At 39.5% G+C, this 284,674-nt stretch overlaps 7 protein-coding genes across 8 annotated transcripts; 4 read left to right on the top strand and 3 right to left on the bottom strand.

The window, feature by feature from the left end:
- The first annotated feature begins 35,420 nt into the window (after positions 1-35,420).
- prdm8b (PR domain containing 8b) lies at positions 35,421-38,509 on the top strand. The gene is made up of 3 exons (XM_014994657.2): positions 35,421-35,809; positions 36,069-36,300; positions 36,596-38,509. The coding sequence occupies exons 1-3, from the start codon at positions 35,591-35,593 to the stop codon at positions 37,849-37,851; spliced, it is 1,707 nt and encodes a 568-aa protein (XP_014850143.2). The 5' UTR covers positions 35,421-35,590; the 3' UTR covers positions 37,852-38,509.
- A 15,746-nt stretch (positions 38,510-54,255) lies between these two features.
- fgf5 (fibroblast growth factor 5) lies at positions 54,256-65,258 on the top strand. The gene is made up of 3 exons (XM_014994656.2): positions 54,256-55,481; positions 58,563-58,666; positions 64,282-65,258. Exons 1-3 carry the CDS (start codon positions 55,280-55,282, stop codon positions 64,651-64,653), a joined length of 678 nt encoding a protein of 225 aa, XP_014850142.2. The 5' UTR covers positions 54,256-55,279; the 3' UTR covers positions 64,654-65,258.
- A 4,637-nt stretch (positions 65,259-69,895) lies between these two features.
- Positions 69,896-144,264, top strand: cfap299 (cilia and flagella associated protein 299). Its single transcript, XM_014994655.2, has 6 exons — positions 69,896-70,003; positions 71,642-71,784; positions 85,304-85,394; positions 126,512-126,654; positions 141,748-141,871; positions 143,988-144,264. Exons 1-6 carry the CDS (start codon positions 69,896-69,898, stop codon positions 144,066-144,068), a joined length of 690 nt encoding a protein of 229 aa, XP_014850141.2. The 3' UTR covers positions 144,069-144,264.
- A 5,577-nt stretch (positions 144,265-149,841) lies between these two features.
- On the top strand, positions 149,842-161,052 carry bmp3 (bone morphogenetic protein 3). The gene is made up of 3 exons (XM_014994653.2): positions 149,842-150,471; positions 152,367-153,289; positions 157,922-161,052. Exons 1-3 carry the CDS (start codon positions 150,195-150,197, stop codon positions 158,111-158,113), a joined length of 1,392 nt encoding a protein of 463 aa, XP_014850139.2. The 5' UTR covers positions 149,842-150,194; the 3' UTR covers positions 158,114-161,052.
- Positions 161,053-162,970: 1,918 nt separating this feature from the next.
- On the bottom strand, positions 162,971-186,800 carry prkg2 (protein kinase cGMP-dependent 2). Its single transcript, XM_014994651.2, has 19 exons — positions 186,635-186,800; positions 184,545-185,073; positions 179,528-179,694; positions 179,132-179,245; positions 175,724-175,829; positions 175,266-175,329; positions 172,419-172,496; positions 170,463-170,557; positions 169,896-169,964; positions 169,617-169,715; positions 169,335-169,485; positions 168,598-168,734; positions 167,945-168,034; positions 167,695-167,836; positions 166,605-166,768; positions 166,408-166,530; positions 166,272-166,334; positions 165,487-165,553; positions 162,971-164,935 (listed from the first exon to the last, which is right to left on the bottom strand). The coding sequence occupies exons 2-19, from the start codon at positions 185,045-185,047 to the stop codon at positions 164,840-164,842; spliced, it is 2,328 nt and encodes a 775-aa protein (XP_014850137.2). The 5' UTR covers positions 185,048-185,073; positions 186,635-186,800; the 3' UTR covers positions 162,971-164,839.
- A 3,216-nt stretch (positions 186,801-190,016) lies between these two features.
- Positions 190,017-268,765, bottom strand: rasgef1ba (RasGEF domain family, member 1Ba). Of its 2 annotated transcripts, XM_088008634.1 has the most exons (15): positions 268,722-268,765; positions 264,214-264,267; positions 219,033-219,218; positions 218,713-218,835; positions 218,484-218,621; positions 213,181-213,396; positions 212,753-212,827; positions 211,813-211,908; positions 210,680-210,782; positions 208,885-208,964; positions 207,440-207,535; positions 203,870-203,965; positions 202,988-203,111; positions 194,195-194,267; positions 190,017-191,549 (listed from the first exon to the last, which is right to left on the bottom strand). In XM_088008634.1, the coding sequence occupies exons 3-15, from the start codon at positions 219,210-219,212 to the stop codon at positions 191,525-191,527; spliced, it is 1,425 nt and encodes a 474-aa protein (XP_087864760.1). In that variant the 5' UTR covers positions 219,213-219,218; positions 264,214-264,267; positions 268,722-268,765; the 3' UTR covers positions 190,017-191,524. The 2 variants fall into 2 exon arrangements, with proteins under 2 accessions (XP_087864760.1, XP_014850136.1); XM_014994650.2 differs by lacking the exons at positions 264,214-264,267; positions 268,722-268,765 and adding an exon at positions 226,434-227,148.
- Positions 251,809-252,763, bottom strand: LOC148157590 (E3 ubiquitin-protein ligase TRIM35-like). Its single transcript, XM_088008633.1, has one exon. The coding sequence runs from the start codon at positions 252,724-252,726 to the stop codon at positions 251,902-251,904; it is 825 nt and encodes a 274-aa protein (XP_087864759.1). The 5' UTR covers positions 252,727-252,763; the 3' UTR covers positions 251,809-251,901.
- Positions 268,766-284,674: the final 15,909 nt, after the last annotated feature.

Genomic DNA, 284,674 nt, shown 5'->3' with positions numbered 1-284,674 from the left:
AGCAACATCTGGATCAACTTCACAGTCAGGCAAAATTATAAGAAAGCATTATAAAAATACTAAGAATTTCAGTAATTTTAAACTAAAAAATGCAAAAATATTTCACTGCCTTCTTTTGTTTAACTTACTTTATATATTTATAAGAGGAAAAAGAAACCGTTGAAAAGTTTTACCAGTACTCTGAGAAAAAGAGAGAGAAAATAAGAAACAACTTAATCTGTGCTGAACCTAAAACTGCCTGTTTTTGATTAGTGTTTGGCTCAAAAAACAACAAAACCTCCAGCTCACTTTGTAAAGGGTTTTCTGTTTTTTTCCATTTCCTATTTTTCAAGCCTTTTTACTGGATTTCAACTTACACAATCCACAAAACATGAGAATTTGCATCTTCTGTTTTTCTCACAATATGTCACGATTCCTGCCCTCATCCCCCTGATGACATCAGAGCACAAGGCTTGGTGTAGAAATAAGCAATATGTAGAACTATTGATCTCAGCTTGGCTTGTGCAGTGACACAGTTTATTGCAAACGGTGTTAACACGTGGCAGATATTCCAGCTGCTGAGGAAGAGTCACTGTACTGAAAGCACAAAGGTCGGCTGAAGGGATGAAAGCAGGAAGGGGATGTGGATGTGAACTGCCATTAGACAATGTGTTTCTGTTTTTTTTATACAATTGTTATCTTCATCATTTGTGCATCTCAACTCAAAAAAAGTTAAGTTCATCTGATGCACAGTTCTTTGAATCGAACAGTGACTCAACAAAAACAAAGTCGTGGCTGAAAGCTTCCATCTTTTATAATATTTACAGTCTACTTTACCAAAACTTGCATATTCAAGACCAGAAGTAACGACTTCTGTCTTTTCTGCATCAGACTGAAGGAAATTCTTATGAAAACACTCATTCATCGACTGTAAGGAAATGTGATCATGTTGATACATAATATAAATACATAATATAGAGCATGACGTCATCAGCATTGAGGAAGCCCATATGTGATCTGTTTTTACTCAGATTTACCACTAAAGTAGCAACAATACTCCCTGGTTGCTAAATAATAAGTTGTGCTTCATTATGAAAAAATTAATCTATAACAAAAAGCTTGAAACCATCGTCCCTTTGAATTAAAATGTAGGAAACGCCAATATTACAGCTGAAGGAAGAGCTGCCTGGGTCATCAGAAAGAGACAAGAGAAAACTAAACTTCAGGATGTAAAAGAGTGTGAGGCACTGATTGAAACAGTGATGAATAAAACTGAATAACTCAGTATAAGAAATAGAAAATATCAAATTAGTCATTTATTTTATTATTTTTCTTCGTCTTTTCCTCCTATATCTGTAAACATTTTACATCAGGGCCAAAATAATAATCCCTTGAAATATTAGTTTAGAAATTAAAACATTGCAGCATTTCTTCTCCTCCTCTTCCACGCTGTTCCACACCTCCACCACCACATACAGCTTTCTTGTAGACAGGCGTTTCATTTTGTGTTTAATATTTCCAGTTAAATTATAAATAATCATTTTGTTTTCTAGTTAAAGGGTGTCTTGGGTCTTTTGTTGTCTGCAGTACAATGAGACCTTTACGTTTCAATGGTTCCGACTGAACAGATTTGACTGAATTACTAAAACAAGCTCAGTTTTGATTATGTTTGAATTTGTTGACTTGAACCTGTACATTTCCCTTTATGGTCCACACACATTAAAGAGCTGCAGGTGCCTCCGTTATCGTTCTGGATGCGTTAAATCCCCAAACCTGGACGATAATCCTCAGTGGGAACTAAGCCCTTGAATGTGGCTCTGCACCCTGGAGTGGCATGCACGAAAACAAAAGCCCCGCTCCTCCCACAGAGCTCTGCACACGCCACCGTCTAATCAAATGCAACGGGAAGAACATGTGGCAATGTAGCATTCCAAAGCCATAAAACCACCACAGATAATGCAAATGTTTTCACAGTTGTATCTGTTGACTTGAGATGAGCGATTGCATTTCATCACTCCTGTTTCTTCAGCAAACGTTCCCTCAGGTTCAATTAAACACCAAAGATATATTTCATCAGGTGGTGCTTTCCAGGACATAGAGGAAATTCCAGATTTGCTTGTCTCGTCAGTTGTGCTACTTGTTTGAACACAGCATGTTTAGCTGGCAGTGGATATGTGACTTCAGGCTGTAAAGTTTGGGAATAAAAAGCATTAAACTCACCTGAGTACGATCCTGTTCACACTGAAATGAAGGTTAAAAAGTGACATTTCCTGAGTTTTATGTTTTACATATAAGACTACACGTGTCACAGAAGTTGGCGTCAATGTTAAAGCCTGCAGAGTGACTGAGGTGTGCCAATGTTTTTCTTTACTGAAGCAATCATAATTGTTTAGGAGAAAAAGCTCGTTTGTGCAGCTGTGACTGATTTTATTTTGCTCAAACAGTTTCGCGTGCCACAGCCTCACTGAAAATAAACCTCATAAAATCCACTGTTCATCTCAAAAAATATAATCTGTACAAATGTTTACAACACGCATAAAAACTTTACATTTAATCAACTGGAATTAGAAATTAGTTTTACAGAAATAAGTTTAATTTGATTCCACAGGTGTAAAGTCAATCTGAAACAGTTTAATATTCTCAGGCATTTGTTTGTAAAATCCTGCTAAGCTAGTAGTTTTTTTTACTTGTCACACGTTATCTGATCAGAATACTTTCCATATCTACCATTTTAAATTCAAACTGAAATGATTAATACGTTTTCTCATAAACATCAGTAAATATTGGCTTGTGTGTACATCTGGACTGTTTTTGCTCCTCAGTAGGTTCATAATTGTCCCGAAAAGCTAAATGAAAATATGTGTTGTTGAAATTGTCTTACACTCAGTTCGACTTGTTCTCACCTCATTAGGTTATAAGAAGCAATCATTCCCAGGAAAGCGTCTTCCCGAACCACGGATCACATCAACAAACCGAATCCCTTTTCTTTTGTTTTGCCTCAGCACAAAAAGAAAACTGAACTGTCACACAACTCCACATCACCCAGGTAATTACCATAACACACCTCATCAAGTCTGAACAGTGCAGAGAACAGCAACACACGACTATAATTATCTGGCAAATCAAAGTCTAATTAGGTTTTAATTTGAATGTTAATTCTTTTGCACGCCGTTTGGTTTCAGTATATGCTCACTTCCTTTGTGCATCCTGAGCAGGGCTCCCTGGAACAAAGAAAAGCCTGAAAAAATAAAACTCAACAACAAGCATGTATTTCCCATTATTTGGGAAAATGTGCGAATCCAGTGGCTTGAGAAAATATTTGGTGTGCATCGATTTGTTATGGGGCTCCTAAAGCCTGAGGAGAAATCGAAAGTGACAGTTAAAACAACAAGTCTAATTTCTGCAAGCAGCGAAGTGTGGAAGTTAATCAGGAGATGCAACTGTGACAAACAGCTAAAAGTACAAGAATAAACAACTATCTGTTAATCTGAAGACTGAACTCTGATAACAGACAGTTTGGGAGAGGAAGAGATTCATCCTGAGAGTCTGAACGTCGTCTGGCTGATTAACAATCCTCCTAAATATCATATGGAGAAGCAGGACAAAACCTGATGATCCTGGTATCTAGGAAAGGAATCCACATCATTCAGGGGGATTCAGTCTATCAGGCTCCTCCAGCCGACTTTTTTGGGGGGCAAAATGAATGTACGTAGCTGAAAATAGACACCAACATCGGTAGCCTACAAGGTACTTGTTAAGCTTAAGGTTCTGTATTGATATTAGCTAGTCATCTTTTAGCTAACATTACCTGCATCCAACAGCTTTACTCAACTCAGTCGGTTAGTTTGGAGGGAAAAACTGTGAAAAGTTCTTTGCGTTTTGCTGGTTTGCTGCCGTGATTCTAACACAAACCTACGTAGCTCCGCCCAGCAGCAGCAGGTCTCCTTCACAGGTGGAAACCCAGCGCGAGCGTCGTAGCGCTCATGTTGCGTTTAAAGGCGGCTCGGAAAAACAGGTTACAACATGTTAACAACGGATTAAACAGTTTTAACTGCTGATAAAAGTGACAGAGGACACAAATATGGGAAATGTGGAAGCCTCTACTGTGTCAAATTGACATAGGAATAACAGCGAGTTGGCCATTCTAAGGTAAAAACCCAGCGCAGACAGTGTTCATGTTTTGTTTTTTGTTTTTTTTTCTCATCCAGACGGCTTCCCGCGCCCCCCCTGCAATGACACGGCGCCCCCCCTAGGGGGCGCGCCCCACAGTTTGGGAACCTCTGCTTTAAAGCATTCACACCAACCCTGTTTAGTTCACTTTAATTGAACTTTAATTTGTTTGCTGGTCCGATCCGTTTGGGTTGTGGGAATGTGTAATCGGACTCCGATGCGGACAAAAAAGCAAACTCTGGTCCAACTAAAAACCTCGGTCTCGGTTGAAGTGAATTCTGGTGCTGTTTGAATTAACATGTGAACACCAAGTGGATCAGAGACCACTCCAAAAGCACGAAGTGGACTATTGCACAGGGCAGGATGATGTCACAGGGTTTTTGTTCAAGTGTGTGGTTGAGGTTTTGGAACGTGCTCATGGACATTTACGGTTTGTTTGGTTAGGGTTAGTAAAAAACGCAGATTTTATAAGAAATGAGCAAAGGTTTGGAATCTGATTCCAGATTTTATTTTCCCACAACCTGCAGGACTGGAAAGCACTTGAACAAGTGGGATATTAAGTTTTGATATTTCGCTATAATATTCCTCATCTGAAGTCAGAAATCCAGTTGATTTTTCTTTGTTGTATGGAGATTATAAGGTTATATTCTACTAAATTTAGAGGTTTTGTTGTTTTTCTTATTCAGTGGGCATCATGGTGTCTCACAGCAGGTCCTTCTGGTTCACACAACTGATATTTATGATTCTTCATCAGGTAAAAAAAAAAAAAATCTCATTATCAAAAGCTGGAGAGGAGTCAAATGATCAAATCGCCTCAAGAAAACCAACCAAACAAGGATTAGTCACAATAACAAAGATCCATTGAGTCCTAATAGCATCTATAACTCATAATTATCTTAATAACTGTTGTTTTAGCTTGTTTTTCCTCCTCTGAGAAGCACTGTTTGTCACTAATGGCATCTTAAGTTGAAATTGAGTGCCTTGCCCAGAAGTAAACAGCATCTATCAATCACGACTTGAGGCCAAGTGTCAAAACACACCAAAGCCAACCGTGTGTGTGTGTGTGTGTGTGTGTGTGTGTGTGTGTGTGATAATGATGCACACAGTGACCATCTTGAGTTGGTTTTAAACAAGCCATTTTTCATCCCACTGCAACGAGCAAACTCAGCTGCTCCACATCACCTTCATCCGTTACTGGGTGGAAGTTTGCAGGTTGGGGAGATGCTTGTATGACACAAGGTGACTGAACATGCAGACGTCCTTTAACTGAAAACCAGAAAGATGAGCTCTGTCTTCACAACATGTCTGCCCCTTTAAATCTGGTTCATCATTCGGCTTCAAATTAAAGTCATTTGTATCTTTCATCCAATAACATGTTATTTAAAGAAACATATAGCAAAGTCACTGCTAAATTTTACTCGCTAAAGGCAAGACTTTAACTTTACTTATAGAATCAGATACTCCTGAATGACTTTTCACCATAAAAATTACATTTCAGTTCTGATTTCGTTTGTGACTTGTGTCTAAAAACAACTATTTTCACGTAGTTGATCCAGGTTTTACAGTTTAACTTTGGTTGAATCAGAACACTATCCCCATTTTAGTAATTAAATAGTAATTAAAGATGCACAAACATAATCTCATAGGAAAAAGTTAAAGGGTTAATGGAGGACTCATGTCGTGAAGACTTTCTGGAGGCGGAGTTTCAGAAAGAGTGGGAGTTTCTTAAAGAGACAGATACGCTATTTCAATGTGTTAAATGACAGTCAAATTTCTTTTAGGTCACATTTGATACAGGCATTTTTATAACAGCTGAAGTTAACATAGACTCTTTATAGTTCTTTAAATGATACTCTGTGGCTGGAAAACACATAATACTGCCCGTTTAAAAAAGTCTAGAGAATTTGGGGGAAATAAAGAAAATTTGATATCTTTTCACTGTCAAAGCAAACGACAGTTCACCCCACAAACTGATACACAAACATCTTTACACATTAAACTATAAATCCACATACAAATACAGTTTCAAACATGATTTTTTTTCTTGGTATCCCTTGACACAGGCCTCAAAAGCCAACACACATCTTCAGTGACTGGGATCTCCTCAGAGGCAGACGTTTGCATTTGTAAAAGAAGCGTCGGCGGGGCGTCGTCCAGATAATGAAATGAATCCACGTTTGATCCTCTCGTCATCTCCCGGTAATTGCTCTTGATTCCCCCTTTGTGTTTCACGCTTGACTCCTCGCTCATTCCAGGCTCCATGTATAAAGACGTGCTCATTCGGCCCGTCGGTGCCAGCAGAGTTCAGTGATTAACAAATTAAGGATCTTCCTCCGCCTTAATCTGTCTCAAGGCTTTTTTTTTTCTCTTGCAGAAACATGTTTGGCGATGACAGCACCTCTGCTCCTCGTATGTAATTGGATTAGAGGGAAGTCGGGATTAATCCAGTCTCCGGCGGAGCATCAGGGAGAGCTGGATGAGGAGAGGAACAGGTGATGAGGCTGTTTCAGAATCACTTTATCAACTTCTTTTAGCTGCACTGCTGAGACGGTAAGGATTTCTTTGGCATGGAGTATCATGGGAGGAAGTGGAAGCCTGTGTGAGGACAAATGTTTTAATCTAGGGAAACATTAGGCTCAACTGATTAATGTCAAAGTCGGAGCGTTTCCTGATGTTCTGCAGTGGAGATGGAGAGATACACGGTTACATTACCTGAGGTAGTTAGCCCACTGATGACTGACTATTTTTAACTTTTGATTCAAGTATGTTCAGTAAATGTGTTTTTATGGTTTTACATTTCAGATAAATTTACGTTTTTTTCTCTTGTTCAAATAAAAGGGAAAATCTGCAGATCATCTGACTGCAGCTCATGTGGAGTTTGATTTCTTTATGCACAAACATCCTCTCTGGGTTGACTCAATTCTGAGAAGTTTCCCCATTTGCTGGATATGAATTTGCAAACACTGAATTCAAAATATTTATCAGTGTGGAGCCTCATGAAAAGCGCTTATTCTCGGGAGAAACTTTAAGCTGTGCAGGAGAGTTTTAGTGATTCTTCCATAGTTCATAAAAAACAACAAAAAAAATACTGATGACTTGCAGGTCAGTTGTTCGTGTTTCTCCTCAAATTATGTAGCAATTCTAATTTAAATCTGCACTAAGCTTGATTTTCTGGACATTATAATACAGCTACAACACTGTAAGCACCTCATTAACCAGACTACAACTGGTAATGTAGATTAAGTATTGATCCAATACGGATACCAACCTGGTATCAATATTATCAATCAGGATGAGCCCTACATGAGCAAACCCATGTGGGGCCATCGTAGAACCCGCGGACAAACCCATATGGCCTGCCCTCCTTTTCCCCACATGGGGCCCACCTAGGCATGCTGGCAGGGAGTAGATCTCCAAACTGTGCTACATGGTTATTAAAAGACAAAAACTTTGAGCTGTACATAACATTTTTCATTGTAAAAAAGTTTAATTTGTTTACTTTAAAAAAGAAAGTCAAGTCATTGTAAAGCATAAGGATGCATAAGGTAAAAATGTGCTTAAGATTTTTGGGTCAAATAGATAAAATGAGAGATATGGGTCAAGTAGATCACTAAACTGTGCTGCATGATCATTAAAATACTTTTTTTTCCCTTTGCATTGTCCTTAACATTTTTCAGTTTTAATTTTATCTGTAATAATTTTTCCCTCATTGAAAAAAGTCTTGGTCTGTTTGAACTTTCTGTGCTGGAATGTCATATCGGACCACAAATTTACCACATTTTATGCTCCTCTGCTTAAAACTAATCAAATAATACTGCAGAAGCTGTCAGATGGCGACATGGCCGCTGGTCTGTAACAACAGCCATCAGTTTGCATCCATCTCCATCACTTTCCTCCCTCCTCTTTCCGCCTCTCTGTGTGTTTTATTTACTTGGCTGACATGCAGCTTTTGTGCTGGCAGCTTTGTCCATCAAAAGGCACCTGCTCCCGGTGATTGTTTGCTCACCTTTCTGTCCAGATCCTCACAGATGAATGTCAGCAGTCAGTTTCTCTCACCAGCTTTCTGTTGTTTTTTTTCCCTAAGTTTCTCTGACCAAACGTTCTGCAGGCAGACAGCTGCCTTTGCCACAGTGGGCTCAGCGGAGCGTCCAGGAGCATGCTGCTCTCTGGAAAAGGTATTAACATTTCCACTCACCACGTTTCTGCGGAGGATGCTTCAGCTGTGACTCTGTATCTGTGCAAAATGGGGATTCAAGCGATTGCTCAAGCTTGTTACTGTATAGATGAGTCTTGAGTGACACACAGCAGGAAATGATGCTGTAAACTTCCACAGATCAAACATGAAGCTGCTTTATGTGACTCACTTCAAAGTGGAAATATCAATGTTGCCTTCACAGGTGAAGAAAAATCTTTAACCTGCTTTTTTAATATGAAAACTCTCATATCTCATTAAATAGAGAGACATAATCTAAACAGTTCAAGAAACAGATCTGTACCATCTAAATTTTTGTAAAATATCTTTCTTTTTATTTCTTTAATGTATTAATCTGTCTTATCATTTATTTACCTGTGATGTTGTGATTGTTATAAAGGTCTGTGGTCAGAAGAGATTGTTGTAAATGTGATACATAAATAAATTTTGACTTGACTTGAATTTATTTGATAAATCTTTCATGTTTCTGTTATGTTCTGTAATCAAAAATAACTTGGAGAAGTTTTAAACTATTTCGTATTTAACAAATAAAAACACAATGTTCAACCTGAAGGAAACATATTCTTAAATCTGAGCACAATATTATTTAAATATGTCTAAACATCAACACTCACTGTTTTCAAGTGGTTTTGCAGTATACATTAACATATCAACATGTAATATTGGCTTTGCATTCTTATATTTCTGATTGACTGGGAAAAAATCCAATCAAATCTTAAGTCCCTTCCAAGTTTTACTACACAATAAAATAAAATAAACGTCAGAGGTTAAAGAAAAGAGAAAAATCTGGTTGCTGGAAATTGAAATGAGAAAGACAGATCATGATTTTTTATTTGTTTTTCTCAGAAAATGCACCAAACTTTATTTAAGTGCTCATTCCACTCTGACTCTTGCCTGGATTGTTACATTGTTTTTAATCTCAGATTTAACTAGAATGTATTTGGTTCAGTTTAAATATGTTAGTGTGACTGATTTAAACTGCTTTTATATTTCTGAATATGAATTATAATTTTCCTCTGAGACTACAGTTTTTGTGAACTGGAAGTATACAAATAAGCCAAATTGAATTGAATCATTGCCATAACAGTTCATATTGTGTAATGTTTCTGTTGCATCATACTGCATTGTGTCATGTTTTCTCATGTTTAACATCACACACCCTGTTTTCAGCTCTGCTTTTGGATTCAGTAGCTTTTTTCTCCAATGAAATTGGCAGGTTGACTATTATTTTAAACTTTTTATTTTCAAAAACATGCAGAGGAAGCAAACATTAACATTTTATTCTTGACAATCATTAAATTCATTCAAATCAGCGTAATGCTCGGTAAAGTGTGTTCCCTCCTGTGTTGACAGTTAGATAATCTGTAAATCCAGATTAAGAAGTTCAAACCCAAATGGCTGAGTGGCACGTAAAGATAACAAAGGGGAGCTATTTAAACAAATATGCTGTAAACACGTTGATTCTGGGTGAAACATGTGGCTAAAAATATGCAAAACAAATGTTTAACAGTTGGACTCCCTCATTTCTGTTTTTTTATTTCTTGGCAGTTTTTCAGTGAATGTTGAAACTGAAACTGTTTTATGGGGGAATAACTGCATGTTTTTTTCTGTGTTCTGCTTTCTTTGGCAGAACATAGCAAACCATAGTTTGGTTGTAATAAGTTAAGTTGCAGAATTAAGTGACTTAGTCATCCAAGAAAATTAGAGCTTCAAAGTTCCATTGGTTTGAACGTTCTGATTATGTATTGCATTCCTGTAAGAGACGTCACATAAATAGTCCAGTGGGTTTAAGAAAAACAAGACCTTTAAGGCAGAGAGGCGCTGAGTGAAATAAAGGAAGACAACAGTGCAGGAACAGGCAGAGCGCGGCCGCTGAAGTGAAACCAGAACGGACGAGGCTTTCAAATACCGGCTACCTCACATGTCAGGCTGCGTCGCCTCTGAGCGCCTCTGAGCGCCTCTGAGCGCCTCTGAGCGCTGACGTGGACTGATTGGTGAGGCTCATCCCTTAGCAGCTTAATGACTGTCCCACAGCAGCCTGCCACCCTGGGGGGATAAAACACTTTTTAAAAGAAGCAGGAAGTCCACAAGCCTTGCTGTCGTTTAAGTTCCCAACAACTAATCCGTCCGACCTCGTCACCTCCATCTCAGCCAGCCCTCCATTTCTTCCACCAGCCCCAGCTGAAAACACCCCGGGCGTTCGGAGCAGAGGCAGTGAGAAATAACCGCCGAACTCACAGTTCATCTTGCCAATGTTTTTTCCAGCCTGTCATTCGACTCTTTGCACTTTTCCAGCGTTAGAAGAAAAGTTGGTGGCACATTGTTTCTCCAGTGACCCTGCAACTCTTCAGAGAGAGAATGAAGCTGAAGGAACATGAGTATGAACAAAAACAATATCAATCAAAATGTTTTTTTTTTTAATCACACTTACCTGTTTTCGATCATAAACAAAATTTAGCTATCAAAGATAGCCTGAGGAAATGCAAAATATTGTCATCAGATCATAATTTATTTTGAATAAAATGTAATTAATAATATTTCTTCAGGTAATGGTCACATAATTTTGTGAGAGTTGACAAAAATCACATACGACGTTCCCCAAAATTCCATCCTTGGATCCTTAAAGCAGTGTTTCCCAACCCTGGTCCTCAAGGCACATTGCCCTGCATGTTTTGATGTTTCCCTGCTTTAACACACCCCATTTAAATGATTGCAGTTCAGAAAAAGCTTGTTAATCAGCCATCAATTGAAATCATGTGTGTTGAAGCAGGACAATACCTAAAACATGCAGGGCATGGAGCCTTGAGGACCAGGGTTGGGAAACACTGCACTAAAGTTTCAGATCCCCTCAGATTATAACAAATAACCTGAAAAGTTATCATATTATGCAGATGATATGCTGCTATGAATCACAATGATTAAGCAGATGCATAGAACAAATTCATGCATTTATGTGCCATAACTTTATTCAGTTGAATAAAAAGAAAACTGCAGTAAGGCTTTCCAATTGGAACTGAACAAATAAACTTGGTCACCAATACAAATATGTGCTACACAACTAAACTTGCTTTGCTTTCTCTTTAAACCATTCAGAGACTCGGATGCTGTGGGTCATTTGGCTCATTGTCCTGATGAATAAGCTAAGTGAGTTTGAGCCGAAGGTCTTAATACAAATATTCACACAGAAACATGTTTTTCTGTGTGAATGCCGCCTGGATGTCCCCATGCTGTTCATGATTGCATATAATTGTTTTAACAGATGGAAGTGGGACTTTCTGGCATCTGGAAATCATAAGTTGGGATTTCCCAAGTAAAAAATACTTTGGTAAGTTTTAGTCTGCTTTAATGTCAAGACAGTGAGAAATATAGTAAGGTACTGGTTTGTTGCTTAAACCAGTAAGTTATGATCCTCAGAGGTGGGTAGAGTACCAGTTATGATCCTCAGAGGTGGGTAGAGTACCAGTTATGATCCTCAGAGGTGGGTAGAGTACCCCAAAACTGTACTCGAGTAACAGTAGCAGTACTTAGGTACATTTTTACTTAGGCAAAACTAGCTGTCAAAAAGTATTTGGTAAAAAGTCAACTCAAGTACTGAGTAACTGATAAAACTATCAAAATATCAACCATTACTGTTTAAAAGTTACATAATCAAGCAGACCAAAATATAAAGTAAAGTGGAAATTTTGGTATTTTAAGGACCAAAATGACAATAATTCACATAAGTAACAAAAAATAACAAAATCAGGCAAAATAAATTTTTTCCAAATCAGTTTCTTATGAAACTTTAACAAAAACTGCAATTTTTTGGGTTAAAACATGTTTGTTCTTCATTCACTGGGTATAAAATACAGAAATTTTACTCCAGTAAGAGTAGCAATGCTTCATAATTAAATTACTCAAGTAAAAGTAAAAGTACAGTGTAGTAAAAATTCTCCTAAAAGTTTTTATTTTTCATAAAGTTACTCAAGTAACTAGTTACTACCCAAGTACTGTACAAGCACAGGCGTTAATCAGGACTGAACCCAATGAACAAAGTAAACCGGTTTTCAAGAATAAAATGACAAGTGAAACATTAAAACATTCATCTTCATATCACCTCCCATCCCAGTTTTGGGTAAACCGATGAAGAACCCCAGCTACCCCTCCTCTTCCTCAGTGCTTTAATGGGTTTACCTAAACAGTCACACTCCACTTCATACCTCCTCACTCAACTTGACAAGCTTGCCCATCTGCATTTACTGTGACGACCAGGAGTCCCTAGTGCCTGTGACATGGCCCTCAGACAGTTTCTCTGCGTGCATGTGTGCGGTGCTGGGTGTGCCGGGTCCTCGCCTGCTCCCTCACAGCGTCACATCTTTTGACAGCTGCCATTTTCAGTACCTTGCTCTGGCCCTTCATCGCCACCCAGCTGCCAAGCCCCCTTCAAATTTGCTTTCTCGCCACCTTTTCCTGCTCAGGTTTCCAAGGAGCCCAATGCGGCAGCAGAGGGAGGCAGCGCGGTGTCACCTCAGATTAATGGCAGGGGACCGAGGGCCAGCAGGCCTGCAGCGGAGCAGTAATGATAGCAAGATAAGACACAAAATATAATATCAGGAACTAGGAGTAAAGTTTGAGTTGAGGCTGAAGTAGGAAGGATGCTCCGCCTGATGCTGAGATGCAGAAATGACGACTCAAACGTCGAGGAATTATCAGAAATACAGAACACTTACTATTCTAGGTGGAAGTTCACATCGGCTTGGAATGCTTTATTTTCTACTGCATCGCTATACAGCATACACATGGAATATTTTCAAAGGAGGAATTTGATGCACATCTATGTTCTATGTTTCACCAAAACAAATTCAAACTAAACTTTGAATTTATTGTGAATTTGGTGTAAATGATAGGGACTATTTTTGCAGTCATGTTTTGGACTGTTTTGCTACCGGCGTAAGTGCTACATTTCACAATGTGGTTAGAATAATGTAGCAGCAGTACTATCTTTATCCACCTTTCTTAAAATAAACATGTTTGGAATGGTTTGTGCTGCATTTCCTTCATGCTCTCAATATATTTCCTGTTAGCAGCCAGAACTGGTATGACAGGTTTGTTTGTGTTTATCCATATGTGGATCCCTGGGGGTTTCAAGGAAAATAATGCTTGATTGCAAAATGGAAAAAAACTTTAACAAAGATTGAAATAGGCCGTCTCAGTCCTGAACTTTATTGGGAAAACAGTACATCAGCTCCGAACAATTCAAGCTTCACACGGTTGTTTTAACAGTTTCCTAAACAAACACACAAACTATACAGTCCTCAGTACACATTAATGTAAAACATTCTGGAAACTCCCGGTGATTAAAAATCGATTCTGTCTGGACTCACAATACAAACTAAACAATTCCTTTAGCAACTTCCTCTTTGAGCAGACATTGCGCCCTTGACTAAAGCTGCAGGATGTATCTTTTTTAAAAGTAATAGGTTTAAATATTGTCACAATGTCATGACACTAATAACTTCTAAATGTGTTAATGGTGGAAAAACAACTCACCCATCCAAGAAAACCATTTATTTGGTTGCCATGATAACTAGCCTGAACATTCATGAAAGGCTATGCTAGCTGCAGCATATCAGAGAGTAAAGAGAGGAGAGGTTGAGCAGGGCCACAGGAGGGTTGATTGACAGCACTAAGACCCGCCCCTGGCTCTGATTGGTTCTTTTTAAATAGGATTGTGAGAAGGCAGAAAAGCTCCATTTTTGAACAGATTGTCTGTAGGAAAAACTGTCACAACACACAACATAACATATAATATAATTCATAAAAGTTAAATAGTGCAGCTTTAAGTCACAGTTTGACTCAGTGTTGTTTAAAACGAGCTTCTTCAGCTCATGCTAATAGGTCAGTGACTTACTACTGACTGTTGCCACTTATTTTGCACAAAGAAACATAAAATTTCCACCACAGTTGTTTGTGTCTCGAGAAAATGGGTTTCTGACTTTATTAGTTCTAGAGCTCTACTGTTCTGCAGGTTTTAGATTCATCACTGCTGCAACACAGCTGGATCGAATATTTAAATTGCATCTGTGGCAGCCATGGTAACGAGCCTTCAGGTATGTTGGAGGAGGGCGCAGCAGGACTCGAGGACTGAGGTTGGAGACCTTTGGTCCAGAAGATGATGTTTTGTAAAAAGTTGCAGATCCATTTTCCAGTTCAGCAGGCAGGTTTGTTGTCCGCTAAAGTCTCTTGTTTGTCTTCTTTTCTCTCCGTTCACTTCCACAGAACAGTTACTGAGATCCATCTCCGCCTGGAGACATTTTCCCTGAAATGTGCACCACAGAGCTGCATCACCCAACGGGATGCATTTGAGGACATCAAGATCACTCCACAGTTTTTACATCTCAGACCGCTGTGTGGACTTTTAATACGATTACCGACCAAATGGGATGACACGGCTCCACGGCGCTGTGTCCGTTTTCCTATAGCTAACATAAGAGGTTTGGATGGAGGGTGAGCAAGAACCGCTTCACATCCCTCCTGGCGATCAACCCAAAAGCCTCCTTCTCTGGTCATCCTCTTATTTTCACAGGGCGCTCCTATCTAATATTAAAGGGCAGTGACAGTAATGGGAGAAGCGGATGTGTGGACCAGGGCCGGAACATTAAATGGCTGCACTTAGGATACCAGTAAACTCAGGCCAATCTCAGCAATATTTAGCTGGACATTGAGCTGCAGTGCCCGAGCCCCAAGTCATGTTAGCTTAACACCAAACGCCACTCAAGTCAAGGAGGGGGAGTGGGGAGGTGTGCTCGCGTTAGCCGCTCCATTAGACAAACTGGGTCTGAACACTTCAATGGGTCGCACACTTGGCTTAACAGTAAAACATTTGCTGCTTCCCAAAGTCACTCCAACTTCCCCTGGCAGTCTGAGCGCTTCTCCAGCTCTCTCAACTCTCTCCTTCCTCATCTCTCAAGATGCAAGATGAATGCTTAAAACTTTTGTGTGTGTGTACAGTCAAATTATCGTGTTTCATATTAAAGGAGTAATTCACTTGCAGACTTTTATCTCCCTTATTTCTTTCGTTAAGTTCAAATATTTGTGCAGAACATGTTTCTTTTACAGTCAGGACGTGATCCGGGTTGTGGCACATCCTGTTCCCCAGTCTCATCGCTTTTTCACACACTAGCTTTCAATCTTTGCATGCTCAGATGCCAGGAATATGAGACCAATTAAAACTCAGACAAGGATCTTGCGACCATCCTCTCCGCTGGCAGCCGTCCCTGTAACACGTTGCACATTCTTTGCTCCATTCTGTGCTCTCAGCCCTGCTTCTCAGAACCACATCAAACAAAAGAGGACTGGCGGCTCGGGGTGGCTGCCAGGCTCAGGCCCGCACCAACAAAGACAAAGGAGATCACAGTGGGAATTAGGAGGATTCCCCAGAGAGACGATAGGAAGGGAGGATCTTATCTGAGATAAATCTGCTGAGGAGACCCCCCCTAAATGTAGGAAGAAAGAAACTATGTCTGCTCAGACCCGATGTGACCGATTTACCCAGAGAGAGCAACCTCAGAGCATGGTGAGGGAAAACAGAGCTGGGGGCGATGGCGGAGGGTCACTCATTAAGGCGAGGAGCTTTCACTTGAAAGCAGCTACAGATAGAGACGGTTCCATGTCAGCCAGGGTCAGAGGTTAAAGGATCCCTGGTGACTGCAGGCGTGTACCGGCATCGTGTCCCCGTTTAGCTCCCTCCAGGAGAATGTCTTGTTTTTATTCGTAGTCTCACTTCAATCCTGAAAAAAGCCACAGTACACAGCATGTTGGTACTGAAAGGATCTGTGACTTTGGACAGTTTGGGAAGCTCTCAAGCCATTAAACAGTTGAAAGGGCAGCTATAAAATATCATTTTATAATGTGGTAAAATATGTTTTGCATCAACAGATGGAACTGATTTGTTTATTGTTAATTTTTACTGTTAAACACGACAGAAAAGATATTTTTCTTGCTTGTTAGAAATCTGGATTTTATTTGGAAATTCCTCAAAACAGATTGATTTCTTCAGTGTGTTCGTTTCCGCTCTGCACCCACAGCCGGGTTCAGAGCGGAAAACAATCTAATTATTTCAGCCGGTTGAGCTGCACACGTCAGAGGGGCTGCTGTTTCTGCAGGAGTAATTATGCACTTGTTCACGAACATCCAGAGTGAACGTCCTGCACGGTGACGCGCCTTTCATGTTTCTGTCAAAGCCAGTCGTTCCCGCTCAGAAACATTCACTTTTTGAACTCATCTTTTGAACATTCCTCACTGGACTTCTTCCAAAAACAACCTTCCCAGCCTTAGAGAACATCCCGGGAGTTTGTAGTTTTTTTTTTCTTTTTTTGTTTTGTTTTGATTCAGTTTTTACAACCTGACAGTCAACTTTAAACCCCCTTGAATTCCCATACTGTTCTGCCTCTGTGTGCTTTTGTCTCTGAAAAGCCACTTTGATGCACTTATGGAACGCCGTCCCGTCCCGCGCGGGGAGCCTGAGAGGGGCCACACATGCCTCAGATGCCCTCCACTCAGCAGCTGTGCCCGATGCTTTAAAGGAAGCGCTACCCTTCACAGGCACACCGTGGACTGTTTGCTGCCGGCGTCCGTCTGCCGGCGTCCACCGGGATCCATCTGTCTGTCTTTGATTTGCCTTTCTGCGCGGTGGTCCTGCAGCCATTCTGGGCCACCAAAGTTTCTGAGAGACTCATAGATGAATGTGCGGCGCTGCAGAAAACTCCTAAAGCAATTTCACTTAATTTGTCATTTTCATCCCACGTTTTGTTTTTTTTCCCTTTCACACTTTGAAACACTAGAATATGTGTTTTGCAAGTTCTGCATTTTAATTATGTTGCTTCTGCTTTACTCCTGCAGAGTCAATACACATGACTAATAAAAGAAATAAGAAATATTCTGTTGGCCATCATTGCTCTGCTATCCTTCTCTTGTTCCTTCTTCTCTTTGTGGTTTCTTGTGTTAGTTTGTCTTTTTTCTGCACAAAGTGGGACAAGCTGCACTGACATCGTGTGATTGCAAGTTAGGGACATTTGGACCTCATCGACCTTTGCACCATTTAACTGTTGTATTCTTCTCGTTCATCCTTGGTTTTCAGAATCTTCAGTCTTTGACTTGATCAAATTCATGATGTACTTTTACACTTACAAATGTTTTCCTGTACCCAGGCTTTGCAGTGTATGTCAAAGTGAATTTTAAACAAACCTGAAAAGATTATCTTCCTCTCCTTACCTGCAGACTCTTTTTTTGTTTTTCCATGCCGTAGTCTTTCAGCCAAACTTAGCTGACCTTAGCTTCTACCTTGACAAACGAACATGTAAGGTTTCTTCTTGTAGCAAAATCTGAAGCATGGCTCTGATTATTCTACATCAGGGTCTACTTAGCCAACTAGAGATAATAATGTGGTCTGGTTCACACATTAAAGGCTCTTAAGAACTTCACCCGAAGCAGAACAGTTGACATGAGGTCATGTTGTTACGAGACGTTCGTATTTTGCACCTTTCAGCGGCGTTTCCATTACAAATGTGTGCAAATCGTTGTTGAATGTTGGAAAAAACACAATCTCGCAATTGTGGCGTTTCCATTAAATAAGAAATGAAATTAAAATCACACATAAATGAGCTTGTTCATTTAAAATCAAGGATGTTTACATCATGGGTGTGTTCATATTTCAGCCAAGGTGCTAAGGCTTATTCAGGCGTTGGAGTGAAAAGCCGCTTATACTTGGGAGTGGCTACTTAAGCAGCGATTTGGGAAACTAAAGTCTCCCTAAAAACTCTCTTTTTGGGGTAATTGTCAGAAAGACCAAGCTGGTCTTGATGAGGAAGAATGAGGCACCTTGTGGTTCTAGAAGACTGAATCCAGGCCAGGGAAGCAGATGGTGGTGATTCAGGTCACCCGGCTGACCGGACAGGATTCCTTCCATGGCCTTAAAACTGACTTTTCTAGTTATGAACAGAAGATAAAAATGCAGTAAAATGTTTTTTCTCCTACCAAGTATTTGGTTTAGTTTGTATTGCTAATATCTTAGTACACTTGAAATAAGTCAAGATTGTCTTAGAAATCTTCTGGACTCAAAATAAGAGGATCTTGCTTTAAGTCAGTCTCTTCTTTATATTGATAAAGAAAAACACAAAACAACAGGATAATTTTCCCATTTAATGAGTGAAATAATCTGCCAGTGTAGTACTTTTTCCTTATCAATATTCAGGAATTATTGACTTTAAACAAACCCCAGTAACTTACTTGTAAGTTAGTTTTGTCTTATTTCAAGTGCACTAAGATATTTGTACAAAGTAGATAAAATAAAACAAGATGATTTTCAGAGAGATGGACTGACAGAAAGTCTGATGACTGAGGATGCTTGATGAGTGATGTTATCCTCTTGCCATGGAAATGTACAAACATAACTAAAAACAAAGTAATTTAAATAAGTGTCTAAATTATCTTGCCCTTCCTGTGGGTTATTTGTGTAGCTTTATATTCCATTCAACTCTAAAAAGGAGTTCGTCTGATCAGGTTGTCCCTGTTTTCCGACCGGAGCCAGTCGAACCGTTTGAAGAGTTCGGGTTACGTTGCCCTGCATTGACAGAGGCAGACGTGCGTCTCTCTCCCCAAAGTGTGTTTTTGTGTGCTGGCTTGTGTTCGGGAGGATGCCCTGAGGCCAGAGGAACCTGGAACATTAAGTCTTGCCATGGCGGCTCAGGACAGCTCTGAGCCTTGAGCGGCTTTGGCAGCTTGCCGAGGGTGGAGGTGGCAACGGGGGCGGCACAGGTTTGGAAAGAGGACCCTGAGCTCACTCCTCTCCAGTCTTCTGGGACACACAACCCACTCAGTGTCTGAGTCTGTAGAAATGTTTTTGTCACTTTATTTTTGGAGTCACGTACACCACAGAGGGGAAAGTTGGTCCATATGCGGTCTTTGTTCAGCCAGAGAAAAGAGCAACGACAAAGTTTGAGCTGAGGACTTTATTGAAATCTGCCTTTTATTTTGGCTCTAATTCCTGTTAATGCAAAATGCAGAAACTTAGACCAGTGTCAATTATATCAGTGCTTAGTGAAAATATTTACAAACCTTCTTAAGCTTTTTCACATTTTGTCATGTTGCAACCGCAAACTTCTATGTATATTTTAGGCCCGTCACAATAAGCACTAAATCAATAAATCACATGACAAATGAAAATGAGCTCAATAATTTCCATTTGCAGGATTTGTGGTTTTTCTTTTTTCTCTCAACTGGATGAAAAAGTCTTCAGTCTGGTGCTTTGGTCTCAAAATGTGGTTTACAGAGACTTCATAATTAATGTTATTTGTTGTTTCTGTTGTTCTGTTTATTTATTTTGGATATTTAAAATGTCTTTCAGGTAGAGTGTGAAATGTTCATTAGAATTTAAACTGTATTGATCTTTAGGAATGAAAATGTTCTTGCATTATTTTGCCGTTATCACAGCATGCAACCATCTGAAAATGGTCTCAAAGCAACAATCTTATTGGTTATCACAATAAATTCATCCAGAAAAATTTATTTGATTTTTGAATAGGATGAAAATGATAAATGACTTTGACCAATTTTTACAAATAAAAAGTTTATCTGACACCACTAAATAAAACCCAGTGTTCAAAGTGTTTCATTTAATTCCAGTAAAATCCAGTTTTTCTGAGGCTTCCAAAAGAACAGCAGTGAATCTGAAGTAGACTGACATGTGGAAAAGTTTACAGCAAAAAGATTAAAGAAAGAGGCTCTGCAAAAACCTGGCCTTTAACAAAGAGAGGCAAGAACATACCCGCAAATACAGTATGAAGCATGGTGGTGGTAGCATCATGCTTTGGAAACAGCTTCGGTATTTCAGATCTGGTTTAAATCAAAGCATAGTTACATGATAGAATGAACTAGTTAGAGTTGAAGCCTAAATCCAATTGTGAATTTTTATCAAAGCTTGAAAATTGGCCTAAAAATTTTGCCCAAAAGCCAGCAGCATAAATATTTTTAATATTTTGTCATTTAATATCTAAGTGCATTTCTGCAGCTTACATGAAAAAGGAGGAATGCAAAGTGTAAAGGAGTGACAACATTAAGAAAGACATAAATAGTGACAAAAAGTGTCAGGAATCGTATTTCTTGAGAAGAATTTGGCAAGAAAATCTACTTTGTATATTTTCAGAACCCAGATAATGTGTCCTGTTTACATGTTCCTGTACAACAGAAAACAAAATCCTGGGTTTGGATCGAAGGCCGGTCCTCTTCTGGACGGCGCTCAGGTGTGACAGCAGCGTTCACACTTAAATATATTCAGTTTTTGGGGTGAATAGCTACATGTTTAGTCAGTCTAAGTGTGAAATGCCTGTAGAGAGCCATTACACCTACACTTTATTTTCTTGGAAGAACTCTTGTTATTACATTTACCAAATTAACTCAAGCTTTTGCACCATTTAGGAAGAACTGAGACAAAATCAGCTTCCTGCAGGGTTCAGGTGAGCAGGAACCGTTCAGTCATTGGCTGGCGGCGACACAGAGTAACAAGCAGGAATCAGTAAAAACCTGAGTTACAGGCAGCTAAAAATAAAAATGCAACATGTCATGCATCTCAACCAACTTTAATCAAATATAAGATTAATAAGAACAACACTGGATCTCTGATAGCTAAAAATAAAACAGCACTGCAGAACCAAACATTCAAATCTAAAAATAGACACCCATGTAAAAACGTCAGAACTCTGCTGAAATAAATTAAGCCATGTGCCATTATAAGCAAATACAACTGGAAAGCACATATTTTTAAAGATTTAATCTTTAATTGTGATGTGATTTTAGCAGGACGATGGATTAGTGAATTTTGTGGGATTATTTGAGGGAAACTTTAGAGATTCAAACCCAGAGCGGGGGCTCAGTGTGAGGGGACAGGTTACCCACACTAGTGAATTTTGAGCAAGCTGTTAAAAAATCACATAGAAGAAAAGAAGAAGTTAAATGGAAAGTAGTTTCCATCTCTGTGAATCAACCAGGCTACACAAAGCGTACGTTCGTCAAACGTTGACATTGAGTTTGGCTGTAATAAGCAGGAAGTAGATTGTAAACTAGCGTGGACCACACATGCTAGTGAAAGTGAACCACCTGAAAATGTAACAAATATTGCAATTTTGGTTCTCAGTCCACCCGAATCTACTGGACCAGGTGTGAAAAAAGCTGCAGCGCTTTTCCAGCAGCCGGGTGGGTCAGACTCAGAGAGTCATTGGCCATATTGAAGGCAACGACAACAAACGGCATCATCAGATTAAGGATCACATCGAAAGAAGTGGGCCTCTTTCGATATAACTTACTCTATTTCAACACATCCAACATCAAGCATAAACGTTAAACATGGAAAGTATTGTGGATGTTTATGTTGAACATTCATGCCTGATGTTATGTGCATCTAACTCATGCTGAAAAAAGATAATATATCACAACCATTTATTTTTCCTGATAAAATTTTCTTTCAAAAATGTAAGTATAAACTGCAGGTGGCTAGTCTAGGTATGCTAGTCATTAGCCTCTCCAATGCTAATGACCACCTATCCATGCTAATGAACAGCAGAGGGAGTAGGAAACCCCGCAGGTGACCAAGTCAGTGTGTTCATCGATGCCAACACACGTGTCTCTTCATTTGCCAGCGCTGACCGCTCAGTTAGCGGTTAGCTAAATCAGATCAGTTTTACAAGGACATAGCCAATGCTGGGTGTGCAGTAGTCTTAATTTTGGCCCTAATTCGGTGCCACATTAGAATGCTTGAGGTTTTACTCCAGGGATTGTGCTTCACTTATTAAAAAACAAGCAGCTGGAAGCCTTGTTTCACTACCGTTGGGGCGCCAGGTTCATCATTAACTAGCTTTACATCAGCACAATTTTACTGAAAGGAAAGTTCTTGTGACTTTCGTTTCTATCAACAACGTGGATAAAGTGATTGGAGTTGATGAGGCGGGCTGATCAAACATGACTCGAAACATTGCTTTGGTTAGTTTAGGGTAAGTGAAAAAAAAGCTTTAATATGTTTTCTGGGCTAAATGAAGCGATAAACTTTAACTCCATCATGACCATGTTTGTCATGTTTTACTGTCAACTCTGCTGCTGGTTCCCCAAATACGTTGCTCAACACCAGGGAGATTTTAGGTTGTGTTGATGTGAGTCAAATATGAACAGAAATAAAATCCTGACTCAGGTCAAAATCTGGACCTGTTTCCTCCAGATTCAGCCCAATGTGCCAAACCCGCCAAATCTGGTACAGTGCATCTGTTTCCACCGCTCTCTTCTGCATATCTGCCAAAAGCGCTCAATAAAATATGAAGCTGTTTTTTTTTTTACCTTTGTTGATTGGTTGACTGTCACTCAAATGATTGTAGTGTTGTTTCAATTTAAAGAATATTTCTCACATTTCTTCTTCTAATTAGAAAATGCAAACTAAGTTAAATGTTTTCAGTGACAGGACATAAAAGGAACCCCCTGCAGTTCTCCAGAGACACTGCAGGCATGCAGGAGAGAGACTCAAAAACTAACAAAGACGTAAAAAATGTTGCCTCAGTTTCTTCTTTGTCCTTCCTGTCTTGTCTTCCCCCCTGTCTTCCTCTTTGTAGTTAGAGTACCAGAAGCTGTGGAGAGAAGAGTCCACACCAGCCAACAAAGCAATTGAAGCATTACTCCCCCATCCCTCTCTCCCTCTGTTCAGGCCTCGCTGTGTTTTTGGCAGTTACTACTGACCATCATGGACGTCAGTGCCAATTTTTGTGAAAACTGGCACATATGGCAGCTGAAGTGCCATATGCCGTACAGAATATTTTTTGGCCGTTTCCCCCATTTGTATAATCGCTGGATCCGGTATAAAAGTGGCTCATTATTAATTCATTCATTCCCTTCTCTCTTTTTTTTTCCTCGTTTCATTTCCCTGGTGATTTCTTGAATCCCTCCTCGTTTTTTTTTTGTTGATTTTATTACATTTTTCTCCAGGTTCATTTCATGCCATTGACAACATGAATGACAAGTTAATTTAATGCACAGTGTGAGGATTAAAGCTTTTGGGTAATTCAAAGCTAAATAGGAGGATTATGTGTTGTTCAGAAAATAATTCATTGCATTAGTTTTGATTTTATTCTGCAACACTTCAGCTTAAATTAATCTGTATTTACTATTTTCTAAAAGTAATAAACTGACTATTTGCTGAGTTTGGCTGCAGCACTTAGACTACTCCACTATTTACTTTGTGGTGATAAAATGATCAACCAATCAGCACGGAAAACAAAACACATAACAGAACGCAAACCAAAAAACGGAGAATAAAAAAGATAAAAAAATTATGACCAAAAAATGAAAACAAGCAACGTCAAAAACAACAAATTAAATGTAAAATATACGTTTTAATTTGGTGCTAAGGCCTTAAGCTGAGTCCATCTATGATATGAGTAAAACTGATGATGTTTTACAGATACTTATGTTTTTGAAACTTTATTTTTATTTTGATCATGAAAACCCATAATTAACAAAAAATATCTGAAACTTTTTAGCAATATTTTTATGCCTGTAATCTAATGTAAACATGGTAATGGTATAATATCTATGGAATACCTTTTGACCAGTAAAAATTCCAATATAGTGGGATTTTGATCCTACATAAGAATTATAAATACTAACTTTTTCAAAAATGTTTACATCAAAACTTCAGAAATCTCAGATTGTGTTTTAAAGAATCCATGTTCCATGTAGAAAAGTCCAGTCCAGACTCCTTAACAGAACCTAATAAATCGGATGTTAAATTTACTCCCATCTCAGTGTCTCAAATTAAAAGCTTCAAAGTTATTATCCAGCTACAATCAACAGCTGCACAATTTTTTACAATCGCTGATCTTCATTGTCTGGATATCAGGATAAGCAACAGAAAACCAGCTCAGAAGGCATAACTGGGAGAAGTGTTATGTCACAACACTTCCCTGGGTGTTGAGCTGTATTTGGTCATATCAGAAAATGCCACTGAGAAGAAATACAACTAATGATTCAGGGAATCCAAACCCAAGGAGGACTTGGTCCTGGAAACTCCCTCTGAGTCAATATGGGTCTCTGTTCAAGATCTTCAGGTAAACTGGCATCTACTCTATGAATGAAAGTTTGTTTTAAGTCAATCATTCCTTACTAATGATGAAAAATACTAGTTTCACTGGCAGATTATTTTACTTGTGGGAAAAATGTCTTGTTTCCAAGTTCAGGCTTCTATATCTTGCTGAAATGTTACTGGTAAGTTAGTTTTGTCTTACTTCAAGTGTAATAAGATAACTTAAGCAGAAAGCAGCCATATTTGGTAGGATTTAGTGTTTTTTCATTGTGCTGCACTTTGACTTTCATCACTGGAGGACAACGGATGAACTGACAGATAGAAATGGAAGTCAGGTCTGTTCATAACCATTTGATCCATCAATCCATCCATTAGACTTTCATAATAAAATCTTTCTTTGTATCACATTTACCTAACTGCGTTCTTCTTGTTTCCATTTGGATCAAATAAGAGCTTCCCTTCCTGTGTAATGTAGGAGGACAGAAATAACAGATTTAGGAGCTTTAACAAACTGGTAGCTAGTTGAGTCACTGTTATATCACTCGGACTCAGTGTCCAGATTGACATTTATTTATATAAACTTGTGACTGGACGAGCCAGAACCTTTTGGACGCACAGATGTCTGAAATTCCACCGCGGCAGGAATGTCTTCCCCGTTCTGCATGTGTCTCCCTGTCCTCCTCTGACACAAACATCCCACACTTCCTCTTTGATTCCTCCTTGGAGTCGCTGCCTCTTCCTTTCTTCTCCTCTTCTGCCCTCCTTCGGAAAAGGACTGGAAGGTCTGCAGCAACTCCCACGCTCACAGTCTTCACAGCGTGTCAGTTTGCTCGTCGCCGTGTCAGTTAGGTGTTTGGATCCTCCATCGGTGCATCTGGGCTGTGTTATCAAAAACTCCAAGCAGAGCCAGGCCTTTCTTGTTGACTCACTTCAGCAGTGATGATATCATTAACAGATAATTGAGAGATGGAGGAGCTGGGGCCAAAAAATCCCTCACATACTGTAATAACCATGCAACTGTTTATCTCGGGGAATCATTTATTATTTGAACAATAAAAAATGTGCACCGTGCCTCTGCATCTTAAAAAATGGATTTGGTTGAATACATTTGTGGATGCAACAAACAAACACGCTGCTGACATATTTGTTTCCACTTATTTCCAACGTGGCCCCGAGGCACAAAACATTCAGCTCAAAATTAAAAGCGGAAATATTAAATCCCAAATCACAAGAGTGCACATTTATTTAAAACGCAAGCAAATGTATCAATACTGCATAAGCTCACTGGAAGTCAGACATTATTTTCTGAATAAGATGTCACCTTTTGTCTCTTGTTTGTTCAGATATGTTCAGGGTTTTTATGTGAATTTGCTGCAGAAAACAGAAATGTGTGACAGAAACAGCGATTTAAGTTTTGGATGTGTGGATCAGCCAAACAATCTGGTTTGACTCCTGTTGATGAGGAGAAGCGAACTCACCATAGTGAGATTTATCAACACCACGTCCACATCAGGATCAGAACTGGAGTGGTAAGATTTTATTTTATTTTTGTTGTAGTTTCTCAAATATACCTCAAAGATTTGTTCTTGATTAGCTCTCAAATCCTAATTTTATGAACTTTGCTTTAGGAAAAATGCATTCAGTTTTTTTTTTTTTATTGTTTATTAATTGTTAAAAATATTATGTGGACACCTTTAAACTTTATTTTAGGTTTTAATAAAATATTTCAAAGAGAAATCAGAAAAACACCTAAAGGTCCAAAGTTTGAAGACATCCATCCATTTTCCTTCACCCTTGTCCCTCAGTGGGGTTGGGAGGGGTGCTGGTGCCTATCTCCAGCTCACGTTCCAGGCGAGAGGCGGGGTACACCCTGGGCAGGTCGCCAGTCTGTTGCAGGGCAACACAGAGACACACAGGACAAACAACCATGCACACACACACTCACACCTAGGGGCAATTTGGAAAGGCCAATTAACCTGACAGTCATGTTTTTGGACTGTGGGAGGAAACCGGAGAACCTGGAGAAAACCCACACATGCACAGGGAGAACATGCAAACTCCATGCAGAAAGACCGGGGCTGGGAATTGAACCCAGAACCTTCTTGCTGCAAGGTGACAGCTCTACCAACTGCGCCACTGTGCAGCCCAGTTTGAAGACATATCAAACCTAAATAATAAAATGTATCGATATGTTTATAGGTGATACTGGCCAGGTGTGGAATCTGTATCAAAATATGCAATATAACATAGAAAATGTAGCTTGGCTGAGATTTTCTGAAGTCTGCCAACATGTTCAGTGTAAGAATCAAAGTTCAAGAAGACAAAACAGCAATTTTGCCACAGTATCCTCAACCTTGTTGTTATCTGCTGAAAGTCTTGCTCTCTCTCGCTTTCTTGCAGCCAGAATAAACCGCATACATTTATCAAGATGTGAAAGAAAATGTTGTTTCTTTTGAAGCTTTTATAGCATCTTATTGTTGTTCCAAGTTACTGACTTCACTTTAAAAACTTTACTGATGATAGAACTACAGAGCCTTTACTGGGAGAAGTGGATGTAGTTATGATTTGGGAAAAGATCAGACTTTTTCATTTCTGGTCATTGATCACTGAGTTTCGCTAAGAGCATCTCTGACCTTAAATTCATAGCGTGATGTTTGAGTCGACAAGTTTAAGGTTTTATAGTTCTGATATGGTTCATAATTTCCCTTTACATTTTACGATAAATACATTCTCTAATGTGTGTTTACAAGTAGGTGTGTTAATGTCTGTACACTCAAATTGTTGTTTTGTGGAGGTTAAGACTCAAACTCCCCGTTCTTCTTCATTTGAATCATGCCAGTATGTGGTAATGCCAGTGGCTGAGCGACAGCAAAGAGTTTAAAATCAAAGCATTTTTAATCAATAAAAATAAAACTGATGTTGGTTTTGATATAATAAAATGTTTTCTAATTCAACTTTCAATTAATCAGCTGCACAGATGCATATTTTTAGTCTTAGCAATAAAAGTAACAAATCCATTCTTATCCTTGTTGGAGACGATTTGCTCAACATAAATTTGAGAACTGTGGCAAAAAAAACTGAAAATCTTTCAAAAGCAGAAATGTTTGGCAAAAAAGGTCTAACTTGATGTCATATTAAACTTTTAGGCTTCTCTAAAGCTTTTTTTTATCATTATCATTCGAAATAAATGTGTTTCTCTGTTTAAAATATACATAATCAGCTCCTTTTACTGAAGCGGATGATCATTTATTAACCACCTGTGTTGCACAGACTGTTAACAGCTGATGATTCCAACGTCCGACTAAATAACTGCACTTTTCCTGTGTTGTGTTTACCCATCAAAGATCAATCCACAGGCCTCTCGAGCTCCTCCATAACACACACACACACACACACACACACACACACACACACACACACACACACACACACACACTCTCCTAAGCACAAAAAACATGCCTAATATTTGATGAGAGGCAGTGGCCCAATGAGAGGGAAGGGAATTAACTCATCACGGAGTTTCGTACCAACAATGAGCAGACGAAAGCTAAAGTTTGGTCCTGCAGTTCCCCTGGTTATGTTTTTTCAGATGAAATATTAAAAAGCGCCTGTTGATGCATGATAAAAATATGATGCTGTCAGAAACTCCTCACAGAGACGAACACAAAAGGTAAAAATCACATCAGTATGTCGGACAGAGATGGTGAATTAAACATGGTGTGGGAACGGAGCTGCTAATCTCATACAGCATTTAACCTCCCAGATCTGATGGAGGTTTCATTTGGACAGGTAATGCGACCAAACATCAACACCCATTTGTGATTTTAATGTTTGTTTTGCTGCAGCTGGATCTGCATCCACATTATGCAGACAGTTGTAACCTCCTTTTCGTCACGCTGATGGATGAGATGTGACAGTCTGAGTTGTTGGTTCTGTAATTTGACTTACAACACCCTGTGCTGCTCTGCAAACCTCCCACACACATTTTTACACAAACAGTTATTGTTACAATTATTTGTCTCATCCCGGCAGGTGACACTGATGTTCAAAATTACAGAAAACTCCAGCAGATTGTATTTCCAACGGCTGAGACTTGGAAAAAAAAATGCGACCAAAACCTGAGTAAACCTGAGAGATGGATCGTCCTTCAGGTGATTCTCGTGTCTGCCAAGTTTTCAGCTAGCAGCTCTTTGGGAATCACCTTGTTGGAGATACAATCCTGTTTCCTGTCTGTCAGACATCTTGTTTTCTACACATTCAATCAAAGAAATGGGAAGAAATTGTGTGTAGAAAGTAATAAATAGCCAGAAAATTTAATAGTTCCACAAAAAATACAACACAATCCCAGAACTGATATTAAAGTATAATTTTTTTTCACATAGAATAAATTGAATAAATTAGAGCATAAAACCAATCTGCTGCTTTTTGTTACCTGCGTGTAACTCAGAGAACAAATATAATCTCAAACCTCCATTTTCACTTTCCATTTAATAACTACTCTTTTTTCCTTAAAATATAAAATATTACAACATCTGATGCGATATTTACATGTATGCAGATGACATTTGCTTGCAGTCATTTGTGAAGTGAGTACATGATCAATAAATTGGAATGGTCACAATTATCTTTAGCTTAATGTGGAAACTTCATAGACAAGGTTAAAGGTCACCATTCACTCTTACTTAATCAGATTAAAAACCGCTGAATCTGCAAGAAATTGAAGTCTTGGTTTGATTCTTTGGAACTACTAAGCTGGTCTGGGTCAGACGTGGCAGAACAGGATTCATTTGGCAATCAAAAATCTGAGTGAAGGAGAAAAAAACAACATATTTTGTGTTCCTCGAGGAATGTTTTTATTCTATATTCATCAGAAATGTGATTCTTTTTATAATATATCAGAGATGAAGTGGCAGCGGTGGATGTACGGAAAACCCGTCTGTCACACAAAATGTGACAACCTTAAGCAGTTATTCTATATTATTGATCCAAGGAGTCATTTCCACCTTCCTTCAAATGACTAATTTAGCAAAACATGATGAAACATTAAACATCCCTAACTTTGTTTTTCATTTTTATATTAGAAGAATTATGGAATCCTCTACTGACAGTTTCAGACTTGATCAAATATTTCTTTATTAAACTAATTGTTAGACAAATCAGCCTTTTCTGTAGAGCCTCCTAAGCAGCAGTGAGTATTTTTATTTGATATTTGGGTGTTTTTGTCCTGTTGTTGAAGCATTCCCATATTAAGTTGAGACTAAATGTGGTGATTTATTTGTGCCATAACCTCAGTTTGTAATGCATAAATGACTTTTGACATAAATGACTTTTTCCTCCTTGGTTTAAACTGAAATTTCTGTCTTGCCTTATTCTTAAAACCAAACTGTCGTCTTTTAGGTTCAGACGGGAATTCCTCTTCATTCTTACGCATCGATCTTTACTGTGAGACTCGAGGCTGAAAAATCTAAATTCATTGTGATGATGGCCTGAAAGGAGACGTGATAAAGAAAAGATCCATGCTGTCAAACAATGCAGATGCTTCACAGACACACTGAGCCCTCAGCTGTGAATGTCTGACTTTAAACAGAGAAAAAATCCCGACATCGTGACACACTTCATCTCAGTGTCCGCTTCCTCATATTCCTCACACCAGGTTAAATTTAACACATTTGGTTCCTTTCTTCTCTTCCTCAGAACTTATTGAAAAATGTATTCAAAATACGCCTGAAAATCACATTTTATAGTAAATTACCATGCGTTTTACAAAATTCACTTATTCTTCCAGAATGCCAACAATTAGTATTTCTTCTACATGACTACCTCAAAGTTTAACACTCTGTAAGACAGTTAATTTTAAACTACAACGTGCACATATATACAGTCTTCAGTTGTTTTTTCCAGAAACATGATGAACATCCTGAATATTAGAGAAAAACGCCCAAATTTCTTCCCAAACACGGAGTGCGAGGCCAGAAAGCCGGAGCTCTCAGCAAACTGTGACAACTGTGTTTGATCCGCTGTGGGTTTGTATTGTGTGCATATTTTATTCCCCCCGCCCAAAATGTTGGAGTGCTCTCCTGATCGCTCGGTCCGTGGCAGGATGCTCCAAATGATCTGAGCTCAAATTTGCCTTCAGTACGCTGCCATCTCAGGCCATCTGCAAAGAGATGACACAAAACAAGAAACACAAAAATAAAAGAATAATGAATGCAAATCATTAAATATATCTAAGATACATTATTTCTTTTTGTATTTTAGTTATTTTTTTAAATCAGCAATGTGTTATTTTCTTAGGCTACAGAGTGCTGCAAAGCAAAGGCAGCACATTTATAAAATAAAGTCTGCAAAATAATATTTGAAAAAACATAAAATTTAAATATACAACTATCAGAGTCTAATTTAAATTCTAAACATGAATGGAGACCACAGAATGTGCAGATTTCAGATTTGTCCTTACAGTGAATTAAAAGCAGCTGGTTTGACACCTGTAGGCTCGTCTAGCTGATGCTAACGGGTTAATTCAGAAAACAGGATGTTTCAGAGATCGTTTTCATGCAACTTTAAAAGGTGTTTACTCATCAGCTGTTTCTAGATTTGAGCTGTGCTCTGAATTTATGTGATTTTGTGCTTCAACATGATGCAGGTTTTTATCTGTAACACTAAAACCAGTTTGGTCTTGCAGGAAAACTCCAACACACAGGTCATCAAGAAGAGGATTGCAGCCCTAATAGTGACAGAGAGGGCAGGTAAACTCAGCGGGGGGGGGGGGCGCTCCACCCAGGGTGGGTGGTGGGAGACAGGAGGGAAAAAAGCAGCTTCGCTCCTGGACGATGTTCCTCCACTCCTCCTGCGTCAGACTGGAACTGCTTCAGCAACAAACTGCTTCCTACAGCAAACTAGTTTCCATGTGAAACATAATATAATGAAACATATTGGCTTTTTTTTTATAGACATCCATGTATTGGATACATTGTTGATTTGTTTTGACATACTGTTTGTTTGTCTTTCTGCATTTTTGCTCATGAGAAAATGTATTTCTTCACATTTGTAATTTTTTTATGTCAAAATATCTTTACACTCTATTTTACTCTGAATGTGTCGTGTTGAATTCAGCTCTCCTACTGTTGCTCTGCTGTGTGTGCTGATTTTTTATGTTTATCATTTTTGGTTAGTATTTATTTATTGTGTATTGATTTACAACTTTACTTTATTCTATTATTCTGTTCTATTCTGTGTTTTAGAAGGTCATATTGTAAAAAGATACAAAAATTAATTGAAGAGTAAAAAAGCAATCCATGCAAACGCTGCAGTTCATAAAACCTGGAGCTGTTATGACTCATACAAACACTTGTTTCAGTGTTTCGCTGTGTTTTCAGATTAAAATCCAGTTTTATTTCAGGCAGAGAAAACAGCATATCAGTTTATACATATTTTATTATATTCTAAAAGTCCACACCTGCAATTTTTGTCTTTTAATCGGAGCATAGAGGAGGAACTTTCAGCTTCACAGTCAGTATTTTTTTTTTTTTTTTTACCTCTGCAGCTCAGTTTCTTTATAATCCATCAATTCTATGAAACTGACATCAGTCATTATTATTTAGAGGAATCATTTCAGAGCTGGAAGATTTGCTGCCAACCAAACTTAAACGGGGAAAAGTGCAAAATGCAAATCAAAGTCCTCACACTTCTGTTAGATCTTTTGAAATAAAAAAGTAGCAAAAGGTTTTTAAACTTGAAGTTATTTCTTCTGCTAAACAAATGGAGTATTTGTCATAATTTGTTGTGTTTGTTCTGTGCAGAGTAGGTGAGCATTAATAAAATAAGTTTTTGTGTTCAGAAGGTGACTGGCGAATTTATGCTGTTGTTGCACCTTTAAAGTATCAGGGTGATGGAGGAACTGAGAATGTTTCACCCGTCAATGCAACATAACCAACGTATAGATAGTATTTTACATAGAAAGCCTGATTTCGGGACTCCCATAAATACATTTTTAAAAATCAGGTTAAACTTAAAACATAAACTGATGGCAATAAAGTTTAACCATCAGCATTTCATTCTCACCTGTTCCTGCTGCTCTCCTCTCTGTCCAAATTTCAGTCGCTCAATCTGCGCACATTATACACTGGCGCCCCCTAAATGAACCCGAGCAAAGTGCAGCCAGTCGGTCAGTCAGCGGCGGCGGCGGCGGCGGCGGCATGGGACCCGCTGTGGGTCAAACACCCGGGATGTCCAGCACGTCTGACCGCATGCAGAGACGGCTGAGGCGGCGGCCGAGACACGGCGGCCCGGTGCTGCCGGAGTCCGAGTCCGGAAATCAGACAGGAAGTTGGAAACATCAACAAATTTAAATAGACATCATGTGTTCAAATACAGAAGACAAGGAAGTCCATTTTATTTATAGGGTGAGAGCTAAAGCTTGATCCCTAAAAAAATAAAATAAACAAATAATAGCAATAATAATAATAATAATAATAATAATAATAATAAAAATAATGCATTTCTTAAGCCCAATTGCTCTTTAATTTCTTCCCAACAACCCGCTGCTTAAATGTCACTTTATCCCAATACGACCACCAACTATTGTGATTTGAATTACAATAATAATGAAAGGGGGGCGGCTGAGTGTGTGTGAGAGAGAAAGAGGGGTCTTTATCCCTCCTCACGTCCATAAATCGCATCAAATGACAGTCGGCCAGTGAAGAGTTAAAGGGAGGAGACGGAGAGTGACACGCCTCATTGGGTAGATTATGTGCTGCAAACAAAAAGTGTGTGTCTGTGCGCCAGTCAGCCAGAGAGCACCGGGCCCCATCTGCGCGCCTCACTCCGTCTCACTCTCTGTCTGCCTTCATCCGTCCAGCTCGGTGCGCCCTGCCAGAGAGCCGGAGAGGATCTGCAGCCCTGCAGCCCTGCAGCAGCAGCATCACTGTCAGTGTCAGCACCGGGGGGGAAATGTTCTGATCGGAGCAGCCCGGGAGCGCAGCACCACCACCTCCATCACTGGCATCAGCGTCCGCCTGCTAGTTTTCGGATTTTTAAAACATCTTTTTACCCTCATTCTGGTTTCTCAGACGGGTTTGGAGTCAGCGCTCCCCACTCGCTTGTGGAATATTGCTCCTCTTCACCGAGGGAAAGGTAGGTTAGTGCTTTGGTTGGGCCTCATATTTATGTTCTCTTGACTTGGCGGAGCTGGAACCCGCAGATGTTTCGGCTGCAGCGCTGATTTAGGGCAGCTTTGTGCCTGGCGCGGCGTTAGCAGATGGGTTAGAGGGAAATAAAGTCCCTCGCTCCACCCGCAGCGGGTCTGAATGGGAGGGCGGCTGCTGTCCATTTTATGGAAGTGCAAAAATTCAGCTCTTCGTCTCTTTTATCCAAAGCGGTGCGCGTAAAAACGGGCAGCTTTTTGTGCTCTTCTTCTTATATATATATATATATATATATATATATATATATATATATATATATATATATATATATATATATATATATATAGTTTGAGTGAGTCTGTATGGAAGCATTAATTACTGCTCAGATTTAAGAGCCACTTAAACTTGCTGAAAAACCAGTGTTGTGAAAATCAACAATAATTGCGACTGTATAAGCATAGTTTTAAATAACTGTAACAACAACAACAGCCTATAAAAACAAACAAAACTGACAAATGAATCGCTCTCTCTGTGTTTCAACGAGTTTTAGATGCGTAAAAAATGTCCTCCCACTGTGTGGAGCGAAAAAGACCGAACTGTGGATTTCTTCTTGCTTCCACTTTTTGCATGAGAGCACCGCTTTGTTTTTTGGATGTTTCTCTATTATGGTTTTACGATTTATTGCCGAAGAACAATTGGGTAAAAATCATTGTTTTTTTAAATATATATTATCCAATTTAACGGGTTTTTTTTTTTATGTCCCTCTATTTTAATAGGTCTGCAGATTAGTGAGACATTATCTCTCCTTCCTGTTATCTTTCACGGCCTTTTGAAGTTATTGGCTCTGCATTAGTGCCAAATAGCAGTGCATCAGGTGCGGCTTTCCGTGCGCATTTTTAGCCTTATTTAAGTCCAGAAAATGAGGGAGGGGATGAGGGGCCACATGCAGCCGCCTAAACGCACACATTGTGAGGTTAGAAAGGGAGAAAAGAAATAATTAACTGGTCGTGCTGCTTTAATTACAGTCTCAGAGGGGAAAGTGCTGGATTATGGTAATGAGGCGACATACGCTGCCGCTTGTAGGAAGGAGAGAAAGGCTGGCTGACATGAAACCGCTGACTTTGACGGTCCACTTGAAACCCATTGGACATGCCCACGCCAGTGGACCTCAGCAGCTCCCACTCAGGGACTCATTTCAGTTTTTTCCTGCTCTGAATCTACAATAAAAACGCTTTTTGTTCAATTATTTTCCACAATTTTAATTTAAACCTGTGATATTTATTTTTATTTTTTTACAGAAATCAATAATGCAAATGTCGAGTAAAAAAGAAAAGGTGTTTTTGTTCAGGGGAGAACTTTACAAACCAAGTCGGGAATATTAAAGGAATATAATATTTTGTTTTAAAATTACGGAGTAATTTTAAAACAGAGATGGAGAATATTAATGTGAATATTCATACTGGCTTAAAACAATTTATTATTTTAATAAAAAGAGAGTTTGGAGTAAATAGTTAAAAATAGTTATATTCATATTAGCATTTGTAAGAATAATGAAGAGACTTATTTAATTATGATTTTTAAAACACTTAGTATAAAAATAAGCTCTTCAATAATAATAATAATAATAATAATAATAATAATAATAATATTTACAAATAATTTATCTTATAAATAAAATTATTGTGGAATTTTAAAACTTCGACTTTAATAAGCTGATGCAGTTCTGAGCTAAATATGGGTTTGGAAAACAGGCCGGAACGGCGCCCACGTCGCCTCATTTAGTATCGGAAGAGATTTATTTATTTATTATTTATTTCCTGTATTCGGGAACAGGAGATCACCACCTAACAACCCCTTCGTCTCACCCGGATTGCTATTTTCTCCGTATATAGAAAATAAAAGCTGAAGATCCCGGAACGTTCCCGCTCCTCCCTGTCGGGTTTAACGGAGGTTAAGTCCTGCGTGTTTTTCTCTGTGTCCCCGCAGTGAGACATGGAGGAGTCCAGCTCTCAGAAGTTGGCGTGGGACGGGGACGCCAAGGCGGTCCAGCAGTGTCTGACGGACATTTTTACGAGCGTCTACACGACGTGCGACATCCCGGAGAACGCCATCTTCGGGCCGTGCGTGCTGAGCCACACGTCGCTGTATGACAGCATCGCCTTCATCGCGCTGAAATCCACCGACAAACGCACAGCACCTTACATCTTCAGGGTGGGTTAAACCTCCAGTGCACACCGACAGGTTTATTATAAAAGGAGCTTTCATTTGATTTCCAGTTTATATCTGAAAAGGCCTGAAACGTTCAATATTTGAGTTTATCCCTAAGATGATTTCTTCTTCTTCTTCTTCTTCTTTAATAATCTGTTTTTTTTTGTACTAATATGAAATTACTGCAAATACACATTGTGATCAGGTGACATATTTTAGGTCAATATATTAATAAAAATCCGTGTATCCTCATGATGTGCAGGTGGACACCTCGGCCGCCAACAGCACCTCAGAGGGCCTGATGTGGCTGCGACTGGTCCAGTCAGCTCGGGACAAAGAGGAGCAGAACCTGGAGGCCTACGTGAAGAACGGCCAGCTGTTTTACCGCTCGCTTCGCCGCATCGAGAAGGACGAAGAGCTGCTGGTCTGGTACGGCAAGGACCTCATCGACCTGCTGCTGCTCAGCTCCAGCCGAGCGCCGGCCAAGAGCAAAGGTGAGCTGACTGAACTCCCAACTGCAACGGCAGTGCAGACGAAGAGGTGGTCCATTCCTGGAGGGCTAGTGTGCTGTTTGTTTTAGATATTTGGATAATTTCCTAACCTGTGACCAGTTTCTGCAGATTACTAATGACCCGCTCATTCAATTTAGAAATGTTTAAGCAGGAAAGCATCTAAAACAAACAGGACAACAGCCCTTTGAGGACCAGAAGGTCCCACCTCTGGCAACATACTTTAGAGTTTCAGATTTTCTATCTTCAAATTGTAATTTTCCATTTCTCTGCTTCCCAGGTTCATCCCACCATTCCTGTCCAGACTGCAGCCAGCGATTCCAGTTTGAGTTCCCTTTCTTGGCCCACCTCCGGTTCCGCTGCACCAAAAGGCTGCAGAGTATTACAGAGGCAGACAAAGAGCCTGGCAAAGAGAGCAGCATAGAGCGACCAAACACAATCCCGAGCCGGAACAGCCCAAAGCTGGGCCGCTCGGAAGGCTTCAGCAGTTCGCACGACAACAAACCATCTACTGACTTTCACAACCTGGCGCGGGATCTGGAGAAGAACCGGAGCAGCTCACCCACTGACAAGGAGGCCGAGATCTGCAGCGAGAGCTCGGGGAAGAGAAAGTTCTCAGAAGTCGAGGACAGAGAGTCCAGAGGACCGGGCCTTTCAGTTTCCAAGTCTAAGGAAGAGCTTGCAAGTTCTGCACAGAATTACAGAGGAGTGTATGGCCTGGAGGAGAACCACAGGTCCTTCTCCCCGCCGGGATCTATAGAGCATGGAGAGGTCAAGCGCAGCGCCTTCACAGAGGTCAAGAAGTCACCTCAGAACCTCAAACACCACAGTGGCAACAAAAACCTCCAGAACTCCAACTCTGAGAACAAAGACGGAGGTCGCCCGAGCACCAACTCTGTGGAGAAGCACCTCAACATCAGGCAGGTTCTTTCTGAAACGCAGCCACCCCAGACCTCGCCCATGGGCAGTGCTTTCACCTCGGTCGGCCAGCAGGGCAGCGGCAGCGGCACAGAGAGGAAGAGTGCCTTCAGCCAACCAGCTCGCTCCTTCTCCCAGATCTCACCGCTGGTGATGCCCCCCAAGCTGCTGGACTGCCACCCAGCGGTGGGTGACACCATCTCCTCCAGCAGACTCTACCAGGCTGACCACCTTGCCGCCAAGCTGCAGGGTGCAGAGCTTGGCGCCAACTGCCCCGTGCCCGCTGGCATTGGCAAGCAGAACCCTTTCGTGTACACCACCGCCTTCTGGCCCAAGAACTCCGGACCTATCCAGCTTCAGATGCCCTCGGCGCTGACGCTGCTGCCTCCCTCCTTCACCTCCCTCTGCCTGCCGGCTCAGAACTGGTGCGCCAAGTGCAATGCCTCCTTCCGCATGACCTCAGACTTGGTTTACCACATGCGATCACACCACAAAAAAGAGTACTCCATGGAGCCTCTCGTCAAGCGGCGGCGCGAGGAGAAACTCAAGTGCCCCATATGCAACGAGTCCTTCCGGGAGCGGCATCACCTGTCACGTCACATGACCTCTCACAACTGACTGTTTAAGATGATCAGAGGGACTTTTGCTTAACGAGGGGCCGAGAATCTGCCTGGATTTAAGTCCTCCAAATGGAAATAGGCCACTTAAACCACAAAAACACCCCTTGCACTTATTTACATCTTGGACACGCTCTTGAAATCCTTTTTTGGGTCTGTTGACTTTTCCTCCTCCTCTGTACAAAATGACATGTTTTCGACTGTGAGCGAATGCATTTTGACTAAAAAAAAAAACCTAATCTATTTATGAAGCACTTGAATCTTTGAGAATAAGGAAGATTTAAATATGTGTAAATGTACAGTAAGTTGTATTTTATATCATGCAAATTCAAATATAGAGATGAATTACAATTGTCGTCACTCGTCCTGGTTTACACCACAACAATTGTTTTCTTTTTCATGTCTGCAATGTTTAAGGACACAAACTGGGGGGTTTTATGTGAGACTATATTTCAGAGTGCATGTAATATTAAATAATATTGATTTAAGATGCAGTCTATTCATCACAGTGTAAATAATTTGTTTTATTTGAAAAACAAAGTGTAATATTTTGTGTCAGTGGGGAATAGTTTCAGTGTTTCTTCCTTTTTGCGGAAATTTACTACTTGACAGTTTATCTAATCATGTTGAATGCATTGACAATAAAATAGCTTTATTTTCACCTGTGGGATTTCTGGATTTTTTTAAATTTTATTTTAATTTTACACATATGTCAAACTTAGCTATCATATTGCTCCTTAAACTAAGTTTAAAATATTTTTTTTAAAATAAAATGTTCCCAAAGAATCCTCAAAACTGAAGTTTGAATCCATTTATATTTTTTTTCTTAGATCAAAATGCTATTATACGAGCCTGTAATAAATATAGGCATATAAATTCCCTTAATATATTATTACTATTTTTATTATAAAATAAATCAGTTTTTATTTTAAATTAAATTGTTTTGTATCACATAAATTATTATTATTTATTATTATTATTATTATTATTACTACACAATTAGAAGTGATCTGATTAAATGAAAAACACCACGCCAGGAGTATTTGTCCGAGATATATTGGGAGAAAATACTAATAAAAAACTCGGTGGAAAGAACTGATCCCAAACCCCGTCCTCAGTGAGTCAAACATTTCTGTACGATTAAAAAAATACTCATCAGAATTAAACACACGCGTTCAGGCGTGCAGCGGAAATTAATTTATGAGAAAATGGCTAATTTGTTCAAGTAAGTTATTCAGAATTTTCACATGATTAAAATAAAATACAAAAAATGAGTAGTACATACGGCGTGGACAAAGAAATGACACCCAATCGCATTAAAATACCAGTAAGAATACAGTTTCCCTTGTTACAGTGGATCGTATTGATTATTTTCATAGCATGAGAAAAAACAAAATTTCTTCAAATGAATAATCACCAAACTATTCATGGCGTGAGGGAATAATTATAATTAACGAAAAAAAAAGGAGAACGAAGTCGGACCCGATAGGAAACGTTTCGGAACAAAACTGCAAAACTACCGCATGTGAATAATGATTCAATGTCGCCATCAAGTGGTCAACATGTAAACTACATGTAAAAAAAAGGTCAAGCGTGTTCTTTTGAAAACAGCTGAAAATATTATCCAGTGGAAATTAATAATTTTGTTCTTAAAATACACAATGTTTTTACAGAGAGTGAGTAATTCCTAACTGGATGATACGTTGGCCTGTGAAATGAATTTCTGTTTATTTTTAAAATTATCATCCAATGGTGGACTAAGAATTAAGTGTGATCAACAATATGCCTTTACATATAATGTAATTTTTTTTTTACAAGAGCACAGAAGAGAAAAACATAAAAAAACAAAAACCAAAATGCTGCTTGAGCTTTGTTTGTGTTTGGGCAGATGACATCACATTTATGTGTGCATATTTGACAATTGAAAGATCACTAAAGATCTTCGATCATCAAATCAGCATGCGCTGATCCTTCTCATCAGATTTTAAGAGTTTTGTAGTTGCATTTTTTCCTCAAATCCATAATCGGTCTCATATAGATTTGTTGCAGCCATGCAGAAAATAAGTAAACAGCTTTTGAGGAGGAATGTAATTAAAAACATGCAAATGTGGAGGACAGAAACAAGAGAAGTTACATCACCAGCTGCATTATACTTTTTGTGATGTTAAGTAATCACGACAAAACAGAAAGACAAACAGAAATATGACTTTAGGTGACAAACCCATTTTTGAATTTTACTAAAAATTTTAAAGTGCGGCTAAAAGTTTTAAACTATATAGGCAACAAAATGAGAAAATAATTTTTATAGAAGGGTTTAAAAGGAAGCAATTTAAACAGAAAATGAATAAGTTAAGTAACAAGCTAAGGAAATGTTAGCAGTTTGCCGAAATAAAGCCATGAGCCATTTTTGTACAATACAGCTTTTATTATTTTAGTCGTTCTTTGCAGTTTTTATGTAACGCACTGAAAAATAAAATTAATCAAAATAAAAAATATTTGTAAAGCTTTATCAATGGTTTATACAAAATTAACCACAAAGCTTTTTGTCTCACCGTCACATTTTGTTGACTTTTTGCTGACTCGTGTGTTTGCTGTGTTTCTGTTTGTAATGTGTTTAGTTTATGACGATATTCTTACAAATTTTGAATTCATCAAGTCCCACATTAGGACTTGTTTAATTTACCTTCTAGTAAGGAGTAAAATGCATATAAACTAATGTGATTCAGTGACTAATGTTCAAATAGCAAATCTCTGTGCAAGGAGTCAGGTGAGAATTCAACCATAAATCTTTATTTTAGAAGTTGTGTTAAAGCCGACAAGCTTAAATAAAATGTATGAAATTGACAATTTGCTGAAGCTCTCTGTTTACCCAATTTTTTTACTCCTTTTTCTGCAACATGATTGTGCTTTGATTTCCTTTAGTGGAATTTAAAGAGGAGGACATTATGTGGAAGCAGTAAATCCGTAGTGAGGTTCTTGGATAGCTCACTGGGTGAAGGTTTGGAAAATGTGCTGCTGAGTCTAAATCTGGAAAAAGAAAGAAATCCATCTGGAGCAGCTGAGCGACTTTGCAGAGACGTGCAGAAACCACATGAAGAAGGAGAAGAGGATTTGACAGAGTGACGGAGACGTTCACATCATGATAAATTGCAGCGCCGGTGCCCAAGTCAAACAGGTCAGATCACCGCAGAGGCATGTGACGGATGGGCAGGGGAAGGACAGGCCCAGCCCCCACAAACCCACAAACACCCCTGTGATATTCGGGGCCCTCATGCTTCTCTGCTTGTGTCATCGGGTCGCTTGTCCCCCAAGTTCCCCTGCAGACATATTTGTCTCTGTACCAATCAACAGCTGAGCAGCGTGGGACAGTTAAAGTTTCTGCTGAACTGGTATTTCCAGTAGAACCCTGTTAAAGGGACAGTGTCATTTAAAATTTTTTGATCTCTACAATGTGTTATAATGTTATTCCCTCATCAAAAACATAACATTCAGTTGTGCAAAACACCTGGGTGGACGTAGCTCCGCCTTCAAGGCACAGCTCCGCCTCAGAGCTGCAGTTTCCATCTCACAGAGCAGTCCTCCTTCACGACTCCACCACTCAGCTCCTTCCGACTAGCCAGCAGTAATTAGTAAAGATCTGGTGGAACTGACCATCTGCTCAACTCATTATATGAGCTACGACTCAGTGCAACACTGGTAAAAACGTTGTTAAAAGGTCAAAGAACAGGAGTTTTAAAAGAGACAGAGGCCCAATTTCAAAGAGTTAGATTACAATGTTTGATATACATAGCATTTTTGTGACAACTAAAGGTAACATAGTTACTTGATCGCGCTATAAAATGACACTATGTGGCTGGAAAATACATAATACTGCCATACCTAAGAAATATATTTTTAGGCTTTTCAGACAATTGATTATCAGCAAAGAGTTGGCAAATGTGATAGTCCAACACAATGTGTGTGATCCCAAATCAAGTCAGATATAATCTGGGTCTGCCAAGGCAGAAGAACATTTGTGTTTTTTATTCAATGTATGTAAATATGTGAAACAAATTAATCTTTATAACTTTATATTGTTTCTTTTATGGTCACCCAATAAATGGTTATTCTGAAGCTTGCAACATGCAGTCTAATTTATGCAGTAATGACATTTATTTTTAATATATTATGCATGTGATACACAATGTCTGCCAGCAGGGGGCACATTTGAGTGTGAGGCGAGTCACATTCTGCTCCGTTTGGGGGCGGAGCCAAATGTTTGACTCCCCCCACTGCAGTTATGGGCTGCTGAGAGGAGAGGGTAGATGTTTTCAGTGAGACTAAGTATTTGAATTTAATTCCTCCTTTTCCTCCTTTTCGTTGACAGTCAAGTGAGAGAAACTTCTCAGTGAATCAAGGGACTAAGAATAACAGGAGTTTCCAAAGCATTTACTAACTGAACCAAACAAACTTTTGACTTCACAGAGAGCTGAGCTGTACAGGCAGCAAGAGAAACATTCAGATGAGGACTCCTAGGTAGCCTCTTCACAAGACACACACACACACACACACACACACACACACACACACACACACCCCCCCACACACACACACACATCAACTGCTGTCTCATTATTACTTATTGATGGTCTAAATATACACAAACACCGTCGCCTCTTGTGGACTATTTCCAACCCACAATGCACTCAATCTACAGGTCTGCTGACAGGGACAAATTTATACATAATGTCCGCTCCGCGATTATCCATGTGAATCCACATAACAGAATGTCTCTGGTGGACACTGCCTGGTTGGGTCTGACTTCTGTTAATGGTAAACAATGTTTTTTATCTGAAACTCTCACTAAAACAGCACCTGCAATTGAATTATTGCTTAGCTATTAGCTGAAAAGTCAGCATTAAGCAGCAGGATGACACATCTCTTAGGTATTGTGTCACGACACATTTTAGTTGAATTTCTACTTGTGCTTTAAGAAACAACTATTAGTCTTATATTTTACTTCAATTCTTATTTTCTAATTTTAAACACATATTGAAAAGTATATAGCCTGGTAAAAACCAGGTCCTTTTCTGTAAGCAACCCTGTGTGGAGTAGGGCCACAACATATTTGCCAGAAATACAGTGTCTTATACATTTCTCTTTCTCTGACTTTATTTGCTCAATATTTGGAAGAGTTCCCAACTTGGACTGGATGCCTTCATTCACTTCAACCCTATATACTAACTACAACTCTAAAACAAAACAAAAAACCAATAACATCATTCACAACTCCTTCTGTTCGCTGACTGACCCAGTTGAGACTCTATTGGAGGAATAGAGCTCAATGGGAGAAATCCCAGACTGAGCACCGAAGGGAGATGAGAATTGGATGGAATTTACATGACGCCAACTCCGCCCCCATGCGGAAGTAGAACAAACCTCCACAAACAAACTGTTATAATGGTAAGTAGTGGAACTCAAAGCATTACCTGAGACATTTTTGAGTCAGTTTTGCCTCATCAGTCAACAGGGAGAAAGACAACAGGCAAGAAAATTCAACGAGTCCTACATCAAGTCTGTAAGGTTATTTCAGAGATAACAGATTAATCAATATTAAAGTCTCATTGGATGCGAGTGTGAAAGCTGCCTCGGACGCATTGTCTACATATAAAACCGATGAGTAAAGCCTTAAATGACACCAATTTGTGCAAATCTGCCTTTAGAAAAATGCTTCAAAAATAAACAGTAGCATAAAAAGGTGCTTAAATGTAAATACCGCAGTTATTGCAGCACGTTTTTATGCTGCTATGGAGCTACCATAGGAATTTACACACATAAAATTAAGCATAATTCCCTTCACTTATTTATCTTTGGCTATCAATAAGTGTCAATATTACAAAAAATGGGATTTTTACAGTCAGTTACCTTCGTACAGACGAACATGTGGTAGTTGCCGTCAATCACAGTTTCAATCAACTGAACATGAAGTCGACTGCAGGCCCTGATCCATTTCTTGGATCATTCCTGACTCCGTTTGGGTTTTGGAAATGTAATAATCTGTTCAAAATTTCCTATTACTTTCCTCGAAATCTTCTTCTTTTCTATAATCTTAATTTTCAAGGTGCATACCGCCCCCTACTGTACGTTAGTGTGTAGCCACACCACATCATACAGTCATTAAATCACATTTAAAAAAAAACAAACAAAAAAACCCCATATATTTATGACCGCAGCGCATTAGCAATCCCGAACTCCGCATTGTTTGCGGACATTCAGCGTGTACTTCCGGACAAATTCCGACCGCCGATTGGTCAGTTGCTGACAAACCGACTAGAATGATTGACAGGAGGCGCCCCGTTAGTTGTAGAGGAAAACAATAAAATTAGCTAACGATAAAAAAGCTTTAAAAAAAAGGGGGGGGGGAAATAGTAGGATGTTTTATGTTCAAAAAATTTGATCTGAGAAAATGTTTTTTCCATCTGAATTTGTTGATTTGTAATCATGTAATCTTCTATATGTTTTTGTTATTTTGGTCATTAAAATATTTTGCACATAGCTTCATATTTATTGTCTGTGTGACTTCATTTGCAAAATATTATATCATATTTTATGAGCAGTCTCTCAGTACTTGACTAAGTTTTTACTAAGTATTTCTTGCTCTTCCTGGAGTCATTTAGAGATTCTACTGTAAAAAACACCAGCATGTCTTTCTCAGTAATCCATGCATCTCGCCCTGCATTCACAATAAAGACACAAGCACGCCATTTTATTCATATAAAAATGTTTAAGGCACTTCTTGATTATAGTCACTGTAATGAAAGAGGAAATGGGCAGAGAGACATTCAGTGAAGGATCTTTGAATGACAATTGAACCCCAGACTAAAAGCCTCCACATCCTCATAATATTATTTTTATGCTTATTAAAAACACGCCAGTTAATATATTTAAATGAAAAATGGGAAAAAGCATGGAAAAAGTCGCCATTTAATATATTCACATTTTATGTGCATATAAACAATATACATATAGGAAATGGGATGTCCTACGTATTTTTAAAAAATATCACTCACAGTTTGCATTGCAGCTTAAAAACTATCCAGACGGCCTTACCACCACGGTAAGGCATGGTAGTAACCCTCTGAACTTTATTGTACCCTCATTCAGTATACTGTAGGTATATGATTTGTCATATTAATCCAAGTTTCTCAAACTATAAAACACTTGTCTTCCTCCCCCTTTTGTCATGTAACCATAATTTATTAATCTTTTTCCAGATTACTAAAATGACCGACATCAAAAACACGCAAGATGTGCTACAAATACAAAAAATAATCTTAAAAGCTGCAACTCGGTTTTCTAAACTGCATCCATCTTTACAAATCTCTGCACTGGAGAAGCTGCTTTGCTTGCTGTTCCTCATTTGTCATTCAGAGACTCGGCCTGATGACACTGAAGGTGGTCGGATTACTTTAGTGCACATTCTGCTGGTGAGCTCTGGTCCTTTACTCCTTTTGAAGTACATCTCCATGACATCCACTGCATACAGTTTTCTTAGAGGCCGGGGCAAACATATTGCCCCCCCACCCACCAAATCCCCGCCTCCTTTTCCCCCAGCAGCTCCTCCACCCCCACCCCTCCCTGTCATGAAAGTCAAGCCAACTTTATCAGTCACAGTAATGACCGTAGCGCCAAGCCACTCTTTAACTCTTGGCTCAAGCGTGGAAGACTTCCTGGCTAAAACTGAGAATGATATCTCACTCATGTACAGCTGGCAGACGTCCACTTCAAACTCCCAACAGCACCGGAGACACACAGCGAGGTGCTTACGCACAAAAACAGTCACAATTTAACATGCAACAGACATAAAAAAAAATAAAACTGAACCTCAAATGTATCACAAATATGAAAAAAAACCCGAAATGAAGCATCAGAAAATAAAACAGCATAATGCATAATCGCATAGATGTTAAGAATTATCAAAAAGACTAATTTAAGTAAATAAAAAGCCAAGACATGATAGAAATAGAGTAATATTTGCCCCACATGTGAGAGCTACAGCATGCGGTAAAGTTTTCACTCCTGATTTAAAGGAGCAAATAGTTTTTGTACATTTCTGGCTTCCAGAGCCAAGGAGCACAGAAACCAAATGCTGTCTTCCTTTATTTAGTTCTAGTGCTGGGAACAGAGTGAGCACATCGCTGATGACTGGAGGGCTCTCCTACATTCATACTTGACCAACAACTGAAATGCATTGATGTCAGGGATCATTCAGTGCTTTAAAGATCATCAACAGGTTTTAAAATCTATCCTTTTACAAACATGGAGCCAGACAGGATGAAGTGATCCATATTCCTGGTGTTCCTGTGGCAGAAACATTTTGTCATTTCCTGTCTTTCCTCTATGAAGCTGGAGAAAATTCTGACCAACCCACTCGTGAACATAGTGGACACAGTGACTCAGTGACTGTTCTTTGGTCAGGAAATGACACAAAAACAGAGTTGTGTTTTAGCACACTGTAGCTATTGAAGATGGCGATCTGAGCTGGTGGGATCTAATAGATATCTAAAAGGGGTGAGAATGGAGCCTTGAGGTACCACACATTTAATTCTCACTTGCTGAGATGTATGATGTTTAAAAAAAAGATTGGAACTACTTTAGCATAGCACCAGACAATCCTGTTCAATTTTCTAAGGAGTTCCAAGGAAAATGTAAGTTATGTTTGAAAGCCTACAGGCTGGCTTCATTTCTTAAAAACGTTTCAGATTCAATTTGAGCCTGATGGTCATATTCAAATTGAACATCTGACTGAAATTTCTAGTTTCAGTTGAAACTCGAAATTCGACTCAATTCATAATTTGAAACACAATCATCCCTGATACTGACCAAATGTATGCAAACTTTTAAATAACTAGAGGTTGAAAATATAAAAAAAATAACAAAAGTTTTGTTGTAAAACAAAATTTAAAAAAAGTTTTCCGGCATTTAGCAAATATGAATATTCTAACTAATCTCAAGAAAGGTTTGGTCTGATTTAACTTCAGACAATGAGAGGAACAAAGTGTGGGTGTCTTTTTATTTGTTGCATCTGGTTTCAACTGTAGCTGCACAGGTCATCAAACTGTGACATGGTGTGTTTAGTTGCATTGTGTGGAAACGCAGCCACCACAGGAATGCTCAGTTTGCTACCTGTGTACGTGTTGAAGTGCAACAAGCTCTGGCTCGGGTTGGAGTTCATTCATCAGCTGTAAAATCAACACAGCATGCTGTCTTGGTTAGGCATGTCTGGCATCCAGCAACAAACGGATCGTATTTTTCCTTCTTATATTTAAGAGCAAAAACCGAGAAGCACTGAAATAACACTTGGACGATTTAACCGAGCAGCTAAGTTCCTTTAATTGTTTTTAATTTGAGCTTCGTATTCAGGGTCCGTTGAGCAGACATGCTGCATCAGGGCTGGTCAGATCTTTTTAGATGTTTGTTGTTTTAAAATCTTTTTTTACTCATCCAGTCATTGCTAAAACTGTTGGCAGATGCATAAAATGCTGTGAAAAGGTATTTTACCCTCCTCACAGACTTCGTAATTATTTTTTCCTTTTGTCATGTTTAAATATTTTACATCATTGAACAAATTTCTCTCTCAAAGTTAACCTGAGTAAATACAAAGAGTGACAGTTTAATCACCACTCTTAAGGATTACATTTGACTGAACACATTTCTTTTGGGGGAACATGTTTCATGTGAGGCCCAGTAGTTGTGCAAACAACAACTTCAGGGTGTTCACATTGTTTTTAGATTATTCTACAATGTGAATTAGTGCATCATGATGTATATTTAAAAAAAATCATATTTATGTACTGCAGGTTGTGTGCAGTCAGATTATCCTGCTATAATCCATGTGGGGTTTCTTCTCTTGGACAGAATTTGGTTTTCTTTACATTTTTCTCAAGAACACCTTCATGAGTAAAGAGTGGAATCAAAATGACCAAAAAGAGCAACTTCCTCCAAAAACCAGGCCCAGTTTGATGATGATGATCTGTGAATTTTCAGAAATCCTGGAGTGCTGTCACACGGTAAATTAAAGGTGGATAAACAATCAGAATTTAAAAACTGTAGCCTGGTGGTCAAGAAACTAATTGACTGTCCAGGGAAGGTCATTAACTCCAAACTCATAGAAGGCAAAAAGGATTCAATAAAAATATGTAAAAAGTTAGTAGCCTTTAATCTTTAAACTAAAGATTAAAGGCTGAGATTCCTGTAAGGGAAAACAGACTAGATTTATCTTCAACCCTAAAAGACGTGGCCATCCAGGGAACACTGGAAGAAAAGGAAAAGTGCTTCTGACTTCAGAAGTGGCTGATTAAATGTTTCAGCCACTTCAGCTTCAACCTGACTTTGATTCTTACAAAATTTCTGTTTGGGGAAAAACAGGAACCGTTGGATTCAGAGTGTTGTCCAGAAACCGCTGAAGTCTCACCCAGGTTGCCAGTTTGGATCCACTGGCAACCTGGAAAACCCCAGCTGTGGTCGTCAGGGGAAACCCAAATGGATGCCTGATAAACTAGTTAATATTTAGCTTCATTTTGTTCTGTGATCGGTGAGAAGAACATTTAGGCCATTAACGATAAATCTGACCACGAGGCTCTCCGTTAGAAATGTTTCAGGAAATCACAGCAAACCTCTAAAGAAGTCGTCAAAGTGGAACAAGTCAAAGTTTCCCAGCAGGAAAACTTTGACAAAACAGATGTTAGTCTGCAAGAATTGTTGGTTATTTTCCTGATGCTGTGTTATTATAAATTTCAAAATGGAGTCAGATGACAACAACTGTTTCATTATCTGCATCAGCATCTAATAAAAAAACAAACTTTGAATATGATTCCACTGAAATCCATTCAAACTGCTGGTTTTCTGTTGCAGCTGCATTTCCCTCTGCAGAGTGAATCTCCATCCAGTTTCTCCTGGTTGCTGATGAGGAGCTGCAGACTTCCTAAAAAGACTCAGCAGGGAGCTTTTCATCACCAAAAGCCCCATCCGGTGCATTTCTCCACCTGACTCCTAGCAGCAGGAATCAAGTTCTGCAGAAATACAAATCTGTTCCTGGAAAGAAAATGTCTCAGTTTGTGCAGACTTCTGTTTCAAGTTGTACAGTTTTTAGCTTTTATTCTTGTTTTAGGTTTCAGCAATGTGTGCAGGCATGTTGTTGAACCCATTTAAAGAATGCAGATTCCTCCATGTCAGGAACTAAGACTGTGACTGTCAAGCACCAGAAAGACGAACGGACCGGTTCTGACAGTTTGTAATTGGAGGGAAGAAATTTCAAACTTTTTGTCCTTTAATATAAATTTCTTTTGAATTGGGATTCTGTAGAGTAATTATGAGGAGTTGTCGTCTTCCCTTCAGTAAACAGTGATCACAGTCAAATCAGCTTCCAGTACCAGGAAGGAAATTCTCATGAAGGATTCAAGCTGAAGGGAAAAGCAGATTTCCACCAAACAACTAAAACACACTGAGCTTCACAAGTGATGCTGGTTAGATGTCATTCCTGCAGGAGATTCTTGTTTTTCTGTTTTATAATCACAAATTATTTAAACCCAAACATCCCTGAGTCTATTTTACTGACACCAGCTGTGTTTCCATTTACCATGGTTGCGTGATTTCACATTTAGAAAATAAATGTGTTTAACGGAAACAGGAATTTTGAAAAAACTTATTTGTTGATAAAAAGTTTTTTTTTTAGTTGTATCAAAATTGGTTAATTTCATAAAACTGCAATGAAAACACTTTCTTTGCATCACCTGAGTAACAGGATCAACAACCCGATGTTGCTGCTGGCGCCAACCGAAAAGGAGGAGACAACAGGAAGTAGCTGGAGGATGATGGGACAGAAAGTTTTTTGATAACTTATCGAGTGAACAATCTTATTCACATGATTTTAATTGCACTTTTATTTAAAGGAAACATTTGCAAAAATTGTGTTTTTTTTCAATGTGAGTGGAATATTGACAAAGTTTTGTGCACATTTATAATGGAAAAGCAGCTGGTGTTGTACAATAAAAACATTTAATGGTGCAACATCCATGTCCTTTAAAATCATTGTGTTCCTTTTGGGATCCCCTTATTTCTAAGACTTAAAGAATGAAACCGGATTCTTTGTCGGAGGTTGAGCTGTCCTCTCTCAGCCCAGAGGGATGGATGTGGATCAGACGTTTTACCACTCGGCTCCCCTTGCAGACAGGTGGCATGTCTGTAACAAGCGAACAGGTGTTGCTTTGTGGCTCCACTGAGACTCAGCAAACTGAAAAGGATGAAGTTCAGTTAAAACTCCTCTTCTGAGCTCAGGCTTTGCACTTCAGATGCGTCTTCTGACTCTTTCCCCGGCGATTTGCTTTCCTCCTAAGCTTCTCATGTCACAGACGTCTTTCAAGGCCAGACTGGAACTCGTGATGATGGAGGGTTTAGGGGGGAAACGGCGTCCCACCGCAGGTCAAAGAGCTCTGCAGAGGGAGTGGCATGGCCGGCGGCGATGGCTGGCCGCTGCAGGCGACACGCCGGCAGGTCTCCAGAGGGTCCGGCTGACGATGGTGGGAAGCGCCGAAGGAGCCGGACCATACCGTGTTTGGAGAGCCAGCACAACTTCTGACATAACATCAGAGTCAACATTAGGTCAGCTGGTAGCGATTTTGTTTGCGTGTGGCCTCTTCACGTCTCCATTCTAGTGCCAAGCGGTTTTATAAACACTGTAAATCATATCTCCAACATGAAGGGAAGTTGGCTGAAGCCCCAGCAAGACACCCCTGTTAAAACATGTCCAAATATTAATCGGCTTTTTAGTACAAATGTTCCCTGAACATTTTCAGGGAAAGGCTGGACCTTTTTCATTTAAACCAGGATTTCTCATCAACAAAATTTATCTAAATGTTATTATTACCAATTAAAGGAGTCAAAGATCTAAGATTAAGCAACTAAACTCTTCTTTTTGGAGCAGATTGAAGTCGTTATTTACTTGTAGACTCAGATTGGTGCCTTTATGATTCTAGAAATGAACACAAGCAACAAATATCTATCTGCAGACTGTCTGACCAACGCTGACCACCAGATGAGTCTGGTTTTGTTTGTGACTTTGGTCAGAGCTTCCAGGGAGTCATGCCTCCTCTTATTGATTATTATCTGCAGAACCTGCTGTCTGTTGATTACCGACTCTATAAATCTGCTGAAAGCTGGGATCAATCGGGCGGAGGAATCAGTCAGGATCATCCGTGTTTATGCGACTCGGGGGGATTACCTCACTGCTGCTGGAATGGCCTCAGAGGAATGGCTGACCGTTATAGAACAGTGGGACTAAACACTGCCCCGCTGTTTACATAAAAGGTAAAGCAGGCCCGGCCCGGCCCGTGTGCCAGAGACAATTAGGCCCCTGTACCGGCTGTAATCCACAGGCGCGTGAGCTAATCAAACTCAGACATTGCTGGGCCCCTTAAAACAATGAGGGAGAGATTAGAGAGAATTCATGCCAAGATAGAAAATGAATGAGCATAACTTGGACTGATCCTCAGACGGACGCTGGAAGATGTTCCACATTCAAGGCTGTGCTGGACTTTTTCATTGTCTGTCGTCAGAAAACAAACCCACCATAACCTGTTTTAACTCTTCAATTTTTAAATTGATAATAACGACATACTCAGTTGCATTTGAATTTCCCTTCTTTTTAATGAACAGCTTAAGAAGCTGAACAGAGGATCCACATTGTCCCGTCACAGGTTGTCACATCAACATAACGCAGAACAGAGTTGAACATTTCTGCATATCTGCACCAAGAGGTATGTGATTACTGAGCCTTCACATTGTTTTCATCACATTTAAAATAAAAAACTCAGAGATGGAAATGATTTGATCAATGCAACCCCTGTACCACATTTTAAAAAAAATATTAAATTAAATCCAAGGTCATGAGATGTTTCATAAAAACTGGTGAAAGTCTAAGAAAAATATTTGCATAATATAATTCAATGTATTTGGACAATATCTTCCATTTTAAAGATGAAAATGTTTCTTTCACATCTGATTAATAAATATATTAATATACAGTTGAACTCATTTTTATAATTTTCTGTTTTAGGTCAGTCACAGTTAATAAAATTGTTTCACAAACCAAATTAACACAATAAAGTTTTTAAAAATATATATATTTTCCTTTTCTTCTTTCTTCAAAATAAAGCAGAGCAACTCATTTGAGAAGACAAGGTGAGATCTACTGTAGTGGTTTTTCCTCCCAATACTTTATTAGAAGAGCTTCAAATCAGGGAAACATGATCTTCAAACCAATCCAACTTTTCCCACATGGCAAGACAGGAAAGTTCTGATGAGTTAATAACCTTAAGATATTATTTTTATCATGAAACACAGAGGCAATGCTCAGGTTAGACATTTAAAAAGTGTTAAATGATGAACACATAAGGCTCATGAATGGAGCAGGAACAGCGACAGACACAAAGAGCGCTGCAGAATCCAAAGAGGAACAGAACAAACTGAGCCGCTCAGCAGACAGGTGAGAGAGGAAGACAGTCAGACCAGACACAGGCGGAATGAAAACATGAGCAGGACAAAACACGACAACAAACCAAGAAACTGAACATGAGGAAATAATGTGGCAACAATAAACATTTACTAAATATGGCAATACCATTAGAATATAAATAAACCAGAAGAAAAAGATCAAAATGCAAACACAAAACAACAAGACAGCCAGAGATATAGATACATTTTATACAAAATCCATTCATGGTTCCCTGATACGGGAAACATGGCAACCAAATCATAAAAATGTTGGAATCATTTCTCAGAGTGAAAAATAGAGATAGGAAGTTGGGAGTCAAATATCTAAGAGCTTTCAGTCAATTCACGAGACCAAAGGCAGAAACCTCTGCAAGGATCATCTTAACTGCATCAATCTGTGCAAATATCCTACAAATTTGGACATAATTTTAAAAATATCCTGCCAGTTGATGTTTAGATTTGTGTGAAATCAAGAGAAATGCGTGAATGAACCCTCCTCTAGTCCAAACCTAAAGTCCAAATGTTTTAGGTTCAGATGAAAAGGTTTTTTTTGTTTGTTTTACAGTGGATAGATGCTTTGGTTGGTTGTGCATGGTGGCAGAGTGTGTCTGAGGCCTAATTAAAGTAAGACAACTTTTTCTTTCCATTATTATCAATATTCAAATGTTTGATCTGCATTTAAAATCTGTAAAATTTTAGATCCAACCAATAAAATACTGAGTTGAGCATCACTGACAGGTGCAGGTGTCCCTGGGTAATCTGCTGAGCAGAGAATCTCACTACTGTTGAAAATAATAGTTCATTAACTTGTCTCAGTATATCTGTTGTTACAGTAGATGAATTAGATTAATTTCCTCTACAACATAGAAACAACCCAGGAGAAAATCAAGCATATTTTTGCATCTGAAGATATAAAATTATTAAATTTTGCAATCTATCAAATAACAGGACTGATAATAATAATAATAATAATAATAATAATAATGAGAAAAATGTAAAAAGTAGAAAATAAAGATGTTCAGATGTGCACACCTGGCCTGTGGCTCTGCAGGCTGATTAGACTAAAGTACCCAGATGAAGGCGTCTCATTTCTGACACTACGTGTGTGTGTGTGTGTGTGCGTGCGCGTGTGTGCGTGTGTGTGTGTGTGAAAGAGAGGACAGACAATCCAATTAGTCTGAGCCACGAAGGAGGCCATCATTATCTCTCAGCTGCAGTTTATCAAACCATTTATTTGCTGCTTTTGAGACTTTGGTTTTATTTTTGTCAGTTTGGTTCAGAAGAAATGATGACATTGTTTATAAGTGTAAACGTGATTTGTATAAATATTTTTATACACATACAAACACATTTTGCTGGAGCTAAAATCCTGTTTCCTGTCTGTCAAACTGTGATATCCATCTTTGGGTTTTTTCAAGTCCTTAACTAAAGAAATTTAGTCCATTTGTGTGTTTGAAACAGAAGAACTGGTTTAAAATGAGTTCTTCTCTAAGCTGTCTGATGTGTTGACACTACATTGTGTCTTCCTTTAGGTTTCAGAGCCATTTTACACCAGAATGATTCAATTCTCAGAGGTGAACAGCTCTAGAAACTGTAAAGGAAAAATCCAGATAACTTTATAAGAAAGTTGCACATTTCTCAAGTTTTAAATAATTTGTGTTGTTGAAAAGCAAACACAAGTCCATAAAAGAGAAGCGTTCAGGTCTTTGTCCTCAGTTTTATCTCATGTTTTCTGACCTATAATCAGTCTTCATCTCCTGGTGTTGAACAGATCTGCAACAGTATTTAAGAACAATATTTTAGATATTTACCTCTGCAACTTTTTAATCAAGTAACAACAAACTTTAGTGCATCAGTTTAATTTTATATGACTGAAGTAGTGTATAGAAGAGATAACTGTTTTCTAAATGTTTGTGCATGTACAAACCCAGTTTCATTTTCACCTAACTGGTAAACAACGTCCACCTGTAAGTAATTTGATCTGAGTGTAAATCCAGCTGCTCTGTTTCTGCCAGAACCCAGGAACGCAGCGGACAGGTCAGGGAGGAATTTAAAGGATGTTGGGTTTTAAGCAGAGGCGGTCTGAGCCCGTTTGGTGCCCTGGGCGAACAGGACTCAGAGCGCCACCAGCAAAGAGACCCGACTGCACCAAGCTCCAGTTGTTTTGTGTAGAAAATGTTAGAAGCATATCAATTTCACAGTTATGCAAATCAAACTTGAAACCAACACAATTATACTTTATGTTGCTGTATCACTTAAAACCTGAATAAAACAAAACATTTGTTGTAATGTGATGAGGCTCTGTAAAATCTGTAAAAATCACCATATTCATTAGGAATGTCTGTTTTACTGAAGCATTAAGTTTTTATTCTGTCCGTACCCTGGACATGCATTCTGCTCAGAATACATGATTCAGCTCTTCATGAAGGTAAAACATCACAAAGCCTCAGAGCCAGAGTCTGAGTCGGAGATTTAAACTTTTCTTTATAGATAGAAGGAGGTGAGACGTTCGTCCTGCAGCTCCGGGGACAAACCGACCCACTCCCGTTCAAAATATTTTGTCTCTGTGCGTAAAATGCTGCGTCCTGGCGCGGAGGATCTCTGGGAAAGAGCTCCGTGTCGGTGGAGCTTCCTTCACGCCCCGCTGCTGTGGGTCGGTGCTGAGCAGGAGTGGCATCTCGGCGACAAAATCCCGCTGAAAGAGCGTCCTTTAGAGCTCAGGCATGCATGAAGCTGTGAGCTCACTGGCGTTATAAATATCCCCAGCAGAAGCACCGCGGCCGGGGTAATGCCCACCCGCGCCGCACGCCTGTGCGCGCAAACCTCCTGGGTTCTTGACCTCGCCACTGGATCGGTTAAAATGCGAAACGCGGCGTGGTGAGAGGCTCCAGCTGGGAAGAATGAATGTTCCTCTCTGCCTTCTGACCTTCGCTCACTGGATTTGCGCGGCGGCCGCAGCGCAGCGCACCTCTTTGCTCCTTCAGGAGGGGATCAGCTCGGGACGCAGGACCTGCAGGCTCTACTGCAGGGTTGGCATCGGCTTCCACCTCCAGATTCATCCCGACGGCAGAGTGAACGGCAGCCATGAGCCCAACCAGCTGAGTAAGTCTCCCCCTGCATGCACAAAGCAGTTCAACTACTGAATCCTAAACGTCTGGACGCGACTCCTCTTTATCCCCCCTAAGTTTCCTGGTTGTTTTCATGAATGTTATTCCTGTAAGTTGGAACAGTAATGGTTTCCACAGGAGCAGAGGTGTGAAATATCTCAGCACAAGTCATCAGGTTGACGAGCCTCGTTTGTGTCCGTCCGGGATGTTGGCAGGTAGACTATTTGTGGAAGTAACAGGTGCAGCTCCGGGATGTGCGCTGCTGCAAATCAGCGTGACTGACATCACAACAGCGCGACTCCACTGCGCAGCACAAAATAAATGCTGCTTAAATAAAAGGGTCTGTCTGATAAAACTTTGACGCAGAGGAAGTTAAACCTCCTGATTTAAACCCCGTTAGAGTGAAATGATGGATGAAACGAGCAACAAAGTCAATATTCGATGGATAGCATGATGTTGGGTCTTTTTGTGGATTGTGTTCAGGTTGCAGCAATAAATCACTCAGCATTTATGCCCAAAGAGACAGAGAGGATGTTTTTTGTCTAATCAGAAATGTAAAACCAAGAAGTTTAGATTTTATTCTTAAAGTTAAATAAGTAAAGATATTATGAGAGCTGATTTCTTATTGCTGAACTGGTCATTTCTCCTTGAGTTCAAATTAATGCACAGATGTAAAACCCTTCATTTCACCGATATCCTCTTGAATTTTTAACATTAGATTTCATGTTACTGCCCCCTTTACTGTGATACCCCTGAATAAAATTAAATGCATGCAATTCACTTTAAAATTAACCTCATTAATAACTAATTATGAGCAGTTCACCTGTGTGTATTTTAATCTGAGCATAAATCCAGCTTTCCTTTTGACAGGATGTCTTTATTCATGCGCTTTATAAATGTGGTCTTAATGGAAGAGGTGTAAGACGAACCCTGTGTCAATCAGAGCAGGAACGAGCTGCTCTGGTTAACCAACACCTAAATCAACCTTTTTACTCTACTAGTAAAATGTGTGTAGCTGAAAGCTAACACTGCATCAGCTTGAACACACCTGGAAAAATGTCAGTGGCTGCAGCTGCAGCGCTGTGCTGCTCCTCAGCATGTGACAGGACTGGGTGGAGGTTCAGCGCCCAGCAGGAGAACCACCCTGAACATCCAGCCAGAGATACAACTGAATGGTTCAGAGTGGCCCAGTCAAAGTCCAGTCCTAAATCTAATTGGGAATCTGTGGTGAGATTTGTATATCGATGCTCCCCATTAGGGGGGGAAACTAACGATGATTTTAGTAATCAATCATTCTGACCACTAATCAGTTAATTGGATTAATAAAAATGTTCATTTAACCACCTCAGCATTTTTATACAACATTAGAAATAGATTAAAAGATGCAAATAAATGTATAATTAAATTCTTATTTTGAACAAGAAAATAAACATTTTATTGCCTAAAATGCAATAACACCGGATTCCTTTAGGTTTTGGTTAAAGCATACTTGCATTTTGCATTTAATCTTAAATGCAAAATGTATTCTGTGCTGTTTTAGCTGAAGTTTTGCTCTGAATATATCGTTTTTTCAGCAAATGGCCTTTTTTGAGTCTGTGTTCTCCAGTTAGCAATTAATCGATTGCGAAATTATTTGATGTTTATTCCAACAATCAACTCATCACGATTCGTTTGACTAATCCGATTAATTGTTTCAGCCGTTCTCTCCATCCAGTCGGACCAAGGTTGAGTTATTCTGCAAAGAAGAACTGGCAGAAATGTCAGTCTAAAGACCTGCAGCTGCAGTTTCAGCAAAAGAAAATTCTGCAAAGTTTTCACTCATGGAGCCAAATCCAACGGCAATGTTTAGATGTCATGTAAAATCCCATAAAATCCCATAAACACTGATGTTTGTGACTTTAAAGGGACGAAACATGAAAAATATTTAATGAGCATAAATTCTTATGTAAACCAGTGTGTGTGTCCTGGTTAGAAACCTGTAAATATGTGTTTCAGTTTTTATTGAAGTCTGATGAAACAGGTGACGCTCCCTGTGGAAGCTCACATGTGCCTTCATTTCATGGTCTCGTCACAGTGTTGTCAGGTTACATCGGTTTAAATGCAGCAGCCATCTGTGTGTGTGTGTGTGTGTGTGTGTGTGCGCAGCCTGACAAACAGCAGATGAACACGAGTCAGGATGTTTTAAATTTGTAAGTCTGAATGAATCTCAGAGATTTAAAAAAAATACAGAGAAGAAGAAAATTAGTTTTTACTGCATTCTGGTTTTGTTCAGTTTTTAAGAAAACAGACAAATGCTGAAGAGATTGCAAGTTTGCTACAGCAAACTTATTGTTTTTAAGATATGACAGTTTTTTATTTTACCGTGATCTGATTTGTTCCTATAGTATTTTCCCCATTAACACACTAGAATACTCCTTAACTTTATGTTTTCATCATATGCATTGCCTTAAAAATATATGTTGCAAATAAAACACGATCAAAGCTCTTATTGAGAGGCATGAAAAGTCGGGACATTACTCATGACAAACATTTGACTTACAGACGTCCATCCTGCCCTGAGGAAGATTAAATCTGAGGTGCCCAGACTTTTTGTTGCAGGGACCAACATCCTAAAGCTGAAACTAACGGGACAGTATCAGCTATAAGGATTGATGGGGAAAAGACAATAACTGTCATGATTTGACTGCTTTAGTGCGTGGGATTTACCTGGGAGAGGTTTAATCGAGGTCTTTCTCTCAAAATGAAATTATTCCATAATTTTCCTAATTTATTTTTCTGAGTAACAGTCAACTTGTTTGTTCCAGTTGCTGTCTTCTGTAGGTAAAACATTGAGAACGATTAACCTGTGAAATAAAGAAAAATCCAAATTACCCATTTGAAGCGATGACCAATAAGTTTCCATATCTGTCATTACTGATGTTTAAGCTCTTCTGCCGCTTCAAATTGATTTCAAAGTGAAGACTAAGAGACTTTTTAACGTGCAGCTGAATCGAATAAAAGAGCTGATGTGAGAGCTTTGGAAATAAACTGATTTTATTGTCCTTCAGTTGTCAAGATGTGGTCTTTGTCTTTCCAGGTGTTCTGGAGCTGATTGCGATTTCTCAGGGCGTCATCGGCATCAGAGGGGTTTACAGCAACAGATTCCTGGCCATGAATAAAAGAGGACGGCTTCACGCTACCGTAAGGACTCCACAAACCCCTCGCATGTTTCCCAAAACGGCTTCTGATGGGAATGTTGCAGCATCAGAACCTGATTAGATTTTCCAGAGACTTCCGCTGACCTTCCCCGTCCTCTGGTTCAGATTCTCTGATGTCCTCACCTTCATCGTCCTCTCCAGGCCGCAGAAACCACCTCAAGTGGAAGAGTGTCTGTTTTGCTGCTCAATCATTCATTATGTTTATCTCACAGGCCTCTGCATAATGCAACTCAAGATTCTGTTTTGTTTTTTTAAGGCCAAAACGTATCAGCAACCAACTCCTGACCAGGACCAGCCTCACTGCAAAAACACTTAAAAATCTTACCAAGTATTTTTGGTCGAGTTTCCAGTGCAAATATCTCAGTATACTTGAATCAAGACGAAACTAGCTTAACTGGTAACTAGTACTTTTCAGCAAGAAAAGTACTAGTTATACTGGCAGATTATTTCACTTACAACTCAAAATGCAGATCTTTTAGTATCTTAGCGTTCAGTTCACATTTACACACAAACTGTAAAATTCTGTAACTTAAAATTTCCTGCGTAGCGTTAGCTTAGCCTTTGCTCATGAAACGGTGTGTAAGACGGCCTTCTACGGTGGCTCAGTGGATGTGATACACAACAAATAATGCAAATAGGAGCAGCAAAAACGTACAACTTCAGAGTATTTAAAATCAATTCCTGATCATTTTGAATCGATTCAGAATTCTCAGATCTAGGAATTGCGATTCTTTCTGCATCTCTTCATGTAACCAGTTCTTTTTCATCAATATTAAGGAACTATTGACTCTAAATGATGACTCCACAATATCTCTTTGAAAAATTACTTGGAAGTTTGTTTTGTCTTATGTACCAAGTATCTTTGGTCTACGACTAGACCAAAGATACTTGGTAAGACTTTCTGTTTTTGCAGGGCAGCAGGAATACTTGTTCTTTTATCTAACATTAAATCATTGCCTCTCCTTCCTTCATGGCTACAGCGGAGCATCCTTTGCTCATGAAACGGTTCTCCATGGAATCCCTTCCTGCCGCAGCCATGTTTGTTTTATGAGTTTGTTCTGCTTGGCATCTGCAGCAGAAAGCCACAGAATCTGACGTAAGCATGTCATGGCGCTCGCGCTCTGCTGTAATCTTTAGCCGCTGTTTTGGAGGTTCTTAAATCCCCCCGAATGCACAGCAAGCTGAAATCTTGCCACAGCAGCTTGGCCGGCCGACCAGTCAGCGGTCAGAATCACCAGCAAGTCATCTGTGGGAGCCTTGGCAGGCGAACAGATAGAAGCGACTCCCGGTTAGCGAGTGTTAATGGGAAGAACAGATTAAGTCCAGTCTGGGACGTCTGATAATATGCAGCGGAGCGAGCCACGAAGTGAAAATCAATATGGCGGGTAAACAAGCAGCTGGAGGGCAGCGGGCTCAGAGCCGGACGGTCTGCTGAGAGAGTCGATGCCCAGCACAGGCGACTTCTGCCGCTTCAGCTCCTCGTACTGTTTCAGGAAATCATGTCAGTGGGAAGGGATGAGCCGTTATTCCTCAAAGTAAATATTCAGTTCCACTTTTGGGATAATTTGAATATCACAAGCTGTGTTTCCATCAGAAATGTGTTCAAAACTCTGTTGATAATGTTGAAAAAAAAATCCCACAATTTCATATGCTGTTTCCATTAAATACAAAATGTAATTAAATCACTCATGAATGAATTTGTTCACATAAGTCATTGAAAACACGCTGAGCAATCATCTTCCTTCTATTTCCTGCCGTCTTCTTCATGGTTTCCACCAGTAGTAACATCCAGTTGCTGATCATGTGATGTTAAAAATGTGCTGCTTCAATTGCAGTTTTACACATACATCTATTTCAATACAGCTGAAAAAACACTTTTTACAGAAAAACATGATTTTTTTTTTTTTAATTATGTTTTTCCATTCAGCCAATTTCGGAATTCCACTTTGTACAACTTTATGGTCAATGGAAACGCAGCTGGAGTTAAACAGATGCTTAATTTGAGGTCTGAACCAGACAATGACATGATGTAAATAGCTACAGTAACCACGAAAAACTATTAGTCTTCCCACAGATTTCTTCCATTTGTGATTTTTTTTTTTCACGACTAAATTATTTAGATCACTAAATACACTTTAATATCACACAACAATAGCAGGAGGAAACAAAAAAATGCAGTTTATAAATGCTTATTGAATTTGCCTGTGTCAGTGTTGTCCAAACTCTTCCTACTTGGCCTTTGCACAGTGATATTTAGCTATCAATGACTTTTTTGAACATATTTAAATCAGGGCATGATGTGCTGCTTTTTGAGATCTTTTAGCCTACTTCCTGATGTCATGCAGGTTCTTTTGAAGTGATTTTTGATGCTGCAGGTCAGGCAGCTTTGTGGCCTCATTGTAGCTGGTGAAAATTATTCAAAAAATGTGAGTAACCATAATTAAATCACGACTTAACAGCAGGGTAGTTGTATTTTCAAACAGAGTGGTTTGGATTCCTGTTCCTCAATGTATAAAATTATTGGACAACTGTTCTCATAAGGCTGCTCTGTAAGGAACAACTGGTGAAAATGTGTTTCCTATTTCACATTATGAAGAGCCACTGCAGAGCAGCAACAGAGCCAACCTCTCTTAACCTTAAAGACCTCAGTTGGTAGTTTTTATTTAACCTCGATGGTTTGAAGAATGATTCAACAAAATAAATTTCTTATCTGCAGGAGCTTTAATATTAGCATTTTAGATGAGTAGCAGAGGTTTGTTTCTTTCTTCCTGTTCTAGCCAGAGGAGCAGAGATCCCTCTGATAAATATTTGCAGAAGTAAAACTCCAATCTGGTGTTTATGGAAAACCTCAAGCCTCTCAGTCATGTTACATTCTTCATCCTCTGCATTCGTATCTTCAACAGCAACGATAAATCTAAGCTGAAACACGAGACAAAGAGCCTCGACACCAGAGAGCTGAGATAAGATCAGATGTGAAGAAAGACATAATTAGGCAAGATTTGTTGAGTCATACAGGTTATATGAAAAACAACAAGACTGCAGCTGTGCTTCAATTGACCTTCAAATTTCCGAATTTTCAATTATGAAAATAAATGGAAAAACAGTCATTTGGAAAAACTCAAAATTGGAGTGAGGATGAAGTGACTATTGTGCTTTGTACAACTCCAATGAAAATATAACAAATAACTCATGTGATCAACAACTGGATGTTACTACTGGCAGAAATGACAAGGTGGACGACAGGAAATGGTGGGAGGATGATGACGGAGCATGTCTTTTAATCACTCACAGCGTGAATAAACTTATTCATGTGTGATTTTATTGCTTTTCTTTTTTAATGGACACACAACACTTGCAAAATTGTGTTTGTTCAACATTAGCGGAATATCAATAAAGTTTTTCACACACCCAACTAACTAGTGTTAGATGAAACATTATAAGATAAACTGAAAACAGCTTAGATTAAATGGATGAGATAAGGAATGACAACACGAGATATTTAGAGTTGAGATTAGATTAGACTGAAATAGGGAGATTAGATGATTTAAAAACAATAAGATGAGAATAGGTAAGAAAATACCTAACCAGGCATTCGATGAGATGACATAAACAATATTAGGAGAAAATTACAAGACCACACAACAAGAAATAATAAGGAAAAGATAAATTAATATTTTTACTAAATTAACCTTTATAAGAGCAACATTTCTCACCAGGCGCAGGAAGAAAAGGATCAGTTCACATTTTCTCTGAAAGATGTCCCGTCAACTCCCAGTCTTCTGCCAGATGGCAGAGACTGAAAAGATAAGTGAACGGGGCGGAGGGGCGTCATCACAGATCATCATAAACCCAAGCTGATTTCCTTTGCAATGTTTGATGAAATAAATTCATTAGCGAGAGCTTGTTTGAGCAAAAGAGACGTGATTGTTTTCATTTTATTCAGATTCAGACGTTCCCTAGAAAGAGTTTTTTCCTCCAAGCTGTGCCTGAAAATCAGAAACTTTCAACCCCAAAGATGTGGCATTACAGGCCGTCAGAGTAACTTTAGTACGTTAAAAACATCTCTGTTCTGCAGATGTAAATATAAAAACAAGGTAAAACTTGTGGCTTGTGGGAAAATGTCTTGATGAGTGTGACCAAGCTTTAGGATTCAACCAATCAGATCTGTGGAATCTGCCTGCAGCTAATGAACCCGTGAAGGCCAGCAGACGTGGGGTTTCTCCTCTGCCTACGTGCCTGGGTGTGAGAGCTCATTGGTGCACGCTCCGGCGGCTTTGTTTCCAAATGTCGAAATCCCTGACTGGTACCAGAGCTGGTATGCAGCTCGGTTCTGTTAAACCGCTTCATTCCAGCTGTAGCGACGACTCTGCAGCGCCGAGCAATTTTCTAATCATCTTTTAAAAACAACAGCCCAAAGGAAGCGTTGGTCACTTAGAAAAACTCAAAGGGTTGTAGTGTTCCGCGACGAGCCGCACCGCGCTCTCCTGTGACTGGCATGTTTACTGAGCGCTGGAATGGCATCATTTTCTGCTATGCTGCGCTCTTCAGCAAAGCAGAACTGCTTGTTTTTCTTCAAAATGCCATGAGGTTCAACAAGAAAAGTCAAAGCCCTGCAAGAAGGAAAGCATCTGTTCATTCTGAAAGTTTCCCATCATGGATATTCTTAGGTACAACAGGGAACACCTAATGGGTTTGTTTCTTTTCGGTGGTGTTCTCTGAGAACAGAACAAGTTCCCCTCAAGGTTTGGTCCAAATTGTGAAACATTTCCACTTTCTAAAGTCAGAGTCATTTGTGGAGCAAGTACAGAAATGCTTTGAGAATGTTTTATCTGAAAAGCTGGGATTTTTAATATGAATGCAATAAATACACTAAAAATGTACAGCTACATCTGTGTAATCTAACCTCAGGTGTAAACCAGATTACACACTAATTAGAGAAATGAACTCAAGGACTTTAATATAGAAGAAGGATTTTAGCAACCATTTTCTGCTAATTGAACACCTTGGTGTGTATAAAAAGCAGGAGTTTTGGATGTTTGTTGCTCAAATTATGGGCCAATATCTTAAAGTCAGAAAAGCTCTGGGCCCCAAAAATGCGATTAAATGGGAAAAAAAAGGAAAAGAATAACTGATTTTTGACCTAGTAAACTTTAAATTACTAGCAACATGATGTATAAATTATTGTAGATCCAAAACATAAACAGGGTTTTGCAGAATTGTATCAAAAGAAACAAACACACAGTTTACAAATTTGGGGGGAATGTTGACTGATTATTTTCTTTTCTGCTCTCAGCAACAAGAATAAAATGTTTTTTAATGTTTGCTATATTTAGCTAAAGTTAAATAAAAGCAGATTTGACTGCGCCTAGTAAACATTGCTGGATATAAGTGGTTCTATTTACAATAAAAAGAAGAAAAAAAATAAAAACTGTGTGGTATTTAACATTTTCCATTTTAAGAAGAGTTTTAACTGAGTAAAAATGAAAATAATTAAATTAAGTCTCTGAGAAGGAGTCAGTGTTCTGCAAACATTTATTTTAAAAGGCGACTTGTTAGAACTTAAACCTGCTAATACCTTTTATTTTCTCTCTTTCACAGGAATGGTTCTCAGACGACTGCAAGTTCAGGGAACGTTTCCAGGAGAACAGCTACAACACCTACGCCTCTGTAATCCACAGGAACCAACGGACCGGTCGGGAGTGGTATGTTGCCCTCAATAAGCGGGGGAAAGCTAAAATGGGCTCCAGTCCGCGGGTCAAATCCCAGCACGTCTCCACCCACTTCCTACCCAGGGCCAGCCTGCATGACTTTACCCAGAAAGGCTTCACCATCACAGAGCGGAGCAAAGAGAGGAGGAAAGCGCCGCCACCGTCGCCCCCCAGGCCGCCGGCCGTGATCCCGAAAGCCCCACCTGGACCAGTCCAGAGACACAGACAGGTCAAATACTGGCCCAAGTTCAGGTTCGGATAAGTTTGCAAAGGAGGGACTGGATTAATAAATTTTAAACAAACTGGACAAAAGTCATTTCTGATGCTCAAATCATTCCAGGATTCTGTAGCATGGAAAACAAACCCAAAGTTGCTGCCAGGAACACTCACTCAACCTGACGCTCGGATCTGTGGTGACGGGGGAAGTTTTCTTCGCACTTAACTCTGTGTTGCTCTGTCCTGTTGTACATCATCATTAATGTTCTGGTTATGATGCTTAGAAAGCAGAAATCCTACCTGAACACATCAGGTAACAAGTTTTTGTTTTTATATCGAATGTTACACAAAACTGTTTTTTATGTCTCAGATAAACATCTTGTTTTATAATTTTTACATATTAAAATAAATCATAAAAAGCATGGCTGCATTAAATCAAATAAAGTTGGTTCACAGGATGAGGATTTGATTAATCCTGGAGAAGTTGGTGTGGATCCAATCAGACGCAGAACTTTCCAACCAGGAAGTAATCATTTCCCCCGAACGGCCCTGGACTGACTGTCGGTCCAACGCATGTTCAGAGAAATCCTCCATGTCCTCTGGATAAGAGAAATAATAAAAAAATTATATATTTTAATAAATATGAAATGACAAATCCATTAGGTTTCACTCTTTACTTCACACACTAACATGACCTTAAACACAGGAAACAGCTTTGGGTTGGAGACGTAGATTAATCTGGTGATTTGGAAACTAAAGTATTTGATGTTCTTATGTAATTTTGTATCACTAGAGTAATAAATGAACTGTGCGTAGGCTAATGCAGATTTGTGATTTTCCAAAATCAATTGTTTGGTAGCAAGACAAAATCTCTAATAATAAAAAGTGAGGACAAACAAACAATTATTATCACCTTGGAAAGGGGATTAAAGGTCCTTAAAAACAGCTTTTGTTGCTGGTTAACTTGAAACATATTTTTTTCTTTTTTGTAAAATTCAACCTGTAATTTAAGCAAATTTTAAGAAATGATTGTCTTCTGAAAAAGTAACTAATGGCACACTTAATGGAACCCAAAGCTTTCTCTATAAAATCAATGCAACATTATTATTATTATTATTTTTATTTTTTTTTTTAAATTGATAAGATTAACTAGTAACTTTTAATTATTAACCCTTCACTTCCCATTTCCCTGGAATATAAATGGCACAGCTTTGGCCAGTTTCTTTTAAACACTTTGATTTTTCTCCATGCTATGAAGAGTTACCACATCTCCACAAAATACCTTCAGGGACACCGTAGGATGTTTTCTACAGACCCACAGCTTGTGTGTATTTGCCTATTGTTGTTTTCACAGCAAGTTGTATTTGTATAAACAACATTAAGCTGCAGACACCCAAACACAGGAAATACAATCAAACAATCAAACAAATACAAGTATGTAAGTTATTACATACTTGTCTGTGGTTGTAGGTTTCAGCTTTAATAGAAAACTCAGATCTTACAAACCATAAAGTATTTTTCTTTAGCTCTATCATGGCTCCCAAAGACGAGTCCCACCTGAGACACTGACCAAAGGTCCCTCCAACACTGAATCTGTTACAATCAGGCTGAAAACACTGAGACTCCCCTCTCAATGTGAAAGGTCACAAAAACTCAATTCATCTTGGAGACCGGCTGTCCCTAAAAAAAAAAAGAAACCCAGAGTCCTGACCTCAGGACATTCCCTCTCTGTCATCAGCAGAGGGGTAAAGATGCTGAGGAGGGTTGGAGCCGAAGTATCAGATGGCAAACAGCCGCGAACTGACTGTGAAGGAAGGAAACAAACAGGAACTGACTGTGAAAAAATGTAAAGTAAAAGGGGTTCCCTAATAAAAAGCATAATGTTTACATTAATAACCTGTCCTGCCAGATTAATTTGGATATTTTTTATTTTCAAAACATTCATTAGATATCAAAAAGCACCACAAACGCATCATCACCTTATGTCAAACTGTCAGAAACTGGGATTTTCAAAATCTGGTTGTCTGAAGGATTTCCTTTAGTCCCTTCATTTTAAAGTGTTTTATTCTAAGAGTGTTATACATAAAGATGCATTTTTATATATATAACAGGAAAACATAAAAAAAACAACCCAATTTCACCCTGTGATATATAAACTCTGAAACCTGGAGTGAATTTAAAGAACAGTGTTAGTCCTACTGCAGAGGACTAACACATTCTGTGAAGGTAAACAAAAATACCTGGGATTTATGTATAAGATACTTGCAAAAAATATCTATGTCCTGCAAAATATTCCTTTTGTTTCCACACTTGAATGGGAAAATCATTGAAAAGTTGTTGGTTTTTTTGTTTCTTTTCCTGATGAAAGTGACGTAAAATATTCAGCAGCTGTAGGTGTTTGTTTTCCTCAAGCATATTAAAGATTACACCCGTTTTTCAGAACTTTTTAAAGAAAACATCTGCATAATGGAAAAATTTTAATGCAATATAAATATTAAAAGTTTTTGTGGATGATCCTGTCAGATGCTGGACAGGGCATCTGGGAAAACGATTCTGTGTGTGTGTGTGTGTGTGTGTGTGTGTGTGTGTGTGTGTGTGTGTGTGTGTGTGTGTGTGTGTGTGTGTGTGTGTGTGTGTGTGTCTGTGTGTGTGTGCGTGCGTGCGTGTGTGTATACTGCTAACTCGTTTCTATGAATGCCTAATTGCTTTCCAGGCTTTTACTGAAACATTAGAAGATATTATATCTCACTGTAATCCCAAGGTGGTATTTAGAGAGGGTCTCTGGTGCTTTAATGACAGAAAGATATGTGTGCTGACAGGTTTGAGAGAGTGGATCTTATCCGAAACCTTTGGGACCATGACGTTTTATTTTTTTTTTTGCTTTACATTAGTGTAAAACATTCCTGACTCTGTCTCACTCACCAGCATCCTCCCTTTGCTGGCAGATGTGCAGATCGGTGGGATTTCTCCTCTCTTGGAACATTTGACCTCATTAACATTTGAAGTTGTTCAATCAGAGAAAGAAAACATTCAGATTCTCTTCTTTTGAAGGTGATGCATGAACAGCCAAAGGTTACCCTGAACATCCAACATTTTCATGGATGTTTAGAGGTTTGGAAAATGTTTTGTTGGGGTTTTTTTGTTTTTTTTTGACTGGAGTTGTACATAATATTACAGTAATCAGTCAAAGAAGGAAATAAAAAGAGAACTATTGTAGCAAAATCACATAATCACAAGCAAAATTCTTCATTTACCATATTTTCCTCTAAGGCAGCAAGACAATCGTTTAATATTTTAAAGTTATGATAGAGTTTCTGAAGTTTTTATTTGGGCTTCAGCTGCTTTTTTTACTTCCCTTCCTCCCATCGACACTCCATCTATAATCTCATTTAGTAGCCAAATATGTAAAAATCACATAATTGAACCTGCTGCTTCTTTAGGTTCAACTTTAAAGATTGTCACGCAAGCATCGTCTCATTTCTGAGGTCAGCCAGTGTCTTCTTACCCAGAAATAAAACCCCACTTAATTATTGAACAACCCAATGAAAAATAAATGTGTAACCTGTGCCGTTCTCATTCTGAGCTGGACTGTCTTCTGTGCTCTTTTGCATTGCATGTTGTAATGACAGAAGATTTCAGGGATTTGGTTCTGGAGCTGATGTGCAGATAAACCAGATGCTGCCTCCTTATTTTTCTGCTCTTGGAACAGAGAATGATCAGGAGATGAATTTACCCCAGCAACCATTTATTAACTTATAGACTTAAAAACAAGATTTTAACATCCTTCATCAGTCAGTCTGTTCATTTTTCAGTGTTGGTCAAGAAAAACACTCCATGACCTTTTCTTTCTCCTGACTGGACAAAATTATGCCATTGAAAATGTAAGTCGTAGTCCATAACTCCCCTAAGGTTCCTGACCTGCTCAGTAGTTTTCATCTTATTTGGGTGTAGCTGAATGTTGATCTTTAACTTCTGAAGCAAAAAAATAAAATAAAATTCTGTCCTATATTCATTAAGTTGAAGAAAGGTTTTTTCACCTTCTTTTGGACAGACTGACTCAGAAAATGTAAGGTATTCTGTTTATGTGGTGGCAAAAATGTAGAGCTGTGTTGTCAGCATATATGGAGGGAAGGTAAGACATGTTGTATTTGGAAGAACCTTTAGAAGTTGAATAAAAGTGGCCCAAAAATGCAGCCCTGAGGAACCTCATGTGATCTTTGTCCACCCAGATTTACCAAATGTTACCAAATGGCAAAAAATAGTTTGTAAGCCATAATCTGAACCAGGGTACTCCGGTATCAGCAGCTTACACCCATTGATCCAGTCCATCAATCAATAATGTATTAATTGATCAGCAGGCGTAAACAGTGAGCAGCAAGTCTCTGAAACAGCTGAAGCCGCCACCTTGAATCATGCTGCTGATCTGTAAATCCCAAGATGAACCAGATCCAGGCCCTACGTCAGACTTTTTCTTACTTGACCAAACTAGAAGAAACCTGAAAACTGAGTCTTAAATATACATTGTGGCAGTAAATGACAGTCACAGGACAGGTGTGCTGATTTACAAATTAGGATCAGGTGAGCCGGGGGCATCAGTTCAGGTTTAACAGTCTACCGTTCAACCCACAGTGTCAGAATGCTGACTATCTCTGCAGATGATTAACCTCTCACTGATACATTTTCATGTCTAGCAGATTATGTTCCATATTTTTCACTGAATAGGCAGATTTTTTTTCCACCGTCCACCAGGGGGTGCTGCAGCAGCTGCAGTCTGAAACAAGCTGCATTCCGTCAGCCTTTGTTTAATCCTGTCTCACAAAGAAATCTAACTTTGGATAAACGAACATGATTAAAGCTATGGACACTTAACTCCTTTAGCAATTTGAGGTTTTGGTCATCTCTGGCCCTTTTCCTGGTTCTCCATTGTTCTGTTCTTAAACAATTGATAGACTGTGGACACTGCCAAGCAGACACACCTCACAAGAGCTGTAGTTTTGGAGATGAGCTGACATAGTTATACAGCCAACACAATTTAGCCCTTGTCAAACTGGCTCAAATTCTTACTTCTGGTACGTTTTACTGTTTCTAACTCATTAACTCTTCACTTATTCAGTGCATTCTACCTGGTAACAGGTTCTATGATAAATAGTCAGTGGTCATACTCTGTAGGTACATGTCGAATGGAAACTGTGAACCTTTATCCTTTAATAGTGGTAGAGCACCTTAAGACCATAATTGAGATCACTTCCGCTTCTCTAAGTTGCTATGGCAGCACTTTCAAACAAAAGATGGAGCTTAACACAGCCGAGCGCTTTTACGATTTCCTCACTAACTTTAAAGACTATGAAGATTATCTGGACTCTAAAATCACTCCTACGGATTTATTTTATTTAAAAGTAAGTAACCCGGGCTCCGAATATGGAATTAAAACTCATATCCATGCCATGTGTAACTGCGCGGTTGGAAGCATTTCTTTCTTTCTCTCAGATTTACCTTCTTTTCATTTCGCCATGTTTTTAACGTTACGCATCACTGTAAGAGCAAAGTTCACACCAAATGTTGGAGGAGCGAGAAGCCGACAATTGTCGGGAAAAAATGTCTTTATAAGGCTAGTGATTTTTTCCCTCATTATTCGTTCGCCTTACTGTTCAAAAAGCTCGCATCATTTGCTTGGTGAGGTATGAAATAAAAATTTGACTTATAAATGAAGCAAAAACGCTGCTTCATTTATTATTTTTTATGTGAAAAATAGTTTGTAGTTATAACTTTCACGTTTAAAAGTTTTGTTGCAGTAACTGCTAACGCACTCTAGATGGCAGCCACACACAGGTTCAGCCAGTCATTTTGAGTCGAGTAAATCCTTCATGTGAACAAGCAGGTGGTAATTTTTAACTTTAGTTGGATCTAACCAATTATATGAACTCACCAACTGGTCATATTTGTGTTAATTTCTGCTCTTCTGTTTCAACTGTCCATTGTATGAAAGTTTATTAAACGGAACAACATGATTCTATCTATCAGTGTGTTGAAAACCTTATAAGGATTAAAATGAACAGTTTTGCTTGTGGCCAGCAGATGGCACACCTGCTAATGATATATGGAGTTTCTTCAGCAGTCAGTTTGTTTGAACACCTGTGTCCACAAAGAGAAGAGACCAACTCATATCTGACCTGCTAATCTGCTGCACTCAATCCAACTCAGTCCACCGTGTGTTGTGACTCCAGGTCACAGGTCACCTAACCTCTGCAGAAAGGCAGACCTCTGATAAATCAGCTTATTATAAACCTATTTGTTCACATATTGCGCTCTTTAGATCTTGTCAGAGTGAATGCTTTATGCTCAGAGAACTGAAGAAGTTAAAAAGGCATGTTCTAGAGTCAGAGTATTAGTCCAGGTACGGTTCTGCTGCTTTTAAATAGACTGATTCAATGAGCCCCAGAATAACGACACAGATTTTTAAGCCAATTTTAGGAGCGGCACATGTCTGAAACTCATTTCTGGTGCGCCACATCAAAGTTAGAGGAAAATAGAACTTTTCCTCTCGGATCCCAGCTGGGGTTTTGGGTAAATGGACATGTGGCAGATGCTTTGATCTAACAAGCCACTGGATTTGACGGCAAGATTAGCTTTTTAGATGATGACTTTATGGCTTGGCTTCAATGACGGTGGGTCTGCAAACGGTGATTAGAAAAATCCACGCAGAAACACATTCGCTTGCACACACACACACGGAAACACGTGCACACTTAGAGCATGAATGAGTCTGAGAAAAGGCATCAAATCACACACACACACACACACACAAAAAGACAAATTAAACCTTGTGGTGATGCATAGCAGGTTTTGTGCTTTATAACTTGGGTGTGGTGGTGAAATAGCTTAAATCCACACACCAGCATGACAAACAAATTCCAAACATTGGCTAAAACTGTGCCAAAAATCCAAGACTGGCAATTCGTGACGATGTCCAGCCCAAACTGCAGGCCTTCCTGTCTCTCGCTGCCTGACTCCTCACCTTTCCTTGTCTCTTGCAGAGCAGGGAGTTGGCCCGCGAGCTGGTGGAGCACAGCCACAAGGGCATGATCCTGAGCAGGGAGGAATTCGAGGAGAGGAAAGCAGCTGCAGAGGCTGCAAAGACTGAACAGAGCAGCGTTTTCTACAGCAGGAGCCGCCCAGTGTGAGTTGGCTTCTCGGCAAGGCGTGCTATCTGATTGACTAACAGGATGCACATGAACCACCTGTCAATTTCACCAATATCTCAAATTCTTCTTCTATGTCAGAGAAGTTTTTAGCATAAGTCCTTCTTAGACAGTTGCTCAGTAAAATATTGAGGTTGTATTAGTAAAACTTGAATTTGTAGAATTTGTTGGGAAATACAAAATCACCCAGAGAGATTTTGGTATGTTGGTAAATGATACAATTTTACTCAAATGACAGAAAAACCTGCCAACGTCAGACAAACAGTACTGTTCGAAGCTGGACCAAGTCTCGACTCTTGGTCACATACTGACCGTTCCAGTTTGTGCTGTGGTTTTTTTCCAGACCTAGAGAAGGCTTCCAAATTTGCCTCTAGAGACTGTGGGTGAAGATGCAGGGATGCCTTGAAAGTTTATGATATAACTGGTTTCTTGGTTATATCAAAGCGAGAGCTCTGCCTGAGTTTTGTTCAGGGCATGTTAGGTTCTGTTCCTGTTTGTGGTGTTCAAGGACAAAATCACAAGATGTTGAGGTGGAGTAGAGGAAGTCTGGTATGGAAACGTCAGGGTCTCATCTTTGCATTTTGCCATTCTGTTCACAGTGAAGATGGATTGACAGATGGAGGAGAGGGTCTTCAAATGACTGAATTTCCTCTCCAGTCAGGCTCTCCAGAGTTCTGCTAATGACATGATTATCAGCAGACATGTTACAGAGACATTTGACAGGTCCATTCATCCATCCACCATGGGTGAATGGATTGATTGATTGATTTGCTAGTCTTTTCACTTTAAACTGTGGTTATAACCGGTATCTCATGCTTCCAGGTCATTTTTCTGTTCTCCCTTTGTTCAGGCAGATTTCCAGTTTAGATCTATAATAAAGTTCTATATTATTTCACATGAGCTGAAGCAGCAGATAGTACATATCCTGTCTAGTTTCTGGAGCGGATGTGTTTGAAAATGACATAAAAGCTGGGGTGCTGTGGTGGCGCAGGGGCAAAGCACGACCCACACATTGAGGCATTGGTCCTCATGGTGGTGGTCACAGGTTCAATTCCCAGCCTGGTGACATTTGCCACATGTCTTCCCCCTCTCTCATTACCCTCCTTCCTGTCAAACTACCTTCAAATAAAGGCCACTAGAGCCAACAAAACCTTTAACAAAAGAAAATTACATAAAAGCTGTGAAATTTAATGGCAAAATGTCTTGACAGATTTTTATTCTAAGATTCCTGTCTATGAGACCAGTTTTGACTAATCAAAGTTCATTGAATTCTGTTCATTTCCTTTTTTCTTAATCCTTACTTTTTATATATAGAAGAGAGGACAAAGGGGAGCATTTTATCATCTCCCCTACACATGTAGACAAGGTTTTTATTGGAGCACGGTGTCTAAATTCATCTAAAAGTTATTAGCGCGAACAGGCCAAAACACATTCCTGCCAAGCGGAGTTTCCAACAAACTGCCCTTCAGAGGAAAGTGATCACACAGATATTGTTCTCAGTTTCCACACAAACTTGTGGTTGTGATGTCTCCTTTGATGACAAGCCAGAACAGACAATTAAGAGCACTCACCACACTCCCCCCCCTACACACACACACACACACACACACACACACACAGGGCTTCAGAGTATCCAAACATTTACCTGCGAGGTTCTGAATCTGATTGAACCCTCAGATGCTTATCCAAACGTGCAGATGTCTCAGCGCTGTCCCCCGCCCTTCTCCCAGAAACGTCTGCGAACATCAGTGACACTGGTGAAATGGGAGCCTCCACACCTGCAGTTACAGTGATATTAGGGCTCAGAGCCTTTCATCTTGTCCCAACAGGATCCGGGGAAGTGTTGTGCGGGAACATTGGGATGTTGTATACACACAGCAGTTTGCTCGCGCTCCAAGATCTACATCCATGCGGCTCCTTTGAAAGGCCCAGATCGTGTTTGTGAGGTCCTAACGCAGCTTGGAATGCAGTAAAACAGATTTCCTGTCAACAGCTGTGAGTTTTAACAGAATATTACACTAAAAATCTTTGCAGACATTTTAGACGTTTACAGGAAGTTACATGGGAGGAAAGGAAAAGAGGAAGTTGGCTTTACTTTCTGTGATGCTTCAAACTGGTGAATCATTTAATGATAAGAAGACTCATTTTTCCAGAAAGTATTAAAGTTTTTGAATTCATTTATATATTTGTTGTGCATACAGAACTTTGCCAGTAATCAGTGATCCATTTGGGGCTCACAAGTAGAAGTGTTGCTTTTTGAAAACCTGGTTTCTTCAAAAAATTGAGAAATTTTCCTTCTGAACATCAAACTGAAAGTGTCAGATTTAAAACAGCATTTTAACTAAAAAAAAAAATAATAATCTGAAACCAGTCATGCAACATTTTCTGCTTCCCTGCTATTTAACTCTCTGGACAGAAGTTGTAAACTTGTAAAAATATCCAACTTGGAAACAATAAGGATAGATTTTTTCTAAATCACAAATTTTCCAAGATTATTGTTCACACAATGTACAATCAAATGTGAAATATACAAGAGACCACACTAAGATATGTTGAAGAACTTTGCACTGACAAAGGCTCACAAGCAGAACCGCTACTTTTTTCAAAATTTCAGATTAAAGCTGTTTGAAATGACATTCCTAATATTCCAGTGTAATTTGAAGGCCCACTGAAGCTTTACACACTTTACATTGTGAATTTTAATGAGTCATTTCAGCTCAGAAGTTTTTATTTTAGAATAGACGGTTCAAGTCTGAACAAAACCTGACAGCCTTGTTGGAAAAAACGGCATCATTGGATGTTTTACAGGACTGAACAAACTGCATGAAGTGAGATCTTTTTGTTGGTATTTTACAGCTGTGTGTTGACAATCAGAAAACTAAACTGAACAAAGTTTTTTAGAAAGATGAAGATGAAGAGGGATTTTTCTCAGTGAGTCCAAACATGCATCCAAAAAAAGAAATTAAGTTTGAGAATGGCCTAGCCAAAGTTCAGAGATAAATCTGTTGAGTCTGGGAAATATTGCAAAGTTAAGATGTGTGTAAGAATATTAGATATTCTTACACAAATGATTAGTATTTTCTCTTCCGACAGATTTGTTTTAGTTTTCGGTTGATTTTATCACCATCTTAATATATTCATTCTTGAAAATCTGCCATTTTTTCAAGCAATGGCAGACTTTTTGCATCTACATGACAAATAGTGTCTTAAAGTCTCTTCACATTGTTGCAACTTTTTTAAAAGGTTTCTCACCCTTGCGTGTGAACAGGAGGTGCAAACAAAATGAAAAATCTCAGTTTTGCTACAGATCCACATGGAAAAGGCCTATAAACTGATCGTCTTTCATTACTTTCCCATCTTTGGATATTGGATCTTGCAAAAGACTTTGACAGAGAATTTGTTAACCGTAACGGTGCCATGTTTCTGGGTGTCTCAGTGCAGATTTCTCCTCCCTTTGTGGTTTTCTGATTGGACCCCTTCACTTCTTGTTATAGTCGCAGTTTGAAAACCCTGAAGCATTGCCTCTGCAGTGTGACTGAAGGTAACCGGGACAATGCCAGATCAGAGCCTTCAAACTCTACAGCGATGCTGTTTCATATTCAGTAAAAGAAAACATTCAGTTCTGTGTTTCTGCCTGTTGCAGTCTTTGTTATGAAGCAATATTCCTCTCTGCAGACTTTTGCACCTGCATGCATATCGTCTTCTTTGCGCTAGGCAGCATACTGTTTTGAGAATGCCATTCCCTTCCCTGTGGGCCTTAAACTATTCCTCCCAAGGCACAGCTTTTTTTCACAGCTCTGTCACTGTTCTGTGTTTCCCCCCTTCCTTTCTCTTCTTTTCAGCCTCCCTGTGCTTTCTCGGAGACCTTTAGTGCCTGCAGGTGTATAAATAGAGCTGTTTTCAATTAAGGGCTAACCTCGCCTATAGCGTGCATCTGATCAGTGAATGCCCCTGCACCTGTGGTAATAAAATACCTCGGGGAGTGGAGATGGTGCGCTGAATGCTAATCAGATGTTGCCCCGTTGTTGCCCTGTCTCATTTTTAACGACAACATGCTCCTCCTGACAGCTCGGCTGTGAAAGGGAGGCGAGGAAGGGAGGAAAGAGGAAAAGGGGGTGGAGGGGCGCGAGCAGCACACCACAAAAAGAACAAACAAAAGAGCCGGTGCTCTCATCAAACATAAGTGAAATCTAATACACGATTGAAAACGGAAACTTGGATGAATGGGACGCTTAGTCAGTTGTGTGGTTGTTTGGGTAGGGAGTTGTCAGAATGAGGGGATTGTTTAAGAAGTGCTGGCTTCAGGTTTGGCTCCAATCTCAGGTGGATGAAGTATCTGGTTCCAGAACTTCAGAACACAGAACTTATTTTATCTGACATTCATGGAAACACTAGAGGCTAGCAGCTTTAGCAGCTTTAGCAGCTTTAGCAGCAGTGACTCTCAGTGAAGCACAGTGCACCTGTCAGTCACATTACCTGCATTTCCATTGATCTTAATACTGTGCAAATTGGAATTAAGAAAATAAATACACCTGATGGAAACAAACTGAGTTAGTTAACCACCATCTAGGGCTGATTCTGTTTTCTCAGAGGACCTCAGCGTAGTTAGCTTCATGTAAGGACTTTGAATTTGAAGTCTTCAGTTTTGTCTCAACCAGGAACAAGAGGACCAGAGAGTCGTTGCAGAGCAGAAGAGAGGCCTCTGTTTCCTCCGTTTCCTCTGCGCTCTGGCTCGGGCCCAGAAGTCTGTGTCAGCACAAGCAGCGACCTGGCGCGCTCACGTCGCTCCTGCGCGGCTTTCATGAGGCTCCCTGCGAACTCCCCACCGTTCCCGGCCACAGTCACGCTCATTGTCCATTGTGCAGTTACGTTTTTACAGTCCGCCTCAAGAATTCTCCGCCTCGCGGCTCTCTATATTAAAAGCGAAGCTATCACTTGTGGTGCCAAGGAAAACCGGTGCCACAAGCGCACACAGTGAATGCATTTCTCTGCCGAACCAACCTCCAGATGCGAAGCAAAAATAAGATTGTGGATGTGACTGACATGAGAAACCTCACGAAGCCGATCCCGAGCTGGCCTTTTTTTTTTTTTTTTTGCAAGCCAGATCCCCCGCCACCCTCAATGGCTGCTACGCCGGCGAGGGCCCTTGGGCAACCAGGTTGTGCAGTCTCTGTTACACGTGCTGTCAGGCCAGTTGCCTCCCTTGCACTCTGTGATTTTGGACGGCTGTGTAAATTTGGATCCCTCTCCCCTGCAAGCGCTGCTCAGAAATACACATCCTGCCAGGCTTCAGCTCACGACCACATCCTTCCATGCAGCACACGCATATAAATACAGCCCAGCAATAAGTGGGTGCAAACAGATAATAAATAACAAATTGGATGTTTCCACATTTTAGACGCATTTCATCTTAATGACTTGTTTAAGGAACCATCTGTCATTGCTTGTAGGCCGCATGTAGACCGCCAGAAAAATAACAACTGTTTTTGACTAAGTAATACTGAATCACTGCTTGCTTGTTGTTTCTGGAGCTTTCAAACAAATCTGACTGAAAGGTTTTACTTAATGTGGTCTGTTGTGCATTTCATATTCGACTGTGCATCGTGTGAACATTTCCAGCTGCCATTAATGTGGATTTGACCTGCAGCTACTGCATTTTTGGTGTCTGCATTCCAGACACCAAAAAAACAAAAAAACATGAACTTGCCAAATAAAAAAAACTTTGATCTTTAGTCATAATCACCGTGTATTTTGCCAATACAGAATGAAATAAAGCTCAGCTTTGAACTCCTCTTCATGTTTTAGATCAACAAAGAAACATCTGAGCGATTTATTTAGCAAAATCCCAAAGTGCCACTCAGAAAACAGCAGGCTAAATAATTATAGAGGGGTGATAAAACGAAAAATTATGTCCGCAGAGCAGAACTATGTCCTGGATTTTTCCTCCATCCAGGACTTGTACAAGTCTAGTGTCTAAAAAAGGGCAGCTGACATCGCTGCAGACCCCACACATCCTGGACACAAACTCTTTACACTTTTACCAGACTGGTGCTAAAGATAATTTCTTCCCCAGACTTTCTCTCTGATGAGTGATCAGCTACTCTGCTGTGAAACTATATAAGCATATCTGTATATTTATTTCTTCTTAAAAAATTGGTACAAATAAATGTATATTATGTTCCTTTATATATTTTTATTTCTCCTAAAGATTAACATCTGTGTGCTGTGAAACCAACTCAAATTCCTTGTTTCTGTACACAATCTTGACCAATAAAATTGATTTGAATGCATTATGAAATATAAGGAAACATTAAATATCCAGGCTCTAGTTTAGTCTGAACCATATTTAGATTGGAGCTGATATTTTGTTAGAAATCTCTTTTGTTTCAACATCTCTTAATTAATGCTTTGCAAAAGTATGTAGCCCCTCAAACTTTTCCCCAATCTTTCAAACTTCAGTGTATTTCATCAGGAATTTTATGCCAACACCAATTATAGTCCTACGTCAACCATGTGTGTGATTATGAAGGGGAAGGAAAATAATAACTTTTTAAACTTTCTCTCATATAAAAATCAGAAAAGCATTGGGTTCATTGGGATTCAGTTCCCTGAGCGAACACTTTGTAGAATCACTTTTTGCTCGCTCTCCTTTTGAAAACAGCTCAAGCTCAGTCAGATGGAAAGGACTATCTGTAAATATTGAGGGGACTAAGCATGAGTGCAAACTATAATCGATTAGATTTTGTGGTTATGTGCAAGTGCTCAAGATGCATCAACATTTTGTAAGCACAAAGGAGTTTCTGCAAGGCACATTAATGTTCTTTACCAACTCAGCACTTTTATTTAAAGCAAACCTCTGAGGCTTTGACATTCCGACATTGTTTTAACTTCAGCCTCTAACATTTTTAGCCTTTCTATGAAGCTAGCAGGCAGAACTGTCAGCTTCATATTTGCTCTTGTCCGCGTTGTAGAGTCAGGATGCTTGTGACAGCCTCCAGGAGCAGGTTCTGCTGCCCAAGGTCTTTTAATGACTAATTGTTTTAATTTCTTTGGAATCTATGCTTGTGGTTTTGGGCAACGAGGCTGAATTGAGCCTGCTGAACAGCTGCGCCCGTGTATAACAGGAGCTAAGAAACGGACCTGTAACAATGTTGTTCCTCGGGTGAAATTCTTCTCTAATCAGCAGCTGAAATGGCTTGAAAAATACGCTTAAATGATTTCATATGAGCTGCTTTGGATTACAATGTAAGCTAATAAACTGATGAGGAAGAAACCACAATGCTGACATGTGCTCAACAGACAGGCGTTCTCACACAAGAACCCGTTCTCTAATTTTAGGACTCGCATTTAGCCTAATTTTCTTTTAAAGTTACTCCTAGTTGAGTGGACATTTTTCTGTTTCTGTCCTCAACAGCATCGTAAAAATTAGGTGGAAAAACACGACATCAAGTAGTTTTGGTCTAGTTTCTAGTGTGAATATCTTAGTACACTGGAAATAAGACAAAACTTGTCTTCAGTTACATTTACTCTACGTTTACTTGAATAACTTTTTTGGAAAAATTTACTTTTACTATGCTTTAACTTTTACTTGAGTAATTTTATTATGAAGTATTTCTACTCCTGAGTAAAGTTTCTGGATTCTCGACCCACTGATTGAAAAAAAAAACATGTTTTAACCAAAACATGTGGTGCCAAGATGAAAACAAACAAAGTTTCATCCGTTTTTTATTGAAAGAAACTGTTTTAGAACATTTTTCATTTGGCTGATTTTGTTATTTTTTGTTCCTTGTCCATTTTGATCCTTAATAAACCAAAATTTCCACTTAACTTTATATATTGGTTCATCTGATGATGTAATTTTTAAATTTTAAGTGATTGATAATTTGATCTGTTCTCAGTACTTGCGTAAACTTTTTACTAAATATTTTTTTTGCACTTAATTTATTGAATGGTTCCTTTTACTTTTACTTGGGTAAAAATGAAGTACTGCTGCTCTTAGTTGAGTACAATATTTGTGAACGCTGTCAACCTCTGACTGTCTTACAGGTGAGGCTCCAGGAGGATATATTAATTTGTTTTAAGTCAATAATTTCTTAATTCTGAATAAAAAACAAACTAGTTCCACTGACGTTATTTTCACTTGTAACATTTTTGTAAATATCATGGAATGTTGACTTGAAACAAGCCTCTATATCTTGCTGAAAAGTTAGTTGTATGTCAGTTGTGTCTTATTTTAAGTGTTCTAAGATATTTGCAGTAGAAACTAGATTGATATACATTCTAGAACTTTGCATTTTTGCAGTGTTCTGCTCTTTGTCACAAGAAAGACAATCATTTCTTTGGTCCCTACTGAAAACCAGCGTCTAAAGCCGGCAGTGCAGGACGTGCCACCTCCGCTACCCCAAAAGCCAAGGTGGCCGCAGAGCTCGAGGAAAGCTCAGGTAGAATATCCTGTGTTAGCGTGTGTGTAACTGATACGTTCAGTTCATTGTAATCAGAGGTGACAGAGGACTTCATAAAGAGCTCGAAATAAAGTAAATTGTCATGCTGTGTGGAATTTCCCTTGACATCCACCAGCCCAAAATAATATTTTTCAGAAGGTTCTCTTTCCCAAGCACTCCAAGGAAAATGAAAAAATTCTTAAGAAATCGCCGTTTTCCTAAGAGCTGCATTGTCGAAGCTGCAGGAGAAAGAAGGCTTCAGTCTTTTAATCTGCAGGGCAGAATAAGAGATTTTTGCAAAGTGTAACATCTGTTCCCCCTCATGACATGAAACCCTCACAGAAAACATTTGCAGAAAGAGAGCTATGAATTAAAGAGGAATGTCAGCACGTCTTCCCTCAAAGAACCTTTTAATGGCATTCGATTAATTAAACTGGGAGCTATTTGCTGTTGCGAATAATCACATGTGTGATACAGGGGGGAAAATGAGCGCAGATCAAATCTGGCTGTCAGGTTAGATGGAATTGCAGTGTTGCAACATGCTGTGCAATATCAGATTTCCTCAGCGTTCCCTGTTGTAGGTGTTCCTCCTCAGAGGATTTGTCGTTGACGTTGGTAGAAAGATGAAAAACCAGCCCTGCCGTTGGTCACTGACACTTAGGTGAATAAATGTTACAGGGTGACAGATTGGAGTGTAAACAGTACTAAAAAATTACTGCAGGCACTTATGAGGGTCTGAGGAAGATGGAACAGGCAAAGCTTTGTTTGAATACTTTATCCCCAGAAGGAAACTCTTACTTTTGAAGTATAAATAATAGAAGAAAAAGATGCAAACTCATCAAACTAGTTAAAACTTCATTCAAACACCCAACAGTTTACAAACTGATCAGAAACTGGAAGTGTGGTTCCAGTCCTCAGAGATCATTAATGGGATGTGCTTGTGGCTCTGAAACAGGAAATAAACAGTTATAAGTGTTGCTATAATTATGCATTGTGCCATAAATACACAGGAAACCCAAAACAATCAGTTTTACTGTCAGTGACTGGCTGCAGCACAGCCAATCCAGGAGCGCCGTTCATTTCCTTTGGTGCTGATTAGCTGAAGCCCTAAGAGCAGAGAAAACGGAGACTGCAAATGTCAGCTTCTGCTAAGGCGGTTCCTGCTCTGCTTATTAATGCATTGTAAGATATATTTGGTGTTTAAACTGTAAAATCGGACAATTATGAGTATTTTTAGAGGAGGGGTGTGTGGTTTGAAATACGGGGATTTGACTACAAATCTGAGTAATTTAGCTTCTGTTCATTGCATGTACAGTGTTAGCTTAAAGCTTCCTTCAGGGGCCAAAAGCCGACATGCCGGTTTGTTATGTCTTCACTTAGAAGCATTTCTCCTGACTCCCTCCTCATTCCCTGTAGCAGTAGACGTTCACTACTTTTGCTTTGTGACGACGTTGTGCCAAAGCCAGAGTTCAGGTGACTTAAATGTAGCATCTTTTCTCTTCAGTAACTTTCAGTTGTCTTCTGCTCGATTACCAGCTATATGTTATTATGCTACTGATTTCTCCTGTGCAGGGAATACTGCAGTTTTTCCACACACGTATACTCACAGAATGAACCAAGCAAAAGTGTTTTAAAGTATGTAAACACAAAACTGTTGGTGTAATTATTGGAGAGAGTAAATAGTTTAAAAACTTCATTTCAGGCTCAGGAAAAAGGCCTCAGGGATTTGGAACGAAGTGGACTGGAGTGTTTATACGCATGTAAACAGCTGCAAAGCACCCACAGCTGGTCACCCCCAACAGAGGCGCACAAAGCATTACATAAACTTCATCTGTAACACACACAGTATGGAGCGCCAAGAAAACATCAGACTTATTGGCTACTTTTTTTGTTTTAGCTTTTTACGGTTTAGACGTTTACATTTATATACATAAAGTGGAGAGATGCATTGCTGTCCAATGCCATTCTGGCCTATACATTTTTAAATAATGTAATAATTAATGTATCAAATACGTATTTATACGTGGGATTGAGTAAATAAAACTGTAAATTAATCTAAAAAATGTAGCCATGTTTCTATAAATGTTTGATTAAATACACAAAATGATTAAATGTGTGAATTATTATTCAAAACCTAAATTAAAATAAAATGCATTGTGTTTCTCTTTGATAAATTATTAGAAACATTTATTTTTATTTTTCCAGCCGTACCTGACATGTTTCTACTTCCATCTTTCTTTAAATTAAATGTGTTAAAATCATATCTAATTGTTTCAGTATTTGTTTGAACACCCAGTCTATGATGAATACATGAATAAAAATAATACATATATATTCATACACAAAAAGTTCTCATTATTCTGACAATCTAAAATAAATAAATAATTGGGGATCCCAGTATATGATGAGAACTGAGGAAGGCTTTCACAATGGGAATTTAAACAGCTTCTACCTGCATTCACGTCTTTCGTGTTCAAGCATTTTGAATTTTCTGTATTTCCTGGATTCTTGTGAAACCAGACGGATGTTCTGAACCAACAACATGACAACAGGTAGTTTCACCTTCTGGTACGTAGAAACGTTTCTCTTACAGGACAGACGTACGAGTTGTTTCCACCAGGCCAGATGACGGCTGTTCAACTCCCTCCTCATTTTCCTTAATGATGTTGCCCACCTGTCTCACCACAATCCTAAAACAAGACGCTTAGAAGGCCGGGCTCCTTAATGCCGAGTCATTAGGAACTAATAACCATCATTTCATCGTAACTTCCTTGTTATCCCTCCTAAATGAGGCTTGATAAGAAATTAGTTAACTGACGGAAATCTCCACATGTTTACGGCGGCGAATCGTTCGCTCTCTGTGACTGTGTGTTGCTCGTGCTACTGGACGGGGTAACCCCGGTTCCTTGGCTCCTCAACACCTGTGTTTACTTTGGGGCCTCGGCCCCCGTGACCCAGCAGCAATCCTTCACTCACTCAGAAGATGGAGTGAGGTTTTAGCCTCCAAATATGTGCCGTCTCTGCACTTTTACCACCGTGTGATTCCTCTAACACTTTCACAACGAGGCACAGGCCAAACCTAAAGCGCGAGTTACAATCCTCTTACAAATTCTGGGAAACGTAGCGACTCCGTTTCTTTACTGTGATGCTAATCCAGGCTAAAATAAACATTTGGCTGTTTGTCTGTGCTTGATGTGGCACTTGTGGAATTCACTATGAAATTGGAAATAAAATGTCAACTTGTCTGATTTTTGGACAAACATAATTTAGGAAAATGCACTCAGACTCCACACACTGAGTTTCCATTGCACTGCAGATACAGAACTGTAAAGACTTGATGCACAATAAGGTGGTGATTATTAATGGAGCTAATATGTTTCACAGGCAGTACGAGGACTCAAATATTTAAAATATTTATACATAGTTGAGTCAAATATTATTTATACTACAGGGTAAATTGGGTTTAAAGTCATCTCTCCATCCTTCCAACTTATTTATTGTGACTGGAACTAATGTTATTAATTAATCAGATGTAATGTTGACATTTTGGGAGTGATGGTTACCTGAAAGAATTGGAGTTCATGATGAAAATGCATTGCTAAAAGGTCTTTAAAGTTTTTCTTTGGACTTATTTTATTTAAAAATAAATAGCAATTTATCTCCATCTTTTCATTTTTTAAAAACCATGTCGCGGTCAGAAGATGGACTGAAATTAGTAAAAAATGTGAGTTGAAGTCGTTAAATCAGCCTGTGGCTTTTGGATATTCCAAAATGGCTCCAAATGACACACACACACACACGCACACACACACGCACACACACACACACACACACACACACACACACACACACACACAAAAGCCAACAACTATTTTAAAATGTAATTGAATTTCCACAACAGAATGAAATTACAAGTACCACTAAATTTTATTTAGATCTATTTTCTTGTCACAAAGTTGCAAAGACAGCTTCCATCCTCTTTTTGCTAAATCTTTTTCTTTTTTAAAAGCCCAAAATCATAATAATAAGAACAAAATTGTGATTCTTTTAAAATATCACTTTTGCTATAGTGATATTTATTAAAAATTATAAGTTACTGTGAAACATTTGTGGCTCCAAATGAATTTTATGTGTCTGAACTGAGGGAAAAATGGCTCTTTTGTTACAAACGTTACAGACTATTAAAGAATGATGAACTTTTTAAAGCATGATAAAAGTACTTTAGCTCTGAAGCAAAGTATTAAAAAGTAGGTGGGGGTTTTATGTGTACATGCATCTTAATGGATAATGTTATAAAAAGGTCTTAATTTGGGTTTTTTCTAAAACCACAGTCAATATCTGCTTAAATTCCCAAAGTTGTAAAATAGTGAAACAGACAAATGACACATGTACGCATCACTGTCCTGATTTAGTTTACTGTACTGATTAAAAACCACCAACTGATAGGTAATCATCTTTTCCCTTGTAGATCTTCTCCCTCATCGTGAGCCGCCTCCAGCGGCCCGTTTGCAGCCGTCCGCTCGCTGTGGATCTGATGAATGTTGTGTGCTGTCCGCCGTGGCGGCGCGCCAGACTTCTGTTGCTCGTACTGCACTGTGAACTGTTCAAATATAAGTGCCAGTGTTTTTTCAGGTGCGGATCCATTCGTGTGCGCCAAAATCCTTGTTTCTATGGAGACAGCTTGAAGCTGGGAGGAGAAAGCAGTCACGGAGTCGTGTGGTTTATATTTGCGGATTTATGTTTCCTATGAAGAAAATTATGATAACGAGGAAAACCTGATAGTTTAACAGCTCCTTGTTAAAATGCATGTAATATTGTGTTAACAAAGCCAGTCTGGAAAAATTACGGTCACTTCCAACATTTAAAGGGACAGATTTATTTCTATTCATTGATTTTTGTTTAGTTAATTAATAAAGTTGGAGCAGAATCGGAGCATAGCACTCTGAGGGGATTAGCATGTAAAATCATCACATAAATAAAGAACCTCTAAGCCTTCATGTGACTTTTTTCAGGTTTAGAGAAACATTTCAAGCCGTTTGAGTGTTGTCTTTTCCAGGACACTGGCAAGTGCAGGAAAGGAGCTCAAGGATAACTTCCTGAAGGCCCTGGCAGAGCGAGAAGAGGCCAACCGCAGTGGGAAAATGACTGTGAGTACATTATTACAGCACTCCAATTGCTACGTAATGGGATTCCCCTCAAATATTTCTGCAATTCCATTAGGATGGAAACAAAATCCATATTGTGTCAAGCTGAGTGGAAATGACCCTCCTCCCAGTTCCAGTCCCTCCCCAAATACCACCAAAGCCAGCTGGCGGCCCCCTTTCCCAACCATCAGACCCCCTCACTAAAACCACCTTGTTCTTAGATTAAACCACAGTGATAAATATTAAAGGGGCCTCATCCTAATCCTCACATAATATTTCAGATTTAAGGAATTTCATCATTCCTCTGTATGGTCTATATGATTTTAGTCCAGATCACTTGATTAGAGTTACCGTTCAAACACCTTTAAAGGTGTTAAATAAGGTTTTAAAACTTCTTTTTATCTCCTTTTCAACTTTATCATCCTTATACATATTGGAAAACTGTGTCTAAAAAGCAAATTCTGTGTGTTTTTTACAAAATATTATGAAATGTTGAACAGATTGCACAGAATAAAACCCTCAAATTTCACCCTGAACATGTAATAAGCGCCTCGATTCCACAGCAGACTCTTGGTATTCGTGGCGGTTTAGGACCCACAGCCATAGATGAATCCATAAATGCTGAGGCACCCTTTAAAAATGCTGGAAACTTTCTGTGTCAAACACCAAATATACATTAGCATGAATTAATACGTACAGTGGAAACAGTCTTGGTTCTACCACAGAAGCTAACATTCACAGTCTTCTTAATCTCTGTTCTCACAACCAATCAGCAATAAGGAAAAAAATGGCACTTCTGGATTGGCTGCTTTGCAAACACCAACCAATAGCGTGTCAAGTAGCATTACTGAGTTGTTTTCAGCTTTCCAACCTGCATTTTCGTTTAAATTTTTTAGATATGCTTTCTGGAAAAAAAAAAGCAAATATGTGAATCCACATAAACTGAATGATGACGAGGCGGGGGTCCACCATGGCATCCCCTCCATCATAGCTATTTGTGGTTCAACTTTCTCAGCCTGGATTTGAACTCAAAATTTTGACAAAATGAATTTGAAAAAACTTTTAAGACCTTTCTGCGTGGAGTTTGCATGCTGTCATGGGTTCTTTCTGAAGAACACAAATATTTCTAAGCATGTGTCCAAAATCATATCAGAAGGTTGCACCTGGCTGTCCTTCTGTTGTCCTGTGAGGAAAAACTGCTTTCTGCTCCAGTGTTGGTTGGATTAGTCAGATCATTTTTGGTTGGGTTATTATGTGATTCTGCTTTCAATAAGTAGCTGTTTAGTTCAGCAAGTTGTAAGAAAATAATGTGAAGATCTTAAATTTTGACTTCAGGTCTTAGTGAAATCTGGACTCAAAGCAGATGTTTAATCCAAACAGATTCCTCTGAGCTTTCGCCATTAATCAAAATCATATAATAAAAAGTCTATGCACCATTAAGGCCTGCTGAGGGATGCTACTGAGATAACGTCCAGGTGCTGCTGATAGGTTGATGGTTTGGCCTGCAGTAGACAGTGGGGCAGATTGCAGTTCTGATAAATGCCCACACTCCAACGCACTCAGCCAGAAAATCCCTCTTCAAAGATCCTCTCCGAACAACAAAGTTTGTGTGCAAAGTCTGTCCAGGGATGTGGAGTTTTTTATATTTATATTTGGAGGAAATGTTCAGGGAATTTAAGAATATCTGGGGGAGGAGGCTTTGGTGGTAATCAGGTTGATCTTAGTTATGACTTGGGGCGATGAAGGGATTGTGCATGTTGTGAAGAGCATTGTTCTTTACACTGCATCAGTGCTGATGGACTTCAAATGATTCACTCCCGAGATGCGGGAGTAAAAAAAAGTGGAGTTTTGTTTCACCTCCATTTACCCTGCAGGCGTAGCAGCCAGTAGATCACATGAAGAGAACAGTAGAAGAAGAAGACCAAAGGATTTCCCCGGCATCTTCACTGTGGAAACATTAACACTTAAAAACTGAAAGAACTTCTGTTTTTATTCTTTAGAGATACATTTAAGTTAAATGATTAGTAGATAAACATTGCAGAAAATAAAAAACAAGCCAGCTATTGCGACGTGTATCACCAACCTTGCTCTGCTGACACAATATTTTTCCAGCTTGTTGGAACTTTCTTGGTTGAAAAATTGGATCTGGAAGATGATTGTTTTCCTTTGAGCCCCATTCGTTTAAAGTTAAAGCCACATTTGTTCGCTTAATGCTTCTTCTCTTTGAAACTGTTTGTGTAACAGGTAATCTTAATGCAGTTTGACGAGGCTTGACCTCGTTGGTATATTTACATTAGACAGATGTATTCCAGGCAGCGCTTGCACATGTGTGCAGGCGTGCCGTATCTTGTTTCAAGCATTTATTTTGTGCTGCAGGAATAGTTTGTGAAATTTTAATTGCAATTTGCCAGTAGGCATATATCAAAGTGATGTTTATACATATGTAAAACATGTTCTGTTTGCATTGTAACAGCTGCAACAAGTTGCAAACAATTATGATTTATGAAGAAGTTGAGTAACAGTAATTTTTTTCCTCTCTCCACTCAGAATCCACTTTATAAAATGGTCGGGGTAGCCGTGTTTATATTTAATTTGATAGTAAGACCACCCAGCGTTTTAAAGATCCCTCTCTTTTCTGCCAGTTTTTTAAAAGCATATTAAAAACATGACATAAGCTCCTATCTGCTGTCCTCCTTGAACCACAGGATCCGTCATGATAACACATTCCAGCTCCTCATATCTGCACATTTTTGCACTCTAATGGGAAGCAGTCGTTTTTACGACACATGCTTCCACTTTCCATATTATCTTTTTAATGTCTGCACATTTTTGTTTCATTAGGTATCTCATTCATAGCACTGTGCTGTACGTAGCATGCACATCGGTGGATGCACTATCTGGTCTTAAAGCAAAAGAAAGGGGAAAAGGTTTCTAGCACACTCAACACCTTGTAAAAAAATATTCACTGCTTCTTGAACGATTTTCCATTTTGTCATGTTGGAATCAAACTTTCAGTGAGATTGTAAATGTTGGACCAGTTGACGTGACTTCCCCCCTCATTTTGCCGACTTGATGAGGTAAAATAAGATGGTGTCAAATAATTTTACAAATGAAAATCTAAGAAGGGGAGGGATTTAGTTTCCTGTACTCTGTGTAAAGTTATAACTGTCTGCACCATGTAGGAATCCTGATTAGTAAAAATGACAGATTAGATTTTTTCCACTACCCTTTGAAAAAAAACACAGGTCAAAGATGGAAAATATTCAGTTAATGTGACGGTTTTATTCCCTTTACATGTCTTGAGAGCTCTTATTCTTTCCACTATTCTATGAAGGCCTGACAATTCTGTCTACAGATTCCTCCACCTGAGCTGTGGATCTCTGCAGCTCCTCCAGAGTTACCACAGGCCTCTTGGCTGTTTTTCTGCACACTGCTCTTCTCTTCCAGCCTAAATGTTCTCTGATCTGGGAGATGCTCAAAGCTAGGCATATAACTTTAGAAGCGAGCGGTGCTTTAAACTTCTACACCTGTCTGAAGGTTCCTAGGTTTTTAAGATGCTGATTGTTTTGTAAAGTATGTTAAATTACTAACTTTACAAGATTAAGGTGTTAAAATTCACAATTATTACTTTCTATGCAGAACTACAGTATTATCTCAAAGAAATTAAGATTGTGTCTTGAACCATCTTTGGTAGTGAAAGGTTGTTACTGGTTAAAATTATATTTGGCAAAAATGGTTCTTATTGTGTTTATATTTTCATCAGTAAGTCATTTTCCTCTTCCTGCATCCAAGAGCTTCTGTTTTGTTGCTCCTTTATGTCAGTCTTGGCATTCAGAGTCAGGTTGAAGCTGCACGTGTTAATATAATTGTTAGGCGTCTTTGTGACTTACAAAAGATTGAAAGAAGTCTTTGTATGGAGTCCCATCTGGTCGCTTCTCTGCAGAATAGTAATTAAACTCCATGAAATCATTCAAACTTACAACCTGAATGCATTTGGTGTTTTTGTTTTGCAGTGAGGAGTCAGGTTTGGTGTGGACGAGCTTTCAGAGTCTGCCCTTTATTATGCATTGACTTCTCAGGGCCTGTTGCAAAAGCTGCTTCCCTGGCAGAAATCACTAAACAAACAAAAGCTGCACCTGGGCAGCTTTTGGCTTTATTTGCGCTGGGTAAGGCGTTCCTTTAATCAAATCCAGGTCACACCTGGACAGGATGCCTCAGGGTGTCCATTGTTGGGAAGTTCACATTTAAAGCTGGAGGTGTGGTGCCAACACCTGCCCTCTTCCCTGGTTGACAGCAGCTGATCAGGATGGAGACCGGAAACTTAAAGGTAGTCAGTGGTGAAGCAGTGAAGCTTTCCGTCGTCTCCAAAATGTACTTGATCAAAGAACAAGTGTTTACACAAACTACCACGGTATACACAGCTGTTCATAGCAAACCCAAAATGTATACTTTATTATCTGTACCTTGTTTTAGCCAGAAATCCCCATTTAGGTCAGAAATCCTTTTTACACAGGTAAAATGGCAGCCCTTTTAAGTTCGTCCTTTCAGTTTGTGATCTACCCTTGTTTTCCTTCGGGATGCACCGATCCACTTTTTTAATATTTTATTTATCACTACAGAAGGGTTCAGTGAATGGTTCGGTGCCTCAAAAAGGTTACGAACCACTGCTCTAAAGGTTTAATATACTTTCATATATTCTGCAAAGATGTAAATGTTTTTCAGATAAATTAACAATGTAAGCATTTAATATAAACTAAATTCCTTTTTTTTAACTATTTACTTAAGCCAGTGTAACTGTCCACAAATGATTTCCAGTCTCCTACTCTGAGTTGTGGAATTTAACCGGTTGGTCTGCGCAGCGAGTCTCATGCCCAGAGGGGACATCCTGCATAAAGGACGTGTTTGTCTTTGGTCTGTGGACCCAGCGAATTCTGTATTGATAAGCTCCTGTCGCTATAGATAATAAGGTGGTCAGTCATGCAGCTCAGAGATCAAGTATAGCATTGAAATTAAAGAGGAATTCCCAGCCCTATTGCGTTTCAAGCTGTGTGTGTGTCCCCGCTGCCCAGTCCCTTTGTCCTTGTCATGGGCAGTAAAAACAATGGCAAGTTTGATTTCAAAGCAGCAGGACCAAGGTGGACAACCTTTAGAAAGGAAAGAGTCCTGCAGGGCTATCGTATGACCTTGACTTGAATGGTGTCACTGAGTGGAGGAGAGGTGGGGATAAGGCCCCAACAGTTTGGAACCATCTATCAGGTGGACAAAAAGTCCTTTTTGTCCCAAGAAGGAACCATTGTGATATCTGAGATCTGATCTAATCACCATGTATTTTTCTCTTTAGCTCCACAACTTGACTCCACCTGCCACACATAAAGAAATGCCTGAGAAATATCCAGGAATAAAAAAGATAAATCAATGTTTTACACTTTTCTTGTTCGGTTCTTCAGTTGTAACTAAGGACCCCTAAGGTCCAAATGCCTTCAGTAACAGTAAATAGAGTCCAATTGCATGTAATAGTCTCAGTATAAATCCAGATTAATCTTGTGTTAGCTCAATGGGCATAAATATACAGTCAGAGCTGCAATGGATTGGTTTAGATCAAAACATGTTCTTGTGTAAGAATGGCCCAGTCAAAGTCCAGATTTATATCAAAATAAGAATTTGTGGGAAGAATAGGAATTTGTGTTCACAGATCCTTTCCATCCTAAATGATTTTTGAGGTATTTTGAAAGCGTAACTGACAAAACTTTTCTTCAGATTTGCCAAACTGGTAGAGACAAAAGACTTGCAGCTATAATTGAAGCCAAAAGGCAATTCAGTGAAAGTTTGACTGATTGAGGCTGAGGACATGAAAATGTGACCTTCACATCCTTTCTTCTTATCTGCTGCATCTCCTCGGTCTATAAACACAGCATACAGCCAAGTTGAATCTCTTGAATATCTTAGAAATACATTATTAACTCTTAGGAACTACGTCACACAATCACACAAGGCGCCATGACAGCCTAAATGAACCAACCAGTTGTAAATGAACTGGTTGATTCATTTAGAAACCAACCAGTTCTAAATGAACTGGTTGCTTTCTGAAGAGCATGACGCCACGTATAAAGGGGTAATACCCAACAGAAACTGGTACTGGTGAGGAAAAGCCTCATCGGTTCATCTGTATTTCAATGATCTGGATAAGCAGGAAAAAAACCTTTTGTGCAAATACAGCTTTGTCTAATCTAGCTGCAGATATCCTGACGCTGCTCCATCATGCCTCAGCCAGGACAAGACAAACCAAACACACATCCAGACATAATGTATTCTTATTTCAGCTTTTTCGCTCATTCTCTTGCTGACCCCTGACCTCGGTATGTTTTCACTCCATTAGTCTATGGAAAGGCATGTGGGGAAAACATTAGGGCAGGTGGAAGATTTCAGCTGGATGCTACCTGATTGTGTGTCGCTGCAGGAATGTGCACCTGCCTTACAGAGCTTTTATTATATCATCTCAAAGTTTAGAAACCAACACACTGCGTTGAAAGTTCAGTGATAAATTTGTTTTCAAATCCGCAGAGGCCGACACAGAGCCGAAAGCAACGTACGTTAAACTCAGGCTTTCAGATCGCTCACTTTTGTTTATTTATGTCTTCTCATTGAGAAGCAGCTGTTTGGCCAGTAAAGTCATATTATTGATTGCTTCTGTTTACATGTTTTCTATCTCCCATATTTCTGACACCAGCGATTAAATTGTTCCAGTTTCTGTCTGGATACATCTTCTTCTTGGCTGCCTGCTGGGAAGGGAAGCCAATGGTTACGTCGACTGAATTAAACTTGAGAGGTTCATCTGTGCTGCTGCATCCTCAGATGCGTCCACACAATGTCTTAATACTGCAATGCATTAAAGAGAAGAAAGCACATCATCTAAATTGCTGTGGATTCCAGACGTGTAATTTAGAAAGTTGCGTTGCTCATAATAAGAAAAACTCATGGATGGTTTTATTTTCCTTTGAAACACTTGAATTGCTTCAGTAAAATCCCATTTTTCACTCCTCTTGATTTTGTTTCCACAACAAATGTAAAACGGATGACCGTCACAAAGAATCTGACTGAGCTGCTTATGTTAAATTTAAAAGGAACGGAGACAGAGGACGTTTTGAATGTGATGATTCCTCAAGGTGACGTGCAGCTTAGCCAAGTGTCTGAACTTGTCAACAGCTGCTCAGAATCTGCTACTTTAAAGTAATGTGAGCCACCAGCCTATGGGGAACATGTGAAACTGGGCTCTAAGGTATGTCTTGAAGCATTTTCTGCTGCTCCACTCACTGCGTCGACCTTCACCCTCAGTCTCTCTTTTTCCTCAGTGTGTTTTTTCATGTACCAGAACTCTCCTGCTAATTATTTGGACTAATAAGTTCTCCCTGCAAATGTTGAAGGAATTCATTTATGGTGAAAACATCGATACCCAAACTTGGAATTAAGCTAAAGTGGATCGGCTCTTAGCCGCATATGGAGCACATTCTTCAGAATCCTCTTTGTTTTATCACTACACACTGGACGGCTTTGCTGTATTATTCCACCTGAGTAAACACTGGACAGCATCTCTCCTACTTAGCGCTGTGCACATGTCTTCCAGGAGCGTCCCATGCATGCAGCCTTCAGCTGCTGGATCGTCCATCCCCGGTCTTTGGCCCAGTTACTGCCTCCCCTCCCCTCGCTTCCTGTCAATCCAAGAGCAAGTGCAGGAGTTTGTGTTTTAGGTCCGTATCCTATGAGACCAGCTGTTGTTGATGGACAGTTTCTCATCAGGTCAATGTTGGTCTGTCTTTTTTCTTCCCGGCTCTCAGTCGCACCGAAATGCCAAAGATTTGAGCTCATGGTTTAAACTTTCAAGCTTCTGAAATGTAGACAGGTCGGATTCTTTGCATATTTCCATGTAATTGTAATACATATTAACATATGTGTGACTTTCTTGGAGGAGAGAAACACAGATGGTTAAAGTTTATTAGGAAACACTGGAAGCTTCAGCTGGTTACATACAAGCTACCTGCTCTGAAGAAGACTTCACATTGTGATTATTTTAACACTCATTTAGTATTTATTCACAACACCCTCCACATTTGTCGGAACCTACAATTAATATGTGTAATACCCATTTTTAATTACGTAGCATTTATTCAGCGAAGAAAATATCAGCACTTTATAATTCATACTTTTAAATTCATCATAATTTCTTGGGATTTAAGCGGTAGTTAAATAAATTTCACTGGAGTTTAATTGTAAGTGACAGAGCCCTCTGTGTTATCACTCCTCAAAATGGGAAATATACATTTCAAGGAGTAGAAATGGTGTTGGTCAGGAGAATGTTGCTGGAAGTAGCAAAATCTCCAAGGTTCACTGTTAGGGAAACCGCAGGAGTGAGGCATTTGTGGTCACCAAATCTCCATAGCAACCATTAAATTAGGGGTCTCCAACTCCAGTCCTCAAGGGCTACTGCCCGGCAATTTTTAGAAGCAGGGGGGCCAAAAATGTATCTCCAATTTTCTGCTGAAGTAACTTAAAATCTTGAAGAAATGTTCCATGAATACGCTTCCATATTTTCCCAGATAGGTGACCAAGTTGATAAAAATTGACTTTTGACTATTGCGTTATTTTTCTTTGAATGCTTCGTGGCCTGATAATCAGCTTCTTGTTTTACTCTTTTCTCTTGTTTAATGTCCGTTTACTTCTGGACCTTAAGTAAAGGAACAGTGGAGACATGTAGAAAATATGCCGAGTGGAAGTCGGACGATGTTTGTGGTTTCATGCCTCAGCAGAAATGCCTGACATGGTTATTTTAAAATGTAATTCACTGGGAAACTCTGCCCAGCATCCTTGTGAGAAATGTTGAAAGCCAGCACAAACAAGCTGCTGAAAATGCATAATTCTTACCATAGGAATATTATTTATCAGTAAGAAATAGAGGATTGAAAAATAAAGCATTTGGTGGCTTCAAATTTGAGTGTGTGCTGACTGTATGGCAGCACACTTCCCAATTGCAACTTACACGTTTTCTTCTCTTAAAAGTAGACTTTAGGTTGTGTATAATGAAAACGCATCCCCTCCTCTTTTTAAATTATGATGAAACACTTATGGTCTGATTTTACTGGCCTGAATCCTTTCAACTTGTGGAACCAATAAATCATTTAAACAGAATTTGTCCAGCGATGTGAAAATATCTCCAAGAGCAATAGATGATGCCCAGATCTAAGTGTTACTGACATCTATCAGTGTGGAAACGGCTACAGAGCAAATGTAAAGAACTTTGCTTGCCTAAGCAAAAGTCAGTGTTCATGATTCAGGCACCGTTCAGGAAGGAGCTGACTTCTCTGCTTCAGAGATTAACGTGTGTTGGTGCAAAATTTGCATTTCAATCACAGAATAAAAGCAAATAACCTTGTGAAAAAGCTGACTGGAGCCAGTCAGTTTCATTATCCACAGCGTGTCATGTCCTGGGCTGAAAAGCCACTCAATGTGGAGGAAGCCATTTTTCAAAAGGACTGCAGAGATGTTATTTGAGAACGCTATCCCAACTGAAGTATGGCGGAGGCTGCATCATGATGCTTCAGGACGTCATGAGGAAAGAGTCTAATGTGGAGCCATGAAGTTAAAGCTTGGACATCAATGGGTCTTCCAACCGGACAATGACCGTGAGCATAAACTAGTTAGGAAATAGTCAGAGGACTACAAGGACAGTGTTTTGGAGTGAAAACTTCGACCTCTGATCCATAAAAAAACTGGACAGAACTGAAAAAGTGTGAGTTCATGAAGCAGCACAACCATGACTCTGTTCTGTCAGGAGGAATGGACCAAAATCCCAGCAAACGCCTGTGAGGAGCTTATAGAAGGAAAACCCTGAAAGTTCCTCACTCTCATCTCTCTTATTATTCTGCTGTTTACTAAATAGAAATCATTTTGGGAATCTTGTCTGACCCCAGATGCACAGAATGGATCTTTATGCTTTAACTGTCTCTGAAGTTACTGGGTACAACGGGAAAACCATTAAAACAAGGAGTTTGTGCCAACATGTAGTTATCTTACTTCCTATCCTGTTTCCAGCTCCCATCTGGCTGAGCTGATATCCCAGTGGCGGCTCGTTGTAATACTGCGATCCGCCTCATTTATCTCATCCCATTCGACGGAGAAAATAAATCTGCTCAACTTGTCTTACAGAAATAATTCAGATATCGGTCAACAGAGCGCAGGAAGTGAGGGTAAAAAAGACAAACCCGTTTGCACAACCTGGCATGATTGGTGTCGCTCCGCACAACGCTGATGTTTTCTCACACCGCATGGCCACATTTTCTGTTCCCCTGCCTCAAAAAAATCAGAGATCAAACAAAGTCAGTTTTTATTATTCCTTCCCCTCTCAGGGCTGAGCTGAAGAGTAATTCATGCTTTGGAAAAACTCAGTGAAAACACTGTGGATCCCTTGTGCTGCGGTGTGACAGCCGGCAATTGCGGGAGTCTCATGGTAAGGCCCGAAGGGGGAGCTTCTTGGCGGAGCGGCAGGCCAACTAAAACAGAATCATGTTTGAACACCTATGTCCACTGGGACTGGGGGAAGGGAAAGGTCCCCCAGCTTTAATCAGGATCAGGCCTTTGATAAAGACCCTGCTCGGTGCATTTATCTCCTTCCTCTGAAGGCAGCGCTGGCTTATGTCATCCACTTTGATCCCGCTCCTTCAGAGAGTTGCGTCGGACATTTCCACAGCTGATAACACGCTGGCGAAGCCGCGATGGAGAAGAGGAAGAGCTCAGACACACCACCCTCTGAGCTTGTAATCACAGTCCACGACTGTGTGTGGTATGTTGAACCCTCTATCCGTTCCTCGTCTTCATGGAATTCGTTTTCCAAGCGCTGTCATAAACATCACCTCCCGGTTAAAGAGGAGTTGTGACAGGGCGCTGCCCCACGGTGTGCGAGGGCAACAATATTTGACTTGGACGTGTTCCCGGTGATGAGGCCAGACCCTGCAGCAGGCCTCTTGGCAGATGTCACGCCTGAGTGCTTTGGGATAATGCTGATAGGAGCTGAGCTGGTCTGGACTGTACCCATGACAAACCTGGCTGTAATCTGTGCATCAGCATTCACGGCACACCAGGCTGCGGCCCAACACTTTGTCTGCACAGCCGCAGGTTATCAGACAGCTTTGTTACTTCCAGTCTGAGAGCTTGCAGTTTCTCCTCTGAACATCTGGTTTTCAGGTAAATAAAACAAAGCATTTACAGGAAACTGAAGTCGCTTTTTTTTCCTCCTGCGCAAGGATTTGCACTTACAGCCCACTGAATTATGAACACATTGCTTTCACAAACTGTTCCATGGGTTAAGCAAGGTGTTCATTAAACTCCTCAGAGACTTTGGTTCATATTTACATATTGGCAAGGTCAGCTTTGTCAGCTACACATCCTTGAAGCAAATATAAAGTTTCACCACATCCCAAATGTGCTCAGCGGCATCAGATGCTGACTTTATAGACCGTTAGAGTAGAACTCATTAGCTGTGTTTTCATTATAAACGTGTTCAAAACTTTGTTGATGTTCTAACCCTGACCCTTAAAGTGGAATGGCAAAAGTAAATGAGGTGGATTAGCAGTGCTAGCCAAAACCTGACAGTGTCATCCAGGGCATGTATTAGCTGTCAGCATGGCATGGCAGGCATGAGACTATGATACAGCAACAGTCTTCAGTCAGAGGCCTCTTCAAATTTGTTGTGAGACTGACTGCTACAGAGATCCTTCCTGTCCACAGTATCACCATTTAATTTTTCTTTGGAATAAATTAAGTTGTTTTTTTTAATTGCAACACAGAGTCCACACCATTTATTTGCAAAGTGTCTGATGATGTATAAAAATCTTTTTCATTCATAAGCTTAGATCTGTGATTTCATTTGCCTCTTAATCCCTGGTCTTGGAAAGATTCAGAGCTAAAGGTTTAAAGGAAGCATATACAGGAAGACAATAGGAATATTGAGAATTCCTCTGCGTCATTAGGGAAGACCAGGATTAGCAGAGACTTCCTGTTTGGGACTGGCTCGGGGGCCAGACCAGCCTGTGATGTCGGCATTAAAGGGAGAAGTCAGCCTTTAAAAACGGGATACCTTAAACAGGCCGGCCACAGGGGACATGTTTTCTTTCCCATGACACATCGAGGCTGCCACTTAGCTCACAGAGCACGCTCGGCTCACCTCCCGCTCCCCTTGCCCTGGGGGCCAACTGGCGGATCATAAACTGATACTAAAGAAAGGGCCCTCAAAGGGAAATTTACGATAATGGTTTGTAAAATAACTTTCAAATTACAACGAGCCGAGTGTTCTGCTTCATGTCACCGTGTGATGGTGAGTGCAGCACAGCCACAGGTGTGAGCCGTTTGGTAGGAGGCCTTGTGGTACTGGATCCTCTTTATTCATTCAAAACAGTCATCTTTCCTCTGCCCTCGTGCTGAACCTTGATCCAATATCTACACGTTTTTTTACTCTCGTGTTAAATAAGGGTATATTTTAATGGCAGTTAAGACAGCTGAAGATGCGTCATTGCATTACTTTATGCCATTAACTTTGTTTCCCTTATCCATATAATTGCACAAGTTGATGTTTTGAAAATAAATTAGCTTAACGGAAACAAAAAAAAACCCTCTAAAGTTTTGGTTTTTAGTCCGATCCAAATGTAATTATTCTGCAGAACTGCTACAGAAACACTTTTTATGCATCACATGATCAACGACCGATTTTGCCACTGGCTCAAACCACAAAGACGATGAAAGGAAGTACTAGAAGGACTATTGCGCGGCATGTTTTTCACATGAACAAACTTATTTACCTGTGATTTTAATTGCATTTCTTATTTAATGAAAATACCACAATTGCAAAACTGCATATTTTTGACATTAACTGAACACTGACAAAGTTTTGCACTCATTTATAACAGAAACAAAGCTAGTGACTTAAATACACATCAGCAAGAATTACTATGTTTTTTCTACAGTGAGTCTTTTTAAAATCATATTACTAAATGGTTCAATATTTATTACCAAGCTGTGGTCAATGTACTTTTGTGAAAAAACATCTCACCACTGGACAGCCTTAACAACTCTTGTTAGCCTGAGTTTTTACTGGAACTGAAAAATGTCTTTAAAATCGGTTTTGCTGAAGCGTGCAACAAGCTAAGCTTCATCCAAACCTAACTATTAAGAGCTTCATAACTTCAGGGGATTATTTCCACAACATAAATGAGTGCAAATACAGCTGCTTAGGTTGACCTCACTGCAGAAATGAGCTTTTCAGGAAGTTCTTAGTGGTCAGCTGCAGATCACAGGATGAGTATAACGGAGCAGGCATGGAGTCAAGTTTATTTTTTAAAATCTTCATCTCCCTAATTGATCTAATGTACCAACTGGGTGAGTCTTGAAGATATGTCATTATCTAAGTTATTAGTTGGTTAATTATGTACAATGTTTTTAATAGGAAACATTGAATAAAAAGTGTTGCAGTACAATGCTCCCTCACTAGTTAAGTGAATGCAACCTTGCCTTCATTTGTATCTGTAACTTCATTGAAGACTTTCAGGGTCCAGTAAACGATTGACTCGTGTCGACCACCTACAGGAAGCTGCTGCCTCATTGGGATAGTTGGCATTCTTGGTGCGTTCTCTGACATGTTTGCTCTGTAACGAACAGGCTTTGAAAGCTTCTGTCAACGGGAGAAATGCCTAATAACGCGGAAAGAGTTTGTCCCGGGTCAAAAGAATTAACCTCTAGTTGTGTGTGGAGCTAAATTTGGATAAGAGCCGGACAAAGAGGGTGATAGTCAGGTCTTTCAAGATTTATTTTGGGTCCCTCCCTCTCTTGAAAACACTTTTCGGTTATTTTGCATGGCCTTCTTGGTATGCGATAGGTTTCCTCCTCCTCGGACCACATGTGACATATTTGTGTCATGATGGATGCAGCATAGTGATATTTGTCGAGTATCAGTGATGTAGAGGTCGGATGAATGTGAATTGACTGTCAGATTTGAAAAGATCAGTATTGGATTCAAGACTTCATATAAAAGTGAGCTGGGTCACGTTTGTAAAAATCTGATCTCTGTTGTTCAGACTGTCATGAAAAGATCAGATACAGGCAGCATAAGGGCAAAAAAATTTATTTAGGTCACCTTAGGCTGCAGTGTGAACATAGTGTTGGAGCACAAGAGTAAGGTGGCTATAAACTCATAAACTCACAGAAAGTCACAATAGAAAGTCACAAAAATATCACTACAGCCACTTACAAGAGGATTCTGGAGAACTAAAGTCTGCCATCACAGGTAACCATCCAGCTTGCAGCTCCTTATATTTGCCAATCTCCTAAAGAGGTGATTGATCCCAGGTGTGCAGGCAGCGCAGCGCTCTCCTGCAAAGATCCTCTCTCAAAGTGAAGTCACACTAATAGAAAAACACTCACACCAAAATCTTGATTTATTTATTTATTTAGGTTCATTTTTAAGATTTTGGGTTAGAGCTTATGGAAAATACAACATCAAATTTCTCAGAAAATTACAATACATGAGAATAATAGAGATTTTATACAGAAATATATTATATTACAGTTCACTCAATCATGGGGGAAACTGATGACTTTCCAGTTGTCCAGCACAGTCATTGACATAAAAGGTCTGTGTTAAAGAAGCTAGATCAGGGGTGGGCAGCTCCAGGCCTGGAGGGCCGGTCTCCTGCAACTTTTAGATGTGTCTCAACTTCAACACACCTGAGTCAAATAATGAGGTTGTTAGCAGGACTCTGGAGAACCTGACTGCACTGAGGAGGTGATTCAGCTGTTGGATTCAAGTGTGTTGGACCAGGGAGACGTCTAAGAGTTGCAGGCCCTTGAGGACCAGGATTGCCAACCCCTGAGCTAGATGTTCACAATGTTCTGTATGAAAGCTGGAAAATTGAGTTGGAAAACATGCAAGAGAGAAATTAAAGCCTTGAGTGAATTGTGAAGCAAAGCCCAACCAAGATTGGGCTTCTGACGTATCCAGAACATGGGCTACAGTTAGCAAACCACTTCTGAACCAAAGGCATTGTCAGATGTGTCTCACCAAGTTAAGTAGACAAGAACTGGAGTGTTGCTTAATTGTCCAAAGGCCCATTTTCCCATTCAAAAGTAAAGTTTGCATTTCTTTTGGAAAACTTCCTAAAGGCTTTCACATACTTTGTCCAAAGCCGTATTAGTGGATGTGCGGACACGTGGTTATGGGACATTCGTATTCACACCAGGAGAAGACGGTTTCAGTATACCGTGAACATTCAGACACAGAGGAGAGCAACTTGAAATTTCCAGCCATGGGTTTTTAGCCACTTGACAATTTTTGTTGGTATGTTGTGAAAAATCAGACAAATGTACGCAATTCCTCATCATGTCTAAAATCGCTCCTTAAAACTATACGTGTCACCTGCGGATACAGAAACCAGATAGTCAAAGCGGACTAGTTGAAGGGAATTACCAGCATTGTTGTCAGAGCACATTCCTGCATACAAATGCAGCAACAAACTTCTGACTATATCGACCCGGGTCCATTTAGAGAACAGTAAACGAGATGACGCTATTTTCATCATGCAACTTCATCACAAAGAGCCGTTTTCAGCGCTGTGGATGAAGATTGGGAGAGCTGTACCTTGCTACTCAGAGGTACGTGTATATCGGACAGCGTACATTTTTATACCTGCGTACACACAGTTGGTGTCGCACAATAAACTGCTTGGCAGGAAACACGTCTTTTGAGCTGATAAAGTTGAGAATCGCCGCCGTCATGTGGATGAAATTGTCCAGATAAGGACTTTCAGAGACCAGAAACATAGATCGGAGGAAATGTCTCAGAACCTGGATGAGGATCAGGGTCTGTGTTGTGCTAAGTGGAAATTAGGAAAATGTGAGAAATGTAGGAAATGTAGGAAATCTCAACCAACCGCAGTCAGTGGGCCCACATTACGCCTGAGTACGTACAGTTAGTGATGATTTGCGGTACCATCTGATGTTGGTCCACTGGGTCTACTGAAGTCCACAGTCAATGCAGTCATCTCCCAGGACATTTTATTCTTCATGCCTCCTTCTGCTGACGAGCTTTTTGGAAAGTATGGTTTCATTTTCCAGTAGGATGTGGCTCATGCTGCCAAAGCTACCAAACACCGGTTCAATGAACGCGGTGGTACTGATTGTCCATACTGTAACTTAACACAGTGTGGAGGTCTGAACTTGGATTTGCTTCATTCCCAAACTTTATATGTGCACTTTTTCATCACAACATTCAGATTTTTAAATATAGCCGCCTTTGATCCTAAAAGAAAAGAAACCTATCAACATCTTTACAGGCCTGATCATAACCTTCCTGGTCCGTGTTTATTTCTGTCTATCAGACCTTTTAATTACCGAACTGAAAATCAATCAGTTGGAGGTCTTTCATTTGTTTCTGTTGGGCCACTTAAATTATTACCTGCATTAAGCCACCAGTAAATCTTTACCACATTTTATTTAAAGAGAAGACGATGGTTGGGAAATTAATTAAGAGATGAAGCTGTCTGCACCGTGCCTTCTAATGCCCCGGCTTCCCGTGACCTCATTTGCTGCTTGAAATGATTAGTCATGATATAATTAAATATAATCACTGAAACCATAATTGAATCTTTCATGTTTCCACTTGCTCAGTATCAACCCTGAGGAAACCGAAGCAGAGAACCAAACTGAGCATTGCCCCTGTGGTGAACTGGATGTTGTTTTTTGTGAATCTGCCTTTAACAAACACCATGAAGACTGAGTCAAAGAACAAGGCTAATTAGATTTAGTGCAAACAGTTTTTCCCCCCGGCTGTCTCTATCCGTCTTCAGGACTGATTGTGCTGTGTGCGCTTTTCCTTTTCAAAGCCTTACACCTGCAGCTTTGTCTGCTCCGGAATGCGTCCACAAATATAAGTCTCTGATAGCGCTGCACCTGTTTTAAAAGTTATTTTAGGCAGGCTAAACAATAATCACAGAGTAACTCATCATTAAACTAGAGCAAGGCTATTATAGCTGTTATGTGAGGGTTAGCTTCAGTTCATGTGCACGCCATTCTTTACACAGCTGCAGCAACTCACATTCTGCGTTTCATTGTTTAAACTTAAACAAAAGAAATGTTTTATATTAATGAGCCTAGTGGTGAAAAGTCATGCTATGGCTTTAAAGCAGAAAAATGTATGTAAAGTTTAGAGACGAACACAGTAACGTCTGACATGTTTCCAATCAACTTCAGTGCATTTTTAAAGGACGAGGTACAACTTTTCCATTGCAGTCGTGTTTCAGTCCGTTCATTTTCATGCCTGAAGCTGATAAATATGTAAGAAAGTGTGATAGTTAGAAGACTGAGAGTCGTTGTTTGGAGACCTAACAAACTGGCAACCAAGACAGCGATTTACCAGAGCTCTGTGGCAAGCCCAGTTTCTAATTTACTGCAGTAAATGAGCAATTTGTGATAAAAATGTTGAATTAAACACTAATTTAGCTGTCAAAATATTATTCTAAGGAAATCGTCTGTCATGTCAGGTCCATGTACGGTTAGATTCGAACAACTTGCCCCTACAGCGTCTATTTAAGCTGTTTTTCCTCAGATGTTGAAAAAATATGTCTTTGCTGTTTCTAATTATCTTGGATAAAGATAGAGGGAGGAAGTTTGATGAGGCAGATTATTGGTTTCATTTAAGAATCTGGAAATGTCCACAGAGATTCTCTACTGGCAGATGACGAATAAAAACGAAAAAACAAACAGTAAAATCTACGTGCTTTCACAAGTCTCAGTTGAATTTTCTGCTTAGATGATCTTTAAAAATGTTCACTCTGTACTTCCTTTATTGTTGCCAGTCACGGAAAAGGGATTGAGTGAGCACACATATTTAACATTTTCGCATTAGAACGGTCTGTAAGATGTCAAACAGCCACTATGTTTTCTGTTCCATATCTGCTTAAAAAAGTAACGGAAATAGTGGCTGTATTTTATTTACATTTGAGAATTTTAAGAATTTTATGTGATCTGGTTACATGCTGATATTTGCTCTTTAATTAGAAATCTACTGTGTAATTCACCAACAGGTCTATTTCCATTAACTCTCTCTTTGCAAATTCAGCCTTTGTATTAAGTGCAGTTCTGCTGCAGATTAAAAACACTTCTGTTTTATGCAAAAGCAATACATTAAAATGTATGAGCTAAACAAGCATGCGGGAGGACCCCAGTGGGAGAAAGCAGGAGGTAACAATACGAGGTCCTGTGGTTATTTTGGCCGCTGTAGAATCCATCAATATGTTTATTACACAGTTTGCTGGTTGCCAGATTTGAGCGCAGCTGTGTGTGAAGGCTGACAGGAATACATATGGGTCACTCCGTGTCAACAACCCGAAGCTAGCCCCTTTAAATTTTGACATTGACTTCTATGTTCTAGCCATAAATGTGTCTGCGTCTTAGAGAAATTGCAAACATTGGAACAGAGGAAGAGATATTTATCAAGTTAGAAAAACCTTTAGAGTTCGGATTTGATTTCTATTCTTTTTTCTTATTGGAAAGAACATTTATGGTGAGAAACCACAGACACAAACAGTTTTGTTCTACCTGGGATTGTGCCTCTCATCCATATGCAAACAAGGATTATTATTTATTTTTTACACGTGTCCTGTCATGGCATTCAGGCCGTCCTATAGCGAAGCTGGTTGTCTATGTGCCAGAGCAGATTTGCTGTACAAAACGTATATCAAGACAGAATCCTAATTGCATAATTGACTTTGTAATAAAAAATGGACACATCTGGACCTAATCTCTTGAAAAAATAAAATGTTTTTCCTCCCAATACTTCTTTCTGAGCACATGGGCGTTTTGAATTTTTAAATCACGGATTTACTGAAGCATATAAATGATTTATTATGCCCGACTTGCATGGTTTTTACTGTTCTCTGTCATTACAAGACTATTGATTGATTTGGGTATTGCAGCACTCAAGGGATTCTCCCCAAACTTGTTTTTTTGCTTAGGTATTTCCTTCCATCTCTGTTTTTGCAAGATAAGTGGATACTTTCATACCAGCTTAGATTAGAATCTCATCTATCTGGATCAAAAAAGTTAAATCCATAACCTGCTGCCTGCAGGTTGGTTTTATTATGGAGACTCTGCTTGAAAGCTTTTAATTTAGCACCAAAGTGCAGCAGATAGGGCTCCGCCCACCATGTTTTATCAGCATATTACTACAGAAGGTTCACACCAATGACCCACTTTGGAGTGGGCAGTGTGTGGGTAATTTATTCATTTATTTTTTTGAAGTCACCTGAGTGTTTTTTCATGTTTGGAAAAATAGTGTGGGTTTTTAGTTTCTAAAAACACTCTGGACCTTTAAGTTCCACAGTTTGTTGTCTTTTCTTCCCATCATTTTACCAGCAACTGAAACTCAGTTTGAAAAATAAAATTAATACATTTTAAGCCAAACTGTCTGTTGATACCTTTGAAACAACAAGCTAACAGTTTACGCTAAGATGCTTTGAACGATTTGAGAACTTCGATTATTAAAATTCTTCAAGACACATTATGTGACTCGAGGCTTTGTTAGGTGATGTTTTACTATTTAACGGATCGCGCTTCGGCCGGGTGATTTATGTTGCGCAACACTCTTACGGCGATGATTTGTTTACAAATGCTAAATGCTAGCAGCCTCTTATGTCTGGTCCAGTGGGATTTTATTGATTTTCAGGTTTTCATTGTTTTCGGGGATCAATAGGCATCCTTAAAATGACTAGCATGATGCCTGGAACAGGACGGCCCTTCTCCTGGAGCTGCTGCCTGGATGCCAGTCCACAGCTCACTTCGGTTCAGGGCAAAGTGTGTGGCAGAGACTCATGTAGATAAGAGAGAACAGCTGGCTGCTGGAGCTGATGTTCAGTGTAGCTTTACAGACGAAGCAACAAATAAATTTCCTACCATCCCAGTAGCAACAGGTGGCTGGCAGAGTGAACCCTGGTGTGTATAGCTGGCATAACTGTTTCTGTGTGAGACAAAGGTACCAAATCCTGTCACGACAGATAAATCGATTATTAAAATAATCATTTAAAACAACCCCAGTTTACAGGAACTTGTCTATCCGGGAAGCCTGCAGCTCAGGTAGTCAGAAAGTAAAGACCTACTTTGCTCTCAATCTATTTCATAACTATAGGAGGCAAAGAGTTGACCAATAAAAGCCTGATTTTTGTTCAAGCTGGAGCCAAATCCCGAAGCGTATCATTTGCACATTTGGTGTTCAGCTGACATTTCGAGCCTCTTACTGTGCATAAAGGCTTTTGGCCTCAATTAAATTTGATGGACATCTGGGGCCATTGAAGGCATCCTGACCTTTCAGTTACAAGGTGGTTGCTGTAACCACAAGGCCACCCTGCCACCCGCCTGCAGCTTACCGACGGTTCCTGACTTGACTCACTTATATTCCTAAATGTTAACAGACTTAATACAGTGGGACTCCATGATGTCACATAATGTGAGTGGTTAGAAAAGCTGCTTCTCATTAGCGGGCGCACTGGAACCGATATTATATGTGTGTATTGTGTCCTCACATATGCATGAACTGAATGCGTACAGAATACATGCTTAGGCATATTCAAGCGTGTGTGTGTTGTGTGTGTTTCACGTGAGACCAGCAGGCAGGGACTTCCCCTCTGTTTGGAGCTAATCCCTGGCTGCACTGCCCAGATTAATGTGCTGTGGGAGCAAGAGCTGACAATTAGAAAAGTGCTTGTTCCCTTTAAGACCTCAAAGCGAAGTCCGCTGTGACACACTCACACCACAAATGTTAACATTTCAGAAGGGGACGGTGGAGATGTGAAAACGTAGAAACTTCTCAGAGGATGGTTTGCAGCAGTGCATGGCATGCTTCGCTTTGAACAGGAAGGTGATTGTTTTCATGTTTGCAAATCTCGTCTTGGTCGACTTGCTCAGATCAGACTAATCTCCAAACATTTTAGGAGGAAACCGTGCCCCTCCCGGTCACTTTGAACTCTGTTTTCTGTTAAAGATTGACAGTTTAGACTGAAGAATGGAAACAAAATGAGCGTGTAGATTATGCATTCTGCAGCCCTGCTGCATACTTCTTCAATTTAAATTCTTCTTTTTTTTCAAATAAGCTTGTTTTATTTTCTATAATTATTTTAGACTCAAAAGATGACACCAAGTACAACTTACACATATATCCCAACATGTTAGACATCTGACTTAAATTGCAATTACAATATTTTACATATAAAGAGTCTTTTGTTTCTTACCTATCAAAGATTGTGCACATTTGGCCATTTCCATCAGACATTTATTTCACAAAAAATCACCAGATAGCCTTAAGAATAAACAAATGTGGTAACTTGATTACTTTAGAAATTAAAACATATTTTTATCTCTATCAGCAAGGTCTAAACTTTAGGAAGTTTTTCAGGTCCAGATGCCAAATATTTGATATTCGGATATTAGTAATAGTGATGCACTGATGCACTTTTTTCACTTTCAGTACCGATACAAATGTCTGAGGTTTGGTATCGGCCGATACCGATTCAATACATAAAAACATTCACTTAAAATGTTTCTTTTTTAAAACACGGACAAAATGTATTAAATTACAAATATATTTGCTAACTCTGCACCAGAACATCATCACACTTAAAAACACCAATAGCTTCACAAGCTTGGGAAAATAACACAACCATATGTTGACTATCTTGGTCAAATGTAAAAAGAGCAATTAGGAATCTAAATATATTGTAAAATAAATAATGAAGCAGAACTTTACACAGAGCTCAAAGCATAAAATTAAACTGAATAGATCTGCCCTAATAGACTGGAAACATTGCAACCGATACCCGAGTGCATCTCTATTTAGGATGGTACAGATTCAGTGTTAAGGTGATGGCAGCAGTAGCTCAGCCGATGCTCCTCTCCAGACATTCAGGTCTTTCATGCTGGGTTTACGTTTTGCAAACAGATGTGCCTAAGTTGCTATTAATTTAATACCCACTTTAAAGTGTGTCAGGTTCTTTCAGTTTTCTCACTATTATTGGTATAACCATAATAAGGTGGCAAAGCCAACATTTGCTTCATTATTGTAGCAAACAGAAGATCCCAGTTAGGTCTTAGCAATGCTTTTGCTTCTCGGTTCCCTGTAATGTTTGTCAGCAAATTTAGCAATATTAAACTTTTCCTTTTGTCATGTAACTCTGTAGATAAATTGGTAGATAACAACCATTATAATATGTCAGACACCATTTATTCCATTGCTCCCAGTGAAGTCTGTCTCTGGTAAGTAATCTCTGTAGAGAAGCGCCCGCCAGTAAGAAGTGAAAGAAGTAATTATTTAAAATCTGGACAAAGTCTGCTTCTCTGTGAAATCTACATAGAGAGACTGCAACACTCAACACTGAAGGGAAAGAGTCGCTGAAATCATTAAAAACATCAACCATGGTTGTGTCTCATTGTCACAGTTGGTCGATTATCAAGCCTCCCTGTGACTCCAGCATCTGGAAACCTCACCAGCAGGACCTGCACTGAATTTACCAACTTCTTTACAGAGAAAATTCAAAATATTAGAGGATTAATCTGAACATCAACATCAGTTTAGGTACAGATGATATGTCCTATCAAAAACAAAGGTAGAGAAAATGACAAATATACCCAAACATAAAAACAGCAGTTATCAAACCTGACTGCAGAATTACAGACCAACTTCCATCCTTACATTCTACAGCACAATTATTCAAAAAAGTTGTTTCAACAGTTAAATAGTTTTTTTTTAACAATGACCTACTGCTTTGACGTCTTTCAGTCGGCTCACCGCAGTACCGAGACGGCCCTTGTCAAAGTGTTCGATGACATCCACATAAATACAGACCGTGGAAGAACCACAGTGCTGGTTCTGTTGGACCTCAGCGTAGCATTTGACGCTGTTGACCATGAAATATTACCAAAACGACTGGAGAGCTGGGTTGGACTCTGGTACAGTATGTGAGACGTACCAGAGCAGAGCAGAGACTTCTGTCAATATGAAACATTTCATCAAATCTGTCAACAATCCCATGCGGGGTACCTCAGGGTTCTCCTTTGGGGCCCTTCTTATTGAATATCTACAAGCCCAATAATAAGATTAGTCACCATAACTACACAGATGATGCACAGCTCTACATTAAGATGTCACCAGCTGACTTGAACCCAATCAAACATTGAGTACATGCATAGAACAAATCAGTGCATAAACGAACCATAACTAGTTTTTGGTCTAAGAAGGAACGATCTGGAGTCAACACAAATAAAACATCAAATTAAAGAGAAAACAGAATATGTCAAGGTAAAATTATAATTCCATATTGGGGGGTCAGATGCCTGAAGAGGAGGATGAGTGGTTTTCTAAGTGCCAGTTTAACAGAACAGGAATATTTGGAAATTGAGCTGTGACTCAGTGGCTGAGCTAAACACAAGCAGCTGGGTCGGACCAGACCAGACAGCAGCTGACCGGCCAGATAATCTTACAACGGCAGAGAAAAGACAACGTCTCCGGCACGGTTCTGAACAGAGGCTAGACAACATTGATGATAAGATGCATCAGTGGAGTATCAGTTAGGACAGCCAGCCCTTATGTAACACCATGGATTAAGCCATGTATCAGTGATTTATCTATTCATGGCAGGAACTAATGTCTGATCTAGTCTGACGTCATTTGAAGGTGTATAACTGAGATCTGAATGTTGGATCCGGGCCTTTTCCAGCCTGGGATTGGCCCTTCCTTCACCCTGTACTCCCTGCTCTGATGTTCCTCATAAATGTCCAGATAGGAATCAGCCGCATCTCCCTAATCAGAAACAAACACAAAGGTTTTAATACCTCAACAAACGGCGATCCCCGACATGATGATTAAGGTAGAATGTTAAATATTTTGGACTTTGAGATTTTTATAACCTAGACATGACTTTTTTTTTCCGTCGCTGCATCTCCCACATTCCTCTCCAGAACACCAGAAACGTTCTTTCTGGTGTTCTGGAGCACGGACGTTTTTTTGTTTCCTTTAACCCCTGATGGACAAGAAAAAAATGTTAAATTAACTATTTTTGTTAGAAATAGTTGCTTGTTTGTAAATATTGCAATTGCTGTGCTTATTAGGAAAAACAATATTGCTATTTGTAAAAGGTCCATAACATATAAGTTTGTTTATATTTTTGCGAAGTGAATTTTAGTCCATTAGATGTCTTTTAATTCATTTTAAAAAATGTTTTAGGTGTTTCATTTTCCAGTTTTACTGTTCTGTAAAGGAAACTGTGCTCATGTTAACCTAAGGTAACCCCTGGCATTTATGTTTGGAGGTGAGATACAATAAAAAATGAGTTTCTCTAAGTGTTGACATGGAGGAAATGTCTGCCATTCGGTTATATTTCCAGCTCTGTGTGGCTGCTCCTGGTTTTGAGGTATTTAGCTCCATTGAACATCCTGCACCAGCCCCACTCTTCACTGTGCCAGGCAGCAGAGGCGTCCAATCTACAAACAAAAACTACTATAACACTTTTGCTTTTGATGAAATCCCCACATTGTCAAACATTGTAAAAAAAAACCTGAAATCTGCTTTGTTTTAGTGACTTTTAGGACCTGGTGAATATCCATCTTTTCTGGTTTATTCTCCCACACCTCTGTGTCTAACTACATTAACATCATCTGGATATAATGCCTAAGTAAAGATATTTAATATTTCTCAAACACAAGCTCCTTTGCCAAACTCTTTTCCCTCTTTCTGCTTGCATCAGTAACTGTAAGTGGTCATTGGCTCCTGTGCTACCAGCCTGGCGAACCGGACTGGTCACCTGCTCTCTTTCAGAGCAACACATCAAAGCAGAGACACATATTTTCAGGACTGGAGTTACAAGAACAGGAAAATGGATGTTGGACAGGTGGACAACCGGCAGATTTCACTGGGTGTGATTTACAGAGGCAATTAAAATCTGAAAACATGAAACATTAATCTCCATTAGGCTCAGTTTGCAAACTTCCTCAGTTCTCCTAGACGTTATATCATACACAGCTCTTCGCTAAAATGTTCCTGCTACTTTCTTTTTTATTTAAAGTGGAAGAAAAATGGTGCAATACTTTTTCACATCTTCAGATTTTAACAATCAGGCACATTTTCACTCAGCCTCGTTAATAACTGAAGTTTAAAGCAGCGTTGGGTTCAGGACATCATCTCATCATGGATCAGCTGCAGACCTACAACTTCTCACAATTTCCAAAAATCTGGCCTTGTTGTAGAAAGAAACCTGGAAGGTTTGTTTAAAACTTTGCAGCAGGAGATCACACAAAATGTGGAGGGAAACCAACATTGTACATCCCACTGAGTGAACTGTGGTGATGGCAGCATCATTCTGTGGGAAGGTTTTTATTCTGCAGAGATGGGGAAGCTGGTTAGAGTAGACGGAAAGACAGATGGATGCCTCCAAAAGCTTCTTCCTCTTCCAATGACCATACAACCACAGCTACAATACAGTCATTTAGATCAGAGCTTATCCATGTGCTAAAATGGCATAGTCAAAGTTCAGACCTAAATACAATTGAGAATCTGTGGCAAAACTTGAAAAATGACATTCACAGACATTTTACAGAGAAAGGGCGAAACATGTAGTCTCCACACCATGATGTTAATATGGACCAGAAGATTTTCTTATGGTCATGAAGAGGAAACATTTTGTTTTTAAAGGGGGCAGTATGTGTTTTCCAGGGACATTATATCATTTTATAGCACAATCAAAAAACTGTGTTATAAAAATGCTGTACATATTAAATATGACTTTCACTTTGATATTTAACACCTTGAAATTGGGCTTCTGTCTCTTTAAAAACAGTGGCTCTTTCTGAAACTCCGCACTCAGGAAGTCATCACAGTATCGCTCCTCTGTTAACCCTTTAACATTTTTACCAGCATTCCACCAGGTGTTTGCTAGTTGCTGTTGCTGGTCTGAAGGAGCTGAATGGAGGAGCTGCAGGAGAGGGCTGCTCTGTGAGGAGCAAGTGTGGAAACTTGGAAATTTCAGTTCTAAGGCGGAGCTAAGTCCAACCAGGCGTTTTGTTTAGCTGAATGGTCGCCATGGAGATTAAAAGTTTTCTCAAACATGCATGAAGAAAATCAAGGCAGCTCGGTGTGTTTTTCATGAGGGAACAACATCATAACATGATGTAAAGATCAAAAACGTTGATTTAACAGCCCCTTTAAAACTGCTTCACAGATAAAGTAGCAGCAAACAAACATTTTTGTCCTCGGTGTAAAATGTTTTCATACTCTGCAGACTCAATTCAGTCAGAAGTAAAACTACCACATCCCCATTGTACAACTGGAAGCTGCTGGTTGCTCTTTAAATAGTTGCAAGCGTTGGTGTGAAAGATCGGTATGTGTTTACTGCAGCCGGACCACCGTCATGTGGTTCCTTCCTCCGGCGCAGAAACTTTGTGAGAAGGTCCGCTGCTGCATCTGTGGAGCTTCAGATGCAGCTGACCAATGCATCATGCACTTCCCTGCTCTTAAAAGAATCTATTAAAGCATCCACCTCAAATAACAGGAAGGGAGTGAACCTAAAAGAGCTGTTTGTGGCGGCCATGTTTATGTCCACTTTAGAACCAAAGCGAATGTGGAATGTTTGCAAAGCCCTGCGATAATTAGGATCAGTTTTTAACGATGCGCTACAAGGATGTGAGGCACTCATGCCCTCCAAGAAGAATGCTTATCTGATTGCTGTCGCATAACTCTAAGCGTGTTTGTAATCTACAGCTAAATGTAATTCCTGTCAAAGTTTATGCTGCGATTTGGTGTATAAAATGTCTTTATAACGCTGATTTCTTTTTTCCTTCTGAATAGCTGGATTGTGTAAAACACTGACCAATACTTTTCTTGAGTATTTGTAGGTTTTGTTTGGACTTTGGCTGTTTTTTTGTTTTTTTTTCTTAGTTTCAATCCAGTCCTAGCATCTGATTATAGCAGCATGTCAGTGTAGCATTTGGAAAGCATTTAATGAATTGGTGTAGCTCATAATCTTTATATCACCAATAAAGTGGAGCCCCCTGTGGGGTTTAGGGACCGCAGGGGCCCGCAAATAGCTGAAACCTGTGAATACGTGAGACACTTTCTAAAACACTTATAGCTGCCTATTTTATTGGTTCAAACACTAAATACACCTTAATATGCATTAACAGCCACAGTGGAAACTGTTTTGGCTCTTCAGCTTCCTAAGGTGCGTTTGTTTTCCAATATTTTTGAAGAAATCTGAGAATAGAAAGAGTTTCCATGAACAATTTGGAGTTCTGATTCACAGAAAATTCACCGAAGCATCCAGACTTTTCGAAACGAATGCAAATTAATTTTAGAATAAAGTGATTAATCTCAGAAATTCTATAGACAAAACTTGGAAATTTCTCAGTTTCAAAACTCTAAACTTTTCTGGAATAAAAAGTTGATAATTTTCAACTTTTGAAGTTCCAGAAATCTTTTTAATTTTTAGCCAGATGCAAATTGGAAAGTCTCAGTGAACTTTAGTGTCTATTTGCTATAATACTGTTTTCTGACAAATTTTTATGGTTTTTGTCACCAACGTAATTTTTATTGCTCTGTACGTTCATTATGTAGAATGCAACCTGTTCACTTTGTGCAGGACTGCACATGTACACTATATTTGTTTGTCTTTATCTCTAGAAAGAACAGGATGGTAAACAGATCATTTAAAAAGGGAAACTCCACCATGCCAGTGTATTTAGTGTTTCTTGGGATCTGACCAACCTTTGATAGAACCACATCACAGAGCAGCAGGTCCTTTTGAACACTTCACTTGTGCGTTTTTTTATTCGCTTTCAAACTATGAGTTTGAAAGATCAAAAATTAGCTAAAACCCACCAGAAATTTTCTAGAAAAATATTTCTGAGTGTCAAAAGTAGAAAATGTTTCAGAAAAAAACTCCAAAATGTTCAATTTTTGAAACTCCAGAATTTTATGTGTTTTTTTCTTGAAATTTTCTGAGATTAATCCAAAACTTTATGAGCTCTTAGGCAAAGATTAACTTTTTTTTTCTATATAAAATGACCCTAATACGTCGCCGTACATATTCAATGTCAACTTTAAAAACAAAAAACACACACAATTGGTTCAGAGTCCTTCTACTTACAAGTGTGAAAACAACCATAAGCTGGGCAGACATCACATTTTTGCACCAATAAGGTGAAATCCATATATTTAACTCGTGTGGTTTCCCAGTGACATTAATGACATATACATTGGCCTCACATGTCGGCTGATGGAAAACTGAAAACCTTCCCGTTGGAGTTCTGGGGATTTCCGGAAGTAAATTGGCTCAAGATGACAGTTTGTTGTGACATGAGGGAGATTAAACTGTAAAGCTATGGAAACAACATCTGTTAAAAAATCTTTATTGCATTGTTTTGCTTAAAGTAAAACTTATGTTTATACTTTTTACAGGAGCATACTCAAACAGAAATCATCCAGTAATTCATTGTGAGAACATTAAATGAACTACATGTCATAAAATGTCAACATTTAGGCTTTAATGCTCCCATTAAACCATCTATAAAAGTCTTCTGATTCGTTTAGCCAAAGGTCTTTTTGTGTGCCAACTGATGGACATTGACCGACAGTCTTGCAACAACACCTAAAAGATTTTTGCTATATTTAAATGAGTAGATGGAACAAAAGGCGTTAAAGTTTTCTCACACTAAAAACTTCCATTTTTTTATGGAGAACCTTTTGCAACCTTACCAGAGAAAAAGTGACCTTGCTGCTCTGCTTTCACACTCGTATATTTTAGGCCAAACTGGTAATTTAAAAGCCAGAGGAATGTGGAAAATGATTCTGGGAGAGGAGGGCAGGAAAAAGATATGCCTTCCTCGGTCACTTTGGTGTCTGAAATCCGTCGCTGAGATGGCATTTGACTGATTTGTGTTGTGACCGCATGTGCCAGACCCGCCTGCTATCCTCAACCCGTAATTCCTCCATGAATTCAGGCATGCAGATAATTTACTGTAGAGGCCGGACTTTCTTCTTCGCTCTCGCACAAAGCAGAAACGTTACTCCCCCTCCTCTGCTATACAGGGTCCTGAGACGAGCGTCGTAAGTGATGCCACCTGTCAAGATGACAGCCTTTTCTCAACATGGAGGAAAATCTTTATCTGCTGCAGCTGTGAGGACCAGAGGCGGATCTGCCACTTTTTGTGTTGGTGGAACAGAAAGTTTTATGTTTCCTAACAAGTAAACATGGCAAAGTGCAGGAGCAGAACTAAAAGAAGAGCCTGTTGGTTGTGCTGTTCAGATTTTCTGCTGTAACTGTTTGAGTTTGATTTCTTTTACCTTTGTCGACAAAAACACTTTTCCTTAAAGGGGCAGTATTGTGTAAAACGGACTCTTTTTTTTGTAGCTCTAATATCATGTTATTTTGTTATTCTCTCATCAAAAACATAACGGGAGTGTCGTTATGATTCTTTCATGGATGCTTGAGAAATCGTTTAATCTCCTGTTAAGATTCTCCTTGGAGCTGCAGTTTCCAAGCTTCCACTTCACAGAACAGCCCTCCCTCACTCAGCTCCTTTAGACTAGCCAGCAGCAATTAGCAGACACCTGGTGGAGCTGTGCTTCAGCTGAGCTCATTATAGGAGCTACTTCTCAGTGCAATGCTGGTAAAAATGTTAAAGGGTTAATAGAGGAGATGTTTCGATGACCTCCTGAAGGCGGCCCTTCAGAAAGAGCAGGAGTTTTTAAAGAGACAAAGGCCCAAATGTATATCAAACATTTGATAAATACGGTGTTTTTATAACAACTGAAGGTAACATAATTACTTGATAGTGATATAAAATGATTTTATGTTGCTGGAAAACACATAATTCTGCATATTTAAGCTGCGTGGAGCATAAAAAGAACAACATCAAAACTGGTCATCTGATGATGTTTGTTCATATTTCCATCCCTGCTTCCTGCTGCAGCAGGAAGTTGCATTCCCCCGTCTAGAATAGAGGCATGTTGTGGCTATTCTTGGCCTTCAGATTTTGTAATTTGCTAAATGCTGCATTTATACCTCCTCAGCACAACCACAGCTTCCACTGCGGTGTTGTCATGCATCCATACGTACCCCATTGTGTGCATACCAGTTTGCTGCTTCTGCAGAGCGTTAGAAATCTCCAGATGAAGCAGGATTTCTCTAGCCGGCATGGAGGAAAAGCAGCAAAGCTGCGTTTTGGGCCCAACTGGGGAGGTTTTAATAGAATTTCTTAAACATCAATTGCGAAAAGCAGAATAGCATTTTCTGATTCGGAGTGCCCTGTAATTTCAAGCGCGTGGGTTCAAGCCACTTATTTTGTGGTGATGGCTTTACTGCCGGCCTCTCCGAAGAGGCAGGAGCCAACGCAACCCAGGGTTGAGCTAGCTGCTTTTTGCCTTCCTGACTGATTGGCGGAGCTGATTCCCGTTTTGGTGTTTGGCCGCAGTCGCTCTGCCCTCATGGCTAACCTCACTGGGCGTAGCTGACTACCATTGGGTGTTTAGAGAGCTCAACGCGAGGACACCTGCTTTTGGATTTATTTATTTGTGCAAAAACACACATGCAGCAAGTCCATGGATGCATTTGGAAAAAACACAAAATTCCATCATTTTAACACAGATATAGGCTCTACATTTTTTGGAAGTGAAAGGATTGCAAATTGGGAATTTTCATTTTATTTGTTTTAATGTTGTTTCCTGATATATTGTTATGGATTTTAGAACCCAAACAATTTTTATTGTTGTATAAATTCATTAAATAGAACATATCCTGTTCACTTTGTCTAGAACTACACTTCTAGAAACCAGAGAACGGCATTAAAAAGGGAAAAGCCACCATGCCAGTGTATTTATTTAGTCAAGTGTTTTGTGGGCCTGACCAACCTTTGTGTTGGGTTTAAGGGAATACAGATACAACCACATCACAGAGCAACGAGTCCTTTTGAACACTTCACTTGTGCATTTTTTTATTCGCTGGCAAAACATCTGTGTAGTGACACACCCTGTAATTATAAAAGAGCAAAAAAAAAAAAAATTGAAATGCCTTCTGATTATTTTCATCCCTGTTTCTTGCACTCAAAATCACATCAGACAATTACTACTAGATGTAAAATTTAATTAATTTATTTTGTTGTTATTTTAATGACAGAAAAAGATCTGAGTGCAGCTGAACTGAAAAAACTGCAGACATGGCAGCATTTCTTATTTTGGTTGGTTCATGTTCATGCATGTGAAATGATTGAGCTCGAAAAATATGTTGTTTCTATGTGTGTAGATTAACTGTGGCGTGGAAACATATTTTCCCACTTTACAAATATTTTAAGTATTAGAGCCATTTTTGATAGAAAACAAAGTAATACATTTCTTCTAAAACACTCAAAATTTTATTTTTTTTCCCTAACTCTGAAAGTTACAAGTTTTTTCCCAGAAAACCTATTTTTTTCTAGCAAAGTTGTGACTTTTGAAACTCAGAAATTTCCAAGGTTTTTTTTCTAGAAGGTTTCTGAGATTAATCTAAAAATCTGAGTCTTTTGCCTCTTTTTGTATCTGCAATAGCCTTAAACCCCCAACGTAGGTATGATTAACCACAGTGTTGGGACAGAAAAAATAGCGCAATTGAAAAATGAAGGTTTCAGTGAGTGTAAGTCAATGTTTAGACTTAAAATTGATTGAGATGCTTTTGTATGACCATAAACAGGATTTTCATGCTTTAAACCATCAAATGTTTCTGAATTAAAACAATTCTGCAAAGAAGAGTGAGTCAGCTCCTCCACAGATTATTTCCCATTATTATTTAGTATAAATATTCTTCACTGGGATGGATGGAAACCTTGTTGCTATGTACATTTCATAGATTGTCACCGAATTAGATCTAAAGAAAATTAAGATAGATTTTCCACTCTAATATGTGTTAAAGCTTTTATATAAGATTAAATAAATATAAGACATGCTAACAGCTAAGGTGTGTTACTGACTGCAATGCTCCACTGGTAACAAACCTGTGAGTTAGTGAGCTCTGGCTCTGGATAGCATATCCTGCAGGAAGTGTAATTTGGGTAGATCCCCACTGATGCAAGTCACCTCAGCACATATGGTTTCCACCATTGCATCTATTTCACAAGCTGGCCGTGTGAAGTCACTTCCAAGTCAAATAAGCAAAGCCCCCCACCTCCCAACCCTCATCCCCCTCCCAAAACCCACCCCAATCTCTCCACAGCACATGCACTCAGTCATCAGCAAATATCAAGAAAGGGGAAAGCTATCCAGAAAAAGAGTTCCCAACTAAAAACGTTTCTGTAGCACAGGCCGTGTTTTCCTTACCCTAACAAATTTACACAGTTGTTAGTGATGGCCTGCGATTCCTCCTAAGGCGCAGACCACCAATAATAAACAGTGTGGCAGCTGACACCGCAAGACACCTGCACGGCTCCCTGACACTGCAGGATTGTTCCCAGGGCCTGAGGGAGCTGGTGTGGGCAGAGGTGGGCTGTGGGATGAGGAGCAAGAGGAAGGAGTCCACAGGAGCTGGCAGACGGGTCCGAGTCAGAGCGCAGACATGGGGGATGGGCAAAGCACAAACGGTCAGGGTTGAAACCATCTTCATTGTTTACTGCCAGCTTTCAGTACTTTAGTACACGATCATCAACCAGCTTACTGGAAGAAAATCATGCCTTTTTTTAATTTTGTTTCTTTAGTCTGTGGGGCTCTGGCTGGGATTCGGTGATTAAAATACACATTTCCTCGGCTTGCTGAATAATCTTTTGTGCCTCTAATCAAGTTGTTTTGGTGCCCAAATGTAAACAAGAGAGCGAAATGGAAAGTAAAAATAGAAGGCCCAACAGTGAGCCAGTTGTGAATGAAGCCGTGGAGTTTGGGGCTGATATGTTTCTATATGTAACCTTTGGCTGAAAGGTTTCCATCAGATCAAACATGTCGCATTATTTCTGCTTCATTTGACAAACAGAAGTTAATGCAGCTAATAAAGAAAGTCAGGATGTAACATTGTTTAACTTCTTGTCATAAATGAAACAAATAACTGCATTAGCGACAATAATTCTGAACAATAGAGTCCCTCAGGGACTTTACTCTTTAACTCTGATGTTTTTCAGATTCAGCAAAATTCAAGTCATTAGGATAACTGACAACTAAACCGTGGTGTGATATATCAACAATCTAGACAAATCACTACTGCAGAATTACAGGCCGATCTCCAACCTCCCATTCATCAGCAAAGTTATTGAAAAAGCAGTTTTTTGTTGTTGTTTTTTTATTAGGCATTTTGAGATTTATACAAACATATAAACATTAAAAATAAAATATATATAAACATAAAAAAAATAAAATAAAATAAAAAAAAAAAACTTACACAGCACAGAATCAGAAGAGAAAATTTGGAGGCATGTAAATAAGTCACAGCATTCTCTTGACAGGCACCAGTTGAGCTACAGACTCAATGACATGTCATTTAGGTTCACTTTACTGGTTTGTTAATTTTGAAATAATTAAGAACATGTTCCCATCTTCTTTTAAAGGTATAAAATTTTCCATCCAGAGAGTATCTCAATCTTTCTAATACAATCACTTCAGAAAATAGGTTTTTCCATAGCTGGATCGATGGGGCATCACAACCTATCCATTTAACCATTATTACCTTTCTGGCCAACATTAATAAGAATTGCACAGTCTCTTTGTGAGTACCCAGGTGAGTGGGTATGAGTCCAAGTAGACAAAGCACTGGACCAGGATGCACTGTTTGTCCTATAGCAGAGCTGATTTCATGACACACTGCCTGCCAGAATGCCTCTATAATTTTACATTCCCATAGGCAGTGAATTCTAGTTCCTGTAGCTACTTTACATTTAGGACAGTTTGGAGAGCTTCCTGGTGTGTACTTGCTATATATATATGGTGATATGTATACATTGTGTAAAATATTATATTGCATTTCTTTATATCGGTTGCATACTGAGATTCTGGAAGGCAGAGTCAAGATGTCTTCCCATGCTTCTGAATCAATTGTGCTTTTCAGAGTTCTGTTCCAGGTTGATCGTAAATTCTCCAAGTTATCTTTCCTTAGCGTTTGTAACTCAGCATAGAATCTTGACACAAATCTCCCACGTTTATGACAATCAAGAATAGCTTTATCAAGTAAATAACAATCCACCTCTAATGAGTCAGTTTTTGCCTTAACATAATGCCTTAGTTGAAGGTATTTATAGAAGTCCCTGGAAGCAATACCATATTGTGTTCTTAATTCTTCAAATGTCTTGAATTTTCCGCTATGCCATAGATCATGCATCCTAGCAATGCCAGCATCCCGCCATGACCTAAGATCAGGACCAGCGCCCTCTACTGTCAAATCCGGGTTGTCTACCAGTGTTGTCAGACATGAAAAGTTTTTATTCTGTCCAAACATTTTCTTCAGAGTATTCCATGCTTTAATGGTATTAGTAATTAGAAAATTATCTTTAGCCATGGCTGGGAGTTCTCGTTGTTGTTTATTTAACAGATTTATTGGGTGGTAGGGTTTACAAACACTTTCTTCAATCCTTAGCCATGCATTAGCATGCTTTTGGGTAGCCCACATTGAAATAATTCTTGCATGTAAAGACAATATATAGTTCTCAATCTTGGGCAGAGCCCATCCACCCAAGGCTCTGGGAAGTTGTAGAACTTCAGTTTTAATTTTAGGTTTCCTGCCCGCCCAAATAAATTCTGATATTGCTTTATTTATTCCAGCTAAGTCTTTAGAGTCAATAAAGAGAAACAGCATAGACACTGGATAAATTAACTGAGGGAGGATTATCATCTTAACCAGGTTAACTCTTCCCAGAAAGGATATGGGAAGCCTCTTCCATCTCACCAATCTGTCCTTTATATGGGAGATTGTAGGACTGATGTTTTCGGGATACAGTTGATTAGTTTTAGATGTCATGCGTATTCCCAGATACTTTAACCCCGTAGGAGCCCATCGAAATGGTTTGATGAATGCTGGCTCTCCCCGGTCACAGAAACCCAAAGGCATAATTTCAGATTTTTCGTAATTGACCTTATACCCAGATATTTTACTAAATTTACTGACGCAGCCAATTAGGGCTGGGATAGATTTTAGAAAAAGCAGTTTTTAAACAATTAACTAACTTCCTAACAATAATGAATCGCTTTGACTCCTTCCAGTCTGGTTTTCGTGCTCACCACAGCACGGAGACGGCCTAGTCAAAGTGTTCAGTGATATCCACATAAACACAGACTGTGGGAGAACCACAGTGCTGGTTCTGTTGGACCTCAGTGCAGCTTTCGACACTGTTGACCACGACATCTTACTGAATCGACTGCAGAGTTGGGTCGGACTCTCCGGTCCAGTGCTCAACTGGTTTGAATCTTACATAAAAAACAGGGATTTCTTTGTTTCAATCGGAAACTTCTCATCAGAGAGGTCAAAGGTCACATGTGGGGTACCCCAAGGTTCAATCCTAGGACCCCTTTTCAATATCTACATGCTCCCACTGGCTCAGGTTATACCAGGAAATAAGATCAGCTACCATAACTATGCGGATGATACACAGCTCTACATCACGATGTCACCAGGTGACTCTGAACCCATCCAATCACTGAATAGATGCTTAGAACAGATAAATGTGTGGATGTGCCAAAACTTTCTCCAGCTGAACAGAAACAAAACTGAAGTTATTATCTTTGGACCTAAAGATAATAACTTTAGCTGCGCAGCTTCAGTTATTACAACTGAAAACCAGCGATCAGCCCGAAACCTGGGAGTAATGATGGACTCTGACCTGGACCTTCAGAGCCACATTAAGACAGTCACAAAGTCGGCCTTCTATCACCTGAAGAACATCTCCAGGATTAGAGGACTAATGTCTCAGCGAGATCTAGAGAAACTCATACATGCGTTTATCTTTAGCCGCATTGATTACTGCAACAGCGTCTTCACAGGTCTGACTAATAAATCAATCGAACAGCTGCAGCTGATCCAGAAGCTGCTGCTCGCGTTCTCACTAAAACCAGGAAGATAGAGCACATAACACCTGTTTTAAAGTCCCTACACTGGCTCCCTGCTCAAAGAATAGACTATAAAATACTGTTGTTAGTTTATAAATCACTGAACGGTTTAGCACCACAATACATTAAAGATCTGTTACTGCTGTACCAACCGTCTAGACCCCTCAGATCTTCTGGTTCTGGTCTGCTCTGTATCCCCACAACCAGAACCAAATGAGGAGAAGCAGCATTCAGTTTCTATGCACCACAAATTTGGAACAAACTTCCAGAAAACTGTAAAACAGCTGAAACAGTGGGTGCCTTTAAATCTCAACTTAAAACCCACCTATTTAGAGCTGCTTATGGCTAAATTAGGGCTAGAGAGTGGGTTTTGATGTCTTCGATGTTTTTAATGTTTTTATCTTTTCTTTTTATCTATTAATTTATTTTTATTTTTCTTTCTCACTGTCTATGTTTTAATGATGTACACGATAACAGAAACGTAAGTGAATTTTAAAAGAGCTATATCTAGAGGTTAGAGTCCTTGTCAAACGGCGTTTTGACTAAAGTCCGAAGGGTTGGAGTCCCAGTTGAAGGCGTCTCAACTAAAGTTCTACAGCTTTTTATTTCTCTTACTCACTGTTTATGTTTTAATGATTTAAAGCCCCCCGGAAAATGAGGAGAAGCAGCATTCAGCTTCTATGCACCACAGTCCCAGTTAAACGACGTTTAACTGGGACTCTAAGGACTTCAGTTAAACGACGTTTAACTGGGACTCTAAGGACTTCAGTTAAACGACGTTTAACTGGGACTCTAAGGACTTCAGTTAAACGACGTTTAACTGGGACTCTAAGGACTTCAGTTAAACGACGTTTGACTGAAGTCCTAAAAGGGGTGCAGTTTTTTTTTTTTGTTTTTTGTTTTTTCAAAATCTCTTTCTCTTTCTCATTGTTTATTACATGCTGTTTTTATTTTAATTATGTAAAGCACTTTGAAATGCCTTGCTATTGAAATGTGCTATACAAATAAAATTTGATTGATTGATTGATCAACACCTTTAATAAAACATCTTATAGAGCTGGAGTCAAATAATTAGTGTTTTGTTAAAGATTGAAAAATGTCAAGAAAACAGAAGAGAACTGTCTGTTTCTAAAGGACAGAGACACTTTATCCACCCTTTCAAAGGAGTTGATAAAGAAAACTAACATTAGGACCTTGAAATGGCCTTTTGAAATGTTATAAACTATCCTGGAAATCAAGTCTGTGCCAGTTAACCAGCTGGTTCAAATGAACAAAGAAAAAGTCATCAGTGTTGCTGCTATGAAGACAGTTTAAAAATTACACATGTAACCATTCAGCAGCATATATATTAGCTTCTTTCCAGTCTTTTTGAAATGCCATCAATCAGATCTAATATTAAAAGCAGGGCATATTCTCTATCTGTGACACAGGTGGCCTGTATTCAACAGAAGATGTATAGGAAGAAGAGCAGAGAGAGAAATCCGAGACAAGTAGCAAAGCTTTTTATAATTTACTGTAGGTGCTTTCAAACGTAAAGACAAATTGAGATAATTGTCCAATTCTGGGATTAATAAATCACGTCTTTTCTAATCTTAATAAAGGTAAAACTGCCGTCCTTGAAGTATTTTAGATTTAGCTCTGATCCTGAGAATTGATCCAAATGCCAGAATTAGGCTTTATCAATACATTCCTTATTGATTTTCAGATAAGATTAATGCACTTTACAGTTCACAACAAAAATGAAAAATCAAGTGAATGAATCATCTGATTAAAAAAAGACACAATTCTGTTGGGTTTGTGCATTAAGAGCAGTTTAGCTGCAGAATGATCTCGCTCTCTGAGCCCCAATGTCCTTCCAACATGTTGAATCGGCTGCACTCAGCATGCTGAAAGGACGAGAGCATCGGCTGAAAAAACGTCAACAGGACTCTGAGAAAACAAAGGCGACAGACATCCACAGACGTTACCGACAGCTGAGTGTTTCTGCGGCAGAGTTCATTACCCCATCCTGTGGCTTGCTAGCTTTGTTTAGGTTTCTGTGTGTGTGTACAGTCACACACACACACATGCCACAGGATGTCAGGTGGTCCAGCCATCATTGTCTTCCCACCTGTAGGACATTGTCAAAAGCACAAAGACGGACGCAGTACGTGTCAGGCCCCCGTCAGCTTCTGTTTGAATCAGAATTACTCCAATCCTCTGAAGGATTGGAGTAATTCACATCTGAGCAGAAAGAGGCGGAGGGTTATTCATCGAAGCTCGGTTAGTGTCAGCTGGGTTCAGTTTAACAGTTTGTCTCTGAACGAACAAACATATTTTTTGAGTCTTCATAAGAGAGCAGTGGCCGCAGGGCGTTGAAATGCTTTTGTTGCATTGAATTGTAGATTAAAGGATTCTCCCAGTCTGCTTATTAGTTTATGTAACCTTCTACCTAAGGTCAGCGGTGAAGTTTCTAAAGGACACACATGAGGAGGATTTCAAAGAGTAAAACAATGAGCCAGTATCTGTACCTGGGGCTGAGCAGCACTCAGCGTCTCGACTATTAACCAGACTGATGTTTGCCATAAAGCGGGGCCTCTCCCTCACTGCCCTGTGAGGTCACAGCACCTGTTCTTGATAATTGTTGACAGGTGATGTAAAGCCTCTGCTTGTTTTCCATGGCGTAAAGTGGAGGTCCCCCGGCTTCCTTCAGCAAGCAGCCTGGAAATTCAAGGTGCTTGTTTAGCAGCAAGTAGGAGTGTGATATGTTTATTCTAAGCTCTCTATATTTGAAAGAAATTAACTGAGCTCTATATGTAGCCTGAAAAAAAAACCCTATTAATATGTTTACGTATAGGTGCATTTATTTCCATTGACTATATATCTGCGCAAACTGTTATTGCAAAAGTAAATTTGCTTAATGGAAACATGAAAGATGCGTTTTTTCCTGTGAGCTCTGCAGCCCCCGCCCTGCAGAGGGCCCACCTCCTGACAGGCACACAAATGGGATACCGTACTCTGAGGTATCCTGCAAGGAGGTGTTACTGTAAGCAGAACAGTTTGACTTACTCATGCTCAGAGCAAACAAGACATGTCAAACACAAAAGGAGTCAGAAAAGAAAGAAAAACATCTTTTCTTTGTGGGAACAGGCAGACAAAACAACCTCTTCACACCTGAGTCCGTCCTTTGTTGGGAGTTCTTCCCGTTCGTTGTCATCAGGTGTTATCTGTACTATCAAGTCAACATAAAAAGATCGATTCATGTTCTGCTTTTACCCAGGTTGGTTTTGAACTACTTGGCTCCAGATCTCTTTGTCTGAATCCAGTGATAAAGTCATTTCTCATCTTTTTCTTCCAATGGTTGTTTAAACGCAACTTTGAAGAGGCTCTCACCGATAAGCAGCTGGAAAACTTGTCTTTATAGTGAGGATATGCTTACATTGAAGAATCCAGACCCATTTCCCCTGCTGCACTCATTGTCTCTACATCTGATTTGTGTGTTTGGTCTGTTACCAGCACTATCTGCAAAGCTCAAGCACAATCTTGGGTCATATTTATCTTTTATATTCCATAAAATAAAAGATCGACTACAAAATGCATGAAAAGACAGGATGTGTGTTCAGCCTTAAGCTCATTTAATTTCAATTCACTATATTTATACATTTTCAAATTACAACAAATGTCATTTTTATAAAAAACAGGTGAAATACATTAATTATAGAGTTAGAATTTCTCCAGATTCAGTTCAACACCAACCCATGTTATGGCAATAAGTTAATATTTTTTTGATACGTGGAAAATGAGCTGCTTCAAAAATGTGCTGATTGCTAAGTCACAATCAAAGGGCACTGCGCCGTTGCCTAGCAACCTGAGTGGAACTCCAGAAATCTTGGTCAGCTGGTTTTACCGGCGTATGCGCTGTACAATGGCTGCTGGAAAAGACAAATGCTCTACTGTTGATTTACCATCCAGAAACCATTTGCTGTATTCTTGTTGGTTGTGCAGGAGGATCTACTGATGCTTTTCAAAGGTGTATAGTTGCATAATTGTGCATCTGTTTGCACCGTTTTCACATGTGAGTGTTAACGTTAAGTTGGGAAATTTGAACAGATCTGAAGTCAGGCAGAACTAACCAGACCAAAACCTCATCACCCAATAATGATTATCTGCAGAATGAACATGTTTTGTTCAGACATCCTAACTAGTTCAAGGAAGCATCAGTCACCTTTAAGTTCAGTTCAGATCTGTTCAATTTAGCTGTGCCTTACAGCAGGTTTGTAAGAGAACAATATGGGAGTGTCATTATCTCTTTCAAACATGCTTTTATTTTTCATTAAAATGCAGCTTTTTTGTTTGCTATTATTTAAAAAACACAAAATTAGAATAGCAATTTGCCTTCCACCTAAAAACAATGCATGCTCTTAAAAGTTCAGGCAACTAAATCTACCTAAAGAGGCCTGTAGTGTATGAAACCTGTTAGGGATTAATGAGCTAACCGGTATGTTCAAGCTAAATTTGAATATAATAAGCTAAACAATGTCCCATCTTCAACACAATTCAAATATGACCAGACAACTTGAGACGCCCGTGAATAAAAAGGTCTGTTGATGTCCGGTGTTTGCACGAGAACTTTTATATCCAAACTTCACATTTCATGGCATTTAAAGAGCCTTTCCTGCTCCGACTGTGGGAGTGTTGGAACGGAAATCACACTCCAGTTACTGTAAGTTAAAAGATTCGGGCCCCGAGGAGTCCCACGCTCTTATCTGAGCAGGATACTCTGCAGACGGCCCACCTCTCTAAGGCTTCTCCAGGACGACATCAGTTTGACTCATTTTTATCCTCAACATGTGTCAAAATTTAACAAGACCCTTTGTATTTTAAGATTGGTCTATTCCTGCCAGATGCCTTTCATCTGTCCAAAAAAACCCGACATTTGTCCTTACTGGTCTTTCCCCAGAAAAAAGGTTTAATGGTCATGATGATTTACACAGAGGCTCTCCTTTCTTTTTTCTCTCCTCTTTTACAGTCGGTCATTTTCATAAGGGATTATAATACTCTTGGACAGGAGGTATCTGGATATATAGACTACACCCACAGGCTCAAGACACAAGATTTTGAACCATATTTCTGTGGAAAGAAAAGGCTCATGCCAGGACCCTCAGATTTATGGTAAGTCTTATTTTATTGTAATATCTCCTTTTTAAGTTTGGTCGGATGTCGAGTCGGGTCAGGGTGCGCAGGATGTTCAGCAGGAGTTTTTTTTTTTGTTTGTTTGTTTCCTGTTAATTAGAAGTAACAAAAAATATCACTAATCAGAATTCCTTTATTATCATTGTGGCAGGAATTTAACCAAATATAAAAGAAATGTAGGTGATCTGAACATACTGATAAAAACAATAAAAGCATAAAAGGATGTCCGATCCGCTGTGTCTGTGCGCCACCATGGGAGACGTTGTTAATTAATGGAAGAAATTACATTTTTTCTAATCACATATCCAGATATTTTTAAACATTATTTTCACCCTGAACTCTTTTCCACATTTTGTCGTGTTATAACCACAAATTTTAATGCATTTTATTTCAATCTTATGCTGCAGACCAACACAAATTAAATCTTTGACTAGGCCATTTTAACTCAAAATGCTTCGATTAAAACCTTGCCATCGTAGCTTTGGTTTTATTTTTATTTTCTTGTCCTACTGGAAGGGAAACGTCTGCTCCAGGCTCGAGTGCTATGCAGTTTTTTAGTTTGCATCCCCACAGCATGATGCTGCTGCCACCATGTCCCACCATAGGGAAGGTGCATTACTTTCTGCAGAACATCTTTTTGGCCAAAGAGTTAAATTTTGATCGCTTATTGCAGCACCTTCTTCCTTGTGTGTGGATTTTATTTAGGGACATCAGAGGGGCTGAATACAAATGCATGCCACACCTTTCAGATTTTTACTTGAATGTATTTTTTATTGCATCATTTTGATTTGTCTTTGTAATTATCTGCTACCTTGTGTTGATATATCACATGCAGTTTCAGTGGAATACATTGAGGTTCAGGAAAAGGGTCAAAGGTCATTCCAAATTCATCTTTCCGGTCAACGATTTGACAAAATGACAGTTGATTTACATTAAAAAAAAATTCTGCAGCTGATGTTTTACAAAAGCATTTTATTATTCTGCTTCTTCAGTGAGAAAAGATAACTGCACTTTCTAAAACCGGTTGAGGAGAAGACTGTTTGTGTTAGCTAGCGCTGGATGAGGTTTCAGCAGCACGAGGCTCCATCAGCTGCTGCTAATTAACTCCACTTCTGTATCTGTATATCTGTGAAACTCTGAGCACAGGGTTGCACGGCATTCAGAGCCAGTTGCACAGTTTCAGCACAATCCGCAGATGAACTTCTGAACTCACAGGTGTAAGCTAAAATCCTCTCCGTATCCCTCGCTCAGACATTTTTATATCTTTATAATTCTCGTTCTATCATCGGCCCTGTGTACACAGACGGCTGTCAGCAAATCACCGCAGCCAAAACCATTCCCACATTCCTCATACTCGTGCACAGTAACATGTTACCAACATGTCAGATATGTGTGAGAAATCCCAAAAGGACAAACACAACTGGCCAAAGGTGGGAATGACTGTTAATAGATAATTTAGTTAGGAGTTCAGCCAAATGGCAGACAACCCGTCTAACCCCGCTGACAGACGGGTAGAACAGCCTAAAAGGTTCAAATGAAGGCATATGTAGAATTTAACCTTCAGAGAAGCTCTATTACAAAAAGTATCTCAATTACACATAAGCTGTTTGCTCAATACTAAACAGAAGAATCAGAAAATTGAGAAACTACTTGTACACCCACAGCTAAGGGCTGTTTAGAGAACTTCTCTTAATGGAAGCATGCCAGTCTTGAAAAAAACCTTTGGTGCAGGATGAGCAATGGAAACACTTCTTCACATCACACAAGTCACATGATCAACAAGCAGATGTTGCTACTGGCGCAAACCATGAAGAACAAGACGACAATCGGCGTTATAATTTTTACTGAGTTATCACAAGAACAATCTTATTCTCGTGTGATTTTAGTCGCGTTTCTTATTTCATGAAAACATCGAAACTGCAAAATTGTGTTTGTTGGACATCAGCAAAATATTGACAAAGTTTTGCACACATTTGTAATGGAAACACGTCGACTGCCAACAACTGCAGCCCTTCTCAGATTGTTTGGTGCTGATCTCATTTAGGCCAGTTGATGCTTATTGAGATCATGTTCATGTTTATGCAGCTAGCAGATGCTTTTAGCAACTTACAAATGAATTAAGACAAAACAATGCAGCTCATGTCCCGTGATCAAACCAGAACAGCTCTATCTGACCTCATCTCTTGGAACAAGAAGGTTCAGGTTCGAATCCCAGCTTGGGGTCTTTCTGGATGTGTGGTTTCTCTCTGGGTACTCCAGCTTCTTCCCACAGTCCACAAAAATGACTGTGGGTGTGTGTGCACCCATGGTGGTTTGTCCTGTGATGGATGGTTGATAGTTCCTTTTAAAAATTTAGAACAACATAACTGAAAGTACGCAAACACAACATGGTGAAAGGGTAAAATGAGTGGCACCGATCTGAATCCTGACTTGATTAACAGTTTTCAGAAACATGATGTTGCAGCAGACGTCACGCCGTCCCAACTTTACTGTCTGTGCTAGAAATCCCACCAGTGCAGCTGTTTCTAAGGTTTCTTACACATATACAACATTCAAATGCCAACAGTGTCACCACCTACTGGTAGATACTAGATATTTCAGTATTTGTCAAAATTTTAAGTTACAGATGAAAATATATAATATTACATCCATATATGTTCAAAATAAAATAGTGAAAGTCAGTATTATAATGGATACATTTGTGGATCAACACATTGTGTACGAGGGCATCAGAAATCAGCAGTTCAGTATTTTGGCTGCAGAAACGTTTCTGTTCTGTAAATATTAACAGAAAGTTTCTGTTTACTGTTGATTAAAAACAGCAATTTATTCTCTTATTTCATCGCCCCTTTCAGATTCTCAGCTCATTTAGTTTGAAAGCTGCCAGAGGTGATGTCATTTTGCAACAGCTTCTAGACAGAACCGGTCCAAAATCCTCCAGCTGAAAGCTAATCACTCAGAACTAATTTTATTGCAACATCAATTACTTTCAGCAGCTTAATGACCAACTAAACAAAAAACATTAATGAAAGAAACAAAGTATTTCAGATGAAAGAAGATGTGCTAGTAAAAAAAAATGTCCTGTTTTGCTTGGGTTGATTGTTTTGTTTGGTTATCTGTGGAGATGGACACCAACTCCCCATCCAAGTTTGCAAGGATGGAAAAAGTTTTTCATTCTATGAGTCAACCTTTCTTCAAAAACACTTACTGTGTTGAGACAAGTTGACTGAATGGATTAATGTGTCTGTCTCCCTTTGGGTAAAAGTTCTTGGGTGTTTTTGGCTCTATTTATATTAAAGTTAAAACAAAAATATGGGATATCTTGTCCCTCAAGCGAACTGGATCTTCTCCAGGGTTTCCTGAAGAAGTCAATGCCTGAAGAAACAAAATTCACTAACATCTTAATAAAATCTTAGACAATGTTACCATTCCATGCGTGCAGATTGCTCCATCCTGGGGGCACAAAGGAGCATTATCGCAGGTCCTTCCTCACAGCAGCAGTAAGATTTTATATGTTTGCATTCTTGCTGTCTTCCATAGTTTGTCCATTTCTTTCGTTGATTTCTATACAGACATGCATTCACAGTCTGCACATTTTTTAACTGATCCTACTCTGTTGCCCAGTTCTTTGAATCTGAGCGTATTATTCGTAATAACTATGGCATTTTCTTCTGTTGTAAATTTAGCCTCACAGTCTCTTTTATATTTACGTGAACATACATGCTCCTGGTACACCTGAATTTCCCTACTGAGGGAGAATAAAGGACATTTCTGCTGTATTCAGGGCTGCAGCTCAGTACTTTCTGAGGTTTACTCTCTCACCTCCAGGGTTTTCAATTTATTAATAGCTGTCAAATATGAAAATGCCAACTCATTCTGAGTTGGACACCCTGGATTTAGTCAGTCGTTTATTTTGTAATATTTGGAGTCTTTATTAAAACACTGCATTGTGGATAAAGTTTTACACCCGACTGAAAGATAAAAAAATAGTGTGATGGACTGTTTTATTTATCAGTTTCTCACCTTGTGTTCATCCCAAACACCCATCTTGTGGCCCTGAACTCTTCCTCCTCCCCAACAACCCGTAGATGTGAGTCACTGGACGACTATGCCTGGAGGTACAACCGACTCCCTAATGATGCTTTTATGAGGCTTCCCCCCTCATCAGGTCTCCCTTCCCTCCCATTGGGGTGACACATGCCTTCACACGCCGCCTCGATCTCCAGCTTTCAAAACCCGACTTGATCAGACTTACACATCTCTCGCTCCGTCTTTATTTTTTAAATTCTTGTAGCTCATGTGTCATTCTCCGCTATCTGTTCTTCCTCCTTTCCTCCTCCTCCCGTCTCAGCCTCCCCCCGTGACTTTTTTGGTCTCTGTCGGGAACAATAACACACAGTGTGGTTGCCGCTAAGAGGGAGCAGATGCTGGAGCTGCTGCCCACTCGGTGCACTAAACCTCCCACCGCAGGACTCTGAATCCCGTCCCTCCAACTCCTCCTCCTCCTCCTCCTCCTCCACAGCCACAAAGAGCACAGAGCAGTGACACCAGCGCCAGCTCCGGCCTACACATCCCACCTCCATCAAGAAAGGGTGGATAGGTTCATGTCTCAATTCTACTTCCTCTTTTGACATTAAAATTTATATCTAATATCTTAAAAATGTTTTCTTTTTTTTTTGCTCCATAATATATGATGGATTCTCACTAGTAGTTCCAGTTCTGGATCTATGATACGCAGCTGAAACCAGATATTAACATCGATGGAAAAAACATATGATTTTCCTCAATGTTTGATATTAAATCAGACTAAAACCTTTTCTGCTTTGAGTCATTTAGGATTAACAGTTTTTTATATTTTCTGAATGACATAATAATATGAGTTTATCTTTCAATTTAAAGTGTAAAGAGATGTTGGGAAAGCCCAGATGATGATGTCGTCACTTTGTAAGCATCTGTCAGGTTAATTGACTAAATTTAAGCTCAACTGTAGGCCCATGGGACAGAGGTGCGGTTTGGTTAGGGTGGAGCTACTGGCATCACACAGTTCAGTGATTGGGGGACAGAAAAATGTCATTGCTTATCACTGACATGCAGGAGACAAATTGTTGCTACTTGTTTGTCGTCCCACTAGCACAGTGCTTCTCAATTCCAGTCCTCAGGCCTCCTGCTCTGCATGTTTTAGATGTGCCTGTATTTCACAACAGCTGATCTAAATGATTGTATTACCTCTTCTGCTGGCATCAAGTGCTGCAGAAGCTTGTTAATCGCCCATAGATTCAATCCAGGTGTGTGGCAGTAGGGAAACACCTAAAACATGCAGGGCAGGGGGGCCTGAGGACCGGAATTGAGAAGCACTGCACTAGCATGACACAACGTTAAGCATTTGGATTGCTGGTGGTGGAAATGCTCTCCTGAACAAGACTCTAAAATACTGAGTGTCTGCACATCCTTAAAAAACTTTAAATTCATGCATCTAAAATTAAGGCCTTAAAATGTCTTACATTCATTAGGAGAATTAAAATATGACCTTAGATGTATTAATCACAGGTCTTCAATTTTGTTGTGGCAAAACTAATTAATCATTTCCTTGTTTTTCTCATGGACTTTTCTGACATTGAAACTTTTAAGTCACACAGACATTTTTGTTGATTTCTGTGACCCATGATAATTAGCTAGCTAGCTTTTTGCATCTCTCATGGGTAAGTGCAAATTTGCAGTTTGCGGGATGACGTTCATCTTTGCCACTGGTTCACTTCTGTTGCCAAACCATGCAATGCAGCATTGAGTCTGTGCAAAAAAAATGACGCTACTACAATATGAAATATGCAATTTTCTTTGTACATTTCTGTTGAGATACCGGTCTTAAATTTATTTCATAATGGTCTTAAAAAGTCTCAAATTTGAGTTGATGAAACCTGCAGAAACCATAAAATAGCCTGCTGAGCTGCAGCGGCCCATGCCGTACCGCTCAGTGGAAACAAAGCATAACCAAACTCTCCAAGCTCGTAGCGTTCCTTAAACAAGTCAAACCTTTTCGACCATGTCCTGCTCCAAGTGTTCACTATCATTAGGGCAAACCATTTCCATGTTTGTTACAGCAACAAACTTTGATTTTTTGTAGGTTCAAACTTTTTCTTGGCTGGTCCCAACTTGATCAGTTAAATACTAACTGATCAGAAGTGCGTTGCCAAGGTAACAGGTCAACAACAGAAACCCAGACGTCCCTCTCCCCATCGACACACTCCAGATCATTCTAGGGAAACCAAAGTGTTTTTAAGTTAAAATGTCTTGTTCTACTGACAGATTATTTCACTTTTTGATCTACTTTCTCATGTGAATATGTTAGTATGCTGGAAATAAGAAAACCGTCTTAAAAGTAACTTTTCAGCAAGATCTAGGAACATATTTTAAGTTCCACTGGGACATTATTTCCACTAGTTCTAGTACTTTTTCATCAGTATTAAGAAATTATTGCCTTAAATAAAGTTCTTATGTCTTTTTGAAAAGTCACTTGTTAGCTAGTTTTGGCTTACTTCATATTTGCGTTGAAAGTGGACCAGAATTGCGTGGTGAGATGTATTGTTTTTGCAGTGTGAGGTCCTGAACCATGTCTAATTAACTGCCAGATCTCCAGCTCTGTGCATGCTGCTTCCTGCCACTCCAGATGTGCCTATAGCATCTCTGATGTCTAATGTTCACCAGCAAAGTGACCATCTGTTTGTGCACTGCCTGCTCCCCTCCTCCGGCTCTTTATCTTTCCGTCTCTTTGGTCCCAGTGTTTAGTCAACCCTTGCCTTATCGTTATTATTTCGACAAATGTTTCCGATTTAGCCAACTTATTGAAAAGCTGTTATGTATAATTAAGTTCTGATCGCGCTGCCAACATTGTGCACATTTGACAACAGACAGAGCCGCTGCATGTGAAGGCTCAGCTCGCTCATGCTTGTTCTGGAGCCAAACCCACGTTGCCTCCACGCTCTGCCTCTGCAGTGCACCTGTGCGTCTGGCTTCGTTTTCCGCTATGAAAATATTTGCTCTGCTGTCCCGTTTTATTAAGTTTTAATACAAAAGAGAAGCTGTTCCAGCTCCAGTTGTGATCTGGCGAGCCCGGTTTCAGGTTATCGTGTCCGAGCTTTAACGTGGGGGGTGTTTTTTCGTTTTATCACGGTGCAGATCGCCAACTCCATAAATATTTGTGCTGGTGAGCCGGAACGCATGTCATCTCTGTTAGCCTTCACACATGGCACGCACGTTCTTCACAGGCTGGGTCCTCGGGGTTAAATCATGTTGTACTGTTTGTTCTCAGAGCTGATATGTTTGGATGGATTTATGCAGCGTTCCTCAGCATCAAGGCTTTTCTGTTTGTCATGTTTGTATAATTTGGTCCTGATATCAGAAATTGTTATTTAATAGAAAAGCTTGTAAATGTCAAGGACTGTTATTAATGCATCTTTCCATCAAAGTGTAAACACACATATCCAGACATGATATGTCTTGAAGCCTTGTCATCTGTGTATTTCAAGGCAAACAGCGTTTGACCTTTAACCTCTCTCAGTCAGAGCACCATTAGCCTGCAGAGGGACAGTCGCTACCACCCAGCTGTCTCTCTGCTGTCTGTCCTCAGTGTGTGAACGTACCGCTAATGGATGTCATGAAGGCAGCAGTGGAGTTTCATCTATTCAGAGCCAAACGACAGGAAAAATCAACTGCAGAGACAAATCTCAGTAATGACGAAACATGAATCCGACTATGTTATCCTGTGGTTGGAAGCAGCTGTGTATATTTTAGATATTCTAAATATATATGCAGTTGAAACCATATATTTACATAAACTTCATAAATAAGACATGTAACCCTTTTCCCCTCGGTGTCTGACATTAAATCAAACTAAATGTTTCCGGTTTTATGTCAGGATTGTCAAAATGATTCCTGTTTGCTAAATGTAAAAACTCAGAAGTTTACATACTGTGAATGTGTCTCAAGGTAATGCCTCAAACACAGCACTTCCTTTTAAAGGTTTTTTTTTTACTCTAATGGCCTTTATTAGAAAGTGCTAAGATAGGAAAGTAGGTAATGAGAGTAAGGAAAGACAGACACCAAAGGTCACCAGGCCGGGAATCGAACCTGTGACGGCAGACTAAAGCCTCTTTATGTGGGCTGTGCTTAACTCCTGCACCACAACACTTTCTTGTGTTACATCAGGAGAAGTCCAAAAGAAATCAGGCAACATCTCAGAAACATTCACGTGTCTGGTTCATCGTTCTGCTCCATTCAAGATGGCTGAAGGTCCCATGTGCAGAGACAGGACTGAAATATCCAGCCATCAAGAAGGAGACGGGTTATAGTATGGCTGGACAATATGGCTGAAAAACCATATAAGGATTTTATATCAGTTTCTTCATAATTATTGATTAGGGATTTTTTTTGTTTTGGATATTTGAGATACTGGTGAAGTGACATTTCCTGTTTTATCCAGTTTCCTCTAGAGCTGTTGTAGAGCTCATTCCTTCCTTTCACTCAACCCCACTTTCACATCTAAGCAGTTCAAATTCATTTCACAAATACTTTATTGATCTCAGGGGTAAATTAAATGTTAAAAACTTAGCTCACTGTGAGAGGTGGAGCAGCTGAAGCCGTTCTGGATTGGAGTTCAGTGAAATTACTGAACATTGTATTTGGACATATCATCTATTAATATTGATTGCGTGTCTGTCGCGATATAAATTGTTGTTGATTTGTTGCCCAGCCCCGGGTTTCAGACCCAAGAGAAGAACCTCAGAACCGCCAGAGAAGCTAAACAAGTACAGTACCATCATGGTGGGACAGAGCACTCAGAGAGGAAGAAAGCATTACGCTGACAATATTGGAAGTTAGATTACAATTTGCAAACGCACTAATTCTTGGAGACATATCCAAGAGCTGCATACGACTCCTGAGAATGTCATTCAGTGTTTTAGGCCAAAATCCACAAAACATACAGGTCCAATAATAATAAATATGTCAGTCTTCAGTTCTAACTGAACCTTTTTGTGCAGGTGCTGTTGCTGTAGGGAGGGTTTATATTTTATGAGCCTCAGCGAATGAGTTCTGCTTTTTGTTTGATGCGGTTCTGTTGCCCTCTTCCAGCCGTGGCCTTCAGCTCACAGCAGAGCAGCATCAGGCCTGAGCAGGCGAGAGCGAAGCCGTCAGGATGAGAATCTGAACCTGAAAAAGGCCCTGAATATGAAATGTTGACATCAGAGCTTCAGCTGAAATGGTCTGATGGCATCTTTAACAGTAAGTGTTTTTGTTTTACAGGGTGTCTGTGCATCCTTAAAAAGTATTTAAAATTAAGGCCTTAGAATGTCTTAAATACATTCCTTAAAAAGTAAGTTGGCTTTAAATACATTCACCACAGGTCTTAAATTTGGCATCACTCATATGTAATATGTATATGTAATTTGTCTGCCAGGCAAAAACTGAGACATTTTTGTGTTCCATGACTCAAGGCGGTTGAAGCGACCGGTTACTAGCTGCTAACGTACTGTTGTTAGCTTTTCTGCATCTTTCTATAGATGCAAATTTATTGCCAGTTGACTGGATGATGTTGGACTTTGTTATTGACTCACTTCAACCCATTCGATGCTATACGTTCATTGTGTGGAAGACATCTTGGCATTGCGGGGGTTAAAGCTGTGCAGGAGCTCAAACTGCTGCCAGCAGCCATTATACAGACCCTTAAATCTCACGTTTTGCTATTCTTGATTGTAAAATGAAGAGATAATGTTATTCTAGTTATCATGTATAGTAATTTACTAGATGATGCTACTGATGTAAGGGGGGTGGGTGTAAGAATAAGTTTTATACTTCTGCCCATTCTTTTGAATGTGCAAATATATTTTACTACTGTTCTTCTTTTGCTTGCTTTTGTTTTAAGTTTATTTTCCGGGTTTACAACTTTGTTTATTCTTTTATTAAACTAATTTAATTCAAGCATTATCCCCCAACCATTCTCTAGATTTATTGTTTTTTTTCTGCCTTAAATTTAATTCAAGGTGACATAAAAAAAAGGTCTTAAAAAGTCTTAAATTTGACTTGCAGAGACCCTGTTTTATTCTTAACTTCAGAAATAAACATTGTACAGCGGAGACTAAGATGGTGTTTACTCTGATGAAATATACAATCTACTCTCATAATCCAGCTCCTATTGACGTTCCTCTGGAAAACGAACACCTGGAGATAACAATAGAGCTGAGCACAGTAACTATGGAAAGTGAAAGAGTAGAGCGCACATGTCACACAGTCATGGTAAATGCATCGGGAAGCAGGAACCCATGCTGTGAAAACCGTCACAGTTTCCACCAAATCCAGGTTCTCAGACTTTTACTGGTCCATGTGTCTGGGTGTGGTGCCATCCAGCTGCTCGAGCTTTCTTCGTCACCGACTGGGAAGCTAGCTGCCTTTGCGACCATTCACATAGTACAGTAGGGGAAGTGGGTCCAATAAAACATGTCCAAATAGGAGAGCAACAAAGTCTTTCTTTTTTTTATGTTCAGCCGTAAGAGATCTCACATCTTAAAAATATCTCACATCTCACTCTTGCAAATGTAGGCGGGTCACCGTGGAATAAAAGTGGCTTACCAAAAAAATGTTAATTGTTGCATGGTATTCCTGTAGAAATGGCCCCCGCAGCTCTGTCAGAGCTAATCTAGGAGAACAAGAAGGATGTATACGTCTGAAAGTAAAGGTTCAGACGACATAATTTTCATCTGAGTTTTAAGGGAAAAAAATGGATCGACTTGTGTTTCAGAAGTGGGACAGCAGCAGTCTATTCTGACCAGATCTGTTGGCATCTGGACCAGAATACCAGGCCTCCGGTCTTGTCAAACCTTATAATTTTATGCATCAGTGTATTTCCTTGCATGGTTGCGACTGTTTGGGAGCAGACAGGGAATGTGTTTCCTGGAGAGGAAACTGACGGCTGGCAGGAAGTGCTGACCGATAACTGAAGCACCAGAACCTATTTGTTGTCACATGTTCTGGAATCTGAAGCGTAAGGTAAAGGAAGCTGAACCTTTGGTGCTTCTTCGACCCACTTTGATTGGATTTAGTGAATTATGTGTTGGCCTATAAATAGAAAGGAGGATATCCTCTTTGTTGTGAAACATTATTTTTGCTTTCGGTGCTTAAAGTTCGAACTGAACTTGGAAAGAAATCTTTTCAGTTTTCTGCTCCATCTTCTTGGAATCAGTTGCAGAAATACATAAACTTAAAGGATCTGTTGTCACTAAATGTTTCTAAGGCTGTTCTTACTGATTTTGAGAATGAATCATCTGTCTGTAAATGTTTCCACAGAGGAATCCTTTAATCGATTTATGACAGTGTTAACGTTTTCTGTTTTTGCTGTGAATGTTCTGTAATCTCTGCGCCGCTGCCGGTCTTGGTCAGGGTTCTTTCGCAAGAGATTTTGAATCTCAACGGGGTTTTCTTGGTGAAATAAATGTTAAATAAAAATAAAGTGGATATATGACAAAAAACAAAACACTAATTTTGTGAAGATAGTTTCCATTCAACACCAAAAATGTGTGTATTTTCTCCAGTCGCAGTCCTAAACCTTTCAGAGCAGAAAACCTTCCATCATCGTTAGCATCACCTCAACAAGTTAAAGGAGCAAAACAAAATGGACTTAGGTGGCTACACAATATACATTTAAGTTCCAGTTTCCTAGTAATATCCAATATAACACAAAGTGCAGTGTAAAGTTTGACTGTTTTTATTTATTCATGATAATCTGCTCATTAGAAGTCCTTTTCAAATATTTTCTGGTTGTAATTAAGTATTTTAAATTTAAACCAAATAAGAACCTTGAAGATCAACAGATGTTTTTTCTTTAAGAAGAACAGTGTTTAGGTTTCTAAGTACAGTGTGGTAGGCTTTGGTTCTGAACACAAAGAACTTCATATCAAACCCAACCGAATCCTGAGCAACATGAGAAACACACGACTTTTATAGTGAGGAAGAAAAGACTAAATGATGCAGGAGAGATAATTACAAATCAAGACCAGGTGGGGCAGAACAAGACTGAGTCTACAAATCAAATAAAGTGGCAGCAACGACTGAAAACGAAAGACGTTTAAACTCAACCGGAGCACAACTGAAGCCGACATCAAACCAAAAAATAAAAACAGCAAATTAAACCAAATCTGAGTAACCCAGACTCTCATAAATGAAAACGTCCTGCCTGGAGACCAGAACTGAGCTCAGACCTGACCCATTTTCAGAGCTAATTCAGCAGACCGCTTTGCAAAATATTTATTTACATTTCCTAAAATTGCTTAGTGTGAGGCAGGGAGGTTTTGGAGAGCCGCATGAGTATGTAATGTGTTCCTTGGACCAAATCTTTTCTTGTAATTTGTAGCTATGAAGTTGAATATTTTTCTTGGAGAAAACCTTTTTTATGTCTCAGATGCAGATAAGTATTTATGGACAGGTTTTATTGAGTCACAGCAGATTTTACTTTTTAAATAAACACCACTGCAGCAGACCAAAGAGAGTTTCTGAAATTTAAACCAAGTCGCTTGGAGTTTTTTTTTTTTTTTGTTTGAATACTTGCTAATACTGAAGTGCTAAGCGTAACATCAGAATAATGCTTGGTACCAGAACCCCAACATCGTCATGAGTCCCAGAAAACTGGAAAAAATCCCAGTTTATAATCTTCATTTCTGACATCTGACCTGCAGAGTTTTCCAGTAACAACATAAAGTCAGATTGTTTTTTTAGGGGTTTTCTTCCATAGTTACTTCAATTCAAATTCAAAAATACAAATACAACTGAGCTTAGAAACGCTTTAATTTAAAATCATCTACTGTCGTTTTCAGTGCAACATTTCCCTAAATCAGCCACATAAGCATGTGAAAATAAATAACATGAAATGTTATGTTTGTTCATAACATCTGGATTCTAAGAAATCAGGATTCAAGATCTTCTTTATGCTTAAGTTAAAGGGAATGTTCAGGTTTTTGCAATTTATCCTGTTGGAATGTTTTAACATGTTCCTGCACAAAATATGAACCGTTTCAGAGCAGAGAACAGTAATGCAAATATAAATGTTTTAATGCATTTGTTTATTCCAAATCAGTGTAATAAATTATAACCAGAAGGAGCTTTTTACCTCAGCCTGACCTTCTTTAACATTAATTTACTTTTTTTTAACAAAGTTAAAATAATTTTCAAGACTCGTGTCCTTAGGTTTCTCATTACCTGCCAAGAGGAATGGAGTCCAGGCCCACAGAGGGAACAACGCAGAGTTCAAAACCTGCAGTAATGAGATGTTTTCACCTCCAAACCTGAATCATATTTCATGTCAACAAAGACGGAAGAGCTGCCAATTCCACGGCTGAAGAATGCGAAGCTGAGGTTGTTTCTCAACAAAAGAACAAAAACAAACCTTTCGATCTGAAATCATCACAAAATAGAGAAAAACAGATTTATTAATATTCCTGTCCCTTTAGAAACATCATCTCTGCTCCTGAGGAGCTGGGAGCTGAGCGAGTTGAATCGGATGCTGTGAATTAATCAGTCATTTATTCTGGAATTGAAGCCATTCTTTGGTTTCACTTGCTGATTAGTCACAGCTTCAGCCTGGATTTGGTGCCCTGCACATGGAATTGGAAACAGCTTTTTAACCTCTCGACCTCTGATGAAGAATATCTGACTGACGGCTCATGAATGTTCCCTCAGTGGAGACTACTGCTCCGTGTTTTATTCTCTTCTTCGGGGTTCATCCACCGTTTCTTTCTGATAAATCCTAAAGAGTTGTGCAAAATATATTATTTGCACTGGGACCTTTTTTAAATTTTTTATTCAAATTGGCAGATTTCTCTTCACAAAATCCTATGTCTACCGATACCGATGCATCTTAAAACTCTAAAGCAGAGCTATGTTACAACAGAACGATATGTTCTGTCTCAGTTTGATTCTCTTAAAATTATGTTTTTTGGAATGCACTGCTGTTCAAAAGTCATGTCTTTAGATCGAACTGCACTGGAGCCAGACTTTTTCTTAAATAAATCAGAAAAAATACACCAAACAGAAATGTTTAGACATTTTTGATCTTCAGTTTTATAAAGCTCTGACCTACACATACACAACAACATACTTTCTTTATCCCAGATAACAAATTTAACTGTAAATTTAACAATACAAATGATTAATTAAAGCACTAAATTTTCTCTAATTTTTCTTGGTAATGCCAGTGATGTCCCACTACGTAACTGAAAAATGACAAATTTGCCCACACAGCACAATGCAAAAAATTCACCACATCTAAAGATGTTGTTTTGTACTCCATAAGATCAATAAAATCGTTTTATTAAGCTTCCTTGAGCAAGTTAGGTTAGTTCATAACATTTTTTGCACAAAATCAGATAATGAGATTTTATTCTGCTCAGTTCAGAATGAGCCGTTTTAAGGCGTCTTATCTCTTTAAATTTAAATAAGCTGCTGCTGGCCACGCCCCTTAACGCAACGTTTACACTCATGTGGAAATGGCTGCAAACAGATGCACAATTATACAACCGTACATCTTTGAAAAGCAGAAGTGGAGCCTCCTGCACAACCAACAAGAATTCAGCAAGTGGCTTCTGGATGTTAAGTTAACAACAAAGCACTTGTCTTTTCCAGCAGCCATTGTACAGCGCATGCAGCGGAAAAACCAGCTGACCAATTATGCTGGGAGTCAGCTTGAGTGGCTAGGTAACGGTGCAGTGGGACTGAGTAATCAGGAAGTTTTTGAAACAGCTCATTTTCCAGACACCAAAAACTTTAACCTCTTGCCAAATACTGTCTGGGTGGATTTAAGAGCTTGGGTTGTTTTTAGAAGCATTTGATTACTAAAAGGAAGCACAAAAACATGCAAAATATACTTTTTGTATAATAGGTCCTTCATAAGTATCCACTATGCAATTCACTACTGTGATGGTCAGTTAAGAGAAGAAAATTATTGAAGAGATCTTCATAACCAGCTGGCAGCCATGTTTTCTTCATTTAAAACCTTCCTGAAAGACTCAGTTGTCTTCCCCGTTTCCTTCACAGCTACTACAACTGGAAGACACAGACGTCCACCTCCAACTCCAGCCCCAACTTTGAGGTGATTTATGACGACCCAAACGGACTTCTCTTCAAGAGCAAGAGGGACAAAACGATGCTGAATCCTCGGGTAAGAATTGTGTCTCTGCTGCTTTGCTTCTGGGCCTCAGGCCCCCGTAATCAGACCAGCCACCTGCTGCATGGCTGTTAAAATGTTTCTGGGAAGTAAAAGTTCTTATCAGATCCAGTGTGCTTCCAGGCACACTTTGTCTTTAAAGCCAGTGTTCTATCAAACAGAGCATGTTACAGTGACGGCCCTATGTTATCTCACTGGCCCCTAAGTTTTAGGCACTGAAGCTTTTTAACAAGCTGCAGATATCAGTTGGAGAAGCTGAGAGCGATGAAGGAATCATATTTGCTTTCCACCTGCACACAGAGCGAAGGGTCAAGAGGTCGAGGCAGGTGCTTCCTCCACGCTCTCCTTCAGGCGGAGGCCTCTGCAGAATAATGGCCCACTGGGACGGCTCTTATTTTCCCTCCTGCCTCCCTCTTTGCTGGGGGGTAGGGAAGCAGTTGGTGGGGCCGAACTATTTTGAAATTGCAGACAGAGCTGTGGGGACTGCGTTTTTGAGGCCAAAATGGCAGCACAGTGTTCTAGCTGCGGTCGAGCCCCGCCCCGACCAGCCGTCTATTAAAAACACAAGCGATGGAAGGCGCAGGAAGCCAGGGACATCAAACCACCCGCGTGTCCAGAAACGCAGCGCGGCTCAGCCCTGAAGCGTCCAGATTTTAACCCTCCGTCTGCAGCTTCGTCTTCACAGTTCACACTGCAAAAACACTAAACCTAGACGAGCTCTTTTGGTCTAGTTTCTGGTGCAAATATCTTGGTGCAGTTAAAATAAGACAAAATTAACTTACAAGCAACTTTTCAGTAAGATATAGGAGCTTGTTTTAAGTAATTAATTCCTTCATATTGATAGAGGCGCATTAGCTCCACAGGCAGATTATTTCACTTAAAACAACACTTTTCCCAAGCGTGAAATAATTTCCCATGGGATTAGTAATTTTCATCAAAATCTTTTGTGCTTTTACATCTTACAGAAAGTATACTCATAAGTTAGCATTGTCTAACATACTAGGACACTTTAACTAGAAACAAGACAAAAATAATTGGTGATATTTTGTGTTTTTGAAGTGCAGGCTAAATCCGACCCGCTTTGCTTTTCTGCTTTTGCTAAACCGTGACCGCTTGTTCTGCTGCGGCCAGAAATGTGGGTTTGATGGTGAAGGGCTTCTCTTATCTCTGTGGTTCATTTGGTTTGACTGGAAAAAGGAGCTGAAAGAAAAGTTTTCCTTCGATGATGTGAGCATTAGTGAAACATTTTGGTTTCCCGATCATGTGGAGGTCTGCCGTTTACCAGAGTTCCCGACTCCGGTGATGAAGTCATTTTTAGCCGTCTGTTTCGCCTTTGAACTCGCCTCAGTCATTACGACACCCACAGGAGTGTTTGAGGTAAACGTGTAAATTGGGTGTGATGGTTGACCAATGAATGAGTCCCATGACACAGATGGTCTGAGAGGAAACGCTTCCAGCTGCTTGTGGTTCCACATGGATGGACAGACAGACGGACACATGGATCCCTGCTTATAAAAACCTGAGCTGGTTTTAGGTCAAGACTTTGACTAGGCCATTTTAACACACGGATATGCTTTGATGCAAACCCTTCATAATGGACCTCCTCCTTCCGTTCTTGCAGCTGTGTTTGCCCTAAAAGGCAGTTCTCAGAGCTCTGAGATCCATGAATTAAATACACAAAGCAGCCTTAGCTTTGATACAGTAACCAATAAAGTTATACTAAAAACCTCATCATTAAACCCAACCAAACGCTTTCTCTTTCAGAGATGGTTTTTGGATCAAATCAAAGAAGGGTTTACGCCTCCCGAGTGACTCCGCTGTACTTTCAGCATCTTTTATGTTACGTTCGTCTCTGCTTTCTCCATTGGTTGACTGTATGATGTTTTTATTACCTTTTATTTTTGTTTTTATGATGTAAAGCACTTTGAACTGCGTTGTTGCTGAAATGTGCCATACAAATAAACTTGATTATTTGTGATTACATGTGTTTTACATGTGTTTCTGTAAATCTTGGTTGATTTACAGAAATTGTCTAAATAAGAACATCCTCCAAGCTCATAAAACTCACTGATCTGCTTTGTCCAAATGAAGCCGTGTTGTCTGGTTTCAGTCCAGGTCCAGCGGGACGCTCCTCCAGTCGGACCTCTACGTCCACGTCATGCTGTACGACCGCAGTGTGAGAATGTTCTGACCTGCTGACGCCGACACAGCCGTACAATCTGGCGCTCAGCGCAGAGCTCTGAAAGCCTCTAATTTAGCTGCAGCTGCATCATCATTTACAAACTCTTTCCCTCATATCGTGCATGCCATCAGGGTGGAGGTGCCGCTGCGACAACTTCAAACAGACGATTCCCAGAGGAAGAAATGGACAGACTGGGGTGACAGCCGGAGAGTTTCCTCAAGCTTAAACTGGAACTTAGATATTCTGATGGGTGCAAAGTCTTATTTAGGAGCCAGACTCAGCTCCTCAACCCGACTCGTCCACTGTTGGGGCCAACATGTTTTGGGCTGTTTGTCTAAACAAATTAAAGGCGTAAGAGCTTTGAAAGATGACGGGGGCAGCTCTTATGTCCTCCCCCAGGCTGCGGTAGCTCCAATTGGACTGGAAGAGTGGGTAATGGGCTTAAAGTATTCCTCGTATTCCCAGATGGAGGGACGCTACGCCGGACATCAAAGCTCTCCATCACTCCCATATTAGTCATTGACTGACAGATTTTAATGCACCATAACTCTACAAATAACCCCGTTTGGAAATGTGTTTGAAACTTGAAGAAGTTTAATTTTTGCCATTCATACTGAAACAGATGGAGGGAATCACACCAGTAATATTATCTCTGGCCACAAGATGATAACTTATAACAGGGTTTTTATGATTTCTTCTTCCATGTATTGTTTTCCAAACTGGTCCCCTGCTTTCTTTTTGTGTTTACTTCTGAATACTTTAAGGGAATAAAAGCTTCACAATCAAACCCATAATGATTTTTTTTTATTTGATAAAAACCAAAAAATTATATAAGGGTGTGCATTTTAATCCCCCAAGACAAAATCTAATGCATTTCCTTCAGAATTCACATGATCATCAAACATAGTTCACCTGTTCATAGTTCAGTCTCTGCGTATCTGCAGCCGTCCTGTGAAGTTGCTCACTCCACAAAGCTGCTGAAGACATAACCTAAAAGTCTTGCACCCGTAACTTAAACACAAAATATTGGCTCAGAGGCTTTGAATACCTCAGTTTTTAATGGTGAATTTATGTTCATGCCATCTGCAATTCAAAGTAGCTCGCAAATATGAGCTACTCTGTGTTGGTCAGTTACAATCTTAATGAAATACATAGACGTTTGGGGTTATAAGCTTTTAAAATGTGAAGGCTTGGGAGACTCTGAAAGTTGAAAGATACCATTTTCTGTAATGACGTGAGGAAAATATTTCTTTTGAAAGCGTTTAATTTTCCTTTGGGCTCAGTAAAGTCTTTTTGAAATTGTTTTATTATGTTTCCAGTCCCTGTTTCTGTACATGTTTAACTTTCAGGATGGACAATGATTAAAACATCAACAATTAACAGATGAATTACGAAAATTACTTCTAAAGTTTTTTGTTTGCAAAGCCATTTTTCTCAGCAGTATAACATGTTTAAGGTAAGTTTCCCCCTTCTTAAAATCACACCCCTGGGAAACAGCGTCTGCTGCTGCTCACATGAACTCACCTCTGCAGGTTCCCCTGGAGGCGTTCTCGAGAAATCTAGTCCATCAAAGCAATCCCAGTCTCACACTTTTACCTGAGCGCATACATTTGTGCTTTTATTACCAGAACTCAACCACTGCCTTGAAAAGTATCAAAATTGCTCTAACCAATTCTGAAAGATGCTGCCTCAAAAACAAATGTTTATCAGTTTTTGTTTTTTAAATAAAATATACACTTCACCAGGATGTCATCTTTTTGTTGACACAGTCTTTACAAGCATTTAAACTTAAGTAATTGGGAGAGAGAAAAAAACTCTGTTAGGTATCTGAATAGGGAGACTTTATAGAGTTCATTTCTGCAGACTTTAGAGTGAGTTGTCTATTAGCAAAATTAAAAAGCCAGATATGAATCAAAGCAATAGCTTCTGCAAAACTTGATTACCTGCTGAGGAGGAAATTCAACCATTTGATTCAGGTGTGTTGGAGCAGAGACACATTTAAAGGGCTAGAGTTAGACACTGCACCACTTAGCAGTTAAGTGCCAGCAAACGGGTGAATTCATTCTGCTCAATAAAACACAGAACCAAGCATCTTACCTTGTAATTTGTTTGGTTCATGAGTCCAGCTCTGGCTCCACTTATCATCCAGCTTTTTTTATTCTACCAAGATCACAGACTGCTCTCTCTCAACTTGGGCTCAGAATCCCGGACGAGCCCCCAAAAGCAGAATACTAAACGAAAAAGGAAGACACAATAGGGTTAATTTAGAATGTTCACCTCAAAAACTAAGTTCATGCAGTGGGGCAGTAGTCCTTCTGTAACAGTCTGACTCACCTGCAGGCTTCAGTGCAGGTGTGGACTCAAAAGACTTAGAACCTTACAGTTTTCTATAAGGCTCTAGGATCCACTAGTGGGCTTTCTTCCCCCATTGACAAATACACCTGCATCCGTTAATGAACTTACTCTAAGTTCAGAACAGAAACAAATGAAGAATCCTAGACAACTCCCTAAAAAATGTTTTGGGCCTAAACAGTGAAAGCTACCTTGGTTGATTATTGAATGTTTAGTGTTTATTAGAACTTAAAGCTGCACAGCAATCCTGTTGCCATGACCTGAAGCATCTGCCTTTGTGTCAAAGGAAAAAAAGTCCCATTACCTTCTGCTCAACAAAACACAGAAAACATGTCAAATGAAAATAAAAATTGTTTTTCTAAAAGTTTCCGAAATGTTTTGATGCTACGATCAATAAAAACATTTATATTTCCTTCATAGAAAACCTCCTATGAGAGGAAGCTGCTCTCCCTTTTCAGCCAGTTTATTTGGGAAATAATTATTCGGAAATCTCCAAAATAGCTTCTAGTTGTGTAGTAAAGACAGATATTCAACAAGTTGTCTTGTTTTCATAAAACAAACAAGAAAAATCTGGGCTGTGGGTTTCTTTCAGCCCTTTTGCATGTTTAAATCTTTTCATCAAAATAAGATCCCAAACTGCTGATATAACAGCTGCTCATACCCCTTATGTATATTGTTAACCAGACCAGTGATTCCTATTGGCCTGAAAGTCACAAGATGATTTAAATCTGACAAACATGAATCTGCCTCAGTTGACTCAGCGCCAGAGGAGCCCTTCATCCATCGGTCTGTCTGTTTTAACCAAACCGGTCCCTGTTGGTCTCCCTGAAACAATGTGTTTGGTGACCTGAGGCTTTTGGGTTTTGGGGAATGACAGTCTGGTTTTGGGTCATCTCAGTCAGTGTGATTCTTTATGTCTGTGTGTGTGCATGTGTGTGTGTGTGTGTGTGTGTGTTTCAACACCATGGTAGATCTGGGCCTGTGATAAATTAACACTGGTGAGAAGAATTATAAAAGGCAACATGAGGGTGGCTTTTTATTTACTTTTCTTTTAGCTTCTCCAAATATGGTTTTGTCGTTTACATCATTGAATATAAAGTGGATTCTTCTATTGTAGCAGAAAAAACATGGATTAAAATGAAGCTTTAATGCCACTGGATGTTCCTATAAACAAACATACTACTACAGAAATGATATTTTATATATGTTACCATTAAAGGGAATGCCATGAATTCATCAATTATGTGTGCACAACAAATTCACAGTAAAATTGGGTTAAATGGCTTTCATCCCCCTCAAATTCTTTTATTGGGCTTTTAAACTGCTGGGGTTTTAACTAAGCCTTGCTTTTATTAGTTTGGGGCTTGACTTCCCTCTAATACACCCAACATGAAGTAACGACGTGGTTTCACAGTAAATTGACCATTAAATAGCATGAAAATAAATTTTGACCGGATTTGACAGTTTTTTTCTTCATGCGCTTTGAAATTACTGCAAAAAAAACCCCAATGACGACAAACCCAGTAATGACTTTAAATGTTACTCTAATTACAATCTCAGGGTTGAGCCTTTCAACATCACACAGTTTGCATAAATAGGCACCACATCGTTAAACTTCAACCATTATCTGCTCACATTTCCTTTTGATTGGGTTTGTTTGATTTGACCATGTCACGGTTTATGTTCTGGGTAACTTTACCTCCTCGTTACTCCGTTCCTTTCTTTAGCATTTATTCTTCCTCCTCAAATGCTGGTCCTGATGGACATCTTTAATCAGAGGAACTCCAGTGGATTGGCAACCTGTCCAGGGCCAGTAGAAAGTTTTTAATTAGTGTTTCACCTACGTTTTTCTAATTTGAAAAGAACCCCTTCATAAAGATACATCTTTTCCAGAGTCTTTAATTCAGAAATGTTTAAATAAAGTCATGTGATGCTCACGAGACAAAACACACAAACATTCCTTGACTTCTACTTCGAAACATCAAAATAAAATAAAGCTTTGCCAAGTTAAAGTTGAGATTATTTTCATACCATTTAATTGAATTCTCTAAGTTCATTCAGTTATATAGAGGCAACAAATGATGAAGTTTGAAATCTTTGTTGTAATTCTCTGCAATAAAAACCAGGGAAATGAGGTGAGGAAACACCTGGTTGGAAGAGATTCTCTCTTCCAGCTTTTGATGCTATGTGATATATAAACACTAATTCTCATGGTTAATATTTGGTTAATTTACTCTGTGCTGAAATTAGTTTATATTAAGCTTTAATTTCTATGAGTATTTTGTCGTTTCTTCCTATGAGTGTCCACATCAACAAATGCAATTTTCTGTTCCTTCTTTTCTCTAATAAATGAAAAAAAAATTCTTGCAAATTTCATATCCTGCATCGTGTTTTTCCATAAACTTATACTCATGTTTATCTGTGTTTTTGGACTTATATATATATATATATATATATTGCAATATATATTATATTATGCAATATAATAACAATATTATATTGCATATATATATTGCATCCAGTTCACAGGTATCTGAAAAGTCAAGCATGGTGATGGAGGCGTCATGACGTTGGCTGTTATCTTAGCGACACTGAAATTTAGGAAAGTGTGAATAAAAAGTATTTCTCATTTGCTGAAATGAGAAAAAAAAACAAAGTAAAAAGGCAGAGGAGTTTGTAATTAAACTAAATTTGACTGGATTGAAGCTAAACAACAAAAACAATGGCCTGAAAAATTAACTCCAATTAGGAAATACACTGAAGAAGCAAACAGGCAGATGGGAGGCTGTCCGTTTCCACCTTGATAGTAGGGTTAACCATCCACCCCACCACCACAGAGCTATGAAGGGCATGGCATGCTAATATTACCATCATACCATCAAATGTCCAAAGGCCCAATCATTTCCTCCCGAGTGCCCCTGAAAGAGGAGCGGCTGGGTGGGGTGTTTGACCCCCGCCTGATGGGCTGTTTTGCGGGAGGCGGGGAAGTGTAGAGCATCCGGATCAGGCAGCGATGGTACAGGATGTGTGTGCTTAACTGCACTGACCCAAACAAAGCAGGGAAGAAAGCCTTTAATGCCCACGGTAAGCCGCTTCATTCAGCAGCGCTGCCCAGACGCACAACTCTGCGAAGCAGAAATTACGCACGGCGCGGCTGCTCCGTGGCAGCCGTTCAGGTGATGAAATCTGTCCAATAAATGGATGGAATGTCCTTTAGTGGAATTTTATTTTTACCTTTATCTCTCACTTCAAATCAGCCGATAACACAGGCTTCCTTCTGCTCTCGATAACGAGATGATAATTTGTCCCCAGGCTAAATGTGCGTAAAAGTATTCTGGGCAGGAAACTCTCTCTCTCTTCTTTCCCTCCCTCCCTCTCTCTGTGTGTGTGCGTGTGTGTGTGTGTGTTAGGAATACCCAGCTGGTCCCTCAAGCCCTATAATACTAAGCACAACATGCTTTACCTTCAATGAAAGCTGAGACGGGGGGACGGTTGAGCGCTGCAGAGCTGAGACCAGGAGTGTTTTCTGCGGAGGCGCAGATCTCCCGCATCTGTTTTATCACACACTCTGCTGTGCGTTGGAGCATTTTTAATTCTATTGACTGTTGCTTATATACAACATATCTAAAGCACTTAGAAAGCTTGGAAGACGTGGTGATGATAGACAATTTTGGACTCCCCAGTTGATGGTTTTGCCTTTAAAAAAATAGGACACACGTCTGGCTGTGATAGTTTATCCACAGCTGTTGTTTTTCCCACTTCTCTCCTGACTTTGCCTCAGCCATGGCTCTCTACTCTCGGTTGGTGCTCGTCGTGCTTTATGGATGGAGTTATCTGTGCGCTGGATTCTGCGCGATGTTAAAAACGGACAGTTTCCCCGAGAGGTTAAAAGTGGATTTTACGCACTCGGTGGATAGAAAATACGCCGCCAAGGATGACCGGGACGCACATTTGCAGGATACAATGACGGAGCACATGCAGATGCTTTACGACAAGTACAACCGGGCCGGGTTTCCCTTCAGGGACGGCAACACGGTCCGCAGCTTCAAAGCGCACTGGGGTACGTATCCAGGATTTTACGCACTTTGCCATGAAGCACAGAAACGATCCGCTTATTTCTTAATGTGTTAGTGTTGCCATCACAAGTTTGAAGTTGATCTGATAACGTCCTGTTTGCGCAGTGTCCGCAGAATCTGCATAATTTTACAATTTATTTTTTGAAAATCCAGTTCGTTCAAACAAAAAAAGAGCAAACAATGTTCTGTTCTTGGTTAAATAGTATAAATTAATCAACTTTATCGTCTCTATTTCCTTATTTATGGAGCTTGACAAAAATCCACCTGTTGATCCACTCCTTCTAATGGGATCAATCTGTTGCCACTTCCTTCAGGCGGAAACTGTGACTGAAATCTGAATGTTTCATGACGTTCAGCGTCGTTTAGCGTCACATTTGTTTCCATTATCTTGACATTTTACTTTCAGATACTGTAAATAGATCTTCCCCTCGGGTCAGGACCGGGAAGCTGCTCAGCCTGTCTGTGTCGCAGCAGAACAGGAGTTTCCACTCCAGACATGTTTTTCAGCGGCTTTTATTTAACTTTGACCTTTAAGATCATCCACTTTAAATGTACGCACAGACTCTGGGTTATCAACGTGATGCAGGCGCTGCTGAAGGCGATCAGCTGCTATGAGATTGTAAACTACCGCCCCCTGTCGTCTGGTTGCTGCATATAAAGGCGAAATCCACCTATTTGCGACAGATTTTCTCTCAGACGATTAAAGTCAACTTGGTGAGGTGAAAAATGTGGCTCTCTTCTTGTGCAAACACAGCAAAACTTTGTTTTAGTCTTAGTTATAAAAATATTTAGGTTCAATTCAGATTCGTGGTTATGTTGGTTAGGTAAAAGTAGTCAATATGTTACCAGAAGTAAATAGCAGTCAGATTTATCTTAGTTTAGCGAAAAGGGTGGAATCCTCACTGGGAAACAAGCTAATGGATACTCAGAGCAGAAACAGTTCATGTGTGAATGTTCCCACCTTTTAGAACTAAATCTTCTGCTGTCTTATCTATTTATATACAGTAGTTGTTTACTTTGTCATTATTTTCTAAACTAAACATCTACGTTATGCTTAAGTTTCACAAATGCATCCTGTCCTTAACTATCCATATGACAGTACGATCTCTGTAAAATCTGGCTCAAATTATGCAAATGTTAAGATGTCTTCACAGTTTTTATGAAAAAAAAAGGTGTACCTCATCTATACTTGAATTAAGTCAAGATGGTCAAATTAGAAGAAATGTCATCTTGAGGCCCTTTATAAGGACAAACAAGGAACTCCCAGCTGGACAGGAGGAGGATATTTTTAGGGGTTTTCCACCATAGTGGTTTCAGTGCTAAACTAAAACGGCGGCTACAGGTGGTTCTCTGCTGGTTCTAAAAAAAAAAATGTGGTGGGGTTTTCCACAGCCAGAGAACCAGCCTGGAACCATCATTACATCACTAAGCACAGCTCACCAGTAGAAGTTTGATCCTTACTTTGTTGTATTAACTCTGCAGATGGTGACGGTGCATCACGCATCTATTTATCTGTGATTGAAGTTTAAAATCCTGTTTTAATCAATTTGAAAGTTGATTAACTATTACCTGTATTTTTAACTTTCAATCAGAATGAATAAAAATTGCTGAAACAGAATTATACACTTTGTTTTCAGCAATTGTAATCATTTTATTACTAATTTTATTCATTTTCAGCTTTTCCAATTTCCACGTTTTTTCTAGAAAATTTCTGAAACTGATCTCAAAATTTCTGAGTTTTATGGTGGAAGTTTACTTTCTGTCTCCAATGGCCCCAACACGCTGTCGTACATATGTGATCACCCAGCTTAAGTTGTTTATCCACACTATATGCGCCACAGTTTTGCATTGTGTAACTGTTACTCCCCACTGTTTACAGGTACAATAAACAACAAGCAGCTGCAGGTTTTTAACCTCACCTCGCTCACCCAGTCTGAGGACGTTCTGTCGGCAACTCTTCATTACTACATCGGAGACCTTCAGAACAACACCCAGCGCTGCTTCACGCCCAAACACTGCGCCCGCCACGGCCCCCGGAGACACAGCCACATCCACATGGTCATCTGGAGCTTTGCTTCCGTGGACAACAAGATGAGGAGTTTGGGACACTTTCGGATAAACGTGTCCACCCTCTACAGGGACTTCATTTCGTGGCAGTGGAGGGACATAACCCGCGTGGTCAGTCAGGCCAAACATCACGACGAGTTGCTCATTGGGATTGACGTCGCCTCACAAGGTCCGCAACCGTGGAAGAAGCTCCTGTCCGACCGTTCGCCCTATATCCTGGTTTACGCCAACGACTCTGCCATCTCGGAGCCTGAAAGCGTGGTAGCCACTCTCCAGAGACACCACTCACTGGGAGGGGAGGGCTCCATTTCACACAGCCTCCAAAAGCTAAGAGAGCGCAACAACACTGAGCAAGAACAACAGCTGCGCTCCAGACACAAGCGGTCAGCTAACATTCTTCTCCCTTTGCAAAACAACGAACTTCCTGGACCCGAGTATCCGTACGAGACGAGAGGATGGGACGAGACGAGTCCGTACGAGCCGATAGAAAACAAGCAGCCCCGTCGGCCACGGAAAAAGGTCCGCAAGAATCAGCGACCCAAGAATCCCCTCCTGCAGTTTGATGAGCAGACCATCAAAAAGGCGCGAAAGAAGCAGTGGAATGAGCCGAGGAACTGCGCTCGAAGGTACCTCAAGGTGGACTTTGCGGACATTGGGTGGAGCGAATGGATTATATCGCCCAAGTCTTTTGATGCTTTCTATTGTTCGGGATCCTGCCAGTTCCCAATGCCAAAGGTGAGAAAACAAATATTTCACGTTTCGTTTTGCAAAACAAAAAGATGCTTCAGACCTCCAAATTATATGTGTTCAATGTCGAGAAAAAGAACGACACCACTTAAATTTAATGAGGATAATTGCAATAGGATATTTTATTGTTGCTCATAAGGAAGAGGATAAAGGACAGAGAAAAAAAAAGAATTCTGACTTAAATTTTCTGAGATCAAAAGTTTCAATTCTGTGAAAAAAAACTCAAGACTTTGAGAAAAAAGTCAGAATATTGTGACAAAAATCCTTTTTTTCCAGTGGCCTTAATCATCTTCTTTCTGCTCAAGCTAAAACAACATTTGATATTTAAGAAATGTCTCACCGAATACTTCAATTATAATCTAAAACCTCGGTCTCGGCTCGGTTGATGTGAACTGTGGTGCGGTTCTTAAGCATGTGAACGCCAAGCAGACTGGAGACCGCTCCAAAAGCAGGGAGTGGATTATAACGCAGAGCATTCTGGGTAAATACAACCAAAACAAAAGTTCTTAAGAGTCTAGATCTTGTGGTAGAAATGGGATCTTTTACCAAAGACAAAAGAGAAATCCTATAAATCTGATGCTACTCCATTTTCGTTTATATTTCATAAAAAAGGAAGTTGTCTTCTTCAGAGGTTTTCGTCTCAATTCCTCTAGTGGTTCTTGGTACAGCGCCACCACAGGTGAGGAGGGGAACAGGTTTTTCAAAGGGTTTGGATTGTTTTACACAGTGCAGTGTGAAACCAAACCGCAGCAGCTGAAAATGTAACAAATGTTGCCGTTCTGGTCCCCAATCTAACCGGACTATCAGGTGTGAAAACCCTAAAACAAGCAAGCCTCTTCCATTCGTTAAGCTAAAGTGCTTTGACATCTCATGGTGTAAGCATAGAGAGGACAATGTCTGATTTGGGGGATCCACATGGTTTCATCTTTCTTTTTGCAGATGATATTGTTGCGTTAGCTTCTTGAAGTCAATGAAGAGGTTTACAGCACAGTGTAAAATGGCCCAATGAGTCAAATCTTCCAAATCTAAGGCTATCATTGTTGCTCCCTTCATGTTGGTGGTGAGTGGGTAAAGTATATTTGAGTAAGTAAATTGGTTGAGGAGGTTGAGGGTCAGGTTAAATGTCTCCTCATCCAACATGGAGGAGACCCAGGAACAGACCCAGAACCGTGGGATGCTCTGCAGAGAGTTGCTAGGGAATGTCTGGTTATCTCAGTGATCTTGCCTTTCTCTCATCAGGTAAACCAGATGGTATTCTCACCCAAAACGTAATGTAGCACCGATGAACAAGTGTACCTAATAAAGTGGCCACTGATTGCATTTTTATTTTTTTTACTCCAAATGCAAATCTGAGTCAACAGGTTGTCCGAAAACATGCGCTGCAGAAGTCCAGGACCCATTAGTGAGGCCTCATACTGTAACAGAGGACTAAAAACATACACAGGCGCTCTCTGTGGACATTAGGTAAACAGAGTCGGCTGCGTGCAGCAATCAGTGCGTCCATCAGTCTTTGTTAGCCGATGCTGTTAGGCTCTGTGTTGTATTAACCTTAGCAACATTAAAGTCAGAACTGTGTCTGTCTTACATTATGGATGATAATCCCAAACTTTACGAGCTTTAATCTTCAACTGCAGGGATAAACTGCTCACAGCCACTGGATCCTCTTCAGTTTCTCCTCTGCTTTGCAGAAAGATCAGAAAGCCTTTGAAGATTAGCATCAACAGTATAACGATGTAATTTAATAAAAACGGTTAGTTCAAAGTAACGTCCTAATGCACAGGGCATGTGGGAAACACAGGTCAAGTTGCAGATCTATGAAGAAAAGCTCACAGCAGGTGGCTGACCTCAGCTACATTTTTACACCTTTACCTTTAGTGGGAAAAAAACAAAACAATTAGAGGACAATGTTAAAGTTTGGCTCCCAGTGACAAGATAACATCACAGGTATTCTAAACATGGCCGGAATGCTCCAGCCCCATCTATTTAATTCATTAGAGTGGAGTCGCAGGCCTTTGTAGTGGGATGTAATTAGTCCCAGCAGTCGGGCCCTGAAGGCAGCCGCCTCCCTCTCCTGCAGCTTTTCTGCTCAGGCAGAGGAGCCTGTGATGATCCACCTCCTTTGTCAGAAGCTGCTAAATAGTTTCTATTAAAAGCTGCTTTCTCTTGTGACGTGAAGGAAGCGCGAAGGAGCCCTGAAGCTGCTAATCAGGTGTGTGAACTGTCAGGAATTTGAAGACAGCTTTCAGGCGCTCAGATGGTTGGTCAAGAACAGAGTAAAAACAAAACAAGATACTTAGACAGCAAAAAACACAAGTTCAAGCTCCCCCTGCTGGACATTTTCCTAGTGTTTTTTCTTTCAAATAGTTGAGTTTATGTAATAAAAGCATCTAGACCAATTTCACAGCTGTCACCTTGGCTTCCAGTCTGTTGGTTAAACACAATAATGCAATATTTTAGGGATAAAACCAGGGTGTCATTAGTTCATTTATGATAATAGGGAAAAGAAAGAATCATAAAAAACAAAAATCCTCACTTACTGAATGGGATTTAAGAAGGAAAAGTTGCAGCAGAAGGAAGCTTTACGGACTTATATTTGGTGTAGAACAATTCTGTCCATGTTAAATCGAATGCATCAAGAGATGTAAAACAAAATCATTAAAAAAACACTGTCGTATACATCTGCGTTTTCATGAATGGAATAAAAAGCTTAACTGATGTTAAACTCAATTTTAAAGTCTGTTCAGTTCAGAATAATCCAATTCCACTTTTATCTGTTTAAATGTTTGAGTTTGGGTTGAATGCAATACAAACTCATCTCCCTTTATAAAAAAACAAAGACAAGTTTAGCATCTTCAGTGTTAGCAAGTCTCAGTTTTTGTTCTCTTCTTGTCACCGATTCTCATTTCTGCAGAGAACCCAATATGTTCTCTGATAAATGATGTAAAGGTAAGGCTTAAATTGTGACTTTTAGTTATTAAATAACAATATATTAGAAAATTTTGCAATTCAAATAGTTTGGTTGATGATACATTACTGCCACCTACTGGGCTGGAGTTTTCTGGGGTCTGAGATGTGTTCAGACCCGAAAAATGATCTAATTAAAAGTCTTATTTTTTATGTAATTATTTAATCAAAGTTTGAAGGTTAAAGAACCAACTCTACTTAATGAGACAAAGTGTCTAGCCTGACAAGGTATTTTTCAGTCAACACAACAAAGCCCAAGAACTGCTTCCCTCTGCTTACAGTCTCACAACAAATGACAAAACAGAGTCAAACTTAAATGTAATAGACTCATTCTGTGTGCATTCCCACCAGCCCTGTTCAGTCCGATTTAATCAAACTCTAGTTAGTTTTTTCTAGAAAGTCCGCTTCGTTTGGAGAGTTATCAATGCCAGTCGCAGTCTGATGGGACCAAAAAAGTAAAATCTGGTCCACTTACAAACCTAGCTCTGGGTTTGGTTGAAGTAAGCTATGGTGTGGTTCAAATGTGTATGAGAACACCAACCGCTCCAAAGCAGGAAGTGAACTACAGCGCAGGGCATTCTGGGTAAATACCACCAAAACAAGCACACAAATTAACAAAAATTTAGCAACCGCTACATTTTTGTTGCAAAGAAGGAAGTTGTGCTCAGTGTCTTCTTCAGAGTTTTTTGTCGTCGTCAGTGGTTCTTGGTGCAGCGCCTCTGCAGGCGAGGAGGGGAACAGGTTGCTCAAAGGCTTTGGACCATTTGACTCGGTGCCTTGTGAAAGTGAACCGCACCAGCTGAAAATTCAACAAATGCTGTAATTTTGAACAAGTCTATCAGACTGTCAGGTGTGAAAACATGATGGGCGAAAGACAAAACACAGTAGAGATCAGAGCACAGCACCAAAAAACAGAAACAGAAACGCACCACAAACTGTGGAGATCATTTGTAGATAGATCTGTTAATGTGTCACTCATCGAGTCAACCACGATCTCCTCTGTACTCTATTCTAGAATCAAATACGTGTCCTTCTATCCAACAGCTGAAACCTGGTCCAAACCGGGTCGTCAACAGAACAACACAAGCTTAATGGAAACAACTATTTTTTAAAAATAGTTTTCTGAACAAGAGTTTTGCCACCAGGATGAGGCGGGGGTTTTGGCCACATCAAAATTGGCTTATTTTGCAAAACTCCAAAAGAAATATTTTTTCTTGCCTCACACAACTCATGTTCAACAACTAGATGTTACTGCTTGCACTAACCATGAAGAAGATGACATTAAGTGGCTGATGGCGCGGCATGTTTTTTAATTACCTATATTTTTTAATTGCATTTCTTATGTAATTGAACCACAACTTTTGCGAAATTTTAGATCTTAGCAGAATATTGACAAAGTTTTGTGCAAATTTGTAATGGAAAAGCAGCTACTGATCCCAAACATTTACAACAGAATGGTCCAATCAAAGTCCAGACCTCAGCCTTGGCTAAATTACTGGGGTGGGACCTAAAGATATCTGTGAAGAAACAGATGAGAACCTCAATAATCTCACTGCCACAATTATATTTTGCAGAAAAGCATGAGCGATGTTGCAGTTAGCGTTAGCACCTAAAGCTAAGGCTGCAGAATCTTAGTTTTGTGTTTTTTCCCTTCAGGCTCTGAAGCCCTCGAACCACGCCACCATCCAGAGCATTGTTCGGGCCGTGGGCGTCGTACCCGGCATCCCCGAGCCGTGCTGCGTCCCAGAGAAGATGTCCTCCCTCAGCATCCTCTTCTTCGACGAGGACAAGAACGTGGTGCTGAAAGTGTACCCCAACATGACCGTCGACTCCTGCGCCTGCCGATAGTTCCGCTTCCTGTCTGCACCTCGTGTCACACAGAAACAAACACCTTGCAACCTGAAACTAAACATCCACTGAGCACAGCTTCCCTTTTGCACTGGAGGAGAGCGCCACCTGTTGTTCCAGGTGAGGAGGACACTGGTCAGCTGAGGGGAAGAAATGGATGACATTAGCACGCCTCAGCGCTGACCGACTCTTTACCTGCATATTTCTCATCTGTGATCCGTTGGGTGACAGCAGGGTGGAACAAATCACACCAACAGAGACAGAAACCGAGGGGAAAATATGAATCATTAAGGAAAACCGACTCAGCTGGAGCCGACAGCTGTGGGCCGAGGGAAGGTGTTCCCTCATCATTCTCTCCTTCATCGCATGAACTTCTCTTTATCCTTAAAAAGCCACCTCTGCTCGCACTTGCATGGTATTTGTTACTCTGTGTATTTATGTCTGTACTATCACTGTGTTATTCGCTATAAAAGAGGATGTTGCATCATTATGGGCTTGGCTGCTATACAGGATTATATTAGGTTCCAAAGCCAGAGTTGTGACGTATAGACAGTAGATTTACATGTTTGTGTTCAGATTTCGGCTCCACTAAGTTTTTATTTTTATTTTTTTAGATGTTCCTTCATGCAGGAGAGTAAGCTACATTTTGTCTGTATTTTATATTAGTAGAAGCTTTCAGGAGATAAATTACTCCAGAATGAGAGAAGTCGTTCTGAACTTCAGCAATTAGTTCAGATTTTTAAAAGTGGGGTTCTATTGACAGTTTATGAGTAGTAAATATCTTACCTGCAATATATTTCTCTCTTAGCATCTTTACTTGGATCAAAGATTAGCATTCTGTTTAAGGGGAACATACAACCTCTGCCCTGATAAACTATAACAAACATGTTACAGACTGTGAATGAATTATATTTTAGAAAAAAATGTCAACTTTTTAATACAAAGTGCAAAGCTTTAAAAGCAGTACTTGTAATTTTGAATCTAGAGTTGTCTTAGCATTATTGCTGCCTAGCTGTTAGCTAGACAACTGCTCTCTATTTCAGGAAAATGAAAACTGTATGCTGCACACAAGATACCTACTACTTGTGCACTCTGAACAGAACCCCACTTTAAAAAACCCAAAATAACCTTTTAAGGGGAAACAGCAAATGAAGAAAAAAAACTCCTCTGGGGCTAAATAATTTACCTAATTCTTACTGAGATGTTTCAAACCTTTCTTAGATCAAAGAAATAAATCACAAATAATTCCTAAAGCCTCATATCAGACTCAAAATATTTGTTTGCTTTCAGACATTGTAATCCAACTATTTTTTGTATCCTAAACTGTAAATGTTGTCCTTGCTATAATGTAGAATGTTTATTAAGAATAAGCTTTATAAAGTGCCTTAGTGGGTGTTTTTCCTCGACTAAATTAGTATTCTGTCAATATACAGGCCTCCTCTAAATCGGTTTTACTTTACATATCATTTGTTTTATGCTGATTGTTGTTATAGAAAAAAGAAAAAGAAAAAAACACTGCGCAGGTTTTAGTTTAGTTTCCCATGAAGGAACCTGGAGCCTTTATGAGAGGTGATCACCAGGATCTTGTGTTTTGTTTTTTCCAGAGTAAGCGGTGACGGTAGCTGGGCAACATTTTTTAACGCCTAAAATGAATTTAAAAATAATAATAATATTCTTTTTGATGTCACAGCAATTCACGGGAAGAATTTTAGTTAAGATCTGATGAGATCTTTGAACGGACTAGAACCGACTAGTGGCCATCATTGGTATTGCGCCATAAATCAATACCAATAATTCAGCAGTGTCTATCTTTTATGCACAGCTTTGACCTTTGTGCTCCTTGGCACATAGAAGTCAGAGCCTGAAGTTTATCTTTTTATTCTAAAAGTCGACTTTAGAATAAAGTGGTTGAGGAGGTTTTTTAAAATAATGTCAAAAAATAATTAACTTTATTCAGTCACCAAGGAGATCAGACCTTATTTTGTGGATTACATGCTAGAATAATTCAGCTAAAATTTGACATTAATTATTCAGGGGTTTGCTGTTTAATCAAGTTTACAGTTCATGTTAGTAACGTGAAAAAAACAAATATTTATTCAGCTCAGACAGCCTTAAATACAACAGAAAACTTCTTTATTTTTTACATTCTTGTACATTTTTTGTATATATATATCTCACTGTTTAAAGCCTTCCAGTCTTGAAAGGGTGAATTTCATCTTCTTTGACTTAATTTGGAGCGACTCGGTCATTCAGATAACCAACCTCGCTTGATGATGTGCAACAAGCAGCCGAGGGTATTTACAAATTGGTTAGCCTGCAAGGGTGACTGTAGTGCTTGTTTTCATAGCTATGATCACCAGTGGAGTTTATTTTTTAATTAATATTTCACTATTTTGATATTAAGAGACGTTTATTTTGCAGATTGTCTAACTTTTTGTAATTTGTACTGACACATTTTCGAAGTGTTCCTCCTTAGTCTGCAGAAGCAATCGGGTGGATGCTGCAGAGTGAGGCTGAAGAGGCTTTCATGCAGCTCTGACAGTCTGGAGTGCACTTAGTAAACAAATAAAGAAAAACAGGGCAGCATTTAATCTGTTTTTAAGAGCTTATTCATCCTTACTGCTCAAAGTATCTTGTAAATGTTAGATAAAAAAAATAAATGCTTGTACAATAAGCTTCATAAAATATATTTGTATATGGAAAAGACTTTACCGTGCATCTATTTATTTACTGGATGTTGCATATCTTGTAATGGTGTGGCTTGGAGAAGGAGAACTGAAGCTGGGGAGCACTGATGGTCGTTCTCGTCGCTGATGGACATATATGTCACTACTGAAATGAAACAAAGTGTGATGAACTGTTTAAAAGGTCTCCCTACAAAAAGCTCCCACCCTTCTTCCAAAGCTTTCAAAGAAATGAATAAAATTATGCAAGTTTCACATCTGCCGATGCTTTTTTTCCTTTTTAAATGAGGTCTGTCAACACCAAGTTTTAATTTTCTTCAACAATGCAGTGTTAAAAAAAATGTTTGCACCTTAAAAAGTTGACTTTTACATTTACATAAAGGAAGTTAAACATGGTGTCCAGTCAGCAGTGGCTCAGATCTCAGCAGTTTGACAGTGAAAGTATAACATTAACTAAACATGCAGAAACATGAAGCTGAGACCAGCTCAAATGGTTTGGTTATAAAATTAATCAAAACAAACTCTTATCCTCACATCTCAATACATGAGGAGCCTACAACCAGGCTCTGAATTAAAACTGAATCATTTCAAAAATTAAAAAAAAGCTTTGAAATGATGGATATTTAAAAATGTAAAAACTAATTTGATTAAATTTAATATGTGAATGTCATGTTTTATTAAAAAATGATCACATGCTTGCGATTACAAATTGACTAATGAATGTGGAAATACCTTCCAGATATATTTATGGCTTTAGTGATATCTAGGTGTTATTGATGAACTTCGATAACATCTCGAAAAAGTGGCTGGATGGTCAAATTTACATCCATGATAGTAAACGTGAGCTTGCCTTACAATTTCTTCAAGTGAGTGGAGAAATTACCCGACTTGTCCACCCATGACACACACAGTTAAATAATGTTAAAATAAAAGTTACTGCTTACTTGTTGAGAATAGTGTCATTTCTTTAGAGCAGGGGTCCCCAAACCTTTTCCTGCGAGGGCCACATAGCTGTTCCTTTCTGTGGTCGGGGGCGGTCTTAGTTTTTGCAGTAAAAAAAACTAAGAAATTCTTCTCGAGGGGGGGGGGAGGTTTGTTCTGTATTTGAAACTGTCGAGCGGGGGGGGGGACCACGACGACGACACATTCGCGCTTTTAGATAGATTTTTACCCAGAATGCAAATGGAAAAAACCGTGAGTAAAACGGTGACTGACGAGTATATATTCCATTGAGGGAAAGTAAGTTTCACATTTGCTCAAAAGCCCCCTGGTGGTTGAAGAAAAATCCACATATAAACCGGAAAATACAATATATGAAAAAAAACACTGAATGCTCTCTGGTATGAGCAGGCGGGCCGGATCCGGCATTGTTCAGGGGGCCGGACCAAATGACGTGGCGGGCCGGATTCGGCCCGCGGGCCGTAGTTTGGGGACCCCTGCTTTAGAGGGTCCGGACATTTTCCAAAAGGCCGAAAAAGACATGAAGTAAATGAGGAACCTTTTCTTTGTTCCGCCAACTTTTTTCTGGGCATTTTGTTCTTACTGAAGAGCTGGCTGACTCCCCCTAGTGGTCTGGAGTGCATCAGTTTAGTGAATAGCATTTGCAGCTTTTCATAATTGTTCTTTTTGCTCTTTATTGCGTTATCCCTTTTGCCTCCATTTTCTGTGGCTGCAGCATTTTTTTTGTTTGTTTGTTTACATTTGTTTTGTTGATTATAGGGTTTTGCTTCAGTTTTCTGATTGCCGGATTTTTTTTATTTGGATCGTTTTCTGTTGCATTCGTTTTTGAGTTTGCACCATTCATGTGTTTGCAACGTTTTCTGGTTGCTGTGCATTTGGACCCTTCAGCCACCGTAGTTTTAGGACAAAGCGAGATGGGGAGAGACGAGCCACTGTGGCCCCCGCCCAAAAGAAGATGAAAACTAAAGCAACTATAATAAAACGAGGGGGCCCTCAACATTTTATTGAACGTTGTCTGTTTTGAGACTTTGTGTTTTGACACCTTGGAGAAGAATCAACAGAACTAAAACAGGCCACTGCTTTAGTTCCACTGCGGTGGTAAATGCGCTGCAGGTATAACATGATGATTTCACTTCTGTCTAAATTCAAAGTTCCTTCAGTTCTTTAACATTTCTGGTTGTTGCTAGTCACAAAAAACCAAATGCAAACTCTACTCTTCAGAACGTTTTAACATGTTTTTTTATCATAACTATTAAAAACAGAAAACTCTTTGCAGGTATTCACACACTGTACATCCTGCTCACAAACATTCAATATCCAAAAAACAAATAAAAGCACAGATCAAATTCTTTTCAGGGGTTATGTGAAGGAAAACAGATACAAACTTACATGTATGTACACACAAAAAGAAAATCCAGGTCATATTGAGCCTGTGCTCCTAAAACCCTTGGTCACGTTAAACCTTGAAGGTTTGGCCTCTTGGCATTTCGTCCACAGATCATCAACACCTCAGACGGAGCATAACTCGCCTGAAGAGGCCGACCACCGCAGCGTTGACTAAGGTATCTGTAAATATTTCTTCAGCTCCGGCACATTGCCACGAGACGCTCACACTTTATAATTTCGGCGGAGGAGGCGTTTGTGTTTTTAAACGTGTCAAAGTCGTGTGGGTGGGGAGGCGGTGAGGATAATGCAGTTAAAACAAGGGACACTTGATGCTTCTTAACAGCAGTTTTCCAGCTCAGCTTGTCGTCTGAACAGTTCAGAGGAATTTCACAGGTTAGCTGCAGCTTAGCAGCGTTTGTCCACACATACAGAGCTGTGATAAAGTATTTATCCTTTTAGATTTCTCCTGTTTTTGCAACACTTACATGTTTCGGATCAGCAAACTAAATTTAATACCCGTCAAAGAAAACTAGAGTAAATACAGAAAGCAGTTTTCAGATGATGTTTCATTTATTAAGAGAAAATTAAACTATCCAAATCGGTCTAGTTAACTGTGAAGTACCTGATGAATCTCATTTTTAATGTTCCGTTTCATTCGCCAAACTCAAAGTAATGCCTGACCTGTAAAATAAATAAATAACTTAAAACTTATCTGACAATATGAAGCAACATCACCCCAACACCTAAAATAATTCAAGGACAATAAAAAAAAATAAATCACTGAGGCTTTGGGATTTCAGTGAACTAAGGTGAAAGAGAAAACATGATAAACCTTCCCATGAATGGCTGATCTACCAAAATGACTCCAAGAGATCATCAACAACTCAGGAGGTTCCAAAAGGAACCAAGAACAATATTTAAAGCTCTGCAGGTCTCCCTTCCTTTGAGGTCAGAGTTTATGATTCAACAATAAAATTCAGAAAAAAATGGACTCAATGGTAAAATTTCATGGCCAGAACTTCTGTAGACCCAAAAGAACACAAAGTCCAATCTCACAATTACCAAAAAACATTTTCACGATCTGTAAAACTTCAGAAAAAAAAAACCCAACAACATTTGTCCAATTACCTAGCAACCCAAGCTGACTTCCAGGACATTTGGCCAGCTGGTTTTACTGCTGTATGTGCTGTACAATGGCTACTGGAAAAGACAAATGTTTTGTTTTTGACTTTCCAACCAGAAACCACTTACTGCATTCTTGTTGGTTGTGTAGGAGGCTTCACTTCTGCTTTTCAAACATGTATGGTTGTATAATTGCACATCTGTTTGTAGCCATTTTTCACATGCGAGTGTAAACATCGAGTTTGTGGGTGTGACCAGCAGCAGCTTATTGGACTTAAAGTAACAAGAGGTCCTAAAACGTTTCATTCTGAAAGGAGCTCAAAATAGATCGAATAGAGCAGATTAAATCTCATTAACTAAGAATGACTTTGTGCAAAAATGTTATGAACATGTTTTGTATAGACCATAGACCCGTCCTGGCCTGTTCAAGGAAGCATAAAAAGGTCACCTATAAAGATTTTTAAAGATGGGTATTATTTTAAATGCCAATACAATCTCATCTGGCATGTGACTATGTTTGATCCAGTTGGGTTTAGAAATCACCAAGAGCAGCAGAGTCACCACAGAGAAACACTCAAAAGTCCATGTCCCAACCAGACAGCTCATCAGGAGGACTGTCCTCATCCGGAGGGTATTTATCGAAGTAACTGTAGTCAGTCGGTCCGCTGAGCTAAAGAGGAGGAACAGAAGAAAATGGTTTTGAAACAAATTAAGTAGGAAACACATGTATTTATACAGATTAATATATAGGAAAAGTGATCGGATTAATGGGATTGGGAATATCAAGAGGATGAAACAAGAAACTGAGAAGTTGAGGGAAGCTCAACAGAAGGAACGTCTGAACTGATAAAAGAGCTGAAAGAACAAAGAAACCATGGAAACCAGTAAAATGATTAAACGGACCAAAAACACCAATACATGAATAATCCCAAAAATGCACAAACTCGCAAAAGAATCCCATCCAAAACAATTAAAATAAAATGTTCTTTGTGATATTCATCTTCATACACATCCTTTAAAATAATCAGTTATTTTTAAAATTGCCTGTAAACTCTGTGGGTCTTAAAAGACACTGGCCATTTAAGTTGAGACTGAATTACACGGAAAAAACCATATTAAAATTTTTGATTGTTTTTTTTTTTTTGCAATAGTTAAACTGTTACTTTGAGGATCTCACCCCAGTGCTATGACATCCATGTTTGAATAGAAATTAGTACTTACTTCTCTTCTTAGTGGTGATGGTAACGTCCTCGCCTTTAGTCCCTCCCAGTTGAATCCATTAAACCACCTTAAAACAAGTTATTAAAAAACACCTGGAAGTTAGTTTCATTTTATTTAAGCAGGAACAAACCCAGATGTAAAACATATATTAAAAATTAATGTTTGATCGCTAACTTTTTCTGTTACTCTGATGTGATTAAATAAAGGCAAATCCTATCAGAAGTACAAACTGACTTAATGTATATTAATGTAACTTTAAATGGCATCTTCACACATTTCCTTGCATCTATTTTTTTTAACCAACCGCTAAGTGAGTAAGAAATTATTTTCATTAAGTTACGCACTGCAAAAACACAAAACCTTAGCAAATAAATTTGGTCTAGTTCATAGTTAGTATCTTAGTGAACTTAAAATGAAACAAAACTGACTTACAAGTAACTTTTCAGCAAGACCTATGTGCAACATTGATTCAAAAGTACTGGTTCCACTTATTTCAATTCTAGCAAACATTTTCCCCAGGCAGTAAGTAAAATTAATCTGCCAGTGGAAGTAATACTTTTTAAAAATCAACATTGAGGAATTATTTATTTAAAACAAGCTCCTATATCTTGCTGTAAAGTCACTTGAAAGCTAGTTTTGTCTTATTTCATATGCACTAAGATGTTTGCACTACAAACTAGACAAAAATATTTAGTAAAATTTATGTTTTTGCAGTGCAGCATCTCTTGCACCAAACCGTAATTATTTAATCAGATTAGCATCAAACTGAGTCAGTTCCTTCTCACCTGTGCTTCTTGATATCAGTTATTCCATTTTTAAGGTTGCCAAGTCGCTCTGCAGGGTTCCTCCTGCAACGAATCACTGAGTCACAACCTTCAAGCTGAAAGTATCACTATGTTCACCAAAACTCATCCTGCCCACCTGCACAGCTTGCGGATGAGGTCCTCCGGTCTCCTGGTGATCTTTTTGGGGAAGTCCATCTTCTCTATTCCTTTCAAGATGAACATATACGTCATCATCTGGTCACTTCCTGAGAACGGAGGACTGCGGGGTTCCAGAGAAACGGATCAGTGGTCGTTTCTGTGGCCGTCAGCAAACACCTGAGCACATGCACTGACCTGCCAGTTAGCAGCTCAAACAGCAGGATGCCCAGGGCCCAGAAGTCCACGCTGAAGTTGTGGCCCTTGTTGAGGATGATCTCTGGGGCCACGTACTCAGGGGTGCCACAGAAGGTCCAGGTCTTCTGGCCAGATCGGATCTTCTTGGCAAAACCAAAGTCAACCTGGAAAGGTAACGATCATCAGTCAGTTTTTAAAAAACATGAAGATTTTATTCTGTTACTCTCCTGATAACAAGGCCTTTAATCCAGATGAGGAGATAACACATTTCCTTTGAAACTTTTTTCAGGCTCAGAGATGATGACAATTTAAATTTTTAATTTTAGGTGACAACGATTAAACATTTACCAATTTAAACCTAAAACCACTGAATTTTTTTCAGCCTTTGTGCTGCGACTTCATATGAAAGAGGCAAGTTAACTTTTTCATAACTTGCACAAACTCTTAACTTTACTATATTTTTTTAAAAAGTTAGAAATATTTATAAGACCGGTCAACAAAAAGTGACTCATAATATTAATTTTTAAGTCCTACCACAAATGCTCAACTGGATTCAAGGCCTGGACTTTGAGTAGGCCATTCAAACGCATAGAAATACTTTGATATATTATGTTGTAGCTCTGGCTCTATGTTTGGACTCTTTGTCGCAGGTTTTCGTCAACGATTGACCAGTATTTAGCTCCGTTCATCTTTGTCTCAACTCTGGCATGATGCTGCCACCACCGAGGGTCAACACAGGGCATGATGTGCTCAAGGTGATGGGCATTGTCTTTCTGGAAAACAGGAAGTTGACTCATATGACCAGACCACCTTCTTTCACATGTTTACCTTCATCCCCTGCATCACTAGTAGCAAACAAAACTTATTTTCTATCCACAAAATGTTTTTTTCTTGCTACTCTTCCACAAAGACAGATTTATTGGGTGTAGCGTTAACAGATTCTTCCTCCAGTCAACTTGGCTCTGATTAATGCTCTTCTTGCCTGGTTTGCGAGTTTGGGTGGATTATCATGTTTTGAGCAGGGTTTACTTTTTATTTTACATTTTGGGACAAAAATTAAGCTAACTGAAATAAAGTGAGAACTAATTACCAGCTTTATGTATCCCTCTGAATCCAGCATCAGGTTCTCAGGCTTCAGGTCTCTGTAGAGGACGCCCTTACGATGGAGATACTCAAAAGCCTCCGTCACACAACCCACACAGAATTTGGCAGTGGGCTCATCGAAACTTCCCCTAAAGACAAAACAGCCAAAGTTAGAGCTGCTCCGAAAATATGCAAACTATTTATGATGGCAGAACCTGTATTTAACTTCTTTAATGCGGGATTTCACTGCATTTCACCTGTCTCTGAGGAGGCTCCAGATCTCTCCACCTAAACAGGCCTCCAGCAGCATGTAGACGTATTTGTTATCCCTGAAGGTGCGGTACAGTCTGGAGAAATAAAGATAAAATAATAAGAACAAACACTGAATGCCCCTCAGGGTTTTGCTTTTTGAGCTTTGATTAAATTAACTCAGTCACCTTTGTAAAATCATCAGTAACTGAATTAGCTAAATCAGCCATTATAGCAAACAACTGGTTTGATTTTAGCAAAAGACGCTATATTTAGGAACCAGAAGGTTGATAATTACATGTCTATATGTTTTCATTGCAAACAACAAAATAAAAATATTTCACACACACAAATTTAGAAAAAGAAAACAGGCTGCTTACATAAAATGATGATGAAATGGTGAGGAAAGGAAACAAAGCTGTAACATCTGTGTTTTTTACTGAATCATTATAATCTCCTGTTCCGATATTTTTCTCAGCAGACATCTCAATATTCTTTGCCATTCTACACCACACAAAATATGTAATCTGCTCAGAGCCTTGACTGTGATCTCATCTAAAACTAATCAACACTGGACTGTTTTCGCAGACTGATGAAGCATGGTTTCTGCACAGAGGATGAAAATTAGAAATAATTTATGAGGCCCAGTAGGACGACTCACTTGACAACAAAAGCTGAGCGAGCTTCAGCGAGGATTCTCCTCTCTGAGTGGATGTGTTCTTCCTGCCTGTTGTCCACAACATGCTTCTTTTTGATCATCTTCAGAGCAAAGGTCATGTCTTCACCCTTCACCTTCACCTGCACATGATGGTTACAGAGACCAACGTCGAACAGCTCATTCATTTCTCAAAGCAGAAGGGTATGATTAATAAAAGTTAATAACTGATCACTTCCGTAAACATAATCAGACTGTAAATTAAATGTTCCAGTATCCTGTAGTTTTTACATTCATTTTTTAAAAATGGCATCTGTTCTTTTTTCTAATAATGTAAATATTTAGTAGTGCATTGTTATAATGTAGCGGTGCAATATATATAAATTAAATGACAGATTTGTTTTACATATTATTGCATGTTAGCATATGTTGCCTAAGTGTTTTGCTAGATTAAGTTTAAGCTAATATAGATAAAATAAGACTTTTAATGTCTAATTTTACATTTTTTGACAGTTTTCTAAATTGCAAACAAAAGTCAACCTTTTACAAATCTAATTACAACAAATGTTAAAATTAAACAGTTTGGTTTTCTTCTTTTTCAAAGGCAAATCAGTATGAAGCAAAATGCGACTTTGGGGAGCTTTCCAAATAAACTCAACATTTAAAGGCAGGGTTAGGGTTAACCCTATGAATACGAGCTTCCACGTTAACTTGGCCCACAGTCAGATCAGTTCAGTGCTTACCAGTTCTACACGTCCAAACCCGCCAACCCCCAGAGTAGCAATGACTTCAAGGTGATCAAAGGGCCTGGATGAAGAGAAGACTGACACCATTTCCTTCAGCTGGACAAAATCAGGCGACAGCGGCTGGCTCTGGTGCCGAGACACAGATTTTCTGCATGATAAAGTCAGATAAAAAAGGGTTGCATTTAATCCAACTGGTCCAAATTATGAGAAATTATCACTCCTTTTATTTGTGCAGTTTTCCTTCCTGTTGTTGATCTAAGCTTCAGACATTGGACCTACTTTGCATGTCTCTTCTTGTCGTCCCGATCAAGTGTCGCCACGTAGCCTTCAAGGTGTTTCTGCAGCTCATTGAAGTTACCCACCGTGTGATCAAATGTCCTATCAAAGCAACAACTGCACTTTAAGAGCTACACTACCAGAATAACAGAAAGTATTTTAGTTTTTTTATTCACGTCGTTTCATTTTCAGCTGGTATTTAGCATTTTTCTTAAATCTACAAACAAACTTCAGCCAAACAAATTTCTCTGCGTTCTTTTGACAACCTCTAGAACTACTCACTCTCTGTCGATTACAAGGCACTCCACCCCGTTCTCATCAGCGATGATATTGGCTGACCTGACGTCATCGCTGAAAAACACAAAAAACGTAAGCATGCACACCAGAAACCACTTTAATACAAATGTAAGAACTCCTTTTCTGTTTAAACGTCATTCAAAAATATGCAGCTCAACAAGCCGTCTGACCTTAAAAACATTCTTTAGTAATAAAATAAAGCAAGATTTAAAATTCCATTCTCTGACAAACAAAGATCCTGTCAGGTGGTTTCGGTTTGATGTGAATTTTTTCTGGTTTTGGTCAAAACTCTGGGAGCAACATGTTGAATGAGCTGGACCGCCTTGATATTTTATTTACACAAACTTTTACAGATACGATTATATTAATCCAAAATACTGAAAATAAAAGCATATACCTGGAATTATTTTTATTCTTTTATCCATATTAATTAAAAACCTTTTTTGGTCAAATCCTGCAGTGAATAGTTTTTTTAACAGGCAGTCAAATTAAATATACTGACTTCTAATATCTGTAGGACACGGTAACAAAACAAAGTTCATTAATGTTTACCTTATAAGTGCTTTTTCTCCAAAGTAGTCGCCCTTCTGCAGCGTGTTTATGGTCTGTGGCAGTCTGTAGGCCTCGGTGGTTTGGGTCACCTTCACCTGCAGGAGGCAGATTTAAGTCTCCTGTTAAGCTTTTACAGGTGCTTTATATTTTCTCTGAATATTTTTACATGCATCGTAAAAACAAAACAAATTGTGTTAAAACTTGAAAAGTGACATTTTCAATAACAGTAATCTGACCATGATGGCCCATGCATGATTAGGCAGCACTGATGCATGCCTATCCAAACAAACATATTAATCTTAAGGGGATTCTCTCAGTAGAGGGTTTTTTCTTTGCTTGTTGCTTTTCTGATTGCAGTCTGAAGGGATTCGTCAGTAATGACACTTTGAATGTTGACAAACTTCCCCATAATTTGGTAGGCTTTAAAAACCCAGCGGCCCACCGTGGTTGAGGTCAAACATCCCACTCTTGGCATCGTTACCATTTAAGATGCGCCACAGTGACATCACGGCCTTAATGGCCATGAGTGTGTTTTAGCTAAGTGTCTCGTTTGACCTCTGTGACCCCTCACTTCCCTTGTTTTTCCTGATGGCAGCCACTCTCGGAGTTTATTCCCTCCGTGGTCAGAGGGCACCACAGGGGGTGGGGGAGCCATTTCCTGTATTAGCCCCCCTTCGTCCCAAACAACAGACCTCTCACCCGGCTTGGTTGGGTCTGCCGTCTCATATGGACCTATTAAAACAAATTCCCTTGTGGCCAGCTCCAGCTTTTCCACGTCGTTATCGGGTTGCTGACTGATCGGACGGAGAAGAGGAGTGGGTCACAGACCCGAACCGCCCAACACTCTCACAAAGCTTAAGGACAAAACCAGGAGAGTTTCAAGTGGAATAAGATTTTATTCTCTTTCATAAACTTGTTACTGTGTCCTTTAATTATAAAATGCCATCAACAACACAACAGTAACTTCAATATATTAATTAAAAGTGACCCTCAAGCTTTTAAAATGATGAGTTTGGTGCACAACACTGCTTTTGTATTCATTAAGTCTCACTTGGTGCAGGTGTGAACAAAACAATCTAATCTGATCTGAAAAGCTCAGCGCCTGTACTTCTGACATTTAGCACTTTGACAGCCATACAGTAGCTAGTCGTAAGGGTTCGAGGACAAGATTATGTTTTCTTTCTGGTTCAAGTTTTATTTTAATACAGTCTGAAAACATCCCAGTAGTTGCTGACTGACTGATCTTTTATTGCAGACATGAAAAACATACTACAATGTAAAATGTCCCACTAAATATATAAAATTTTTATTGCAAGTTATGTCTGATGTAGCAGCAGTGTTTTTTTTTCTTTAATCATTTCAATGTTATCCAAATTTCATTTTTGTTTGCCTCTCTGTTAATCAGCAGGTTAAATTCTGGAGGAAAAACACAGATGTGCTTTTTCAAACACTTCAAAAATAAAATCTAGGTTTTAGCCTGCAAACTTCTTAACAAATAGCAAATTATTCAACGCAGATTCTGAGTTCAAGTCACGTTTATTTGTGTAGCACATTTCAGCAACAAGGTTGTTCAAATAGTTTACATCATAAAAACAACCTACACTCATCAATTATGAAACAAACATTAAATTTTTCAAAATCCTCAAAAAAAACTCAAATATGTTGATCAATGTTCCAGTAACTGCTAATCAAATCAAAGTCTGAACAGGTGAGTTTGAGCCTTGATGTAAAGAAACTCAGTGTTTCAGCTCTTTTGCAGTTTTCTGGAAGTTTTTTTCAGATTTGTGGATCTGCATTCAGATCCTGCAACCCTTAGCTGCATCTCTTCTCCAACTCAATTGTGTGTTTTAGTAGAGAAAGAAAACTTAGATTAGTCAAAACCAGATTCTGTTGGTCAGACTTTAATGGAAACCTGTTACAATATCACCTTGATGTCATTAGGTGTTAGTTATTCACCTTTCCCTGTGCGATGATGTAGAAGGTGCTGCCCTCCTCTCCCTGCCGGATGACGTATTCTCCTTTGTCGTAGTATTCCTGAGGGGAAAATGGGACGGGAGAGGACAGCAGTCAGAACCAAGGCTTTTTATTGATTTAACTACTGATTCTGTCATGATTCCTGGTAGACAGTCCCCTCTGGGTCAGTGATGCTGTACGAGTTCGAGCATCAGGCTGAACAACTGAAGCCATTACTGGATGCTGTTCAGATTTGGGGTTTGACAGCAAAAAGAAACAACATTTAAGTTCAACAAACTAGCTATGAATCAAAACATAGTCAGACATCACTTTAGGTGAGCTGAAATAATCTAAGTGGTACAATTAGGATAATATGGAAAGTTTAAAAGTGACTGAAAGTATGAAGTTCTTGCATAAGTTCATTGAGGTGGCAATTGGGACTTAAAGATTTTGTTGTACTATTGCAATAGCAATAAAAGTAACAAAAACTATTCTGTATTTTCCAGACTATGGTGCGCATTCTAATAAATAGTAATAAAGTAAAATGCCATTTTATATTCTGATAAGCTCAGACAAAGCTGCCTTTTGTAACGCACAGCAGCTGGAACAGAAGTAAAGTAATTCTTCAGTCGTTTTAATGTCGCTCATAAAACGAAGCGACATTTAAGATGTCTTCCTTTTCTGTTGTGTCAATCAGCTCTTTTTGCAGGGACTGGTGCCTTTATTTTTTAAAAACCAGTGACAGCCAGTGTAAAACGTTTAGAAGAGATGAAGATGTGCAAAGAAGGTCGCCAGGATGAAGTATAATCTGGGATCAAGCAGGTGTGACCACAGTCCGCCGCTGTATTCCTTTTGACTTTATGGGGACATTGTCGAAACCAAATCAGAGCAACTCTGTGTAAACATTCCCCGGTGTTTACTGTCAAAGCTCTTGACACAAGTGGCATTTTCCTTGGGCGTCCACGATTGTTTACCTCCCGTTTACGCTTCAGGAGAGCCTAGCTTAACGCCGGGCTGTGACAGCGGAGACAACATGCCAAGGTTTTGTTTATAGAGCCTGTCCGGATGATGCAGAAGCTGTTCAGTGGATGGACAGCATCTGAACTGTGTCCTGGGTTTGTTATAACAGACAGCAAAGTCAGAATTTTAAATGAGCTAATGTTTCCAGAAAGGAAAAAAAAGGACACTGTCCATAGGAAACTTAAAAGTGGCTCTTTTCCTAATATAGGTCCGACCGTTCTGTTTAATCCGAACATTTGGGTTCCACTTATTAGGTTTGCTTATGTCAGTGGTGAATATCACGCTTCGCTTTCTGTGTCTATATTAGGTTTGCCTCCGGCTCGGTTATTCTAATCGGCTTTCCATCGATCAGCCGCAGCCTATGTTTCAACAGCATGTCTCTACGAGCGGCACCGTAATGGGAGTAAACCAGTTTGAAGACGACACCAGTCCTCCACAGCCCCCAAGTGGACTGGTTTCTCACTGCAGTCTGAGTAAAGACGTTCAGGGTGGGTAACTTTGCTTCAAAACAGATAAAACTTAAACGCTTTGCACTTGAGCCATTTGTAAAACTGAACAAATATTTCCAGCCATACACTGTGATAAGAGTAAAGTCTAAAAATGCAGCAATACGAGTGAAACGTAATAATCAAGTTTGTCTCCAATGGTGTAAAATGAATAATTATCGCCCATAAAGTTCAGTTTAAGTTGGACATAATTTATGATAATGGTGAGTAGAATTTAAAGTAAACAATAACTTTCATAAAATAATGTACTAAAGAGTCTCTGAATAAGAATAATTACAACTTAGGAGAATCCATTGTATTAAGACACGGACGGACGGACAAACGGACATTGTTTGTTTTTACAGATTCAGGTCTAGATATTCTGATCTTCTCTTAAATATTTTACGTTTTGCTCACATATTCTGGCCTCAGCCGACGCGTCATATTTACAGTAGATCCTGTTTTTATTTCCAATCAGCGCAACACGCTTTTGAAACATGTCGACTTTTCAGATTCAGTTCCAGGAATTCAAACTACCTTCCAGAGTTCAAATGAGATTTCTCAACTGGTGATCTGTTCCTGTTCATATAAACAGATGCCTGTAAATCACACCAAACCCCATTCTACAAAAAAAAATAAAAAGTTTTTCACAAAACTGCAGTGATTCTCTGTGAACATCTGCTCCTTTCTCGGGTTACAGCTGGCCCCCCGACAGGCAGAAAGCTTCCATAACAAAATGTCTGAATAGAAGAATTTCACCCACACTTCAGAGTAGCAGCATAATCAACCAACGTAACAAATGTCCTTGACATTTGCAGTGCAAAAAGATGCTGAGAAAGCAGTTTTCTGCCCCGATGCTGGCAGGTTCTGCTCACTTTTTTCCCTTTCTGCAGATGAAATGCAATGCTTCTGCAGGAAGAGCTGGAGTCACCCTCAGTCTCCTGCTTGTTTCACAGCTACACACACAATTTCACACACTTGTGTCATCTCACACCAAAAGCCTGTCACTGGCACATCTTTAAGAAATCACTCGACCCCCATTTGAGTAAACACTTTCTGGGGCCTTAGTCAAATAATTAGGGTAACAACATACAGCACCCGGTGATGACAGGAATAATATCGGCCCCGTTCATCAACAAGATAAATCTGGGGGTTCTTGCCGACTGCAGCTAGAATGAATTTGCTGACATGCAGTAATGGTATATGGCCAAATGGTAATGATATTTTGACAGCCGCTATCTGCAGCGCTCCTGGCTCCAAGGAGCTGCCAAAGACTTGTGCAATTCATGTAAAAGTCAAATTGTCCTTCAAATAGAAATGGAGATAGTTTGACAGAATAACTTACCACCTCCAGGCAGTCGACTATTTTGCTTAGCTTGTCGTCGGGTAGATTAGCCAAGAGTGAAACGCTGAACAAAAGAAAGAAAGAACAGGAGAAACAATAAGTTAAGGCCACTAACTAAACTTTTATACTTGGTGCCAAAACTGTAATTTAACAAGCAGTTAAACAATAAGTCAGATGTGCACATGCACAAATCCTGAGCAGGAACGTTGTTAGCTTCAGGCTGGTCAGGGTTTGTTTTAATACAAACTGGAATGTATGACGGCGTATTAGAGACATTATAGGAAGAAAATCACTCCAAGGGCCACAAATGGTTCCCAGGCCGTACTTTGGACACCCTTGTTCTAAAACCTTCAGCCCCACGTTTTGAAGGATTCAGATGAAAGTATGCATTTATTGTCATCATTTATCTGTCCATTTTCCAGATCACATTCGCTCTTTAGTTCAGCCTGGAGTCTGACCTTCGCAGGAAGTTGCGGTACTGTTCGTGCCGCGTCTCAGCCGTCCTCCTCATGATGTTCTGGAATGCCTCCCGATCCAAAGCCCACGTCCTCACTTTGTTCACCGCTATAAAAAGAAGCATAACTTGCCTCAGGAAGGAGGAAGTGGCTGTGACAGTTTGACATGAGTCAGTAGCAGAGATAATGTTCCTCTGCTGAGCCAAACTGTCAAAGTCTTTCCAGTTCACCTGGAAGATTGAGGTCACCGCAGAGCTCCTTCCTGAAGGTCCACCAGTAGCTGGTTAAATATACAAACCTCAAACAGACCTAACACTGTGAGTGGTGTTTTACTCAACAAATGCCAGAGAGCAGAGCTGGGTAGTGATCCCAAAACCTGTACTAAAGGAAGAGTAGCACTACTTCAACATATTTTACTAAAGTAAAAGTAACTGTCCAAGAAATTACTCAAGAGTAAAAAAGTACTAACTGATTAAATTATCAGTCATTTAATATTTAAAAATATAAAGTTAAGTGGAAATTTAGGTATTTTAAGGACCAAACAGACAATAATTTATACAAGTAATAAAAACAGCATCAGGCAAAATAAATTTTTCCAAATCAGATTCTTTCAATAAAAAATTTTAAGAAAAACTGCAGGTGTGTCTCTGTGTCTGGTGAATTTCTGGTTAAAACATGTTTGTTTTTCACTCAGTGGGTAGAAAATTCAGAAATTTTACTCAAGTAAGAGAAGAGATACTTCATAACAAATTTACTCAAGTAAAAGTAAAGAGTGGAGCATAGTAAAAGTACATTTAAAAAAAAAAACATTACTCAGGTAAATGTAACTAGTTGCTACCCGACTCAGCCAGGGAGGAAAAACGCAATCAGGTTGTAAAGCTGTAGGTATCATGTAAAGCTTGGGTCAACACAACCACGGAAAAGGCAGCTCACTTCATCATCCCCGGCTTCCCAGAGCTCTCAGAAGTCAGCAAAAGAGCTCAGAGGAAGTCGGATCACATTCAGGAACCCAAAGTGTTTTAAAGATTTATTTCAGGATATGATTTAAAACAAAGCAGCCGGCCTGAACTCGCATATCCTGCTCTGTGTTCACTTTAACGCAGCTTCATGTCAAAGTTGTTCTTTCACGAAAAGCTGTGGAAAAAGTCATCATTTATACCAGCTGGAAGAAAATCTAATTTTGGAAAATTCCTGAAAATGTATTTACTTGGATGCTAAAATTGCTGTAACACTTCAGACATTAAAGGCTTTATCTCATGTTTATGAACCTCTATTAGTATTTTTGTGTATTTTGCACCAAAGAATAGGATTTTGACACTAACTAAGCATTTAGTGCACTGGTTGTGAGGCAAAATGAACAAATCAGTGTCAGGGAAGATGAAGATGAAAACGTGCCTCATGTCTCCACCGGGGGGCAGCGTAACTGGAGGAAAAGAGCTGCGCTGTACCTGTGGCTTTCTGCTAAAAACAGTAAGCAATGAGGCAAACTACAGCCAAGAAACTGCAGGGATTATTTCAGAGATAGATCTGGAGCAATTAAAAGAAGGTTAAGGTTCAAATTATGAGGTTTATAAGATACAAAACCAGGAAAATTAAGCTGACTAAGCAGTGTGTTGGGATTTGTTGTTCGCTAACACAAAGCCATTAAAGAGACCTATAAAAAATTCACCCTGAAATAAACAGGTGGACTAGTTGAAAGCTTGACCTGGTTAATTCCTGTTAAAAGAGAGTCGCAATAATCCAACCAGGAGATTATAGGAACATGGATTACTGATTGGAAAGAAGAGATTTAATCTCAGAGAGACGTCCAAGATGAAAAATTAAGTAATGAAAGAAATCACAACCCCTCCATAAAGCCACCATGTCAATGGCATCATTTTTCATGTATGGTGAGGAGGAGCATTTTCATCATCTGGCAAAAAACAAAATGAAAAATGTTTTTGATACTCGTCTTTGCCCAAATTTTAGACATGCATTTCTTTTATTGATCACTGATTTATTGCAGTGATAAATACCTTTAAGGTTCATTGCAGATACCAGTTTATTTCATCAGGTGGCAGGCTCTTACCATATAGTGGAATGTAATGTGAACTAGTTATACATATATATGTTGGATATGATAAATTTATGTAGCGACTTGTTTCTGAAATCAATGACTCTTGAAAATGGGACAGCAGAGAGACATGATGATCAACACAGTAACTCAAAGCTGCACATGTTGTACCCTGACCATGTGTTTTGGCCCCAGGTAAACGCATTAGCGTTGCGCTCAGACACAGCAGTGAAGCTCGGCTGGTTTCATTTATCTGAATTCAAACACAGAATTAAACCAGTGGCAGAAGAAAAGATGCTTTTCTGGAACCAAAACTGCAAATAAGCAACCCTGAGTATCAGGAAGACTTTAAACGGTTTAAGAGAAAAATCCAAGAACAGGTAACTAGACAGATTTATGCAGCGGAGTAAATATCAAAAAGAGAGTAAAGGAAGATGAGAGCAGCTGAGGATACGTGAGGAGAATTAAGAAAAATCAGAAAAGCAACAACACAAAGATTCAGACAAATCAACAGAAACTACAGTCTTCAAAAGGATCCATATCTCTTTCTCACTTCACCATCCAGCAGGACAGCGAAACCAGAAATACAGCCAGAGCCACTATCCAGTTGTTTATGTCAAAACATATTCATCTTTTAGAATGGCCCAGTCAAAGTCCAGATCAATATCCAATTCAGATCTGTGGCAAGACTTGAAAACTACTGTTTGCAAACTATTTTCAAAGAAGGGTGAAGATTCCAGTCTGTAGATGTGTAAAGATGTGAAGATGCATCTCCAGTTACAGTGAACCGTGTTTCTACAAACTATTGGCTCATTTTAAATGGAAGAAAATGTTGAAACAATCACACAAAATCTCAACAAAATAGGTCAAAGTTTAGGCTTGTAGTGTGGATATCTGAAAGGGTTTGGACAAAAGGAAACCTATTATTCTCCATCTTTTTGTGAAGCGCATGCTTACTTCTAGATTAGCATTTAAAGTCACAAATATTACTTTTGTTTTTATTTTTATGATCAAATCTTTTTCATCCATGCCTATATGTTTGGAGATGACTTTCTATAAACTTCCCTGAGCTCTGTGTCTCAAACTGGGCAGGTCTGCTTGTTCCACTCATCCTGGGACACGAACTGGGACACAGACATCAGGCTCTGCGGGCGCAGCCTGGGCTGACTGGGAGGAAGAAACGGGACGCTGAATCAGACGGGTGTTAAACTATGTTTGATCACGTCTGACACATTGTCACAAGCTCTACCCCCAGAGGGCTCAGTCTGTTTGACACCGATAGCTTCAGCCTAAAAACCTAAAGAAATCCATACAACTAAGAGGACAATCAGTGTTCACTGCAGGAAAAAAATCTTTACCTCGGACTGATGCTGTTCGTGTGCAGTTGTACAGGATGGCCAACTCCCCAAACGCGGTCCACACCGTTATCGATGTGAGCAGCTTGTTCTGCTGAAACACTTCCAGCTTCCCATCTGGAAAAATATTCAAAAATGTCCCTCAATCGTTGGTCTGAGCCCAAACAAATGAGCAAAACACAAAAAAACTTTAATCCATTCATATAAACTGAATGAATTGACTGGGAGATCTTAGATAAAAAATGATGAAAAGTATGTTAGTGCAGTTAGAACAAATTTACTTCTGGTTGTAGTTTGATCGTATATATTATGTACAATATCATCGTTTATCTCAATAACTTCTGGGACGATTTATCGTCCAGTCAGATTTGTAACCGTTGCAGACCCAGGTGAGCGTACCTGCCAGGACAAACAGATGGTTCCCCGGTTCCCCCTGCTTGATGACGTACTCGCCCTGCTGGTAGCTGCACTCGTACATGCACTCCACCATGTCCTTGATCTGCTGCAGCTCCAGGCGCTTCAGGTACTGGTTCTTGTTCAGGGCGTCGGTCAGCAGCTTCTTTACGCTGTCAAACACACAAAGGGTTAAACGACTCAATCTGATCCTCGTTGCTTAAGAGATGCAACATCGTTTTCATCATTTGAAGCGTTGCTCTGATCACTTTTAGTAGAGTCCAAATCTCTTAAGTTTAAGACCTGACACATTGAAAGAAAGGGGTATGATTAATGGGTGCTAAATATTGTTGAGAATACACAATGCTGTGTTTTGAGGAAAACACAGAATTATGTATTCTCAACAATGTGAAGATCAATACAAGAGAAGAAAATCAGAAAGCAATATTTGGTGACCATTTTATATAAATTGGTCTGGATAATTTTCTCCACCAACAAATAAAAGTATAATGGCATAGCTGCTTTTTGTTTTTACTCAAGTTGTCTGACATCAACATTTATTTGATCTGAAATATTTACATAGGACAAAAAAATGAAGTAATCTTTCAGGGGACTGTTTTTACAGATCAGTCATTTTGTGATCTTTGACCTAAATACAAGAATTGTACATAATTGATCCTCCAGTACAAGCATTTGATGCAGTTTATAATTTCTAGAGTGAGATTTTTACAGCTTTTCTTTATCTTCTTATAATAAAAAATTACTAAGATAAAGACTTTGGAGCTTCCATTCAGTAAAGTTGGCAAAATACAATGACTTTATTGAAGAAAGTGATTCTCCAATACATTTTAAAGAGATCAAAATATTTTTTGGGAAAAAATAAATACAAAAAATAAAAAGACCAAACCTGTGATACTGTTTTCACAGATGCCTTTTTAAGAAAATTTTGAATCTGTTGTTTTATTTAAAAATATATTTTATTGCTCAACTACAATTAAAAACATTGTCACATTTCTAAGTCATTGTTTTAGGCAAAACAAAATGAAAGACTGGTTTTATTATTTTAGGAAGTTGGTGATATGTAGATAACTAGATACATAAAAGAAAACAATCAATTGAAAAAGAAGTATCAAAGCAAGAACATAGCCAAACGTTTGGATGCCACAACTCTAAAACAGCACTTTGGATAGAAGTGGGGAAAACATTAAATAAAAATCAGCCTCGTCCAGCTAATTTTTCTGTTTATCATCGTTTCCCTCTGTTATTCTTCCACCACAGCCCACACTGATACTACAATGAGCCACCAGCACTCCCACATCCTCATTACTCACTTTTATTTAATCTGAGTGATAACCATTTGCTGCCTCTAGGTTCTCTTCTGAATATGTTTAAAGTAAAGTGGTGGAAACATAAAAATCATCAGCTGTAAAAGTTTGCAGACGTTCATTTGAAAGGCGTCACTTTGTTTAGTTGTTGGTCTGTTTATTCACCTTTCTGTGTGTCAAAAATGTTATTTTTCAGAGCAGATTTTTCTGTTGTCCTTCGGTCTTACCTTGTCGATCATTATTCTGCAACATGTCACGATTACTCACAGAACTGGAGGATGTTTCAATGGGTGCTTCAGTTTGTGGTTATATAATCTACACAGGGATTATTAGCAACGTATGTTTTAAACATGAGGATTGCATAAGGAGGGCGACGCTGCATGCATTGTTCGGTCACACAGCAATCACCCTGCAGAAGCAACAGAAAGACAAAAGGTAATTTGTCCTTTGATTTGGAAATGCAAAGTAGGCTGTAGCAGCTGATACTACTCTGACGCTGTTTACGTAATAAATTATAGCACAATGAGGGTCTTTAACCTTTCAGCTGTTGTTTGTCATAAAAGCGTGATGTGCACAGTTCAACAGAAAAAAACAACGTGCTGAAAAAGCTTTCAGGATGTTTGTTTTAACAGAGCTATGAAGCAAGAGGAGCAGCAGAAAGAATGATGTGAGAAGAAAGGACAGGTGATGATGAAAGGGGTTTGTCCTTTAGCAGGTAAGAAGTTTTATTAAATCTATGAGCAGAGAAATAAAAGCTAAAAGTGGAAAATCTGTGTGTAAAAAAGATTACAGAGCCACCTTTAGCGGCAAAAATACTCAGCCGTGATCATCTGTTCCACTTTATCAGCTTCGTTATTGTGGATTCACTTTGGCCAACATTTGTTTCTGCACTACACAGCATCATAATTAGGTTACGGTTTGGACTTTGACTGGGTCATTGCCAGCAGTCAGTCGATTTATTGCAGAGTTTGGCATCATTGTCCCGGTAACAACCTGGTTCTGGTCAAACTGCAGCTGTCGGACAGATGGACTCATTTGACTGGAGAATAACTTTGTACATAAAGGAGATCCTGTTTGTGATTCCAAGGTTCCCAGTTCCTGTGGCTGCAAAACACTCCCAAATCATCACCCCTCCACCACCGTGCCTGATGGCTGGTATATGATATGCTGCTTGGTTTTCTCCAAACGTCACTACTTTGGTCTCTAGTCTTGCGTTACATTTCTATACCAATCTAATCTGTGCTTCCATGTTCTTTTCATAGCAGAAATAAACTTTTAAAAGGTCGGCTGCGGTTGCGTTTATGCACATTAACATGTTTTATGATTATGCAATAAAGTCCCATTCTACCAACAGAAAGACACGTTTCCCAGTGTTGCAGTAAAATATCTCAATAACACTTTATTTGAAGGGGTAAGACTGACATGACAAGGTCATAAACATGAAACAGTCTTCAATGTGTATGACTGTGGTCAGAAAGTGTCATTCTGTATATAATCCCACTTTTAATGCAAACTTGACATTTTTAATGGACTCTTAATGCAAGTGTTAATAAAATGTTGCATTTAAGATGTCATTATCAAATAATGCAAAGCTGAGACTTTCAATGCAACTTTTAGAGCAAGTTTACATTAAAAGTGTCTATCAATCAAATGAAACTTCAATCGGAAGCATTTCTGAAGACTCCTTCATGTTCATCACAGGAGTTATGTCACATTATGACAGTGTCATGTCAGTCTTATGCACACTGCTTCAAATAACATCTTACCAATATGTCAACTCTGATAAACTGAGTTGCACTGATGCTGACCAAACATGGACATCAGTTTCCTGCTCGGTTTCTTCTTGCAATAAAACCAAGGCTGATTTTCCCATATCAGTGTAAACCATGGATTTGCATGCCGGTTCAGCTGCTGAAGAAAAGAAAACAGTAGGCTACTTGGAATCAGTTCAGGATGCAGACTCACTGCTGCTGCTAATTAACTGGCTAAAATTCGTTTGCAATAGTCCCACAGTTCAAAATTAAGACTATAAATACGTTAAGGACGTAAAGGACTTATTTTCTTCCTCCATCATGTCAAACAGACTGAAAGGGAGTGAGTTTTTCACCGTAGCCTCCTGCCTCCCATGAGCAGCATTCTGAGATCAGATTACTTCCTAAATCCGATAAACCTTTGTTGGGGCGGGACATACAGTAACCCACCAGAGCAGCGAGAATCGATAAAATTACAGTTCAGTTGTGAAGAAAGTCAGAGTCATGCTCCTGTCTCTGCAGGGACAAACTTGGATGTATGCATGTCCGGCGCTGTGAATTCATCTGTTGACCGTTTTGTGTGCAAAACCGTTGATGCAGATGAGCTGATGAAAAGCATATCAGCTGTAAGGATTTGGTTTTTCTGTAAGCTTCTTGAGCCTCAATGTCAAGATTTCCATTATAAACAGAAATGAGGATTAAGACAGAACACTGCAAAAACACAAAATCCTACCAAGTATTTTTGGTATAACTTCAAGTCCATATATTTTACTTTTCAGCAAGATATAGGAGTTTGTTTTTAAGTCAACAATTCCTTAATATTGACAAAAACAGTACCAGTTATTAGTGAAATAATCTGCCAGTGGAACTAGTACTTGTTCATCCATATGAAGGAATTATTCACTTGAAACAAGTTCCTGTTTCTTGCTGAAAAGTTTCTTGTGAGTTGGTTTTATATTATTTAGGTCTGTCACAATAAACTTTGCTGCTCAATAAATTGTCCCAGTCGTTATTTTCAAGTGGCATGATGATGCAAGTTCACCTTCTCAAAGATCAATAAACTGCACTTAAAGGCATTTTAGGTATCCAAAACAAAGAACAGCAACAAAACACAATAAATAAAATGGAAATATAAATACAACCCAAACCATAAATAAAATGGTATAGGTTGACTTCACATGCAGTTTGTCCCTGCAGAGACAGGAGCGCGACTCTGTCTTTCTTTAGAACTGAACTGCTTCATAAAAAATATTAATTATCAGAATGGAAATTATCAAAGTCATTTTAATTTATCATTAAATTAAATGCTTTGTGATAAACTATGTCTTATTTCAAGTGAACTAAGATGTTTGTACTAGAAACTAAAACAAAAATACTGAACAGAGTAGTACAGGTACACTGTTCGGCTGTCCTCCAGACCCGGACTCTGACCTGAACTCTACTGGTTCTGGTTCTGCTCTGCATCCGCAGAACCAGAACCAAACAAGCAGCATTCAGTTTCTGTGCATCACGAATCTGTTAGAAACTTTCAAACAGCTGGAACAGAGTTCCTTTAAAACTCGACTAAAAACCCAGCAGTTTTTGGGACATAATAAATGAAACATCAACATATTTGATGTATATTGATGGACATTACGTTGATCACTGTATCAGCGTAATGTCCGCTGCTTGTTTTCACAACTTGATTATTTGATGTTTTTATGTTTTCAGGATGTAAAGCACTTTGAACTGCGTTGTTGCTGAGCCTGATTGATAAGATTTTGCGTTTTGGTCGGATTGAACCTAAACTGGTGACCAGCAGCTGGACATTGCTGACCTGAATAATGTTAATTTCTGCACAGTTTGTTTGCTGCCCACTTCCCTCCCACTCACTGCCCACTGAGCCAGCACAGACCGAGCCTCAGGGCTCATCTCTCTCTCTGTCGTCTCTGGAAACAGGAATCTCACCTTGCATCCTTCGGTACCCGCGCCTTCTCAAAGGAGAACTTGGGCAGACTGCTGGACGTGGGTTCTGCCGACACGCCGGCTTTAGCTCCTTTCCTTCTGTTCAGTGTCTCCTTGATGCGGACGCTCAGGTTGGGGCTGCTCTTTCCGCTGGCTCTGACAGAAGGTGGCCGCGATGTGAAGCCAGTCGGGGCACCGCTCTTCAGAACGTCCTGCAGCTTATTGAGCTGGATGCATTTGTTCTGCAGTTCCTCACTGAGCTCGGACAGAACCCGGGTCTGCTTGGCCAGTTGCTCCTGAAGACCTTTGATCTGCTGCTCTTTGGCACATAGCTCCTCATCCTTCCGCCGTCCTTCTCGCTCCAGCTCCTCCACACGGACCCTCAGGGAGTCCAGGGATGAATTTTTGAAGGCGCCGCAGTGGTCTTTGTGAGCTTGGCCGTTAGAGGTAGAAACAGAGGCGTCGGTGGGTTTGTAACGCCTTGATTTCATCGAACCGTTCCCCATCTTAAGACCTGAAGGAGGTGACAAACCTGCAAAAATGATGAGGAAGGAAAAAATCCTTATATCAGAATATGTTTTGGTTTCATGACAGAATCATTTCTGTTGGTATTTTTAAATAGAGAAGACATTTTACTCCAGAGAAAAGAACACACATTTTAGTAAACAAAAACAATCATAAAGATCAAGGAACACACAGAAGGAAAATGGAGATTTTCCTGCAGTGAATATGGTTTCTTTATTTCACACACTGCAAAAACACAAAATCTTACCAAGTAATTTTGGTCTATTTTCTAGTTCAAATATTTATAGTACACTTGAAATAAGATGGAACTAATTACAAGTAACTTCTCATCAAGAAATAGGAGCTTGTTTTCAGTCAATTATTCCTCGATATTGATAAACAAGTACTTCTTCCATTGGCAGATTATTTCATTTAAAACAAGACATTTTCCCCTGTTATAAGTTTTATTATCGCCAATAGAATGAGCACTTTCATTCTATATGAAGGAATTATTGACTGAAAACAAGCTCTTGTTTCTTGCTGAAAAGTTACTTGTAAGTTGGAAAGATAAATTCAGAGCAATGCCGAAAGAAAACCTGATGAATGCATAGGACTTGAAACTAAAGGTGGAGGTTCAACATCCAGGAGGAAAACTACAGGGGAATGGTTTAGATCAAAGCATATTCATATGTTTAAGTGGTCCAGTCAAAGTAAAAAAGTAAATCTAGTTAAAAATTTACATTTAGACTTAAAAACAGATGTTCACTGACTGAGTTGAGCTGTTTTGCAAAGAATGAGCAAAGGTTTCAGTCTCTAGATGTGCAAAGCTGGAAGAGACATAACTCATATTTTAATAACCCTGTAAATAATATCGCATAATTTGAAATATAAACGTGGAGAAAGCACCTGAGGTCGGTTTGAGGAAACTGAGATTTCAAGCTGATGAAGCTGTGGGGAAACGGAGGGCCCGGACAGAAAATAGTCAATGAAAGCCTCTTGTCCATTTATTATTCAGAAGGCAGGAAGTATTGCATTACATGGAGAGTCACTCTCAGTCTGCTCAGACAGCGTCAGGGATACAGGAGGATGGTCAGCATGAAACTACTGGAGAAAACAGCTGTAACGCCTGATTTTGGTGTCTGACATACGACTGAAACTGACAAACATTTCAGAGAACAATAATGTTGCTGTCTTGGCCTGCCGCCCACTCATACATGCAGCTGATTTTATTCATGACATTCCTGCTGAAATGCGGGGGCAGATGATCACACTGTAGTCAAAACTTTAAAAATACAAACAGCAATTTCAAAACCTAATAATAATTATCCTATCTTTTTTGTTCTTTTGAATATTTCAATAACGCATCTGTTGACAAAATGATTCACAGAAAATATAAATAAATGACAAGAGTTGGTTTAATTTCTCGCTGTTTTAAGGTGGAGCGAATCAAACCGCTCGCTAATTGGTGCCGGTTAACCAATTAAAACATCAAAAGGGAGAGCGTGCACCTGCAACTTCCGACAGGTCGCCATGCCTCTGCTGAGCCGGGAGGGGGACGCGTTGAGGTCGGGGAGAATCTCGGTTCTTACCTGGTTCTCTGCGGGAGCCTTCGGACGAGCCCAGCTGCGAGTTTACCAACAGAACCGAGCTGTTTACACTGATTCATCGGGGCAAACGGTCTACCTTTAACTACAGCTCAGCTGCTGTCCCGCCTCTGCTGCTGCGCGCGCTCTCTCCTCAGCAGCTGAGTGGTGCGTTGTCAGGCGCGCGGACACCGTGGCTGACGTCAGCGTCGATTTTACTTGAGAAATTATGTGAATAAATCCATTTTTATTCACAACATGCAAATGTTTTCCCTGAATGTCAGAAATATATATTTATGTAATTTTTATGGCTTAAGTTTGAATTAATTTTTGTTTTTAAAAAGCACAACACTGGGGAAAATATTTTAAACAGACATTAAAATCTTTAAGAGGCAATTTTATAGCTTAATTCATAACAGTTAGGTTGAAATAAATTAACTGAAATCAAACATCAATGCAAAATATTTAAAATATGATTCAGCAAAGAACACTTCTACCATGAAAAAGTATATTGTAATCCATCCACCCATTCATTCATCATCCAACCATCTGTCAATTAATTCATCCATTCATTCATCCATCTAACATCCTTGTACCATTCTTTAATTAATTCATCCATCCTTTAATCCATCTATCTATGGATAAATGGATTATTCATTTATCCATCCATCCATCATTCATCCATTCATATATCCATACACCTGTCCACTCATCCAGACTTCAGATGGATGCAGCAGTTTGTTCAGAACAACTGGACCAAACTATCTGTTGCTTAATGCAGATGTCCGAACTTTTTTTTTTTACAGTAATTACATTGCAAAACTAATTGCATCGATTTTTATTTTATTCAGTTTGAATCACTGATCAAAAACAAAGTTGATTTGTCATCAGATATCATATAAAAACTATGGGATGCCATAAAGTGTCAAGGTTTATTCGGAAATAGTTGCATCTTTTTGATTTATTATGGAGGAATTTCAACAACAGGTTAAAATGCTCCACAATCAGAAGGTTGGCTGATACCTTTCTGTGGGTTTTTTGTCATTTGCACTGTTAGAATAATCGATTTCATAAGAGCATGACATTAAATAAACAGATAAGAGAGGGACAATGGGATAGCTCAAACACTCAGCATGATAATGCATTGACCCCAGCTGCATTACCCTCTTTGGATATTATGCATTTTGATTTTCACAGATGTAAATGCCTGGATGCTGCGGTCCTTCACACCCACCAGCGATTCATTGGTTTTCCCAGCCTGTGATGAGTTGTGTGGCCTGCAGCTGATTCCATTGACAGAAAAAGAACAATGGTGGCAGGTGGCCAGCACTGATTCATCTGCACCTCTGAGGTCACAAGGGAACAATAATCCAGGTCACTGGTGTCCAGCCTAAACCTGAGAGGAGATCTGAGGATGTGCTTTCAGTCAACAAGCAAAAAAAGAGGGAAGAAGACAAACAGAAACACCAAATCTGTTTTCCTGACTTTATAGTATTCACTGCCTACCAGTGATTGGGTTAGTGACTCAGCTGTTGCATCACCAGCGTTTAAATCTTCCCACATCTTATTTGCGCATCTGTATGGAAGCTTGGAGCAGTTGTACTTTCTAGTGTCAGATCTGGTGTGATCTCATTTTTTTAATTTGTGTTACATCCAGAATTTGTGTTGATGTGTTGATCCAAAACAGACATTCCTCAACGTTCCCAACTTCAACAGGCTAACTTCTGATGAAATACAAAAGGAGACGCACTAATTGGGCTTTTATTGGTTGACACTCATCAGATTTCTTTTCTTTTTGCTTTTTTGATCATTTCAGACAAAGGCAACCTGTCTAAATACATTGTGAACTATTGAATTGATGATTTCATGAATCATTTGAAGAAATCTGATCAAAACTGACACGGGTTTATGAGAAAATATAGTCACACTCCCATTTTAAAGGGGCAGTATGTGTTTTCCAGGCACATATTGCCATTTCGTATCAGCAGTCAAACTTGGTGGTAATATGATAATATAATAGTCTTGGGTTGCTTTGTTTCTTTAGAACCTGAACGACTTGCTGTTATTGACAGACTGGATTGAGCCAAAAAACCCAGAAGGACATTTTGGATCCAGTCTGCCCATCACTGTGGGACCTCCAGCTCAAATGGGTTATTCAGCAGAAAAATAATCAACAAAATAAAACAAAACAAAAATAGATGCTTTGGTGTGGTGGTGAAACCATCTCCAGGTTATGATGTCATAATCAGGAAGACGGGCCTGAAGTCATCTTGAACCAGCCCTGGTCCAAGCTGGACAGAAAAGCTTATTTCCCAAGAAGTTATGTGTGCAATGCGATGTGCACTTACACAATCTGGGCACCAGGTGGAGCCAAAGAGCTGTTTTTATTTCTTTGATGTTCATCTTTCAGTTCCAGTCTCAGTCTAACTAAATAAACTCCAAGTAGAGACAAATGTTACCTGATTATTTGAAAAACGAGAACAATTTTTTAAAATAAATATCTACTATAGTAAATTTGTTGTCAATAAAAACGTATCTTTTAGGTTTTAAAGCAAAAAACAAACAAATTAAACAGATACATTTTCTTTGCCTTGTTGAAAATTGTGGAAAAGTTAGTTTTACGTTTAGTTAGGTTATTTATTGCTGTTAGTATTGATGTTTAATTCTGTTTCCCCTTTAGCGTATAAACCATCTGTGTAAGTTGCTCTCATGTGTCTGTCTTTAGGTCAGTTTGCAGAATCAAGGTGTTTATCTGCATTAATCATTTTCTGTAAGCCACTTTAAGCAAAATTATATTTACTCTTTTATGGAACTTTTATATGTTTTGAGCTTAGTCAATTTTGAGCTTCTTTGCAGGGTAAAATAAAAACCCACTTTGAAGATTTTGTCTTATTTCAAATGGTTTAAGATATTTGCAGTAGAAACTAAACCAAAAATACTTGGCAAGATTTTGTATTTTTGCAGTGTAAGAGATTGTATGTGGGCAGAGAAAAGTAGTTCAGGATAAAACCATAGAAGCATTGTTTAAATCATTGCCATGCCATTGACCCTGAGGTATAAACATCTGTTTTGTAAGACTGATAACTGATAAGGAATCATTTTATCCATTAAATGCGAGCTTTTTTACTGGAGTTTTCCTTTTCTTTCACTAACGTACACGAAACAGGTCTGGACATTCCCTAAAAATGTTTTAAATTGGATTCATTATCAGCTGCTAATGCTGAAGCTAAATGAGCTGCTAAATGTGCAGCACATTTAGCATGTTGAAAAGCTGACAGTAAAGATAAATGTCTATTCTATTCTAATAGCTATTTATGTCAAACCAAACATTTTATTGCACAACACATAGTAGAACTGATATAGGAGGTAATAACAGACCAAAATGTCATTTGATGAGTCAAAACAATTTATTAACTTTCTCTTTTGAACACAACTAAATCAGTTATAAACTGCTTCTCTATTCTGTTTCAGTGACACAAGTACAAATGGATCATTAACACAGGGAGGGAGTGAGAAGGTGACACAAATAGCTAAAACAGGACTCTGTGTGGAAACAGTCAAGGCAACGCAGACATCAGTCAAAAAACACATTTAACTTCATCCTCTGATCAGGTACCTTGAAAAAAATAAGTTTCATAAAAATATCCAACAAACATCTGAGGGCTAAACATACTGAAAGATGTCATGTAGCTAGTACAAAATTAAATAAGGTGAAAACATAACGTGACTGCACACATTTATAAATAAAACAAATATGAAACACATTTTCAAACACGCAAAACAAATTCATTTTTTCTGCACCGGCCACCAGGGGGCAGCACGAAACCTCAGCAGCAGAAGGCCGCGTTTGAACAGCCGTCCTCTAAAAACATTTACCCACTCAACCATCCAGCCAGGATTTAAATAAGTGTTGCTTCCTACTTTGAAAAGTTCTTATCTACAAAAACAAATACCAAACGCGTCTCGTTTCAATACAGCCAGTGCATTTTTTTAACACACATCACAACCAGAGTAGCTGCGTTTCCACTGACCGTAGAATTGCGCAATTTGACATGTTGAAAATTAGCTTATGGGAAACACAATTAAAAATATATATATATATATTGATAAAGATTCGACGACGCTAAAATGAGGGGTTTTGATCACGTGACTTCACGTTGCACGAGTCACATGATCAACAACCGGATGTTGCCACTGGCGCATAGGAAAAAGAAGAAAACAACAGGAAGTAGTTGGAGGATCAGGGTTTTTTATGACGTCGTGTGAGCAAGCTTATTCATGTGGGATTTTAATTGCGTTTCTTATTTAATAGAAACTTGAGATTTTTTTTTCCAACATCAGCATAATATTAATATTAAGTTTTGCGCACATTTTAATGGAAACACAGCCACTGTTAGAGTCACTGATCAAAAGCTATGGGATGGGGAAAGTTGAGCTGGAAAACTGGACAAAATGCTGTCTTAGTGAACTACAGCATTAAGGTTTGGCTTCTCTGTGCAGAGAATGCTGGCATCAGGAACCAGAAGGTGTGTAGCATATCTGTGTTGCTAGCTGACCAGCAGCTAGCGCAATATTAAAAGTATTAAAACAGCAGGGGGCGCAACAAGCCCCAACACCTGCACACAGAAAGATCAACCTTCTTTTTCACCCTGAAGGTCTGTAGTGTGTCTTTAACAAAACGACTATAAAGTCATACAAAGAGATGAAAAACAGCTGTCTTCAAATATACAGCATGGAGGACGCAGGGTCGAAAAGCACAGCTCAGTGCTGGGGAGGGGAACATTCAAAGCCCTCCACAGTCTGAGGAGAGATTGTCGTTTCCCTTCAGAGATTGGGATACTTTGCTTGGACAACAGCAGAGTGGACAGGGCCTGTTGGGTTTGTCTTCCTTCAGCTTTAAACTCTGCTCAGCAGAGTGGATCTGCAAAGGAAGCACACAGAGACACGTCAGTACAGAAAGGCCAGGAAGTAACTGAACCCCGACAGCAGGATGTGACATCAGAGGTGGGTGGAGTAACCAAAAATTGTGTTGAAGTAAAAGTAGCACCACTTTAACATCTTTTTACTCAAGTAAAAAGCATCCATCCAAAACATGAGTTAAGAGTAAAAAAGTATTTGGTAAAAAGTCCAAGTAACTGATCAAATTATCAATCATTTAATATTTAAAAATTACATCATCAGACAGACCAAAATATAAAGTTAAGTGGAAATTTTATTTTACAGACTAAAATGTCAATAAATTATGTAAGTTAAAAAAAAAATCTAAATAAGTTTCTTTCAATATAAAATTACTCAAATAAAAATAAAAAGTGCAGCGTAGAAGAAATATTCCTAAATAGTAAAGGCATAATATAAGTTAACTATAACAATGATAATTAGCTTATTTGTTTTTATTACTAAAGATTTTTTTTCTGTTAATGGCAGATAGGATACATAATAATCAGTATTATAGCTACAATAATTATAATGTATGTAATACTGTTATTACATTGTTTGCTGTTAGTTTTGTAGTACAGTGATTCTTGAGAATAGGGACAAAATGGGTTTTAATTTTCCCATATTTTTTTTTTATTATTTCTCAACCTTATGTATGCAAATATGACAAATAATGTTTAGAAAATATGAAGATGCTAAGGTACAGGCTCCCAGTTGCGAATTTTAAAAAAAAAAAATTACATTTTTAATCGACCTGACCCAGAACTTTGTCATCACCATCTGACAAAAATAAATCTAAAATGATTTTTAAAATACCCCATTAGTGATATTTTTACTCAATTTACAGACAAATGCTTCTCAAGAAATAAAATAAATATTATTTAAAACAAAAAACAAGAAAAAGTCCATCTGATGGAGTTGACAGTACATGACGGAGTTGACACAGAACTGAAGGTGGTGACAAACTAGTGAGTAAAATGAAAAACTTGGTACATGTGAAGTAATGCAATTCATGTAAAATACATTAAAATGAATTAGTTGCACAATTAAGTGAGATTTGACAACAATTTCACTGAAAGAGTCAGAAAAACTCTGACGGAGTTGACATCTGACGGAGTTGACGAAATGCCAAACTACCTCAATTTATATGATGTTATTCTGAAGAAGGCCATATTGTAGCTCGTCAGGTCCATGAAATCTTTACAGTTTACCAAAATTAAGCTTTTATTTCGCAAAATTTCATCAAAGTTTTGTAAACTGTCAGTTATGGAGTTGACACATCATGGTTGTGACAAACAACTTAGGAATAAAACAGAAGAAAAAAACTAAAGAATAACTTAAGCTAACCGGAGCTAACTAGCCCTCCTAGCAAAGGAAGAGAAAAGACAACGTCATGGGGTCCTCAGAAGTTCTGGTGCCCCCCAATAATGCCTGATTTTTTTACATTCTTTTCATTTCTGACGGTGTTGACAAAAACTAAGGACAAATTTCAACGGAGTTGGAAAATATCTAAAAATTATTTTTAATTCAATTTATCGATACTTTTATAATTATTTATATGACTACTTATACTTAATTGTCATAATATATAATTTTAGTATTTCTTTAATTGTTTTAAACTATAAGAATGTGTTGAGTTCTGCTCCTGGACAAGGGCTTTTACAGGCATCATCCACCGACTACAATGTTTAAAATAAAAAAATATTCAGCAAAAAAAAGAAAAATATACATTGTTGTGCTCACATGACCCAGGTTAGTTTAGTTAGATATTTGAAAAAAATATATTTTGTGTATATTTTATTCAAATTTCATGCTTTATCCATAGGACCTGTTTTGTCCCTATTCTCAAGAATCACTGAGTAGACATATTTATTTATATTTTATTGATCATGATGAATCAAAACAATCTTTTGGGGTTTTATTACTGGGAAACGTTTAGTTTTCTGTAATGGAAACACAGATCTCTTATTTGGAAAATTATTGTTTTACAAAATAGCGTTTATTTTGTTTCCTTTTTGTAATGTAAATGTACCAAAATAATCTGAATCTGACTCCCACCAGTGTTAAGATTTTACTGCTTTCTGTCCACTAGGGGGCAGTGGAGCTTCACAGACGTGCTGCTCTAATACGTGGAAGGATTTCAAAAGTTATCGGCTCTTGTTACCAACACTGAGCTCAGTTACAAGTCAGGTAACAACTAGGAGTGATTATATGACCTTCCAGTCAAAATTAAAACGCCTTGTGATTTGTTCTGACCGTCTGACCTATGGATGTTAAATTAGATTTTTTTAATGCAGACAGAGGAGTTGTTCTGCAGTATTTTTTTGTTCTACTAAAGTAACAGGAACACCTCATCAGTCATTGGAAAACATCCTTATTGACTGATAAACGACTGCAGAATGTGAGACTTAGACAAGAAGAGAGCGTTTCGATCAGCAGTGGAGGCGAGCGCTGACACTGTGTGTGTTTACTGAGCAGTGTGAGAGGTCAGCCTCCCATCCTGACCTACATCCCTGTGGTCAGCCCGGTCGGGGGGGATGTGATTCTGTTCGCTGCGATTGAAATCCCCACAGCGTACAGGAGGGTGAGGAGGAGGAGGAGGAGGAGGAGGAGGAGGAGGGTCATACACACCTCAGAGACTTCCATCTGTCCTTCTCCATGTTGTTCTCAGGACCTTCGCTCTCGTATGATGCCAGATACAGAGCTGCAGAAAATGAAAGGAAATCATTATGTTTTATTGATGAGCGGATTCCCAAGAAGAAATAAAAACTAGGGAAGCACCTAGATGCACTGAATTGACTTAAGACATTACTTTTTCTAAATGCATATGTAACCTGGTTGTAATTCTCTTTTGTTATAATTACACAAAATGTCTTTTTTTTTATTATTTGTCTTGTTCCTTATCTTACTGAAACACCTCTGTCATTGTTTTAACCGTGTTACTTTAAGATTGAAGCCCCTCCCTTTTATTTCTTCTTCTGTGGTATTGTCTTTAAATTGTTTGTGCCCCTTAGCCCCTCCCCTTTTGTCATGTTGTCCTGCGGGAGAGGTGTGTGCGTTTTATTTTTCCATCTAAATACATTCAGTTTATTTATAGATCTATTAAGTTAATTTTTGTTATATACTTTTGTTTTGTGTAGGACTTGGAGCGGGCAGCCTTTAACACGATTGTTTTGTTTGTATTCTCGTCAGGTATGTTGTACAAAAATGTTTATTTAGTTTTTTTGTAAGTTGTGAGAGGTGTTTCCCCGCGCCCCTTTTGTCATGTTGTCCTGCGGGAGAGGACTTGGAGCGGGCAGCCTTTAACACGGTTGTTTTGTTTGTATTCTCGTCAGAAATAAACCGAGAATCATCTTTTAAAAGATAAACTGCGTCACGGCCTGTTCACTCAATAACCAGCACAACGCAGAAAAGGATCCGGTTACACTTGGTGCCGTTTGACCCGCTGTACCGTCGAATCTCCGCTGCTGAAGCTGCTGCTCCGCTGCGCCTTTCCCGCCTTTGAGGTCTGGGCTCCGCCTTCGCTGCGCCGCGCGCCTTTGCCCTGTGCTTTGACTGGCAGGCGTTGGTTTGCTGTATCCTGGCAACAAAGTGAGGTTTCTGTTGCTCTGTTTTGTGTACCTTGTTTTATACAAGGGAAATAAGTGAAAAACGATATATTTTTAATTTTGTCAATTTGTTTTATTGTTTTGGGAAAATAAACATAATTTTGAAATAGTACATAATCGTACGAATAAAAAAAAAAAAAAAAAAAATTGAAGACAACAAACCAGTCTGTTTATTATCCTTTGCCTGTAGATAAGTTTTTTTTGCTGACTGATGCATTGTTCTTTTTAATAGTGTTTCTCTGTTACTGTTTGACGAAATGTGTGACACTGACGTACCTTCTAAGGGTGATGAAGTGGACCGGAGGGTTACTTTTAGTTTGGGGAGGGGCCAACATTACATGTCATTTGGAAGGGGTAGGCCTATGCCTTCTAGTGCATATGAATGTTCTGTTGATCAGTCTGAGCTGAACCCCCCACCTGTCCCTGCTGCTGCTTCTACACCCATTGGCAATGCAAGGTCTGACCTTAGCCAACTAGTTTCTACTGAGGCTCTGAGTGGGGTGATTGCTGATTTGGCTAAGCAGATTGGGGATGCCATTACAACGAACCTGAGTGGGCTAAACCCACAAAGTCAATCACAATCTCAGGTTGCTCACAGCCAACCCAGCGACCCGACCGATCAGTCACAAACGAGGTTTGTGGTTCAGTCTGATATCAGGGCACCACCATATTTCAAAGGTGACCACACTGACACTTTCTCCATCCAGGAATGGGAGGGTTTGATGAGATGTTATCTGTCAAGAATAAGATGTGTCAACCCTGTAGAAATGTGTGAGATCATCACATCCAGACTTATTGGGAAAGCTAGAGATGTGGTTCAGGTGTCGCTTCGCTGCCAGCCTCAGTCATGTAGTGACAAGTTGGTTTCTACTGTTTTTGATATTCTGAAACGCAACTTTGGTGAGCTGATCTTCTCCAGTTTACCAATGAGAGACTTCTATAATATCCTGCCTGCTGATGGGGAGACAGCCATGGACTACTGGATTCGACTGAACAAGTCTATTGAAGCAGCAGATGAGTGCTTGCGTAGAAGGGGGAAGCAGGTGGAGGATCCAGGAGCTGAAGTTGTTACAATGTTCATCAACCATTGTCCTGATCCTGGTCTAGCTCTTTCCTTCCAGCTGAAACCTATTGAGGAGTGGACTGCTGCTGAGGTCCAGAGCCGACTTGATAACCATGTTGCGAGCCTTAGGAGGCCAATGGTTACTACGAACAGGGCTGTTGGTTCATCTACAGGCCCTGCTGTTCTCTCCTGTCTTCCTCAGCTTGGTGCTCAGTCACCCACTGCTGCGTTGCCAGCCGATGTGGCACCATTTGCTGTCCGTTATCCCCAAGCTGCTTTAGCATGTGATCGTTCTTCAGCTTCAGGGCCCTTATATCAGCAGCCACAGCAGCATGTTGCTCCACAACCGACTCCCTTTCAGAACGCAGGTCCACCCAAGCCAACTTTTTCTTCCAGTTCAGGAGTCGAACCACCTCATCAGATGGCAGAGATGTTTGATAAAGTTCTGTCTTTGTGTGCAGCTTCTCTTGCTACAAGACAACATGGTCAGCATATGGGGAGTTACACACGTGGTTCTAAACGTCCTCAGCATGCTCCATGTAGGGTTTGTTGCTCGGAGGAGCATACAACACATTCACACTGCAGACTGTTCAGACTGTGTCTCAACTGCTTTGGCTCAGGACACATTAAAAGGGATTGTCCTCAGCCTTCTCATCACGCACCGCAGCCATCCTCCCAGTACCCTAGTTTAAACTAGAGAGCCCGTGTGATGAGAGGGGCAGCATGGGCAGTGTGGATAATACCCTCACAAATGCACTAGATGCACACTCTATTTATACTGAGTGTTGCAACGCTTCACCTGAGAACAGTGATGTGGTTTTCTTGGGGTCACAAAGAGTTCAGAGGGCTAGTGATTTGTTCTATGCCTCAGTTTCAGTGAGTGACCGATCTACACTGAGGGGTATGTTGGACTCTGGGAGTATGTCATGCACATTGAGCGTGGAGGCAGAGAGCAAACTAAGAGCCGCGGGTGTTGATTTGATCCCTCTTGCAGTCCCAGATAATGTGGTGCTCGTCGGGTGTGGTGGCCTTCTCACGCAGCCTCGATGCATCTATGAGTTGAACATTGAGATCTATGGCTTCAAATTTACAGTACCGACATTTTTGATACCTGGCCAACATGATGACTTCATCATTGGTAGCAATGTGCTCCGGCCCCTTATCCAAAGAATGAAAACTGATTCGAGGTACTGGGAACTCATTACATCAGACACTGCAAACCCGGAGTGTGAGGAGTTTTTGCAGCTGCTGAGTTGTGTTTCTCGGTGGTCAAACTCTACTTTACCTGACAAGATTGGAACGGTCAGGCTCAGACAGGCTGTCAGCCTCCTTCCTCGTCAGGAGTATGTGGTTTGGGGGAAGCTTCCGTCCACCTCACCACTGTCATTAGGGGGCACTGTGGTCGTTGAGCCATCATCTGCTCGTTCCACTCCAAAAAACATTTTGGTGGGTCGTGTAGTAACACCCATGTGGGGGGATCGTTGGGTCCCTATGAAGGTTCTTAACCCAACAGACAAACCTCTAGTACTGCGCCGCAATGCTAAGATCGCTGATGTCTTCCCATGTGTTGCTGTGGAGGACTTTGCGTTTAGTCAGGGGAGATCTGAAGTGTACTGCAACCATTCTGCTGTTTCAGCAAGCTCATCACATCACAGTGCTGATCCAGCACAGATGCTGAGAAATTGTGGTCTACATGACATCGACATAGAGAGCTGTGAGGTGTCAGGTGAGACTAAAAGAAGGCTGGGTGAACTTGTGGTTTCTTACCAGGATGTGTTCTCCAGGGGGAAACTGGACTGTGGTGAGGCTAGGGATTTTGTCCATCGCATTCACTTGACTGATGACCAGCCATTTCGCTTGCCTTATCGACGCATCCCACCAGCACATTATCAGCAGCTGAGGGAGGTCTTGTCTGAGATGGAGATGAAGGGTATCATAAGGAAGTCTATTAGTGAATATGCCTCCCCACTTGTTATGGTGTGGAAAAAGTCTGGGGACATGAGGATATGCACTGACTTCCGCTGGCTTAATGCTAAGACCGTTAAGGATGCTCATCCATTACCCCATCAGTCTGACTGCCTCGCTGCTCTTGGTGGGAATGCTCTTTTCAGCACCATGGACTTGACCTCTGGTTTCTACAACATCCCTCTCCATGAGTCTGACAAACATTATACAGCTTTTACCACGCCGCTTGGACTCTATGAGTACAACCGTCTCCCACAAGGTTTATGCAACAGCCCGGCTTCCTTCATGAGGATGATGCTCAACGTTTTTGGTGACTTGAACTTTTCCAGCCTCCTCTGTTACCTAGACGACCTGTTGGTGTTTGCACCTTCTGAGGAGGAATCGTTAAAGAGGCTAGAGATTGTTTTCTGTCGCCTGAGAGCTAACAACTTGAAGCTGGCCCAGAAAAAGTGTCACTTTCTCAGGAGGTCTGTGAGGTTCTTGGGCCATGTTGTGGAGGCTGGTGGTGTTTCTGTTGATCAGGAGAAGGTAAGGGTCATCTCCGGGTTTGACAAAAAGGACCTCATGAAGGAGGATGGCTGCACTCCATGCCAGAAGAAGGTGAGGTCATTCCTGGGCATGGTGCTATTCTATCAGCACTTTATTCCAGCTTGTTCCCGCATCGCAAAGCCACTTTACGCCCTCACCGCAGGTCAGAAACGTAAAGTGAAGGGCAAAGGGCATGGGAAAGCTGGAACATTTCGTGTTCTAACCCCCCAGGACTGGACTCCAGCTTGTGAGAAAGCGTTTGGAGACCTTAAAGCTGCACTCCTCAACTGTGTGGTGTTGGCACATCCTGATTTTGAGAGGCCATTTATTCTCTCAACCGATGCTTCATTGGATGGGCTTGGTGCTGTTTTGTCGCAGGTCCCAGCTGATGGAGAGATTGCTAGACCTGTTGCTTTTGCCAGCAAGTCTCTTAGCCGCAGTCAGTCCAACTATCCTGCGCACAGGCTCGAGTTCCTAGCCTTAAAGTGGGCTGTGTGTGATAAGTTCAGCCACTGGCTGAAGGGTCATAGGTTTACTGTGTGGACGGATAATAATCCTCTCACATATATCCTGACCAAGCCCAAACTGGATGCCTGTGAACAGCGCTGGGTCTCTAAGCTTGCTCCATACACTTTTGAGATCAGGTACGTTCCAGGGAGACAGAATGTGGTGGCAGATGCCCTGAGCAGAGCCCCTTTTGTGAAGCCCTTGGCTGATCGCCTTCTGTCAGAGCCTTGTCAGGAACTTTTGGAGCATGTCTGTGAGGTTCCTGATCACGCTGTGCAGGATGTTTTCCGTTTGACCTGTCAGGCCCAATCGGTGGACAGCTCTTCCTCCATTACAGCTGACACCTCCATGACCTGCGACGAGGTCTCCTCTCTTTTGTCATCCGTCTGCAGTGGAGATGCTGGTCAGGCTCAGCATGCAGCATCTTTAGCTGACCATCTGGACATGATAATCCCACACACCACAGGTCCATCAACAGCTCTTTGTCTGACTGACCTTGTCTCTCACCAGAAAAGCGACCCGGTGGTTTCCAGAGTTGTCCTCTATGTTGAGCGGGGACGGCGTCCATCGAGGCGGGAACGCTTTGGTGAAAACCAACTGGCTTTAAAAATTCTGAAACAGTGGGACAAACTAACACTGCTGAATGGTGTTCTTTACCGTGTCATAAAAGATCCTCTGACAAAAGGTAAACGATTCCAGTTTGTGGTCCCTGATGCTTTGAAGTCTGTGGTTTTGACTGGTGTCCATGATAATGCAGGTCATCAGGGCCAGCCACGAACACTCTCCTTGGCTCGTCATCGCTTCTTTTGGCATGACATGGAGAGAGATGTGCGAGATTATGTGAGAAATTGTCCCAGGTGTGTCCTCAGTAAAACCCCAGAGCCTGCTGTGAGAGCCCCTCTGGAGAACATCAGGACCAGTGCTCCAATGGAGCTGGTGTGCATTGATTTCTGGTCGGCTGAGGACAGCAAAAACAAGTCTGTGGATGTTTTGGTGATCACTGATCACTTCACAAAGTTAGCACATGCTTTCCCTTGTCAGGATCAAACTGCTAAAAGACTTGCAAAGAAGTTATGGGATGGGTTTTTCTGTGTTTATGGCTTTCCTCAGCGTATCCACTCGGATCAGGGCGCAAATTTTGAGAGTGAGCTGCTGGCTGAGCTTTTGGAGCTGAGTGGTGTCAGTAAATCACACACCTCACCCTACCACCCAATGGGTAACGGGACTGCAGAGAGGTTCAATCGCACCCTGGGCAACATGTTGAGATCTCTTCCCCCACGTTCGAAGCACAAATGGCCTCAGATGATCCAGTCTCTGACTTTTGCTTACAACTGCACAGTTCATGAGACCACTGGCTTTGCACCGTTCTATCTGATGTTTGGGAGGGTTCCCAGGTTGCCCGTTGACCTTGTTTTTCGGAACGTTCTTCATGACGATGCCATTTGCGACTACCACTCTTACGTCAAATCACTGGTTGAAGATCTGCGTTCTGCTATGCTAAAGGCTGAGAAGAGCACCAGTGCAGAGCAGAAACACCAATGTGACCAGTATAACAAGAGAGCCAAGGGTCACCCTCTGTCAGTTGGAGATCAGGTCCTGGTGGCGAACAAGGGAGCCAGAGGAAAGCGGAAGCTTTCTGATAAATGGGAGCCTGTGATGTACACAGTGGTTGCATCCAAACCTGCTCTCCACATTTATCGAATTAGAGATCGTCAGGGCAATGAGCGTGTGGTGCATCGCAACCTCCTGCTTGATGTGAACTTCTTACCAGTGGGACTGACCATGGATGGCAATGTGAACCGCCATGCTGACAGTGTGGTTAGAGTCCCCTCGGCTCCTGATCTACGTGGAACAGAATGTTTTAGTGAGGCTCCTAGTGCTGTTCCTGCTGGGCCTTCCCTACCTGACTCCCTGTCCTGCAGTGATGGGGAGGACCGTACTGCTTCATGGGTTCAGGATGTGTCCACGGCTCCATCAGTTGTAAATAGTGACCTGCCTCATGACTCCTCTATGGAAACTGGAGTGCTGGCGACTGCTGGTTCCTTACCTCATCTACCTGATGATGCTGGCTCTGTTCATCCTCCAGACAGTGTGGGAGGGGATATTGTTCGCCGCCTAACTTCACGCTTTGGGAGGGTTATTAAACCAGTTTGTCGCCTGATAGAGTCCATGGCTGTCATTGAGGCACTTTATGATACGGATAATGTTCAGCCTGTTATTGATGTGTAAGTTTCCAAGTTCTTGTGGTATAATTCCTGCCATTGGCTAGGATTGTCTTTTTCTTGGTTTGCCTAAGCTTCAGTACCATCTATATGTTAATTCTGTACAAGGGGGTGTAAAAGGCACCTCTTGTTGTCCATGGGATACCGTGAGATTTCGCCAGTTGTTGAGCGATCTCTAGTCTCCTGACCTTATTGTAGGGTAGCTGTTATGCTGATGTGTTACACTGTTGCAGGAAAGAAAACTATTTTGTACTGGTACTGAGTGTCTTTTCACTGTTTTTCATTTTGTGTAATTCTAGGGGGGTGAATGTAACCTGGTTGTAATTCTCTTTTGTTATAATTACACAAAATGTCTTTTTTTTTATTATTTGTCTTGTTCCTTATCTTACTGAAACACCTCTGTCATTGTTTTAACCGTGTTACTTTAAGATTGAAGCCCCTCCCTTTTATTTCTTCTTCTGTGGTATTGTCTTTAAATTGTTTGTGCCCCTTAGCCCCTCCCCTTTTGTCATGTTGTCCTGCGGGAGAGGTGTGTGCGTTTTATTTTTCCATCTAAATACATTCAGTTTATTTATAGATCTATTAAGTTAATTTTTGTTATATACTTTTGTTTTGTGTAGGACTTGGAGCGGGCAGCCTTTAACACGATTGTTTTGTTTGTATTCTCGTCAGGTATGTTGTACAAAAATGTTTATTTAGTTTTTTTGTAAGTTGTGAGAGGTGTTTCCCCGCGCCCCTTTTGTCATGTTGTCCTGCGGGAGAGGACTTGGAGCGGGCAGCCTTTAACACGGTTGTTTTGTTTGTATTCTCGTCAGAAATAAACCGAGAATCATCTTTTAAAAGATAAACTGCGTCACGGCCTGTTCACTCAATAACCAGCACAACGCAGAAAAGGATCCGGTTACACATACATAAATGTACTGAACTACAAATGTATTTAATAACTGCACCAGTACAGCACATGCAAACACACCAATAGCTTCACAAGTTCAAACATTTAAAAACAACTTTAATCTGTTCAGTCAGTGCAATTAGGAGAAGAACTGCAAATTAAAATAAATAATAAACTGAAACTGACAAAACTGCAAGAAACATTTTAAAGGAGTGCAATTAGGAATTACAAATATAATGTAAATAAATAATAAAGTGTGATGTTGCTCATAGAATAAGATTTATTTAATACCCAATATAGATTTTTTTAAATCAATACTGGATCCTCTAAAAGAACTGAACTGAAACCTCCAATTTCTCCTTATTTATTACCTTTGATGACCTGTGGGTGTGTTTGGTCACCAAGGGAACCAGTGACAAGTAAGAGAGCTAAAACCTGAAGCTGGACTTAAATTTTACTCCTGGAAAAACCAGAGGATGCCAAGATTAGCTTTGATATCACTTTAATTATCGAGTTCTACCCGGGTTGGACCTAAGCTTTGATTACTGTGACTAAACTTCAGCTTATGGAAGTAAACATGTTTAACATGGACTAAATGATGTTTGTGAGTTTAAGGAATTCCTGAAATGATCTGCTCACCGTCTTCAGTGAACACAGGCGCGGTCAGCAGGTACTGCAGGATCTTGCGGTCCTTCTCAAACGGACACTCCACTTGCTTCCAGGTCATGAACTCACTCACTTGTTTGGCGAGTTCCCAGAATTTCTGGAACATAATCATACGAGAGATTATTATTCAAAACCTCTAACACTTTAAATAAGAACACTGCAAAAAACACAAAATCTTGGCAACTGGTTTTGTCTAATTTCTAGTCCAATTACCTTAGTACACTAGAAACAAAACAAAATTAACTTAAGACGTAACTTTTCAGCAACTTTGGGAGCTTTTTTAGAATCACCAATTAAGGGAGTGTTAGTGTTAAGAAATTATTGAATATAAATAAGTTTCTAAATCTTGTTGAAAGGTTACTCGTCAGATAGTTTTAAAATCTACCAAGACATTTGCACTGGAAACTAAAGTAAAATAAAAATAAAGTTCTGCAGAATCGACCTTAACCTGACATGCTGCACCATGTTGGCTGTTCTGAGGTGTTAATGTGTTCAAATATAGCTTTAACACATCCTAACATGGTGACAGGCAGAGTAAAAGCCTGAGCAAAGTTTCACAGGAAGGTGTGAAACCTTAAAATAACCATGTGACAGAATGTAAGTGGAAATAATATTTGGTCAGAGTCATGTATGTTCCATGGAAACACAGCTGAACTTCAAACATCCAGGTCCTACTTCCCTCTTCTTCTTTGGTTTTTAGGGAAGTGGTAACACATAACAGTCACTTGTTGCCATGTGAAGTAACTATTTCAATAGTTTGTGACATTAAAAAGTCAGAGTGTGGCAAAGTCTGTCGCTGGGGAAACTACCTCTTGTTTTTTTAGCGTTCAGGGGGAAATTTGAGGCTCAGTTTACCTCGAAGTTGATGAGGCCGTTCTGCAGCCGGCTGGCGCATCCCTCGTTGAGAAAGTAGATGTCTTTAATGAGCAGGCTGAAGAACGGGATGACGATCTGGAAGACAGCAGGGAGGGAACAAAGAGGGAGATTTAAGTGGGGATTTCCCTGTGGCGCTTTGTTATAAACACCTGGTTTCACCTCTTATTGCAGAGGAGGTTAAACTGTAGAATGGAGCAAATCTGATCTGCAAGCACAGATCAGGGTTTTGGGCCTTTTTTTTTCTTTTACAAAGAAACATCTTCAAAAAGTATTAGGTTCAGAAAATAGATTTCCATTTATAAACAAAGTTGTTGTATTTTCATCTTAATATTTGGACAAACTAGAACCAAAAACACTGACTTGCTTTTACTCAAAGGCAAATCTTACAACACAAATAAGGATCTAATCAGCCCAGAAATGTACAAACTGTGGGCTTGTCTTTTACTGGATTCAATGGCTCGCAAAAGTATTCATACCCCTCGAATGTTTTGTGTGTTTTGTCACATTGCAACCACAAACATAAATATGTCTAATTGAAATTTTATGTTAAGGATGAACCAAAAGTGTTACACAATTGTGAAGTAGAAAGAAAATTATACATGATTCAAAAGATTTTTTTTGCAAATAAAACAAATGAAAAGTGCAAAAGTATTCAGCCCCCTTGAGAAGCTAACTGAAAAATTCAACCTCTTAATCAGATGTTTTGGCCTAAAAATCCAACAAAATGGTCACATTTTTTATAAAAATCACACTGCATTATTTTTATTTTTTATAATAAAAAAATCTTTGTATTATAAATATTTTTATAATAAAATATATTTCTTGAAACATTTTTTAGTCTTAGTAAATCTGCAAATAATGTTTTTTATTTTTTGTAAAACTAACGTAGACAGATAAATGTAAAAAGGCACAAAAACATCTTTTTAAAAATGTTTTAAAAATATACCAATTTTGTTTCAACAATTTTGCCCCCGATGGGAAAATGTCTTATTGTAAAAGGTGAATTTTCCACAGAAGAAGAAATCCCTTTGAAACATTTATTATCAAAACAACGATTTAGGTCACCGCACATCTAAACGAAGATCTGATTAATTCATGTTACACTTAAAGAGGATTTCCCTCCTCTGCAGAAGACATCAGGTGATTAAACGCCACTAAGAATTAACATCCAACACTGTTTTCTCTCTTACATTAGTGGCATCTGCAGAAAGCTGCCACACTGACCTAAAAAAGCCCCCCCGCCCCCAGTCTGTCACCTCTTTCCTGACTTCCCCCCACCCATCAAACATTTATGACGCGATGCTTTTAGGAGCCACCAGAGCAGCAGCAGCAGCTATCAAAAGCTATTTGGTTTGAATTCTTTGTGTATTACATGCTTAAAATCATCCAGTCGGACGTCACATCTGAAGCCACCGCACCCTCCTTTTGTTTTTCTGTTCCCTTCTCAAGCCTGCAGATTCGCCTCCCTTCCAGGGTGACTTCAACTGTAAACATGTTTCTGGGAAAAATTGGGAGCAGCTGACTGAGCCGTGTCTCTAAGAGGTCACGGATCTGGAACCCGATGATCTACGAGGATCTGCAGGGGTTGGATGATGTTTACAAGGACACACTCGTGAGCGCGCACATGTGAGCATCCTAACAAACGTTCAACTCTGGGTGGGAGCAGCAAGTTTCCTGATTATTAGTCCTTAATGTTTATTTTACAGTGCAACACAGAAACACTAATTATTTTATAGTGAGCAGGATCTAAATATGGAAGCTGGAAATAAGAATCAGAAATTCAAAGGAAGGGAGAAAAAAGAAAGATTGAAGGCAGCAGAAAAAGAAGGAAACAAGGAAGAAACCAAACTAGGAAACCAAACACTTCAAAAACATTTTACCAGTCAGTTTGTCTCATTTCTAGTGCTAAAATGTGATCACACTTGAAAAAATAACTATCATACAAGTAATGTTTCAGCAAGAAATAGGAGCTTGTTTAGTCAATATTTCCTTAGTATTGATGAAAAAGTTCTGGTTCCCTTGGCAGATTATTTCACTTATAACATGAGACAAATGTCTTGTTATAAGTGAAATAATCTGCCAACATGTAACTTATCATAAACAAGGTTAAGAAAGTTCATGAAAGAATGGCATTTTTTATATATTGGTTTACAAATTGAACCTATTTGTTCAAAAGACAAGCAGTTTAACAGATTAAATGTTTTTCAAACAGTTTAAAATCTGCATTAGAGGCGGATCCTGGAATATTCTCTGCATTCCTTTCAGTGAAATGTCACAGAGGACTGTTGCTACACAACCAAACATCAGACACACCAAGTCTGTTTCAGATTTGCAGTTTGCAAAACAGCAACAACGAGTCAGCAGGGAAACAAATGTTTGACGTTTCAAATCAGTAAAAGCAGCTGAAGCGGGGTTAAACTGAAGCCTCTGTTGATCTGCTGCGGTTTGAAGGTCATAAACCTTCCTAACAGGAGAGGTCACCAGCAGGAACATACCAGACTGCTTGGGAACTTTCCGTTTCATGACCTCGGCCTCTCAGCCTGGAATGTTTGGATATCTTGGCTCCAAAATAACTCCGGGAGCCGCGTGGATATTGACAGAACAATCCGTCTCAGTTAATAAAATGTTCGTGAGAGGAAGCTCGAAGGAGGAGGGGACCGTCAGAGAACGCTATGTGATCTGGCAGGCGGCCATGTTGGACAGGACCCCCTCCTCTTGTGACTCGGTCACCGTGTCCACTCTGAGCTGTGCCGTTATGCAACCTCCTGACTGCGGAGGCCGAGTCGTCTGGGGATGCTGCTGGTGGCGTAAACACGGCGGGGACGCGGCGTCCAGACGCCAACCAGACACAGCCAGACGTTTGTTTTTCCCTCCCTTCATAAATATCTGAACTTTTTACAAAAGAGGAACGCTGGTTGAAGGAGACACAAACCCCCATTACTCCTTTAGGTAGTCTCAGACTAGAGCTGAAATGTTGTTGTTTTTTTCAGATAAATCATGATTAATCGATTATTGAAGTGATCGATTAATCATTAACTGGAGTATGTGCACTCAAAAAAAGGCCATTTCCTGAAAGAACATACATAGACCAGTATCTAGGTCAAAACTCTACATAAAATATATGGTATATAAGATTAAAAAAACTTTAGTTGCAGGGGCATCCTTTGCTACAAATAATTAAGGAATGCTATATTACTGCATTTTAGGCAGTAAAATGTTTATTTTCTTACTTAAAAATAATTAGATTAGTTGCTCATTTGCATCTTTTAATCTGTTTGTTGTTTGAAAGAGTTAGAAGTGAAGTGAAAATTCTGGCGAATTTGACAAATTTCTGATTTGATTAATCGTCAGAATAATCAATTGCTAAAATAATGGTTAGTTGTAGCAGAATCTCAGTCAGATGTCTGAAATGTAAATGTTAAGTCTGCGGCCCAGATGTTCAGACTTTCATGTCTGAGGCTGCTGGGTGAGTTGGAATAAATGCGTTTCTGGAGTAAGCGTCACAAAACCTCAGATTTGATCCCAGGTCGGGTTCTGCTGAAGCCTCACCTTCTCTCTGCTGCTGTTGGCCGTGATGGACCTCTGCGTGGCGCCTCTCAGTGCTGTTCTGTAGTTGTAGAAGTTGCTTGAAGGATCCATCTGATGCTATGAAGAGGAAGACGGACACAGAGTCAGTTCAACATCTGGCGAAGACAAGAGCATAGGGTGAGCCAGCGTTTACATCTGGGGCCGATACGAACAGGAACCGAGCTAAAAAACAGGCTGAAGTTCACTGAAGTACCCATCCAACCTGAACAAAATACATATGGGGCCCACATTCACATGTTCCCATAGTTTAATAAGAGAACCCCCCGAGTTTAAAGGAGCTATAAAGTTAGCATAACTGCAGCAACTTCTGCTTGAAAGTCCGGGATTTACGGCAGTCGGGCCCAGAGGAACTAAACAGGAAGGTAAAAGACGTTTTAAAGAGGATGAATATGACTGAAGAATAAAAGCTGATCATCTCCAGTGAGACATGAAGGGAAAATAACAGCGGCATCTGAAAAGCTTTCAGGTCCTGCAGAGTCCCCGCTGACTTGTCAGATCTTTTACCAGATTGACTGAGTGTTTGATATTCACTCTGAGTGTTGTCCCTGCAGTGTGCAGAGCTTTCCGAGCTTTCGCGTAGGAAAGCTGAGTGATCTGCGTCCGCCTTCAACATCTGGGGGCGTCCTGGCTGCAGAATTCCCACTCTCCGTCTGCAGACTTGTCAGTTCAGCATGTTTGCTGTTAGAGCTGCTTGTTTGTTGAAAGCATTTACTCTCAGGTTGGCTTGACTCACAAATCTGTGTGGAGTTTTCTTGTTGGTTGCAGAAATTTAAAAGTAAAGCTTTAACAATTTAAAACTTTGTCCATCATTTACACATTTAAAACTGTGTAAAAATTAACTGCTTTTTTTGTTAAATCCCTGCAACGGCTAATGTTATCTATAACATTAGTCAATAACAACAACCAGATGTTACTACTGGCGGAAAAGTCGGAGAAGACGACAGGAAGTGGTAGGAGAGTGATGGCGCTGCAAGGTTTTAACATCTTATTGTGTAAACAAACGTATTCATGTGTGATTTTAACTGCATTTTTTCAACATTAGCAAAATATTGACAAGGTTTTATGCACATTTGAGATGGAAATCCAGCAATTGATTACATATCTTTACAAGCTTTTAGCAAGTTAGCTCATCAGGCTAGCTGCTCAGTTAGCTCAACATTAATGACACTAGAAACCTGTCATCTGCACTTTTAAAATATAAAATATTTTCGTTTTTCAATAAGCAAGAGGAAACGCGTGGAACCCTTCTTTCAGATAACAGCATGCAGCAACAGGCAGGGGAGGGGCTGAACAATGTGTCTCATCACAAAATTACAATTCATGAGCAGATGTTTAATAGAAAATATTATAATTACATGAAATGTTTAAGGTTTCTTATCATTTTTGGGTGATAATCACAGGCTCACCTCTAAGATGTCGAACTTGGCCGTTTTGACTTTACTCCAGGTTTTCTTCAGCCGGGACACGGGGCTCATGTTCATCCCAGCTGCAAGGCGAGGACAAGCACAAAAAAAAACGGAGAGAAAATCACAATGAGAGATAAAGAGATCGCACATTTAGGCCAAGATGATCGCATTAACACATGGCATTTCCCTGCTCCGCCCTTCCTCTCCTCCCCTCGCAGTCATCGTCGCTCTGCTCTGTTTTTCAGGCTTTATGTTGTTTCCTCTGATGGAGCCCAGTTACAAGGACTGAGGAACAATGAGCGTTAGCGCACGCCTCGTTTCCCCTCCCAGCTCTCTGCTTCCCATATGCTAATCCCTCTGCATGTTGGAGTGTCTTACAGGTCACACTTAGAGCAGGAACGACAAAAACATCTCCTACACAGAAAGTGGAAATCCAAAACTCTGAACCGATCCACCCAGGTTGAGTGTTATGTTTCCAAATAAAACCACAGCGGAGGAAAGTGGGATCAGACCTCGCCTTGGTAACTCCATCTAAGAACAAGGCCACCAGAAGCAGGTGTGGTAAAAACAAGCCCTTTAGTAGCTTAGATTCTGTGATTTTCAGCAGAAAACCGGGATGCTTTGGGTTTAGTTGTCTTCTTCTAAACACAAAATCTTACCAAGTATGTTCGGTCTAGTTTCTAGTGCAAATATCTTAGTTCACTTGACATAACACAAAACTAACGTACGAGTAACTTTTCAGCAAGAAATAGGAGCTTGTTTAGAGTCCTTAACAGTGATGAAAGTTATTTTTTGATTGGCAGATAAATTCACTTGCAACAAGACATTTTTGTCAGTGTTACAAGTTAAATAATTTGCTAATAAAACTAGAACTTTTTCATCAATATTAAAGAATGATTGAGTTAAAACAAGCTCCGATATCCCGTTACTTTTACGTTAGTTTTTTCAAGTGTACTAATATAGACCAAACATGCTGGGTAAGATTTTGTTTTCCGCTGCGATGCTCTCTTTCCATTAGTATTCAGTCTAATTTCTAACTTTTTTATCCTTTCATGACATTTGAATCACATGTGGTTGGAGCAGAACGAAACCCAGCCTCAGATTTGGTAAAGTTTAAAACTATCCTGCTTGGTAAATAAGGATATTTCCTTCAGAGGTGAGGCAGCCTTTTGGATGAGGCACTTCAGTAATGCCTCGCCCCGGTGGCTCCCTGGAGAGGAGGCTGGTGCAGACAGTTTTGCCTTTGGCACTCTGTCCGTCTCTCAGGGGAGACGGGTAGAGGACAGCTGGCACTCCAATGTTCCCTCCTCTCCATTGTGTGTCGACTCTCTCTCTGGTCAGTGTTGACCATCTGCTTTGGCTGGTTTGTTCCCAGTCCTCCTGTGATTCTGACCCTTCCCCCTTTACTCTGGACACAAAGATCCTCGGCTCTCCTCCTGCCCCGAGGCCAGGGACAGGAGCCAGATCCACTCCCCTGGTGCCGCTCAGAGAGCTGTTCGCCAGGCCCCCAGTGAGGTCAGCACAGCGCCTGAGGAGATTCACCACTAAGTGCTTTTAGACTCCTTAAAGAGATCCACTAAAACACTTTTATTGAGTCTTTTGCAGACCCCAGTTGGATCTGGGATGTCTGTTGGGTAATTGGTTCAGGCTACACAGATGCACTGGTCGTGCAAACTAAAATGAGAAACAAAATCTAATCACTTAAGATTTGGCAGACAGAGGAAAGAGGAGTTCTCAACAATGCAGTTAAGCAAAAAGCTGATTTGGGAGGAAATAAAACATACAAACAACTCACATATGATGGCCATGAGGGAGTTAAAGTTGCCGATGTTGAAGCATTCACGTGCCACGTCGATGAAGAACTCGATGACTCGAGCTCGATGCTTTTTCTTCACAGGCTGTGGGAAATAAAAATGTACAGAATTATGAACGGAAATTAAAAACCTGTGAGAAACACTAAGGTCAGTTTGAATGCAGAGATTTTTACTACACTGTGTGTGTTTTCTTCATTTGTCCTGTTTGTTTGGGTTTTTGAACCAATGTGACCAGAAGCTAAACATAAGTTTATTTTCAACAATATGTAGTGTAGTAAACTTACAACTACAAAAAGGTAAAAATTTAAATATTAAGTTTTGGTTTTAACTGGTGGTGGGAAATGTCAAAAATAGCTTCTTCCAGTTAAACAAACTGGTACAGAAAAAACATAAATATAAAATCTTCATTTACTGTTTCGGTTTACAAGCTAGCATTAGCACTAGCATTAGCACTGCGGCACAGTTAGCTGCTAAATAAAGTTAGGAAAGTAGCAGATTATAACCATGAGCCTTTGCTTGATAAGCTGTGGAGCTTTTTGTTGCACAAATACATGAGGAGGTGTGGTTACCACTTTGGCATATTCTGATTGTTTTGGGGTTTTTCACTGCAGCACAGCTCTGCTACATAAAGCTTAACAAAGTGATGATTTAAAACAATGAGCTACTTTTTAAAAACCTGGGTAATTGTTTGCAATTTGTTTATAATTTTTTTTAATCTAGGAACTATGCTATATATTGAGTGCCTTGGTTTTTGGGATTTTCAGGTTTCTCTGTACAAACAAGCTAGCGTTAGCACTGCTGTTTTAATTAGTTGCTACAAAACATTAGAAAATGAGCAGTCTTAAATGTAAAAGCTGTGAGCATATTTATGAATGATTAATTTTCAAAACTTAGAAAAACATTTTAACGGAAAATGAAATTAGTGTGACCAGCATCTGTTATAAGATAGTATTTATTCAGAAAAGATTGAAAGAGAGAAAATTATTTCCACCAAATTTGCTTCCAGTAACGCTACAGGGATTTATCTTTTTTGCATTCTTATAGAAAAATTTCCAATTTCTGCTGCTTTCATTATCATTAATCAGGAAAACAAAGACTAGTCTTTGCCACTCACCAAACAAATCTCTGTGGCCACCAAATAACTGAGTCTGTTGAACCAGTCCACGTAGGCTTCCAGGTTGCTGGCCTTCTTGCGATCACTGAAGCAGCTCTGCAACAATAACAGGTTTTCTATTAGTGACGCTGGTAACTGCAACCTGAAACATTTCCGGATGGGTGAAATAAAGCTTATATTTGCCTTTTTCTCCTCCCTCCCAGTCAATGCATCACTGAGCAAACTAAATAACCTCCAATCTCGCTCAACTTCACCGTGCCTCCATCAGGACAATAGTTGTCCCATGTTGCATTCAGCTTCTTTGTGTGGATTCCTCTTGATCTGATTCCACACATTCCTCTGGCCTTACGCCACTCTCCCCGCCAGGCACATTTTAAATGCAAACACACACACGCATACACATGCACAAACGCCGTCATTTCTGTTTTTGAAGGGGCTTGTTAGGGGTACGAGGCAAACTGGCCACAGGCACAATGGCAGCTCTAACCCCCTCCATCAACTCGCCTTCCGAAAAAAGGGTCTGTTGCCTAGCAGCCGAACGCCAGACAAGAGAGCCCGCCACCCAAAACACACACCCCTTCCCAATACAAACCCTTAGGAGCAGCGGTTGCTAAGAGATGAGGTGCACATCTAATCCAGACTCTGGGATGATTTGGGGAAATAGCCAGTCAGGTGTGTGTGAGCGTGTGTGTGATTGTGAGGTGGATATTTGGTCTGCTGCTGCAGTCTGAAACCACCTGGCCTCGCTCTGACCTGCGCAGCAGACAGAAACCGTGTTGTGTCAACTCAAGAACCGTCTGGAGTGAAAACTGGAGCTTTCCAAACCATAATAAAAAGACAGATTGGATCGGCTGCCGTGCCGTGCAGACAGGGAACAAAGACTGAGTAACCTCTGGGCAGTCTTTCTTATCTGCTGGTTTATTCTTAGAAAAGCTGTTACCTTGTCATTGTCCAGAGGGTCTTTATGGACGAAAGCCTGAACAAACTCTTCAGGTCCGATGTAACTCAATCGCTCCTGAAAGCAGAAATGAAAAAATTAGCTCCCTTAATCTTTAGATGCAAGAAGTTTTTATTTATTTTTGCTCCACGTTAGAAACTCCAACACACTGGATTGATTCATGGAAATCATCGACTCTCCTCAGTAACCGATTACTATATTATATTATTTCAATAATCGATTAATCCAATTAATCGTTCCAGCCCTATTTGGCATGAGAACTTAAACCCAGCAGTGTAACAAAATAAAAAGGGTTGCTGGAACCCGAATTATGATAATTAGCCTTGTGAGCCAAACACGCCTGGGAATCTGATGGATTTGTCCTTGACAAGAAGCCAAGAAATCTAACAGGGAAGTAAACGTCGGCGTACCAGCTCTATGTGTGTGAGCTGCTGGGCGACAGTGAAGGGGTCGTTGCAAATGGAGAGCAAGTCTCTTTGGGTCGCTGCCTGGGGTTTGGCCTTCAGCGCCGTCAGCCGCTCCGCCGCCGTGGCGTTGACCTTCACCAGCGCCTCCTCGTACTGGCTGAGCACCGTCAGCCTCCTGATCAGACCCTGGCTCATCTGCCCCACCGCCTTCTTGTACACCTGGAGGACACAGAGAAGGGAAAAGACGGTTATTGAGAGCCTGATATCTAAAATAGACAAGGAATATCATCTGGAACGCCAAGGATGTTGCTGTCCTGTTCTAAAGGATTTGTGTTTGCAACTTTTGGGTGGAGAGTACCAAAAACTGTAGTGAGAGTAGAACTACACGTCTACTAGTAAAAAAGTAGCTGTCCAAGAAATTACTCGAGTAAGAGTAAAAAAGTATTTGGCAAAAAGTTTACTCAAGTTCTGAGTAGCAGATCTAATTATCAATCATTTAATAATTAAAAATTACATCATGTATTTCCATTCATATAAGAAACAAAAAAAAATCTGACAAAAGACATTTTCTTTCAATAAACTTATGAAAAGTTACTTGAGTAATTGTAACTAGTTACTACCCAAATCTGGAAGTTACTTAAGCCCCCATTGCCCTTTGATGGCGCTCAAGAGGGGCAGAGCTCTTGGCTCGGTAGCTCCGGGGGTCGAGAGGTCGGCCTGTTCTGAACATTTCCTGCGACTCCAAACAGACCACAGTTAGATAAGAGTTCCCTCACTGACCAAGTTCAGCCCACAAGTTGCATAAGATGAGAAGTACATGTGTGCTTGATTTTTGTGTATTTGGAGGAGATCGCCCTGCAAAGATGTTTGCACTACAAACTAGACCAAATCAAAACTTGGTAACATTTCGTGTTTTTGCAGTTGAAGGTGATGGAGTTCAGTTTTCTTTGCTGGACTTTCTGCCAGTTCAGTTTTAAAATCTGATGAGGAGCCAAGATTTTGATTCAAGTTAACCCAAAACACATTTTTTTTCTTCCTTTGAGTGCTGAAAAATTAATGTAATATTCCAAACATCCAACAAAAGATTGAACAAATATTCCGCCTCAATCTGAAAACAGCGCTGCAACAGTCCACTGAACACTTGGACAACAGCGAGGAATGCCACAAGTGAAAATCGCTGCGGTGGCCACTTCAAAGTCAGCCATCTGCTGCTGCTTCTGTCCCCACCACGCACAGACGACACGCTGGGCTCGGGTAAATTTAGCTGCAGATCTTGGAGGCAGCATGTTCTGCCTTTGCTGAGCAGAGGGACTCCATCACAACTATTGGTGTTACGAATGAGGGAGCCTAGCAGGAGCCCAGTGTTCGCCGACACCACGAACCCTGGCGGTGAGCCGAAGCTGGCAGATGACCGCTTGCTGCCAGCCATCACCACTGAGGGCATGGCTGGTCTGCTTTTTTAATGCGTTTGTTTTTTCTGGCCGTGCAACATCACCACCTGATCTGAAGCAGACACTCGCCAAAGTGTTTTCAGATGTTCATCCAACCAGAACTAATGAAAGAAATACTGAAATCTGCATTTTATTCACAAATATAATCCTGATTTCAACTTAGGAAGCAGTAAGAATAACTGTTCCTCATCCAGCAGTCATGACGTTTGCTTTCATCCCAACGATCTTTGCAGCTGACTCCTACTCCGCTGCTAACAACTGCAGTTTAAAAAGGGAAACTTTTGGGACCAGTATGAGTTCACTGAGTTTAACCTTCCATATCGTCATGTCGACTGCAAAAACACAAAACCTTTCCAAGTGGCAGAATGGAACCTAAATTATCCAAACTTATAATCTTTATATCAGTAAAGCTTACATATTTTTACAAAAATATGTCACAGAATATGTCACCATGTTGTGACAGTTTGGTATCAGCTGCCAGAAAATACCAGTGCTTCTATCGCAGTCTGCAAAAATGCACCAATCAGAGCCAAGAGGCGGGTCTTAGCGCTGTCAATCACGCTCCTGTACCTGCTCAATGTGCTAATGGCGGAAAATCTATTCATCCGGCTTCATCTGTGGCTATGCTAGCTAGCCTCAGCATTCATGACAGATTATGTTGTGGTGAACCACAAGGGCAAGCAGGACGGGTTGACCACAAGAGTGATTGACAGCGCTAAAACCCTCCTCCTGGCTCTGATTGGTTCCTTCTGACTGAATGTATGTTACTGGGAGAAGGTAGAGGAGCTCAAATTTTTCACAGAGTGTGTGTCTTATACTGTCACGTCATTAGGATAATTTGTAAAAAACATTTTTTAAATACTTATATACTGCAGCTTTAATCTACATGTAAAAACACAAACTAGCACCAGCTGGGTAAATGGAGATCCCAGAGCTAGACTTGCTTCTTAGCTGCTGCTTCCTAATATATCCAACCAAATCCATAATGACAGTGTCAGTATGGAGATCAAGGTCCTGGTGTGTATTCAGTGTGGTTTGGACTCAGCCTTTAGCAGATGTTCAGGGCATCTATTCTGGATCTGGGTCTGTTTTCCCAGAGCTGCAGCTCTGCACAATCTGGTTCTTACTCCGGTCAGCAGACCTGCTTGTGGTTCGACATGATTCTCTTAAATACTCCGATTGTAAAAGATATGAAGCTGCGCTCTTCTCGCTTCATTGGAAGAACAGCTCACATTTACTGCAACAGGGATGTTTCCAGGAAATATCCTCTGGGCGTTTCTACCACTAACATGTTTTAATCAGTTCTTCACCTACAGACACATGAACAAAACAGTTACAAACTTTTGCAGAGGCGATTTGTGTCCCACTGAAGTTTCCCTGAAAACCTTGTTCTCCGTCACGCCGAGCAAAAAGAGAGGCCTGTGTTTGCCTGATGGCTGCAGGATATTCAGTGTTAGTGACTCTGACGGTAAATCGAATGTTTATACACTGTTTAGCTCAGACGTCTATGACCTTTGACACTTTTATGCACAAGTCGTTAGGATTGATCAAACACGTACAGAAAAAATCCAAACTCATTTTTGGAGTTTTTTTTTTTTTTTTTTTGCAGATTTGATTTACTGAAATAAACACCACCAGAAAATTTCCCTTTGCATGTTCAGACTAGTTTAGTGATGGTCATTATTGGAAACGGTGGCAGAGAGGAGCTTCACTGTTGTCTAACAGGATCTCTTTGCCACCAAGCATGAAATCCACTCATGGGAAAGTACCGTGGAAACTCGCCACAGTTTACTTTCTGTTTTTATTAAGCGCAGCTAAATGTCAGCTTCTGTTCGTCTAATATGAAATCAAAATATGTTTATGGCCATCAAAACAAAACTGCGTCTCTGTGAGCACGACTGGACGCGTGCGGACATGTTGCAGGTTGTTTCCAGGCTTTAACAGAAACAATCAGATACATGGAGCTGTAGATCTATCAGGTGAGGAAGCGTTGATGTTTTGATTCAGCCTTGATCGATACTTGGTGGTACTGATGGGTCATTCGAAGCCTGTTTTTAAAATGAGAGTTTGAAGGATTGGAGAAGTGGTTTATTAACTTCCTTTTTTAAATGTTTTTAAGTTCTGCATCTTTCTTACTCATCTTAAATCAGATAAAGTAGAGCAGAAATCTTTGCATTGCATCAAATGAAAGCTGCAGTCCAGGCCGTCCAGCCTGCAGCAGCGACATGCCAACACATGTAGTTGTCCTGCATCCTGCCTGTTGCACTGAAGCTTCCCAACATTTGTAGAAAGCAGTGACTATTTTTAAAGTTGATCGGCTCTTTAATTGGGTTATTACATGATGAGCATATAGCTGAGACGGCTAAATCTGGCAGAAACAGAAGGTCAGTATGGAGGATCGAACTGAGGATCATCTGCATAAAATGAATCTGTCTGGGTTTCATTCATGCATTTTATTTACAGCTAAAACCACTGATGTTGCCACATTAGGTTAGATATTGACTTTGTTTCACGTTATAAGCATTTAATTTCAGTTGACATTAATAATTTTAATTAGTTTTTTGTTTTAAATATTAAAATGACTCCCATACTTTCCTCTTTTAGCTCTTTTCACTTGACGCCGTTAAGTGTTGTGAGGAAACCTGAAACTGCAGCCGCGTGCGTTACTCAACAGGTTGTTGCTAGGTAACCAAAGACTGAGTGAGTGAGTTCATGCTAACCACCTAGCTAAGCACACTGTGAGAACTTGAATGGCTAAAGTCTTTCCTCTGCCTACATCTCCCAGAATGCTGTGCGGTTCAGTGAGTAGGACCACAAAAATGAGTAAATAGCCACACAATGAAGATTATCCACATAGGATTACTATCAACTTACAGTGAACTGCAGCCTTCACAGGACGATAGGAGGATTTTCCTTTTTGAAGATTGCTGAGAAAATGCTCTTAGACTGTTTTCTTCACCAAATGTGATGCGAATCTCATCCCTGCCAGGATGTCACGTGATCCCCAAACTGCTGAGACCTTCCCTAACGGTGAACTCAGGTACTTTCACTTTGAGCTTCTGCTGCTATTTTTATCCTACGCTTGCATTTCCTTTCAAAACAAACGCAGCATGAGTCACTGCCTGTCAAAACAACGTCTCTGACTGAAAAGTGGAGGGTCAGCATGTTCACCAGGGACAAAAACGAGTCGACTCTACCTTTATTCAACCGGCCCAGCTCGCTGTGCACTAAGCCAGGGACGGTCAGCTCTTCTGCAGTGGAACAAACCAAACGCTGCTTAGGAAGGAGCATGCAGCAGAGACCAGAAAAACCCACCTAGCTGCTAAACAATGAGGCTTTTCTCTGAACGCAGCCGGCCTCAAAACCTGCTTTGTTGCCACTGACACCCCGCTTTCCCTCCCACAGCTGCTATCTGTGGAAAAGATCTGCAGAGCCTGAAACTCTGTGCGGACGGCTGGTGTCAAACATTATCATCTAAAACACTAGGGGTGCACCGGTTGAAGCTTTCTGCCCGATCCTTAAAAATCCAGACCTGGCAATGTGATTATGGCAGATACTGATGTTTTTGTCTGACGTGTTGCTAAATATAGCAAGAAAGTTCCTGAGTTGGCAACAGTGGAGTGACTATTGTTAAATGCAAACGTGCAAACATGACCTGGTGGGCCGGTCTGTGAGTCAAACCTCTCTAAAGGGAAAGTGGAAGGGGACAGAGGCTGACGTTTAGACCTTTACTGAGGTTTCAAGTGAGTATCGGCCAATCACCAATCTCCCAAAATAAAGCAAATCAGCGCCGATAAATCGGTGCACCCCTAAAAAACAGTTTTTCAGACGTTAAATCAGGAAGATCAAAGTGACCTCGTCTCCGCTGGCGAGCCGGTGGGTCAGCTCCTTCAGGCTGCGCATCATCCGCTCATCCCTGAAGTCATAGGGAAACGTTTCCGTCCACTCCGTCAGCAGCTGCAGAATCTTTGGAGTGGTCTTTCTGAGTCTCAGCTGGAAATTCAGAACAAGTGGACAGTGAGCGAACAGCAAAGCAGCCAATCGGGGTTGAGATTCAGTTTATTAGATGAAAAGTTCAGCAAACCTTATCTGCTTGAGGATCACTAAGTCGCTGCTGCTCCATGCACAGGTGGCACACTTTGGACATAAGTTCATACGGGTGGATGAAGAGGCGAGAACTGAGCAGGAAGGTGAAGACATAGGTCCTCTGCACAGGAAGGAAAATATAAAAAATATTCACAATCACAAGGCTGAGGGTATGTGAGGGTATTTCTCAAACTTTCATGGCCTGGTGACCAAGAAAAGAAACTCAATTCATGAGAGGAAACAGAGAAAATGAAAGCAGGAACTTTGATCTAAGAGCAAAAGGGTTTCAAAGTAAATTAGGCAGAACATTGCACTCACGTCTGGATAATAGTCCACAGTTGGCACCAGGTGGTGAATGAGGGCCTCCAGGGAGCCGGACGCCAGGTTGTTGTCGTGATAATAAAGGCCAGGGTAGACTTCCTCCTTGGTCTCGTCGTACAAATTGTTGTTGTAGCCACCGGTGTTCAGCTGCCCCTTGAAAGGTGGTGTCTGCGGCATGTTGTCCTGTCCAGACAAAGGGAACAAACATCAGAACAGACGGGCAAAGCTTCTCCGCCTTTCCTGGGGCGAGTTTAGCCGCAGACGCTGGTGCAGCAGAGCGGCCAAACAAATCCAAAATAACTACAGACTGCAGAACGTTTGTTTAAGAAAATGGGGTTGCACACATTCCCTAAACAAAGCGTTTCCTCACATGGACGTTTTTGGCCTTCTGGGTTTCAGCTGTGTTTATGTGGAAAAACAACAATTAAGAAGCAAAGGTAGGTAAGGAGACAAATAGAGGTAACTCTGAGGTTAAACAGATCCTAACATCAGTCCAGAGATGTGCAGCCTGGACTTAATGAAGCCCACCAAAACAGGAGTAAATGTCAACTCAGACCAGACACTGAGGTTTGAGTTATGGAGATGCGGTCCAGTCAGAGAAAAATGTTATTCTGGTCCATAAACCAGAATTTTTTCAAAGTCTTTTTGGAAATTGTTCCTGGAGGTGGAGAGACGCTGCGTGTCTGTGCAATGTGTAGATCAAATTCAACCATAAAACTCAAAAAAACAATTTCCAGAATCTAAATCCTTTTCACTTGACGATTTTGGCCCATGTGACAAAAGGTTTGATGAAGGCCATTGAATGGGAAACACGAGCTCTTAACCTTGAAAATGTGAATAGAACTGGTCCAAAAAGCTTAAGTATAACCACTGTTTCCTAGCAGCAAACATAAAAATGTAACAATTAGCTATTAAATAAGAAAATCTAATAAACAGGAAAATCTTTGATGCTGAACCCATTGGGACTCTCAGATTACCGTTGGTAAATAAGTCTCTGTTAAAACAAACAGAAAAACATTGAGAGAGCAGAAAAACGTGTGGAAGCTCATGAGAGATTCTGGGCCAATCTGCAGCCCTGCAGGAGGGCTTGACTGTTGTTTCACCCTGAAATCATCACGAAGCGATCACGCTGTCTGCCCAGTTCCTCCGCGGTCATGTGTGTGTGTACGTGACTCAGACTGTGGATGAGCGTTGGTGTGTGCCTGTGGGCGGTGGGTTGGTGTGTGTGTGACCTGAAGGAGGCAGAGAGGAGTGTGTGTTGTCAGATGTAAAATCCTCGTGTTTTCAGGCAATCGCAGCTTTGACAGTACCTGTGAAAGTGCAGGATGTGTGTGGAAACGACGCCACCGGATGTTTTTACCGTAAAAAGATGAAAACAGCTGACAGTGTGATTGATGATGGAAAGGCTCTTATATCTGGGTGATAAATCGACTCTATTGATTAATCGCATTTTGGATGTTTTAAGATTTCGTTTTTGACAAATCTGGATTTTTTTTTACCACTTCTTGGGTTTCTGGAGCCACCATCTTGTTTGAGAAGCATGTTTACAGCTGCTATTTATTAGACTTTGAGTTCAGCTCAAGTCTACAAAAATGTATGAGTCAGGATATGTCTTCCTTTTTTTTCTACAAGAATAAGGTAATAATGTTACAAGAATACATATGAGTGAAAAATACAGTCTGAATATTACCAGAATAAAGTCATTGGTCTCATTAAAACAACTTTTGTTGATGTTCTTGAGGTAAAATTGCTTCTTTGTTCTGCTAACATTATGTCTATGTTGTTGCAATTGAACAAAAATACTCGTTTAATTATAATACTTATATTTAAAAATATTTTATGTCATTTGTAATTTCATTTTTGAAAAGAAAGCAAAACGAGAGCAAAGAAAATAAAACATAAAACTGATTAAAATTGTAAATCAGATCTGGTGTGATCACCCCTACAGATGGGGACGAGAAAAGGTTTTTCAATTAGTTTGGTTTGTTTGACACAGTGCAGTGTGAAAACAAACCGCAGCAGCTGAAAATGTAACAAATGTTGCAATTTTGATCCCCAATCAAATCTATCAGACTATCAGGAGTGAAAACAACCTTAAAGAGTTTTAACCAGAAACCCAAACTAGCCATTTTGCTCTGAAGGGTTGACCTTTAACCTGGCGCCGCACACTAAATGCCAAGAGAGAACACAGAGGGATCCTTCTACCCCGGAGGTGGAAGAGACCCAAAAATCCCAACCCCGGTCCGCCCTCACACACCCGCGCCGCCCAGCAATATGCTGCCCTGTGGCCGCCCGCCAAGTGTGAAAGCCTTTACGGCTGACGCACTGCAGAGCTGCCAGGGATCGATTCATGGATGCCAGGAGGAATAAAAACTGCACCTGCCCACACACTGAGACAAACAGCTCAAATAAATTCAGGGGTTTGTTGTGCAGCCAAGCAGAAAAGGCTTAGAAAACCCTGGAAAAAAAGGCTGGTAAACATCAGCTGATCAAATCAGATTCAGCTGATTCTGCTGAGCAGGTGGGTAGATACCAGAACCTTCCTGTTTTTATTCATGAGCACTTTTTAAGCTCACATCAGACCCTCCTAAACAGTCCCCTTCATCCAAACACATGCCGCTCCATAACACACATGTGCACAAACAAACCAGCGCCATTATTCAGCCAGACAAGCGTGGCCATTTCCATGAGAATGGCGGGTGTTGTGGAGTCAGAGCGCAGCGGCCTCGGCATCTGCCGCACCATGTGGCCTCGACTCAAAGGCGAGGGCATCACGAGTCAGACGGGCGGAAGAGGAGGGATGCTCACACACAAAGTCAACAGTTGAGAGAAGTTTGTTTACTCCTCGGAAGGTTTTACTGGCAATAACTTACACGGAGGGACACTTCTGCACTGCGCAGCAGCCAAGCCTGATCGCAGAAGCACAAAGAAGTCGTAAAAGTTGGGCTTCAAGGGAAGAGAAAAGCAGCAGTGACAGGTGATCGAGTGCTGAGAACGTCACTGTTCCTCGTTTCCCAGCTGGGATCTGAACACTGAGCTCCTCTGAAACGCAGCACATCCTGCACACCATCACTCTGACTGCTTAGCTCCTGAACAAGGTTCACTGTTTGCAGTTTGAAATCCACTAAAGGAATGTTTTATTACTGCATTTTAAGCCAGAAAATCTTTATTTTCTTATTCACAAAAAGAACAGTTATTTGTTTATTTACATCTTTTAATGCATTCATAGTATAGTATAAAAGGATTAAGTGGTTAAATGAAAAATCTGTGAAATGTGCTGATTTTTATTCGATTAATTGTTAGAATAATCGATTGATGAAATAATTTGAGAGACAGAGGAGTTGAACATCTGAAAATCAAATTACAACCAAATGAACCTAGTTCTGGTTGCAAGTCGTAAAAGCAGAAACCACTTTTTGTTTTCAGCCCCATCGCTCACCTTCCTCCAAACCCAGAGATCTTTGTCCCCAGACAGACGATCACCTTTAGATGTGGAGCAGCAGCTCTACTCTTTAAAACCTGGTTACAGAAATAAGAAGAGGTTTTCTTGTCACCTTTTCTGAATGAAGGCCGTTTATTTGTCCAACCCAGCAGCTGCAGCCTTTCTGAGGAAAACAAACCCAGGATGCTGAGCAGCAGAAGACCAGCGACACCCTGTGATTTACACATGGCTTCCAGGTGCCGACCCGGGCGAGTCCGCCGGTCCGACACAAACAAACCCTCAACGCTCCACTGCTGGTTCAGAGCGAAGCTGCCGGCTGGGTGGTAGATGGAGGTAAACAAACAACATGCCAATAAAATAAAAGGAAATGGAGGGGGGTGCTTAGGTTGGGTAGATGATCTTAATTATAGCCCTACTGGCTGAGTGTGCAACCATCTGTCACTGCTGAGGAAGTCTGTTTTGGACTTAAAATGGATATAAAAACAGAAGAAATTCTGCTTGCTGAGTTTAACGGTGACTGTATGAGAAAAACTCATTTCAGTCACATCAGGGTTTTGCCACATTTTTCTAACATTTGCATGTCAGAAGTACCTGAAATCAAACTAAGACTGTGTCCAGTTGCAGAAAGAAGTTGATTCTTTTGAACGCGTTCCCCCTGAGGGCTGGAGAATCATTAGCGGAGTGAGCGCTCAGGTAATTTACCCCTGAAAACAGGTGGGGCAGCTCCACCCTCAGGTGGCTCTCTAACTCCGGCCAAAATAACGAGCTTCCAACCGATCCCTCTGAGGCTCGTAATGACCCTCAACAGGCATCACCTCTTCAGAGGCAGGAAAACTGCAGAGGAAATCCTTACCTTAACCTCAGAGATGAAGAAGGGAAACCCTCAACTGATTCTTTTTCAAGAACCAGACAGAAGTGAGGACTGGAGGTCAGCAGGAAGCCTTGGGGATCCTGAAGGGAAACAGTCTGAAATGTGTCTGTTCCTCCACTAAAAATAGATCCATGGAGCTGGGCATGGGGGAGATGTGGTGGAGACGCTTTGAGGGATCCTCAGTGCACAATCAACACACACACACACACACACACACACACACACACACACACACACACACACACACACACACACACACACACACACACTACCACTCTGCTGTGTAAACACTGACAGGCATGAGGAATCTCACTCATCTGTGGCCGGAGGAAATGAGGCAGAGATATGGCTGGAAGAAGCCAGAAGCTGAACTGAGGTCAGAATTATTTTAAAGGGGACTATTATGCAACATTTTCCAGGTTTTTATACTTCCATTTGGGTTTCTGCTGCTTCTAAAAACAGTCCAGTCGTGTTTTTGACAACCAGTTAATGTTTTTTGATGTCTGGAAAAAGAAGCCATTTAAAAACCTTCAGCATGAAACATCACAAATCAACAGGTGGTTACTTAAGAGCCAGCATGGTTGGTCAGCTGGTTTTATCGCTGTATGTTTAAGTGTTGATTTACCATCCAGAAACCACTTGCTTAATTTTTGTTGGTTGTGCAGGAGGCTTCACTTCTGCTTTTCAAAGATATGTGGTTGTATAATCATACATCTGTTCGCAGCCATTTCCACATGCGAGTGTAAACTAAAATCTAATTATCTAAGAAAGATTTTGTGCAAAACATGTGTTGAACATGTTTTACATTTCCTATAAACTTATTCTAACCTGTTCCAGGAAGCACAACATGTCACTTTTAACCTGCTGAAACCAATCCAAAGCACATCAGTGAACATTACAAAAACTGTCACTTAGAAATAAGAACCTGTGATGTAACACATCAGTCTGACAGCAGCGTATCAGTCTGGGAAGTGAAGCGCAGCCACTGATAGCTCCTGCGCCGTTTCCTGAGCTCATTTATGGCACTGATGGGCGCTGTTAAAGCAACAACGTTTAAAGTGGGGAAACGCCAGCAGCTGCTGCAGCGAGCGAGAAAAATCACAGCTTCCATCCAGCAATCTGTCACCTGGCATCATCAGTCCCCAGCAGGATCATTAATCCCAAACGGACGACGCAGAGACGCAACCAGGATGTCAAACATCAGAAACTTCTCAGTTTCTGTGAAATAAAATAAACTGAAACCAGGAGAACATGTTTTTTTTTTTCTTTCCAGAAAGGGGAAGTCTGAAACCTGTGGCTCCACAGTTCAATGTGGGCCCTCCAAAGAAATTTTATTAGCTTTGGACAAATAAAATACTGCAAATATATAAAGTTTTCTATGTATTTTAATGGAATATCTGCACATTCTCATAAGACAAAGTTCCTAGTAGAACAACAAACCCGTCTTTTGTTTTAAAAACAGAAATGAAGCCATGATTCTTTCACCGTCAAACGAAAAAAGTCAGAAAAAGGAGTGAATCCAGTTTTAGCACCGATTCATCTCAGTGCACAAACTGATGCAAGCTGGAGGCATGTAGAGGTTTTACAACGTTTCCTTCCCTCAGTCTAAAGTATTTTCAACGAAATGCCAGAGGAAGAGCCAGAATGACAAGAGCTTTCTCCAGGTGTGTTGAAGAACGAAGTAACACAGTGCTGCCCCTCCCCCACCCGTTGCTAAGCACTGGCTGGAAAAAGTCTACTGAGGTAAATTCTGGAATTTGGAAAGTTTTCCAGTTGCAAAAACAAAAAAATGCAAAAAATGGAAACTATAGGGCCAGCATCCATCACTTTATGAAAATACAAACAATAACAATAATGGATTTTATTTGTTAATGCCCTTTACTTCTTGAAATCTCAAAAGTCTAAAACACAAAACAAACAATTACAGTAAATAAAAATAATTTTTGAAATGAATAAGCAAGAGATTAATACAAATATCAAAGAAAGTGAACCAAAAATGTTGCTAAAAAGACATTTCTTCAGACCTTATGCATTGGGTAGCTAAGACTGGTGTGAAGACAGAGCAGATAGCCTGACTAACTATACAACCAATAACACATTGTTATACTTTAGTTACTTTATGAAGAAAAAAACAGTTAAAAAGGTAAAATATTCTGAACTACAAGGAGTTAAAACATGTTTATTCTATTGTTTTGCTAAAGGTTACATTTCAAAATTAAGCTGGCAGCAAATAATGCAAATGTGATAATAAAGAGGATGAAGAATCTGAGTAGCCCAGAAATATTCATCAATCATGTTACGCATTTTCTTTTGCATCAACTTAATGATAAAGTGTAATTGTTGTCTTTATTTTTTGATTCTACAATCTCATGACCTCATTCCATATATATTTAGTGCCAAAAACTGAAATTGTCCCAGTGATGTCTAAACCAGCTAATAGAAGAGACTCATGAACCAGATCAGATCCTTGTACCACCAACTATCACCATGTTGAAACTGAAACAATGACCCATTCAGGTGATCCTCAAGCATTTGCACAATTTCAGCCGATCAGAGTCCAACCAAATTACCAATAAACGGATTAAACTTGTCAGCACATTGAGGGAAAACCCAATCCAAGCTCCTAATGGCACGGAAAGCCAAGGAGCACAAGCCAGAGGTATTGGAGAGGGATGCGGGATTAACTCCACTGATCCCTCTGTCTCTGCAGGAGAGTATCAGGAAGGAGGGAATCCTCTTAGCCACAAGGTGCAGGGAGGTAAAAATAGCCGGGAAATGACACAGATTTTAAACATCCAATACCGGAGAGGAGACGTTGTTTGGATAGGAGGATTTGGCATCACTTTAGTTTGGAAAAGGCGCAAAGCTCGAGCACACTGGCTGAAAACAGAAGAAGTCAAACTGCTGACTGAACAGGTGAAAGAAAAGCCGTCATGACGCATGAGTTCATTAACAAACAGCAGCACCTCAGGCAGGTTCGGGTCTGAATATGGAGTGCGCTCCATCCAACACCTGCGCGCACTCTGGACCCGCTCCAAACTCAAAGCCAAATTCAATCTGAAGCAAAACTCAAAACCAAACTCACCTTAATGAGCAGGAACGGACCAGGTCTGAGGTTTTCTTTCCCCCACAAAAATAAAATCGACTAAAAACAAATCTTCAGCTTGCGGCACTTCTTTCACATGCGAATAAACCGCTCCGCTCTCTCACTGCAGCATCGTTCACTCCATGCAGCGAGAGAAAAAAAATGTTTATTCCGAGTTAAAATTCAGAAAAATGATCAGGAGAGCCGGGAAAAGTCCAGAAGCATCAAATGGTAAAACCTCCGCAAGTTGTGTTTGTCCGCTGCCTTTTCTGACATCTGAGCGCTGAAAGCAGCGATCAGCCTCAAGACTTCACCGACACACAGAAAGAGAGAGAGGCAGCAGCCAATCACAGAGCAGAACACACCCTGTAAACCCCCCCCCTCCTCTGCTTCTTTCATTTTCATTTCTCTCTCCCTTTCTCCATCTGCCGCCCTCAGAAGTTTCACTTCTTTATTCCTCCTGTTTTATTTATGGGGAATTTATTTAGGGGTAAAAAAAAAAAAAAATCCAACTTCCAGCTTCAGACCTGACAGGAATTTCTGCGGGGGAATGATTAAAACTACACGCAGCAATTAAACCAATAATCTGCTCAGGTGGTTTCAGCTCAACACAGATCTGATGGTTGTTAATAATATATTGAATAAATTCAGAGTTTCTTTCTGTTAGTTATGATGATTAGGCCCCACAGTCAATGAAAGTTGCAAATTATGTTTCTCAGATCATTTGAAAACTGCAAAAGAACAATAAAATGCAGAGATGTATTTGTGCTAAAATACATGTTATGTTGTGTCACCCTTGATAACACACTGCAAAAACACAAAACCTTACCACGTACTTTAAATGCATTTCTCCCATTTTATAAATGAAATAATCTGCCAGTGGAAACAATATTTTTTTAATCAATATTAAGGAATTCTTGACTTAAGATCCTATATCTCGTTGAAGAGATTTTTGTAAGTTAGTTTTGTTTTATTTCAAGTGTAATAAGATATTTACATTAGAAACTTGACTAAAATACTTGGCAAATTTTTTTTTATTAATTTATTTGTTTGTTTTGCAGTATTTGTAATAACTAGCGAATATGACCCATTCTTTGCAGAATTGGTTTTGTTTTCCCCCCATTGGAGGATTCTGTTTGTGGTCAGTTCTCAGTCAGATTTAACCTTCAGTAAATCAGTCCCATCATCCCACCACCACCTTGTTTAACTGTCAGTTTAAATGAGATGCACACTTTTGAGAAAGTCCCACCTTTGTCTTGTCAACCCACAGAATACTTTCCCAAAAGTCTTCAAGATGTTTTTCTGGGGGCGAAATGTGAGACAAACCTTTGTGTTCCTTACGATGGACTCTATTTTAGTCCATCCAGTCATGAACTCTGACCTTAACCCCGACTTCCTGGATGAGTCACTCATGCACTCTGAGTAAATTTTAGTGGGTCAGTCACACCTGAGAAGGTTCTCCATTCATTAATGGTTCTCTGGAGACACAGAGAACCATCAGAAACTATTTTTTAAACCTTTTGACGCTGACATTTACTTTGCTGAATTTCTTTAGATTGTGTTTTGAGTTGGGTTGTCCTACCTCATGCTGTTAGACAGGTTCTGTTAAGTCTAATGATACTGAACCATAAATATGTTCAATTATAGTAAAATCAGGATTTAACATCGACAATTATATTTTCACAAAAATAAATATATTTGTTTTGGTTCTCTGAAGTTCTTCCTGGAGTTTTGCTGGGGTATTTTTTCCTGAATGTCACTGGAAAACTTTTTTTTTTCCACAGAAACAGTTTCTGGAGATCTGAAACAACAGTTTCAGAACCTGGTTTCAGACTAAAATATTTCCATTGAACGACCTTCTGAGAACGATGATGTCACAGTCCGACCCCGCACACTTCCTGGTCCGGGCCCAGGATTTCTTCTCTGTTTTTTTTTAGTGCACAGTTGCAGCATTTTGCCTAATTTTATTTGTTGTCATGTTTCTGTAGACTCTGAAACCTTCATTTCCAAATGAAATACAAACTTTACTTTTATCTGAAAGGAGGACAGTTTGTATCCCATATTTCTAAACAATATGAGCATAATGGCTTTTAATTCCAGCTTGACAATCCTCCCAGTGCTGTGTTTATCCCTGCTCCTGCTACACGTTTTCCTTTCACTCAACTTTCTATGTGTTTAACTTTTTCACAATATTCTAAGTTTCTAAGACATGGAAAATTGGGTTTTCATTCTCTGTAAGCCATAATCACTGAAGTTACAATAAATAAAAGCTTAAAATATTCCACTCTATATGAAAACAATCTGCAAAAATACAAAATCTGTTTTTGGTCCAGTTTCTACTACCAGTATCTTAGTGCACTTGAAATGTGACAAACTAACCTTTCAGTAAGATAAACCAGTTTGTTGAAAGTCGATAATTTTTTAATATTGATGAAAAAGTTCTAGTTCCACTGGCAGATTATTTCACTTATAACGAGACATTTTCTCTCATTATAAGTGAAATAATCTGTAAAGCAAACTACTTATTTTTATCAATATTAAGGAATTATTTACTTACAGCAAATTCATATATCTTGCTTAAAAGTTCCTTGTACGTTCAGTTTGTCATATATCAAGTGTAGACAAAAAACACTTGCTAAAACTTTGTGTTTTCACAGTGAAGCTTCACTTTAAATACCATAAAACCTTGAAAACTAAGCTTTTCAAGCTGTGCATATAATATAATATAATATAATATAATATAATATAATATAATATAATATAATATAATATAATATAATATAATGTAATGTAATGTAATAGTAAAACTGTTTCCTTGCTGACGTTCGTTTGGCTACATAATAGAAGATGACAGGCGTCTCTAAGTGGCAACACATAAAAGGAAACTGCCTTTTGTAGCGTAATGAAAGACCTTGGCTCGCAGTGAATGAAAGCCCAGAATGAGACTCACACAATGAAATCGTAGAAAGCAATAAACATGCAAACCGTAATTATGTTTAAATGGCAGCTGTATAAATCCTCTGCTGCTGTGTTCGCAGGCCAGACTTCTGTGTGGCTGGTTTCAGAAACGAGGCAAAACTAGGAGCAAAAAGAAACTGGAAAATGTGCAAAGGTTCTGTTTTCTCTTCCTACATCTGAATGTCAGATTCCACGCTCTGACTGAGGCTCTATTTGTATTCAGCATTAGCGAGCACATTAACTAGACTCCTTTTTTCCCCAGATAAAAACTACTGCAGGTAATTTAAAGCTCAGGAGAAAAGTGAAATAAATCTGAAATCTGTTGGAAACATTTGCTCTTGGCTGATTCTGTGTTTTCTAGCAGAGTAATAAGCCTCGCTAAATTAACAGCAGATTTCATCAACATCCAGAGTTGTTTAAGTAAAGATTAATGTATGTCCAATAATCTGGTTTAAAATGACTGCAGGGAAATCAGTTCTTCATCATACTGGGTAGATTGGCAAATGAGAAACTTCTGCACTTCGTCTCAACAAGCAGCAGATGCAGAAAAACCACATCAGTTTCTACACTGCAAAAACTAAATCTTACCAAGTATTTCTGTCTAGTTTTTAATGTCAATATCTTAGTACAGTTTAAATAAGACAAAACTAACTAAAAAGTGCATTTTCAGAAAGACATAGGAGCTTGTTTTAAATAAATAATTTCTCAATATTGATCCAAAAATACTAGTTATACTGACATAATCTGCCAGTGTTACTTTTTCATCAATATTAAGGAATTATTGACTTAAAATAAACTCCTATTCCTTGCTGATCAATCTCCTCCATCTCCTCCCTGAGCTACTGTTGAAGAAATGCACTGCCTCCCGACCAAAAACAACCAATCAAAGACAGGAGGCGGGTCTTAGCGCTGCCAATCACTTCATGTACACACTGCTAAATGTGCTAATGGTGGAGAAACAACTCACCGTGGTAGGAAAACCGTTTATCTTATCTGCCATAATTGATGGCTATGCTAACTAACCTTAGCATTCACAATAGGTTATGCTAGCTGCAGCATAGCAAAAAGCAAGGGGAGAAGGAGAGTTAGCACTGGAAGAAGACAGAGGAGCAGTTTTTTTCTCAGTATCGACATAATGACTGTTTCAACAAATATGTAAAAAAAAAAAAAAAAAAAAGAAGGTGCATTTATCCAAAAGCTTCCACTATGTTTGGGTTTTCATTTTAACTGAACCGCATTCAAACCATCGCTGCTTACAAACCCAAAGAGGTTTCCACGTTTGGAGCCGTCAGGGCAGCCGAGGTTGAGGGCTCCATGAAACATTCACAGCTTGTCTGTTCAGGTAACAATCTGAAGCGTCACTCAACAAACCCACTTCCTGGCACAAAGTGTTAAAGCTTCAGCAGCAAATCAGAGCCGTCATTGTGATGCTAAAAGTAGACAGTCGTTCTTACAGGGAAGGGGAGAGTGTGACGTTCAGACTGATGGGCTGGATGTGAAACATTCCTGCAGGAGAATAAATAAAAACTGACAGACTCACAACAAGATTTCTTTTTTCCCCAATTTCTGCTTTAACTGCAGCAGCCTGACCTCCATCATCCTGTAATCATTTTCTAAAGAGTTTTTTTCTTGGCAGCAAACATAGTTCCAGTGTTTACTCAGGATTGGATTCAAAGTGGATTCTTGCTCATAAAAAATAAATACGGTTTGGTTTTCAGCTGCTAGAGGCTCATCTCAACTGTCTGCAACTTCACAATGCAGATCTGAGACTCGGGAACTAAAGATTAAGTTGAGCTACCTCTGCTACCACAAGAAAAGCTCATCTGGGAAAACTCCAAGGGACATTTTCTCCAGTGAACCTGGGAAACTCCACCACAGGAAGATGTGCTGAAGACAAGTTCAGTAATGATGAAACTGACTCCTTCAGGCCTTAAGTGGTCGAAAGCTTCCATAAGTAGAGGAAAAGGTTAACTAGTTTTCAGGAAATGTCGTCGCTCAGCTTAAATCGCTATAAAATTCGATCCAGCAGCTCTCTAGTTCTGGAGTTAACTCACCATAACTTTCCTGCAAACCACAGATACGAGGCAGAGATGACAAAATATCTTAGAGGCAGTTGAGCTTAAATTACCATTCATGAAAAAAGTCATTCGTTCTTCAGTCCGGAATGCGCACATATTCCGGTTATATATATATATATATATATATATATATATATATATATATATATATATATATATATATATATATATATATATATAAACATAAAATTGATTATTTGTGACATCATGTAGATGTTGTGTTGCAACATCAGTAGCTGCGTCTCCATTGACTATATAATTGCGCAATTTGACATTTCAAAAATACATTTGCTCAATGGAATCACACCAATTTAGAAAAAACTCTAAATTTGAGATGGTGGGTTTTGTTGACCGTTTCAAAATTGGTTAATTTTGCAAAACTGCAAGGGGAACATTTTCTCTGTGCCACACGATCCACATGATCAACAACCGGATGTCGCCATTGGCACAAGCCACGAAGACGACGACAGGAAGTAGCTGGAGGATGATGTTTTTTTAATGACTTATTATATGTATTCATGTGTAATTTTAACTGTGTTCCTTATTTATTGGGAACACTGCAATTGCAAAATTGTGTCCTTTTGTCATCAGTGGAGTATATGTATTGACAATTTTTAGATAATTTGGATAATAAAACTGACTGCCATAAGTAGGATCAAACTGGTCTGTCTGGAACTGAATTTGTACGGATTATGCTAGTGAAAATATCTGTCAACTTAAAAGAGTAACAGTCTTCCTGAGACAGAGACTGGTGCTGTAGTTTAGTAAGTAAGTGGAGGAACAAATGTTTATTTTCTAGGTTAAAACTCGGATAATGGAAAATAATCAATCAAAAAGATGCAGCACCACTGACGACAGCGCTGTGGTCCTCAGGGGTTTAGTTTATCTCTCCAAAAGGTTCGTTTGGGTTTGCAAGCTCTTGTTGGTGGTTTGTCGTCAAGGAATGTAAAACTTCACAAAAAGACAAAATCACAGCAGGAAAAACTGCAGTAGCTACATTCATTAGCATGAAACAAAAGCCAGTGAAGTGTGTATGTGTGTGGGTGTGAGGGAAGGACGACAGGTTTTTACGTTTCAGCTAATCACAAATGTGTAGAAAATATGCAAAGGAACAAAACAGAGTAAACGTTGACGGATCCACATGACTGACATGATGCATGTTAGCATGTGTATGCTAACGACTGCAGCTGATCGCTAACTCGTCTCTGAACAGCAAGAGGAAAAAGCTCCTGAAGGAGGAGTGGAGGTGTTAATGGTTTCCTGAGATTTCTACTGCGACACATCGGGCTTTCACCTGCAAACACTACAACTTAAATGTGACGTAGCCTGATGTGTATTCAGGCCGGTCCGCGTCGAGCTGCTAGCATGTTTAGATCAGTTGAAGGAGATGCAAAATTTCACAAAAACCAAAAAGAGAAAAGAAAAGGTGAACTCAAGCTGAAGGTCTAGTACTTTTGGTTATTTTGGTACAAAGCACTCAATATCAGTCAAATGAAGAGTTACTTTATTTTAGAACTTAATTCAATTCAGTTATTAAGTAAACGCAGATTTTAACCCTCAAAGTCTCCAATAATGAAATAGAAAACTGCTTGTCATACACAGTTTATTTCAAATAATTTGTTTTTAATGCCACAATTTGTGCTGGACTGTTTCAGCTTTTGATTAGAAAAGAAATGTGTCAAATGATTTCATTTCCTCTGGTGGGTCAGCTGATAGAAAAAAACCTCAAGTTGTCAACAGGAACTAAAACAGAAACCTTTTCACTGCCACCTTTACACTTCTCACAATAACCTCACAGAGAGGAAACAGGAAGAAATAATGTGACTCTGGAAAAGCACATGAAAAAGTCCCACAGTTTTAATAGATACGGGGGTTTCACAGCAGAAAGGTCATGCCACCAACATTACACTTTACCCACCATCAGTTTTGATCGTAGGTAACAAAAAATTTGCTTCCCGGAGTTTTTTCAGCTGATGTTGGATTTCTTCGTCTTCCAGAAACAACTGTAGGGAATTTCATTGTCCTCAACGTGGCTTTATTTCCCATTTTTACTTTTCTGAAAACAAAGAACTTATTTATAATGTGGTAAAAATCTCTACATTTATTTACCATGAAGTAGAGTTATGTGGTTTTAAAACTGTTGAGCTGGTGGTTTGACTTTTAACTTGTTGATGTCGCAAAATATATATTACGATCAAGCATTTTTTGTTTCTCTTTTTTCAGTTTATTCATTTCTGTCAGTCATTTGCAATAAAGCAAACAAAATTGGACCAATCAACAAACACAAACCCAAAAGTTTATTTATTTATTTTTTTACATGACTGGTGCAAAGTGGTGCAGTTTGCAGCAGTAGCTGTGTTTCCATTGACCATATAATTGTGCAAGTTGACATTTTTAAAATAAATTAGCTGAATGTAAACACGCCATTTAAAAGAAATGTGTTTTTTGATAAGTTTTGAAACTAAAATAGTGCATTATATTTGTCACAATCGTGGTGTTTCCATTAAGTAAGAAACCCAATTGTTCAAGTAATAGTCTTCCTCATTCTAGCTCCCAAACCTTTAATCAAAAAAATAATTACTGTGTTTCCATTAAGCAGATTTATCTTCAAAAAATCTAAATGTGTATTTTACAGTCAACTCAAGTGGTTATTCTGGCCATCAAGTAAATGTTGCCATTGACACAAATCAAATAATTTTAATACATTATTTAATGATTTTAATTGCATTTCTTATTTAATGGAAACACCATGGTTGCAAAATTATATTTTCTCAACATTGGCAGAAAATTGACAAAGTTTTGCTGACATTTGCATTGAAAACGCAGCGCCTGTCGTCCTGGGTTCAAATCCCAGCTTGACGTCATTCAGCGTTGAGTTTTCATGAGGAACAATTGAGTAGTTTATTGGGAATAATAAATATCCATGTTTCCATATTCTCCTACTTTCATCCTCTAGCAACTAAAACCAGTTTGTAAAACCAGTGAAGCTCTGACTGGTGAATAATGTCAGAGCGCATCCCTGGATTTTCTCCTTAACCTGTGATGAGGAGAGACGGGCTTTCGGTCGGCTCTCTGTGTGATTAGTAGTGCATAAAAATAGGTCAGCAGGCGCACAGCGAGGTAAGATGAAGTGGCGCACTGGAGACGGTTACGTCAGCAGCGGCTGAAGCAGGACGGAGGAATCCTGCTGTGGAGCCTCAGGATTCCTGGCCGCTCGCTGCTCTTCGGCGCGGTTCAGTGCTCTCCCTCCCTTTCATGTCTCCTGACAGCCTGCTGCAGCCGCCGCCGTGTTGTTTACATCAGGCTCTTAACAGCTTTCACACCAGACACAAATACTCAACATGGGAGCATTACAGCTATCTGAAGAATGTATTTTTTTCCACTAAGTTCAAGACACTCCAGTGCGTTCAGCTGAAGCCTTTTGTTGGAGCAACCAGCTCTGCGTCTTAATGACAAGTGTTATGAAAGCAGGAAAATATGTTTATCTCAAACCACAAACTAAGACATATGAAAAAATAAGCCATAAATATTACAGAGGCTTCGGGGGGGGCATATGAATCTCATGCCCTTGTGATGAATGGTAGTTGATCTTACACTAGAACGTAAAAATGGCTGCAAACAAATGTGCAACTATACAACCGTACATCTTTGAAAAGCAGAAGTAGAGGCTCCCGCACAACCATCAAAATGCAGCTGACTGTACATCAGTAAGAACAGCTGACCAAACATCTTCGAACTCAACTTGGGTTGCTAGGTGACAGGCCAGGCACTGCTGGGGTTGCTAGGTAACGGTGACGTGAGATTCAATAATCAGAAGGGTTTTGGAACAGCTTGTTTTCCAGAAACAAGCAGTTGAAACCCAAATAGACGCACAAAGATGTGCAAAATACACATTTTACATGATAGATCTCCTTTAATGACAACAGCAGATCATCTGACACTGAACAAGGCTGTTGCTCAACTTCTTTACATCAAAGCTACTTGACCACTTTGAGCATTTTTCTTCCTGCTGTAATCCTAAACTCATTTTTACCTGTATTTACAGCCACCCATGCAGAAAATGTTCCTGTTTGATTTGCAGCTGCAGAGCACATGCCTCTGCATCAGGCTGCGATGCTGCACCACACAGCCTACAGGCCCATATGGAAGAACTTCAGCAGCTCATTTATTAGCAGTGAAACGGGCTTGGGAGAATGTTGTGATGTGGAGTTTGGCTCCGGATTCTCAAAGCAGCGCTGCGCTCTCTAAAATGAATGGCAGATCTTGCGGTCGGCCGCCTGGACAGTCTCTAATTTGCCTGCATTTTTATAGCAGCCACCAATTTCCAGAGGCCACACTGACCTGCACTGAAAACATGGCAGCGCATCTGCATCTCCGGAGGTTCCTTACAAGCACCGAAGAGGAAAAACATCAGTAAATTCAAAACAGATCCGTTCAGGAAGAGGTTAAGGACCCTATCTGGGAACCTTGAAGGGATAGCTCGTATTTTTACCAGCTTTTTAAAAGGGCACTTCCTCTGTACGTATTTCTGTGAAGCTGCAGGGATTTCCACCTCGAATTCCTTCTCCTTTTGTTTCAAACGTATTTAGACAGGAAGCTTGACGTAGAACAAAGAGTTAAAAATACATCCTTCACTCACATCTTCCTTCGGCTGCCATTTATTCCCAAATTAGGCTGCACATTCCTCTGTAAGACACACGTTTGCTTTAAATGGTAAATGTCGGGTCACTGCTATGAGAAGCTGTCTGTCGGACAACGTGACACTTAGAGCTCACAGGTTACATTACGGGGTCAGTCAGCGTGACGCTGGGTCATCGTATCGGCTGGAGGAACTGACCAGCAAACAGCTGAACGAATTATTCTGTTGTTCCAACAAACTGCTGACTTGCAGAGGAGATCCACAGCTAAAAAACACATTTCCAGCATTCCACAACGGAATGCTGTTGGAACATAATAATTACTATGAACCTGCAAAATGGACCTTAAGTTAATATATATTCACCAGACATTTTAATAAGTAGTTCAGTTAAGAGAGGCAGGTAGAGTAGCTAAAAAGTAGTAAAGTAAGAGCAGGAAGACTTCAGTATATTTTTACTCAAGTAAAAGTAAAAACTGTCCAAGAAATTTCTCAAAAGTAAAAAAGTGTCAAGTTTAAAGGCTGTTGATGTATTGAGTAACTGATCATAGCATCTCATTTAATATTAATACTCAATCTACAACCAACTGCAGCTGTAAAAGGGCAGTATTATGTATTTTCCAGTCAAGAAAGTACCTATGCTAGCTTCAGTTGTTAATAAAAAATGCTACATAAAAGAAAATAGACTTGAAATTAGGCCGCTGTCTCTTTAAAAACTCCTGCTCTTTCTGAAACTCCACCTTCAGGAAGTCATCACGACATGGCTCCTCTATTAACCCTTTAAGAACATTTTTACCAGTGCTGCAATGAGAAGTGGCTCCTATGATGAGCTCAGCTGATGTGCAGTTCCACCAAGTGTTTGCTAGTTGCTGCTGCTAGTCTGAAGGAGCTGAACGCTTGGAAGCATGGACACTGCAGCTCTGAGGAGGAGCTGCGTCTCGAAGGCGGAGCTAGGTCCACGTAGGTGTTTAGGAAATAACATTGTAACAAGCTCAAAAAAGTTGACTTTACATAACACTGCTCCTTTAAATCAGCATATTTACTCAATCAATAATCACCCCCATCACCCCCATCACACACGTTTGTATCCCAGCGACTCCCAGGAATTTGTCCCGTTTGAGTCACCAAGGCGACTCCCCCTGTTCCAGCGGCTGAGGAATGCGGAGCATGTCTGTCCCTGTTTTCTCACAGCGGACGAGCGTAAAGTGACCCTGACCACACAGGAGGAGCCCTTCCTCTGCAGATGGCCCCCACCGTGCCGCTTCCACCAGCACTCACTGGTGGAAACGACTCCTTTACTGAACCAGGAATGAGTTCATCTAGACGTGGATTCCTGACTCAATTCCACGGCTGTAGGATTTATATTACTGCAGCTTTAAAAATGGAAAGAATACTGTATTGTTTAAAGTACAAGAAAAATGTGCAAACTTAGTCAAAGGCTCGAGGCAAAATGAAGCATTAAGTGAAATTCAAGATGGATTTTAAGAAAGTCAGTCAAAACTGTTGCCAATAAAATGCAAATAACTCAAAATTTAAATGAGCTAATGTAACTTCCTGTGGGTTTTAGATGAGTTTTAACAAAGAGTTACCAGAAATAAGGAAGCAGATTATTAAATATGCTTTTTGTTGTTAAAACTCAAGTCTAAATGAGCCTCAATCTCTCCGTTCTCACTTTCTCCAACAAAGATCAAATATTAAATCAAAGAGGATCACTTAGATCACTTAGATCTGTTAGTAGCCAGGTTCTGGCTACTAACAGCAGCCAGAACCTTTGCTTATTTTGTGAATTATGTTAAGTTACTTATTTTTGTTTGAGATGCAAATATATTTCACCTTGGCCTTTACTTAATTTATTAGCTTTTGTTGTAAAGGCAACTTGTTTTTTTTAGCTTGCAGTAAAAATATATGTATTTTTGGTATTAAGCACCTTAAAAGCCACTTAGAGGAATGAAATTGCTTGGAAAATGTTGCCTTTTTTAAGTTTTATTTATAGGTTTTGCAGTGCAAGCAGAGTCCTAATAATGCTTTAACAAACAGAATCAAACAAATATTTCTCAATCTACTTGCTTTAAATGATGAACCAGTTCAGGTTTGACTGGTCTGTTTTAGATCTGTCACTAGAAAAGATAAAGTCTACAAACAGTGAAGTAGAAATGTTTCATCGCTGAAGCAGAATCTTTAAAAATCAAATGAAAACGTCATCATAATGTAAAAACTCTGAATTTGATTCGTATGTCAAAAATATGTCTGTATTTCTACTTATATTTTACAAAACTTTTTAATCAAAACTAAAAAAGTTTAAACTTTTTAGGAAGTTAAGACTTCCTCAAAAAGAAACTGACTTTTTTGTTTTTAGGAAGAAAAAGATGTCAAAACTTCCTTAAAGATGTATAAAAATTCAACATTTCTATACAACAATAAACAAACTCAGTTTTAAACTAAAGATATGCTTCCTCTAAAGGGAACTGAACTGGTTTCCAGTTTGCCGGCTGAGTGGGAATTCGGCTCCTGATGGTTATTTATTACCCGACTGTTTGTGTTTGGTCGTCTCACCTGGCTCAGCTGTGCTGCAGGAAGCAGGTGCAGGAGCATTAAGAGGAGCTGCAAGGACCCGGCCACGTCTCCAAATAATAATATCATTAATGGTCTGAAAACACAGAGGAGCTGCACAGCAGAGCCAGCAGGTTCTGGTCCAGGAAGTGTCTGTAATTAGGTGGAGCAGCTGGGAGTCCGATGTGTGTTTTCTGCCTCTGCCATCTCAACTAAGAGTCTAGTTTACAAGGATTTACTGACTTCACATGGATTTTCTGAACTGAGGATTGTTTTTGTAATTTGACTGAATAACCATTTTGCCTCCGTTTGCTATTGTGATTCAAAGCCACAGGATTTAACTTTTATAAAAATTTGATTTTTACATATTTGCTAAAACTGACAGATAATCTGTGAAACGATTGATCTCCACCTGAGCTTATACTGCTATCTGAAGAAAAGCGCCGCTCCCGACCAAAAACAACCAATCAGAGGCCAGGAGGAGGGTTTTATCGCTGTCAATCAACCAGGTAAACATGCTGCTAAATGTGCTCATGGCCATTACAGGAAAACACATTCATCCACCATCACTGGAGCTTTGCTAACTAACCAAAGCTTTAACGACAAATTCTGCTGAAGGCTAGAAGGTTTATCGTAGCAGAGATTACGGGAGAAAAGGGTGAGCAGCGCACACACAGGAGTGATTGGCAGCATTAAGACCCGCCTTCTCACTCTGATTGGTTGTTTCTAGTTAGCAAGGCGAGCTAAGTTTTTCCACAGATTATCTGTCATAATTTTTTTGTTATAAAAGTTACATACTGCAGTTTTAAGAAAACATGTTTATCTTTACATTTGGGCACAAACAATTCAGTTAAGATAACTAATCACAAAATGTGTGTTTGTTTTGCTCAGATTTCTTCCATTTTTTCATTTTACAAATTTTCAAAACCTCCTCTAAAGCAAGCAAAAATAAAAACCAAGGCAGGATGAGAAACAGTTTGAATAAATAATCAAATTGTACCATTTTTTGTATTTCAAAGAGTGACTCAAGGGAAACAATGAGCCAAAACAAACCGACTCCACCCACCTCCCAGTCTGAGAGCAGCGGGGTGAGAGGATGCCCTGCCCTGGATCGATGAGGAACACCCACATGTGACTGCATCTGCACTGCAATAAAACCAAATCTGGAGACTCTGAACATGGAAAATTCATTTTTCTACTCCTGGTTTAGGTATTAAAACTATAAGGAGGAGTTTAAAAAAAACACCTCTGAAGAAGACAGAGAGCAACTTCTTTCTTAATGAAATGTAAACAAAAATGGAGTTTTGTCAGATCAGCAGTTGTAGGATGAATCTTCTGGCTTCGGTAAAAGGCCACAGTCATCTCTCTCACCAGTGCTAAACTAGCTCGCTTGTTTTGGTTGTATTTACCCACAATCCCTTGTGCTGGAGTCCATTTTCTGCTTTTGGAGCAGCCTCTGGTCCACTTGGCATTCACAACAGAGATCTAGTCAGGCGGGCCAGAGTTTGCTTTTTTGGTTCACATCAGAGTTTAATTGTGCATTCACATCTCCCCAAACGAACTAGAGTTTGATTAAAGTGGACTAAACAGAGCTGGTGTGAATGAACCTTAAGGAGTTTGAATACTGTGAAAGGCAGAAGTACACTGAAGCTAGTTGAATCTTCAGCTTCAGTGTCAGGAAGCTGAAGATTCAACCAAACTAAAAACACTCATCCCTTTCTCCTCATCCTCACTGTTACTCATCCACTGATCAATGTAGGTGCAAAACGCCGGGGCGATTCAGCAAAGCGTCACAACACGACTTAAATTTGCATCGTGAGCTGGAGCTGCTAAGGAACTGCACTGCCCACTCATCTGCCCACTCTTTTCATTCCACTACGCAGCCTTAGAAACAGAACCACCCACAGATGAAAACACAAAACTGGACAAGACGTCCAAGATTACATAACTCAGCCTTTATGTAACAAAGACAAGTCAGCGGGATGGAAAACGCATTTTTTCCTTTATCTAAAGCGATGTGTCACTGGTTCCTTTTACAGCATGGATGGGGTGTGTGTGACTGCAGAAGCCTCATATTGTTTCCTCTCAGATGGAAAGTGGTGCAGATGGCTAAACATGGCTGGCCAAGGTACCAAGTGGAGCGCCACAACCGGCCCAGATGGACTCAGGCTCTGAGGTTTACCTTCACCTTTCCCAATGTTACTGAATAAAACGAATATACGTTTGCCAACTTCTGATCAATTCAGTCGGAAAAATGTTCACCGATTTCAAAACTCTGGCTGAAGTTTTGCTTGTAATTACAGTTTAAGATTTTCCGGATCTGAATCAAAATAAATACATCATTTCATATCAGTTGTCATTGATAAATATTGATTAGATTTTTGTTTTAAATATAAATACTGCCAAACTGGTTGTGTGACCTTTCCTCTTTTACCCAAAGCGGTCAGTTTTTTATTTTTAAGCAGCTATGAGGCAAGCTGGTGAAATCTTTAAACTGCTGCAGAGCAAATTACTCAACAGGTTGTTGCTAGGTAACCAAATATTGAGTGAGTTGCTAGGCAACCAAAAAGAGAGTGAGTTAGTTGATGCCACCGGCTAGCTTAGCTTGGATGTGAAAGGTTGAGTGGCTAAAGTCTGATATTGATCATGTTTTTAATCACGATGTATGTGATTGATTTATTGTCCAGCCCTACTTAAATTATTTAAAAAGAAAGACAAATATTTTTTCCCAAAATAATGTATTTTTGACATCCGTCTAGGTTAGACCTGCGACTCTTCTGCAACACATTTAGGAAACATTTAGCTTTTTTTACCGTTTTATTTATTTGACATCATGGTTTCCATATTTTATGCACCTAAATTAAAACAATCTGATCTTTACCCACTGAAGTTCAGCAGATAAAGGAAATATCTGTATACTTTAAGATAGATATATTCTTCCTTTTGTTGTTTAACTTCACTCTGGTTTGGATATCCTGGGGAGAAGTTTTATTAAAAGTATTACAAAAACAGTCAGAGTAACAAAGTGTCAGTGAGTACACGCCTTGAAACGCCTTTTTTCTTAAAGTAGGTCTGCATTGCATGTGAGAAATGAGCAGGAAAAGATAAATGTTTTCTTCTCGTAAATGATCCCAAAGTGCCACTTGCTGTCGCTCTTTTTGACCCAAATCAAACCTCTAATAGCCGCTTCCAGATAAAATCTGAGACCTCTGCAGTGTTTTGCGAGCGTGGGAGGAGGAGAAGGAACATTGCTCTTTTGAGAAAATGAAAGCAAGCCCCTCTCACGCCTGATGCTAAATTGCCCAAAGGATGTGAGTGATTGATTGTTGTTGCAGCCTTTAAGGCAGCATTCAGGGAATAGATGCTCCACTCAGAGCAGAACGCTGAGAAAATACTTTCCCTGTTAAAAAATCGAGCAAAGTTCTTGTTTTTGGAAAGAGACGCTTTATACGACACCAAGAGGAAGTTAATGTGGTGAACTTTGAGCCTTAATCTCAACAGGAAAGTGTAACTTAAGAACCTGATGCTTATCTGTGTGAATTCCCAATTGTAACAGCATGGAAATGAAAATATTGGTTTTCTTCTTATCTGGATTTCTTTGAGAAGAGAGACACAGTTCATCACATTAGTTCAGTGCAGGGGTCAGCGACCTTTCCAGCCCAGACAGCCATTTTTACCTTTGGTCCACCTGAACAAATTTGCTTTTTTTTTAAGGAAATGTACGTTAGAAGATTAAGGCCAGTGAAAAAATAAATTCTGACTTTAATCTCAGAATTTTGACTAATTTCATGAAATTAAAGTCAAAATTTAAAAAAACTAACACTCTTCTGTAGAAATGTTTTTAAAAAGAGATTATGTACACACAATTTTAAAAATAAATGTTTCTTGAAAAAAAAGCATGCAGTTTGCAAGTAATGGCGAAAGAAAAAATACTTTATCAAAAAAATAAATACTGGCTTCCATTGTTACTGTTACTTTTTGTGGAAATTTTGTGCTTGTGTTGCATAAAAAAAGTCCTGGAAAAATTGCTGAAGCTGGTAGACTTGTGTTGTCTTTACATTTTTAAAAATTGCTCCGTTTCTTTTTGGCTTGTTTGGTCGAGATTATTAGGAGCCGCAGTGAAGAGCTGCAGGTTGCAGCTTTGTGAAAAACTTTCTACTTTTAGCTATTTGTTTTGATCCAACTGGTTATTCCATAACTACTAGGAAGGCTCTCTAATTCATTATTATTTTAAACATTTAAGTATAATTTAGTTATTTTTCGATTACAGGTATCAAACTTAATTATACAGAGGACCAAAATAAAACCTACCTTCCGGTTTAATTCACTGTCTCCGATTTCCTCCTGCTTTTTGGGTTCCTCGCCATCTGTAATAGTTATTTATATAAAATCTTCTCACACTTCTATCTGCTGACTGCAGGTTGCACTGGAGCCCTTAGAACATCAATATATTACAGTTTTTATACATCGATTATATATCATGTAAATATGCACTTCTGTGTTTGTCTTTCTCCTCTTCCTCGACTTTGCCGCAGTTCTTCTCCCATCGGGGAGTTGCATCTTGACAAGCCTCCTTTCAGTAAGCCAGGGGACGCCTGTGAGTCTCTGCAGGAAGCATAATTAGCCTCATCTTCCTCCCGTTCACCGTCTCCTTCACACAGCCCTCCATCCTGCCTGTGGCAGCGTTTGTAAATGAGCTCTCCTCTCAGTGAGTCGGCTCCTCTGCTAGAAAAGCTCATCCACGACTCGACTGCGCAGTGAAAAGTTCAGCTCTTGTTCTGGAAAAGATTCACACACAGTAGTGCCCCACTTTCTTTGTCTCCTCAATGTCAACCTCAAAGAAATTCAACAACTCTACACTCCAAAAACACTAAATTGTACCAATTACTTTTGCTCTTGGTGTGAATATCTTAGTCCATTTGAAACTAAACTAACTTACATATAACTTTTCAGCAAGACGTAGGAGCTTGTTTTAAGTCAATAATTCCTTAGAATTGATGAAAAAGTACTAGTCCCACTGGCAGATTACTTCACTAATAAGACATTTCTTTCCATGTTTTAAGTGAAATAACATGGAATAATAATTCCAAGTCCTATATCTTGCTGAAAAAGTGATTGTAAGTCAGTTCTGTCTTGTTTAAAGTGTACTTAAAGTATATTTAAAGATATTTACACTAGAAACTAGTCCAAAAACACATGGTAAGATTTTGCAGTAATTTCTAATAAAGTCTCCAGAAGGTTATGCAAACTGAAGTGACTGTATTCTTTTTGTTTTAAAGAAGTTTCAGTGGAGAACGTCATGAAAAGAAATCTTGATAACTTTATGGAATTTGAATTTAAAACAGGCATTTATCAAATGCCCCGGAAATCTAACCATAGAAAAATACGGCTATTATCGTACCAATACAAAGTCAGCAGCAATCATAATTCTTTTTAAGGTAACACCGTTTTGAGTATAATAGTGTTTCCATGTCTGTTGGTAAAAACAAACAACCCACTGCAGGATCGCTACCAAAGCTAATATAAACTGTTTCCATCGCAAATGTGAGCAAAACTTTGTCAATATTTCTCTAAGGTCAAAAAACAAAAAGGATGTGGTCTCAAACTGATAAATACAGCATCACGAGGGGAATATTTGGACAGAGCACAAGTATCAATCCAGTTCTTTTCTATTCTATTCTAGTTTTCTACCAGAATCTAATGTCAAAAAACAATCAGAACTATTTTACTGTCTATTTTAGTAAAATGGACCGAACATTAAACAGATTTTCAGGATTATTAATATAGTATTCCCACTTTAATCCTTGAACCCGACTAAATGTTATGCATGCTAAGCATCCCATGCTGTGCAGGGTGATCTGTGGCCAGCTCTTCAAAAGCAGAAATGATTGCACTTAAACCCGACAGCAGGAGGTTTAATGTGGCCTTTGCAGATCAAACATCCAGCGCTGCCTCCGGCCGTCACGCACGCCGTTTCCTGGCATTTTAAACTCATCCAGCGAGGCACGAATATGTAGCCGTGTGTCTGTGAAGTGAACATAGATGCAGCAAAAATACAGCAAGAGGGCAGTGGCAGCCTGAAGTTAGCAGACCAGGCTGGTTTTACCCACAGAATGAAAAAAACTGGTTTGCTTATTTACAAATGCTGTAGTTGGTTTGAGTGTGAAAATCCTCTTCTGGTTTTTTCCAGCCTCAGTAGCTGTACTACACTACATTTTATATGAGAGTGAAACAGACAACAGAAATGCTTAAAGGGCCAAGATTATGTTAAATCGACTTTTGGAGCTTTACATCATGTAATAATGTCACTCCATCATCAAAAACATACCCAGAGTATTGAATTGATTCTTTCATGCATGTTTAAGAAATCTTTTAATCTCCATGGCAACCATTCGGCTGTGCAAAGCGTCTAGTTGGACCTAGCTCCGCCTTCGAGATGCAGCTCCTCCTCTGAGCTGCAGTTTCCAAGCTTCTGCATTACACAGCAGATTTCCCCGACTCTGCTCCTTCAGACTAGCTAGAAGCAATTAGCAACACTTGGTAGAATTGCGCAGGAGGCTGAGCTCATTATAGGAGCTACTTAGTGCAACGCCGGTAAAAACGTTGTTAAAGGGTGAATAGAGGAGCCATGTTGTGATGACTTTGGAGTTTCAGAAAGAGTCCAATTTTTTTAACGACACTGAAGCTTGATTTCAGGGAAAGTCAAATTTCTTAAGTAATATTTGACATAGCATTTTTATAACTGAAGGTCACATCGTTATGCGATTATATATGAAATGGCACTGTGTGCCTGAAAAACACATAATACTGCCCCTTTAGAGAACAAGTTCCTCCACCTCCAAATGGTCCATAATCCCACCCAGTGTGTGTGAAATAATGCAGAATACTATTAATACCTCATGGATACAAAGTGAGATTTAAAAGCTCTGACAGCTGGTGGTCGATGTGCCTCAAGTTGCAGCCATTTGTTCGCAGTGTTCTGTCTGACAGCGGATTTGATTTACACGTCCCACGCTGTCAAAAACGGCGGCCTTTCCTCCTGCCGCTCTGACCTCCGTCAGTCCCGTGTCTTATGTAACCCGTCTTATCAGTCAGAACCTCCGACATCCTCACATCTCGCTTCAATCCTCAAGATGTAAGGAAGAGGATCAAGAGAACGTTGATGTGTCTCCCATTAAAGGGTCATTTATTACATAACCGATGTCTTGAACTTGATCCAGATCAGTTTATGTAACGTTTGTTTTTCCTTCGGGGCAAAAGTTTGGTCCTCACAGCTACGTGTCATGTTTGGTCATGACGAAGGTTTGGCACTGATATGACAGTTTGTTTGGTTTTACCGCAATTATTTATCTCTACATTTGTCTTTTTTAATCTATTTACAGGAATAACGACGGTTTTAGAGAAATTCAGGTCAGTGTGCCTTAGTTGTGCAAAAAAGATATCAAAAACAAACTCCTGCATTGTGTACACACTTGGATTTATATCATTCCAAAAGCTTAGACAAAGAAAGTTTAGCATTTGGGTCATCCTGTATTATCTAGTTGCATAATATAACATCCTCTGTTCACAGAGCCAGATTATGACACCGGGAATTAGCACACCCAGCAGCTGCATCTCCTGTTACTCAGCCGACATCAGACCCAGCCTTAAAGGTGGCCTGTTATGTTTCCTTAAACGGGTTAGGATACTTCTGTGGGTTACACAAAACAGGTTTATTATGTTTTTGCACAAAATCACCCTACATTCAGTTCAGTTCAGAATGAGATGTTTTAGGGCCAAATAAGCTGTTGCTGACCACAAACCCCAACTCAACCATTACACTCGAAAGTGAAAATGTCTGCAAACAGATGGACAATTATGCAACCATACATCTTTGAAAAGCAGAAGTAGAGCCTCCTGCACAAACAAGTACGCAGTAAGTGGTTTCTGGATGACAAAACACTTGTCTTTTCCAGCAACCGTTGTGCAGCGCATACAGCAGTAAATATAAACGTAAAGGAGCTCTGCTGGGGTTGCTAGGCAACAGGCTGGGCTCGTCTAGTTTGCAGGTTTTAGAAACGGCTCCTTTTCCAGACACCAGAGACATTAACTTATTACCAAAAAACGACTGGATGTTTTTTAATTGTTTTTTTTTTTCTTTTAAAATTGCTCGGGTTGTTTTTAGAAGCAGTTTTGGAGACGACATGGCAAATTTAGAACTTCATCCCAGAGTGACAGAAAATGAAGCACTCCACACCAAACTAATGTAAGAATGGCTGGTACACAAAGGTACCGAGGAAAAAACCTTATCTGCCTGTTTTTTGTCATCAGTATGAAAAGGTTGTGGCTTCCAGTGATCTACAGTTGTTATGAAATGAGGGTGATGGACGTACAGAAAGCCAATCAGGTCAAACTTTAACTGCTTTGCAGCTCCTGGAAGCATCTAATAATATTTCATCATTAAATATGCAGCGATGCTCCAAATATCTGGCAGTGAAATGTTCAGACAGTGTTTACAATGTTTTTATATTAGGAGAAATTAATCAGTTCTGATCCAAGTTCCAATTTTGAGTTAAGCTGAGGCAAAATTGACTGAAAATAATCTCCAGTTCTAATTACATCTCATCTCAGTGAATGTCGTCTGGGTTTTTCATTGTTCATTATCAGGTTTTCATCCCTCAGCACTTTTGAGTTAGACATTCATTTGTTTCGTGTTTTTTGTAACTTTCTGTATTTCCATGGTTCTTCCAGGGTCTGTGGGGATTTTTGTGAAACCGAACGCAGCATCTCGGAGTCCTGCTTCTGCAGTTCGCCTGCATCCTGATCTTTTTTTAACCACCACATCATGACAGAGTGTGTTCTTGGGTCTGGTCGGATCAAAGCTCCCTCTGACAATGGATGTCAGGGCGGCTTCAAGGCTGTCAGTCAGCACTGATGGCTGGAAGGAATTCCTCCTTAAATTCCTGAGCAGCTGAAACCAGAGACAGGAAGTTCATCTCAAACATTTTTAAAGATGGCCAGAAAGCTCAGGACAAGGTATTTTGATTTTATTTCATTATTTTGTCACTTACTTCTCCAACCAATGTAAAGATTAGTTAACATGGCAATACATTTCCTGGAATCCCTTTAATTTATCTATGTGGAGGTTATTTTCCAGAGATGATACTAAGGCCTAGTCCAATACTTCTTGTAAAGTAATTGTCATGTCTTTGCTTTTTCACCTGACTGCTTTAAAGTGCAGTAAAAAACAAAAAAAAAACTAATGAGTATTACATTTCACTCACCAATGCTGATCCTGGAGTCTTCCAATTATTTTTCTCGACATAATTGGTTAACTAGGTTAGCATAGTTACTTTCATCTAAATGCCAGAAAGCTTCATTTCTTTCCAAAGCTTTCTCACAACCTGCGAAGGAACGTTTTTCCTTTAGTGCTAAGCTAATGTTAGCATGTCTCCGCTCAGTTTTCATAGGGCTTGTTGATAAGTTGGTAATTTTGTTCCAGTTCAAGGTGAAAAAATATTTAACTAAAGCATTCAAAAGAAATGCTTTAAGATTTCTTTCTAAAGCTTCATCACAACCTACTAAGCATTTTGCTTGAAATACTAAGCTAATGTTAGCATGTTTCCTCTCCGTTTTTCATATGACTTGATAAGCTGGTAATTTAGTTCCAGTTATATAAAGAAAATGCAATTCAAATATATTGGTGCTCACACCGTCATTAACAAAAGGAGGTTGTGATGCTACAGCCGTTTCTGGTAAATTGTTCAGTTCAGCTCTTCAGTAAAATTAACTCCAAAACCTCAAAGGTTTCAGGTCTTTGTCTGCAGGGTCCAATAATGTTGACCATTTGTGATAGTGGCACTGGGGATGACAATATTTATGACCCGACAAAAGAAACAAAAAAAAGGATCTTTGATTGAGTGCTTGTCCTGTTTTTTCTTTAATTAGTCTGTAGCGCTTCACCTTTCTGAATGAACCCAGGTGTTGACGCACCTTTTCTGTCATTTAATTGGTCGTTTACAGCTGCTCTGTCGTTGGTTGCAGACATGCCCTCACGCACAACGGAGCCCCTCCATTATTCATTCTGCTGTCTGCGGAGGCAGACGCTGCACTTTCCACCTCTGGGATTTATTAAGAAAAGCCGTAATCCTTTCCTGCTTTTAATCCATTTCCCTCCTGCAACTGTGCCTCACATTTACAGAAGTGGGCAGTAACTAGGAGCATCTTTACTAAGCTGTGCATTTTACTTACACTTGAGTAATTTTATTATGAAGAATCGTCAGTAAAACTTCAGTGAGGAACTTCACTGAATGAAGAACAAGATTCACCAGAGTTTCATAAGTTTTATATTGATAGAAACTGATTTGGAAAATGTTTTTATTTATTTTTTATATTAAAATAGACTCATATGAAGGTTCATGAGTTCATCTTTAGTGTGCTGCTACTTTGCATTACCCTATATAGTTACAAGTCTCTGAGCAGTGAAGCGAAATGCAGTATGTCCATTTGGCAGAATCCCGTTTCTCTATGTTTTGTTCATTCCTACAGCAGAATATTTTTTTCTTCAAAGTTGCAAATAAATCCGTTCACATGCATCTCAGTGTTTAAATAGTTCATCAAGAGGTTGTTTGAATATTAATGAAACTGAGCAGCAAGAACACCAAAATCACAACAGCCTAAAAAACTGCAAACATATGCAAAAAAAAACAAAAAAACAGTATGATCAAGTTTGAATATTCATTTATGTTTGGTTGCAGGTAATATGACAATGCTGCTTATAATATACACAGCAAGACAGAGTGGTGCATATCTGCTTCACTATGTGGTTTATGGAAACCAAAAAGAAGAATTGGTTTGTGGTTTTCATGGACAGGATTTTAAGGCATCAAGGGTTCGGTGTTTGGCTGGCAGTGTTTATCTCCTAAATATTGAGATAGCAAACTATTTCATAGCATCAAACTAAGTAGCTAGAAATCTAACAAGCTAAATATCTCACCCATTAAGGTATCCTAACAAAATATTTAACTCTAAACTAAATATTTAGTTAATTGAATATTTACATCTGGTGAGGAAAAGACACAAAGAGGTGAAATTGGCAACAACTGAAGCAAATCAGTGGTGCTGAAAACATCCATTCGGTATCAGCCAACGTTATTGCCGTCAGCTGCATATTTCACCGACATCCAAGAGGAACTAGTCTATAATTAGAGAGGCTGCTAAATTTTAAATTTCTTCCACTTTTTTTGCATTTTTATAGACACTTTTCTAGGTTACAGAACGCACTTCACACTGTCACAAACCCGAAAATAACTCTGCCACTCATCCGCCACATTATGATCACAAAGGTTTGGGGATTTGGTTTGCAAATTAGGCTCCCCAACACACACACACACACACACGCACACACACACAATCTAAAATGCCCCCTTGCAAAAAGCGCCGTCAATCAAATCGCAGTGAGGAGGCATCCATGAACCTACAGTGAAATTCACAGAAGAGCACAGATAAAGATGTTAATTACTGAGCATATCATTTTCTGTCAGCTTTACAATAAGGACTATAGAATCACAAAAATAAAAACTAATCACTCATTATGCTTTGCAAACAACTGCACACTTGACCTTTTGGATTCAATAGAAGCGGTCTGGATGTTATTTTGCAAAGCTGCCAAAACTGGGGGGAAAAAAGCCGTTCACACTTAAAAATTAAAAATAATACATCATTTATACAGTATAGACAGTATATATTGTTTATATTTATAAACAATATAAAGCATTAGGAGCACTCAGTGTCAAAGTTTGATTTGCTGTTATTCAAACAAAGAAGCTCAGATTCTTACTAAATTTTGCAGAAAGCATAAGGCCATCAACGGATTGTGAAAGATACAGATATTTGTGCTCAACGCAAACTTGTGAAAAAAGATAGTGAGGCATATAAAGATATGGCCATAGGTAGAGTATTATGAAATGTTGAGAATAAAAATTAAAAAAAAAACCTGAAAGTTTTTTGAAAGAATTAAAAAAAAACATCCAAATTTGAGCTCATTTGGATGAACATGTGATTTTTTTTATTTTTTTTTTTAGGAATTTTGTCAAGTTTGGAGGTCAGATTAAGCATTTTCACATTTTTTGCACATATGCCCCCACATTTAAACCAACAATGACCATATCAACATCAGACCTACAGTGTCTCAGTGTGTGCAAAGTTTGGCAAAAATCCCATCAACGGTTTTGGTGTAACAAATTTCGCAACTTTACATCGCCACCTAGTGGTGAATGTTGAAAAAAACTAGCTAGACATGGTTCATTTATAATTGGTGGTTCAATGTTTTACGGTTTCAGAATTATGAACAATTTAATGTTGCAGTTGTGTAAAAAACAGTTTGTTGCGCTAAGTTTTTCCTTCCTTCCTTAGCATACATTGTGCTCGGTTTCATTGGGCGCAGAGTTGATTCTAGGGGGTGAGGTTGGTTTTGGCTAATGCAAGCTTAATGGTTCTCCTAAAAAAATATTCCAGCAAATGTGAGGAACAAACCACTCGTGTACAAAGGGGGAGGATGGACCACTCAACGCCCTGTAGTGACTTGGGGATATTTTTAATGTCAACACATTATGCAGTCAGTAATAATATTTACAGACAAGAAAATGTACAGAAACGAATCACAACGGTGCTTAAATGAAATCATGATAAACCCCCACCTGAAAATAAAATGCTCTCACCGAGAGCTCAAAAGAAGAGAAGGGACGCGACGAACAGCATGACTGACTCAACATTGATCAGACGTTGGCATTTCAATCATTAGAAGTCAACCACAAAACATTGATTCAATTACATCTTTTCAAAACTAGTTTATTGGCTGGAACTGAATGATTGTTTAATGGTTGATTCACCGCCCATCATCAATCTTAACCAAAAATCAACATTTTTGACCATAATTCAACACTGCATTAACATCGCTTGCCATCTGGGTGATCTAAAAATGCAAAATAAATAAAAAAACAACTTTAAATTTAAACAGATCTCAGTGTGACAGATTGAGAGTTTTGGAATCAAAAGAAATAAGGGAAGATTTTCCCAGTGAAAGTGTCTTAGTGAGTGTAGATGTGGCCCTTGTCTTCAAAGGACACGTCCCCCATGTCATAGTCGAGACTCTTCTTCACTCAGAGTCTTATCGTCTCCATTAGTGTTTTTTCCATAGCAATGCCATGAACACCAGATTCCATATTTTGGTGAATTAGATCTTTCTCCCTTTCTGTTAACAGACTCTTTAACCAAAACTCCAGTCAGGATAATCTCCAAACTCCACATCCCAGCTGTGTTTCCCTGAGCTGAAGCCATCAGAACCAAAAACATCAGCATAGTCGGTGTTTCTTTCTGGATTATCAGGAAGCTGCTGCCATGTGTCTCCATGTTTCACACTGGTCAGATCAGACAGATGGATCCATCCATTTGAAGTGTTTGGGTCCAGAATGACGGGACTGAACTTCACCTGGTCCTTCATCTTCTCCCAGACTCTGAAGGACAGGTTACCCAGGTGTTTGGCCACATCTATCAGAGCTCCTGAGACCAGCTGTGGATCTGGCAGTGACCTCTGACCTCTGGCTCTGCTCTGAGTGGCTTCATAACTGCTGAGGAACGACACGTTGTCTTTCTGCAGCTCTTCTTCAACAGCAGAGATGCTGTCTGATAGAGAGGAGATCTGCTCCTCAATCCTCTTCATCTCTCCCATGATAGTCTTCATCTTCTGCTCCTCTTCCTCCCTCAGAGCTGCCAGTCTGGACTCCTCTTCCTCTCTCAGGAACTGGTGGAGCTTGTTGAACTCTGCTCTGATCTGTCTCTCTGTGGACAACACCTGCTCCTTGGAGTGTTGAATCACATCATCGTATGTTTCCTCCACTTGATTGTGTTTGTTCCTCTTGTCCTGCAGAGACTTTAAGTCAGATTTCAGCTGCTCCTTCAGCTCACTGACTGCTTCTTCTATAGGAACCACTGTGTGACTCTGGTGGAGAGAAAACTCACAGACAGGACACACAGCTCTCTGCTCGTCTTCACAGAACAGTTTAGGGTCATCTTGGTGTTTACTGCAGACCATCAGCTGCTTTTCTCCTGTTTCTGTCTCTGATGATCCAGGTTTCTGTTTTCCAGTGAAAGAATCAGCCGTTTCCTTCAGAGTGAAATTAACAAGTGGATTGACCTTTGACGATCTTCTTTTACAGATGGGACAGTTCTTGTTTCCAGTTTGTTCCCAGAATTCCTCCAGGCAGCTTGAACAGAAGCTGTGGTTGCAGCTCAGAGACACAGGATCTCTGAACGTCTCTGAACAAACATGGCAGCTCAGATCAAAAGGAGCCCTTTCTGCCATTTTCTACAGATGTGTTCCAGAACCAGAACTCACCAAGTTTCTGCAGCGTTTTCTTTAAATTCCAGCAAACATTTGTTTTAGTCAAAGTCATTAAGACCCATTGTCCAAGATCCAAAGGGCCACTCGGGGCTCCAGAGCCGCAGGTTGCAAACCGGTCCTAAGATAATGAGAATTTCAGCAAACTATTAATGCTAATTCATTCACTTGTGTGTGAAATCAATCACTAATAAGCACGAAAATACAAATTATCATTCATCAGCTAATTAAACGAGGCCACCAATGGCACAATTACAGCAAGGACAGCCAGGAACCTGCTTCAAGCCGTTTCCTACAACAGGCCACATCTGCATTCACTGGTTGATTGCAGAGCTTTGCAAGGTCATAAATTAATCACTGAACATTCAAATCCTCAGTCGAAAATCGTTGGTCAGTTTTCTGGTTTTTAAAAAGTTGTGAAAAGAAAGATGTTAATTTATAGTGTTTCTCCACTTTGATCTTGGCTAATCTATGCACCGTTTATTCAACATTCTCCGTTCTCACTCTTCTTTCCAGAATTGTTCCAATTCAGCCACAATGAAGGGTGAACATAAGCATAGCGCTCATGGTTATGCCACTCCATTTCATGATTTAAATTCAGACTTTGACTAGGACACTTTTGTCTTTTTTGGATTTGCTGGTCTGTTATGGATTATTATTCTTCTGTCGAAACCAAGGCAATTCAAGCTGAAGGTCAAATTTCCATTAACCATAAAATGGTACAAATGATCATAAATCTGCGTAAAGGATGCCAATTTAAAAAAAAAAAACCTCACAGTTTTCAGTAAGGTTTTGCACCAAGATGACGTGATTTTTCAGCCACATCGAAATTGATGAAATTTTCAAAACTGCAATGGAAACACTCATTGCATCACGAGTCAAATGAACAATCGGATGTTTCCACTGCTGGAGACGACAAAAAAGATACAATTTTGACAGTGTGCATCTGGCCCCACCAGAGCTTTCAGAGCATCAAAAAGTTGAGTTTATCAATCGAAAGTGTTGAATATCAAAGATTCGCACACATTTGTAATGGAAACAAACTTTGTCCTCCAGGATTTTCAGCTGGAGAGTTTATGGTTCCATCAGTTCGTCTATCTCCCAAAGGACAAAACAGTCCCACCTCATAATGCTGCCACCACCATGTTGGAGATCTTTTAGTTTAAATCAGCCATTTACTGCAAATCAGAGTTGAGCTCAGTTTCAGTTTCCCATTTCACAAAAAACTGCTTTGTTAAAAAAAATAAAATATATATGCATAATGGACAAATGCAAGGAAAACAAACGATTGTGAAGTTTTAGGTTTATTTTTTAGTTTAAAATTCTTGTTTTAGCTCTTAAACAGGGTTGTTTGTGTCGGGGAATTGTTAATATTCACGCTATTGTACAACTGAGCTTATTAAACATGTCACCATAGAAAAATGATAATATTTTTATTGATTTTAGAGCTCTACCTGCAGCATTTCCTGAGGCTCTAAGCAGCATCAGATGGTTTGTTCTGTTTCTCCACCCAGTGATAAACAGCAAGTCGTGACAGATTTACTCAGCCTCGTCCTGTTCTACAATTTAACAAATGACTTAACAAATGTCACTTAACTGAATAAAAAGCCTTTGCTTGCCACAGGGTAGGATTCATCATGAATAAAACATGAAACTACCCCCGTCTCCCATCATATAAAGACACAAACGTCCCCTCCTCCCATGTGTCTTCTTACACTACAGTGGCAAACAAAGACATGCTGCTTATTATTTGATCTAGATCTCAGTGCTTAATAGCTAATATATGCATAGAGCAGCCTAAGGCATCTTCAGCGCATAAATTTAAGACGTGTTTTTTTTTGTGAGGCTTAGTGTTTGGGTTTGATAAGAGAAGCCATTTTTCTCCAAGGCTTTGGACAAAATGTTTTAGTTCCTTTAACTCAGATGAAGACTTTCTACAGACAAAGAAATCATGACTTTGAAGGTGCAAAACTTTAAAAATTTATATGCATTCCTGTGGAGAACATGGGATTTCTGACTTGAAATACGGTAAGAAAAGAGAACCTCAACCAATACTTAAACCCCTAAAACATTTACATTTTATTTCATCAGTTCAAAAAACAAAATATACCTTAACATGCATTTATATAAACGGTGGAAATCGTCTTGGCGCTGCATCAGAGGCTTCCACAGTCTTCATCTCCACTCAGATTCAGCCAATAATAAAAAAGAATGCCACTCATTGATTTGCTGCTTTGTAAATGCCACTCAGTAGCAGGTCAACTAGCAATGCGCTTAGTTATTCAACTTTCCCAATCTCCACCTATTAATTAAAATACTTTAGAGACCCAATAGGGGGATAAAAATCCATGAATGGAGTTATTTTCTATGAATAATTTAGAGTTGCATTTCACAGAAAAATCTGTGAATACCAGAATATACAAGTGTAAGAATTTACAACAAGAAAAACAATTGGGTGCATAATAAGTCTGAATTTACATGATCTTCTCAACCACATGCTTTTAGTAAACATGGCTAAGTTGCAACTGTAAGACCCCACCCTCCAGCTTCCTGCCAGAGGGCATAAAATTGCTAACACACGTTGACTACCAATGGCTACGACTAGAAGGTCCTACGTTATCACTCTTCACAGCTTTGCAAAAAAAAAAAAACAAAAAAAAAACAATAAAATAAGAAAATAATTAGCTTGGGAGAGGGAAGAAGGTCAGCTATGCTCGACTTCGACAACCTTAACATGTAGATGAGCTGCAGAATTTGGTGTTAAAAAAAAAAAATTTTAAAAAGTGACCCACACAGCAACAGATCAGAGGAGGCGTTTAGATTAGCTGATCTGCCACCACTGTGTTCAGACGATCATTTATTAATCGCAAAATAATCATCAAACCTGGAAGCATAAAACAGACTGAATGTTCGTTACAGCTGCTGTTGAAAGCTGATGCATTTTAATCTCTACTGTTAGCTAATAGAGCTGTTGCTGGACAGTTGCTATGGTAACGGGTTTGTGTGTAGCATAGCCGACACTAAAAGCAACAAAATAAATAAATAAAAGAAATAAGAACACGAGTGGTTTTGAGTTGCTCTTCGGTGTTTCTCTGCATTATTTTCTGCTTTGCTGTGGCTCACTGGACTGAATTAATAATAGCTTTATCTCCAGTTTTCATTTCGTTGGCAGAATCGTTCTACAAAGGTAGCGAGGCCATCGATGACGGTAAAATAATCTCTTTGCCCTCCAGCATTGTGCGCATGCGCAACATATCCAGATGGACGACAGCATCTCTAACTCCGTTTATCTGACCACCGATGAAGTTCCTTTAAATTGGTTGGTTTCCTGTCACAATCTTGACTTTTAGGAATGGTCCACAGATTTTCAACAGCATTCAGGTGGAGGTCGTCACCTTCACCTAAAGCTAAATTGGTTAGGATGTTCAGGTGGATGCGGTTACCAGGGTTCAAACCTGTTAAAACCTGGAAGACGCTGGTTTAAATCACCAAGAAAGAAATCTTTTGTTCTGGATTATTATTATAGCTCACATGTACATTTATAATTCCGACAGAAAAATAAGACATATTTTAATGGTTTCTCCACTCAAGTGTCAAAACGGGAGGCGATGCTTGGAGCATTCTCCCGTAATGATAGTCTGGTAATAAAATGAGCCCACGGATCGCTGCCTAAACTCATTACCCACCCCGTTTCCACCACAGCGCTGCTCACAATTAGAGGTCTTTCACAGTGCCCGTAATTTCAGCGATTACCACGGTATAGAGCTGTACAGTGTGCGAATTAATACTTTGAATCGCTTGCTGGTGTACTGTTTTCATCCCTTTGTTTTTTATATCAGCCTAGTAGCAGCTGTGTTAATGTTGGTTTATGTTAATGGCTTCTCTTCCCTTATACATTTTCCTCTTTTTACTAGTTGAAAAACATTAACATTAAATATCATTATCTCAATAATGCCATCTTCAGGGCTTTGCTGACGCACATTTTACAATCAAAGCAACAAAGTTTGGGCCCATAGCAACCGTTAAAAACAAGTAAAGTTTAATCTCTGGAAACAATTTCAAATGTCGTACAAACAACTCAGCATTGACAGATGCTCTTAATACAAGTTTAATCTCACAAAGTTAAACAAAAAAAATAACAGAAAAGACCTGTTAAATTTAGAATAAATCCCCTGAAGTTCTATTGATTATGTCTTCATTTATTAGGTGTAAAAAGAAAATGCAGGGTTTGTCGACTGTTTATTTTAAAGACCAGAACAGAACTGGTTTATTTGAGAGGAACTTTGAACATTAACAGCATTACTGCAAATGCACTGGAGTGAAAAATTTAGCTAGAACTAAAATAATCAGACATTGAATTATATATTATTGAATATTAGGGACCAATGTGGAGGTAAAATATTTAAAAATCTAACATTTTGGGACAGGAGAAGAAGCCATCTTGGAATTTAAATTGTTTTTACTACATAAAAATGCTTGTGCTGCTGTGTATCTATTAAAAACTAACAAATTACAACTATCCATCACAACCTTCAGGTGGCGCTTTTGCAAATGAAGCTTCAGCAATCCATATTAGTCACTCTTACTTGTTAAACTATGTAAATTACCTCTGGGTACTTACGTTTTCGCAGCTTAGCTCTGCTGAAAGCAGATGCTACTTGCATGTGCAGACACATGGAAGACCGATTGACAAATAGGCTTCCTGTGAGCAAATTATATTTGCACAGTTGGTAACTCCAGGACCCAGTCATGTGAAATTGATAAACTACACCACTATGAAAACAAATTGGTGTGTTGGGTCCTTCAGCCAGTCGTTTGATTATGCACCACCCTTCACTTCTCACACAGTCCATGAGATCCATGACTGAATGAAGCTCATTGTGGACATAAAAGGACATTTTTCCTAAATTGAAAGCATCTGCCAGAGGAACTACAACTATCATCAACATTAGGAATAATTTAAGACAAGTTCATATATCTTGCTGAAAAGTTACATGCAAGTTAGTTTTGTCTTATTTAAAGTGTACAGAGATAACTAGACAAAGATTACTTTAAGATTGTGTTTTTGCAGTGTGTAGTAAGGAAATATCCTTTTATTTTCCCATAATGGGGAAATTTTTGTGCAACAGCAGCAAAGCGACAAACGGCAAATAGACTCAAAGATAGAATATATATTTAGAAATGTGTCAGAAAAGGCAGACAAGATGAAGCTGCTCATCATGTCTTCATCCGACATGATGAACAACTCCGCATCCTAAGATGTCTAATTCTTCATTGGTGCAGATGGAGCACCTGCATGATGTAGAATGATATTAAATGTAACATTTGATCATTGCTTTGACATTTGAGTAGCAGTGACAAGTGGATTTCAGGGTTGAAATGCTGAAGCAGCATAATTTCTCAACATCTCGAAAAAAAATTGGCTTAAAGCTGCTTTGAGGTAGCAAAGTCAATCTGAAAACCTTAAACTATGTTTTATTGAAGAGTGATCAAAAACACAGCAGAAAGCACATATGAATGTTTTAAGATCCTGTCAGATGTTTCCACAATTTTGTTTTCAGAAAATGCATGTTAGAGTTTTAGACTAGCTGGGTTCATGGATTTTGCACTAATGTTTCCTGATTGACTCACTGCATTCGTTATTACTCATATATCCAACCCACATGGCCACTTAAGTCAAGCTTTTATATGATAACCCTCCTTATTGGGGTTAATCAGCTTAAACTTCACTGCAGTGCTGCGTTCCCTCCCCCGACAGACCGGAAAGTCACTAAGCCAATTTCATTTCCTCTTGGATTACTGGACTCAGAATGAGGGGTGGATGACGAGCTATTGGTCGAGCTTGATCTTGTTTGGCACATATGGCGTTTATTTTTCTCGCAACACCGATTCATTTAGAAAGCATAACTGAGCTGTTATGACTTCAAGGCAAGATCAGTATCGATTTTACTAAATTCTACCCAAATTTGAGGAACAAGTCAAATTTTTTCTCTTATTCTAAGAAATTTAATTTGTCTTTAATAAAATAAGTGCAAAGCTCCATATAAAAAATCTCTTGTAGCATTTTTAAAATCCAAGAGGATTACTGGAGAAAATTATTGTACTCCATTGAATAAGACACAGGAACTCTTATGTGATATCATTAGGCTTTCTCCAAATTCAAGCAATTTCCAACAATCCAAGTACCCTGCTTTACTGAGTTGGTTTAATAATGTAACATACCCAGTGTTGTACTTCTGATTGGGTCTCTCTTGCTTCTAAAAACACAAAAAATCAAAATCTTACCAATTATTTTTCTTCAGTTTCTAGAGCAAATATTTTAGTATATTTGAAGATAAAAACAAGTAACTCATCAGCAAGACATAAGAGCGTGTTTCAAGTAAATTCCTTAATATTAAATTATTAAAATAAAATTATATTTTCATCAATATTAAGGAATTATTTACTTTAAAAAAGCTCCTATATCTTGCAGAAAAGATACTTGTAGATTAGTTTTGTCTTATTTTAAGTCTACAAAGATGTTTACACTAGAAACTAGACAAAAATACTTGGCAAGCTTTTGTGATTTTGCAGTGAACACCCAACCAGCCGAATTTTACCAATAAGTTCAAGTTATTTGTAATATAGAAATTGAGCAGTTTCAAAAACCTTCGGAATGCAAAGTCACAAATCAGCAGGCACTGCCCGTTACCTAGCAACCCCTGCAAAGCCCAGCCCGTTACCTAGCAACCCCTGCAAAGCCCAGCCCGTTACCTAGCAACCCCTGCAAAGCCCAGTCCGTTACCTAGCAACCCCTGCAAAGCCCAGTCCGTTACCTAGCAACCCCTGCAAAGCCCAGCCCGTTACCTAGCAACCCCTGCAAAGCCCAGCCCGTTACCTAGCAACCCCTGCAAAGCCCAGCCCGTTACCTAGCAACCCCTGCAAAGCCCAGCCCGTTACCTAGCAACCCCTGCAAAGCCCAGCCCACTGTAGAGAGTCCGCTCCTCACAACAAGTAGCGCAGACCACGTTCCCTATAAAAAAAATATTAAAAAAACAGACAAAAGCTGGCTACCTGGAAGTTTTAAAGAAATGAGGGAAATACATTTGGCCAGCCAAATAATAAATCTACGTATATTTTTTCCAATCCAGGTCTGCCTATCCATTTCTTGAATGAATTTCGTGTGGCCTAGATAAACAATGTGATCCAGGATTTGATGCTGCTTTGGCATTTGAGCAGTCAGACCTTAAAACACGGAGGAAACATTTTGTGAGTATAAAATGTAGGTCAGACACTTCCCTGAGTTCAAAGCGTGGACATGCCAAGGATTATACAGTGTGCCATTGAATACCAGGTATTAAGTGAACACAGCAGGAACATAAACACACACACACACGCTCAGAGAAATGAGTACAAGCCGGGCTTGAGGCCAATGTCCAGGCCGTGACTAATAATCACAAGACAGCATTGAGACGCGCTTCCATGTAGTCAAGTGTGCAAAACAAACACATCCAAAGGCATTCCCACCCTGATCCAGACAGCTAAATTAATCCCAGCAGCTCCGTGTTTGTCCCTGGTCCGTGAGAGTAGACCATAACATCAGAAGGTGTGTGTGTGTGTTTAACATGATCCATTAGGCTACACTGCAGGTCTTGATGCTGAAATTAAAATTTCAATTTTTTTGCTGAAATCTGAAATTTTAACTAATCAAATGTGACTGCAATCAGACGTCAGTTTTGAGCTGTCAACATAACATGCTAAACCTTAAACGTACGGATCATATATAGAAGAAAATGGACAAAGTGCTTTACTACTAATCGTCAATACTACCACAACTAGATAAAGGTCATGCACACAACTCTGGAGTTGTGTGCATGCACAAAGATCACCGGATGTAAACAATAACTTAGGACGGGTCTGCAACCAAGAGAGATTAAATGGATGCAATTCTATACTGTCACCAACATGCTGTAACTCCCAGATGACCTGAGCTTTACGAACATCTGCCATTAATATTATTAATTCATTGGAGGGCACTTAAGGGCCACATGGAGCCCCAACGCTGACACATGCGAGGTCAGGAGTTTAATTCTCTCTGGGACCATCCGTTCGGAAAAAGGTCAGCGCTCCTGTTACTGTAGGAGCAGGGAAATAATCTGCCTTTCCCTCCACATCTGAGTTATAAAAGGATTACAAGTTTAATTTGATTAAACTCTGCAAGTCAAACATTTTCATATACACTTCCTGCCAGCTCACAGCCTAAATTTAATCATGAAAACATGCTGCAAACAGCATTTCCTGATTATTCTACATATTTTGCCAACATTTGGAGGTTTCCATCTGTTCAAACATATTAGTTGATGAGACCACCTCTTGGTCAACAATAAAAGGGAAAAAAGGATTTTAAAATGCATTTAGCTTCAGCATCATGTAATTTGCTCACTGTATGTCAAGAGAGACGTATACAGTCACACCAAAGGACAGTTTAAAGAGTCAATTTAACCCAACAGTGTTTTTTGGACTGAGTGGAAGCCGCTCTCAGGCCACACACCTTCAAAATAATTTAACGTGTCACAGAAGATACAGAAAACATCTCAAATCTCTTCCAAAAGCTAATCGTCACCATAAAAACCACTGTGCTTCCTGATCTGGTTGTCATTGGAAACGAAAGCCTCCAAACAGCTAAAGACGTGCGATTCATTATAGGCCATTTAGCTTAATTTTATTCCTCAATTGAGCTTTCATTGATTAAAATCAAAGAACGTCACAGTTAGCATCCGACTGTGGCAAATCGACTGCAGTCATCAACGTAATGGGAAGGTTTAATAGTAGTAGGCTCCATGACGCAGTTTTAATTGTGTGAATGTGTCTTGAACCTGAACGCACCGAACAGAAGAAACATCTGAGGAAATCCTGACAAATGAGCAGAAATGTTTTCAAAACTTTATTTTCAATAAGAATAGAGGTTTTTGTTACGGTTTCATGATTAGAGGAAGCGCTGCGTGTCAGATTTCCCTGCTACAGCGTCATATGAAATGAGGTAAAATAAAATCAATTAGGATTTGGGAACAATTCCTGCTTTCTTATTAGATTAATCCCCCAAAGCTGCTGCATGTGTGAGAATTAAGCTGCCTGCGCTGATATCATAGAGGCAGCCTTTTCTGGCTCAGCGTCCCACTGAGAGCGCCGTTGTTCGGCATGCATAATGTTTGCATAATCCTCGGGCACCGTTCCACCTGGGCCTTCCACGGAGGTCAACGTGCAATCTGCAGGAGGCTTAAGTCGAGGAGGGGGAGAGAAGCTCAGTATAGCAAAATAAAAAGTGAAAAACACAGAGGTGATGATCTGAGACGAAGAGAAAGAAATACAAGCAACATCCTTAACCTTTAAAGCAGTAAGTCTCAAAGGATTTAGTCCACAGACCTCAAGTGTGACAGGAGAGCAAGAGAATAAATGCAGAACATCACAAATGTAGCATTAATTCAAGAAAAAAAGAAAAGATTATCTCACCTCTAACAAGACATTTTTTCCATGTCATAAGTGAAATGGAACAAGTACTTTTTCATCAATATTAAGGAATTATTGACTTTAGAAAGCTCCAATATCTTGCTGAAAAGATGCTTGTAAATAAGTTGTCGTATTTCAAGTGTTCTGAGATATTTGCATGAGAAACTAAACCAAAAATACTTGGTAAAATTGTGTTTCAGTGAGATTTTTGGAGTGAGTTTTTGATGGCAAATATGCAAACATGTTAAGTTACTGATCTCAAAAAGTCTGTCAAGGTGGTTGTTCACTCATACACATGCAACAGCGCTGAGTAATTGAAGTAATAAAACACACAATAAAAAAAAAAACAAAACACTGGAACCTTTAAAATTAAGGAAATGCAAAGAAAAGTCAGTTTGGAAGTAAAAGCATGACTAATTCATTGCTCTGTTTGGACTGCATGTCTGGGGTGTAAGAATGTCTTGCTTTGTGGAAGAGCAGCATATTTTTTTATTTGATTATTCCCACAATTGTGGCCAAATGGCTGATAAAAACCTGGAAACTGTTAAAGTTTGAAAACTGCTCCTAATTTGTTGCATTTTGAAGAGTGAGCTGGAACAAATGGTGAATAGAACCACATATTCAAGTTATATTGAACTATTAAGGTAAATTATATGTAAATTGAGTATATTTAGGATGATTTCTTAAATTTAATTGATATAAAAATGTAACTACAGAGAAATAAAGTTGACATGTGATGGTGTACCAGCAGGGTTAATCCACTCAGAGGTATTTCAGAACAACACATTGGCTCGGATGAAGAATATCAGTTCTGACTGGATGTTTCTGACTCATCTAGTAATTTTCGTTTTATGTCACTTTTATTCACAGAAACCATCAGTAAAGAATAGTAAAACTCTGATTAGCCTAGAAGTTGCATGAAAGCAAACGGCAGCAGACCGCTATAATCCCCTCTGGCTTCGGCTCAGGTTTGGCTTGTTGTTCTTAGAAAGCCTGTAAGCTTTTCATGATGAGGCTCTGCGGTAATGTACCTGCGGATCCATACCGCACCGCCCATGCACCTGCTGCCATCTGATGCTTACAGCTCTGCAAAAAGCAAAGCAGGAGGATCCCGCTTGGTGGTCACAGGGGGGAGTCTTAGAGACGGACCATAAAAGGATGCTTTCATTCGTTTCTGATAAATTGGAAATTGACAAAACCATAAATCTGCTTGTTTTGCTGTCCTCAGTAATTAAAGTCCTAAGCCAGCTGGCATCGAGTCGCCACTCTCTTCTTTTACTAGATTAAGTCAAGCAAAGACCAAGCAGGAATGTAATGCCCTTTGTTGGTGCTTAATTGGCTTTCCGTGGAGTGTTACCATTTGCATTACACAACAACAGAGTGATCAAAGAAAGGTTTGAATTCTGTAGAAAACATGGCATCATCAACAAAAAGAGGAGTTTTTATGCCATCTGCTGCTTGAGAGTTAATCTGAATTGTTTTATTAGTTCAAAAGAATCAAAACAATACACAACAAATCACTTACAAACTCTCAATTCGACCCGGATGTCCACTTCTGCTGATTTTGCTTGTTAATTTTGAAGCTTTTTAATTAAAAACATCATCATGTTTGAGAGCTAAATGCTCAGCCAATTTAAGGTGCAATCATCTGGTCCCCAAAGCAATGAAAAAAAGCTCCATATTGAGAGGACTTACCAATCTGCTGTCGAGCAGAAGCCTCTCATCAGTCAGCGAACAACGAAAGGTTGGCTGCAGGAAGGAAGAGGAAATGTCACTGCATGAGGCGAGTTTATCATCCTGAAGCACAAAAACAACCCAGATCTGAGGTCATTAGAAACTAAAATAAATTATATGCATCTAAAGCTGCAGAATGCAACTTTTATGAAAATATATACATTTTAAATATTTGTTAAAACTGTCACCATGTAGTGACAGCTTAAGATGAGAAAAATAAGTTGAGAAAAGATCAATCTCCTCCAACTGCAAACTGAGTGATTACTGCAATCAACCAATCAGAGCCAGGAGGCGGGTCTTAGGGCTGTCAATCAATTCTGCTAAATGTGCCAATAGTGGAGAAACAACTTACTGTTACAGAAAAACCATGCTAACTAGCTTTAGCATTCAGTTAAGTATAGTAGAAAACAAGGGAGTTTGGGGTAGGGAGGGAGGATGAGCAGCACCATACTAGACTGACTGGCAGCACCAAGACCCGCCTCCTGAATCTGATTGGTTGTTTCTAGTTAGCACTGGGAGAAGGCAGGGGAGCTCAATTTTTTTTTCCCCACAGATTTTCTGTCTCATCCACTCATGACATAGTGACAGTTTACACAAATGTGCAAGTAAATATTTTTTTTTATAAAAGTTACATTCTGGACATTTAATTCTAACATCTAAATCATAAATGTAGCTCTGCTGGAGGTGAACTTTGACCCCAATCTTTAACAGGTTTTCTTCCAGAATTATCCTTCACTACCACCACCAGATTTAGGCCTACATATAGAAGTGGAAGAAACGTGATTTTTTTTGTTGGAAAATAAATAATCAGAACTGGGTCACTCAGACCACCATCAGAAAGTTGGATACGAGTCGCATTTGCCTGCTGTGTAAACGTTCACTTGGAAAGTTTAGTCTTTTCCAACATCTCTGCAAACTTTGGTTTTAGACACAAAATGCAATTCTGGAGAAGTCTGGAAAATCCAACTAAGACAGTTGAACTTTAGTTAAGATTGGATTCAACAGAACTGATGACAGATGAAGACTGTATCCTGAAGATGAATCAGAAAATTTTTACTAATTTATTGCATCTTTGATTTTTTTTTCCCCATAAATGGCCCCCGGGCTGCACTTTGGTGTACCGTTTTCTTAGCTCAGCTCATAATGAGAATACATTACAAATTCTAGCAAACATTGTAGCCCCTGAATAAGCATTCCCTGCAGCTCCAGCCATGTTTGACAGGCACAAGCAGAATGCCAGGTAAAACAAATAAAAGCCTGGAGCGACGCAGCAGCTGTGCAGCAACCTGCTGAGCTGTGAGGAGCTGCAGCACACCGACAGAGGAATGACGCTAATAAAAATCTAAATATATTAAAGCAGGACAGGTGTCTAATGCAGACCTGGAGGTGAGCGTTCAGACTAATCGAGGCTGATGCTTCAGATGCAAAAAGAATGAAAGGAGTCGGACCAGACGCAGACAGATCGTTTCAAAACAAAGCAAACATTTTCATTTCTGTTTGCAATGGAGAGAAAACACAAACCTGTCGGGTTTGGATACAAACTGTTGAGTTTCACATACAACCCAAAGAAACAAACTGCTGCTAGAGATGAAGACATTAATTATACATTTATACCACTTAGAACAACAGATTCAGATTTAACTAAATCAGAATCTTTTTTTATTATCATTATTCCCATGTCCCACGTGACAGTGTCTGGGTGGGCATTCACTCTACTTTAATCACCACAAATTGAGCCCTGCTGAGGATTTATGAGCACAACGCTGCAGTTACATGCTGCTGCATAACCAGAGCCTATTACCCACATAAACAGGAAATCAATGGGAAAAGGCCATTTTGATGCACAAGATACAGTATTAATTATCTCTGTTTCATTGTGCATAAATCTGCTGGGTTTTTTATGCGTTTCTGCAGGACAAACTTGGATGAGTTGAGTCCTCCTCTCGGGAAAATGAATTGTCCAGAAGCATTAAAACGTACAGAGGAAATCCTCTGAGTACATTAGTGAGAAAACGGATCAAGTCCTGGAAGCTGTGAGCCGTTTGCATCACGAGGTCAAAGGGTCGAGAGAGAAACTCGTACTTGCAGTGCAGCCCTTCATCTTTTATCGCAACAAACCTTTGATACAAATGATCCCTAAAATCACAAGGTAAATATTTACAGATATATTTTTAAAGCTGCCATCTTGTCTCAGTGTGACCAGTAAAAATCACATTTCACTTCAGCCTGAGCCATGCCAGCAAGCTAATTGTTTCCTGAAATTGTTCATCCGTATTAGTTATTAAAGCGAGCCCAGGCTGAGATCTATGAATCATTTATGAGCTGAAGCAGAGACTAATTGAAAAGAAAGAACAGATTGTGGTAAAGGTCTTCAGCTCAGTGGGCTTTTCAAAATTTGTGAGGCAGGAAGCTACAAAAGGTGTAGCAAGAAAAGTCACAGGGTGACGCTTTACCCCCCAGTGGAGCAACTAAATCAGTGAAACATTTAAAATTTCTACTATTAAGCAGCAATTTGAAGGAAGCTGCTATAAAGATGAAGCTTAGAGTAACTGCATCCTGTACAATGTGACGCTTTTTACAGCCAAATTCTACTGATATGTTCCTAAAAAGCAGCCAGTTACAGTAGTTTGCCACTGAGGAGACGCAAGAGTTTAAAGTTTGAAAATGTGACAAGGGGAGAAATTCTCATCTGACGGTGAAGTCAGAAAGGATTTTAGTAAATAGCACAACAAAGAAACAAAAACAAGCAAATAAAAGAAAAGTTAACTCGTTCTGCATGCGTCATTGCAGAAGATGCATCAACACCGACTTATTTTATCCTGGTTTACATACGTTATTACAGCATTTACCTGCTACAGCATTCTAGATAGAAAAAAATGAGCAAATTTCCACTAAAATCTCAGAAACAGAATAATTTCAGAAATTTTCTAGAAAAAAAAATTTGGAAATTTCTGAGTCTGAAAAGTCAAAAATTTGCTTTAAAAAAAGAAAAATTAGACTAATCTGAAAACTTTCAACTTTTCAAACTCAGAAATTTTCACTTTTGCTAAAAAATTTCTGAAATTAATCTCAAAATTTCGGACTTTTTTGCAGGAAATCATCCTGCATTAAGCAACAGAATCGTGCAGGACGAACCACTGAGCCTGGGAAAGACCAGTCGGTTAAATTAAGTCTTCACCCCCGACTCAGAGACTTGGAGCAAACAGAGCAGACCAGCCTGTAACCATAACAACAGGTGAGTTTTCCTGAGCTGTCACAACAATCCCATGGAGGAAATCTTTTCTCAGCTGGTTCACAGCTGTTACAGGTCAAAGGTCACATGTAGGCATCTCTTATATTTCAAATTATTCTAGCTAAAGCTGACCAGGAAGCACAATGTATGATGGTGTATTAGGGCAATTGTAGATTTTATTAAATTTTTTTTTTTAAAAAGGAAGAGTAAATTTTGTGAATTATCAAACCCATGATCAGGGTCTGAACCTACTGGTGTTTTTTTTAATACAGAAAAACCTCAGACTGCTGCTTCTGTGGCGTTTTTTCCTGAGTCTCCATCCTGTCCTGTCATCTGGAGCCTGGTTCTGCTGGAGGTTTCCTCCCGTCACAAGGGAGTCATTTCTCTCCACAGTCACCAAACACTTGATTGGTCAGGATGAAAGCTGCAGGTTGCAGATATAGAATGATAGATGTGCAAAACAAAATCTTACCAATTTTGGTCTAGGTTCTTGTGCAGATATCTTAGCACACTTGAAATAAAACAAAACTAACCTACTTGAAACTTTTCAGCAAGATAATAGAACTTCTTAAGTCAATGATTCCTTAATATTGATGAAAAGTGAAATAATCTGCTAGTGGAACCAGTACTTTTACATCATAATTAAGGAATTAACTTAAAACAAGCTCCTATATCTGCTGAAAAGTTACTTGTAATTTAGCTTTATGTCATTTCAAGTACACCAAGATATTTGCACTATATTCTAGATTGTTTTTGCAGTGCATCTGTAAAATGTTCTGTGAGAAAACTTCAATTATCTCTGCTGGACTGTGAACTTGTCTGTTTACTCAAGTCTGCATCAGATTAATGTAAACTTTTTTATATAATCAGAATCAGACAGGCTGACTTTTCCTGTCTTGTGACTGATGCAAACAGGCGATTTTGAGTCAACACGTTTTGTCTGCAGCATTTCGGTCCAGCTCGGTGGTTTCATATGACCAACAGCAGCAGCCGACCGTAAACTCAAGAGAAGCCAGAAAATTTTAAAACATTTCACATGTGGAAACGTGAAATTATCTGCACATAAACTCCCCTCTGATGTTGCAGCCACACACTGTGAAATGATGGAGACCATGTGATGTTTTCAGCCGTTATAAGCTGTGCTGTGATTGGTGCAGGCGGCCGTGTGTGGACATGTTTTTCAAAGCATGAAGAACACAAGTTAACACAAACATGAAACGTTCAAGTGTTTACTGACCCGCTGTCTGGAGGAAAGACCGAGTCCAAGATGCGGCGGACTGCGACACTGCATGGAGGAGAGAGAAGAAAGTTAAAATGCAGTCTTTATACATGTTAAGGTTGAAATGATGGAGGAAACTGAACCCTTTTCAACTAAAAACTAGTCATTTCATTTCTACAACATAAAGAAGCATTTTGAATTTAGGCTACGTTCACACTGCAGCCTGAAGTGAGACAATTCTGATTTTTTTTCCCCCCAAAAGCGACTCGGGCCTCTTGGATATCCGATACGCATCTGATCATTTCAAACATGACGCGAGTCTTTACGGCCGGGTTGCATTCATCCGACCTGAACGTCATCGATACTCGACAAACGTCACTATTCTGCGCCCTGAAACGCGCAAGCGGCGGACAGTAATGGCGGACAATAATGAGGATTAAGTTGTTAGTGTGCTGGCAGCAGTCGGATAACTTCATAATCGTAAAATAAGCTCCACCATTAGCATCCAAGTTTACTTCCGCAAACACCGAGCACTACTACCATTTCTTTTTTTTTCACCGAGCACGCTCTGTGTCGTTATTGCGCCCTCTACTGTACATGAGACACTTTCAGGTCGTTTGTAGTTCACACAGGACTACATTCCTTAACATGGGAAAGACTAAAAGACATGTCATTCAAGTATAGTAGATGGGTGTCAGTTCATAAGTCAGGAAAAATCTACCAGAAAAGCTTCTTCAAACCACACAGTGAGGCAACTGCAGCAAAAAGTGGTATCCGAGTCACTAGGTCTCCATCGCCATGGTAACTGCCCGACCATCAAACAAACATTTGAAGAGAGTTAAACTAAACTGAAAATGCCATTTTTGTTCAGCTGACACTAAAGTACAGCAACACTTAAAGTGGGTCCAAAATAAAATTTAAAAAAAATATCACAAGTCATTTTTTGCAAGTTTCAAGTTTGTAAGGAATAATCCAACAAGTTTTAATCTAGATTAAAATCCTGCCTGTTTCGAGTTGCTTTTGAACAATAACTTGAAAACTGACCAACATATTTGATGTGTATTGATGATGGCACTCATCAAAATGTAATGTTTGTTACTAGTTTCTCAATTCTTTACTGTATGCATTTTTTTTATGTAAAGCACCCTGAACTTCCTCATTGTTGAAATGTGCCATAAAAATAAACTTGACTACGTCTCTTATGACTGAAATAAATAATTCTTATTAAATCCATGACATCTAGCTCCAACTTTGCATCATTTTATATTAGAAATATTAAAAGTGACTGGAAACAGTTAAGTCTGCAGAGAGAATCAGCAGGACTGATCCAGGACACTTCAGGTCTATGGTTAGGAAACGTGCAGCTAGCATCTCTGCACACCCCACACATCCTGGACACAAACTGTGCAGACTTTTACCAACAGGACAGTAAACACTGGAGAGACAGTTTCTTCCTCCTGGTTGTCTCACTATACTACAAAATAAAAAAGATTTCCCAACAGTTGTTTTTATACATTTCCATTTAAAATGTCTTCACTGAGAAAGCGAACTAAAGTCGCATTTCTTGTTTGTGGTTAAACTTCTGGGCTTCACCAGAACAGATATTCCAATTTGATGAATACAACCGTTTATTCTTTTGTAAAACGAAAACAGAATTTAAAGCTAAAACTTTTACAAACAAAACTTGGTCAATTTCTATATTCTTACTGTACGAGACCAAAAACTGGTGTTTTCTTGAGCAGCTGTCATTTTTTTAAATCTGAAGTTTGACTGAACGCCGACATTCACAAACTTGAACAATGAGAAGAAACAAAATAATTCCCAAACATGATGAAGAAAGACACTTTCCCTTTAAATAACCGTTTAAGCTGTTGGATTCCCTGCTGGCTAAGAGCTTCATGCAACAAATGCAAATTACAAATAGACATTTAAATATGTTGGGCATTTTATTAGAAGTAATGTTGGAGCAACGAATCCTAATGAATGTTTAAAAGGCAGAACAAGAAGCTCCCAAAGGAGTATTTTACCAAGAAAAACCACATCAGTCAGCTAATGAGCTGCAGAAAACACAGACATGAACAAATTCACTCTAAACACCGACAACACACACACACACACCTTACAGAGCGACAAAGATGATTTACAAGGTGAAATTTACTGTCAGCTGTGACCTGCAACAAACCTCTACGCCTAGAGATTAGATTTCATCCAGAGCAGGCAGAAAACCTCCAGGAGGAACCTGGTTTTGTTTTACAAGCTGCATCATCTGGAACATTTTGAAGATGCTTCAAAACGTGTGAATTCAAGGTAAACGGTAAAACAGCTGAGATCATTTGAGACCCATAATAATTAGACAACTTTCATCTGACAAGTTAATAGTTAAACAGATTCCATTCAGATAATGCAATAATGCATTTTTATTTTTTTATTTTCACACCCAGTGGTCAATAAAGTGGTCAGTTTTCCAAAAGTCACTCCCTACAACTCCAGCAAAGCAAAGAATGCAAATAGGAGAAAACCTACACATGATTGGATCCTACAACAGGATTTATTTATTTTTTGGAGACTGAGTGTCGCTACCCAGCATACATTAACTGGAAACATTTTTTTTCTAAACAACCCAAAACTGCCATTAAATCCTTTAATTGATCACCAAAACCTTAAAAAAAATAGCCTCAGCATTGTAAAAGCTGCTGATCCTGCACTTTTCATCCAAATCTACTAGAAACTGCTTGAAATCATTCATACAAAGATCTGCTGTTTGACCCTTTATTCCAAAAAACAAAATGTTTTGCCGTTTGTGAAATCCCAGATCACCACTTTCTCCCGTCGTCCACTTTGTTTTATGTTCGACACCACCCCCTAGTGGCCACATCATCTAATTATAATTAAACAATCCCGTTGTAAAAATAAATGCCCTGTTGCCTCAGACATGCATCATAAATCTCTGCAAAGCAACCAAAACCAAACATCCAACCCTGTAACCAAAATAATTAGACCAAAGTCTAAAAACAAATCAGGACGTAACAGAGCTGCTCCAACATCCTGCAACACAGCAGCAAATCTACTACAGAATGAAAGAACTAAAGTGTTGGGATGGCCTAGTCAAAGTCCAGACCTCAACCGATGGACCTTGAAAAAAGGCTGTGAAGAAACATCTCAATGAGCTGCAATGATGTTGAAAAGAAACATGTCTCCAAAAAAGTGAGAAACTTGGAGAAAAAGTGTTGCTGCTGGTTCCACATGATGTTGGATCATTGCTTGTTTTTAATATATAAACAGATTGTTAAATAATGTTACACCAGATAAATAACAGACAATTTCTATTATACCCCCATGGAAATAAAAAACGCGTTTTCTGTTGAAACTTCTTCAACATGACTGGTCCTTTAAAATCCCCATTTTACAAAGGCAGAGATCTTCCACAGTACAACAATCAGTTTAGTTTGCACAATTAAAATACAGATCAAACAGATTAAAAGACAATAATAATAACAGTGCAGGGAGAGGAAAAAGCCCAACACCTCCACCCAGATAGTAAGGCTGGACAAAAAGGCTGAAAATCTTATTACATTATACTGTAAATGTTTCATATCAGTCAATATCAGTAATTATTATTGATTAGATTTTGCTTTAAATATCTGAAATACTGCCAAACTGGTGGCATGACTTCATATTTTATCCACAGTTTTCTCTCCACGCCATTGTTTTTTATTTTAAGCAGTTATGGGGCGAAACCTGAAACTGTTGCTCAACAAGTTGTTGCTAGGTAGCCAAACTGAGTGAGTTGCTAGGTAGCCAAACTGAGTGAGTTGCTAGGTAGCCAAACTGAGTGAGTTGCTAGGTAGCCAAACTGAGTGAGTTGCTAGGTAGCCAAACTGAGTGAGTTGCTAGGTAGCCAAACTGAGTGAGTTGCTAGGTAACCAAACTGAGTGAGTTGCTAGGTAACCAAAGAGCGAGTGAGTGAGTTAATTCCACCAACATTTCTTACTTAGAACCTTGGAGTTCAGTAAATATTGAATATTCTGTCTGGTGTCGGGTGATATTGATCACGTCTGTCTCGATATACATCGTTATTGATTTATTGGGGAGCCCTACCAAAATAGTATAGAAAAAATATGTAATCCAAGAAAACAATCCTTCAACAGTTGACCATATATTTAGGAATACAATCATATTGGAAAAATAAACATCTATGAAGTATTAATGAAGAATTAAAAGAAATTTAATGAAGAAACGATGTTGCAAATTTTCAGTAAAACCCAACAAAGCTCCTAGAAACTCTCCTCCCGGGTTTCTATGATCTGGTAACCGGCAGCCATTAGCTGCAGATTCTTCCAGATGGGCTTCAGCTCCACTGAACGTCACAAATAGCTGGGAAAGACGTGAAAGCTGGTCACTGTGGGGTTTGGCACGTTTGGATGAGGCACAGCTGCCGATCATGAGGGGAAATGAGGGTTCTCGTAATCATCTTCATTGAATGTGATCAACCTTCTGCCAATGAGAAAAATACCTTCTGGATTAGTTTCAGGTCTGACTGACAGCAGAGGGACCGTCCGTCTGGCCGCTTTCCCAACCAGCACGACTAATGGGAGCCTAATTGATCTCCATATATTACTGAAAAGATCATAAATAGTTTAAAATGAATTTTATTTAGTTAATTTCTGAATTATTTAAGACAAAAATGTTACTACAGAGGAGTTTGTTTTCTTTAAATCATTATTTAATCATGTCTGAAATCAAAACCTTCAGATGCCTGATCTCACACAAGTTCATAGTTTAAGGTGGAATTAGAAAAATACCACCTTATATAACTGTCTGTGCATCTAATCTAGTGAAGGTTGTCATTTAATATCCCAGAAGTTAGTGCTGCCTTTTCAAAGAACTGCGAAGGTTTTAATATCTTTGGTTTATGCAATGCGTGAAGAGCAGATTGGGATGAAGCCTGATGGATTGGCAATCACTCGCCAGCTGAGGATTATAACCCATAAGAATAAATCTGAATGTGTCCGTCATCTGGAGTTACGCAATCAGCCCCAGTTTCCCAGACAACACAACTGCTTAAATGCTTACAGGGTTTTGCATAAGTCTTTATACCTCAATATATCTAGAAATCAGATATTGAATAAAAATCTAGATCGGTGACGACGTACCTGATCCATAAGAGCAGATCTATTCAGTCATATTACTGGAAAACACTGTAAATATCCAAAATAAACAAATCGACAAATTCAGTGGAGCTGGTGGAAAACACAAAACAAACTTTTCAGATTTTTATTATATCAGTTTTCACAATTAAACTATTTGTGATGCAAAACAAAACCCCAATGGATATGATTACTTTTGAAATTCACTCAGTGTACAGAGTGTGTTGGTAGCATCTATTCTTTATTTTTATAACTCTGAATTTTGCTGAAATCTTCTCTTACTTTGGGTTATTTAGAAAGTTTATTTGTAGGGTTAGGTTAGGGTTTAATTTTGTTTCTTTGTTTTTGTTATTTACTTTTCAAAGTTAGACAGTAAGAAAATGTTTGTTTTTTAAACAAGAGCAGGAAACAATGGAAAGTTTGATTTTTGTCATTTGCTTGCCAAACTGGAAAAATAAACCATGAAAAGCAACCTTGATGTTATTTGGACACTGGACGTCTTTCACCTGCATTTGAAACTTCCCCACAGTGCAGCAGTGGCTCATCAATTAAACTTTTAATATAATTTTTGGTTTGACAATCACCATTACCCAGTTTATATACCGAAGTAATTCTCAAGCTGTGTGATTATCTTTGTTTTCAGAGTTAAAATGTGCACAAAACCTTTGTTTTTGATAAATAGTTCACATTGAAAACATTTCTGTAGAAGTCATGTCATAGAAATCCATTCAGCATTGCTACAAGCATGAAAAAGGCAGAAACAGCTGACAGCAGCATGGCTGGAAATGAAGCGAAAGTCCTCTAATACAAAGTCAGGTATGATCTGATGCCTTCTGACAATTTAAACGTCACTAGACATCAATCTCTACATCACTGACACTAATATCCAAGAGATTTTACAGCCTGTCCCCAACATGTCAACCAAAATGGCGGCTTCTCTTTGGATCGTTGTGGCAGCAAAGTGAAATGAAAAAAATTAATCTGTAATATTCACATCCTTCACAAAAACAAAAATTAAATAATACTGCTGCCTTTTGGCAAAAATAAGAATATGGGACAAAATAGATTAAGATAATACATGCGCCTGCCACTAATGATTATTTTAGTTATCGATTAATCGGGGAAAAAACTATTTGGCACATTCTTTCTCATCGAATCGCTTAGCTATTCTTATACAATATTATAAAGGCATAAAAAGGATGGAAATTAAATAATTCAGTTTATTTTTTTAAATAAGAAAACATTTTATTGCCTAAAATGTAATAAAATGTTGTGTACCTTCATAGCAAAGCCATCTGTAGCTAAAAATACTTCTAAAAGTCCATCTTTCTGTATTTCTTTTGACATCAATACAGTGTAAAGCTAATCTGCCAAATATTTTTTAATAACCAATTTAATAGTTAGATAGCAAAACGTGATTATTTTAAATGGGTGAAGTTAAAATATGCCACTTGAGGAGTTCTAGGTATATAAAAATGTCAAAAGGGTTTTTCCCCCCACCCCATCTTAAATTTTAGAAATATGCCTATTTTACAGTTTTGTGTTAATTAGCGCTTTTAGTGAGTTGTACTTTCAGTAAATTTCATTTTATCAGTCTGTATACTCGAGTTAATGATTACAAAACTGCTTGACCACCATTTTAAATAATCGACTCATCAAGCTGTTGCATTGCTTTCACAAATCACAAACTTGTTTTTCTATATTCTGCAATCAGTGTAGATTAATCTAGACGAGTTTTGTCAACAGCAGCATGTCTGTGGCACACTGACCCAAATACAGAAGGACAGTTTGACTCTTGGCCATTTCTTACTTCATGCCACTTTCTGGCAACATCCCAGTCACCATCTTTAAGCCATGAACTCAGACATTGTGCTATAAAAGGAAGAACTTCTGAGCTCGTTTAACACAAACGGGGCCTTCTGTAGGAAATTTACAATAAGGATAATAACAGAAGATGAAAAAACGCGTTTAATCCACCTGTAAGCAGCATGAAGTTGACACGCAACACAACATATGAACAAACCCTCTGCTGATTCTCAGAAATAACGAACAGTGACTTAAATTATTATTAGGGAGAATCTATTCAGCTCACACCTGACAGCACCGGATTAATGATGCATGAAGGCTGCGGGACTTTAAAAACAAACCGGCGCATCCTTACCTCAAACGGAGGAGTCCTCTTGTTGGGAAGTGCGCATCCCAGTAATTCAGCCAGAAACTTCGCCATGTAGCAGTGAGAAGTGAAATTTCCTTTTAGTAGTGAAGCTTTATCAAATTAAAAACTGCTATTTTCCTAAACGCATCACCTTTCTGTCTTCATCACCAGCTTCCCGAGCGAAACGGGGAAGTTCCGCCCGATAAAAGGAGCGAAATTCCGGCTTAAACATCCGCAGAACGCCCGCTGGATGTGGAGGTTTATAATCTTTACTCCCACCGCCAAAATAATCTGAGGTTTAGCGTCGAAAATAAGTCAGAAGGCGGCGACAGAGGGAGGTGTGGGCGGGACGACGAGCTGCAGGTGGTTTTCAGCGACAGGTGTTTGTTTTAGCAGATGATGATGGACAGGGCCGGCCAGAGACTTTTGGAGGGGCTGGTGCTCAGAGTTAAAAATGGGCACTCTGAGCAAGATTTTAAAACACCTTAACTAACTAACACAACAATAACAAATAACAACCCATATTGACCAAGAATCACTTCTTCAAATTCAAAAATACTTTATTGATCTTAAAGAAAGTGATCGTGTTAATCTGAGACTTTAGGCAGCAGCTGCATTTCCAATAACCATGAAACTGGAAATAGATTACAAAAACAAATTTGCTTAATGGAAACAGTTTTCAAACGCAACAATTTCAATAACCTGTTTTTTGATTAAAAAAAAAAAAGTTTTTACTAATAGTGTAACAGGGCTTTATTTTACCAATATTAAAGGTGGGTTTGTTAACATTTATACAAATTAATTTAGTTTAGTCAAAAAAGTTATTTTTCCTGACATTTATTGGTGTCAGATGTGCAGATTGAATGTTTTTTATTTCTACCAGTTTCCTCAGCAACAGCAATGAGAAATTTCACCAAAAACCTTTCGCTATTTAGCCAAGTTTAATGAAAGGGTGTTTTTGGGTAAAACGTCAATGTTTGCACCCTACTTACTGTGAAATTTTAAAAGACAGTAAATAACAGAAACAAGATTTAGTTTCTGCTCTAACAGTTTCAGTTTAAGAAAACAAAACTTTCTCAGTGAAAACCTGAGAAAGTTTTGTCCTAAAAATGACAGAAAGATTCCAGCAGGTCCCGGTGGTGGAGGGCCAGGTTTCTGAACTCCAAACAAAACTACTGCAAGGGCTGCAAAAGCTGCAGAGTTTCAAGCAAGAGGAGTCTGTTCTTAATATGCAAACACTCTTCAGCTGTGTCCTTATTCTGTCAGCATGTTTCGGTTTTCCTCCTCAAACCCTCAGCATTTCTGTCTCTTACTTCCTCTGGAAAAATGGAGACTGATGCTTGTTCTGGGCTTTGTTAAAAAAAAAAAAAAGTCTGAGGTTAAAATTGATGCAATGTGCATTACAATGTAGTGATTTTGCTTCATATGTTTGTTGGTTTGTGTTTAGTGTCAAAATTTGATGTTTTTCAATGATTGTTTCCTATATTTGAGCATTTGAGATTATTGTCCATCTATGTATGATCACTTTGTTTCCTTTGCATTAAATTTACTACTGATTTGCATCTCATTTAAAGGTTTTGGGTGTTATTTTTCCTATTGTTTCTAATAGTCTGTTTTAAGTCAGTAATTCCTTAATATTAATGAAAAAGTGCTACTTTAAGCGGCAAATTATTTCACTTATAACAAAACATTTTATGTAAGGGGAAAATAGAACTAGAACTTTTTCATCAATATTAAGGAATTATTTACTTAAAACAAGCTCACATATTTTTCTCAGAAGTTACTTGTAAATTAGGTTTGTCTTATTTCAAGTGTGTTAAGAAATTTTCACTAGAAGCTAGACCAAAAATACGTGGTAAGGCTTTGTGTTTTTGCAGTGTAACAACTCATAAAAATAAAAAATAAAAACATCATTCTACATTTAATTCATTATCAAACTGTCTGGTCTTAAATGCGAACAAAACATTTTCCACCACTAAATGTAGAAGCTACACTTGAATTCACAAAGTGGGTTCAGATTTTTGAAAAAACAGAATTAGAACTGGTCTTTAAGGAGCTGTTGTAAAGAAAATGTGATGATAAAACAAAAAGTTGAAGCTGCAGATCTGATAATAGGCGCTAATTTAGGTCAAACACACACACACACTCACACACTCACACACTCCTACATAAAGCTCCCTGTTCGCTGCAGCAGCTGCCTAATGTTGCATCAAAGCCCTGTCTCTGATGGAGAGTGTTTTTCCTCTTTATTACACTCGGCGGCTCTGATGGAACTTCATCACGAGCCGAGCCTCCACTCCATCATCGGTCCCATAAACGGCTCCGCAGAGCTGGAGACGCAGACAGAGAGAGAGAGAGTGGGGGAAATAAACGAGATGAAATAAAGAAGGAGATAGCGGCTGCGCTCTCTCTGCACTGCAGCAAAGGCACTGTGGGTGATTTATCCGTCAGCTGGCTCAGGGGCAAGCTGAGTCTCACCATTAGTAAATGAGTCCTAACTCACCCAGACAGCAGAAAACATATTTCCTGCAGCCGTGTGGAGCTGAAGCCAAAAGTCAGCTGCTCCCTCTGTCTCTCTCTGAAGCTGGCTTCACAGAGAAGATCCGACTTTCCTCCAGAGATAAGAAACAGACTCCTTTGTGCTGCAAATGCATCAGCGCAGGATTTCCATTTGAAAGGCAGACCCTCCTGTGGCCTCTCCTCACAGTCGGACCATATCAAAGAAGAAATGTCAAACCCAGAATTATCATCCTACAGTCACAGGTTCATTCTTTTATCTTCCCAAAATATGTTTTTTTTATAATATTTAAAGGTGCATTATTATATAAAATCAAAGTTTTTGAGCTTTACATCTTGTTATGATGTTATTTCCTCATCAAAAACAAACCTGAATTGTTGCTTTGATTCTTTAATAAATATTTGAGAAATCCTTTAATCTCCATGGCAACCATTCAGCTGTGCAAAACACATGGGTGGACTTAGCTCCGCCTTCAAGACGCAGCTCATCCTCACAGCTGCAGCTTTCAGGTTTCAGAGCTTCTGCCTCCACCGTTACTCCCCCACTCAGCTCCTACAGACTAGCCAACAGCAATTAGCAAACAACTGATCAGCTGATCTCCTTCTTGGAGCTACCTCTCAGTGAAACGCTGGTAGAAATGTTGTTAAAGGGTTAATAGAGGAGCCATTTGTGATGACTTCCTGAAGGTGGAGTTTCAGAAAGAGCAGGAGCTTCTTAAAGAGACAGGGGCCCAATATAAAGATGTTAAATTATGAAGTCAAATTTCTTTTAGGACATATTGGATATATATATTTCATTCTTATAACTGAAGTTAACACAGATACTTGATTGTAGCTATAAAATGGCACTGTGTCCCTGGAAAACACTTAATACTCCTGCTTTAATGATATTTATGTTTTGTCCAGTTTCTAGTGCAAATATCTTGCTTGAAATTAATAACTTTTCAGGAAGATACAGGAGCTTATTTTAAGTCAATAATTTCTTAATATTGATTTTAAAAAGCACTAGCTACACTGGCAGGTCATTTAACTCCAAAGACCCGTGTTAGTCCTGGACTGAGAGACTCTTTAGTTTTGTTTGCAACCTAGAAGAGAAAATAACTTTTATTCAATTTCTATCTGTTAGTTATTTGTGGTAATGTTGATTGTTGTGCACTATCCTAACAAATTAAATTAGAAACACGAACTTCAAAAGGAGAATCACATTATTCTCCTAGAAATAAACAAGTCTTCCTCCCTGTTTTTTTAGTGAGAAGTTGTAATGAGAAGGAAATATTTCCTTACAACCAATAACACCTCCATACTCTCAAATCTGTAAATAAATCATTAGATATTTGGGGGAAAATGCTTTCTTGCAAGAATTTTCAGCAAACATTGCATCTCACATTTGCTCATGTAAGATGATAACTGTTATGTTTCTAATTGATGCTCTGCGGTCGGCTCGGTCTTTCATCACTTTTATCTCTCTGTCCATTCTGTCGACTCCACAGCCAGCCAATTAACTCTGGAGCAGTCCACAAAGGATTCGGGTCATTTTCACTGCAGTCCTGTTGATAATATATCAAAAGGCAGCTTTGCTCATGGATTCTGGAAGGTTTTGGTTCACAGATGTGAGATTACTCTGCAAAAACACAAAATCTTACCAAGTTTCTTTTTTGTCTAGGTCCTAGTGCAAATATCTTATTTCAGTTGAAATAAGGCAAACTAACTATATCTTGCTGGAAAGTTACTTCTTAGTTAGTTAGACCAGATGATTTAGGCAAAAAAACAAAAAAAAATGACATAAGCCATCATTTTAGAAATGTGATGATCTGTAAGAGGTACTCTATGTAAATCCCAGTTAAAGCCATGCTTTTTAACTTCAATTATTACAGAAAAGTAACTTACCTTTTGATCCAGAGCACCTCTAACTGAATAAAGTAGGTCAAGTTGACGTTACCTCCGGTTCCAATCTGTGATCTGTGGAGAAGTGTGTAATTGCTCTGTAATCTTAACTCGACTCGTTCAGTATGACGAGTCTGAGCTGCAGGCCTCATTAACTGAAGGTAAACCAGAGCCCTCCGATATCCGGGCTTTGCACTCTCATCAGATGGATAAGATGTGATCAGCTGGATGGCAAGGGCCAGCTGGTGAACGGGCCGCAGAAAGGACAAAGATAAGCACTCAGGATGTCATCAGCAGAGGGCATTAGACAGGATTTTCCTATCAGACGGTGTAAAATGCAAAACCTGAATATCTGGGTTAAGGCACAGTCCTGGGGATATTCAGGAAGAAAATCCTCAAGACCTTTAAAACTGGTAACATGAGGGGTGGGGAGGGTTAAAAATTGGGTCAGTTGTCTCCTTAAAGAGCAGAATCATGAGTCACTCTGTTGTTTTCAACCTTCTGCTGTTTGTGTGTCTTATTCAACACACAAACTGGATTTTTTGTCTGCAAAATATGACTAAAACTATGTTTTGTGTGTTTAAAGGTACTTTTTACAATTACATTTGCAGTGAAATGGTGTTGCTATATCAATAAAGTGAATTAAAACTGTCACTGTGCTGTGATAGTTTGTTATGAAAAGATCAACATCCTCTTCCTCCTCTCTGAGCTTCTACTGCCAACTGAAGAAATGCAACAGTCTTGACCAAAAACAACCAATCAGAGCCAGGAGGCGGGTCGTAGTGCTGTCTATCAACCGCGTGTACTCCCTCATAAATGTGCTAATGGTGGAGAAACAACTGGACTTACAGGAAAACTGTTAATCCGTCGTCAGATGTGGCTATGCTAACTAGCCTTAGCATGAATGTTAAGCTGCAGCTTAGCAGAGAGAAAGAGTGATTGACAGTGCTAAAACCCGCCTCCTGGCTCTGATTGGTTGTTTCTAGTTAGCACTGGAAGAAGCAGAGGAGATCAGTTTTTCCCACACATTATCAGTCTCATATTATACTGTCATGACAAAGTGATAATTTCAATAAATATTTACAAAACATTCCTTTATCCTGTTTTGTAGAATAATAAAAGCACAAAATAGTTTGTTAAATTAAACACATCGGTTGATTCTACGCAACATAAACTTGAAGCATGGTGTCCAAAAGCTTTCTATTTGTAATGTTTTCCCTTTAAACTAAATATTTCCCTTCAGATCAGGAGCCAGAATGAAGCTGCATTAGTGAGCAGGCTGTTGCGTAACGCTGATGCAGTAGATTGTGGATTTGACGGTTTAAATCTGAACTGCAGACAGCAGATTAAATCAGGTTTATTTTAGCAACGTCGTCCTGCTGCCACACATCAGAACTGTGAGAAATCCCTCTGCACTTCATTGAGCTGTTTCACCATTTGCTTCTCGTTGATAATCTTGTAAACACAACAGAGCATTTTAACATCTTAATGCATTAATGTAGATCTGATTACAAGCAAATACCATGAATTTAGTTGTTTTTTTTGTTAATTTATTTTCATATATGTCACTTTAAATGCAGAAAACCAATGTCTCTTGGGGATCCATCTGTTGGCGAACCTCAGTGTCATCTCATCACTCGTTCCGGTTGCATGTCTGCATCCTCGTGACCTCTGACCCCCTCAGAGATTGCTCTTCAGCCCATCATGGTGTCACTCCTGATCCTGTGATATTGTTGTCCTCAGACATCCTAGCTCTGTCCTGCAGACATGAGAGCTGCTGCCTTAATCAGACGTGACAGCAGAAGAGTCGGCCTTCACAACCTTCCTGTCTGGATTTGCAACTCATCACCGCGGGGTAATAACTCCTGTCAGACGCCACTGAAGCCCCTCTCTTCATTTACCTGAAGAAGGCTTCACTGACTTCACTTCAGATAGGAGTTTAAAAAACTGATACACCATCAATAAATCCATCTGGGTGCAGCATGTGCAGGAAGACAATACAAATAAATGAGTCCAATCCTGGAATAGCTGCATAGCTGCAGGAAGGGGTGTCCAAAGTGTGGCCCGGGGCCCATTTGTGGTACCTCCACTGAAAAACATAACATCTTACCAAGTATTTTTTGTCTAATTTTAAAGCAAATATTCATTACACTTGAAGTTAGACAAAACTAACTTATCAGAACTGTTTAGCAAGATATAGGAGCTGGTTTTAAGTCAGTACTCCCTTAAAATTTAAAATAAACTACCAATTTCTCTAGCAGATTATTTAATTTACAATAAGACATTTTTCCCATGTTAAAGTGAGATAATCTGCTAGTGGAAATATCACTTTTTCATCAATATTAAGGAATTATTTATTTAAAACCAGCTGCTATATCTTGTTGAGTTGTTACTTGTAAGTTAATTCTGTCTTATTAATGAATTTTGTGACCCGCCAGCAGCTTAAAAACACATGGAAACCACTGATGTACGGTTTTTCCGCCCAACTGAGAGAAAGACATGTTGAGGCTCCGCCCACCTTCATTTCAGTCTGCTGAGTTTACAGTTTGCGCTGCAGCAACCCAGATGTTATTGATGCGTCTGTCTGCAATCTGGCAGCGCAGGCGACGGAGGTCAATCCCATTACACCTGGCGTGTTCTGTGTCAACACGTCTCAGTCTGAGCTGAGGATGGAGGAGGATGAGGAGGGGCGGAGGAGGAGGACAAGCATGATTGCTCTGAGCTGAGATGAGAAAGCCTTGCTCTCCTTTGATCAGAGTCGCTCCGTGTTCATCACTTTGACCGGCTGCACTGCAAAAACACAAAGTCTTACCAAGTAATTTTGGTCTAGTTTCAGTGCAAATATCTTACTACACGTGAAATTATACAGAACTACCTTACAAGTGAGTTTTCTGCAAGGTATAGGAGCTTGTTTTTAGTAACTAACTCCATAATATTTATGAAAATATGACAGTGTTTCAGAGATATTGTACATAGAAAAAAATGAGTAAATTTCCACCAAAACACTCAGATTAATCTCAGAAAGTTTGTAGAAAAAACAATGACATTTCTGAGTTTCAGAAGTTGAAAATTTGCACGTGGAAATTCAAACATTTCCAAGTTTTATTTCTTGAAATTTATGAGTTTCAAAAATTTACAAAAACTTGTAATTTTCAAGATTGTTCTCTGACATTTTCTAGAAATATTGTTGAAATTTCTGAGTTTCAAAAAATACCTAGAAAAAATCTAACATTTGTAGATCAATCTCAGAATTTGTCTTGGAAGAAACATTGACAAAATTAGTTTAAAGTATCAAGATGTCTCTATGAAACAAAACTGACCTCAACATATCTATTTTAGATTCAATACATTTTTATTTGATTTTTATGGAACATGACATCAGAAAGTACTGAGCAGCCTGTTGATTTCATTTTTAAAATATATATTTTTTTACATTAACAGTTTTATTTTTGCATATATTGCAAGAAAATGAGTATAAAAAGTACTAAAGCTAGCATAAAAAAGAAACCTTTTCATTGTTAAATTGCTCAGTTACTTGACATGTTTACTGAAGAGCCAGAGTGGAGGATCTGGAGGAAACCTTTTATTTATTTTAGTCAATTAGCTGCTTAGAATATGACATCATTTTGAGACATTAAATTTTTGTTTTTCTTTACCTGCAGCACCAAAATCTTTACATTTTTAATATTATTAAACATTTTTGAGATGCAGATCTTTGTAAAAACACTCTGACATCAGTAGTGATTTAAACTGAACAACCATGATGTTAAAATCAGGCTTTATAAGTGAAGCTAAAGTTTTTCTAGCCCATTAGATCTTGGAAATTAACCAGAAGATCCACGGTTTTGTTTTTCCAGACATTAATAAGGAAGTAGAGAAATTAATGAGCCACACGTTCAAGCCTTATTACCCAGGAGTCTTTGCTGTGACACATCCCACTCCCACTGGCTGCTGTGCTGTTCAGTCAAACAGAAAAACCACTGTTGACATAAACTTCTTCTTGCTTCTTATTTCATCGTAGCTGGTTAAAAACAACTCCTCTGAGAAAAATGTAAGACAAGGATTTGCTATGAAACAGTTTTTAATTAGTAAGTTGTGTTTCATGCAAAGCAGAATTATTTTTCTGTTTTGTTTGGGAGTCTAGATGAGTTTTAGAATTACACCAGTTACATCTGACAACTCACAGTTCAGTGAACCCAGTGTTATCTCTTCATACTGCTTGTGATGAGAAAACTTGATAAAAATATTAACATACTGTGATTAGAAAA

The sequence above is a fragment of the Poecilia mexicana genome, unplaced genomic scaffold (assembly GCF_051168715.1).
Source record: "Poecilia mexicana isolate PSO_F unplaced genomic scaffold, ASM5116871v1 scaffold_9, whole genome shotgun sequence".
Lineage (NCBI taxonomy): Eukaryota > Metazoa > Chordata > Actinopteri > Cyprinodontiformes > Poeciliidae > Poecilia > Poecilia mexicana.
This window is presented reverse-complemented; position numbering and strand designations above follow the sequence as displayed.

What these genes read in the sequence shown, in the direction of transcription:
- cfap299 (XM_014994655.2), top strand. Translation starts at nt 69,896, where the DNA reads ATGGAGCTTAACACAGCCGAGCGCTTTTACGATTTCCTCACTAACTTT. An exon ending in TACAGCAGGAGCCGCCCAGT is followed by an intron (nt 71,785 to 85,303) that starts GTGAGTTGGCTT and finishes TGTCTTTTCCAG; the next exon opens with GACACTGGCAAGTGCAGGAA. An exon ending in ACCGCAGTGGGAAAATGACT is followed by an intron (nt 85,395 to 126,511) that starts GTGAGTACATTA and finishes CCTCTTTTACAG; the next exon opens with TCGGTCATTTTCATAAGGGA.
- LOC148157590 (XM_088008633.1), bottom strand. Translation starts at nt 252,726, where the DNA reads ATGGTCTGCAGTAAACACCAAGATGACCCTAAACTGTTCTGTGAAGAC.
- bmp3 (XM_014994653.2), top strand. Translation starts at nt 150,195, where the DNA reads ATGGCTCTCTACTCTCGGTTGGTGCTCGTCGTGCTTTATGGATGGAGT. An exon ending in CAGCTTCAAAGCGCACTGGG is followed by an intron (nt 150,472 to 152,366) that starts GTACGTATCCAG and finishes CACTGTTTACAG; the next exon opens with GTACAATAAACAACAAGCAG. An exon ending in GCCAGTTCCCAATGCCAAAG is followed by an intron (nt 153,290 to 157,921) that starts GTGAGAAAACAA and finishes TTTTCCCTTCAG; the next exon opens with GCTCTGAAGCCCTCGAACCA.
- rasgef1ba (XM_088008634.1), bottom strand. Translation starts at nt 219,212, where the DNA reads ATGCCGCAGACACCACCTTTCAAGGGGCAGCTGAACACCGGTGGCTAC. An exon ending in ACCCTCTGGACAATGACAAG is followed by an intron (nt 211,909 to 212,752) that starts GTAACAGCTTTT and finishes TTATTGTTGCAG; the next exon opens with AGCTGCTTCAGTGATCGCAA. An exon ending in CCAAGTTCGACATCTTAGAG is followed by an intron (nt 207,536 to 208,884) that starts GTGAGCCTGTGA and finishes TCCTCTTCATAG; the next exon opens with CATCAGATGGATCCTTCAAG.
- prkg2 (XM_014994651.2), bottom strand. Translation starts at nt 185,047, where the DNA reads ATGGGGAACGGTTCGATGAAATCAAGGCGTTACAAACCCACCGACGCC. An exon ending in TAGTCGACTGCCTGGAGGTG is followed by an intron (nt 172,497 to 175,265) that starts GTAAGTTATTCT and finishes TTTTCCCCTCAG; the next exon opens with GAATACTACGACAAAGGAGA. An exon ending in ACTGATATCAAGAAGCACAG is followed by an intron (nt 165,554 to 166,271) that starts GTGAGAAGGAAC and finishes ACTTGTTTTAAG; the next exon opens with GTGGTTTAATGGATTCAACT.
- prdm8b (XM_014994657.2), top strand. Translation starts at nt 35,591, where the DNA reads ATGGAGGAGTCCAGCTCTCAGAAGTTGGCGTGGGACGGGGACGCCAAG. An exon ending in CAGCACCTTACATCTTCAGG is followed by an intron (nt 35,810 to 36,068) that starts GTGGGTTAAACC and finishes CATGATGTGCAG; the next exon opens with GTGGACACCTCGGCCGCCAA. An exon ending in AGCGCCGGCCAAGAGCAAAG is followed by an intron (nt 36,301 to 36,595) that starts GTGAGCTGACTG and finishes TCTGCTTCCCAG; the next exon opens with GTTCATCCCACCATTCCTGT.
- fgf5 (XM_014994656.2), top strand. Translation starts at nt 55,280, where the DNA reads ATGAATGTTCCTCTCTGCCTTCTGACCTTCGCTCACTGGATTTGCGCG. An exon ending in CCATGAGCCCAACCAGCTGA is followed by an intron (nt 55,482 to 58,562) that starts GTAAGTCTCCCC and finishes TTGTCTTTCCAG; the next exon opens with GTGTTCTGGAGCTGATTGCG. An exon ending in GAGGACGGCTTCACGCTACC is followed by an intron (nt 58,667 to 64,281) that starts GTAAGGACTCCA and finishes TCTCTTTCACAG; the next exon opens with GAATGGTTCTCAGACGACTG.